This window comes from Lutjanus erythropterus, chromosome 4, assembly GCF_056507025.1.
Source record: "Lutjanus erythropterus isolate fLutEry1 chromosome 4, fLutEry1.hap2, whole genome shotgun sequence".
In the NCBI taxonomy this organism is placed as follows: domain Eukaryota; kingdom Metazoa; phylum Chordata; class Actinopteri; order Lutjaniformes; family Lutjanidae; genus Lutjanus; species Lutjanus erythropterus.
The window spans coordinates 33,938,044-34,226,401 of NC_139320.1; the positions used below are offsets into that span (position 1 = coordinate 33,938,044).

The following is a 288,358-nucleotide window of genomic DNA, read 5'->3' on the forward strand; positions in this document are numbered from 1 at the left end:
AATCTGAAAATCTTTTTTATCTGTAAAGACATTAAAGAAGCATTTAACAGCAAATGTTTAATATTTTTGTTTGAAATAACTGACTAATCATTGCAGCTCTATGATCCATGATGAATAATCACTTATGTTGGAGCTATTGCAATAGTTTGTTTATCATCAATTGTTTTTTGTATTTATTTGTTTTTTTTTTGTTATAGTCACAAGGGGCACCAAACACCACATCAGGTAGGAACATTTAAGTGGGTCAGTGTGAGATCATGCACCACGAAAGAATATGGTTTTTTGTTTTTTTTTGTTTTGGGTTTTTTTTTGTTAGTTTTTGACTTGGAAATAAATGACCTTAAATGCAGATCTTACCTGGAAATGAGACCTCTGTATTGCCTGAGTACAACAGCACAGCATCAGTGGCCTTTTGTTACAAGTTTTTGAATTTTTTCTAAGTGACTCTTTTTCGTCAAATAGCCACTACAGCGTATATGTTGAGCCCACTGAATAGTGACCAGTTGTGGTTTGAAATGGAGGAAGGAGCCTGTCTTCAATGTCCACTTTTAGAGTACATGTATTTCACTTGAGTATTTACCTTTTCTCATATGTTATACTTCTATTCCACTATATGTCAGAGGGAAAATTTGTTTGTTTTACTCTTATTATTGTTAGCTTCACCTACATCAGCTACAAAATTAAAATAGGCTATTGCCTACACAGTAATACATCTGTAATAGTACAATAATATAATAATCTGCCACCTAATTGGAACTTTTACTTAGGGTTGTAATTCACAGTTACTTTCATTATCGTTTAGTCCGATGATTTTGTTCTCAACTATTCAATTAATAGTTTCTTTCTAAGCTGCAAATTCTCACATTTAAAAGGGTGGAACTAAGAAGTTTGGCATTTTAGCTTGAAAAGTGACTGAAAAATTTAATTGGCTATGATTTTTTTCTTGTCTGTTGATTAACTATGTTAATTCTTTTAAGCTCTATTTTACATACATTTTGTGACAAAGAGTTGTACAGCTACACTCAAGTTAAAACATGAATGCACTTGTATATTATATTGCACTTGGCCATATTACAGTTTCAAGAATATTTCCATTAGTTGTGCAGCCCAATCTTTCTGTGTTTGAAGATTATTCAAACATACCATACTTATGTGCTAAATTATTCTCTCTGATAGGCCATAACTTTTACTTGCAGTGAAGCATTGAGGTATTTAGGTATATTATGTGAGAAACCCTATTGATTGTTAGTAAAGAAAGATTTAGCACGTAAACGTGGTATGTCTGAATAATATTCCAACATATATAGGTTACAGTAAAAACTAACTTTGAACAAAGACACATTAGGATAAAAAGGGGCGTGTCCGCTGGCGGTTTGCAGGCGCATTCATGGTCTGGTCGGCTGGCGGAGAGTGGGAGAGAGTGCTGCGCTGCGGAGGGAGGGAGGGAGAGAGGAGGAGGAACTACTGGAGGAAAAAAAGTTAAAGTAAAAATGGCTTCCTTGTCTTTGGAGTCCACAGAACAATCCGAGAACAGCCCAGAGGAGCCAACTGCAGCGGAGTGCAAAGAAGAGAAGGATCCGGTCCAAGTTTCGGAACAATTACTCCAAAGTTTCCAAAAGTCGGCTCTGAGTTTTTCCACTGACCAAGTATCATGTCTGTGCGAGGCCCTCCTGCAGGCGGGCAATGTGGATCGCCTGTGGAGATTTCTCTCCACCATACCTCCTTCGTCCGAGCTGCTACGTGGCAACGAGACCCTTCTCAAGGCCCAGGCATTGGTGGCTTTCCACCGGGAGGAATTCAAGGAGCTGTACGCCATCCTGGAGAGCTACGTCTTCCACCCGTCTAACCATGGGTTCCTGCAGGACCTCTACCTGAAAGCCCGCTACAAGGAGGCGGAGAGGTCCCGGGGCCGCAGCCTGGGCGCAGTGGACAAGTACCGGCTCAGGAAGAAGTTCCCCCTGCCCAAGACTATCTGGGACGGAGAGGAGACCGTGTACTGCTTCAAAGAGAAGTCGAGAAATGCCCTGAAGGAGTGCTACAAGAGCAACAGGTACCCCACTCCGGACGAGAAGAAGAACCTGGCCAAAGTCACTGGACTGTCCCTCACACAGGTCAGCAACTGGTTCAAGAACCGACGGCAGAGAGACAGGACCCCGTCCGGGACTCACAGCAAAAGGCAAGACCACCAACACCACTGCAAACACATGCACTGCATTTGTCTGGTCTCTATGGGTTGGGCTTGGTGAAATTCAGAAGTCATTATCTGTGCAACAGCTGTCCTGAACTTTCTTTTGTTTATCTGAGAGCTGCTGGTTATCTAAATGTAGTGATTTATGACTTAAAGGATCACTCAGAAACTACCAGATCAAACCACAATGGTAAACAAAGACCTACAGGCCTATACAAGAGAGCATACAAAGAGTATGTACACGTTAAACTTAAAGTAACCAAACTAACAATAAAAAAAAAACATGACATCAAGTCAAATGATGTACAGAGGAGCTGACATTTGACAGCAGTAAAGCCACACAGGTCTGAGAGCATGTTGCTTTGTTATGAAATGTGAGATCCAGGCGCTCAACATGGCTCAAGTTTCCTGAAACCCTGCACTGCTGCCTAGGGCCTGCAGGGTGACCGAGGTTACAGGAAAAGCTTAAACTAGTAGGGGAGGTGGGGGTGGTAAACAGAAAGGGGGGGAAAAAACCCTCTTATGTTGCTTTCACAGTCTGAAATCTCAGAGTTTTACAGCCACTATTTTACCAAGCAGCAGGAGGAAGGAGATAAGAGAGAATACAGCAGTTATCTTATCAGAATTGAGGGTTTGTGGCAGTCTGGGAGACGGTCAATCTGAATTGGTAGACCTGGCTGTACACATTAACCAAGTATAGGCCCCGAAAAAACAGTTTCTGATAACAAGGTTACCTGATCCAGCTGCCCACGGAGAGTTTTACACTGATCCACTGCAGAATATGGCCTGTTTTGTAGATAGGACGGTAAAATGTCCAGAAAACAAAAATTTCCCAGATGTGGGACTAATAAAGAAATATCTTATCTTAAAAGAGGGAGAAGGATTAATAATAATACTGAATGACTGGTATCTTTGCCAGCATATCACAAGTAAACCACTGAAAAATCTATTCAACACACAGGGTGGGCAAACTACAAGAAAACTGTTAGTGTTAATTCAAATGTAAATATGCAAATATTTAGTGTATTTTTTCCAGATGTTGCGTTTGAAAAACATTTCACAAGTTTATCTGTAAATCAACCGCTGACTCTAACAATAGATAATATCATGAAAATGTTACTGCTGTAAGTCTTATCACACAAATTACTTGTGTCATAATCGTCAAACAGTCTCATAAAATGTACTTGTTTATTGATTTAATAACTGCAGAGCGTATTTGTGGACAGTAGGGGTGCACAATAATATTGGGAGAGAAACATTCACCAGTGAACAAAAACTGTCAGCAGTAGTTTTCTTCTTTTGCTCGGTGAATGTGTACGCATTGAAAAGTAATATATTGATATTGGCATTAGCAATCAGCCAAAATGAGCTGGAACAATATCAGCATATGTGCAGAGATCCAGTATTGTAAGATTCGGAACCTATAAAACTTTTGACAGGTAACACAACATCATACTAAAGTAGTATTAAAATAATATGTATAAAGTTGTCATTTAAACATTGAAGGGTTGAAATTTTGTACTTGTCACATAGTAAAATCAGCCAGAGCACAGTCACTGAAGGACCACCTTTAGTATTAATACAGGGACACTGTCTTGATCTTGAAGCTGGGTGTGGTGTTGAGAAAAGATATCATGTTTACTTTTTCATAAAAATGTCTGTTTAACAGCTGCTTTTGAGCATAATGTCAGTTCTACAAGACATAACATACCAAAAATAACATATTCACAACTAAATACATGTTATAAACTTGTCTCAATTTTGTTAAACACATTTCACACATAATGCATTCCTCTGAACGGGTAAAAATCACAGTCACTGCAAAACTAAATGCAAATTTTAGAGCTTTCTAATGAAGTCAAAATTGGTGCCAAACAACCATCATGCAAGATGAAGGCTGATGAAGATATTTCATGGTTGATATGGGGCCTTTCAGTCTAATGGAGTTTCAGAGCTATAATCCAGTGCAGATGCAAAATTTATCTGACTTCTAATTAGTTGGTTAATTACATAGTTTTAGAAAAAATCAAACCTATCTAATAATGCATAATCCATTAAGACCTGTCAGTTAAATTAACAGGAATCAGAGGAATGATGAGATACATCAACATGAGTCTTAGTTTATTTGTGCAAGGTTGACCCAAATCATATGCACCATAGAGCTATGCAAAACACTGAGCAACAATAAAATTGCTCCACAACCACGTCATAAGATCAAAGCATTTAAAGGAAAAAGCGGGAATCACAAGGTTGTGTTTGTAAGTGTTCAAGTTGTGCACTGATACAAAGCCCAGTGCCCAACCCTGTAAAACCACGTACATTTCCCTTTTATTTGACTAATTTGTTTCTCATCTGTTTCAGTGAATCTGATGGGAACCACAGCACTGAGGACGAGGCGAGCCCCATGGACGACACCCCTGACAAACCAGAAGAGGCTGTTGGCTCCACATCGTCCATCATCTCTCTTTCTGCTTTTAACACAGGAGGCCAGCTCATCCTCAATGGGTCCGGTGGCTTCCTCTCAACTTCCCTTTATTACATCTTAATGATAACTCCATAGATCATGGAAATTTACCAAACTCTCAAAGGAGCAATATGTATGAATTGTGATTTAAAACATTCACAAAATTCATAAAAATATCATCAGAATGCACAGAAGTAACACTGAGATGTCAGTACATTGTGTTCTAGAAATATCTGCTGACGTTAGCATGCTAACCAGCTAGCCTTGGCCCGTCCTGTCTCATAATAGCACTTTGTATCTCAATAAGCGTTAGTGAGTCACTCTAGCATTTAGTCTGCCCTCAGTCTAACAACACTGAGGTGGTTTACCTCCTGGCACACTGTGACTGACCCTGCTTTAACCCCGGCTCAGACCTCCAAAGGTGCATGCTGACTAATTCCCTCCCCCCGTCATCTAGAGATTCTCCCTCTCGCCTATTTTCTCTGATGTTTACGGTTGTCAACAGAAATTACAACGAAAATGATCTGGTGTTAGTCATATCAACATAAGCAACAAGACACCTTTCTCTACAGTTTCAATATCTACATCTGTGTAATGTGTCACAGATATGAAAAAAAAAAAAAACGGGTAAATGGCAGTATTTCTCTCTCTTGCTGGATTATATTAATGCCAAATCGACTGTTGACAAATGACACCTTTTAATCTTGCATGTGTAGGGTATCTCATATTTCTTAAAGGTAGTTTGGGTTAATATTTTCCCTGGAGAGTGCTGGGAGCTTTAGTTCAATTTAAACAGCAAATACTCTGTGTATATTTTTTAACCTTTTGTCACCACTACAGAATCATGTATGTGTTTATACAGATTACTGACTGTGGCTGATCAGGCTAATTATCAGCTAATTGTAATAATACTGTTTTGTCTTTATGCAATGTAATTATCACTTATTGTCACTGCACCTTTGGTTTTGGCCACGTTACACTATATTTTGGACGCAATGCACCAATAAATTTGTATTTATCGAAGGCCAGAGTAGCCTTGCTCTAAATATTACTTAATTCCAGGCCTGGAGTCCTGATGAGAGCTGCTGTAAATCACCTTGCTGTTCTTCAGACTGGCCCCTTTTTAGTCTCTTTTCCGTGTGGGCTGTGTTCAATTCCGGTCCGGCTGTGTTCACTGGGAGGCTGCTGAGCCCAGATCCGTTGCCCACACGTCCGGTTCTGGTGCCCATTTCAGTGCCTTTCCCTGCCAGCATTCCCAACTCGCAGCTAACTGAACTAACAAGCTTACAGTACCTACAGTTAGGTGCCCCCAGTTTGTTTGGAGAATTTGGCAGGCGGCTCATTCTTACATATTGCACCTTTAAAGACAAACAGTTTTTTTTTCAATATAACAATATAATATAACTATATAACAATGCATAATCCATAAAGACTTCTGCATAAAATGTAGTACCTAAACCGAAATCAACAACAGGCCACACATTTTCCTTTTATCTGACCCCCTTTCTCCTCTGTTTTAGTGAGTCTGATGGGAACCACAACACTGAGGACGATGTGAGCTCCATGAACAACAACCCTGACAAACCAAAGGAGGCTGCTGGCTCCACAGCATCCATCATTTCTCTCTCTGCTTATAGCACAGGAGGCCAGCTCATCCTCAACGGATCTGGCGGCTTCCTAACAGCTTCTCAGCCATTACTTCTTAATGGAAATTCCCTGATCTCCAGCAATGGTGCTGGTGTAATAATTAACGGGCTAAGCTTGGGCGATTGCCAGACAGTCACACTGAGTCCTGTTGCAACCAACTCTCCTTTGATACTGAATGGGGCTCAGGTCATAACCAAACCTAGCATCAGTGTGCAGCCTCAGCAGGCAGTTTCTTTGGCTGAGCGGGATGTTTCAGCCATGGAGGCCAAGCCGAACAGTCTTCCAGCGGTCGTTCTTAGCACTAACACTACACCAGCCTCAAACCCTCCATCCATCATCTCCCTTCCTCTACAAACCAAAACAGACAGCCACAATGCAATGGATTTCATCAGTGTCCCTGATTCAGAGGGCAGCAGCCAGACAGTATCGTCATCTTCTTCATCTTTATCACCCTCCTCACCAACTCTATCCTCCCCAGCCAGTCTCCCTTCACTAGTCCTAACACAAAACACTCAACACCAGGAATCCCTTACCCTCCCGGCCCCCATGTCGTCTTCAGGCATGGTCATCTCCAGTCCCGCTGTGTCTCTCTCCAGCCAACAAGGGGAATATGTTGTCCTTACCTCTGGTGCCTCCCGGTTAAACCCTTGTAGCTCGGTGGTTTCCTCCAGCAACTCTACTCCTCAGGTCTTCTCCCTGCCCCAGGTTGTGCCTTCCATCCAGGGTAAACCAGTATCCCAGCTGGTCCAGCACTCTTCAGGAGCGCAGGGATCCCAGTGCCCTCAGTTGGTCCCAGTATCGCCCCTCACTTCACCAGCTCCTCAGTTCCAAAGCCAGACATTGAACACAGGCAACAGACTGGTGCAACAGCAACAGGATGCTTCCACAAGTTTGCCTGAAGGTGCCACCACCATAGTCTCCATCTCACAGCTCAACAACAGCCAGCTTCCACAGCGAACCACACACCAACTGGGAGACCAAACCACAAACTCCACACCCAGCAAAATGCACGTCCCACAGGTTATTTCTATCTCTTCCCCGACACAAGTGGTCCCTGTCCCCCAAGCCAAAGGCACCACACCGACACAGATAGTCCCCCTCTCCATGCCTCAGCTGGTCCCAGTGTCCCCCATCCAAACTTCATCCACCATCTCTTTCCCCCAAGTGGTACCTGCCAGTCCTTCTCTCTCCATCCCCTCTTCTGGAGTGCCTTTGCAGTTCCTGACTTCAGCTCCTGCAGCTACAGGGGTCACACAGGGTCCTCTCAGGATAAACCAGCTGAGGCCCATTCAGGGTGTGAGTACACCCACCAGCGTGGCTCCTGGAGTGCAGCTCCTCAACTCTGGGATCATTCAGCTTCCCTCTGCTCCTCCAGGTACACTAAATTTATTAGATATTTCCAAATGTAGCAAGCAGCAAGGGAGCTGTTTAGATAATTAAGCATTTTAATAATTTTGGGCATTAAAATGGGCATTTTTCACTATTCTCTGACATTATATAGATTTTATTTGGAAAAGAGCAAGATTTTCACTCTATATGGAAACTGATGTTTTATATTATAAAACTGTAATGTTTTTAGAGCTGCAAGGATTAACAGATTAGATGTCAACTACTACATTAATCTGCAGCTATTTTGATAATTGATTTATCAATTTGAGTTAATTCTTATGAGGAAAACGTCAAAATGATCTGATTTCAGCTTCTTAAAAAAGACAGTGATCAACATTTTTCACCTTTGTTTTTTCAAATTTGATAAACCAAACAACTAAATGATTAATTGTTAAAATAACCAACAGTTAAATCAAGAATAGATATAATTGCTAGTTGCAGTCCTAAATGTTTTAAACTTTTTTTTTTTTTTCAGAAACAGTCTAAGTATTTAATTACATGGCTCACCTGATGCAGAGTCACTTAATCCAAGTAATTGTTGAATTGTCAGTAGTTATAGAAATATTACACAATGAGAATGAACATTTTAGGACTGGAACTAGATTACTATAGCCCAAGGTCATGTTTCTTGTTTTGTCTAACCATAAGATATAAAATATATAGCCAGATATTCAGTTTATTTTCACATAAGAAAAAGAAAAGCGTACCACCCTCACAATTGATGGCCTGAAACTACAGAGTATTTGGCATTTTGTTTAGAAAATAAATTATCAAAATTAATATGGATACAGTAGGTTATTTATCTGTGATGTTGTAATATAACACATCTGAGAAAAAAAATGCCTAAAACATTTGTTGTGATTTTCTGATTTTGGAGACCATTTGTGGTAGTTTTTCCACCAGAATAACTACAAAATATAATGTCAAAAAATAAAATGATCTAAATGAAAATCTCCTGCTTCTTTCGAACTGGCTAACATACTAATCACTGTAACTTTGCCCAGTAAAATGTAAACACGGGCTTTAAAGGAGAATCTTACCCTGTGGCAAGCATTAAGAATGGCTACTTAGACACAGCCAATGTTCGTGCGGATGGTCTCATTTACTTATGTGGGTCATATTGAGGCATCAGTAACAAATTGACTTTTGTTTCATTTCATAACCAGCTTAAAACTCTGTAATTGGGCGCTGTGGTAGCTGATTTGGTAGAGCATGCACGCCATGTGCTGAGGCTGTGAGTCCTCTGCAGCAGCCATGGGTTTGATTCCAGCCTGTGTCCCTAAGCTGCGCATCATCCCCCAACCTTCTTTCCCTCTTTCATGTCGTAACTTCAGCTGTCTTATCCAAATAAAGTCATAACAAGACCAAAGAAAAAAAACTCTTTGTAGTACCCATGAAGCTACTACAATAAACTTTCATATTTTGTTGATTTTGGAGGCTCCTGTGAACAAAAGCAGTAGTGTTTCCATGGCCACTAAATATAATGTCAAAAATAATCCTCTTACCTATTTTAACAGGCTAACATACAACTCACTGTAACTTTGCCTGGTAAAATTTAAACATAGGCTCATTTCATCTGATTTCATCTGATTTTGACCCAGTGACAGGCATTAAGAACAACTATATAGAAATAGGCAATCTTCTCACGGACGATTAAGTTTGCTTATGCAGGTCATAAAGAGGCATCAGTAATAAATTGAGATTGTTCCATAGCCAGTTTAAAAACTCCTGTTTTAACTGTATAAAGTTATGGAAAATAGCTGATTGTAATACAGCATTCCTTTTTTTAAAATGTCCTTACAACAAATGTTATGTAAAACACATATCACTGTAAGTGTTGGTCTGAAAATGAATTTCCTGCCTCCATGTATAAGTAGTAAAGAGTTGGATTGGTGCTGCTAATGATGCTACATCTCATACAGGTGCACTGCTTGTTTGATTGCTGTCAGTGTATTATTTATCACCACTGCAGGTAACCTTCTCCTCGGTGGAAGCCCTTACTTGAGTGTCCAGCAAGGCAAGCTGATCCTGACCATCCCGGCAGGCATTCAGCTCACCAGTGTGCCCCTGAAACCAGTCTCCGAGGCGTCACCCGTCTCTGCTAATGGAGTGAGCCCTGTTCTCACCCCCTCCACCCCTCCTTTAGCCTCCCAGCCTTCAACCACCTCAGGCCCAACCCCTACTGGCCTCACATCGTCTCCCCTAAACTTCATCAACTCATCCCCACTGTACTGTGCTCCAGAGACTGGGACACCCGCTGCCCCCTCTCCTCACACGCTGGAACATTCGGTCACTCCCGCTACGGCGAACACTCTTACGCCAGAAAGTATGCTTACCCTCAGCCCCATGTACAGCGGGGTGACACCCAACACCCAGTTGTCCCAACCGGCCTGGAGCCCCGTGCCCCTCTCCACCTCATCTAGTCTAACTATGTTTGATGTTCGTGGCAAGTCAGACCTACCTGTAGACCCAGCTTTGTTGGGGCTACCTGGAGGGGAGTCGTTGCTTCTTGGAAGCCCCTCACCGGAGCAGGATGTGGAAGCCAATTCAGCACTGGGGAATCCAGAGGAGATGGACGGGGACTCCAAGATCCTTACTCAGCTCCAGTCCGTCCCTGTAGATGATGATCTGGGCTTGTAGTCTGTTTACATTGGTGGTTAGCAACCCCGTGTCTCTAAAAACAAAAAACGATGAAACATACAGTAGGTTACAAGCACTGCTGTTTGTTTTTTATTCAACATTTTCAATCATCTAAGACCCACAAGTCTTTTATGTACAATAGTTATGCTCTCTCATTAGAGCCCGATAACATCCTGACATCATTAGCTTGGCAGGATAATGTTCACCGGCCGATTCAACATCACAGTATTCTTGTGGGTTTTGCATCTGAGAGTTTTTTTTTTTACTACAGTCCATATGTGCCTTTTCTGATTTATCAGATCCAGACAGAAGAACTAACCCAGATTAGTCTGCTTGGCCCAATTACAGATCCTTTTTTTTAAAGACTATATTATGCAAGGCATTGTGGCTTTGCCTTCTCCCTCAGCTCTTCGTTGCAGTTTTGTGGACTGCAGATCAACTTAAGCTGTACTTGGAAAAGATGTTTTGGGTTTTTGCTGGCAGTAGAAGTAGTAACTATCCACCGGACTCTCTGGCAAGGCATAAATCTGAAAATAAGCGTATTGCCTGAATTTCCGGGCTTCTTTTTCTTCTCCACAGTCTGAATATATTATTCTGCCAACACTCCAGGAATATAGTGAAGATTATGTTCTTCACAAACAGAACTGAGTTGAGTTGGTTCAGTTTTATGTGAAACCTCTGGAATGGGTTTTCTTCAACCATCATTACATCATAGTTCCAAGGGCTATAAAACAGTGTTTTATTACAAGTTACTGAAGTCTCAGCTGAAACATGCAGTTGATTTGTGTTTTATCAGTAAACTGTTTTACTTTCTGCGGTTTTCAGATGAGAATGCTGCCATCTATTAGTACAAATATTACACAGGAAATAAAAGGGTCTATACTCTATGCAATGCATGTTTAGTTCGTTATAGGACATTATGTGGCACAATGGCTGAGTTGAAAAGCCAGTACACTTGGGAGATGAGAAAAAGCTTTTTAATAAAGCATGATAGTACATTACACTAAAATGGTTGCTGTGATCCCACATAGTGATATTTGTTGTCAAATGCATCCAAAATTGTTGTTTGTTGACATAAGTGCCTTATTTTAAAGCTTACAGATTTGTTGTTTTTGAGAAAAATGTTTTGACTTTCTCCACAGTTTTATAATAGCTATATACCTGACCAAATTTTGGGATTCACTCTATGAACTGTTTTTGAATACCCACTTTTCTGTGTCTTGTTTGGTCTCCATCGAAACACCATGTGGCCATTTTGGTCACAAAGTCACAGCTCTCTCTCTTCTATTTGTATATTTTGCACCTTTCATACACACAATGTTTACGCTGCGCTGCCATGTTGTTATGACAGTGGTTGGACTGAATTTCCTTCTTTCTTAAAGGTGACAGTTCACCCCAAAATCAAAAACACGTTTTTCCTCTTACCTGCAGTGCTATTTATCAATGTAGATGCTGTGAGTTGCTGAGTTTTAGAGATGTCAGCTGTAGAGATGTTCATCTTCTCTCAGTTATAATGGAACTAGATGACACTCAGCTTGTAGTGCTCAAAAGCACAAAAAATTCACTTGACAAAGTAAGGAGCAATGTCTCTCCAGAAATCATGTCTTGGTTTCTCAAGATAATTCACAGACCTTATTGTGAGAAGTTTAATATAGGAACTATTTTTTCTTATAACAAACTACATCCACTAACAATATCACTGTGCAGATGGAAGCATGCATCTACTCAAGGACCATGCTATGTATTTTCGATTTTGGGGTGAATTGTCCCTTTAATTGGACATTAATAATTCCCACATGACAGAATAGCTAAAGAGGCAAATCAGAAAATGGGAAACTGATTTCTTGATGAAATCTGTTGTACACTGATAGAACATCTTCTTCAAATTTGGCCAAAAAATGCCCATCATCGCATGAGCTTTCCACTGTCACGACACGGGTGGCGGTCAAACCTTTGGCCAATTATGGTACACAAAAATACACTTCAGTGTCACATCTAGTTACAATAATGGCCTTTGTGTTTTTATTATTAGTATGTTTGTTGTTTGTCTTTTTTTGTACATTTAATCTATTTAAAGCATGTATCAATCGGTCTCTAGTTTTAACTGAAAAACAAATGAGTCTTTGTTGAAAAATACAGGTAGGAAATGATATTCATTTTCACTCAGAAGGTCACATCGTTATTCAAGCTGATGTTTCACAATCATAGACTATAGGTGTTAAATCACTTTCGGTGGCAGGTAGGTCATTTTAAAATAAAGTAGGTCACTCCCTGTTAATAAATTGTAAGGTCATTTGTTCCCAGTGGCCTTTGGGTAGATAATTAAATGGCTTGGACAAATCAATTTTACTTCCAATTTTACTGAACTTTGAAATTAGTTAGGTGTAAAGGGAAATGTGTCCTGTATGTAAAATATGGTAGCCTGTGTTTGTTTATATGAGCCATTTCTTACCAAAGTACGTAGACATTAAAGCCTCTGTGGGCTTGTGCACATTTGTAGCCCTGTTTGTTTGTAGGCTGGGATGTTTTTTATGGAAGCCCATTTCCACCAATATGATGGAAAAAAATCTTGTAAGTGATTTTAATGAGAAACCTTTCTGAAATAATTACTTAGTATCTCAAAATAATAACTTTCTCATTATTGTTGAGATAGGCTACTAAGTTATGAAATTGAAATAAGTTGTTATTTTGAGAAAGTTTTTAAGACACTTTGGGTTATTTTGAGAAGACCTCTCATTATTTTGAGATGGTCATTATTTTGATATAAGACATTTTGAGACAGATTCTCATTATAATCACACACAGGATCTTTTTTCCCTCAACACTGGTGGAAATTGGCTTCCAATTTTTACTCTCCTACCTGACACACATAATGTATATGCCTGCAGATTTAACCAAAGATAATGTATTTTGATCAACATTTTGATAGTTTTGAAAGGGATCATTTGTGTCTGTCATTCAAGGTTCTTGTTTTCTCATTTTTGTATTCAAATGCATTCTATTTTTTATATTACATAATGTTGTAATAAACTACATTTACAAAATGGTTTGGCTTTTATTATGAGTGTTCACATGCATGATGAAATATTGTTGGCACATATACTATTTGTTAAAGGAGTTTGGTCCTCATTTGACAAGAAAATTTTATTCAAATGTATTTTCTCTCTACACAGCAACAACAGCACGCTTGCTCTCTGGGGGCAAATGCCGATACAGTGGCAAAGGTCCAAAATGTGTGTGAGGGTGTGCATGTATTGCATGTGTTTGCACAAGAGGAGGAGGGATGTATTGCGTGTTGTTATAACCCTGATGGGTCAGGTTACCTGTGATTTGATTCTGCTAGCCCTGAGGCATGATGAGTCATGATAAACACATGCATGTTCATCTACAGACACGCCACAATGCTCCACAGAGGCTTCAGCTCACTCCAGTACAAACTTAAGAGCGGTTGTTAGAAGATATCTTCACCCACACTTAGATCTCAGGACTTTTTGGGTCACCATCTTGTTTCCAAAGCAATGATCTTCACGGGCGAGCAGGTGGCTTGTGTGTGCGAGGTTCTTCTGCAGAGTGGTCGCATGAATCGTCTTGCTGGCTTCCTCCGCACTCTTCCTCCTCCTTCCCTCTCCTCCTCCTCCCTTTGCCCTGGGGAGGTGGAGAGTGTGCTGAAGGCTAAAGCTGCAGTGGCCTTTCACCAGGGCCGCTTCATAGACCTCTACACCCTGCTGGAGGGCTTCCCCTTCTCCCCGCGCAGCCAACCGCTCCTGCAGCAGCTGTGGCTCCAAGCCCACTACATAGAGGCCGAGAGGCAGAGGGGCCGACCCCTGGGAGCTGTGGGGAAGTATCGCGTAAGGAGAAAGTTTCCTCTACCACACACCATCTGGGATGGAGAGGAAACCAGCTACTGTTTCAAGGTAGGCAAAATCTTATGTTATCTATCTCCTAAACATGCTCCCCAACTGTCATTTAGCTGGCACATGCCACTTTGTAAGAATTTGTCTCTGGGGAGTTCACCCACAGTTTTGGAGATATCGGCCACAGAGATATCTACCTTCTCTCACACATAATGGAACTAGATGGTACTTGACTTGTGGTGCTCACAATGCCAAAAGTACATTTGAAAAACAGTCAGTGCCCCTTCCAGAAATCATGACCTGAAGATAATCTACAGCTCTTGTTGAGAAATGTATTTCAGCTTTGACTACCACAAGCCGAGGGTCATCTCTACGGCCAATATCTCCAGAACTCACCAAAACAAACCAGAAAGATACACAGCTCTGGAAGCCAGAAGAAAAATATGATTTTTTTTTTTTTTTAAATCTGGGGTAAAGTGTCTCTTCAAGTGTCTCCAGTACTTAAGAATTTTGATTAGCTATCAGTGGCCTGGATAAAAAAATAACTACTGTACTCAAGTACTGTGTTTACTGTAAGAATGCATACAGTTATATGACACTTGTACTCATGTATGATAATCTATACTTATATCACATTTCAACAGGGAAATTTTCTACTTTTTACTCCACTGTATTTATCTGACGTCTACAATTAGACTTCATGCAGTTCAGACTTTACACTTACTTTAAGATATTTGATCCTCCTCTAAAATCTGATTTTTATAGACATTACATAAAGCAGGCGTGCATAAAGTCGTTAAACTTTATACACTTTAAACTTTTGTCAGCATCAACCAACTCCAGCTGTAAAAGTAGTGTATCAATAATAATTATTAAATTCTAAAATTATTTCAAAAGCAGAAATTTTTACTTTCATTTTACTTAAAGTCCATCTCAAGCCATGTTTTAAAAAAAAAAAAAAAAGTTCAAATACCTTGTTAAAATGGCTTACATATATATGAATATACAAATTGTTCAGCCATCATTTAAGTAAAAAATCATCATGAACAAATGTTGAACTAATTAATGCCAATAATATAAATAAACACTATTAGGCTATTTTAGTCTTTTAGTGATAGCATTAATATCTTTCATCATCACATAAGCTAATGTTCGGCCTATAGCAGGTTCTGATAGAGCTTTTATAATTCTTTTAACAGGAAAAATCACGGAGTATTCTCCGGGACTGGTACCACCATAAACCTTATCCCTCCACCCGAGAGAAGCGGGAGCTCGCAGCGGCCACCGGCCTGACAACCACACAGGTCAGCAACTGGTTCAAGAACCGCAGGCAGAGGGACCGAACCACGGACACTACCGGGTCAGTGACGACGCACCGCGTCTCCATGTGGTGAACTGTCTAATTTCAATAATTTAAAGTTCTCCTGCGCATCAACAGCCAGTTATTTTTACAAGAATAACGAGATAACATGAGTTTTCAAGAGGTAAAAGTAATTTACAAACAAGTGAAAATGTACTCACTTCAAGTTCACGACCACAGAAGGCGGATGGATACACGCTCACCACAATAACCGTTGGCGTTCAGTCTCGCGCCATAAACAAAATGCATTTTAGTTAATTATAATATATGTATTAACTCACCAGACATTTTATTTAATCTCAGTTAAAAGTGTAATGACTTTTCATTCAACGTATGCCGTTTTACACGCATTTTACACTGATCGTTTTTTTCTGAAAGGCACCGGGTGTCTTTGTCGAGTCTAGATGGTGACCCCAGATCCACGAAAGACCTCGCGAGAGTGATTGTTTTAACCTAAATTATAATCTTTCCCAACCCTCACCAACTGATTTTTATCCCTTAACATGCACAGGTCTTCAGATCAGACCACAGCATTGTCATATTACAAAACATAAGTAGTTTGTACAAAGCGCACAATGAATACTTTACAAATCTCGCGAGAGTTCCTCAAAATCTAGGGTTCCCATCTAGCTACCTGTTGAATGAATCAGACCTGATTATGAGACGTTGCAGTCACGGGCCGTTGTTTTCTCTAGTTTTCTCTTGAACAATCTAAGGTTATTATTAAATTATATTATTATAATAATTAATTATAACATTTTCAACCACAAAAATTTAGTGGTTGATTGATTTCTGACCATTGTTCTGTTAAGGAAAATAATGATTTGTGAGTTCAATTTTTGTCTGTCTTAATAATTATAATAATAATTTGTCCGATTTTATTCCTTTTACATAGAACAACAGCACCATCTTGTGGTTAAATCAAGACATGATATTAGATTTTACAGTGTGAAGTTGCACATGATCAGATACTGTGCATTTGTCTGATGTTCCTAATCTCTCCATTCAGTTTCCAAACATCTTGCTGTGGAGGAACCTCAGGAGAAGTCTTCCCTTTATCTGACGACTGTTCACCTCCAAGCAGCCCACATTCCCAATACTACTGCCATCCACCTCCTCCTCCACTAAGGCACATCATTTGAGTAGTCCGTCTTTCTCATGTTTAATATCTGACGTCCATTACTTGGTTGTGTCTTTTAAATTAGTATGTTTTTTCTCCTTCTTGAATGTAAACTCTATGTCCTGGTTTAAGTATAACACTTTGCCAAACATGATATTGTGCTGTGATTTTAACATGTTCAGAACACCACACAAGCATCACAAGGCTAGATTAAATTCAAAATACAACAGTTCACAGTTGTGCTGTAAATCCCTGGGGTGATATCCACTCATTCTTGAGCACAATATTCCCACATGGTGTCAAAACATAACAACCAGGTTCTTGAAGTTGTTGAAGCGAAGGGAAGATACTAGGAAAATGTTCCCAACCGTGTACTGTATCTAGTTTTACTGTATCTGCATTTTCTTTAGTATTTTTGACACCCAAAATTACATCAAATTCCAAGAGAAACAGAATGAAACCATTTTAACTTTATTGCAGATGTTTTCCTACACCTTTTACATGGTGTAAATTAGACATGTTTAGAGTTTCATTCTAACGTCATTGCACTGACACAAAATGTGCAGTATAACCATGTAACATAGGCAGCAAATAATAACAGCACTTTATAAGGCCAAGAGGATTCTCACTCACTCAAGTGAAGGTTGAAGGTCAATAAGATTATTCACAGATACGACCTGGCTGTCGTTCACCACTGTCACTGTATGAACCATGTTCACAGAAGCTCAGAGAGCTGGTTATAAAGTTTGTCTTCCAGAAGACATTAGTGCAGCTCAAACATATTAAAGGGGTAGTTTAGATTTTTTCATGTGGAGTCATATGAGGAACCTGTCTGTGGTCAGTGTATTACCTACTAGTGCTGTAGACAGGGTCAGCAATGAAATGTATTTTAGATATTTCAAAAAGGCCAACCTATCGATATCAATTTCAGTGTACACGATATTGAGAATATTATTGCCACATTATCTAGCTGTCGGATGGCCTTTCCCAATGGGAAACCCTGCTGTTTCTTCAAACTGGGGGTGTGCTGACTGCCATCTACTGTAGATAATATACTGACTAAAGTGCCTCGTACAGCCCCGCTTCAAAAAACTCCAACTATCCATTTAAACGGTGTAAATAAATGCTACGGCTATGATTTTGTTTCACAGGAATGAAGTAAAAGAAAGAAGTCACAAACTTTCCTAACTTTTCCTCCAGTATCATGATCACAGAAATATTACTACTTCAATTAAGACACTTTCTGTCCATATCACCTTCCCAGACATTCAGGCAGGCATGTCTAACTCATTCTTCACATGAAACCAAGGAGACTGGTCAGTCCATCGGGGCCAAGTCTTTGGTAGAGTTCTAGCTGGTGGCATCCTCACACACTGAGAACAGTTTAGTTCATTTCACCAGGTTCTTCTTTTGTGCATTTTGGTGATATTCATGCTGGTCATTTAAGCATTTTTTTTTTTTTGTCATCGGTGTGACAAACGTACTCCAGCACAGAGCAGATAGTGAGACTTCAAGTGATAGTAGCTGCACAGACCTTCACCACAAGCATTTGTCAGTGTTTGGTGTTCAGAAGCCCAGATATTCTGCCAAAAACACAGCCATGATCTTGGTCAGGTTCACCACAGTGGGACGGTGCATGTTTTCCTCTGTATCGTCCAGTGTGTGCCAGAACTGTGGGAAAGGAGTGGCGATGACGTGAAGCACAGGGACTCCTGCATGTGTGTGAAGGGGGAGGGAGACGGAAGAGGAAGATAGTGAAGATGACTGACAGCGTGTGTTATATACATATGCAGGATGCAATTTATGAAATAAATACACCACAGAGGGCCTATACAGTTCATGAAGCCTGTTATGATATTTCCTGCAGGTGTTTAAGTGACATTTCTAGAATAATTATTACCTTTAAATGAGAAATCTATATTACATTTACTGTAATAAATCAAAAAATGACAACGTGTCATCAGAGAACAAGGAAACAAGTTGACCAGAATTACATTAATCAGTAAGTCATTTACGAGTCATAAGAAATCTACGACCTACGAAGCTCCTGCAGCCTGCCTGTCTCTACCAGTACCTATGACACATACATCCTAACACAAACTCTGAGGGGCAGTTTGTAGTCCTCTGGGAAAAAAGTTCACCCACCTTTGTGAAGGAAGGGGATGTGGTCATCCTGCACAGGTCCAAGGTACACATCCTTCCTAAAATACGTCTGCTCTGAGGGGTGAGACGTCAGCAGACCCTGTCTGTGGAGTCTCTTCTCTGAAGGAGTGAGGGGTGAAGGGTTAGGCCATACAACAGGAAACGACTTTAAATATTCATGAAAAGTCCCACCCAGTGCTGACCTGCAGCGATCAGACGGTCGAACCAGCGCGCCGTGTTGTCAAAGTGATTTGCAATCAGTGGATCAGGACCACCGAGCAGATCCAGCAGCACAAAGAGGTCCTAGACAGAAAGTTAGAAGAGAGAGAAATGGCTAACAAATATTAAGTTTCTTTTGGATCATACTGCACATATCAAAACAGGAGGATTACAGGGTAACTTTGGTATTTTTCAGCCTAGATCACATTTTCCTGTATTTTTGTGTCCAAGTAATTAATGGTGACAAACATTTTGAAAGGGCTGACAGAAGCAAAACTACGCTGAAATGTAACACGTGTGGCCAGTGGCGGACTGTTAAAGCCCATCCTCACGCTTGTTTTTTTTTTTTCCACAGACAGGCTCAAATTGTTATTTTAAGTATCTGCAAACATTATGGAAAGCATCCCAACAGAGATAGAATTTATTGCTCTCAACCAAAGATACCAGGCTCCATTTACAGAAACAGTAATTTTATCATTGTAAAACTTCATCCAAACTTTTACAGAAACAAAATGAAACTCGCCATCTCGGTTCTTGGTGTTTTCACTGTTCCAACAATTACCAGCTTTGGTTTGGTCGAAATAAACCCTTCATTCACCGTGTTGTGTAAATATTTTGGCCCTACGCGGCGTTTCTCTCCACTGCTTCTCTGATGTCCGACTTCCATCTCGCTCTTGTCGATATTTTCACATCTAGGCCAGTGAATTAAAGGTTTGTCTTGATCACACCAGAGTTGGTGAACGTTGTAGCAGTGGAAAGAAGAACCAAGACGGTTTTAGTGAGTTTTATTTTGTTTCTGTCCTGTTTGAATGAAGTGTGTTTTTCTGTAAATGGAGTTTGGTGGCTTTGGCAGCTGTTTCTGATTTAACAAAATGTTTCCTAATATTTTTTTCAAAAAGGTCTCTCTCTGAAGTAATCCTTTCCATAATGTTGTTAGACACTAAGTAACAATCGGAGCCTGTCAGTGGCTTAAAAAGGCGCTTTCAGTGGACATACGTTGATGGTGCAGTTGCTCAGAGCATTGCAGCCCATTTTGCAGCTGATGGCTGCAGTGGTCTCACACAATACTGGAATAAATTCAAAAAATTGTTGTCCCCATTAGTCACTAACACACAAAAACATGGGAAAATGGGGTAGTTTGAAAAATGCAGAAGTTACCCTTCGAGTTGCACGACAACAGCAGGGACAAAGCAGCAGGGATGATGTCGGAGATTGTAACTAGATTTGGGCTGATAAATTTAGACACGCCAGACCAGCTGCTATTGTTGAGATTAAAAAAAGAAATGTGTTTAGGTAGTCTGCTAAATTCAGCCTGGTCATACATAATTTACAGTGCGTGTCTGGATCACCATATGAGGGTGACCATGAAAGCTGTTTATTTCTGGAGTTTTCTCACCACAGCCTGAAGCATGGTGGCGTGCACAGAGCCTGTGGGATGAGGCGTGTTAGCCATTCGCTCAGCCAGGTGACGGGAGCCGTACAGCGAGTCTGTGGCGGTCCACTCTTCGAATGACTCCTCTCCATCGAAAAACACCAGCTGAAGAGTCACTGGAAGTTTCTGAGAGGAAATCAAATTAAGAAAAAAACAGATTTCTCTTTCTGCGGTGATGCTGCAGTGTATGTTCCTACAGTAACAACATAAATCACAGCCCCTGGAGAAATGCCGCTATATACAGATGACTACTGCAAGGAAAGTAAGGGGCTGGAGTCAGCGTTTTTATCCTATACTGCAGGCACAGAGACAAGGAGGGAAACCAGAGTGTAAGAAAAAAAAAAGAAGAGGAAAAAGTACTCTTGTCAGCATCTCAGACCTTTTCTCTTTATCACAGAAAGGAACACAGGAAAGTATCAAACAAATAGGAAAGTAATCTATCAGCAGCTGCTCCAGTTGCTCTCTGTGTCTTAAAGGGATGTAATGCTGTGGACAAGGCCAGCAACAAAATGTATTTTAGTCAGTTAAACAGACAGTTTACCTCCAAAATAAGGTTATATATTATTCCCCTGGCCTGTAGTACTGTTTATCCATCAAGATGTTTTTGGGTTGAGTTGCAGTTTTGGAGATATCGATTGTAGAGATGTCTGGCCTCTCTCCAATATGATGGGACTAATTGGCACTCGGCTTGTGTTGCTCAAAGCACCAAAAAAATACATTTGAAAATTTCAGAACCAATGTCCAAAAATTATGACCCGGTTACACAAGATGATTCACAGCCCTTGTTGTGAGCAGTTTCGTCTAAGAACTATTTTCTTTCTAGTAGAAAAGAAGTAGTTCTGGCAGATTCTGCTGCAAAAAGAAAGTAGCACTACAGGCCAGCGGAAAAAATATGTCATTTTGATTTTGGTGTTAACTGTCCCTTTAAAGCTATCAATATCAGTTCAAGTTTGTGCTATATTTAGAGTATTTTAACCTCTAAACTTTGCCATCGGACAGAATTTTCTAACAGGAAACCGCCATTACATGAGCCAAATGTCTCTCTCTTGAAATCAACCAGACTCCACTGGCAAAAACGGTAATTTTACCTCACAGAACACAGGAGCTGCTGGTCTACAGCTGCTTCAATCAGTTAGTTTGTTTGAGTTGTTATGCTACTTTGGTGATTTAAAAGTTAGCTCAGATTCAATGAAGCCACACAATAACGCAAACTAACTAACAGATGGAGACAGTGGCAGACTAGCAGCTCCTGTTTTCTGCAAGGTAAAATGACTGATTTTGTCAAAAGAGTCTGGTTGAGAGAGAGAGTAAGCGATATTTGACTTAATAAAACATAAAATGACAGTTTCCTGTTCTAAAAGGTTGTCTGACAGCAAGGTAAAGCGGTAAAAATACACTTTAAAAAATCCAAACTATCCCTTTGATTGTAACCAGTAAATCAGGACATTAATGTAAGAAAACACTGATCACATACTTGTTGTTTGAACGATCTAAGCTGGGCATCAAGGGAGGTGGCGAGCTCCAGGATCATAGCACAGGGTACTGCAGAGTCACTGGCGCCCAGAAACACCCTCTCTGGTGCCCGAGGGTCCGGAGGGAGAGCCTTAGAGTCATAGTGGCAGGCCAGTAGCAGCCTGCGAGGGGCCGATGGGTCCAGAGTGGCAACGATATTAGTGAATGTGACCTGACCACGAGGCGTTGAAGACTGGAAAGAGTCCAGGTCAATGGCCCAGCCAGCAGACAGCGAGGACAGAGTGGAGGTGATGTGCTGAAGCAGAGCAGAGAGGAGGGGGGGGGGGGGGGGGGGTTAAAGATTAAATTTAAAGAGAGAATGTGTTCAGAGGAGTAAACTATAAATATTTACACACCTGCTGGACAGCCAGGTTGCCTGGTGTCCCTGGGAGTCTCTCGATTAGGATGGGCCTGAGGTGAGTCTCCCACAGGCGAGTACCGTCTACCTGAGAGGCCAGGCGGCGGATTTGAGCGGGAGAGCACTTACTAGGTTTGTGGGACAACTGGATGGACAGAAGATAAGATTAATGTTTAAAAAGAAAATGTGGAAAGAAGAAGAGAAAGAAAAACAATATATTCTGTGGTTAAAAAGTTAGGCAGTGAAGTGTTAGGAACACCAACGTCACCACGTCTTTTCCCCGTCCTTCATTTCCAGACACATTCCACTGATAATTTCTCACACTGATTGTCATTTAAGTTTATACTATTCTGTGTATACAGTATCTCTTGCATGTAGGAGGAGGGATCACTCTTCTGTTGCTCCTCCTGAAGTTTCTCCCTATTATTTACCTGGTAAAGTGTATTTTTTGTGTTTTCCTTATCTGAAAGAAGGATATAAAATTAGATTGTGCCATATATTGTACAAATTGTAAAGTGTTTTACATCAAACAGGAAAGATGACCAACGTTTAGCGTCAATTTATCGAATGATTATTATTGTTTGATCCACAAATTTAAAATAAAAATGTACATTACAATTTCCCAACCTCAAAAATGATGGTACCAAATGAAACACTTCCCTCTGCAGTCAGAAATATATTTTGCTTATTGTTCCTTCACTTGGATGTTTGAGCTTCACTGTGCAGCGCGTTTGACCAGAGTTTGACTCCAGAAGACTGTTTTCATATTCAGCTGCTGAAAGGAGAAAGTTTCTGTGTGACACACAGTAAATATAACTTCAATAAGTGTGTGTAAATTGGAAGTCAGTGGTAGTTCAGGATGTGGTTTACAAAAGAGTGATGTGGAAATTTTAATCCTCCAGTGCAATAAACACACTGAGTGAACTTTTCGGTGATGTAGGAGACATCTTGTGTCCATCACTTATACTTTTGAAATTAAAAATACTTGCATCTTCATTCATTTTGCAATGAGTACAAAGGTCATTTTAACTATTTTAATGGAGGAAATCGTACTTCTTGCGGAAAAACATCAGACACAAATGAATATTCAAAATGCAGACATCTTATAAATGTGTGGGGAGGACATTTAAATACATTAAGTTTATTATCACATAAGATAACAAACGGCAACAAAGAAACTCAGCTGGAACCACAGCGTATTTGGCATTTTTGCTTGAAAATTGACCCAGAGGATTAATATCTTGGTTTCAGCACTACACATGTGATCAGCATGTGACTCTGAGGTTCAAGTTACTGAATGAACATGTCAATGATAGACTCTGTCCCAGAATTATTATACATTCCATTGTTTCAGTTTAATTGTGATTGTTTAGTTTATGTATGTATATATATTTTTTGAATGATAAATGGGTGTGTGTGTGTCAGGGTCAAGATTTAAGTTTAAATCTTGAGATGTAATAGGTACTGCAATATAAGCATAACACTTTGCAAAGGCAGAACATAGTTATATATATATATATAACTGTTATATATGTGTTTGTGTTTGTGTGTGTGTGTGTGCGTGTGTGTATAGAGAGAGAGAGAGAGAGAGTTTTAAAGTATATAGTATATTTCTCACCAAGTACTCACCAATATTTTTTTACATCTAGTTTTAGCATAACAACTTGCTCTGTCCCTTTAATGTATCCAACATAAGGTAAATAAACAGTACTGCCTGATCTGTTGAGTGCAAAACTCACCAATGACACATCTTATATCCGGTTACTATGTTATTGCAACACAGAAGTCCAGACAATGCAGCACCATCTGGTTGTGGATATTATATTTCAGTGACAATTAACACTTTGAGGCCCAAACGTCTCACCTACACAAAGGACAAGTTTGTGTTTATTTCTCCTCTCCTGTCTCTGTGTGCATTTATCTGTCATTATTACTCTTACCCTGTCTCTGGCCAGGTCTGCGGCTGGCATGCGGTTCACATGTCCAGTGGTGGTGTCGTTAGACAGGTAGACTCCCAGCACCACCGCCAGCACCAGAACACCGAGCAGACACAGCAGCAGCACCCGGGCCCGGGGCATCCGCACCCGATCACAGCCGGGGAACGACCCGCTGCTGCCATTGCTCTGCTGCAGAGGCTTGTACCTCCGACTGGACCTGGACATGACTGGAGATACAGTGTCTCTGCGTAATCTCGATCAGGCTGTCCTAATAGCTACGTGTCCAAACTGGCTGGTGAAGCATGTAGGAGGGAAATCCACCCAGGAAGTCAGTGAGGAGGGAGGCTGCTACTGCTGCCGCTGCCGCCGCTGGCTCTGCACTGAAGCAGTCCTGTTTCAACATAATGAGCCATCCTTCACATCCGATAGCCTGTCTTCTGTGGTGTCGATCCTCCATACAACTCCAGCAGGACAGTTCTTTAAAGATATGGTGGACTTTGTGGCTGCATTTATCAAATAAATCCAGTGTAGACTGTAATTTAGCTACACATAAACACAGTCATTCAGTCTACCTACAGCTTCTACTCGTTAGCGAGCATCAACTCTTTACCGCTGTTAAAGTCATTTCCATCCACTTACAGCAACTAATAAGAAAAACCGCGACAAAGTGCACACGAAGTAAACTTGTTCTAACTCTTTTGCAGCCCATATAGAAATGTACACATTTTACGCCGCTTTTACGCAACATAGCCGTGGTCTCTGGTTAAATGGCGCAACTTCTTTTAGGTTTCTATGCTGGTTGGCCAGCAGCGTTGTGATGCGCTGCTTCCGCCTACTGGACAGATGTAGGAACTACAACACTCAGATTTATTTTTTTCCCCTCCCAATTTTTTAATTTCTTTAACAACATAATGACACGAAACAGAGTTATACATGAGATACTGTGCAAAAAGAACAGACATAACAGATGTGCCAAGGGCACATTACATAAAATTATTACATAATATTACATATTATTATAATATTATTATATTTATTCTATATAATTATTAATTAATATTTCATTATTAATCCTCTTCGCTTCGGTGTCCAGCTCGCTCTACATTATCCCTTACTTATTACATGGCTTTGTTGAATACTCAGTTCTGATTGGTCAACTAGAGTATTCTAAGGTCTGTTATTTCTGTTTAACAGACTGTTGTTATGAAGAACAACCCGTTGCTATGAATACAGTTCTGATCATTTGACCCCAGAGGAACAATTAAATCATTGTTGAATCACTAAAAACGTTTTTTAAATTTATATATTCTGTCAAATTATTGTTTTTTTGGTACATAACAAGCAGGGTAATGTACAATACCCCCCCAAAAACATAAAGTCATAAGTTGATATTTTTAACTTTATATTTTTTGGGGGGTCATTATTATATTTTATTTCTTTATTTTACATTCATCCAAATTAATTTAGTATAGGCCTGTGTTCATCCAATCTTCACAGTCATCCATAGTGGTAGCTATCTGTGGCCTTTATAGGATGTCACACAATCACAAGTTTCTACATTTCTAATATATTTAATACGCCAAGAACCTCCATTCAACCTATAGATACGATTAACATGTGCAAACAGTAATGGCACTGCTAATGACCCTGTTTCCTAAACGTCAACTTACACACATTTCCAAATCATTGCATCATTCTCATCTTTTTGTTCTCTGGCTTCCATTAATTTGTAGAAATGTTTAATTTTAATGCTTTGACAGATGTGTATTGGTCAGAAATTGCTGAAATGATGAATGAAATCGTGCTAAATGTGTAAGATTGAATGAAGATTAAATACAATATTGTGCCTTATATATTGGCACTCTTGCATCAGGTGCTTGTCTGAACAAAACAAATTGTGCTTATGACCTACTTCACCACCCCGCCAGATTTTCGTCCGGGAAAATAAACGGAAGAGGAAGCTGAGACCATAAGCAGTTCTGATTGGTCCTCAAACACGGAGTCCCGCATTCTCTTACTGCTGATTGGCCAAAACCCATGTCCGTCTTCGGTCGCAGCGGTTACGGCTTCCGTACAAATGCAGCGTTAGCGGGATTTTTGGTCATTCGCGCTCTCTTTCTCTGAGTCTGGGGGAGTTAGACTTCAGCCGCACGTTTTGACACCGAGGAGACGGTACACTTGTAGCTGGACAGCTGCTGTTTTCTCGTGGGACGAGCAACATCACTCTACGCCAGCATGCATGTGATCAAGAGAGGTGAGCTCTATCTCTGTTTTTAAGGATCAGTGTGAAGGGCCTCAGTTAGCTTCAGCGCTGCTATCACTGTCAATCATGTGGATCTACCAGTTACTGTGAAATGACACAGACTCATCTACTAACTGACAGAGTGTCTTATCACACAAGTGAAACTTAGACGCCATGCTCGAGTTGGTGAAGCAGCGTGAAGCTGTTAGCTAACGTTAGCTATTAATATTAGCCTTCAGTTACCTAACTTTTAGCTAGTTCATCAGTGTTAACATAGCAGCCTGTCAGCGCTTTATCGAGGAAACTGAGCTAATTAGCTTCATGTTAATACGCACATCGTTTTTCAGAAATCCAGATTGGTGACCAACTGGTCACACCAATGAGCGTTTGACTAATTAAAATATAATCTGAGCCCTTCGCCAGATGGTTTTTTATTGGAGTTACCGTTTACAGTCTTAGCCGTTATCCTTTGTCGTAGTTGGCGCCAAAAGGCAAAGTTACATATCCTTCCTGGATGTGATGTGGACCTCAGTGAGCTTCTGCTTGGAAGAAATGCCAACATAATTAACTTGCTTAAGACGTTGGCCAGGAAAAGTGTGCTGCAATATAATTCATTTAATACTGGAACAATGTGAATTTCAGCTAAATTAATAGTGTTTCCTGAAGAGTCAACACTTTGAGGTGTTGACAGTTTTATAAATAATGTAAAAAATATTTTATATACTTATTGATTAAATAAATTAATCCACAAGGTACCATAATAAAGGACTTCTCTCCACTTTTTCTAGACTGCCAACCAATGCTTTTGACTAACATCACTAGTAAGCTGGGTTGTCATCATTTTATTTTTATTTGCCTATTGGCCTTATCCTTGAGGAACACGAGATTTTTTTTACTAATTATTATCAACATTACTTTTTTTGCGTGACTTCCTGTTTTTTCTTCATCCAAACACTGGAGCCACAGTAAGCTATAAATGTCATGTATGAATAGCAGTGGTGTAATGTAACTAAATACATTTACTCAGGCACTGCACTTAAGCACAAGTCTGAGGTACTTAAACTGAAGTACTTTAATTTTATTTTATTTCATTTTATTTTACTTCCATTCTACTACAATTTGGAGGCAAATATTGTAGCTTATACTCCACAACATGTATTACTTAGATTAACAAAAAATATAAAGCAATTTATAAATTATGACATTTCATTATATATTAAGCTACCCAGCAGCAGGCTATATGAAGTAAGTAAAACAGCACTGAAATGATGTACACAATAATTAATGTTAAAATCTTATCATCCTTGTTGTTAATGACTAATAAATCTTGTGTCCTTTAGTTATTTTACCTAAGCTTTAGAATTTCAGAACATTTACTGGTGGCAAAGTATTTTTGCACTGTAGTACTGACACTTTTACTCGACTAAAAGATCTGAATACTTTTAACACCACAGACTAGTAGTTGGATACCAGGAGGAATCGCACTGTGATAAGGCCCATGGTAGGAATATTGAAGTACTGTGATTTTTGTAAATATTTCTTATCACACATATACTTCTGTTTAATATAATAAATGTGCTTTTATATCTAAATTAATTGCCCCTGTGTGTGGTTTGAAAGACTCGGTCAAATCAGGAAAATATTAAAATGAAAATGGACAATAGAATATAATGAAAAGGAACCTAAAATTATATTAGTTAAACAAGTGAATGAAATTACAAAAGGTGCTAAAAGGACTGAACAAATAAAATCTTGGCAGTTAATTAATATTTACATAAAATAATGTGTTTCTGCTCTGTGTAACTTTGCTGACTGATAGCTTTTGAAAGTGGTGATTGGATTAACTGAGAAGTGTTTTTATTTGTGTTTTTTCTCAGATGGACGCCAGGAGCGCGTCATGTTTGATAAAATCACCTCTCGCATCCAGAAGCTGTGCTATGGCCTGAACTCTGACTTTGTGGATCCTGCTCAGATCACGATGAAGGTGATCCAGGGTTTGTACAGCGGCGTCACCACCGTGGAGCTCGACACGCTGGCTGCAGAGATCGCTGCCACCCTCACGACCAAACACCCTGACTACGCCATCCTCGCTGCACGGATTGCTGTCTCAAACTTGCACAAAGAGACGAAGAAGGTGTTCAGTGACGTGATGGAAGACCTATACAACTACATCAACCCCTTAAACAAGCGCCACTCTCCTATGATCTCCAAGGAGACGCTCGACATCGTTCTTGACAACAAAGACCGCCTCAACTCAGCCATCATTTACGACCGAGACTTCTCCTACAACTTCTTCGGCTTCAAGACTCTGGAGCGCTCCTACCTGCTGAAGATCAATGGCAAAGTAGCTGAACGGCCGCAGCACATGCTCATGAGGGTGTCTGTCGGAATCCACAAGACGGATATCGATGCCGCCATCGAGACCTACAACCTGCTGTCAGAGAAGTGGTTCACCCATGCCTCCCCTACGCTCTTCAATGCAGGAACCAACAGGCCTCAGCTGTCCAGCTGCTTCTTGCTCGCCATGAAAGATGACAGCATTGAAGGCATTTACGACACACTGAAGCAATGTGCCCTCATCTCCAAGTCAGCTGGAGGAATCGGTGTGGCAGTCAGCTGCATCAGATCAACGGGGAGCTACATCGCTGGCACCAATGGCAACTCCAACGGGCTCGTTCCTATGCTGAGAGTTTACAACAACACAGCGCGTTACGTCGACCAGGGTGGCAACAAACGACCCGGAGCCTTTGCCATGTACCTGGAGCCGTGGCACTTTGACGTGTTTGACTTCCTGGAGCTGAAGAAGAACACAGGAAAGGAGGAGCAGCGGGCCAGAGACCTTTTCTACGCTCTGTGGATCCCTGACCTGTTCATGAAGAGGGTAGAGAGCAACCAGGACTGGTCTCTGATGTGTCCGAACGAGTGTCCCGGGCTAGACGAGTGCTGGGGGGAGGAGTTTGAGAAGCTCTACACCTCATACGAGAAGGAGGGGCGGGTGAAGCGCGTGGTGAAGGCTCAGCAACTGTGGCACGCCATTATCGAGTCCCAGACAGAAACTGGAACGCCGTACATGCTGTACAAAGACGCCTGCAACAGGAAGAGCAACCAGCAGAATCTGGGCACCATCAAGAGCAGCAACCTCTGCACAGAGATCGTCGAATACACCAGCGAGGAGGAGGTGGCGGTCTGTAATCTGGCCTCAATCGCGCTCAACATGTACGTCACCCCTGAGCGGACTTTTGATTTTAAAAAACTAGCATCTGTGACCAAAGTCATTGTCAAGAACTTGAATAAGATCATTGAGATTAACTACTACCCAGTGCCCGAAGCGGAACGGTCCAACAAGCGCCACAGGCCGATAGGAATCGGCGTCCAGGGTTTGGCCGATGCCTTCATCCTCATGCGTCACCCATTCGAAAGCCCCGAGGCGCAGCTGTTGAACATTCAGATCTTTGAGACCATCTACTACGCTGCCCTGGAGGCAAGTTGCGAGCTGGCTGCCGAGCTCGGTCCTTACGAGACGTACAAAGGCTCCCCGGTGAGCAAGGGCATCCTGCAGTACGACATGTGGAACAAGACGCCCACCGACCTGCACGACTGGAAAGCACTGAAGGAGAAGATCGCCAAACACGGTGTGAGGAACAGCCTGCTGCTCGCCCCGATGCCCACGGCCTCCACCGCCCAGATCCTGGGCAACAACGAGTCCATCGAAGCCTACACCAGTAACATCTACACCCGCAGGGTCCTCTCTGGAGAGTTCCAGATCGTTAATCCTCATCTGCTCAAAGACCTGACAGAGAGGGGGCTGTGGAGCGAGGAAATGAAGAACCAGCTGATCGCTCACAATGGATCTATTCAGGTAAGCAATGCATGTCAGGTCCAGGTTGCTGATGATGATGATGGTACTTTATTTCCAGAATGAGTCTGAATTTTTTTCTTGCATCGCAGCAGCTTAATTTGCAACATCAGAGAAAGGGACAAAAATTAAGACAAGAAAAAAATCAAAACATTTAACATAAGATGACAACCACAGAACACAATAATAAAGGTGCTTCAACATTAATTTGAAAAGGGATTATGCTCCCAATTTTAGGATTGACTGATGTGCAAAAGATATATAACTTACTATTGTGTGTTGTCACAATACTGATTTCATTGTTTGTTTTTTTTGTATGGTTGGATTTTAAAAGTATTGCATTAAAAACTTTTTATAGTTCTAGACATGTTTCAAGCAACAATGCCAAGTATTTGCTAGTTTCAGGTTCTCAAATGAGGATTTGCAGTTTTTCTTTGTCATATGACAGGAAGTGATAGAGCTTGTGAGATTTTGACTGTTGGTCAAACAAGGTTTTAGTAAGTTTATAAAGAAGATGTGAGTACTTTTTGGTTTCTTGACTCCTCTATGATGGTAAACTGAATATCTTTGGGTTGTGGATGAAACAAGACATTTCAGGATGTGATCTTGGCTTTTGGGAAACGGTAATCAACACTTTTAGCTATTTTCCCTCATTATATGGACCAAGCAATTAATGGTTAAATAACTGAAAATGATTAAGAGTCAATGAAAAAAGTTAGTTGCAGCCAAAATTTTGATGATGTCACTTGGGCTCATGATGTTTTAGGCTATTTTTTTGATATTTTAATTAAAAAAAAAGCCCACTTTGAATCCCCAGAGAGGGTATTGTACTGAAAATACTTGTTTTGTCCCACCAACAGTCTAAACACCTTAAAATATCCAGTTTACCATCATAAGACCATAGTTGCTGCTCATGTTTGTGTTTTTTTTGTTGCAGCGTAAGACATTTCTGACATTTTTTTTGCACATTTCAACAGAACATTGAAGGAATTCCAGATGATCTGAAGCAGCTGTATAAAACCGTGTGGGAAATCTCCCAGAAGACCGTACTCAAGATGGCCGCCGACCGCGGTGCCTTCATCGACCAGAGCCAGTCCCTGAACATCCACATCGCAGAGCCGAACTACGGCAAACTGACCAGCATGCACTTCTACGGCTGGAAACAAGTAAGTGACACTTGGAGGACAAATCGGAGCAGGAGAACTCGCTCCACGAGCACCGGCAGCATGCGTTTAATTCACTTGTCTGTGTCCACAGGGTCTGAAGACGGGAATGTACTACCTGAGGACAAAGCCCGCTGCCAACCCCATCCAGTTCACCCTGAACAAGGAGAAGCTGAAGGAGGCGCAGGAGCCGGTCAAGGCCTCAGAGGAGGAGATCAAAGAGAGAAACATGGCTGCCATGGTGTGTTCTCTGGAGAACCGAGACGAGTGCCTTATGTGTGGATCTTAGACATGTCCTCCCTCTGCTCCATAACTACTGTACACTCTAACCTGTGAAGGCTTGATCTAGGAACTTTGAGTGACGGGGCCTCGTGTTCTGTTAGTTTGTCCGTTACTTTTCACTTTTTCACTGATCACACCTGGGAGCGATGTGGGAGCTCGTCAAAATGTATAGAATTAATTTTATTGAAAATACTGTGTTCACTCAAACGTTGATGCAAGTACTTACTACAAATTGTATTATATTTGTTTGAAATAAACTTTGTAAGAGAAAATAAAATGTTTTACATGCAAACTGAGTAACTGTGTTTGTGTGAGCTGTGAAATGTAAACCTAACTCGACACTAACTTAAGAGTGGACTGGCAACCAACAGCTTTTGTTGCAGAAACTGAAGATATAGTTGCCATTTTGCATAATTAAAATACAAAGCAGTTATACATCAGCTTAATAAATGAAAATGTGACCTGAAAGATGAACAGAATTCTTTGTAGTTTATATTTTATCTGATACTTTAAGAATTTTATACTTAAGTACTACTTTAAGTATCACAGTTTAATCTGTATACCTTTGATTGCTGGTACACAGAATGCCAGTACTGGTTTTTTACAGATCTCTTAGAAATGAGCTCAGCAAGTTTCTGGTTGGTTGTTCATCTGTTCTCTCCCTTTAAAATTCTGAATTTCTGGACCTTTATGCTGATAATCACCACAGACCCACTGGCCTGTCTGCACTTAAGTCTTGCATTGTGGGTCTTTGAAGTGACATCAGCATCAGCTTGTCCAGCATCTTTACTTTGTTAGGTTACACTGGTTTGTGGTGTTGACTTGTTAGCTGAACTAGTCACCAGACAGTCAAACAACTTGATTTGCTTCATCACTGTCTGGTTAAGTCTCCTATTGTACGGCAGTATTTAAATCAACATGGCTAAAATTTGGTGAATTTAAATTTCTTGACAAAACTGAGGGAGGACTACATCAGTCCTCAAAATATTAAATTACCTGTTATATAAGACCAAGAAAAGCAAATCACCAAACCTGGAACAAGTGATTATTTAGCATCTTGGCTTGAAAAATGACAAAAAGGTTTAGCTGAGAGTATTGTCTACAAAATGGCAAATTTGACTGTTGCAAAGTTTACAAAGTTCCAGTAATAAAATAATAACTAATAAACTTCTCTTGTTATTGATTGAACTGATTGAGATTGAACTTTTTGTGTTAAAACGACACCAAACACACTAGTTCTAGTTTTCTAGTTCTGTTTTTCTTGGTCTTAAAGTAAAAAACATCATTCTTCTTGGGTGGGTTCAGACCAAAAACATGATGGTTTTGGTTAATACTGCAAGATTTCTGCCAGAAAGTCCTAGAGGCAAACCTCTACCAAGTTAATTTCCCAACTCACTTGTATAACTTATGAGCAATGAGGGGAAAATGAAAGAAACGGTCTTTAACATTTCAGAAACAGTGAAAATGAGACGATGTTCTGATAGTTATTTTTAATATATTTTTTATAAAATAATGAAAACATAATTTACACTTTTAAATGTACAAGTTATTACAACCCAAAGGAAACAATGTTTGTGTGCATCTCGTACCCCTGCCACGCGCAGAAAGCACCGACACACGGAGAGGAAAGACGATGATGGCAGAAGATAAAGAAAAAAAAAAAAAACAATGAGAAGGAATCAGTTTGTACAGAGATCTTCAGAAGTCAAACAGCATACACAAATAAAAACACAGTACCCTCTCATCATCTTCACTACTGTCTGCAACAGTGGGAATGTGTTAAAAAATAAATTATCAAAATATTTAACATCTAAAAAACAAAACCTAGTTTTACAATATTACCATTAACCATCATAATGCATTATTGATTTGTTCAACAGGGATCGTTGTGTACGCTATAAATAGCTTACAATTATACATAACATGAACAAAATTTATATAAAAAAGAAAGAAACCTTGCCCCTTTTACATAAGCGAGCTAATGCAGATACTAAAAATCACAGCTACACCTGCGAAGCTGCATGAAGGAGGAATAAACAGGAGTGTGAACAAATAAAAGGAGCTTTGAGCCTGAATTTTTTTCATGACAAACTGATAAAATTAACATTTCTGAAACCAAACATAAACATCCAAATAAGTGTTACTGGTATCAAAGTCAGCGGGATGAAAACAGCCAACTTTAAACTGTATTCGTGGCTGCAGGAGAACAAAGCAGGAGGTGGTGGTGGTTTGGGCTGAGGAGGAGCAGGAGGAAACGGCAGTTTTCTGTCCAGCTCAGAGTCAAATGACAACATGTAATCGCTCTTGTGTCAGTGAAAGAAAAGTGTCTTTCGTACTGCGGGAGTGGGCGATATGGATGTAATGTTACAACAAGATATTGATGTGATCAACCTTAAGAAAAATCAGTTGAGAAACTCTATTTGTCTGTTTTAGGTTAATACTGACTGTAACAACGCATTATGCAATAACACAACAAAATGTACATTTTCTCTTCACTATGTAATGACACCTTTTTGCATTTTGTAATAAGCCTGAAGGTAATATGTAATAAATTTTACCACATTTTCTAATACATTATTACATACTGTGGTGGTTTTTTGGCTGATGAATACAGAAGGGTTGCAAATTCTGTGTATTTTCCTTAACCAAGAGCTGAAAACGCTAACAATCCATGAATCATTAATAAAAATCCCTTGAATACAGTGATACTTAATGTAGTTTTGACCAATCACAGATACTACCAAACTACAATTGTATCATTTTAAATGAATTTTGACTCGTTATGATTCATGCTAGAATGTGTAAAATAAACATTATATACCGTTTTTATGAACTAAAACATTCATTTTGGTTGGTTATTACATAATGCACCATATTATTACATTTTAAAAAGGGCAACTCCCACATTATGTAATAATCACCACAATATGTAATAATTTATTAAAAAAGGCAGATGTTATTACATAATGAAGTTAAAAATTATTACAATTGATTAAACAGCTTTGTTAAATACTCCATACTGACTGGTCAGTTACAACATTATAAGGTCTGTTATTTCTGCTGTAGATTGTTGCTATGAAGACCAGACTGTTGCTATGGACACAGTTTCTTATCACAGACTCTGGAAAAATAAAATTAAAATCATTTTTAAATTAAGATTTTATGTCAAATGATTGATTTTTGAAGTTAGCAGCCATGTAATAAGCAGGATACTGTACAGTGAGCGGTTTATTTTTGTGAAATAACCCCTTCATGGTGATTCAAGAGGGTTTCATTTGCAGTAATAACCTGCTCACTGTCCATTTATCCTTACTTGTCGAGTTTTTACGTAATGCTGTTATTACAAAATGCGTTGTTACACCACTAATTAAATACTTATAAATCAAGGTGTTGAATCATAAAAATCCAATATTGCCATAAAACCTTGACTACAGTGACCCAATACACCCATAAATATTAAAGGGATAACTACAGTGGTTATAAATAGTGTGGAAAACGTTAGTTTCTATTGTCTCAGGCTACAGTGCATCACATCGCCCACCCCTGATCGGTGGTTTAGTGTCGTTAACAGCATCTTGAGGAACCTGAGTGAGTCGGGATTGAAAGTTCAACAGTTCCAGTCAGACCAGGGAGGAAGAAGAAGAAGGAGTTGTTGTTCTACAACAGGGCAGAGCAGGAGATGATAATTTAGTACAGTTTCATCAGTACTATCTCTACTGACACTACAGGAAGATTCGATTCATCCATCCTCTGCAGGATGTTTTGTCTGTTCAGTACCAGCATCCAAAAAAACACACAGACACATCATTTCTGTATGAAAAATAGATATAGTAGACAATATCATTAAGCAAGCTAGCAGTATAAATAGTGTCTTTTTGTGTTCATTTGGGTTATCACAGAACACAGGGACAAATCCTCACACACTCTCTCACACACACACTCTCACACGCACACACACACACACAGACTGGTTCTGATATGAAGGAGCTTCAGTGTTGTTGTTGAGTGAGTTTCATGTACAGTAAAAGTTTTCTGTGAGCACACGTTAAGTTACTGGTGACAGCTTCATTTTCATTAGTACGCAAAGACTTAGAAGAATTATAAGGATCGGCTGACATTTTGGGAATTATGATTACTCACTTTGAAGTGGAGGGTTTGGATGAGAAGACTGACGCCACTGCCAGGTTTGTCTGTTAAACATGAAGCTACAGCCAACAACAGACAGTTTGTTCGTACATCTACATACTATGATGAGGGCACCATGTTTGGGACTGGCTATCAAAATCAAGAATGTGATAAAGTATGATTTTAAAAACCAATAGAAGTGATTTACGTAAAAAATAAATAAATAAATAAATCTGACTTACAGAATTAAGTTTGACACCTGGAGGACGTTCTGAAAACAGTGTGCTGTGTAAAACAGGCTTTGTTTGGTGCTCGTGTCAGAGGTGTTAACTAATCATCATTATCAAAATAATCTAATAATGACTGTATCTCAAAACAATGAAAAATCTTTTCAAAACGAGTTAATGAATTAGCGTCTTAAAAATGAAGAGAAAGTCTGTCAAAACAATGAGTTAGTTCGTACAAACATGTCAAAATAATAATTTAGTATCTTAAAATGACAAAAAATCTCAATCACAATAATGAATCAGTGTCTCAAAATGACGAATATTTTGTCAAAATAATAAAAAGAAGATTTAGTCTGTCAAAATAATGTGAAGTTTGAGTTAGTGTTTCAAAGAAGTATCTTAAAAATTCTGCATTATTTCGAGATATCTAGTAATTATTTTAAGAAAGTTTCCCATTATATGACTTGGAGGATGTTTTTTTTTCTCCTTTCACATCGGCAGAAATGGGCTTCTATAAGATTAGACAAACGAAACATACGGTGTGATTTAGTGAGATTTAGAAGTGCTTGTAGGTTCAGGGCTAGTAATGGTTGCTGGCTGTCGCTTCATATTCAACAGAAAAACACAAGAGTGGTGTCAATTTTCCTACCTAATTCTGATCTGCAAAGCAAATAATGTTTTCCCTAAAATGTCAAACTAATGCTTTAAATATTAGAAACAAAGACCATTTCAAAGAGGTGCTGTGATAACGTCTCAAGGTTAAAATAACTCTCCAGTACATTAATATCTGAGATGATAACGGCACTGCTGAAAACAGTGAAAATTAAGTTGAAAACAAAGCACTACGTTAGAGATATGATACTATTATTATATCACTGAGCTTCATGACATCGACCATTTACACTCGCTCAACACGCTGATGGCTTGTTGTTTCACATCTCAAGGGCCGCGGTTCGTCCATGTAAACGGAGGAAAGAGAAAAAATGTGGCCCGCAAGTTTCATATTACAGTAAACGAGTTTGTTCGTCAGTCAAACACACCGTCACAATCACGCACTCGCACACACCCACGGGTAATAAAACGCATCTTGCCTCGAGCACAAACACTGTTGTGCCCTCTGAGTGTTCGCTGTACCATCAGTTTCACACAAACACACACACACACACACACACACACACACCTCTTTAGTACAACTGTTATACAATATCAGTACAATATAGATAATATTGATACATGAGAATTGTACCACACAGGCATCTATCTACAGTACCATGGTCTGTAGAGCCTCCATTACTTCTAGTGCATTCTGGGAGATGCAGTCTGTAATGAGTCTTGTTTTTTTTTTTGGCTGATTCGCTGCAGGAACAGTATTAGGCCTCTCCAGGTGATGTAGTGTTCTCTAAAACAGTCAGGTTCTCCTCTCCTGTCGCTCCTCTGGCATAGTAGCATATGTATTTATATATAAGACAAGTATATAAGACTTCAGTCTATAAAAATAAACCGGCTCACAGAGTACAGAGGGAGGGGCTCTGCTCTGTCTGTGCACAGGCTCGGTGAGACTTTCTGGGAGTGTTGAGTTTTAAAAATCTTTTTTCGTTCTTTTTTTTTTCTACGGTTTAAGGCAGTCCAGTGGAAGCTGAGTGGTCATTGCGACCTCTGCCGCTCCTCTGTGTGTGCAAGGAATCATGGGTATTTCTCTCACAGTGGCCCTCCCTCTGTGGCCCGAATCTCATGCTCTCCTCCTTCTGCAGGTGCTGACATCACTCCCTCTTCGAGTCGGTGTCATGTGTTAGGGAGGGAGCCTCGTGGTCGCCCTCTGTCTTGTCGAGGTTTGTAAAAAGCCGGCTGAACTTTCGCAGCTGCTCGCTGGCTGTGAGGCTCTCCTCCTGCAGGCGCTGGTTATTCTCTCTCAGGTTGGCCATCTCTGCCAGCAGCACGACTTTATCCTGTTTCTCCTGGTGGGTGAGGGATGAAGAAGAAAAGACAGGACTTGTCAGATAACCATGGGTGGAGCTTTAATTTTCACTGTTACTCAAGGAATAGTTTGACATTTTGGGAAAAACTTTTATTTGCCTTCATGCCAAAACTGAGGTAAGACGATTAATACCACTCTCATATCTGTCCTGGAGGGGTTACTGAACAGGCCGACTGGGCCAGAGTGTCTGTTTGAAAGGACTGTTAACATTTCTTTGCAAAAGTAAATCATATGAGTCACAGGAGTACCACAAAATGACAGCAGAGACCCAAAATACCCATAAAGAGATATTTAACTACCATTATGGCACCACAAAGAGACATAAGACTACTCCAAGGCTACAGAGAACAACTACAGAGACACTAAAGAACTACAAAGGGACATACAACTACCACGAAGAAGGAAACCTGTGTCTCCTTGGGTGTGCTTCTTTAAAGACAGGTTAGGGACCTTTTACATGTCTGTGCCCAGGGGCCTGTTGTCTCATCCTCCATCCATGATACCCTGTCCACTAAATATGAAGCTACAGCCAGAAGGCCATTAGCATAGCTTAGCATAGGACAGCATAAAGGCAGGAGATACATAACCCCTCGTCAAACCACAACAAACAGTTGATTAGAGATCTTTAGAGCTGCTGGCAGGTAAATTTTGTTGCCCTCTGCTTGTCAAATTATTCCTTTAAATAACAGTAACAACTACATGAAGTAGAAAAAATGAGGAATTGTTGAGTAGCTTGAACGTGCATGCATAAAAAAAAGCTGGTTTCTTACAGTTTAAGACAGCAAAAGTATAAAAAAGGAGGTAAGTGGGGATCCTAGAGAGTGTTTGTAACATTAGCATCATGTTCTCATTAAAATGTGGCCCAAGAATTTTGACTTTTAACCATTTAAATGAGGCAAAAATGTGAAAAACAAGACGCTCACTCTCTCCAGATCATTGTTGAGCTGTTTTAACATCACTTCCAAGTGGTAGAGCCGACCAGACAGATCGTTGGGCACCTCGTCACTGTAAACAAACACAGCACACACTACGTCAAACACACACACACACACCCACTGCTGTACAGGTTATCTAAGGTTAGAGAGGACAGGTTTTACTGACGTCTGTATGTGCACATTCATTCCTGTGAGACTATTTGAGCTGAGGCTCTTCAGACTAAATCTTTTTGCTGCTTACGTTAACCGTTTACTACAGTGAGAACACAGACGAGAGAAGAACTGGAGGATTTACTGAAAGTTCAGTAAATTACCACAAGGTGGCAGTAGTGACGAAGTTAAGGACAAGCCTGACGACATGACAAAATCTGAATAATTAGAAAGTTATATTCATAGAGTCCTCTTGCTGCACATCTTTACAACAAATACTGATTGTTTGGTCTGTGTTGACCTACCAGCTGAAGGTCGGTGTGGTCCGAGGTGTCTGAGGAGTGTGAAACTGGACTGGACTGACCACTGGTCTCATGTCTGGACCTCCAACCGCTGGCTCCGTCAGTGAGAAGAGGGAAACGGCTCTTTGTGCTGCAACAGAGACGCATAATCGTTCGTTCTAAAAACTGCACAAGTGAGTCTTTTAACCTAAATGTCTCTTGGGATACGTGACACAATCGCGGCTGAGCTCAGGAGGGCCTGGCAGCAGGTGAGGTTATGGATCAAGTGTTAGCTGATGGGTCCAGTGTGTTTGTCTGTGCTGTGATTGTCTTTGTGGCTGCAGAGGACACAGGGGACAGCAGAGAAACCCAGAAAAGAAACAGCGGCTGAGAAGCAGAGCAGGTGATTGTGTGGGAGGCAGAGATGAACGCACAGATCTCCTGCTTCTTTCCCAAGAGTGTTGTGTTACAGAAGAGAGCCGAGACACGGTGAAACCGATCAACCGCCAGCATCCAGACAATATGTCTCACATCCACCAGGGATTTAAGATGTTATGCTGCTTAATTACATTTAATGAATCCTGCTTTTTTAAGAAAACATTGCAAATTCTTTGTCACTTCTACCTGATTCATTTTGGGTGATTCATTTGAATCTTAAATTTGTTAAGCATTAAACTGACCAGTAAAACCAAATTTAAATGTGGTAAGAAAAGAGTTAAAGGGAAAGTTTGGATTTTTGAAGTGGTTTTGCATGAGGCACTCATCCGTCGTCAGTGTATTACCTACAGTCGATGGCGGCTGACATACCCTCAAGTTTGGAGAAGCAGCAGGACTGAGAGTACTGAAGTTAAGCAATGTGCTGCTGTGGACAGAGTCAGCAGCAAAAAGGCCCTCCAAACCATCCAAACTCCAAGGGCAAAATCAGTAATTTCACCTTGAAGAAAATAAAAGTTGCTGATCTACCAACTGTCACTAAATTGGTTAGTTTGTGTTATTATGTGACTTTGGTGAATCTGAACAAACCGTTTAAACCACCACAAGTGACACAATAACACAAACAAACCAGCTGAGAGTGGTTCATCAGCAACAAGTTCTGCAGGGTAAAATTACTGATTCTTTCCCCAATGGAATTTGTCTGGTTTGGAGTTGAACAAACATAAGTTTGAGGCGTCTCCGTCCTCACCTTCATAGGCTTTAGCGGCGTTGACCAGACTGGACCACTCCAGTCCACATGCTGTGTCAGGAAGAGGCATCAGCCCGGGGTCGAGCCTCCTCAGAGGGGGAACTTTGTCTCTGACTTCAGTGAGAGACAGCTCCGAGGCAGACAGAGGCACTGAGGGACAGGAGAGGAAAACAACTGCAGTCAGTAAACAAACCTCTGCATGAAATAAGACAAGCCACACAGTACAAGGCTGCACAAGTTATGAACGCAACAAGTAGATTCTGCATTGCAATCAGAACAGGACAGCCCTGTTTTGTCCACCAGCCTAAAAACAGTTTTTACAGGGCTTTTGTTTATAGTTTTGCAGTTGCTGCAGATGAACTCACCCTTCTTGCTCTGAATGTGGTTGGTGGAGACGGCATGTCTGCGTGTGGGCAGTGTGGAGGTGAAAAGCACGTCAGTGGGGGTTGTCTGATTCTCAGAGTTGGCGAAGCTGGCTTCTCTGCGCCCGCTGCACAATGATTCATCTGAAAAGGTGCGCTGCAAGGTTCGTCTCGGAGACTACAGGAAGAAAAGAGACAGCAGTCAGAGCTGTGAGTGCATGTTCATGAAAGTAAGACTGAACCCTGATATAAATGCTTCACAAGTATTTAAATGGCCCGCTGTACATTTGTAAAAATAAAGTAGACTACAGCTTGAGAATATTCCTAATAAACTGAGCTGCACATCCTGGTTTAAAGACTAGATGTCGCTGTCATCTTGTAAAACTACTTGACCTAAAATGATAATCAGTCGAAGAAAATATTCATTTTCTTAGTTGATAAAACAGAGGAACCAAAAACACGGAAGATATTGAATGATTGAATCTCAGACATGTTGAGAAAATGAGAACTTGTTCACAGAAGTCACAAGAAAATGTTTGCTTAATTTTGCAAGGAATCTGTTGTGGTGATGAAAGAGGATAAAGCCAGAAGACATTGTTTCTGCATGTTTTAACTTCATTTATTTACATATTTACACATTACATCACAATATTTTAAGTGATAGAAGTATTGAATTTAAATTAAATTCATGAGCAGCAAATATGGAAATATTTTTGTAATTTGTGGTCTTTCTTCAGTAGTGTTGCCTGGTTATTTTGATAGAAAATTAATTTTCTATGGAACATCATTTTCTGGTCTAGAAACACTGATTTTCTTGCAGTGAAACTAGCTGAAAATTATACATTTACTATTGTTTACTATTTTTCTGTATATGGCCCACAATCAAAAATGTGTTAGTCTGTTCCTCACCGGATCTCTTTGAGGGATCTCTCCTGGGTTGTCCATGATGATCAACTTCTTCAGGTCATCTTCGATGGTGCTTTTGTACGTCCGTCGTGGAGAACGCAGGTCCCTCAGCGATGCTCTGAGCCGAGGTTGTCCAAACACGTTCTTTGAATTTGTATCCACCTGCCTGGAGACACAAGACATAAGCATCAAAAACAACTATTTTCTTAATCATGTTTCTTTCCTTTCTCCCCATACGGACCCAGAACATTTACACAACTCATTTACAAGTCAGTGTTAAGATGATGGGTTTAGACCAAGACACTTCTATAATAAAAACACACTGTAGACACTCATGAGATTTCTCTTGATGTCTCTGAACCTGTTCCATGATGACAATTACTTACTAATCTATAACTGAAATTTCCTGAGTATCCTGTTTTCTAACGGTGTTTCCCAACCAAGAAATCATCAGGTGTTTAAAAGTTGAGTGAAAAATAAAATTAATTTTTATTAGTAAATGCTTTCCTCTAAACTTTTTTTTGTCTTTTTTAGAATGACAGTTATTTTATTCCTTCAGAGCTAAAAGCACTGTGGTTGAGTTGGTCACTGACAGACATGTGTCCCATGATGATGGGTTACAAGAAGACATTGCTTTGATTTAAGAGGTAAAAAGCAAAAAAGGTTGGAAATCACCAAACAAGATTAGTATACGAACACATTTTGCATAAAATAGAGATATATTTTTCCTTATATACACTACAAGGGAAGGACAGACAAAGTTCTTTATATCTTTAAGCTGTGTTTTTGTGAGCTCAGTAAACTCAGTAGAATGTAAGCTGATCATCTGAAACTCTCAGTCACTAACGTACTTCTTGTTGCTGCTGTTGCTGTCAGAGTTGGATGTTGTGTTTGCATTGGAAGGTGATGGGTTGGTGTCTTCAGTCTGCCAGGCAGTTGGTCTGCTCTTCCCATATAAAGCCTTGGGAGCAGAACTTGACAGAGGGATGGAGCTGAGCTGAGCTGAAGTGGGTGTTGTTGTAGCGGCTCGGACGGGCCGGGCTTTCTCAGCTGTTGGAGTCTTGTAACCCTGCGGCGTGTAGGCCCTAAGAAGATGGACGAGAAACACAGATATAAACACGATCAGTGCAACAAAATCAGCAACGTATAGCTAAACAACAACAACAGAAAGCTACGACGATGTGTGGTACAGGAAGGAAAGTAGGGATGGGTATCGTTATGATTTTGTTGATACCACTATATACTGATACTGCTTGATACAGATATTTGTACTTATAGATACTTTTATTGATAATATTCACCATATTTTGGTGCAAAAACAGGGACAAGACATGAAAAGGTGTAAAAATATTAAACATAATTTATCATTACTTTTTTTTTTTTTGCAGTAATAACGATTTAAATTGTTTGCTGAGTCATTGCATCAAGTTATTTTTTCATTCCATTTGGTAAAGTGAGCCCACATTTTTAAACATTTTGTCCTGTCTGCTGTTTATGTAAGATTACATAACATTCAGGTAACAGTATTGTTCGTCCTTGAGCTTATCGATATTTCGGTTCTTACCAGTCAGGAACTGCTACTGGTTTAGTAACAGTTCTTAATACCCATCCTGAGGGGAAAGTCTCCTCAGTTTTTATGAACTGTTGAAAACAACTTTATTGAAGAAGATTCTCAGAGGTGGTAACTATCATATCAAATGACTTCACTTCTGTCAGAGGACTGGCAGCATCTGCTTGTCCGGCCTACTTTTCATGGGGAAAGATTAATATTTATGGTCATATTATCTCAACAGACTATGTCACAGATGTCAGACTGTGACACACCATGATGCAAGATTCATTAATTTCTGAAAGAACAAGATATTTAGATCACAGGAAGGAACTTGCAGACAAAATTATATCTTTCAACAGAACAAAAGATTAATGACAACTCTGTCAAATATGGCACTTTACGTTGTATGGTTTAATAATTTAGCCTCTTGTAGGATCATTCAAATATTTCGAGTCACAAAAATCAGCTAGCAACAAGTTATCAACCCCGATTACCCCAAAAATTGTGATGTTGCCATTCTTTTGCTCACACAGGTTAATTTGAGTTTCTTTTACTGCTCTTTGTATCTGATGTCTTTCCACATAAGCAGAATCTATTCTTCTTCTTACGTTTTCCTTTCCTCCTCTTCATTGATCAGACAATGAAGATCGAGTGTGTAATTAAAGTCCAGGTAGTGTTGTTTGTTTAACAGGATCACACACAGCTAACTGCTGATACGACACCACAGACTGCAAAGACAAACAGCTGAAGAGTTATGAACAACAACAACCGCCATCGTCAATCAAAAGACCTGAAATATCTTTAATTCACCAAACCATTTTTTCACCAGTTACCTATTAAAATATCCAAATTATTCAACTGACCTTCTAATGATTTAGAAAGAAAATACTGTAACCAAAACAAACCATACAAGTCTGTCTGTCAGACTGTGTCCACAATACCTGTGATGCATCATCTGTGTCCTTCAGTCTTCTGTTTTTATTTTCTATCTATATAATGTTGATGGTCAAATACACCCCGGGCACAACATACAACATCAGAGTCGCTGCTGGCACTCAAGGTTTAAACACAGATCGTTTTAATCCAACACGGGGTGGTCGTACCCTGTGTTTGTTTTTTTTATGTCTGTATGCATTCATGATGTGGGGGATGCAGTGAAAGGTCTACCAGCAGAAGAGATCACATGATGATCTTTCACAAGGATTAAGCTGCTTTAATCCTTAATGTACCCTCTAGAGATACACTTTCATGAATCATACTACAGTTTAAACAGGATCTGGTGCAGTGTTCATTTTGTCAGCGAAAATTCTGTTGATAGGTATTTGTTGACATCCTTATATTGTATGACTAAATTGTGATGATGACATAAAAAAACAGCAACAAAAATTACAACGAAATCTCCATTCATTATGCCCTGATAAGTATACAAGCGACAAAATAGTTGCCTCTGTATGGACAGACAATCAAAGCTACATTACAGTAATCAGCCATCTGAAAGCACTAATCTAGCTCCCTAAAAAAGAGTGCACCTCATCTTCACCAGCAGCCTGTCACGTGGAAAGAAAAGAAAGGAGAGACAACCAGTCTGTTTAAACTTCTCTCTTATATTCAAACAGAAAGGAAGTCTAAGTTTATCATTCCCAATTAAGACAGCACGTCTTATGGATTAAAGATGTGCAGAAATGACACAACCAATTTTCAAAAGATACCTGAAGACATCCTGCAGCGTCTGTCAAGGTAAATATCAGTTACCTGTAAGATGATTGATTCAATAACAGATGTGAATTCTCTTTTAGGACTAAATTTAATGTTTAGTGTAGCTTTAACTTCTGTGTGGATTCAGGAAGCATTCCCATGCACCATTAACTTGTAGCTAACACCTACTCCCTCAAAAAGACCATTTAAGATTTCTTACAACTCATGAACGGAAACTAACTCATTTGGCAAACATTTAACATAATTCTGTAACAGTTTAAGCTCCATGTAGAGTAATAATGGTGATATTTTCCAAATAACGGAGCAGAACACATTTTTACTGCTGACTTATTAAAGTTCAACTGAGTGAATCATGAGGCCAAATTTAGCAGTAATATATAAAAAGTCTGTTTTGTTGGATAATTATAACATGATCAGTGTCTGAAAACCAATAATGATGAATCAATATTGACCTGTGCATCCATTTTCATATGATATAAAAGAATGTGTCAGTAGCACATTCTCAGATAACACTGTAATCCATTACAGTACCATAAAACCGTCTGAGGAAATTAGTAAAATACTGAGTAAAATTTTAACTACAATTTTCAGCAAGTGACCCAGACTAAAACAAACTCTTGTCAAAATTAAGACTGATCTGGTGGTGGTACAAAACTGCTGCTTGATGGATTCTTCACCTCAGAGTTCTCAAAACTTGTTAAAAGTCTTAAGTAGTTACAGAGTACATTTATAACTCCATTAAGATGAGCAGCATTAAAGTGTCAGATTTATGAATGTAACTCTACTATCTCTCTCTCTCTCTCTCTCTCTCTACACAATAAAAGTCAGCAGATATCTGGGCTGAATCTGCAAATTACTTAATATCGGCTTCATAAAACTCGCCATAAAAGACACCATCTCGTCAGTGAGTCGCCTCTTACCTCGGTTTGAAAGCATCCATTTTATCAGCACTGGAGCCAGGAGGTGGGAACGTCCTCGTCCTGTATCCTTTGTTCTGATTGGCTGCAGCCGGTATGATAGGTGAGGACTCTCGTCTCCTCGCTTCTCCTCCGCTGCTGTTCCTTCCCACCGTCAACTCCTGCATGCCGCTGTAGGTGGCGAAGCCGTGCACGGGCTTGTGTGGCTGGCTGTTGGACATGTTTCCGTGGCGAGCGTTGTTGTAGTGCGTCGAGGCGTCGATGCCGCTGTCGTTAGACCCACCCTTGTTGAGGAGGTCGGTGTCGGCGTCTGCTGGGTCGCCGAGGCAACCCCCAGCTCCTCTGTCTCCTGGTGTTCCTCCGTCGAACCAGCGCTCGTCACTGTGGCTGCTGGAGGCGTTGCTAGACAGAGTGTTGCTGCTGGAGTGGCTGGAGTACTGTGTCTCGCCCTGCAGAGGACAAGAGGACAACATTCAGACATACTCAGAGGTGACAGATGAAGGAGTGAGACAGGGTGAGGATGAGTCTGACCTTTGAGTGTCTGTTTGGAGAGTCTTTCCCCGGGACATCCTGTCTGGGTATTCTCCTCTGCCCCCCTCCACCACCTGGTCCCCGAGACGACGACGCTGGGACATGCCAGAGGGGCTCTAGACAGAAAACACACACAGACACACAGACACTCACAGGATTAAAGCAAATTACACCGAACCTCCATGGATGGAAAAGAGGATTAAATACTTATAGCACATTTAAACACTGACCACTACCCACCCCCCAGCACACAAAATCACACTGTTATCTCTGCTGTACTGAGCACCACACACTCTGAAATAATATTAAATGTTATAATACATGATGAGTAGTTAAAGACAAGTCTGATTAACTTTCAATAAATTATTTTTTGGCAACAAATCATCCCCCTTTAAATCCATAACATGTAACATTTCTGAATTGAAATGTAGATACAAGGCAACACTGTCATTCATTTTGAGTCATGTTTTTAGCAACTTGATGAGTGCAGCTCCAACATTCACCGTCTTTTAGCTCTGCTTTTGGTCTCCACAAACTCATGAAGGAAACATCTGTCTCAGTAGCTGTTAAATGCTCCACTATGTTCACCAGCTAGTTTCTAACTGTGTCCTATTTGATGCTGAACAGGTAGTGTACAATGGGTTTTTGGAGATTTTTTTTTTTTGCTGCAAATAGCTGCCTGTTACGGCCAAAAGTGACACTGATGAGAGCAGTGTGAGTGAACCAAAAGGATACCACTGTAGCCAAAACAAAAATCAAAGCAATAAGCTAAAAAACACTAAAGCTCCATAGAGCTGAGGGGAACTACAGAGTCAGGTGATACTCCTCTAACACTCTAACCTGGTGCTTTATTAAAAATATTAATGTTCACAGTAAGAATTTACTGATTTCTGCCAGAGAAAAAAAACACTATATGCACACATATAGCTAACGGGGCTAAAACTTGACAAATCCATGTGAAAAGCATTTATTAAAAAATTCAATCTTGTGGTTTTATCAATCGATCAGTCGATCAAGGTCACGTTTTTGGACCTAGATCTAATTATAGCAGCTTCAATGTAATGCAGCAAGTACGCGACTTCCAGTTTTCTGAAGGTGACGTACCTGTTTTGCAGCGCTCCATGGTGCTGTCCTGACTGGTGAAGCCTGAGGAAGACTCTCCACTGGAGGTGATGTCCACAGTGAGGTGGGGCTCATAGGGCAACAGGGGGCGCTGTCCTGTTCCATATCTACACAGACAGACAATAGGAGGGAGGGTATTTGATTAATAAACACATTCATTCTGCAGGGTTCGTACAGCTTTTTGTGGGTAAAATTAAAAAAAAATTCAATTCTTTTTGAACATTTTCAAGGTACCTAAACCAAATAATTCCATTTCATCACATCAAAAATGAATGCAACTCCAAATCCCTTTATAACCACAACAATCAATGTATACTGTTACTTTACTTTACAAGCTGTTCATTTTCACTTTGATTGTATGTTTTGATCATGACTACCTAATTTATGGAGTAAGGGATCAACAGATGACTTATTTAACAATGAATGACAAATATGACAACAAATATGTTTCAGTTTCAAATATTATAAGATTGTTGGTTTATGTGACTGATTGTATAGGTGATTCACCAGATAACACTGAAAACTGAGAAGTATATTCAAATATAAGCATATTCCTAACCTTGAAAATATTACAGCTAAAACTAAGTATTTTCCAAATGTTCAAGGGTTTGTACAAACTGTGTGTGTATGAACACAGTGAGGATTAAGGTGACTCACTTGCACAAATACACCAAAAAACAAAACAAAAGAAAGGCATAAAAATGTTTGGTTTTGACTGAGCAGATAAGGGTTTTCAGTTTTTGTTTTGCATCCTGATGGCGGTTGAATAAAACACATTTTTCTGGTTGGGCGAGATGTTATCAACCTCCACACTGTGAGGAAGAGCCGCCCACACAACAGATCCTTCCTCTGGAAGACAGTGTGTTCATACACGTCTGACTGCAGACCTGAACAAGCCACATTATTCATCCTTACCTTATGAACAGATATAATCCAACTATTGCACACAAAACAGCAACGTCAGACATGTTTAATCAAGCTCAAAGGAGTGATGGAGGAGAGAACAAAAGACCACACACATACCTGTCAGGTGAGGGTTTGTATCGTACGAAGGGGCCTGGTGTGATTCCAGGCGGCCCCATGGTGGCGAGGCCGACCAGGCCAGAGGAGGGTGAGGAGAAGCTGGCTGAGGGGTTTCTGTAGGGCAGCACTCTGTCGCCTCCTGCAGGAGACAGGCTGTAGTGGTTCTCTGGGTAGCTCACTGGCCTGGAGGACAAACACACAGAGGCTGACGGTTAACAAAGAGACAAACATGCACACCGCAGAGAGGTGAGGCTGATGAGTAAGGCTGGTACAGGAACACAATAAACCATTTATCTAAAGTACTGAGAAACATGCTGCAAAAAAAAGAGCGATTCAGTGAGAAGCTGCCAGGATCTGATAGCAGTTATTAACTTTGGGAGTGGGCTGTGTGACAACAGTGTGTGGTTAGCAACTGAGAACAATAAGGGTAAAAACAAAAATATCCCTGTAAACAGAGACATGAATTCCTTCATAAGACTATCTTAAACAAAGTGTTGTAAGTTCATACACTTGTAACCTACATAGCCTTGATAAATTGAAACATTTACTGTAGTTTTGATGGAGGAGAACCCTGTTAAGTTAAAAACTTGTCTTGTTCTCATAAAATAAAAAAAAACACAAAGTACACACAGTTTCTCTCCATAATGTTTACTGCCAAGGCAAATTTCAAAATGTATTCAGTTGAAGGTTGGCAGGATCAGAAACAGTGTGATAAAAAGAACTTGATTCGTAATTATTTAGTAAAAATGTTGCACGAATGAAGGTCATCTCTACAGAAGTGTTTATGCCAAAACACCTTAATTTGAAGGATTCACCCAATGTTTTTAAGATAGAAAGAAGAACTGTCTATACTGCATATGGCTGCTATTTTGTCAGACATGTTTGGGATTGGTTTTGTTTTGATGTATCCATCCAGATGATGTCATTTTTAGTCAAGATTAATTCATTTTATTTCACCAGGTAAAAGTCTCTTTGAAGGGAGACCAAGAGGGCAACATAGAAAATATTGGTACAACAACAAATAATAACAAAAAACTGTCAGAGGCTACAAAAGAATATACAGAAGAATATTCAGTTCAGTTAACAATCAAACAAAAATGCCAATTTAAGTTATTTCAGTACATTAATTTACAACAACCTGTACAGCTGTTGTTCTGCTTTTCATGTATGTAGCTATGTTTAAAAGATGATGCTGATTGGTCGGTGGTTTACTCAACTGTTAGAAATAACGATCAATGAGGATGGCATGAGACTGATTTAAATCACTGGACAGTAGTGTCGGTGGGGATTCGAGCTACTGGAACCAATCTAAAGTATCATCCACACTGAGAAAGATAACAATAAAAATAACAATATGAGCTTCCACACTGCTGAACGGTTCTGGCACACGTTCTGTACTCCAGCTGTGTCAGCAGCTTAGGAACATATATTGATGATACGTTACTGCTGTATGTTGTGCTGAGAAACACAAAGAAAACCAGACGGATATGGGATTCATGAGATGATTAAAAAATGAGAAGAGTTAGGAGAATCCAACACTTTTTACGAGAGTTGACAGTCGTGTTTTCAGTTCAGTTTCAGGCTAAACCTTGTAAATTCGGATGGATATTGATTGTCCATCAGTTTCTGTTGTTCATGTTGTCTGGACTGCGACCATTCACTTTAGTTAGAATGAGATTTTAAACAACATATTTACAGTTATCATTCTTGGTTTGGAGGGCCCTTAAAGCCAAAACCAAAGGCATTTGTTTAGTGTTTATGTTTCAGTGAATCAAACTTTATTTGTCATGGTACAACAAAAGATTCTACTTACTGGATTTTGTTCAAACACTATGATCTTTCATTTTGTAGTTTCCTCTCCATTATCCTTTTCATATATGCATTCATTGTCTGATTTAAAAAAATGTACATACTTGTTTCTTGCCTTACTATATCCCAAAATAAAAAGATAATATTATTTGTTAGAGTGTGTGAGTATAAAACACTGATGCTATAAATAACTAATTTGGTCTCTTTTGACTGTGAATAGATCCATCTCTGAGTCTCACCTCTTGGAGTTGAGGTGCTGAGGTTCCCTGTAGGGAACAGGCATCAGGGCCTTGTGTGAGCGGGGCAGTGGAGGAGGTGGGGGTCCCATGGGGGTCCAGCGCTGTGGGGTGGGGGCACTGTGGAGCCCTGGTGGGATGGGGGGGCTGTCCCATCGCCACGTTGGGCGAGGGGAAGGTCTGTAGCCCGCCGCCAGAGGCTCAGGTTCTGGCTTCTGCTCCATGGTCTTCATCTCGTACTCCTCTGTGCAGCCCCTTCAGAGACAGAAGAGGGAGAACGGTCTGTTAGTAAGAAGAGGAGGGGTGGTCCATCTTTTATTTTTACTCCACTATTATGTTCTCACAGTAGCCTCGAGCCCAATATCCAGCACGTATCTTTTACACATCATCATTATTTCATTCACAAAGCCTATTACAGGAGGGCAGGAGGCATCAAATATTTATGGAGGATGTATTCAAGACGAGACAAATGCTGAGAGGAGGAGAGAAGAAGGGTGAGGTTGGCGAATGAAAAATGGTGTGAAAGTGACGAGTTAAGGTTGAATTAACAGTGAGGTGAAACAAGGCAGCAGTGGGATGAGAAAAGAGCTTAACTAGGAATAAACACAACACAGCAAGGACTGAAATAAGACAGAATAGGACACAGTGTGTGATCAAGTGCCCTTTAAAGGGTCTGTTGACTCAAATCACAGAAAAAATAATGATTATTTTCATTATGAATCAAACCATAGCATATTTTGTTTAAATTATTCATTGATTAATTGTTTAGTCTACAAATTGGTTAAATGTCCGTCAGATTTTCCAGAGTGCAAGGTGATGCTTTAAAAATTTTATTTTTTTTAAATAAAGAAAAAGGATTTGATTAATCATGTAAAATTTAATGAATCTACTAACGAGTCAAATTGTTATGTTTCATGGGCCACGTAATACTGTCAGAGATTATGCAGTATGTTGCTCTGGTATTCGTTTTTAAATTAGAATGAATCAACTGATAATGCTACCAATGATCTATTGAGGAAAGTGCTTACAATTCACAACCCTAATACAGTCTAAAACCCAAAGATTTTAATTTAATGTTATACAAGACAAACAAATGCTCAAATTTGACAGGCTAAATCTACAGTTTTTTTATTAGCATTTTTATTTATCATTTCCTAATAAGAAAATAGATCCAATTAATATTGCACACAGTGTTCAGCTTGGATTATTCTGAATAATAAGGGTGGTATTTAAGCAAACATGAGTAACGAATTAAAAATTTAGAACAGAAATGTTCAATTCTGTGAGCAGAATAAATCAAATTCTCCTAATCTCAGCTGTATTGTGGTGGAAGCAGAAATCTCAGTGATGGATACAGAAGCAATGATCAGTCAATTAATTAGTTATTAATTAGTCAACTGAAATAAAAATGTTTGCCAACTATTTTGATAAATGATTGACTGTTTCAGTCATTATTTGTGTCAAAACAAGGATTTGCTACTTTTCTTTGTCATTTATGATTGTAAATAAAGGGTTTGATAAAAAAAAGGCAAATTTAAAGACATCGCTTTGGGTCCATGGGAACTGTGATGAACATTTTTCTCTCTTTTTTGTTGACACTGTATAGACTAAACGATTAATCGAATAATGGTGAAAATAACTGACAGACTAATTGATAATGATTAGCTGCAGTTGTAGCTGATCTTCTGTCAGAGGACAAGCAAATATTTATATTTGAGAAGCGAAAATCAGAGAATTTTTGGCATTTTGCTTAGAATTGACAAACAATTAAAATGAAAAAAAAGTCTGATTTAGTGGTTAATCAACTAAACCAAATTCTAAAAAACAATTTCCTAATCATACAATAGTTCTGATTAAAACTGTACACAGCACAACAGGACAGGACAGTATTTAAAGAAAGATAAGTTACTGCAAACATTTAAATATAATTTTTTAAAGCTGTCAGCAAAATAACTTAAATTCCATTCATCTAAATTATATTGTGGTGGCAACAGAAATCTCACAGTGACAGTGCCAGATATCACAAAACTGGGTAAATAACACCAAATTAATCTGCAAAAATAAATACTGGTAGATGTAAAGTAATAAGTAATTCTAATTTACTAATTGTTTAACCTGGATTAATCCTACAGCCTGGCCACACTAAGAGTAATCTACTCCATCTACTCTGCTACAAGAATGTAAACAACATGAAAATGAAAGAAACAATGACGCAAACACACGTGTATGAAAGCTAGTAGAAAACAAATGGAAAAGTATTTAACCAAAGCATGAAAACAGTGCACAATCAATGAGCAAGGACACAACATGTGGTCAGGAAACGTTGATCAATCAAGGAATATTGCTAACTCAATCAATACCCATACAGTTACATAACAGCAGTACAGACCTTAGAGAGAGCAGAGCCTACACATGTTGACATGCAGTGTTTCTTCCATCACATAGGTGGAGGTGACACAGCTGGAGCTCCCAAACACTCACGCACACACACGATCCAACACACATCACACCTCTTCTCCACCGTATCCGTCCATGTTGCATGTGCACAACAGAGTCAGAGCAGCAAAAGCAAAAACACTTCCAACTCCCTCGTCTCTTTCTCTTTCTCTCCTCCACCCACTTCTCTCACTCTCTGCGATGTTGAAACACGTCCTCCTCGCCGAGCGAGTCTCTGCCACCTCTCCAACTCAACGCGCTCAACCCTGCCTTTCTCTCTTTCTCTCTATCCCTCCCTCTTTCCTGTCTTTTTCATCCGCACGGGGCATGCATTTTTAATTAATCACTTCCACTCATTTATTTATTTATTTATTTTGTGGTCTCCTTTTTTTTCCCTGCAGATTCCAGGCCTTAATCTCATGCAATCTGCTTGCCTGGCACACAAACGAGTCAGAGAGAAAAAGGGGGGAGAGAAAAAGGGGGGAGAGTGAAATACAAGACTCTAATTATCAGCTGCTACTTGAGTGAGAGTGTGTGTGTGTGTGTGTGTGCGTGTGTGTGTGTGTGTGTGTGTGTGTGTTTTTGTGCATGTGTGTGCATGTCAAAGGGATTTAAACTTGGTGTAATTAAACTGCCTCCAACATTAAAGAAATCTAACCACTGTGCTATCACACAGCCCGCCACAATTACTGTATTTAGGAGCCTGAAACACACACACACACACACACACACACACACACACACACACACACACACACACACACTGTGGTTATTTCTTCACCTCCGTAACCATTCTGTAACACCACATCAGCGTCTCATAAGGCCTCGTTATTCTGCTCTTTGTCAAGGCCGTGTGTGTGTATGTGTAGAGATGAAAGGTTGGAAAAGGATGACGGCAGAGAAAAGAAATAGATTGTGGGAGGAGGGGAAACAAGATGATGTTGAGCTGAACGAGATGACTAGATACGAAAGAACAAAAGAACGGCAGATTTTTTGTTAATTCCCGTTTAAACAAATGCTTCTTTTCTTTTTGTCTCTGCACCTAATTTTTTCGCCGGTTTCCTCTCGAACCACACATCGTTCTTTCTCTCTGTGTTCGCTCACTTCCTCTTTTCACACACTCCCACACAGAATCCTCTCAGAACATTGGAGTCTAGCCACTATCTCACCCATGCCTTTGTGTGTTTGAGTGAAGAGCGTCCTGTACTCACTCTAACTCGCTCTCATACTTCCACTGCTCCCTGCTTACACTCAGCGCCCTCCTGTGCTCTCACCTACTGCCTCAACATCTGTATCAACCACAGCTGTTCAAAAGCGAATCACTCTCTCATTAGTTTAGCTTCAAAGAAATACAACTCCAATCCCAAAATAGTTGAGACGTTGAGATGTTAGTTGAAACATAAATAGAAACAGAATGCAGTGATTTGCAAATCCCTTTCAACTTCTATTGAATACAGTACAAAGACCAGATATTCAATGTTCAAACTGATTAATTTAAATGTGTTTTGTAAACAAAATCTCATTCTGAATCAGATGCATGCAACATATTTTGAAAAAGTTGAGGTAATTAAAGACTAGGAAAAGCTCAATAAACACCTGTTTGAAACATTTGACAGGTAAACAGGTTAACTGATAACAGGTGACAGTATCATGATTGGGTACTACAGAGGCATCCTCGAAACATTCAGTCATCCAAAAGCATGAATGGGGTAAGCTTCACCACTTTGTGAACAAAACTGTGTGGGCAAATAGTCCAACAGTTTAAGAACAATGTTTCACAACAAACAACTGCAAGGAATTTAAGGATTTAACCATCTATAACCCATAATATCATTAAAGAAATTCAAAGAATCTGGTGAAATCTCTGTACATAAGGATCAAGGCTGAAAACAAACATTGAATGTCACTGACACCTTTGACCCCACTGCATTAAAAACCCATATATGCATGTATAAAGGATACTACATGGACTCAGGAATACCATTGTCTGCAAATACAGTTTGTCACTGCATACACAAATACAAGTTAAGACTCTACCGTGCAAAGTAAAAGCCATATATTAACAACATCCAGAAACACTGCCAACTTCTCTGGGGCCTGAGCTCAACTACGATGGACTGATGTAAAGTGGAAAAGTGTGACAAGTTCACATCTCAACCACCTTCTGTGACGGTGTGGGGGTGTGTTGGTGCCCATGGCATCATGGCTAACATGTCACATCTGTGAAGGCTCCATTATTGCTGAAACTTTAAATATCTTGTCTTTGCATTGTCTTCGACTGAATATAGGTCAAAATAATTTTGCAAATCATTGCATTGTTTTTTTAATTGACGTTTCACACAACATCCAAACTTTTTTGGAACTGGGGTCGTACAACATGCAGACTTTAGCTTACCTGCGAGGCCCGCCCTCTTCATACGGAGGAATGATGACCACTTTGACTGTGACCGACGTCCTCAGCAGGTCGATCATCTGCTCATGAGTCAGTGTCACTGCGGCCACCTTGCAGATCTCCACTAACCGACTGCCCTGCCTTAGTCCTGCCTGCCAGGCGAAGCCGTACTCCTCCACCTGCAGGAGACAAACCACACAAAAAAAGTCTTCAAACGACCCAGTTTATGTCGAGCCAAGAATCCTCATAGATGAGTATTTCAGTAGGAGGTCTGGTGTAGCAGATGGTCATCTGACGGTACCTCAGCCACAGTGCCGTCTAGGCGAACATGGAAGCCCAATTGTCCCAATCCGTTTCTTCTCAGAGTCATATCCACCGTCTCACAGCCCACTGTCAACGACTGGTGAGAAGAAGATATGATGTGGATTTAAAAGATTAGATTTACAGCATTATCACGTTCAATAAAATTGCCTCCAGTACACAGAAAATATCATGAAACCGCCTGAAAGGTGAGAGAGGATGAAGTCTGTAAAATACTGAATCTCGATTCTGGAAAATCTACCAGTCTCTAATATGCATTTATTTGGTATTTTTAGAAAGATTAACTCATATTTAAAATATTTAGTTTTCTCTTGGATTAACACAAAGCTTGCTGGCGTCCAGGAAATCTCCTTTTCCCAGCATTTAATTCATCAAATTTTCCAGGGATTATCACAATATGAAATGCATCTCATCAGCGAGTACATGCAGTTGCACCACGTCATTGGAAAAAGTGAGGTATGTGGTAACATAGAGCATGCTGTTTAATATTTGTTTTCATATTTTAATATGAATCTAAAAGACCTTGCTTATCATTTTGAAGGTTACTAGCTTTGAGCTGACAGTTTTTAAAACATGTACATAGCATTACATTATACACTGTCCAGGGTCATTCAAAAACGCTCTACTGTTTCTGTTGTGCTGTTCTTGCTCCTGAGTATAAAACGTCTTGAGTCTAGTATCTCTTGTATGAAAACCAAGGTCAATGGAAGATATAAAGAGCTGCATAGAAACCAGAGGATCTGCAACTTTTTAAATGTCAATCTATGCGTAATGTAAGTTTATATGATGAGTTATAGAGAAAGGTAATTGCAAAAGTATTATGTGAACTGCCCATCTATGTTGATGTCTAATTAATTTTGTTATAACAATCAGATAAGCTAAAAGTTACTTGTAAAGTTTATTTAGGTAGCACTTGTTGTCCTTTATCAGAGTCACATAAATAGAAACAAAATACTGAATTTCAAGGATGTCTGGGAAAACTTTCAAGTATGAAAAACAATACCCAATGTGAAAATCTTTTGAGCTTAATGCATCAAAGCAGACGTAACAGGGTACAACAGAGTCATGAAATGAAAACAATTCAACCAATTTTCAAGATAAAACTGTTTTCTACACTGTGGGGCTGCATGATCTCCTACATCTTAGGGTAGATGTTAAAATTGAGCTGGGTCCCTTTGCTAAAACCCAGTGGGACTTTTCCCATTGGACTTTGGATTGGTGCAGAAAATATGCTCTGTGGCAAACAAAAGTTTATTATACTTTACAAATGGACACCACTTTTATGATTTTTTGAAGGGTAAAATTGCCAGAAGTAAAAAGCTAATATTAGGCTATAAAAAACCTGCACCATGATACTATGACTTCATGTCACTGCCACTCTTTGTAGTCTCATTCAGTCACCTGCTAGTAATTGCTAACAAGGTGGTGAGTGGGGTACTTACTGAAGTATTTTATGTCATAGAATGTTAAGCTGTTTTAAATTTGTGTTAATCATAAACCTTATTTCAAGGCATCTACCATTCCATTCAAAATCCATTAAAAAAAACCACTGACTTTAAGATGATGGAACCCAAGGTGCAAATATGCAAACTTATTTCCAGGTTTCAGGACTCATTACTGTAGCAATCTAAGAGCACCAGTAAAGAAATGACAGAAAAAATATCTTAAAAATTGGCTTTTCAAATATTTGAGGAAGGAGATGCATTCAACAAATTTGTCTGACTTCAAGGATACACACAATACATTTGGGTGAGAAACACTAAATGTACGTGTAACTTTGTTTACAAGTAAACTACAGAGGGCACATTAAGCTCAAGTCATCCTGCTACTACACACAATGATCGCAAATACAACACGAGCTTTGTGTCTCAAAGGTCACAGAGATTAACATTTTCTGCTCTGGTGGTCACCATCCCACCGTGCTTAAACTGGAATAAACTCTCACCTTTAGTCTCTGCACCACCTCCCTGATGTCCTGCGCACAGCCTTCTGGTACCCGCACTGCGATGTGGTCTCCTCTGCCGTAGAAGATCTTCAGCGACAGCCGCTCCGGTGTCCAGCCGATCACGTCCGCACAGAAACAGTTAAACACCACCTCTTTGGTGGAACAGTCTGTTAGGAGGACGTATTCAGCCGACAAACCCAAGGCACAGGGCAGCTCCGTCCCACCTCCACTGAAGTCCTGGGCTTGGACCCTCCAGGCGACAGCACCCGCGGCCCCCAGCTCAGCTCCCTCTCTTGCCTTGGAGCGCTCGCGTTTTTTGGATGCGAGGGAGATGAGGTTGTTGAGCTTGCCGGCTGAGTCGAGTGGTGTGCTGCTGACGTAGTTCTCAGCCAGGTCGCGCAGGTATTCCTGCCGCGTTCGCGTTGCCATGGTGTGGAACTTCTCTGACTTGTGCGCTGCATTTTCTGCGTTGATAACTTTGGCAAGAAGGAAGTTACGGAAGGTTTCTGGGTCACGGAAGGTGACACCGCTGGGGATGGGTGGGCCGAAGGGAGGCACGTCCTTCATTCTTGTCACAGCAACACTGAAAGAAAAAGTGAGATAAGGCAAGATTAGTTAATCATAGTTTTGTAAAATATAGACATATGCTTGTTCTGTTCTTTTGTAATTATGTTTTTTATTGAGAGACTTTCATAAATCAGTCTGTTTAACAATGCAGACCTTTCTCATTGTTACTCTCATATATTTTTGCAAATATGTAATCACAAACTAAAACATTCAGCCACATTCAGAATCAAGCAAACTATATAAAAGAAACAACAAAACAAAAGAGTGGAATATTTTCTCTTTTTCATTTTTTTCTTTTGTTTTGTTGTTTCTTTTGTTAGTTTTCTTGACTCTAAATGTGGAATTAAGTGTTATTTTGAATAAACACCACTTGTTTACAGCATTTAATGACTTACTTAAGATGACAAAGGTAGGGAAATTATTAATCCCACTGTTTACATGCAAAAAAGTTCTGGTCTTGACATTTACCTGTAGCAGGTGCTTTCTGAGCAGGGGTTGTGCACACGGACAATAACAAAGACGTGCTGGAAGTGTGAGCGAATATTCTGAGGGGTGAAAGGCAGTGCTCCCGGCTCCTGAAAGATGATGGTGACAATGTCGTTCCCTATGTGCCTCTTCCTCAAGAGCTGAGGGGGGGGGGGGGAGAAGAGACAAAAATGACAAATTAATAAGCTAATATAACTGGCACTGACACAACTGACACTGAGTCAACGGTAGAGAAAGTCTGACAAGGGAAATGAGAGATTGAGACGCTTGTTACCAGACACCAAACAACAGCTCTTTATGTAATTTGTTTTTCTGCGATTCTGTGTGGGCTATTTGTGTCTGTGTGAGCGCCGGTTTGTCCGTCTATCTGTGTTGGTGTAGGAGACGTGGCACAGAGTCCAGGCTGTGTCTGTGCTGCGCCGCTTGCCAATCCTCTCTTCATCTGCAGAGGGAAGTGTGAAAGTACCAATTATGTAATTCAGCCCACTGTTTGGCCACAGATACTTCAGCATGGTGCCACAGGAGCATCCTTCACTCGCACCAACACTGCGGTTATGAAAATAAGATTAGATAATTATTGTGTTGATGCTGTGGTTACAAACATCAACCAGAATAGTTAGAATTGATCATTTGCAGAAAATAAATTTGGTTTATTTTACATTTAGGATTTTTTTTTTATGAACCTCTTGACTATTTTCTATTATAGCATCTATTCTAAAAATAATAAACACTGGTTGTGGTTGTGCAGGCCTAGTTTGTGCTCTCCTTTTCCTCTCTTCTGAGTATAAGAGCCTCCACATTTTCTATATTCCTCCTTCATCCCTCTTGTTCTTCCACTGCAGGTGGTTTTTAATGTCAGATGCTGCCACCTAGAGGTTCATCTGAGCCAGTGTACCTCCTTACTGCTGCAGCCTCTAAACCTCTGGATGGAGTTATTGTGCCATTTATAAAATTGCACTTATGAAGTGCTGAAACGTACTTTTAATTTTCTCAATCAAAACCCTAACAATAATTTTACAGGGCTGATACACCTTTTCCAAAATCAAATTCAAGCAATTTTCAAAATGTTTCAAGATGTATTTTCAACTTTTTCCAGCACCTTACTGCTGTGGTAAATTAAATATTTATATACATATTCTCAACATGATTATTTCATTTCTTCATCACATTAAATCAGATTTTTACAAAAGAACCTATATTAGGTTTTGTAATGGGATTCTACAGAAGGATAACAAATTAAAGGAAAATACCACAAAGTTTCATCTTTCAAAATGTGTCACCTGTCAACAGTCAAGTGTTTTCAAGGATTTCAGGCACCACTGTGTTTATTCGCCATTTACAAGATTTTTAACAGGATTATGTAACTGTCAAAAAAGCATGTTTACAGTAACAAACAATATATAGCTGTGTTTAATAAAAAATATAGGTCTCCAATTTCAGGCCTCAACAACAAGGATTGCCCACTTGCCTGAGGTGAGAACTACCCCAATTTGGCCAAATAAACCTAGCAAAAAGAAGTAAAGTCTTAAACTACTTTGATAATGATTGATCATTTAAGTAATTTTGGTTAAAAAAAGGCAGAAAATGTTGTTTTCAGCCTTTGAAATCTGAAGACTTCTCAATTTTCTTTATTTATTATGATATTTAACTGAATGTCTTTGCATTTTAGACTGACAGAACGAGACATCACCTTGGATTTTAAAAAACTAGAATGAACGTTTTTCACAATTTTATGACATTTCATAGATGTTGCAGCCCCAGATTAAACATGACAGTTAACTTTAGTCTTTGTTGTTTAATGACTGCTAATAAAACAATTTGTACAGGGGCAAGTCCACTTCTCTGATTGGGCGAGAGGAAAAAACAGTAAAGTTGAACACTGAATTCACAAGATTAATTCATGTTTGAGGAGGAACAAATGACTTCCCCACAGCCTGCACTATTCTGCAGTGATGCGCTGACACATTACAAAGTGTGTGTACACAAATCCCAAGCACCCACAGGACCTGTCTGTGCACACGTGTTCACCCGTGTGAGCCTCTCACGCACACACTTATGCAAACTATTAAAAATACACACACGCAAAATGCTATCTTACACACAGGTCACTCACACGCAGCCCACGTTGCCAAACACACAGCGCACCCAGGAGATCGTGTAGGAAGGGAGGCAGCTTTATTTCAAGAAGTGAAAAAAAGGAGGGAGAAAATAAAGAAACTACTCACTACTGAACCCCACCCAGCTCTGATCCAGTGAAAGAATGAGAGGGCAAAAGAAGAAGAAGCCAGTGAGAGAGAGAGGACAGGAAAACCAAGAAAACGAGAACAGAGACTATAAAGACATGAGAGGCCTGAATAAAAGAGGAAAGAGACTCTAAATGAAGAGAATGACACAAGTCACGAGTTTCCACTTGATGAATTCTTGCTGTGGTTTACGACCCGGAGGATTTAACAACCACAGGCAGACTTTGAAAGACAGTCATGGATGCATTTCTCAGCTGTGCACCCAAAAACCTGATCTGAGACCTACAGGCCTGTGTGATGCTGAAGGATTTAGGTCAGGGTGCTCATAAGCTCTTACCTGCTGGGGGTTGTTGGGCATGTACGGCAGCATGGTGGACACGTGGAACATGACCTCGTAGCCCTGGTAGGTGGTGTACAGGGAGTGGGTGCCCGTAGAGTCGGCTGGGGAAACAAGGAGGAGGACAAAAACATTTTAATTTCATGAAAGATGTATGACAGTGATTTTTAGACTTTATTTTTGTCTGTTTTATAGCACAACACACATGAGGTCACTCAGAAACACTGGATGATATCCACAGCAGTTGTTAGTCACAAAGTAGTACACTTTCATTTATCTTCACATTTATGCTTCACAATTGCATTTACCACAGTTTCATTCATCATTTACTTGATCACTCTTCCATGTCTTTTTCTAATCTTCAACTTAATGTCATATATTCCATACTGCATACGCTGTTTACCATATCTATGCATTGGTTCAGGGTGGGAGGCCCTTTCATAAGTCTAACTACAGATGACACTGTGATGCTGAATTAGGATGTGGAATAAACATTCTTGGCTTCATCTATCTGTTAAAGTAATGGATTTCTGTCCTTTAGACATACTGTAGGCCTCTTTTGCTTAGTGCTTTATTTAGGCATGAAAGGACTGTTAAGTGAATCTCCTAATACAATTTCCTCATTGATGCACAATTCTGCTTCCTATTTTATAATGTCTGACAGTTCACAAGCAAGATATGACAGGACATTCAGTTTGGTCTCATATTTTCTTCCTATTTGCTAACATGCTTTATCTAAAGCATATTGTTGTTTATTATTCATGATGCTAACTGCATGAAGAAAGAGAGAAAATGAGCTCATTCAACATTGTTTCATAATTTATTTAACTGTTTTTTTGTGTAAGCACAGGAGATGATAATTATGTGATACTTTTATTAGATTGTTTGGTGCGTGTTGCAGAGTTTTGGAGATATTAACCGCAGAGATGTCTGCCTTCTCTCTGACTGAATGTAACTAGACACTCAGCTTGTGGTCCTTTAAGTGCCAAAAAATACTTCTGGAAAAACTCAACAGCAAGGCTTCTTTCCAGAAATCATGACTTGGTTACTCAAGATAATCCACAGACAGATAGTTGTCAGTGGTTTTATTTTCTTTTTTACCAAACTACACCTGCCAACTGCAATACTGTGCAGAAGATAGTGTGCATCTACTCATGGACAAGAGGTTTGTGCTGTTGACACTGCTCGATATAAACATTAATGGTGTCCTCCTCAGCTGTAACCTCTCGTCCAGCAGTAGATGAATGCTTCCTTCTTTGTGGTGAGCAGCTGGTGGGTGTAGTTTGGTAGAAAGAAAATAGCTCCTACATGAAACTGCTCACAACAAGGTCTTTGGATTTTCTTGAGTAACCAGGTCAAGAGTTCTAGTAGGAGACAGTGCTGTTGAGTTATTCTAAGGTATTTCTTTGGTGCTTCGGGCACCACAAGCTAAATGCTATCTAGTTCCATTATATTGGAAAAGGGGCAGACATCTTTATGGCTGATCTCTCCAAAACTCAGCAACTCACATAAAAACAGTCTACATAGATAAATAGCACTATAGGTAAGAGGAAAAAAGTGTAGCTTTGATTTGGGGGTGAATTATCCCTTTAATGTAAACAGCCTTCAATCTGTACATGCCACGACGTAAATGCCAAACAAATCTTACTATAATAGGTCTGACCATCTACACTTTTATATACAACAGCAAAACATTTATGGAACGTAGTAAAGGGGTTTTAGTGAAAACTCACTCTTTGTGTCTAGCTGTGCAGCGTATTTGGTGAATCCTTTGAGAAGCACCTGCTCCCCCAGCAGCTCTAGGAAGGCAGAGAAGGCGGGTGACGCCTCCTCGTTGTTGTACATCTCCTCCTCTGTGCTCTGGCCAGCACGGCACAGCAGAACACCCACCTTGTGCTTCTGACTTAACTACAAGAGGCAGTGGAGAGATAACATTAACGTTACACAAACAGATGAAACACCACATTCAAACACAGCGGTCTGAACTGTGTGATTCCTCACAACTTCACGTCAAAGCAGCTGTTGCAGATAAAATCTATATCTGGATGCACTTTAACATGCACGTTGAGCACAACATCGTTGCTGTATAAACCACCACCCACACAAACAAAAACAAGCCTGTGACTGGCAGAACACCTCCACCTTGCACTTCAAACTCCATTAAATAAAAAGGTTAGATAACATGGCTACACATTAAAGCTTTTATGGTTTCACACTCATGCTCAAACACACCACACCCTGCTCCACTCAGCTTTCGCTGCCCTCAGTACAATTCTGTACTTTGCACAAACAATAATTCAGTTATACAGGTTTCAGACACTTTAATTCACCCTATTTGAGCATACTGTATGCCACAGTGTTTCTTTATCAGTTCATATTTTAACCAGCCTGACTTACTCTGACTCTATTCTTCAAACTGCTGGGACCAACTGTGAGATTTCCAGTTCTATTACACAAGTAAAAAAATAAAATAAAAAAAGCAAATGAAGTGTTTAACTCACCCCCTGTTCGTCCAGTTTGAGGAGCTGCTCTGTGACTTTAGGTGTGCTGAGCGCCAGTCTCAGACAGGAGACATTGAGGTCAGGGACGACCTGCTCCAGGACCTCCTTGAGTGGCAGACCCCGCACCGTGCCGTGCCTCCCTGTAGACGCCACCGCATCCTCTAAAATGGAGCCTCGCAGGGTCACAAGCTGTATGTGGGGAATGAAGACAATGTTGTAAACCTGGAAGCAGTGCATTACAGAATTTTAGGACTATAAACCTGCGAAATCACACTGTTGTGTATAATTGTCTTGTATCACATATACTGGCTATTTTAATTGTAAATTTATTATCATTTAACTCATTTTCTGTATTCTACTAGTTAAACAAAGTAAAAATACAGGTAGAAAGGTAGTGCTGACTCAGACCAAGCCTGAACAAACAGTAACAGATGAGAGGCACAGAACACATGTAGTGATACTATTGATAAGGGGCAGCATGATGTGATTTGATTTTTCAGTTTTAGCAATTTTTTATTTTGCACTTCCAGCTCTGCCATTGCTAGACTATCAAGCCTCGATTTGTAAAAACCACAGATCATTGGTTTTAATTTCCAAATGTTGTTTATATTCTTAATTTTTTATTTAGTAAGGTAGTCTTTATGGTATCAAGTGTAACATCTGGTAAACTAGGCTGCTTTGTCTTTCAAGTGTTGATTTGACTTCAGACACAGGCTGGACACCACAAATAGGCGGTGATGAAGAGAAAAACAAATGCTGGGGCAATTGCTGATCCTGCCTTTCAGTTCGATTCTTGAAATTGAAAAATTAATTTAGATCGATTTTGGATTTAATATTGAAATTGTGACATCCCTACTGTTGATATTAGCATACCTGTCAACATTAAGTTTCAAAATACAGGAGTTCTTTTCAACAGGGGTGGACAGTACACAAATAAGTAATAGCCTGTGCCATTAGTAGCAAAAGGCATGAACAGTATCCTGGTGACTAGGAGGCAGAAAGAAGAGGTCTGCTCTGGCATTCTGACCCACTGATTGATTGATTGATTCTGACCTATTGCAGGTTGCCAGGCTGTGATAAGAAATAGGGTGAAATTGTTTGTAGAGTATTGTGTGTGTAGATTAAATTTCACAGGTGATCTAGCAACTTGGGTCACATCAGACAAACTTACAAAACTTATGGATCCATGTACGATTTTTCATGATAAAGTTTGAAGGCCATGCAAATTTCCTGGGAAAAACAACAAAATGGGAGCACCCAGAGAGATAGCCACGAAATAAGAAACCTGGGTAAAACGGGCATGTTGGCAGGTCTGGATATTAGGATAAATGTATAGGGAGAGGTCAGAGGTCGGGCTCAGCCACAGCAAAGTACACTCTGGAGATGGAGGGGTTGATTATTAATCGCCTGGGAGCTTGAAGTAGGTCCATCAGATGAGGCTTCGATCTCTCTACTCATAATAATGCCCTGCTGCCCTGAAGCCGCGCGCGCGCACACACACAAACTCACACACGGTGAAAGTGCGCTCTCTGTGTGGAGGATTTTAAGTTGCACTGTATTGTGAATTAATATTCTGCTCAGTATTGTGCTGCCACAGAGTGCTGCTCCCTGGTGAGGGGAAATTGACCTGCTTCAAAACAGTGAGACTATAATAACCTCAGATACAGTCAGGAGGAGTGGGCTGTTCCTTCACACCGCACTCACACACACACGTACGTACACCTACACACACAAATGTGTCTTCATTAAAAATGCATGGCAGACTCTGGAGCTGGCAGGGGCCAAAGAGACAGTTGAACCTCAGAGACTTGTGTGTGTGTGTGTGTGTGTGTGTGTGTGCTGCAGAGAGATGGAACCTGATTGACACACAGAAGCTGAAGTTATGGAGCGGCCGTTTCAACTCGTGGGCTTCTGTGCGACACTGGAGTGAGTGAGTGCGACATGCTGAGCGGGAGGGCTGTGTGTGAATAAATGTGTGTTAGAGGGAGAAAGAAAGAAGTGGAGAAAGAGGAAGTCTCTCCACCTTGCTGTGTCAGCACTGCTGCACAGAATTAAATGACAGACTTTAGGGGGACGGATATTTGAGAGCAGCTGCGGCTTGAGTGGGAGAGAATAAAGTCTGCAATCAATCTCTTTTTTGTGTGTGTGTGTGGGAACAGTAGGCCTGGCTATGCTGGTTGTGTCTGTTAGCTGAGCTCTGTGTACTTAGATGGCGGAGAGGCTCCATTGTTGTAGCAGAGCTAAGGTGATGAGGCCAGGCAGCCATGTAATCCAGCTAAAAACAACACAGCCACACAGACCAAGACACGACATGAACACAATGATCAGAAGCAAACTTTGCTGTTTGTTTCTGTGACCTTGACAACACTACACAGGTGTTAACAAAACATTATAGAGACCTCAGACCTCTCTAACAACACTTCCCACCACACAGCAGGCTCGAGCACAGGGGAAAAAAACTACAAGTAATGTCACAGCAATGCTAGTTAAGTTTCTTCCCTTCTGCAGATGGCTAACTAACTAACTAAGTCATTTATTCATAACATAATCATTTTCTTCAGTCAGCTTTGTTTCTATATTATTGGGAAGCAGCTTACTTGCTTATAACTACCAACAGCTCCCCCTTTTCCCTCCAAACCTCATCCTTTTTGAGGATATCCATATTAAAATGGTGCTGCAGATCACACAAGACATGCCACTTCTCAGTCTCATAAACCTGTCTTTCATCCTCCTTGTTGACTGCTGACTAGTGGGGAACCAAAACTACAACTACTTCTAGTTGACAGACACAGTGTATGAAATGACAAACAAGACTTTCACTATATTTGTGAAAGGTCATTGGTGTTCAACTAATAATTACTTTTGCTACAGATGAATTTGCCAATTATTCTTTGGATTAATTGATTAGTACTTTTGTCTGAAAACTGAGGAAAAATGCTCATCAATCACAGTTTCCCGGAGAAACCAAAAGTGACCAAAGTGACACATTCACGTCATGCTTTGTTCAACCATCAGACCAAAACCCAAACAGCGTTTCTGCAGGTTCAACAAGTTTCAACAAGATAAACGTCCTTTCATGTCCACACTGGCATACCCTGTGTAAAGTTCAGAGCATTTAATGTTGCTGAAACAATTTTAACTTTTAATTTCTAGAAGTAGCTTTTGTTTTGATTAGAAGAGATGCCCAGACATATTGTGACACACTAGCCCGGCGTGCTCAAGCCAATAAATATTTAAGACCTGTCAAATCCAGCCAAGACATTGTAAGGTATAAAATTCAGATTATTCGATTCTGGACACTGACACCCTGTCAGAAATATTCAGTTTAAAATAACATAAGTCAAAGAAAGCCTCTCATTTGAGAAGCTTGAACAAGTGAATATTTTTGCATTTTTGCTTAAAAAGAACTCAAACAATTCATCAATTATCAGAACAGTTGCACATTAATTGCCTGTCAATAATAAGCTCATATTGTGATACAACACATTAACAAGGGTTGCATGATGTGGTAAGGAAATCATGCTGCGAATACTTTGACCGATGTCGCGATTGTGATATGATTCACTGTTAGTGGCAATGATCATTTTTGCATCACAGTTCTTACAAACAAACATTCTTTCTTATGTCTGGAGAACAAGATTTGCATATACCATAATTCTATTACTTATGCAGTCCTAACATTAACCATGAAAATTGAGACGTGCTCTGGAAGTAGAAGCTCTGAAAGTAAGAAAGTAAACATAAATGAGCTGCTTCCAACAAATCTGAGGAAGACTGCAGAGGAACCGACTCTCCATGATCACTAGCCCGTCATTTAACACATTAAGAGTATTTGATCCATCAAAGTGGAAAAGTGGTTGGGTGTGCTCCCTTTGAGAGCAGGCCAAACACTTTGGCCGGCACAGCCAGTGTTTGGTTTGGCTTTGCTGTGCAGAGACCGGGCAGGTGGAATTTTCCACTGGCAGGGAGGAGAGAGGGGTGAGGTTAAAATCAGGAAAGAGAGGGGGGAGAAGAATCACAGGTAGGGACACAAAGGGGGAGGAGAGAGCTAGGTATAATCTAAGTAGGTAAGGAATTAAGTTAAGCGTGCACACTCACACTGACTCATCACTGTGTTGTCACTTAGAAATCCCCAGACACACACACACACACACACACGGCAGATCTGTTCATACCTCGCTGGTTCTGACGATGAGGCGGTACTGGTACTGGTCTTTCAGGTCTTTGGTGTCATCCAGTTTCTCCCTGCGGATGCTCACGGCCACAGCGCCCAGCTTATCATCTGTCCCAAAGTAGTTTGAGTGCTCTGGTGAAGGACAAGGAGAGATTAATTAGTTCACTGGTTTATTTTTATTTTATTTTTTTTTTTGATGTACACAACTTGGTCAGAAAGTACAGCAGTTTCTTGTCATTTCAGACATTCCTGAAAAAGATCATAAGTCTGTATTGTAATCCTCGTCTTTCAACGTTGAGGTTTGTGTTGTAGAGAAAACATTCATTCATTGTGTCTGAATATTCACTTGTGTTTTGTCTACGGTTGGATACATCAACAAATGACTGGCAGGAGGTTTTGGTGTTTTAGAGGCATAGACAGTGGGGCTGAGAATCGTTTGAAATTCTTTCAGCTTAGCACTGAAATGAACTAAAAGTGAATTCTGTTTTTAGAGCTGAAAGGTTAAGTCAATCAACCTTGAATTAATTAGCAACAATTCTTCATTAGAATTGTTGCTAATTAATTTCATGATCTCATGATGAGAGAAAATAATGGTTAGTTGTAGTCATTTCTTTTAGCTTTCAGCTTCTCAGATGTGAATATTTGCTGATTTTCTTTGTCTTCTATGATTCTATGATGGTTAAGTTAATATTTTTAGGTTTTGGAATGCTTTTTGTCAACTAGGGCTTTAAGAAACTAAGATTTATTTATGACCGTGAAAACAATCATTAGTTGTGTCCCAAACATTTTTGATTCTTTACTTGTTCTTTTGCATTATTCATTACAAAAGAAGTTAACAAAAAAACAAACAAAAAACAAAACAAACTTAATTAAATTAAATGTTAAATGTAGTTTAAACAAAAGCAGCTGTACAGAAACATTACCCAAATAAAATCCAGTCCTAAACTGGAAGCATTATTATTTAAATCTGTAAATATATCACTAAAGAATAAGTACTCCATCCCAACTTTCATTAGTTTTGTTACTAGGTGCTACAGACTCATTAGCATGAGTAACAACAAGGTATTAACACTAATAAAGAGCGACCTTGAAGAGATAAAGATGAGACAGATAAGAGAGGAGTCTGGCAGAGGGAGAGAGAGGCTGGAAGAAAAGACACCTGGCACTGTCGGTGCAGTAAACAGGACTGACAGAGGAGGGCATTAAGTCAAGGACAGGACCGAGACAATGACATGTTATCTAGTAATCAATACTCACATAATTACAAAATCAATTTAGCTAACACAAGGCATAACCCAGAGAAAATGATGACTGTTGCTAAAGAAAGCTGAAGTTCAAAGGACTAAATAGTTGTGTGGTTACAGAGATGCTGGAAATGTTTCTTGTGTTGTATTTTGGAGCTTTATTTCACTAAGAGATCTGATAAATACAGTAAAAACTCTATGCCTGAGTTATAAAACATTGGTGATATGGCGATTAAAGTCAGCCATTTTCCTCCTGAGGGCTGCACTACAAAGGAAGCTCGACATAGCCAGGCTTTCCTTGCATGATCTGAATAAAACAAAAACTAAACTAAAACCCCAGTCAGAAATAACAGGTAACGTGACGGTGGTTGTCAACTTTCTTTGCTAACCCAGGTTTAGTTATCAGGCTCTGTGCACATTCACATGAAGGCCTTTGGCGCATCATTTGAATTTTCCTCTGCACAAACTGGATCAATCACTTAAGCTTACTTCCTTCAAGAGGAACAAGTCATTATAATGGAGAGCTATGAAGAATATGAAAATATATTAAGGTAAAAAAAACAACACTGTTGTTGCAACAAAGCTAACTGCGCATTAAATTTTAAACTAGCAGATTTAGTCAGTCTGACACTGTCCCATAATGAAGAATACATGGAAATCACTTTAGTTTTTGAAAAATCTAAGTAAAATTAATGCTACTGGTTGAATATTATCTGTAATAAATATGACAGACTAATCAGTTTTCAAATCAGTCTTTTGAGCTGCAGTATCAGCATTGTTAAACAGACTTGATGGCAAATCAGAATCAAAAAAAAATATCTTTCAAAGTTACCTGAATTTACTTCATCATTCTTTTAGTGTATGTATGTAATTTCTGCATCATCAACTGAGGTTCCTGTGGCAAGATTACAGATTGTACTACTGTAATTACATTACACAACTTCTTTCAGTGAAATTACATATTAGATTACATAATGTGCAGCTCAGAAAATTTGCATATATAATGTCCTCCCTTGGCTGAGAGTATATATCACTCATAAAGAACATGGTCAGAAAAAGAATTAGTTCAAAGGTGTCACTGTTTACAGCTGATTCAATATAAAAGCATAAGTTACCATCGTGATCTAGTGTAGTTAAAAGAGAGCCACCTTCATGACACTGAACACTTTGACTTAGCACTTAACATACCCCACTAAACCATTAATGTCTCTTCAGAGTACATCGCTCTTATCTCTAATAAAAATAGATCATTATAAATTATCAGTCATTACCGATATGTTTAATAGTAAAACTACAAAGGAACAAATATATCCTTAGTCTTGTAAATCCAGGAAATGAACAAAAAGTGGTGTCATAAGTCACCAATTAACATTCTTATTACAAGTGTTGACACACAACATATTCATCCATTAAGAGACTGAGACAAAATTATCAACACAATCCACAAGCATTTTCCCTGTCCTGCTCTAAAGCTCCTACTGTAAGCTGAGCTGTGGTAATGCCAACACCACAGGCAGTGTGGGAGTCGAACGACAAATTCTCCAGACACTCAGGGAAGAATCTAGATTGACAAGTATTCCTCCTCTATCCCCCCGTCTGACTAGAGTAAACTGGGACGACGAACATGTTATGAGACTCAGGCCTGCTTAGCTTCCACGCCATGTCCTGTGGTGAAAATGTCAGCGTTTTGATGAGGCTTTCTGACGCGCACATGGGGCACATCGCACCACACACACACACACACAAACACAAACACACACAATCACAGTAGCGTTCTGGGGGACAGCTAAGTTGGAAACGAGTCAGCAGATGAACATATTTTTGGAATGATAACCTTTATCTGTGTGGCTGCAGGCGTCTCTCCCTCACACACACACACACACACACACACACACACGCTTGCTTGCACACACGTGCCGCTAACAGCATCTGTCACTAATTAGGGTGCAGCCAGATGATGCTTGCCAAGGGGAAGTTTCATCCACAGTGTCTGAAGAGGTGATGTTGACAAGAAATGCCCACATGCACACATACGGAAACGCGCACACATCATTCCTCTCTGATGTTAGGTGTTACTTCTGACACTGAAAACCAGATGTAAAACTACTGTAAAACAAAGCTGCACTGACTGACTACGTTAAGTGGTTACTTGTGATCATGCAGAAAGGAAGGTGGTGTATCATCAGCTCAGAGTTTGCCAGCAGTCCAGTGGCAGGTACATGTGTAATAAAAACTCTGGGAACGGTGCCAGTTTGGCCCACTCTGCTCCGCTCAGACCCAGCTGGATATTAACAGCTGCAGGACGAGATGTGGGGAGTGACACTGGAGAAACTCTGGCTGGACAAACCACATCTACACTGTCTAATTCATGCACAGGAATATCAGCAAGGGGCTCAAATCTGAATATAAAATAAGATCAGTATGTACAGTACATACTTTAGGACCACTAGCCCCTACTAGTGAACATTTTCATTATGATTAATTATTCATCATTATTGTGCAAAATTACCATCACTGTTTGACATCTATTTTCATCTTTAGATCGCAGGTTCGCACATTTTTTGACGACTGACTGATTAGTTGAATAAATGAATAATATTTTCATTATTGATTCAAGTCACTATGTAAGATACTGGTTGCAAATGTTCTGCTAATCAGTAATATTTTTTCAGAGAACAAGGTAGCTTCTTCAGGTTGCTTATTTTCATCTAACCAACAGTCCAAAATTCAAGTTGGAGATATGCAACATTTGTCCCCAGCCAGATTCGAACCAATGACATTGTGGTTGTATGGCATGGATCTTAGTCACCTGAAAACCCACTCCAACTATTTTAATAAGTGATCAATTTAAGTCCTTTCTCAAGCAAAAATGCTGAACATTGAAATTTAATATGACTGTAAAAAGAATTTTAATGGCTTTTGGACTGTTGTTCAGACAAACAACTTAAAGTTGAAGGAAGGAGTTTAACATGCTTCAAACAAGGAACTGCAGGCCTGTCCAGCGTTCTCAAGATCATCTTGGATAATCTTGTCCAAGGAAAAACTTGAAGAATAGGTCCAAAAATACTGGACCACACGGACTTAGGTGCCAAGGTTTAGGAAGTTTTGAAGCCAGATGAGTATGTTAAGTCTATCTTAGTGACGAGTGCAGCCTGACTTGTTTTTTGTAGCTTTAAGCCAAGCCTTATGGTAAATTCAGATTACCAATGACAAAGCATCAGGCTAGCAGGTCATATTGTTTTATACAGGCTAGTTATGAGTGTCAAGGATGTGGATTTACTATTTAGAATTTGATGTTATCTCTAATATTACTCCAATGAGTAATTTATTGTATTTTATATTCTGACACGTATTATTTGCTTGGTCACTGATGTAATGATTATGAATTATCATAGATTTATTTAACATGTGAATACTGTATTAATGCAGTGTTTTGGCTACTCCCTATCGTTCTAGCCTGTGCTGAATGAGTGTCTACTTACAGGAGTTTTTTTTAAGAGGATGTCAGTCTGTGTTCTGTTTGATTCTGCATCTGGCTTTGAAACATTAGTTTCTTGATAGAATTTTGTTGCCTTAGTCCATGTGCTCCATAATTTTTGGATCTATTCTCCAAGTCTTTCTGGTGATGAAACAATACAGCAATGTCACCTTGGAATATGGAAAAGTGTGATTTTATGACAGATTGCATATTTAATCACTTCATTGACAAAATAATTAAAAGAGTAATCAGGAATGAAAGTAATCATTAGTTGTTGGATTAACTGATTCTAAATACTGTTGTAAATTATTTCCTTGACTGATTGACCAAACGTTTCAGCACTAATCTTATGCATGAAAAGGGGAAAGTATCTGAACATTAATCTTTAACATCCAGATGGCTCATTCATTACTTGATTTTTTTCTACTAATATCTTGTCTTAATGCCTTTTTATGTTTTATTTATCAAATCCTGATAAAGACCTGGAGTTGATAAGCGCTGGTCTGCTCTTTTTAATTGCCTATGCTAAAGGAATACATTTATAGTATACTTTGACCTGAAGATGGAGTGCCTTGTTTTTTTTCCTGTGGTTTTCTGCATCACTTGACCTATTACTATTACCTATTATTGACCTATGACTTCCTTGATTTTGTATTTTTGCCTTTTTATGTCATATATAAAGCTACCTGAACTTTAATAACCAATTTAATAACTTTAAGCATGTTCTCCATGTACTGCTTTTGCCCATTTCCATTAACTCCAGTAGGGATAAAACTGTTTTTATAAGGCATTTATAAACCACAGTTACAACATATTGCAGTATTATAATATGCTGTAATACTGAATAACCATGTATAATCCATTTTCTCTGAATATGATTATTTCTTATGATTCTGGCATCGACAACAGTGAATATTTATGGTTAAAGTGTGATTCATCTGTCATACAGTGAATGTGTCTCAGTATTACCTTTCCCATGGAAGTAGTCTCTGTAGTACCTGGCCCCCAGGTCTACGTGCTCTATGCTGTACAGTTTCAGTCGGTCCAGTCTGGTCACCTGCTGTTCAATAGGGACCTCCAGCACTGACACACTGGCGTTACTCCTCCTCAGCCATCCCCTCGCTCCGTCTCCTCCTCTGTCTCCACCTCGCTCTGCTGACGAGCTGAGAAAGCTGATGTTGCGCTCCCCGTGGCCCCCAGTTTCATTAAGGAAGTGGGGGCAGCAGAGGAGCAGCGGGCTCGAGTTTTGTCCGTCCAGGGGATCCGTGCCCAGTGAGGGTGTGGTGGAGCCGGGGTCGTGGCTCAGTGTCAGATCCTCTATGCTGGAGTAAACGGGGTCGTTCACAGCTGAGGTTCTGGAGACGGACAAGGACACTGAAGCAGCTGACGCCCCTGTGGCGGTGTTCCTCCTCTGTGCAGCGTAGCCCCGCTGAGCTGCTGCTTCGTGGAGGTCGAACAGGATGCTCTGAGCATCAAAGTGGACAAAGCTTTTAGGACACACCCACGGTTTGTAGTCTCCTGAACCCCGTCCTCCTCCATCCTCATTAGTCTCTCCTTTCCCTCCATCCAGCTCGCCGCGACTTGAGCTTCTCAGTTTCCTAAACAAAGAGGAGGTGCCCAGTGATGACTCCGTCCCTCCGCTTTTCTTCCTCACCCTCTCAGCTCCATCCTTCCTCCCTGTCCATCTGTCGTCCCCACCTGCGGGACCAGGTGAGGGAGCAGAGGGGAGGGGAGCGCTTGGTGGTGAGTCTGGAGTGCGCAGCAGTTCCCCGAGGCGTACGGGTGCTGAGCTGCGCTGGTCAGGCCTCTCCTGGTGGAACTGGCTGAGCATTTCGAAGAAGCTCTGCTCGGGAATGCCCTGGATGTCGATGGAGGAGGTGCTGCCGTACTCTCTGAACAGGTTTCCCATCCCGCCTCCTCCACGAACCTCCACCTGGTGTAGGGAGTGAAGAGGATTGTTTTTGATGGCATATCAGGGGATGGAAAAAAGGACTAGAGACGTCCCAAAAAATGCATGTTTACAACAAACTCTTCCTCAGAATGGAATTTTTTGTATTACGTATGTATGTTACTGTCGCTTCCTGAATAACAAACTGAACTGAGCACTGACTACAATGAAGTGTGTCTTCTCATGCTGTTACCATAGTTACGATAGTATCACTGGCTCACTACTGAGCGTGACACCTGTGATTCTGAAATGTTCCCACGATAACACTCTATCTATCCCCAAATTTAAATGGATGTCGGCCAGTCAAGTCAGCTTCTTGTCACTAGTTGGCCAACTTTAGCCAGGTGCTAACCTGGCTGCGTGTGGGTGAGCTAAAGCATACATAATTGTTTGATTCTGTGATGTTTTGGTTCAGATGTAAAAATCAAAGAGGACACAATTAACTCACCACACCCTATTTTTTCACTTGATAATACTATATTGTGAACAACAAATTTGTGTCGAATTCAACAGGATAGCTTTTAGCAGCCAGTGGGCAGCAGAGTCCTGCCGTGCAACAGACCTAAGAGGGTGCTTTCCAGTACCCACACTACCATACTATTCAGTTGCCAGAAAAAGATTTGAGTATGTCCCAGTGTGCAGTATGTCAAGTTCAGTTTGCCAAAAATGCCACGATGTCCAACTGCCTCTGGTCACATTTTGCAGTATGAAAGCCAGCATGCTTTTCTGGCTACTTTGACCCACAATCCTCTGTGATGAGTGTATGATCAAGAGGGTCAAAGTTCAAGACCAATTATTTATTTATTTTTAAGTATGTGATTAGGAAGGTGGGGACAGCTTATAGCTAACAAAGCTAAGTTTAAGTTTACAGTAAATAAAAGTGAAATGCTTCAGCTAAGTACAGCTTGGAGGTAAAAGCAACTTTACTTTAAGTTTGGAGAAAATTTAGAGGTACTTGTACTCCGATAACAAAAAGTGTATGTAACTGTGGCAAAGCAACATGTTTTACATAAACTTAATATAAAACAATAGAAACAGCAGAGAACTCAAAATAAATAAATAGATAAATGTAATTATTTATTTTTTAGTGTTTCTATTATTCCACTAAAAACTAACACCTATAGATTATTATAAAGTAAATAAACAAGATTATGATTTTGGGATGGTTCACATTCATTTTGGGACAGATGATGATGATGATATTAGTGTAACCTTGATTAAAAAAATACTCTTGATTTTAATATTAGCTTATTGGTTGTTGTTTCACACCAAAGCTTCATACTTAATCTTTTTGGTTTGTTTGTACAGAGAAAAAAATACAAAACACTTTAGAAATAAACGGAAACATCATTTTATACTTGAACCACTCTACAGGTGTGAGACTGACTGAAAGCTGAAGACTCACCTCATTTTCGTCCTGTTCGCTCAGCGTCACCTCGCTGTTTGAACGCTGCCTCAGAGGAGGAAACACTCTCAGGCTCAGAGGTGAACTTCTTTCACCGCCAAACCCTCCTCCTCTGAACTCTACATCCTTGGACCGTCGTCGTGGCAACCTGGCAACTCCTCCCCGCACCAACCCGGTGTCAGATGACAAAAATGATGAGGAAACTGAAGTGGAGCAGTCATCTCCATGGCGATTGTTGGCAATTTGCCCATTCTCAAGAAGCGACTCCCTGGACTGTGCACGTCGTGGGGGCCATTCAGCAATCCGTGCCCGGACGCCCATTTTGGGCACGGAAACGCGTGGTTGGATGGCCGGGTCTGTGAGGCCAGGAGCCGGGTGGCCATTGGGGGTGTGGCGAAACGGAGTGTGCTGGGGCAACCCTCCTCCTCCTCCACCTCCATCCAGGAGGTCCGAGGAGGTGCAAGTGACCCCTCTGTCTCTGTAGCTGTTCATGGCACCCCGGGAGAGCTCAGGGCAGGGAGGCAGGGGGCTGGCATCCCATGTCAGGAGGGGTGCTGGGAAAGAGGGAGAGGAGGTGCCCCACACACACTCGGCTGATGGTGCTACGGCCTCCAGCTCCCAAAAACATTGCTTTTAACTGGCAGGGTGGGAGAGACTTCACTGGTCCATGGAGGACCAGCTGGAGTAGCAGTAGTAGTAGTCCTCTTCTTTGTTGACTATTTTCAGTCAAATGTAGATCTGAGAAAAGAAAGAAAACAGATCAGATAATCAGCGCAAAAAACCAAAACAAATCAGAACTGAGATACTTGGAATATTTTTCACATAGCTGGTGTGACCCAAATTTTTCCCACAGAAGAAAACTGAGCTGTGAATTCCGAGAAGAGTCACTCATCTGTACAACAATGTACGACTGATAAGACAGAGAGAGAGAGAGAAAATAAGGTGAGGGGATATGACAGAGGATTTCTTCCGTTGAGGCTAATCTTCAGGAGGCTGACAAGGGATATTATTATCTCACACTCTGTGCACTCGAGTGCATGTGCGTGCACACACACGCAAACACTCATATAGCCACAGGACATGAAGGCTGTGGCTGCTCTGCTGCAGATTAAAACCACCGAAACACTTCAGCTAATATCACCAGACTAGAAAGTGATATAGATCCAAACAGAGGGAACGCAGAGATCTAGCCTCCATATCCTGATATTTCCGAGTGAAACCGGATAGGCAGGGAAATATAAGTTTAATAGGAATCTGATTAGAATTTTGAAAAGTGGGAGTGTCTCTGCCTTGAATCTTAACAATACGACGCTAAAAGTTGAAGACTGACGGATGGGTGGATGCGAGGCTCACCAATAAGGATTGCTTGCTTGCCTGAGGCAAATAAAATGCCATGTCGTGCTAGTAAATTTGGCAACTCAAATGCTGTTTTCAGCCTCTCAAACATGGAGGTTTCCTGCTTTTCTCTGTTTATTATTATATTAAACTGAGTATCTTTGCTTTTTGGACTGGCAAAACAAGACATTTAAAGACATCAGCTTGGACTTTCGAAAAAATGGGGAAGGGAAGATTTGACGGTTAATTGATAATTGCTAATAAATAAGACAATTTGTACAGGGATGATTAAAAATTGATCTGGGCAAGTAGATTTCTGACCAAAAACTTTTTTACATTGATCCCTGGGATGTCATTGCATTCAAAGCTGCAACAATTAGTCGATCAATCAATTAGTTGTCAAATTGCCAAATATTTTGATAACTGAATAATAATTTGAATCCTTAAAAAGAAATAATCCATAGTCTCTTTCAGGTTCTCAAATGTGCATATTTTCTGGTTTCTTCAGTCCTCTGTGAGAGTACAAGACAATACAAGACACTGGAAGACAATATCTCAGGCTCTGGGAAGCAGTGATTAACATTTTCTCACATTTTATGGACCAAACAATTAATCGATTAATCGAGAAAATGATCAACAGATGAATCAATCATGAAAGTAATAGTAAGTCTCAGCCCTATATGTCATGATATTATTTGCTGAAATTGGTTGGTTCAAGCCTGTGTAAGCACACATCATATTTTGGTTTAGAGGAAGAAAATGTCACTTGATTCTGATATAATAATATAAAGAAAGTCACAATGTGACCAGGGATGTGATCTAAATGGGCTAAGAAGGCATTTTTCATTTCATCTCAACTTCAAACACCTGTACTTCAAGCACTGTAGCATATTCGCTCCTCATGTCTCGTCTCTTGTTAGAAAGAGGCCCACAGTGATGATAAAGCTTATGTTTGTGTTGGAGTAGACTCATGACTGATTGTGCATCTTGCGGGCACTGATCTAACAGAAGCTACTGTATTCTACTCTGAGTGAAGTCAAACAACAAACAGCTTTGAGATGGGAAGATGAATAGGCACTTCAGGCGAAACAGAAGAGGGCATAAAGTGACCCAACAGCAGCAGGGGTGAGGTGAGGTAAATACATACATAGAGTGATTGGACAGAGTTAAGAAAGAGCATGGAAGAGAGCAGTACATTGCTCAGTGAACCACAGTGGGGTGTTTTAATATGACAGTCACACTGCATCAAGTCTTAAAAATTTACCACCAGCCTTGTAAAGACTTTTGTTTACCCAAATGCTTCTTATGATTCTCCTCAGGTTTGACATAATGATTCTTCACAGACTTCTTAATACCATCATCCCATGTGCAGAGGAATACTGTAAAAGCATTTTAACCCTCACTCTCACATTATTTTTAACGTTTAGTGATCTAAAAATGCTAAATTTTATACTATTGTTGCAGTTACTGTTAAGTTCCCAGCAGACTGAGTCATTGCACCCTTTGGTCATCATCACTCCAGACAACGCAGTAAGTCATGGTCATAGTTTTTGGCTGTGAATGTTGTGGTTGTTCAGAGTGACCGGCTAGGAATTCATATTGGAGAATATTATGATGTGGTTATGACTCCACTGGATTATTAACACAGCAAATAATGACAAGATGCTGGCAGCCTTGAACAGCAAACACACTGTGTTCTTGTGAAGTCTGTGGTATGTGCTTGGGTCATGTTAGCAGCATTTCTATAGGGTCCATCAAGTTAAATTTATATTGATCTACAATAACCATCAAAGATTAAGTAAAATGCAAATATTAACTCTTCACATTGTGTCACAGAAAACAGATAAATGCATTGAATGATTTAGCTATTAAGAATTCAATATTCATTCAATAAGCTCATTTAAGTTTTTGCTAAAATCAACACACTTGAACATTATAAATAAAACGATAAGCTTTTATTGCTGCTACTGCAGTAGTGACAGTGTCAAAACAAAACTACTCTACTTTCAGTTTATAGGTGTATAATGTCTCCTAATAGCCTCCTAAAGCTGCAACAATTGGTCAATTAATTGATAATCTAGTAATTATTTCAGTCATTTTTCAAGCAAAAGCGTCATTTAGTGGTTCTTCTTAAATGTGCCGATTCTGCTCTTCGTCATTTATTTATGATAATAAATTTAATCAGATTAATCAGTTATGAAAATAATTGTTAAAGGCTGCTCTTCCGCCTGAAATCTGATACAAAACATTGTATAAACTATATTACTTCCTAGAGCAGGGATTAAAAATATTCAAGACCATTTTATATCCTCTAGTCTTTTTTTGGAGGGAACTAAATTCAACGCTTTTTGACATTTTTCAAAACCTGCAGATACTTGACATACAACTCAACATGCAATATGGAAAAAAAATAATTGCAGTCCATGGGGGGTCTTAGAGATTTTAAATAGGAGCTTCAGCTAAATGTCTAAAATGTAAATGTGCTCAATCCATCCATCTCTGCTGTAGTCAAACTGCTCGTGTTTCTAGTGAAACCCTTCCATTCTCCCTTTTCCATGCTCGGGTTTCAGTCTAATCTCATTCTCTATTTAAGTCTTCATTCCTCGATTTAAGCTCCTTTATCTACATAAGTCTCTTCTCAAACCGCCAAAGTCATTCAAATATTGACATTAAATTTGCTCAGCAGGCAAGCGTAAATCATCTGACTATCTACCTTTTAAAATAGGCTCTTTTTAGGTTTCAGTCTCACAAATTTCTCCATTTCATTTTCTCTCTTTTTATTCCTGCATCATGGCTTCCCGTTATTCTTTTCTTGCACCTGCTTGTCTGCATTCAACCATGCATTTCATCACACACCGCTTATCGAAGCGGTTTCTTCATCGGTATGTTCAGCTTTTACTCAGACACTCACTGACCTTTCCCATTTCACAAATGTAGAACTCCTCTTCAGGGTTAATCAGACAGCGGTGGTAACATTTTTGCTCCTCAGACAAAAGATTTATGGAATAAAATCATATGATTCAACCACAGCCAGAAAAGAGCAGACACACAATGTTTCACTGTATAATCATCTGGACTCCCATCTAACCACATTAAAATTGAAGCAATTCCACTGATACCACTGTTACACATGGAGTCACTGGGGTTTAAAAATCAGCTGCTACACTTGTCTGAAAAGAGGAGCTAAACATTTGACTCTTTGAGTTTAATAGCCTGCAGATAACGTACATTAGGAACAATTTTGTTGTGAGAACAAATCTGTGCTTGTCTCTCTCCAGCTGCCTCAGTTTTTGTGAATTCTACAAATGTCGACTCCTGGGGAGACTATTTCGTTATGAGGTCCAATTTGCATAACGTTGAGCTTTTCATTGTGTCGAAGCAGCTCAGAGTGGTTTGTGTGTGTTTTATGATACACAACGCCTTTTATGAGCCCTCACTGAATTCATTTTTGGCTCCAAGACTGCATTACTCATTCACTCATACACGCACACGGGCACCATCAACAGAACTCATTCACAGCAAACAAAATCCCCCTATAGTCATACAGCCTCGTAAATGTATCATGTCTTTGTTTCAGGAGAACCACAGGCACTTCCGGGCCAAAGGCTCCCGCTCTGATCGCTTTCTCTGACAGAGTCTCTCCTCATCCGGAGGGCTGTCCTGTGATCAACTATCAGGCCCAATCCCAGATTATCCGGCCCCAGCTGCAGGAGCGGCAGAATGGCTTCATTATGTGCCTGAGGTGCCTGATGAAAGAGGCAATGGAGAGAGCGTGGTTTGATCTTCACTGATGACTTCTGCCACAGCATCAGCAGCCCACAACCTATCAGTGAGAAACATACCTGTCTACATTTAACAGACACCCAGCGAGGGAGAAATACAAACCGTAATCTAGACTAGCTGGAGTCTTCCTTGTCAGACGGTTGACTTGTGGGACAGTGGCATTTATAGCAACATCAATATAACAAGACTAAGAGTTTACAGCTCACTACAAGTTCTTTGCGGCTGTACTTAGTTACAGTGGTGCTTTGACCAAAATGCTAATGTTAACATGCTCATTTTTAGCATGTATAATGTTTAAACATTCATCTTCTTAGTTTTGTGTGTTAGCATGCTAACATTTGCTGATTAACACAAAACAAAGTACAGCTTAGGTTTGAGGGAATGTCAGTTTTGCATGCATTGGGCCATCAGGGTTTCCACCAGAGTACTGCAAGCCTGGCAGCACATCTGGCCAAGGTTGACTTCCCACCAGGCATAAGCATCAGGGAACTGTTTAAAAGTGTATTTGTAAGATTTTTTTATAATAAAATGTGTTAAACAAGTAGCAAACTCCTTTAAGGAATAAGTCAGTAAGGTTGTGTGCACAATGTTTGCGAGCCAGGGGGGTTTACACCAAGGTTAGCCACAACTTCAGCCTAGGCTCGCCTCAGGTAGATTGACCTTTAAGATGTACCAGCCATTCTCATTTTAGTGATGAGCTCCTTCTCTTCTGGCTTTTCCGCCAGAAACCCTGGGTCATAAATCAAAGTATTCAACATATCACATTATTGATCTAATGATGTCACTATATACATAAAATCAGGGGATCACCAAAGTCATCAAAATTCATCTTCTGAGTACCATGATGCGTGTACAAAATTTAGAGTCTGCCCAACAGTTTCTGAGATATTTCAGTGTGACCCAAAGTGGTGGACTGACAGACTGACCTTCATCCCATAAGCAACACTGGTAGATTGACCGAATACAAGAAATGCCCTGCATGGTTTGATCCCAACAGGCCAATCATCCATCAATGTGTTCCTGGTTACTCTGGTGTTTTTACACATTTAAGTTAATTCTCATCTTTTTACTCAGTTTACTTTGTTTAATCTGCCTTTCAAACACCAAGATAACAATCAGAAAACGGATTATGTTGTGAGTAACTTGTGACCAAGTTACAATTTAAATACATTATATATTGCCCTCAGGTATCAGTTGTAAATACCAGAGTTGCAAGTTAAAACACCCACAAACAATGATAAAGAGAATAAATACACACTGTAGGGATTTTATGATCACAATTCTGCCAAGATGTGCTTAATATATTTATCATCTAGCTTACAGCTATCTGCAAACCATATATTTGCTCCACTGGCGAGATAGAAAGGAGAACAGTGGTTGAGTGTTTTAATCAACAGCCCTACACAATATGATTATTATGTCAACTTCAAAGGAAAAGTAAAAAAAAAAAAAAAATCCAGATGAAAACTCATGAGAAGAAATAATTAATCCCCATTAAACACAGTAAGATTTGAGCAGACTAGTGCAGCTTTGGCCCAGACTTCAGAAGATAAAGTGCAGACATTTAATGCCTTTTAATTACTCACATATAGTAATTAGTTAGCTCTGGGATATACCTCCCCTGTTTTGACTCTTCCTGTCTCTCTCATTCATGCTTCTTTCCTCCACTCCCGCTCTGACTTGCTCTGCATGATGCGGGTTTGGCCCATGCACCACAAACACACACCAAGGCTGGTAATTACGCTGGTTAGATGGTAGTAATGACAGAGTTAGCAGAGGAGTACAGCTTCCAGAGGAATGAGTGCACTCTGCATGGAGGAGGTGCCGCTGATGCTGCTGCTCGCTGGTATGTCATACCAGTGCGGGCTGACCTGAGGATCAGCGTGGAGTGCAACTGAGTGCTTGTGACAAATGTAAAAGGATAAGAGATGAGGAGACATAGACCAGCCGTATGTTTCTGTCTGTGTCACTGCCAAAACAGAAAGCAGTGTAATTATATCTGAGATCGAAGCAAGAATGTGAAACTGCAAGAAAAAGTCAAATGAAAAGGTGTACGTGCAAAGACCAAAGGCTTCTGAAAATCTACAATAACCATCAAAGATAAAGGAAAATGCAAATATTAACTCTTCGCGTTGTGTCACAGTAGATCAGGGTGGTTTTCAAACAGGTTTTTAAAAATCCCCAAGGAAAAAAAACTAACTCCCCTGACACAAAACATCAGTGGCAGTTACTGTAAGTGTTTAAATTAAGCAAACGATGCCAGAGTGCAAGCTAGATTATGGGCTGGTTTGAAGAACAGATGGTAGTACATATGACTGGCAGATGGCAGACAGGAGCAGGAGTAGAGCACGACACTGTAATACAACACAATACAGTGCTGCTGGCAGGGACAGAACATCCAGCATTCATGTCACCACGACTTCTGAACAAGAAGATCTGTGTTGACCCTGAATTCGACCTGAATGACCTCATCTCAATCAGAGGGAAGAAGCAGCTGAAGTTAAGAGCCATCTGAAGTGACGAATCAAAAACAAACAACAAGAGAGATGAAACTGAAAGATCAAACTGCAAATGTCTACATAAAAATACCCTCAGGCCACATGAGACAGTTTGAAAGGTGTGGACTACCGGCAACACAGAAACCTGTTTCTGTTTTAGCAGCCAAAGAAAATAAAAAAGCAGAGCTACAGAGCTGAAATTTGGATGCAAGCTCAAAGGGATAGTTTGGATGTTTTGAAGTGGGTTTGTTTGTTGTACTTATACATATTCAGTGTATTACCTACAGTTGACGGTGGACTGCACATCCCCAGTTTGGAGAAGAAGCAGGACTACCAGTGCAGGAAGCAATGCCAGGGTCAGCAGCAAAACATATTACAAAAATCAATATCAATTTAAGTGTAAGTATATTTCCCATATATTTCTCCAATTAACCTTGCAGGAAGATAGACCTTTCTGACTTGACTTGGAATTGACTTACTTGTGACTTTACCCTCTAAAGACTTGAGAAAAACAAGACTAGGTCAAAACCTAGTATATGGCTGGACAACGTATGAATTCCTGGATATGAAATGCTCACAGCAAATTTCTGTATTTTTCCCAATAATATTTGTTGTGAAAGTGTGCTGAAGTAGCAGATCACATGGCATGGTGAAGCTGCAGTATGCTTGAGTAAAAAAAAAAAGGGCGATAAAAGGATTGGATACTTTTCACTTATATCAAGGGATGTTTGTTTTGAAAGAGAAAATATTTTAACCACTGTTGCCGCCCAGCCAAAAACATTCAAGTCTTTCGTTCTGATTGGATAAAAACTCCCAAATAATACAAATTGTGACAGAGAAAAGAAAACAAAATATTTTTAATACAAGTCAAGCCTATCTTCCATTTTATTACAGTGTATTTGCAACACAAAGCAATGTTTTCATAGCCAGTATGGACAAGAGGAATGCCTGCAATGAGCAATAACTGCTTTCCCAAACTACATGTGGTGTGTGAGTATGGTACTAAGATGGACTTTTTAAAAAACCAGACATATCCTTTAATGATCATTTAGAAACCTGAAGGACCTGCAATGTGGTTATGAAGACTTGTGACCTGGTGGAAAAAACAGCTCTAATAGAAAAGTAGGTCTACATTGGAGTCTAAAATTAAAAGTCATCAGTGCATTGCTGAAAGGTCGGTGCCTTTAAAAGGAAGTGGTAGAGGTGAACTGTCTGGGGCCGTGAGTCAAGTTCAGTGGATGTTTCATTGTGCTGTGGAGTGGAGCAGCACGATGAGAAGCTACAGGATGACTGTCGGTATCTGCCTGCATCTTCCTGATGTGACCTGTTTCCCTTTCTACAGTACAGTGCAGAGATTTGATAAACAAATTTGATGTTGTGCTAAATGGAGCTGCAGGGACGTGCGTCTAAGCAGACATCATGCTCAAACTCAGCTATAAAGGAGGGGTGTATTCACCTGACAGTGGTTGCACAAATTCATAAAGTACAACACTTACTGCAGGCAATCCTGGAAGTCTGACACTTGAGTCTCAGATACAAACCACCCCGAGTCCCCTCCATCAACAATAAACCTCTACAGGAAACGCTGAAAACAACACTGACATATCAGAACATTGGCTAGAAGGAAGTAAATAGTCGAAGCCTTTGACTCTGGTCTATATTGGGCTTGTAAGTCTGTTTGGGCTTATCTGGAGGCGACATCTCCCCCTCTCAGACTGGAGCTTTACTAAGCTACTCTGCCTGTCGCCCTGCTTTTCTTTCCGCTCACTTTCCTCAAGTCTCTCCCGACCCCGCTGTCATTGTCTCCACTGATTTCCGTCTACATTGTTATGCTGAATCCCGCTGATGTCGCTAGTGTCACTCCCATCTGCCTGTCTGTTCATCAGGCTGCTGTCCCGACACACTGAGACAGCTTGTGAGAAGCAGTGGGGGGGGGGGGGGGGGGGTCAGGGGTGAAAAGAGCAAGATGCATTTAGCACGAAAAAAATTCAAAACACATTCAGACAGCCACATAACAAGCTGAACAATCTGCATCCCGTTGGAGGCTCACGAATCGCAGCCCACATCACCATTCATCATCAGTCACTGGAACAGATGAATGGTGGTGAGAAAACGAGGATGGAGGTGGAGAGGTGAAACAGAGGGGAGGTCAAGATGAGTATGTAAATATTCAGATAAGATATTTCAATCTCTGGTTTGCCAAAGGATTTTTCAAAATATTCTAATTCATCTCAGGTCAGAGGTCAGCACGATCGTAGCTGGAGTGGTTTCAGAGTACTGCTCAAGGACGTTTCAACAAGGTGAAGACGGGAGGATCATGAGACTCTGAGGTCTGGTTGAAGGGCTTTTAAAACTTAAAGCAACTGTTAAAACAAGTAACTTTACTGAGTAATATAAACACATCATCTTCCAATGCTTGTGTACCTGTGTGTAGTTTCACAGAATAAATATATTCTATCTACTCTATCCTTCTGACATGTGATGAAGTCACCCGAGTCTTTAAGAGAGGCTAAATCTGGCCCCTGATAGAGTGTCAGGTGGGCCTCCAACCATGTTCTAATTCACTACGAAAATTAATTGATTGCCACTGTTTTTCCCAGGAGGGAGGAACAGATATGCAAGTTCTGTATGATGTGATAAATTAGGCTGTTGAGTGTTCAAAGTACAATATAATCAGATGTGAGCAATGCAGTGGAAAACAATTATTAATTAAGGAGCAAGAAAAGTTCTGTAGAAATTAGAATAATTCTGATATCATAACTGTGTACTTCAGACTAGGAGCATAAATATGCTATTTACTCTGTCCCTGGTAAATTTTGTAGTTTATGTTTATGGTGTATGAAGTATTTCAACATTTCAGCAATAGCATGATGAAAGAGGTTCCAGCTATTTTTAATGTTATATAAACTCTTTAAAATGTTACCAAAGTTAGATTTATTAAATGCAGTAAAATACTGGATTTATCTGTCAAGTCATCGTACTGCCCAACCATATTGCAGTCTTGCTACAGCTGTCATCATCAACAATGTCACTCATTACCCTAAAAAATCCTTTGTCATCCGAACCATGTTAAAGAATCAAAGACAGGCCTATCATCAAATCTGACCAAAAATAGAAGAATGACAAAATAATGCATCTATAAATACCACATAAATGAAAGACAAAAGAGTAAAAAATTAAAACACAAGTATTTCAACTTTTATGACCAGTACTTTGTTGCCACCAGAGTTAAAGATATCTGACATTAGCACTGACAGACAGGTCAAAGTGCTTCCTGAAGCCAAAAACAACACTTCTGTAAATCAAAGGAAGCTGCTGATAAACAACAATTTCATGACAACCAGAAAGAATTTAAAGAAAGTACTGGTGAGCTGTTACTGGAATCAGAAGGGATCAGTATGGCACACTCAATATTGCATTGTGGGAGTCCTTATTAAGCTGGATGTTGTGTGACAGTGGCTGGTAGTGCAGCTCTCCTTCATGGCAGAGAATTTACAACAGGTACCCTGCTTTTCATTATCAGTACAAAATGCAGATGAGGAAGTGCTTTATCTACAAACTAGCAGAGCAGACAGCTGACCCCCTACACTGCAGAAAAAATATCAGGTCATCAAGTCAATTAGCCTTTTGTCAAGTCTGTGGACATCACTTCTCTTTTAACCAATCATTCAGTGAGTTTGAAGTGAATTGAAGCAGATTAAGACGACACAACTGTAAGCATCAAGACGATGAAAAAATAGGTCTGTTACAAGATTAGATACTCAACTGAACTCACAAACACAGATAAATACAAATCAGAACCAGACACAAAAAGTCTAAATACTAGCAATGTCAAACTAATGCAATAAAGTGCAGATTACAATGGCTGATGAGAAATGATTATATCAAAAGTTTCAAGACAATTCAAGTGGATCACACAGCCCCAAAACAAATGTTTGCTTTTAAGTAAACTAAATGTTTCCGTCTGCCAAGTCTACATAACAAAACCTCAGATTAAAACAAACAAAATACATGTTTCTGCTTAAGGATACACATGCATGCAGTAAACGTGCAACATCAGATGTACTAGTTTTACCTCGTTCTGCCTTCAGCTGTGCAATCTGCAGGTGAAGCAGGTGTGATGGGGTTTGACGTCACAGTGTGGGCAGGGAAGGCTCCGTATTTTTCTCTGTGGGAGAAAATGAGAGAAAATGGCATCTTGTTAAACTTCAGTTGACATCGAGTCATGTTGTAGAGCTTATTTTTACCATAGTAATTAAAAAGACTTAAAGTTCCCTCCAAGACACGTCTTAAAAGGCTGCTCCGTTATAAATTTTAATCATTCAGCAGCTTCACAGCATTGTTCTTCATGTATTCCAATCTGAACATTCACATTTCGTTTACCATCAAAATACAATTTCTCAAGCCGTTGTGAAAAACATGTTTTCCATGTGAGCTGACACAAGCTTCTGCATGATGACGTTGCTACATATAAACCACCTAGCTTGAGGGAGGAGATGGGAGGGGAGGGCACCAGCACTGTGAAATATGTCACCACCTTTTTGCTAGTGGCTAAGTGAGTATTTCCGTTTGAAAAACCCGGAATAGAACAGAGTCATACTTTAAAGTATGTAAAATGTTATGATAATATCTTAACATTGTTTTCCCACATAAAAAGTATTAAAAAAAAGTTGATCTCCCCATATTTGCCATCTTGATGTGATGTTTTTGGCCTTTTGTTTTCCACAAAAGTGTGGTGTTAATAATTGAGGGTGTGTATGTGTGTTTCTACAGAGCAGCTGTAATCAGTTCCACGCTCATCAGGTCATTGACACAAACATGTCTATTGTTTGTGAGGAGTCTGAACAAAGATGCCTGAGGCGGTCTATCTGTACTGCATCTGTACTGTCAACATGTTTGCATACACACAGACTGGCTTGCACACAAACACAGTTAAAAAAAAAAACTGCGTCATGCAGGTTTTGCAGAATTTAGCCTCTGAAAAAAAATTTGTTTTTCAATATTAGCCCAAATACTGAACCAGAAATAATGTGCTGATTTTGTCTCCATCCTCTGCCTTCCAGCTTTTTCTTGATCATGGATGGAAACACAAAGGATGAGTGGAAAAGTGAAGGAGGCTGTGCACTTTGATTAGAGGTTGAGGGGCCAACGAACGGGGGAGGGAGCTCCATCAAGTATAACATCAAGAGTGGGGTGAAGTGGGGCCAGAGGAGGGGGTGGGAGGGAATCAGCAGACATAATGTCCTGAGGGGGAGGCCCATTACTGTCTGACAAATACAGTTCTAATCAATACTGATCAATCAGGCTCCACTTATCCTGCCATGGCAAGCATAATAACACTGTCCTTAGCAGAGAGGGAGAGCAGGGGTGGACAGGGGTCACTGCTTGTGTGAGTGTCTACTTTACTACAGCAAAGTGTCAGCATGGATTAAGGCTCAGGCCTCACTCCACTGCCCTGAAAATGAAATTAAACTACCAGTGAAAACTTCCGAACCATGGCAGACCTCCAAGTGATTATATTGTACTACAGCTTTTATGTAAGGTCCTGTATGCAGCCATTATCTCAAACACACACACACACACACACACACACACACACACACACACACACACACACACACACACACACACACACACTAGTGTCATTAGTGAAATAAAATCAAACACTCACAATTAGGGCAGATTAATAGTTGTTTGCCTATAAAATGTCAGAAAATGGTGAAAAATGTTGACCAATGTTTCTCAAAGCTCTAGAGGACATCTACAAATGTCTTGTTTTGCCTATAACCCAAAGATAATTAGTTTATATTCAAATTTAAGAAGATAGAATCAGAGAATTTTGACTATTCTTCTTAAATAATAATGCTTGAACTGATTAATCGGTTATCAAAATAGTTGGCAATTAATTTAATAATCAATTAATAATCAAACAATCGATTAATCATTGCAGCTCTAGTTTCCACGATATAGTAATAAAAACACCTTGTGGAATCTGATTCCATTGCAGATACGGAGGGCAGATTGAATGATTAAGAATAGGGCTTACTAAATATTTTGTATACAGAAGATTTCATATGTCCAGTTACCCCTGAAGCTACAAATAGAACGTTACAATGCAAAGGTTTTCCTTCTAAGTTCTGGAACCGTACACTGTTGCCACAACTTCAGCTCACGGAATAAAGTCTACTCCACATACCCGTCATTCCAAAGTGCTCCTGGTTACTTTGCAAGTTATTATACTTGTTTCCTCCTGGATTCTTCATACACATTTATTATCTACATGTATGAGAGAGGGATCCTTCCTCTGTGGCTCTTCCTGAGGTTTCTCTTGTTTTTTCCTTGTTAAAGGGGGTTTTGGGGTTGTTTTTTTTTTTATTCTCCCTAACTGAAATGCGGCTGTAAGAACAGAGGGCTGTAAACCTCCCGAGGCAAATTGTGATAAAATGTCAAGCTATGTAAATAAAATCTTCGCTTGATGTCCACCTAAACTCGAGTTTTGTACACATCAAGATGAAATCAGTGAGTATGCTTTCAGCAATAGACACACGTTTTGAAACGTATTTTGGTAATAACAGGTTCCCTCAGAGGCCAGTCGACACCTGGCTCACAAGTCACAGCCACAAACGACATTAGCAGAGTGGTATGAAGCTCAATGGCAGGAGTGAAGCGACTCACACCAACATAGCTGGTAAACCAAACACACACCACAAAACTGCCACAGGGTTGAATCATCACCTCTATGCCACAGGCTTAGCTTAAAATGTTTGGTGTGAGGATCAGAAAGCTAGCATCTGCGGCATTGCTGCTATTTCTGTAGTACCTGCAATCTGAGAAAAAAAAAATCAGCAGTTCTTTTAACTATTTTCATGTGTCTGCAAAACACGCAGGTGAAAGAAAGGTGGTGGATCTCCAACATCGTGAACAGCTTGTGAGGTCTACTGGATGTAATACAGCCTGATATCACAGAGGGTCTCAGGATACAAAGCAGAACAAGCTCAACAGAGGGTTCAGGAACACCAGGCTGAAGACGAATGACCTCTGTAGCCTCCACAAACACCATGCACATCCAAACATCTCTGAACCTTATAATGAACCAGTAGAGTGCAGAGAGCAGAGCTGAATTCAGAGCAGACGTCCACACACACGTGCCTGGTGGAAAGTCAATTTGTGTGACTGGGATTCTGGTAAAGTCTTGAGTCTGCTGTATATTTAGTAGTGGAGTCACTCTCTGTGGCTCTGAATCCTGCCAGACAGAATAACTGTCACACAGCCAGAACACAGTTGGCTTACCCCTTGCGTGTGTGTGTGTGTGTGTTTTTGTGTGTGTGCGTGTGTGTGCGCGTGCGTGTGCATACAGTATGTTTTCAGGACAGTAGGACTATGAGTTCAGCGTAAATAATTCTATAAATACATGCACATTCATCTGCTCAGGGCGTTTCAGAGAAGAATTACAAATGAAAGACAACCACCACTGATGGGATAAAGAGCGAGTCAGTATATGTGTCTGCAGGCGTGTCTGTGCCTTCACCATCATTGGCATTATGTTGTCATTAAGATGGAATTACTGTCACAACTCTGATGCATAAATATTTCAGAGCATCTGCTGTGTCAGTACTCCTCCAGACTTCAGCCACTCAAGTTTTTACTCATACTGTGTATTGAAAAAGAGCATGCTCTTTTCTACATAACTGAAAGGCTGCCACAATATCTGTGCAACACACAGGCTAATAAGTATTTGTTGATTCATCACAGACTGTGGATTTTGTGTGTTCTGCTCTGAACATCAGCCTAATGCATATTATGATATGGGGATGCACAGATTGTGAAATTCTGGGCTGATAATGATATAGATGTTTGAAATAACAATTTTGCCTATAGCTGATGCTGATGTTTTTGTTGTTTATATTGTATTTGTTGTTATTTTTCCCCTTTTGTGTCAGGGAAAATCTTAATTACAGAAGAAAAACTGTTTAAGGTCATTCAGCCCTTCATTACAGAATCTCTGAGCACAAATTTAATCATAAATATTTATGAAATATCTTTTCATGTAATGTTAACAAGGCAAATATCGTCCGGTACTGATGCTCCGTCGGTACATTGGCATATTCCTAATTTTTACAGGTGACCAAAATGTATAAGACCATTATTAGTACTGCTAGCTTGTCAATGCACTTGTAGATAACAGAGGTCAATACAAGCAGAAATAAATCAGATTAATTAAAGTTATTTGCATTAGCGCTTGACATGTAGTTGAATAATTTTGTCAGTTGCGTTTCCATCAGTTGTCATTGTAAGTAATTTTATGACTTAATGGGAGGCTGTGCTGATGTTCACAGTTTAATATCGTAAGCTGAATGTGTTTTGTTTTCAGATTGTTGGTCAAACAAAACAAGCCACTGAAAGCTGTTGCCTTGGGCTCTCAGAAATTGTGATGGCTATTATTTTATTAATCGATAATGAAAAAAGAATGTAGCCTTATTTCCCACTTGTGAAAGACTAAACACACATGGCAATTACCAATCTCTTCTTGGAAAATTATCTTGTTCAAGCTGTGCAGCTACTGTCACCATATACAACAATATAAAATGTTGCTTTTAATTTTTTCCTGTAACTTTCTCTGTAAATATCTCAATAGACATAGTACATACACATAGTTTGATATAAACCAGCCATTGCTCTATTGTCCTCCGAATATTGTGTCTGTGTTTGCATATTCTTTACATATTACGCTGTAGTATGGAGTGGGTAATGAGCGCACATGCTGCAGGAGAGGGAGGGAACCCCCTGCAGAGAGGGGTGGGCAGCCCCATTCACACTCCAACACTGGGAGGTGGGGACTGCCACACTTTCATCCCTTTCATATCTCCGTTCCTCTGCACGCCCCTCCGTCTTCCCTGGTGATTCTCACCACCTCATCTTATTCGAATTGAAATGGAGCAATGGGAGTTTAGGGACAAAAAAAAAAAAAAGACCTCGCTTTGCTCCCTTACTCTGTGAGCCACACAAGTGACACGTGGCTGTGTAAAGCTTCCCGCTGTGGAGATCTTCATTAAGATGAAATCAGGATGGAGTGGGAGTGTCGCATGAGAGCAAACCACTGGAAAAGCAGAATGGATCCAGACAGCGTGCTCTTAAAATATCCCTGTGTACACTATATAAATAAATTAAGAGATGTGGGTTGCTCTGATCAATCAGAAGCGGATCAATATGAGTTCAGATTTAAGTATGAGATTGATGACACGCCAGTATGTTCCAGTATGAATCTGCAAAGTAAGCGTGCACAGTTTGCATTATCTGATCAAGCAGTAAGTTATGATTCTGTTGCAACAAGTCAACAAATACCATGTTTACTGCTGTCCATCAAACTGTTTTAGACTGTAATTATCTTCTCAGAGAGCATCTTTGGAAAGAATCCTAAACTTGCTGTAAGCGTGTGGGTGTTTGTTCCTGTGATATTTATTAAGACTCATATTTTTTAATTATTACTTGCTAGGAAACTGATGATTGCACCCTGTTTATAATATTCCCATTTCAGCTTCCTTAATACAAACAAAACCAATAGCTCAAATAGTTCAAGAAAATCAAGATATTTTTAAATTTTTTAAGGACTGAGTGAAGTTCACTGGCTGTGTGCTTTAACTCTGGGCAGCATAAGAGGAAAATACAGTGATGAAGTCATATGCAATACACAGAGCTCCTTTCACCAAAAACCACTTGGAAATGCTGCTGTAGCTGTTTGATCGCTATGCTGGTGCTCGTTGCCATAGGAACGGGAAGGTGCACCAGCAAAAAAGACGTATGATGTAGGCGGCGGGCCGCAGGCAATCAGGACACACAACCTGAGAGAGCAGAGCAGTAAATAATAAGACACAACAATGCAGTAATCCACAGAACAGGGCCATCAGCCGGTCACTTTGCAGTCTGATGTGTCGTTGCAGCAGACTGCAGCAAAGCTCACACACAGCACTGAACTGAACAAACTTTGTTCGTTCGAGGTGCTGCAGTGGATCTTTTTTTACTGCTCCTCTGTCTGCAAAGCATTCACCCAACGGTCCTCAGATTTGTTCCTTCTCCCTCTGTGGTTTAATCAGTCTGTCCATGTCCCCTCGTCACCACGTGCCATGCAAGCATCAAAGCATGTTAAAATAGGCTCTAAACTCTTCAAACGCATGAAAAAGCTTAGGGCTGTAAAAGTGCACTCATCAGCAGACTTCCAGCATCTGTTACTTGTTTTTGTTTCCATAGCATAATCCAGTCTAGCAAATTCCTTGCATTTTCTGTAGATGGTCGTCTTAGACGCTATCTATAGTGACTTAACCAGCCATATGTCAAGCTCCAGAGCCAGCTGCATGGAGAGGCTTTTCAATTACATCTGCAGAGCCTGAACCTGGTGACAGAGAGTAAGTAAGGACGGAGGATTAGCAGAGCTGTTTAAAGGGTAAACTTTACTGTATGGTTGGAAGTTTACACAACCTCAAACACCCCCTGCCCTTCCTAAATAATGACTTTCTAAGTATTTAAGAAAAGCCCTTAAAGGGGTAGTTTGGATTATCTGATGAGGAGTTGTATGAGGTATCGATAGCATGTGTATTACCTACAGGATAGTTCAGGTACACCGAAGTTGCACAATAAAGCAAACAATCTAGCCAATCGAGGCAGCAGGATAGACCAACAAGACTTTTGTTCTTTTTGTTCACTAGTGGAGTTTGCTTTTTGCTGTCAGAAAAAGCTATCTGATGGCAAGGTAAAATGGAGAAAATATTGTAAATGTACTGTACACTTAAAATGATAGATGTCTTGGGTGGACCTATTGTTACAGACCCTGTCGCTGCACTTCATTGCTTAGCTTCCCTGCTGGTGACCCTCTCTGCTTCTCCAAACTTGGGGCGTGCCGACTGTCCCTAAGACAGCTCCTGTATACGAGAATGACTTCTTAGAGAGTTCAGGCCTGTATGTTTAGTCCAAATCACATATAATAGAGGGAATTTGTCACTACACACAGACATTTTCTCAACACGCAGCTATTCTTCTGGCTCATCAAGGCATATCACCTGGCGTCAGGTGGCTGTCAGCACACAGAGAGACGATTACCATCTAGATTTTGCAGGAGGCCAGCCCCACATTTTATCTGCCTGTCTAACACACTGCCAGACACATTCCTGTGCAGTGATGTGCAGGTCAGACACAAGACCAGTCGACTTTTCTCTGTTGAAATGAACACATCAGCTTCACTGACTCTTAGATCTGAAATCAAGCCATAAGGGCATTCCTCACAAGACTTACATGTGTTTCTTGGCCGTAAAGGGGACTGTTATCATACCCCTGACTTAAATGTTAAAACAGCTGATGATGTGTTCAGATTAATGTCTATCTTTACATTGTCTAAGAGCATGTAACAACAAGTTAGACTATACAAACAAAACAGTTTAAACATAGAGACTGTAATAAAGACACTTGGCTGACTGCTCAAAATGCAGAAACATATGGAAGAGAGACAATAAGGAAGCCGAGCTACAAGCCTTCAGCTCTGCTCTTGGCCTCGGCCTCTATCCCCATGGGTGTGCGGTGAGACTGGGCGTGTTTCTGTGTGTGTGTGTGTGTGTGTGTGTGTGCGTGCAGCAGTAACGACGGGTCCTCGGGGTGACTTACACCGTCACAGCTGTTGCAGCTCCCACAGAGACGTCTCAGGGGAGAACAGCGGGCTACTGCTGCTTCACATGGATTAACCCGAGGGTGTGCACATGGACCATCGAGGAAAACGCTCACTCACACGCACGTTTACACACACACAGGGGCAGGCCTGCATGTTTACTACTGCACTTAAGACATTCACGTATAGCCAACATTAACATTCATTCAATAATTCACGAGTACTCATCTTCTATAGACAATGGTCTTGGGGTTTCTTTTTTGTGTGTTTTTACTCCTGTATTTTATAATTTGAATAATTTAGTACCTAAATAAATAATTTATTGGTCCTATCTTATTACTTTGGGTTAATTACTGTGGTACTGAACATTGTAGTAAACTCTTTGTTGAATTCCTACTGTGTTTAACCATATCCTTCTCCACGTTATACAATCCAATCCATAAATGAGTCTGGCCGGTGCCTTTATGTTTAGTTGTTCTTACTGTGTTTGTGTATCAGCTGAAAGGTAAAAGAGTAGTCTAGAGCAGAAATAAAAGATTTCCGCTTATTACTGTGTTCAAAACAATAAAACCAAAACTTAAAACCATCCAACTACTGCCATGAGAAAATGGCTTGTTTATTTTTACAATATTTGCTTTTTCTTAGCCAAATACATGCAACATATTACTACTGCTGGTGCTACTACGTCTACTACTACAACGTTATGTTCTTAGACTGAAGAGGTTGCATCTACTAGGGTAGTATCACTGACTCAATAATATAACCACTTACAGTGCAATAGTGTAGTAATGCTTGCGTTTACACATTTTCAGCGAGAGGATGTAAAGACCCGTTCTATAGCAAAACTGACAAATGCTAATAACCTACATTACACTTCATACATCAACAGGAATATGTAGAATTAAATTTAAGGGCTAAAGTTAATGATACTTAAAGTATTCAATTACTGTATTTTATTACACAGCTTTGTTGAATACTTGATTCAGATTGATCAGTTACAGCATTCATAGCAACAGTGTGCTAATCAGAAATAATAAACTGTTGCTATGGACGTACTTCTGATCATAGGACTTTGAGGACTTATTGGAAGCGATATTATCATCTTTTAAATCAATTAAATAACTGACCTCTGATCTCTCTGTCTGGACACTGTTCTCTCCCTGTGGCCGGCTATTCACTGTGCTGTTGAAAAAAAGACGTCACAGCTATAATTAATCATTACAAACAAAACTATGTAAAAAAAAACATTATGCTTTGTCAAGACACAGCTGGGCAAGCACGCCTGACAGCGCACTGTATCAGTGACACATTCTTTTCTAATTGAGAATAATGTTGGATTCATGTTTGCTCACCTGTCAAGAAGCTGACAGCTCTGAAGGGAGATCGTGAGAGCAATTCAACTATAGTAAATACATCTGTCATATTCAATCTGTCTGGTACAATAGTGATTAGCTGGTGTTTCCCCGCTTGTACCCAATAAGTGCAGCTTGGCAGAGCAGGAGCAGCCAGATAACTGGGTGTTGTGGCAGCAACAGATTAGCAATTTGTGCTCCTGTTTCCAAAGACTCTCACAGAGATTTTCTAGAATCAGCCAGAAATATCTTGACCATTTAAAAAGCTGTAATTTGACTACACTCTGAGGTCAGCTACAATGCTTCCAAAAAAAGAAAAAAAGAAAATCAACCAGCTGATTGTGATTACAGGGTTGGTAACCAATGGTCTATTACCATAATCTCACACAAATCCCATAAATACAAACACACAGAAATGAAAAGTGATCAGAGCAGTAGTGGTTAGGCTGAGGATTCACTCATTGTAGTGCCTGCAGGTAACAAATCATCTTCTTTTGAGCCAAGATCAAGAAGCTGACACTGTGACCTTGCAGACGTGTTTGCAGCTGCTGTGTTTTGTACATTACTTTGTCAATCCCTTCTGTGAGGTCAGATTCCTCCAAGCATATTTGTAGTTGGTTCAGACTGAAATACTTTTTTGTTACCAATCAAAATGTGTCTGTAGTACCATGTATTAAAGAGCTGCAACAATTAATCAAATAGTTGTCTTAAAACTATTCTGATAATGGATTAATCAGTTTGAAGTCAAGCTTCTCGGCTTGCAGCTTTTTAAGTGTTAACATTCCTTGTTTTCTCTACTCCTCTATGACAGTAAACCGATCATCTCTGAGTTGTAAATAGTGCTGAAATTAACATTTTCATCATCTATTAATCTGCTGATTAATTGTTTAGACTAAAACTTGTGAGAAAAGCTCAATTTCCCAGAGCCCCAAAAAGGCATATTCAAATTACTTTTGTCCAACCAACAGTCCAAAACCCAAAGACTCTTCATTTACTAGCACAAACAACAAAGAAAAGCAGCAACTTTAAGAAGCTGAAACCAGTATATGGTTGAAAATTTTTACTTGAAAAACAACTGACATGATAAATCGATTATCAAAACAGCTATTCTTAAATTGACTTCTTGACTAATCAACTAATCATTGCAGCTCTAGTTGTAGACAAAATAAGACATTTGAAGACATCATCTTGGGCTTAGGGAAACACACATCAACATTTTCTCAATTATCTGGCATTTTTTGGACCAAACAACTAATCAATGAGTAATCAAGAAATAATCGACAAATTAATCAACAATGAAAAAAATCATTAAGCGCAGCAGCCCTGCTATATTGTGTTAAGAAGTGGTCATTAGAGGTGGTAATAGGACTTTATATTTGGACAGAGCCAGGCTTGTTGTTTCACCCTGTTTCCAGTCTTTATGCTAAGCTAAGCACAGTGTACATACAGAGTACAGACATAAGTGCAGCATTAATCTTTACTAGGTAAGACAGCAAACAAGTGATTGCCTAAAATGTCAAACTATACCTCATATAGACTCCACCAAAATCTCATTTGCAGTCTTATTTACTTATTCTGTGATCAAATTTATTTAATTTGGCAAAGTCCTTTTACAGCTGCATGTGTGAAATTAAACAGTGATTCACTGAAGAAGCTCTGCTTATCTTGTTTAATATATAAGAGGATTTGGTAGAAAAACATGTTAAAATAAGATCAACTTTTGGAACTTTAAGTATATATTCTCAGATGTTTTTCAACAATACTTTATGGAGGAAGTGGGGGCAGGAGTGTGCCGACATACAAGTGTGTGAGTCTGTACTGCGGGTTATTTCAAGGTTCTTCCTGTAACCGAATCAGAGCAGTGACAGACTAATGAGGCTAAATGATGATGAGGCTTCAGGAAGAGAAGGCCTCCAGCAGGGAGAAGAGTAGATGTGTCAGCTAGAAGAAAGTCAGAGCTTTTTCTTCGGAAGCTTTACTTTTATAGAAACACTATATCTGGCAGAGGGGAGCTGGCCTCATCATCTACAGTATCCACTGGGAGCAAGGGTTAGGGCTGTGCTATACAAACTGTATGAATGCCACGTAATGATCATCATGTGATGTATTATTGATCCTCATAAGGAAATCCCTCTGTTAAAGAAGGTCAGAGGTCAGGGTTAACTGCTTCGTCTCAGGTTCTTTTAGTGCACTCCGTCTTCTTCTTTGAGATATAGAGTGTGCTGCTTCACTCTACTGAGGTAAATAGATGTAGGCTCTCCTTCAACAGCCCCCTGACCAGACTGCCAGCCAAGCAACAGACTTAAGACTCCATCTCACTACTTCCAGTGACCGGATCAGGCAGGTTCAAGCACGGGGTAAGCCTCAATCAAAAAATTCCTAAAGCGCATTCCTCCATGCACTTCGCTAAAAACAGATTATTTAATCAGCACAGACACAGAAAAGAGCCAGAAAGGGTATTTAAGGCTAAGAACTGGATCTGGCAACATTCAAAATGTGCTCAAGAAAAAATAACAGATCACTGCCGTCAATGTTTCCTGACTTCAGACTAAAAAAGTGATAACTGATCACATTGTATTGATCTCTTGATGCTGAGCTCCCTTCCACAGATATCACAGAACAGTGTCAGCTGCCCGGCACAATGGTACTTCAGCAATGAGCATATGTGCTGACTTTAGAGCTGAATTAAAAATTAGGGGTGCTCTGGAGGTCCTTCTATTTCAAGTCCATTCAGAGACCTGTTGCATGTTAGCCGCCCATCTTTCTCTTGATATTTCTGGTCGCCTCTCTACTATCAGCTCACTAATCAAGGCATAAAAAAGAAATAAATCTATAATAAATTTAGAGCTGCAGCGATTAGTCAACTAATTAAAATTGGAAACTATTTTGACAACTGATTAACCATTTCAGGTTTCTTTGGCCTTTTTATAGACTAAATGAGTGATCAACTAATTGTGAAAATAATCGGCACATTAATCAAAATGAAAATTACCTGCAGCCCTAAATCAATTAATGCTGTCATGTTTAAGAAAAAAACATGCCAGTATTCTGTAGGTCCAGCTTCTCAAAGTAATTGCAGCTTTTCTCTTTTTTATATTGTTTTGAACTTTTGTTTTGGAGAAATCAAGCAATATGAAAATGCCTCCTTGTAATGGCTATTTATAATTATTTTCTCAAATATTACAGAAAATATGATTTATTGAAAACATAATCACCACACTAACCAATAATCAAAAGAACTGTGAGCTGCAGCTCTGGTTGACTTGTGGACTTGAATTTGGCTGTCTGTCAACAGTTTCTTGAGCCACTAGACCTGATGCCTTTTGGACAGATAGAAAAAGAGTTTAGAAAGATGTTTGTGAAGATTCTCAGTCATCCAGGTCATGGTTATTCAAGAAAGATTGAATGGAGAGCAACTGGACATGGTGAGGATCGTTTTTAGACACTTGTTAATGTAAAGATGGTGGTTGCTTCTAATCCAAGGGACTTCTGAGTTTTCCAAGTGTTTCTCTGCAGCCAATAAATTAACTAGATCCTATGTATGAACTAGAAGTACCTTTGTAAACACTTAACCATTTTCCCCCACTGTCTCCTGGTGTAATCAGATAAGTGAAACTACGTCAACATTTTTCATGGTCGTTATCGTGGCTGATGAAGACACAGTTTTGATGTCAATGTATAAATGCTGCTAAGCGTGACACGAGAGCACAATCTCATATAGTGCTACAGGGTGACACGCCTTCTTTTAAACATAAAGGAGATGACAGCAAATTGAGTGACATTTCCATCAGTTGTGTTTTTAACTAGGCTGATTAATGAGAAGTGACACTGTTGCCCTCTTTTCTGTAACCTCCTCTGCATGATGCATCAACAATAGCAGAAGAGCACAGGGTCAAGGGGTGTGTGGAGTGTGTGTGTGTGTGTGTGTGTGTGTGTGGTGGGGTTACAGTGTAGTTAAACAAAGAGGGCCTCTGACACAAATCCAGCCAGTCTTTCTCTCTGCATCTCTTTTTTTTCCACCAGGCCTCTCACTGATTTTTTCTCCCTGAATGGTGCCATTGAAAGAAGAGGCAGTTAGGACCTTATTGTACGAAGACTTTGTGAGCTCCCGAAGGAATAAATGAGCTCTCAGACACGAACCTGACTGTTGCAGATCATTTTTCCCTTCAGCCACTGTTTGTCCAGAACGAATGATTCACACAGGCTGAAGGTCAGAGTTTGTACATGACTAAAAAATGTCACTGCACTTGAAAATCAAGATAATACAAACATGATTTATGACGGCGTCTTCATGCATGATTTTTTGTCTTTGAAAACTATGACTGCAGCTGTCTTCACCAAGCATCCGTGTAGCTGTATGCCCTAGATAAACTCAGCTGGTGCAGAGAGAGTGTGGCAGGGCTGAAAGATAGCGGTCAGTGATAGAGATAATAGTGCCCAGCGGTTCCTCTGATGAAATGATGGACTCCTTTGGGGTTTTTGATGCAGACAGTATGTACTGTAACCGGCTTTGTACCACAGCCAGTGGTTAGGCAGAGACAAAGTGTGGGAAAGGCTTGGCATATCGTGGGTGTAATACTGTAAGGTCAAATTAATCTCAGAACAAGGAAAAGGGTTTAACCACCAGCGAATCTGGGGATTATTCAGTGCAATTTCTCCTCCATGAAATGAGACACAGTAAGAGAGGAAGCCCAGTTTTTAAAAGCTCACTTATTAGCAATACCTGTCACTGACTGATTGAGCTTTCTAAATGAAGGAAGTCAAATACAATACACTGGCCTGGGTTACAGGCTTTAAATTCATCTCACATACTGACTGGTTCAATGTGCAGTGGCAAGTTGCATTCACCCCAAGTTCACCTTGATTCCAGCAATGACATAGTAAGATATGACAGGACATGGAGGCAGCATTGTCACTATCACATGTTTCTCTCAGGACAACACAGCTAAGTCTGACAGCACACAGGAAAAGCAGCCTGAGATTAAAGATGGACGGTATGAATGCTATCAATTACAATGATATGAACTAGTCCTACAGTATTTGCCTATACCGTGTTGACTGGTAGAACCCTTGTTTTGCTTTAGGGCTGCAACTCACGGTTACTTTCATAGTTGATTAACTGGTTTGTTTTGTTTGTTTTTGCTTTGTTCCCAATTAATCAGTTGTTAGCTGTTTGTTTTAAAATGTCAGAATGTGATAAATGCTAGTCAGTTTTTCCTAAAGCCTAAGATGACGTCCTTAAATGTCTTGTTTTACGTTCAGCCCAAAGATATTCAGTTTACCATCAGTAAAGTTTCAAGTTTGACTTTTTTCTTAAAAATTACACAATCCGATTAAAATGACTTTTAAGTGATTGACTAATTTAATAAACAATTAATTGTTGCAGCTCTATATTTGCTCCACAACAAGTTGTCCTAAGATTTGCTGTTTTGAAACAAAGAAATGGCTGAAAGTGCTGCATAGTGGAGCTTGCGCATTGTGCTTGTATATGACATAGCAGAGGTGGGTGAGACAGACAGGACAGATTGAAAAATCACTTTCATTCTTCTACGAGTTGTTTTCACTTGGTTTACTTCACTGTCTCCACTGCGGCCTCTCTGCTGACTTCACTCCGTGTGTGTGTGTTTATGTTTATGTATGTTTATTTGAAGAACCTTGGCCCGGACACAGAGAGCAGGGGAGAGGCTGCAGCGTGATAATAACATTATACCTCAAAACAATAATATTACACTGAAACACTGAAAGACCCGATAAGCTCCGTTTGCCACATATCTTAACATTTGGCAAAGTTCAGAGGTTAACAGTTAGACTACATACATACACCTTTTCTTTTAATTTGTTTGTAACAACAAAAAAGAGGAGTTGGAAAAAAAGATGGGTGCTACTTCCTTTTTATGTAAATGGTTTGGGTTGAAGAAGTCAGACAATGAGGAGAAAATGATAATCTGCAAATTACGACAGGCAATAGTGGTCACAAGGAGTAGTAATACTTGATATACTTAAGAAAAGGTTTTGTATTTCTTCCATTTATGAATCCAGTTTTGTATATTTAATGTTTAAAATCCCTCTGCAATGTATCTGAAATATGTGCTAAGAGTACAGTAATAGCTGCCATGCAGTTGCCATACCCCTTTGCCCTTTCAAAAGCATGTATATTGAAATTTTAAGAAAAAGCAACATACTGTGTACCGTCAAGCCCTCAAATTATACTCTGATATAAAGTTTAGGCCATACCTCCCAGCCCTACATGAGATGATGCTGGACTGCCAAATATCCTTGACAAAAATACTGAGGAGCAGCCTTTAAATCACTTTTTAGCCTTGCCACCATTGCTCCTGAATAGGTGTATTTTTGACTGTCTGCAGCATTGGGCATTTATAAACATTTAAATAAAACAGTTAAAACAGTATTTCTTTAGCAGTGGGCAGAGTGCAGAGCCTGAGCCTTTTTATCATCACATGAATACATGTGCTACCACATAAATGTCAAACAACTATAAACTGTCAAAAAGCTGAACTACCAGAAAGCAGAACAGTTTAGAGGTTAAACGTTCGCAGAAAAGGAAGAAAACAACTTTACTGGAACAACAGAACTCATGTGATGACAATAATGACATTAAAAAAACACTGATATGAGGGTTACATACTCAGGCAGGTACAGACAGACACAGTCATCACTGTAATGTGAGGACTGACTTTCAGAGGAAGGAAAAAGTAAAAATCTTCTGCTCTTGAAAACTCACATCTTTTTAATGTCACTCTCCTGTCCTGACCCAGCCTCTTTATTTGTTTACATCTGGGTTGATGCGCCCCCCCCTTCACCCCACCCTGTCCTGAGGTGATCCTGACCCAGACCCCTTCAGTTCACCACAGGGACACTCCACAGAGGCAGCAGAAGCAGGCTAAGAGCTGCTGGAGGAAATTAAAAACAGCCACCACTCCCTTATTCCTCCCTTTTCCTCTCTCTCCTCCTGAGTGAGGCCAAACACTACTACCCCCTGGTAAAGACTGTGTTCTAAGTTCCTTTTTTAATATTTATTGCTCTAACTACAGAGTCTAAAATTATGAGAGAGAAGGAACTGCCTCTACGCCATCTCAGTGTCTGGTTGGGAAGAAGTCCATTGCTACAACTGTTTAACTCTTGTTTCTGTGAGGTACAAGATAAAATTAAATTACAAATCATTTTCTCCAAAAACTCAGAAGAATCATAATTATCCAAAACCTCTATATAATAGCCTGAGTCACTTCTCTCACTGCAGTCTCCTCTGTGGTCAGGTTGGTGAGAAATGTCTGGGCTCTGCTTGCTTTCAGCCAAAGAAAGACATTCACAGAAGGTGGGAGGGCGGCAGACTGAACAGGATATAACAGGCGAGGAACATGGAAAATACAAGGGGGAGGCATGCATGGGGGAACCCCAAAAATATGATCCTCTGTGTTTTAAGAGCCACTCTGGCAAATTCAACAGCTGACTGAAATTTCTCACAGCATTAAATCTGGTGAGCAGAGTGCCTCACAACTGCAAAGTTTTAACACAACTCATCTAGGATTTATGTGACACAGAAAACTGCACTGCTCAGTTCAGTCTCTCTGGCTGCTGTAACATAAATCTTTAGTGTTCATTTTGATACTTTTTTAAATTCTAACTAATTTTTACCCAGTCACATATAGTCCAATAGTCACAAATCAAAAATGATGTATGTGAATATCATTTTGTAATTATTTCATATAAATGAAAATGACCATTGACACAACAATATACTGTATGTATAATTTTCCTTGACTCAGTAAAACATATTTGCTAGTTAAGCTTTCATCCAAGACAATGAGGTCCCAGGATGAGCACCTGCACTCCTCTGACTAAATTTAATTTCAGCTGTCATTCTGAGGTGCTTGAAAGCTCTCATGGCCAATGGCTTTTTGTCCAGTGTGTGTCCTGTACTTGCAGCACTAGATCAGATGTATATGTCTTCACATGGGTTGTGCAGAGGCTGTGTAGATCTGCTGGAGCTGATATGCGCTTGCCTGCTCAAAAATAAAACTACACATCAAGACTTTTGAAGCTGTGGAGATACCACATGGAGACCACAAGAAGTATGATTGAGCTCCTTTCCATTTCACTCTTCAGTGAGGCTGTATCGTCTATAATAGATATGTCTGTGCGGTTTATTTTCCCTCCTTGGCAGTGACATAACTATGAGAGAGAAACTGAACCTAACAAAGACCTCAGAAGACTTTTAAAAAAGGTGATCTCACTGCTGTGTTCGCCATATAGAAGAAAAAACAAGCTGTTTTCTTTATTTTTTCTCCATGCCTGTCACTCTCATGGAACAGTTTCATATAAACACGTTCAAACAGCCCAAACCCACAACCCCCAAACAAAGCCGCCGGTTGCTGGAACTCCTGGCAAAACAGGAAATACAACTTCATCGCAGCAGCACACACGACATGGCGAGGATGACTTTGAGCAAACCAGGCAATCGAGTTTCACTACGCCATGAGTCACTGCACACCTCCATGAACAAGGAGTAACAATTTGTTTCTTTGGGAGTCATACTGACAGCATGCAGGCCTAAATACACACACAATAACCTCCTGACTTAATCCAACCAGAAACTGTAGGAGAGCTTTGCTTTTTTACATGTCAGGAAATCTTTTTCAAGGTAAATAGATTAAAAATAGCATTTATGTGAGTCAAATAAATTCTGGGAACAAAACTAAAACTCCAGAACAATGATTAGTCTTAACAAAAAAGGAACCTTATGTTACTTTTGTGCATGTTACATTGCAGCTCAGTGTGAGAGTCTTAACAGTTTGCTGTCATTTACAATATGATATTTTTCCCCTCTCCATTGTTTCATACACATGACAACTGTAGTGGATGATGCATTAACATGCTGACAAATTCAGTGTTTTGTGTTTTTAGCTGAGCTACACCAGAGAATATTTGGGTGGTCTTTGCTCTCTGTTAAGTGATAAAATGTAGCCTGTAGGAGTGGCCAATACAGCCCCAAAAAACTTTTTGGTTTAGAGCTCACAACAGCTGTTGAGATCTTGCAAGATTTTTGGCTTCCCTCAAACTCAGCCAGGTGCTTCTGCTTGGGGTGGTGAAATTAGTTTGTTGTATTGCCCCCTTTTGCTGTTACAGTCTTCTTGGTTTAATGAACATCTTATCTTTTGTGACCAAACCACCTTCACACTACTGAAGTTGCTCCCCTTTTTGGATCCAACTCCTCCACTGTGGAGCAAATAGCAAAGTTACTTTCACCTGCAGCCATGTTTTTTGTTGCTATGTTAAATGAAGTGATGTTATTCTGTCAACAAGTCAGAATATTTCCATTGTCACAATATATCATGATATGAATGGTCTTTGTGATTAAATAAATTAGAACAATATATTGGGAATGACACGATACAGCACATCCCTTGTAGCCTGGTGTGTGGAACAGCACCAGACTTAGTAGGACTGGTACCCAACTCTATTAAAAATGAGTTTGATTTACCAGTAAGAGTCACTGTGTATTTTTCTAAGCTCCTATCTGCTTTATCCTGTTTTTGTAATATACACTGACTGACAAAAAACAAAAAAAACAAAAACAACTGCTTGACTTAAAGAGTCTCAGTTGACTGAGGGCTCTCCAACTGATGATTTGAATCTTTGACTTTCAGGAAGCAGCCCAGAAAATAGCCTTTTAGATGCAGTCGGCAACTGATAATATGATAACTTAGAGAGCAAGTTGGCCTTGTGAGCTCTGATTTGACATGCAATTAATTAACACAATAGTCATGATAATTCTTTGGAAAAAGGAAACAAACCAGCTTTAAACGCGACATATTTTCTTTTTAAATAAGTGCTGTGCAGTGGATCTGATTTATGCTGATGTGAAGAGTGGTCCATGTGGATTTCAAAGCATAACTGGTAAATATTCTTCTGTGAGTCTTCACTGGCATGTGAGCAAATAAACTTTAAAGTTTTACATTTGAGAATGGAATTTGGTGTGGTGGTACGTGGTAGAATGAGAGTGTTTTACCCTGCCTCCCTCAAAGCAGTCAACCTCAGGGAAACACTACTACAGGACAACAACTTCCTGTAGCTCCCCTCCAGTTGGACGGGGTGGGACATGTTAAGTGACTGGGGTGGTGTGGCTCCTTTCAAAAGCATCTGTGGAAGGTCTGGTTAATGAGACGAGCCGGTCTCTTTACGTCCCACATGTGTTGCAGAACCACACACACACTTTTACCCTGAGCACTACACCTTTCTGCTCATTAGTATCTCTGTATCTTCTATCTTTTCATTGATTTTTTTAAATCCAATTTTTCTTGGCATCCTGCTTGTCTTCTCTCACATTTCTTTGTGTCATCCTGGCAGCACTTCCCACCTGTGTATGACTGTTCATTTTTCTCTTTCCCTGCCAGATGGACAGAGCAGGGGGAGAAGGAGTGGGTGACAAACAGCAGAGTGTCCAGTTCTCGCTGGGTGGCCTGTGTCCAAGCTGCTGATGGCCAGTCACAACCACAGCTCACAATGCAAACGTTAAGCTAAAGCAGCACACACACACGCGCACATGCACACACACACACAAATGCTGTACATTTGAGCATCTAATGAAGCTTCTGCTGCAGCCACCCACTAACCACTTAGTGCTGTGGTTTTGGTCTGATGCTTTTTATTAACACAGATCTGGAGAACATGGAGAACAGGTGTCACACATACTCAGTGGCAGCTGTAGGAGGTTTAACATTAGAGCTGAGACCTTTTACAGAAACTCTGTACCTCTGTCTAAGACGTGTGCCAGACCGTTTCAGTTTGTTCTTCTGCCAGTGGCTGGGCACTCGCTGAGGCAAATATTGACTGAGGGCTGGCTTCGGCCCTGCCTCTGTGTTCTACCACATCACCTTGGACTTCAGTTCAGAACACTGGAGTACACTTCCAAAGCCACACCACCCACTTCAGTCTGTTACTCATTCTGTTAGCAAGTAGAAAATAATAGAGAACTGTTTTTTGTTTCTCGTGAAACTGTCAGTCCCACATGTCTTTGAAAAAAGGTTTATTGTCATTACATATGAGGAAGTCAAAGCCGTGATTCAAACAGTGACTAGTTTGAGCAGGCTCATAATTTCTGATAAGATGCAACCAGCTTGTTTCTACACTGACTCATACAGGATTAAAATCCGGGACTAACCAAGCAGACAAACTCAAAGCCAGTGTAGCTCTATCCTGCCTGTTTTTTTTCCCTTTGGGGACAAATTGACTGTCTGAGAGTAAAACTTTTGGTAAATGGTGTTATTTTACCATTTTTATGTGACTGTGGGCTTTTAAACTTTACTTTTAAGACGGGAAAGTTGAATGGTTCAGTATTTTGGAAAATATAGCTGGCATTAAACCTTCATTCTACTACCTACTACCACACCAAAGTCGATTCTTGAATTTAACGCTTTCTTTACTTACGTGCCAATGTAGACTCACCATAGAATATTTCTGTTACTTTTCAAAATCCTCATGAACCACTTTTCACACTGACATAAATTACATCCACTGCCCAGCACTTATTTAAGAGGAAAATGTGTCACTTTTGAGTCTGGTTTGCTTGGTACACCTGTTATTTCCTTCTTCCAAAACAGTGGTGAAGAACACCAGGACAAAATGCCAAGAGTTAAGTTTTCATCAAAACAAAATTATGACTGGTGTGATAACTGTATGCCAAATTACTCATAGCACAAGACCAAATTCCTCCTCCTCCTCCTCCTCCTCCTCCTCCCCCTAAGTTAACATTTAACCAGTGGCTGACATGAAGAATAGCATTTCAAACGCTATTTTTTAAACGGAGTCTGGCACAGTTGTCACTCCAAATAAAACACATGTGGCATACATCACTTTCAGCAAACTTCATAGAGACCAGTGTAGGCAAAACAGAATCACTGACCAATTTTAACCAAATATTAGCTTAGCTGAAGCACAAAAAGACCACAACTATTAGCATGTTAGCATGTCCTTCACTGCAGAGTCTGATTGTAACCAGTACTGATAAAGTCTTGTCTGCTCTTGCAATTCTGCAAGTACTGTGATTCAATATTACAATTTATTAAGATTTTTGTTTGATTTTTTTTTTTAAACACTAGACCAGGGGCCTGCAACCTGAGGCTCCAGAGCCACATGTGGCTCTTTATCTCTTCTCTAGTGGCTCCCTGTGACTTTGTCAAAAAATGACATGGAAATGAATAACATTATATTTTCTTAATATTTTTCAGGTTTCATTGTTGTAAGTCTATGAAAAAGTTGAGACAGCTCAAAATTTCAAGCCAACTACATACATAGTACATCAGCTTTGAGCCCAAGTCAAATTCTTCAGTTTTACCAACTACTGATCTGTTGTTGAGATAATTTACTTTTCTTCTTTAGACAAATTTAAATATTTGCATTTTAGAAACCCCAAAATGTTGTATTTAAAAAACAAAACAAAATAGTAACAAATCAGGTTCACAATTAGCTGTGATCAAATTTTGAAAAACAATTTTTTTGAATTTCTCTAACTTTTACTATAAATTTTTCAAAGGAAGACTCAAAAAAACTATTGCAGTATGTGTACACCAAATTTCAAAAAAGTGTTAATATTTCATCAACTAAAATATTAAAGACTGTGTCTATGGTTCGGTGTCTTTTCCACTAAACTGTGATGGTGGTTCGTCTTCTTGAGTCTCATAAGCTACGGCTGCCAAAAAAAGTCTTCAGGGAAAAGAGAGCATTTAATAGTTGTGGCTCCAGACAGATTTTTCCCCCCTTTTTTGGCCAAAAATGGGTCTTTTAATCATAAAGGTTGCAGACCCCTGCACTAGACCATGGGAGAAAGTTAAATCATATACTTCTAGAGACTGTATAATGATTAATTTTTCCAGAAACAATACACATCACACGTAAATCAGACTTTTATTTCATCAGCATAATTGATATACTGCATATATATGGTCAAGAAAATACTTTTTGAACATTACCCAATTGCTATGTTACTTTCTGTTAGCAGATTAATGATAATTCCCATTATGTGTTAGTAAACACTGGTTGTTTATATATTTTTTTAAAAAAGATTCAGGAATTGGTCATTTCTCCCAACCACAGTGGGATGTCAGCAAGCAAAGTTTCCAAAGGTGATCAATTAAGTATCACTTTATTACCAGCAGGTAGGTGTCTGTTGTATGTATGCACAGAGAGCCCTGGTGTAACTTGGAGCCCAAATGGTTAAGAGTCTATCTGTACGGTTCGTCCCTCTACCACACTGGCGTGCACTGAGCCATCTGTTCAACCGACCAGACTGTGCCAGGCCAGATCAGGCCAGGCCCTGCCTTATAGCCTCGGAGCAGGCCTGAATCTTTAGAGATGCAGAGAGTTAGTTTTGGATATGATTTGCATTCATTCTTTCAAACTGCCTTCCTTGAGTTAACAAGTAACCTGCCATGTATGAACCACCACAATAAAATACTATTGTCTGATCAGCCAGAGCGTCACTGCATTCATGAAATTTGTTAAATCTGCACTTAAGTCTTAAACTCTGCTCTTAACAAATAAGATACAGAAGTTTTACCAAGTGTAATTATTGTACAATGGATGTACAACAACACAGAGTACTAGCTGTAATTTATCCAGAGATAATGTAGTCTTGAGAGGACAAAGATCTTTTATGAGATGGTAATGAGTCTTCATGCCTGCCCAAGCTCATCAGAGCATTTATGCAGTGTTGGACTACATACCAGTGTACTGTAGGCTGCACTCAAAAAAGTGGAGTTCTGCCATGGCTAAGCAGCTTAGACTTGGCCAAAACTTACACACAAAAACAGCACAACCTCTTTTAGAGCACATCACTCATTGTGTCTCATCACTCTGCTTTTTTACCCTTCAGCATCTATTTCATACTCTTTATAAAAAGCCCAATTTGTTCACCATCCCCACCCTGCTCACCCCCTCCACACAACCTCTTCAGACAGCTCTCCCTTTCAGTGCTAGAATCAGCCTTTGTTAATTATAAATCTCACCCTGTCCTCTTCGCCTAACAGGCACAGGGGTGGCAAAGTATCCAGAGCAAATGCATGAGATGTGGAGGGACATTAAGACAGGTGGAGGAAGAAGGAAGCAAGAACAGATGATTTGAAGGAGGAGGTCAGACAGACAGATGACAGATATGAGAAGGGACACAGAGTTTGTTTTAGGGGTAAGAAGGATAAAATAAGGACTGGGTAGCGACTAAGGAAGCGTTGCTGACCCCGATTCTGCCATGACTCCACACTTGCGGGGGGGTGGGGGGTGAAGACGTAAACCTACAGTGACAGGGTTTCTGCTGCTCCAACAACGCACCCCCACCAATGAATCAGCCATCACTTGTTCCTGCTCCCTCCTCCTCCTCCGCCTCCATCTCGGCTCTTAACTTTGCACTTCCACAAAACCACTTTAAGTTTGCCTTCCTGCCAACGTCCGTCACATAACTAAAAAAAAACCCAAAATGCTCATTCCTTACAGAGGTAGTGTATGCAGTACAAATTATGATTTAATTATCTCGTTTCTTATTTTAAATGTCTACATATTTATATTTTAATCCTTCATGGCTTGGGCAATATTTAGGTTACTTTGCACCCTTTTTCTACTGTATTTTAAATGTTTTTATATGGTTATATATAATATTATTGTATTTTCGTGTGTAGTCAGTTATCATCATACTGGGATCAGTGTTTCCTCTAGGATTTTTTTCAGCAGCGGGGGCAGGCGTTCCGTTTCTCTTCTTAGAGAAATATTTCAATAAACTCATCTGAAAAATGCAGTTAGTTGTTACATAATGGTGTGTAGATATTAACGTTAGCCTAATACTATCAATTAGTTTACTCACGTTAGCAACACTGAGTTGGCACCGGGCCAAATTAACTTAAACTACCGATAAGTTACATAACGTTAGCTGGTCATCAACATATTGTGAACGTCTGTTTAACTTGTAAAATCTATGTCGAGTTATCTCAAGCTAATAACTTACGTCTACCTCTTCTCCGGCCGGTAATTCGCTGCTTTATTGTTTATTTGTAATTCGGGAATTCGCTCCTCTGACTCTGCCCTGTCGCCTAGGTGCTTGACGTGCTTGACGACCGCGCCCCCCAAACAACGCTAGCATCATGCAAATGAGCACGCGCAAGTATATTTCCATACTGAGCAAGATAGTTATCTGCAGTTTACCTTAGTGCTCGCAAGTACATGACAGGAGTCTGTTTTGAAGGTGGAGAGATGCGGCGGTGGTGTATTTGCGTCAACAATAAAAAAAAAAAAAAGAAATTTGAAGGAGTGGCGGCTAGGATTTAGGAGTGGCGGGCCGCCACTCCTAAATGAATGTAGAGGAAACACTGGGGATTTTAAACATCAATGCTATACTTAGGATTTTTTTAAGATACTTGATAACTCTTTTGATACCACTGCAAAAGGAAAAAGAAATATTAATGATAAAAAAATATCATCTTTTTTTAACCAACAACCTGCAGACTGCAGACAGAGTTATGAAGAGCACAAACACTATCTGGTTTTGCTATCAGGGTTCAAAACTTATGGTTTTTTTTCACTTGCCAGGCAGGCAAATGTTTTGGAAATGTACTGCCCCAAAGTCAATTTTTTACTTTTTTACTTATTTAACAACAACGACTAAAGTTAAGCATAAAATATAAGAAAATGGTGATGGAGAAAAGCAGGAAATCTCCATGTTTCTGAGAGGCTGAAAACAGTATCTTCTGCCATTTTTGCATGAATAGTTACTTTAACACTGAACACTTTAACTGAACTGAGGTCTTGACTGACTTAAACCTTTTGTTTTTTTGGGGGGGTACTTTGGATACTATAACTAACAGATATTATATCATCTTTAAACATGTGGTATTGAAAAAGAAGACACTTCAATATTTTTGACACTTACACTGTCCTGATGTACTGTATACGATACTGTTTCTTATTATATTATTATGTATTGTATGTATTGTAGTGTTCTCACGCAGCTGTGAGTGGCTGATTGCCAACACCAAAGTCCCCCTAAGGGACAATTAAGTTGGATCTTATCTCATCTCATCTCCAAACAGGAAACTTCTTCAAATGTTGTCTGGAGCTCTGCTATGTTGTGAATGCACTATATTGCACATAAACAGCTCTAAAACTTGAGAACATTCAGCCACACTAAAAGCTTTCTCCACAATGTAGCTTCATTAATGGTGTAGTCTACATTTCTCCCTGCAGCCCATCCGTGCATGTGAAAAAAGGGAGAGAAGCCTGCGCATAAAGAATGCAAGGAACGTGGCGTTATGAGCCCGTTTTATTAAGAGAGGGAGCCCAGGATAACAGGCATGTGATGCTGGCAGTAAGCTTGGAGAGGATGGACTTGAACTGGACTGTAGTCAGACCCCTGGGGCAGAGGCCAGCCCAGCACAAACCGGTCTGGAGGGGGGCAAATAAACATGCCTGCCTGGCTGGCTGAGAGCGCTAAGAGGGCGAACAGGGAAGCTCACTTCAAACCACAGCGGGACTACTTCAGTTGTGTGTTTATGACCAGGAAACTGCCTGACAACTCACACACACAGACTCACTGCAAGATGGACAGAACCACACTCCACTTGTGAGACAAATAAAAACATCATGGTGGTACAAATAACCATAAATTGTGAAGACAGGATAAAAACTCATTCAGATAACATTTCTAGGCAGTAAGACAAGAGAGCAGCCGCAAGCAACAAACTATCAGCTCACTCTAGGAAGAGGATTAAAAGCACTAAGCTCACCGTTTTGGCAGGAGACCCTGAGATGGTGTGGTAAGTGGGTTAAAGCACACCCCAAGTCTCATAATCGCTCCCGTCTCCCCCTCCTTCCTCCCTCCTTCTCTCTCTGTCTGCCAACACCAGCCAAGGGGAGCAATTTCAAGTCCCACAGAATACTTGAGACATGCCGAGGTACTTGGAGTTAGATTAAATCGAAAAGACGTGCCCCAAAATGTGAATATGCAACTTCATCTGGACACAGAATCATGTGGGAGGGACAATGGTGGCGTATTCCTTGCTCTTGGGGGGATGCATCTTTTACAAGGGTCTGCAGCTCTTCCTTTCACACCTACTGTAATGTGTGTTTTAGTGTTTCCACCTTCCTTCCCCTTCCTCTGTCTCTTTTTTTAGGACATATTTTTACTCTTTGTGGAGCTAAAACATTACATCTGTGTAACTCTTTTTATTGATCTGTATGCACTTTTAGCTCTTACACCAAAAAAACATGCATCTTGAGTCCATACTGAATCCCTAGCCAGGACCTGTAGGCACACACACAAACACACACACCCTTACTTCTCACACAACGTCACTAAGCAGACACTGTGTAACATGAGTGTATAGTGAAACTGTAGTACTGGAGCTCAACGGGCCTGGCTCCACTCTAGCGCAGTCCCAGGCCCCAGAGAGACCAGGCACTGTTTGCCTGCGGGACTTTGACTAGTGAGAGCAAACAGAGTACAGTAGGTCTATTGAGACTGAGCTGGGACACAGAGCTGCAGAAAGTACTGTACAAACCGATGCTGTGAGAAAAGAGAAACAAAGAATGTATCCAGCAAGCCAGGGAGTTTAACACAGAGCAAATGGCACCAGAAGTAAATCTCTAAGGTAACTGTGTATTGCATATTTGGTAAAATGTACATACATGTTTGGAAGGTGCCTATGTGCAAAAATCAAACAGTGTCCCTTATCTAACAACTTGTCCTCTACTCTAAAAGTACTGGACAGGCACTTTCAAAACTCCCCCAACAGGTCTGAAATTCCTTTAAAATTCGTTGATAATGCATATTTTTCCTTAAAATGAATGCAATACTTTTACTTGTAGTGGTATGTTTTTTAGTCCTTTGAAGTAGGGATACATGGTAAATGTAATGTGATTTTTTGACGAACTAAATAAACTAAATAAACATTTGAAGAGTCAGAACCGTTCTTTGGTTTTGTTGTCATAGTGATGTCAGTTAGATCTGGTTCGGCCAGAGCTGTGAAACATTAAATCATCCACCTTTGCTCACAACATCTTAGCTTGACAGTGCTTATAAAGTACAGGTATATGAACTTCTTTTCAAAATCTATAAATATAAAATTATTTGTTATCTTATCGATATGGGCCATGAGAAGCATGTAATTATTGATTATCTATCTACCTTTAGGTAATAGATTTGAGTACTTTTTCCACCACTGCATTCAGTGCTGTTGAGATAATTGCTGGTTATACAACACAACCACTGCATATAATCCACTCGGGAAAGTAGCTGTGACATGACATGCTGGAAGCAGCCCTGCTAGTATGTTTTATTTCTACCAGCCACGCCCCTCGCTCATGAGGATATCTATAATTTCACAGCATTTAGCAGTACTTCTCTTTTGGGTATTTCTTCTCCTACCTCCTGCCCGTTGAGAGTTGTGCATTACCTAACAGTCAGGAGGTATGGACTGGGTACACACAGTGCTCCTACATTGGACACGTTCTCCTAAATCACTTGAACGAATGAATCTATTTGTAAAGTGGCGCTTTCATGAGGCCCAGGGTTTTGTGTGGATGTGAACTTTGCTCAAATGTGCAAAAAAATTTGTAACAACGTATCTATTGCTTTTTTTAAATTTACTCATTTACTTAACAACTTGAACATTATTTATCTATTTTTTCGTATTTGTGGTGGTAGGGTTTTGTTGTTCAGATGTTCTTCTTACTATGCTTCTTCTACTATGCGGTCTTATTTGACTGTTATCAATTGCGTCCTTTGTTTCTGATTGTCTGTTTTATGATGAAAATCAGCACAAAAAAGGTCCTACGAAAGCATGCATGCACATGAAATTGCTGCACATACACACAATGCTACTGTGAGTTGAAAGGAGCCACACCTTTCTCCTGTAATCCTCTTTCAGTCGAGACAAACCCCTCTTTATAATATCTCCTGAATAGACTATGTTCACCTGTGCTCACCACCTGCCTCTCGTTTTGCAAAAGTGTGTATGTGTGTGTGTGTGTGTGTGTGTGTGTCCTTCACTATCCCATATATGAACACCCCATTATGGAGAGTTAAATGGAGACACAGGATCTGACTGAAGTTCTGTCAACGCCTTTCCTTCAGACTCCACACAGGTCAACCTCAACTTACTTTAAAACCCATTTCCCTCTACACCAGCATATGGTTCTAATGCCGAACAGCGGTGATAACTTATGTATGTTTGTTGGTTTCAGGTCACAGTATCAATCACACACAGGAGGCGAGGGGGAGTTTTACATGCCGATAGAGATCTCAGCCCCTCAGAACTATCTCAGGCATCTGAACCGACAGCAGCATCTCTGAAGTGGAATTTGGCCAGTAATAACAGCAACAGTAATAACAGCCGAGTAGAAGGTGTGTCTGTTCCAACCAGCTTCAAATGAAGCTCCAACAGAGGGACTGTATCACCAGATCACCGTCACCACTTTGTTCCTCAAACTCGACCACAGCAACAGGAGCAGGGATGGCTTGAAGGTCTGCACGACTGTCACTTTGCTCATTCTTCACCCTGCGATCAGCAGTCATCACCGTCCTGGCCTAAACTAGTGCAGAGTGCTGTCACAACAAGCTAAAGCCCTCCAGAAGTCGCCTCTCTCTCTGTGTGTGTTTGGTTTAAAGCGTGGCGTGAGTCCAGGGTGTGGTTCTACAGCCATGCCTGCACTCACGAATGCATGTGCACCCACACTGAGCTGCACATGTGCTCACAAAAGAATACACTGGCCTATTTGTTTTCCAGGCGCAGACAGACAGCTATGGTGTGGAGTGAAAACATTTGACTAATGGCAAAGAGTTAAGAAAGAAAAAGAAGTGAAAGGGAAGAAAGGAGGAGAGGTGGAAATACGATATAATTGACATTTGAATGCAATCAAATGAGAAGATCAATACCACTCTGTGTCTAGGCACTAACTCTAGAGCTACAGACAAGAATGGGTTATCTTAGTCTAGCATAAAAAATGGTCAAGGAAGTCAGTGTGCCCAGAAAAGAAATGGTCATATCACCCTATAAAATCACAACTTGTTTTGACTTTTGCTTTTAGTTATAGTTTTAGTTATTTAGTTTAGTTATTAGTGAGCTTTAGGGATGGGATGGGATGTAGGTGGATTTTCGACAAAGCCATAGTATTTTCGGGCTGCCTCCTGAAAGATGAAGCTTTCAAATCATCGATCAAAGACCCCTCAGTCAAGATTCTTCAAGTCACTCAGTCATTTGTTTGTTTGTTAGCACATTGCATTGTCAAATCATTCCACTACCATCCACAACCCAGCACTGAACACTATTCAAAAAAATCTGTCAGTTCAATAAAGCGTTGCTTGATATGAAGAAAAGAACAGTTGAATATTTGTATTGAACAGCCCAATCTGAGTCAGGTACAGCCCCTGCTGCCCGTCTTTAAGATAAGCTAAATTAAGTGCCTGATGGCTCCAGATTAATATTTAACAGAAAGACACAAGTCTATGTATCTGTTGACAAGAGAACAAATAAATGCACCTCTCAAAATGCTGAACTACTCCTTTAGAAATTGTGAAAGGAGGAGAAAAACCCACAGCCTGGAGGCTCCCCACTGGGCTGCCAACATTCCTGTCAAATTCAGACGTGGGAACCACTGGAAAAACACAGCCCTCTGCAGACAACTGTGCATGTGAGTGTGTACATACACATCAAGGGGGGGAGAGGAGAGCGTCTGCAGCAGTTGTATGGCAGAAATGTGCTTAATGGACGCAGCCATGTGTGTGCTGAGGTGTTTGGGTTGGGAGCAGTGACAAGAGTTCACGTCTTGGAGTGAGAGCAGAGTGGGGAGGTTGCCTAAGTGCATGTCTGTCTGCAGCGCAGGAGGAGGGAGGCACTGTGGGTGTTTGAGCGCCTTTGGGCAACAAAGTGGGTCAAGCAAGTTTCATCCAGGGGCGGGGAGACTGCGGTGACCTTCAGCGCACTCTCTCACAAGCAGACACCTGGTAGCTGCAGCAGCAGGGAGACAAAATGTCCACTGTCTCCTGCCTCTTTCTTGAGCTGCATCTCGTAATTGTACTCATCACAGTGAGAGAAGATCCGCTCCACATACACACTCTCTCCAGAGACATCCACACAACAGACTCTGCATTTTCTCTGCAGAGGCTCTCACCTCTCTCTAGGGGGAGATTGTATCATATTCACACTGTTTTTTTATCTTCTTTATCACTTCCACTGTTTTTTTTCCAGAATCTTTATCTTTTCATTATAATTTCTCAGGTAGAGCTTTGCCTGACACACTGAACCAGACAGTTATCTAATCAGAGCTTGACCGCAGAGGTCATGGGGAAAACAGCAAAAGAAAAGGAAGGGCAAATTGAGGAGGTGAAAGAGGAGAAGGAAGCACATGGGCTGGCTTTCTTCTTGCAACAGGGCTCCCTTTTTTAGCCTATCCCACTGTCTGTCCTCCTATCCCTCCTCCCCTGTCAAGCCATTTCTCTCCCCCAGAGTTATCAGCTCATCCGTCTCCTCCTCTCCCACGATGATAACAGGCTCTACTGTTGTGTGCAGAAACACCCAAACTTCTGTCACTTCCTTCTCCCCTCCGCTGCTCTCTGGACTACTCCTATGGGACAGTTAACAAGGCTGTCACTGCTGCACACACACTTTTGACATGAGAAACGCACATACATTCAGAGACACTGACATGCTGGAGGGGAAGACAGCAGTTTGTATCAAATAATTAAAGTGATAACTGATGCTTCTGACTAGAATAAAAGCATGTTTTCCATCACTAAAAGCAGTGGATGTTTTGAAAGCAACTGGGCAGCAGCCAAGTGAGCAGAGTGGAATTACTTCAAACTGAAGACTAAAAACAGTCAAAGAGACACTCATAATGCAAGTGTTTCAAAGGGTGGCATCAGCAGAGCTAATTACAATACTACTAATTTAATCAAGCACTTAAATAAACAGCACTGGAAGGCATGCAAGTTCTCACATGTAGTAGTGCAGGAAACTTCTGTGCCCAGGCTCAGCAAAAAAGCTTAAAAAAAGATCTACATGTATTGAGCTGGATGAACAGAACCTTTTTTTGGAGGGAAATGGAGGAGTGAGAGACACACTATAGGTTTTCTCTCAGATGTTATCCTCTTATAACTGTGCAAAGTATGTGAAATGCTTTTGGGTTGTTTGAAAGATGTGACTACAGTCACTTCCACTTCAGATGTCTCTTGCTTATAACTAGGCCTGTGCGGTATACCAGTTCGTACTGAAAACCGGTGTTTATTTTCGTTATGATATGAATTTTTCATATACCGCCATACCGGTGAATAGCCCAAACAACGTCCAGAATGTGCGCAGCGGGAAAGTGTTTCAGCTGGGAACCATTTTACTGCTGCACACCAACACCACAGGCATGCTTGCTTGAGCGTGTGTACTAGGGATGTTCCTGCCGACTAATTTCCCTGTCGATTAAACGCAAAATTTAATTTAGACTGGTCAACTAGTCTAACACTCAAAAAGCAGTTAAAATTTAGCAGACTTCATTAATTTATAATGTTAAACACTGTCCGAAAAAATACTGCGTGTATTAAGAGCCATTTGAAGCCATTAATCACAGTCTACAATTGCCAAATTGTACTTTAAATGCCGCTGAAATGTGCGGTACTTGCTACATGCGCTGTGTAATACAAACATTAGATATTAATGTACAAAACATGACAACAACTCACTAACCACTTCACCTTTTCAGAAGAAGGTCACAGTGTCTGCAGGTAAAGGACCCAGAGCTAACATTAGCTGCCAGCCTGCCACACACTGTGGCAACGTTAGCAGTGCTAGAAGCAGCAGTTCCGCTTGCAGGTTTATGTCCGTGTATGTGTTTAATGTTGGCACGTTTCTCCAGTCAAGTGAATATATATGTCAGCTTATTCTGTCACAGTCTACATTCATCTGTCCGACTTTGCTGATATAAACATCCAGAGTTGCCAGGGCGATCGGTACGCGCTGGGCAAGAGAGGTCTGACAGTGCTGCAGCCCCAAGTGGCGGGTGGCTGCATAAAATCTTAGACGCAACAGAGAACTGGCATCATGCATGAATGAAATATTGATAAATATTTTAAACGACTAGTATTTCTGGTGCTGACTAGCGTGGGATTTAAAGCCAATCAACTGCAGTAATTATTTTCTCATTAGAAGAAAATGTGGATAAGAACACTCTTGCATGAAAAAAAAAAAAAAAAATACTGTCAAATACAGTGAAACCGATATGATTTTTAAAAACAAACCTGATATGAAAATTTTGTCATACCGCCCAGCCCTACTTATAACTGCCTAGTGTCACTAAATACTGGACTAACTTCATGTGTATTTTACAAAGGCACCTAACCCAAAACCCACTGGACTTCAAGAAGAAGGAACCAGATGTGCTAATACACAAACTTATTCTGGGTTTTTGGACTCATTCCTGCAACACCTTGATTGCAATGGATAATAAAAGGACTGTAGCTGTGATACCTTTCCAGAGGTGTAAAATCCTTCTTGACAGAATCATAAATCAATGTGCAATGTTTTGCTGTTAAGCCTTTAAATTCATGGATCTATAACTCAAACCGGCCCTACTGGGTCATATTTTATCCTCTCGCCTTAGCTGAAGCAACACACCCCCGTCCCTTCCACGTTTTATGTCTTAACGCCCACTGTGAGAGCCAATGAACTTAGTTACCTGATGACAAAATTAACCGCAGGAAAATCCCAAATCCCAAACAAAAAAGCTGTCTACTGTATGTTCCTCAGAAATCCCCTTATGTCCCACTAATAGAGCAGACTTCACACATTATCTGCACTGCCCTACCTCAGCAACAGCATAAACACATTAGCATACCATGCCCTCTGTGTGCAGAGCAGACCAAATGAACTTGTAAGGAAATAGCCCACTAAATAGCCTCCATCCCAGTATCAAATCTGATTTGGAAATGAGGAGGAAAGAAATGCACATTTTGATACAGTACCATAAAATCTAGGCCAAGAGGCATTCATGGAATGACCACATGCTATACTCAATTAGCATTAAAACAATGGCTCCACAGTCAGCAGTCATAGCCTGAGATCTGAGCTATGAAGAGGAAGAGGGCGGGACAGACCATATGTATGTATGCATGCCTCTCTGAATGCCTGCATGGATGTGTGCATGCCTCTCTGCACTCACACCACATGAGGAGGGAAAAGAAAGAGAGACTGACTTGTGATGTTGTTTCATAAATCATCTTAAATAAAACCGAAGAAAAGAAATAACTTAAAACATCTTTAAACCTCACCCAGACCACACACATAATATGATGAGGTGTTGTGTGTTTAGCTGTCTGTGTTTTAAAAAGGACATGCAGGTCACTAAAAGCAAAACATCCTGAGTGACAGAGGAAGGGGGAAACATGCAAATCTATCTACGTTTCCTGATGGTGTTTGGTGTTACGCCCTTTTATCCAACAGTTTTTTCCCCAATAGCAGCCAAAGGCAGCTTGGTTCCTCTCTTCTAAACTACCTAGAGAATGGATGGGCAGGGGAAAAATCCAGGATATTGGCTGCACACCGGAGACAAATCGTGTTAACATTTTTCTGGGCTTTAAAGGAATGTTTTTACTCATGTCCTGTGAACTGGTCATTTGTCTTTGTGACTGATCTGTGCTGGGCCACTTCTCTCTCCCTGATGCCTATTGTCTGATTCACAGCAACACTCATCTCCACCGCATCCTCGCATCCTCCTCAGTACATACTCACTTCCTGTCCGACAGCTTGACCTCCACACAGAGCCAGAAGGAGCAAAGAGGAGAGCAAATGCCTCCAAATAAAATACAGATGGAATTTCACATGAGGTGTCTGGGGGCTACATCGATGGTTTTATTGCTCAAGAGAAAGAAACAAAAATGTGGTTGTACACACGTCTTTCAGAATTGAAGAATCGACTCATTGTTCAGACATAGCGGGCTGGGCGATTACAACCTTTTGTTGATCCAGTGATTCAGGCCATTGACGGAGATGAAGGGCTTTTAAACTTCCTCTTTCACATTAACATTGTTGATCAGGGATTTTAAACATCCTGTCATTATATTCTAGCACTTAAACTTGCCTTGAAATCACTCTTAACGTGTCTCTACTGACTGTGTTTCTCTATTCACTTTCATTCCATTGTCTTTATCTCTGCAGGTCCTGTTACAGACAGTATGTGGGAATTAAACCAAAATTATACTGTGTGTTCACAAGCACTCAAAGTTCCATGTGACATGAATTTCATCATCAAAGGGTGTACACATACGCTTTGTGAGAATATTTGCAAACCTCCAATGTTATGTGACCACAACTCCGCTATATTACAACAAGGAATACCATCTGTGAATGTGTGGAATGCGTCTTTTAAGTGGACTCCAGAAAGTACATGTACATGTCCACTTTTTCCCATCAGTCTCTTGACAGAAAATTAGCTTTATTTATTATCAGTAACTTAATCATTTAAGTCATTTATCAAGACCAAATCCCAAAGATTCGGTATTTCCAGCATTGCTGCTTTTCTCTGTTTTATATAACTGTTAATTGAACATCTTCAGATTTGGGAGTGCTGATTGGACAAAACAATCAGAATGTAGATGTCAACCTGGGCTCCGTGGTGGGCATTTCTCATAATTCTCTGTCATTTAAGGGACTAAATGAATAATCAAAAATTCTTGGTAATGAAATTAACATTAGCTGTAGCACTAGTATGATGATATTGTCACAGAAATTAAGTTTGCAGCTAATAAGCCATGTTTATGTTTATAGGGTAGGTATTTAGTGCACTCTCTTAATTCAGGAGGCAAACTATTCCAATGCCAAACTGTAGTAAAAAAAATGTCTTACAATAATATCTGACAGCAATTCCCACACTTGAGAAACTGGAACCAAAGGATTCTTGGTGGTTTTGCCTGAAAAAATTATCCCTGAAATGATTAATCAACCATAACTTTAGCTTAGTGTTAAGATTTGCTGCTGCAGCTCACTTACTATCCATTTTAAAATGCATAGCAAGTGAGCTTATGCCTTGACAGGTGTGTGATGGTCAAGCTCATGTGTATGTGGGGCACACAAGGTTAATTTATGCCTCCTTACTCCATAAAAACAGATGGAGACACAATCAGCTGTTTCTCTCTCCCGTCATGCAGGATTTCCTCTTTCCATAACATTTCTGCTATGGTGGTGCATGATAGAACTCTTTGTGCGCACGCACACACACACACACACACACACACCACCTGTCAATTCTATGTGTGAAGCCTCAGTTAGAGACAGATATGAAGCAGGTGTAACAACACGCTCTTCCCCTTAAAGCAGCACACAATCTCAACTCCCAAGACACAAGAAACCAGAAGTAGGAAGAATAAAGGAAATTAAGACGTTGAAGTGAGAGTGAAAGGTGGTTGCTGCTGCCCCACTCAGCTGCATGACAATTCATATTAATGGATGTGTCTCTGAATGCTTTGGAAGTCTCTAGAACAAAGCCTGTTCCCCAGAGATCGAATGCATGATTTGTGCCTCTATCATCGGCAGTCTCTTACAGAACAGCAATGAAACACCATTTAACATCATCAGTCCCTTTTGAAAGAGGAATATAGGCTGCAGAGAAACATTATAAAGGGGGGAGAGTAACAGATAAGAGCTCTTAATGTTATGGAAATGAGCACATTCAATGCTGCCCAGGGACTAAGCAGGCCTATAGCCAGTTATTGCAGCAAGCCCTATCCCTCATGGCCTCAGTGTGAGAACGGAGAAATAACCCCAGACAGTCAGGTCTGGTGTTCTAACAGTCCTGTCTGTGAAAATCTTCAAGATCTATATTTCAGTAAACACAGATCCAAGTGTTCAGGCCAAGTACAGGCTCTTTCTCAAGTGGACACTGTAGAGTGGCCTCCACTTTAAATTGCTAAATGGACAGCCATATATAAACCTGTGAAAATCACACTTTGTGCACAACAAAGATGGTAACACACATTCTTTACTCAAGCAGAAGTACAGATACTAAAAAAGAAAAAGGCCTTGGTAAAAGTAGAAGTACTGATTCAAATTATTCTACTTGCTGTTTCTGTCCAAAGGTAAGTGAACATCACCCTTTCTCACAGCCCAGTCTCCCTCTCTGTCTGTTGCGTCTTGTTACGTCTTTTACGTTGTTTTCGTCTTATGTCCTTAATGTCACATTTGTCTTGTTACATCCTTTTCATATTGTCATGTCTCTTTATGTCTTGTTATATAATTTTTGTATTATAATGCTTCGTTTTATACGTTGCTTTCATCATATGTCTTTTACATCACTTTTGTTTTGTTATGTTGCTTTCGTCTTGTTATGCGTTTTGAGTCATTTTTGACTTGTTACAGCTTTTAGGCCATTTTTCATCTTGTTTGTCTTTTTTTCATTCAGTCTTTTGCATTTGTGTTTAAACATACAGAGTAAAAGTCTGAAAATACATATTCAGGTGAAGTACAGATACCTGAAAAATCTACTTGAGCACAGTAACAAAGTATTTAGCTACTTCCCACTTCTGATGCACAGCACTTTGCTGCGGGTTAGGATTAAGGTTAGTAGCTTTGTAGTAAATGTATACACCTCCTACAACCCTGTCAGAAGCTTAGTGTTGAGTCCAGTAGGCCTGTTTTGAGTGTGTTGTGGTGGGATGGGGAGGCATTCCCTCTCACTGTCTCCCTCTGCTACCAGCACTGCTGACCAGGGGATGGATGCAGGCCGACCTGTGGCAAGAACGGCCTCCTCAACATCTGTGTTTATCCTCGAGCTAAAACCAACAGGCTATATTTACCCCAGTCAAACATATCCAGCACAAAGAGGAGCCAGGAGAAGAGAAATGTAGCCTGGGACATAGCCTGTGTTATGCCTGAGAGATCAACCCTGTCTTATACACCTAAACTAAGAAGCTCCTAACCCCTGTAAAAGATAGAAAGCTCACACCATCAGCCGAATGCAAGAGCATTTTGGACATTTACATACAGAACTGTGATCCTCTGATTCATCCACTTCCGACACAGATTGGTAAACAACACCTTGAGGGAATTTGACCTCTGAGGGAGTGAGAAGAGGATGGGAAAAAAAAGGAGGCAGGCTTGATAGATCAACTGCCTACCTAGCAAATGTTTTATGGCTGCACAGTAGGCCATAAAGCAGAGACTCATTTCAAGAAACATGGTGTGCTCCTCTTTCTGTAAATCTCTGACCTCTTGACACTGTCATGCATGCTGATTAATGGATAAGACCCTCGAGGGAGGGAAATACATCAAAGAGAGTGGACAGGGGCACTTGCAATACTGTTGGTGGTCTGATGCTATTTCAGCTTTAACTGTACACCTGCACTCTGACTAATACACGTGCATGACGCAGGTCTACTGAACGCATGTTCAACCTTTATTTGACCCATTGACTCAAGGCTGCTATCATAGGTTATTCACTTGAATAGACATTAAAAAACTCTGTTACTGCTGGTTTTATTTATTCATGTTGTTTACACAAGCATCACAGCAGTTCTTTGCTGACTATATTCAGAAATGCTGAGTAAATTATCTGTTCTTTTATGGAAGTATATATTTGGAAACAGCTGTGACACGTCCTTATATAAATGGTGAAGGTTGTGTAGACTGAAATGTTGTAAAATCAAACCTTTAAGCAAGACAGTTTAGAGGAGTCAAATATTTCTGCTTTCTGATGTACCTGTTACACATTCGGTTGCTCAGATATTTTTTTTCAATTGTTTGAGGACCTCACTGTTCACACAGACTCCAGTCTTCTACCACTGTAGTGCCATACTATTACAGCTAAACCACAGAATTACATAGGACTACACTACATTACATAATTATCAAATAAAATTTCATTTTCTGTTTCCCTCCACATCCACGCTGGCTCTCGCCCACACAATGTGCTCTCAGTTTCTGTGCTGCTTTCGCTGTTTCTTTCTTGTTGGACAAGTCAATGGATAAAACTTTGATTAAATGTCAACAATACTGACTTATGTGAATATCATAATTTGTACACAGTAGTTTCCTTATGTGTGTATGTATACATATATAAAGACTAGTTTCTCTCTCTCTCTCTCTCTCTCTCTCTCTATAATATATATATATATATATATTAATGTTAGTCTATACATTTCTTTACCTTATATAAAGCTATTTTTATTGTGATGGTACGATGGTTTGGTCATTTCCAGGGTGTTTATTTAATATGCTTGTTATTTCCTTTCTTTTTAGCTAAATAACAAAAAAAAAAATATATCAAAGCAGCATTAAAATAAGTTGTCATTTAGGGCTGACCAATATGCAAAAAAATATATTGCAGTTATTTTGACAAATAAAATGTTGATATGAGTTACAATTTTAGTGGGAATGGTTATTTTTTCATTTCAATTTCACTGGAAACAAATGTGAGTTTTGCTAGGGTCGGTACAAAACAAGCATGTTCCCTTTTATGTAGAGAATATGATTTGTATAATGGAGCATCTCTATCACACCGCAATCCTTTATTTATAATGGTATGGGCACATTTTATCTTTGGGAGAAAATTTTATTGTCATATTGAAATTTCAATAATATTTTGATGAACTGTATGGCCCTACTGTCAACTCATTTAAAAACACCCATTCACCACAGTTAATCAATGTCCCGACTTCATTCACTGGGAGGAGGCTGTAATGTCAGGTATAATGACGTGTGGCGACCCATTCAGATTAACCACTGACATGGATTGAACTTGCGTCACAGTGTTGGTTTATAAGGAGTATAAAGCAGCAGCATGACGCAGCCATAAACAGCAGTTTGAATTATACTATACTAAAAAAAAAAAAGAATGTCAGTAGCCTATAGCATACTATAAACTCATGTTTAAGACTACCATGCATGTTCAGCCCCCTCAAAACATACACTTATGCCTTCACTGTGCACCTTGACATAGACCAGATGGCATAAGGTAGCCTAAGATATCGTCCTCACCCTCTGTGACCTGGGATACACCCAGTCATAGTGATGGATGTCGTTTGAGGTGCTTGAGTGTGTGTGTTCCTCTGCACACTGTGAGAGGAACACTCAACTGTTAATTTCTATTAACCTTTATTTAACTAAGATGCCTCCAAGGATTAAATAGAGACCTGGCAAGAAGCTTTTCGTTCTAAAATTACAAACAGCAGGAGGGCTGCCAAGGTGTCGCGGTTGGGAGAGGCGAACTTTAACCAGAGCTGGAACCAAAACAAAATCTTTGCTGCCTGAAAAACATCACAAAAGACACTCTAAGAAACATGTATTGTTCACCCAACAGATGACCGTGAATGCTCGCCTGTTTGTGAGGTCTTTAAAATCCTTGTCAAGAATAAAGGAACAGGGAGAAACTAACAACTGATGAGTCACCTCTGCCAAGATAAGACATGGTGATTCAACGTAATGTTTACAGGCGAAATAACTCAGGTGGCCCACATTCAACTCTCTTTGAAGACAGGATCCTTTGTTCCCGCAGCTGTTTGCAATGAAACACCAGAATAAGTAGCACAAAATATGAGATGTTCCTCAAGATCACAGACTGTAAGCAATTGTTATCTGGTACCCAGTGGAGCTGACTACAGGCAGACTGCTGGAGGTGCTTTACAACTGTGTGACGTGGGTCCAAAGTCATGGAATGAGCGTAGATTAGCATGGATAATCTGATATTGTTGTAAAAATACCAAAGCAAACATGCTTGTACAGACATTATGGACCTGGCAGGACTTTCCAAAACCGTGTAGTTTTGGCAGCAAAACATATACTGGACAAAATCCAAAAGGTATGAATCAAATTTATGAACTTCTAGAGCATTCCCAGTTTTGAGTGGAAAGGCGAAGTTTTACCAGAGACACTGGACCTTGAAATGTATAGAATGTTTGAAACTTCACTCAATTTGTTTTTTTTTTTTTAAACATTCGAATGCTGCCCAGCTTTTTATTTTGCCCATCTACTCAGTCTATTTAAATCTGGTATTTCTGTACAGTTGCAGATAAAGATTGGCTTCTCTAATATTATTAGTATTATATGATGACTTGTGTGATCTTAAAATTCCCAAAGCTCCAGAGCATTGTACGGTCCAAAAGTTAAACTCCAAACTTTACAACATGTTTTTTTCTAACTAAACAGTCTGCTTCAATCCGGATTTGTTGGTGTTCAGCCTTTCAAAATCAACATTTTCACTATAACCAAAAAAGTGTTTGCTCTCCCTCTTACCATACACAAAAGTAGGCACACATCTAAAAATTATGATTTATATTTATACAACAGCAATAACAAAAAAATATATTTTGGCTCTAATTAAAAAAAAGAGTAATCCATTTAATCAGATGAATCACATCATACAAACTGAGGATTTTGTTTGAGGATTTTCTATATTTTAAGGGCAATTACATCATAAAATATAATGTCAGATATTCAAAACTTCATTCAAAAACCTCAATAGAAGCTTCAAATGTAAATAAATGACATTTGGTACAGCTCCAATGTGTCCATATCTTACTAGCTCCAGAGTGACACATTTCCCCAACCAATACTACATCTAAGACTTCATAAGTATCTCTTACATTTTGTCATTTTACTCTCAATAGTATGGGGTTAAGGAGAGTGACTTTAAAGACATCTTGCAATGAATTTAACTGAATGAGGTACTGTACAACCTGGAGAACTACGTGATGTGGCTATGGAGTTAACTATTAATATTTTAATAACATAATCTTTGCATTTTAGGACTCAAACTGCACCAAAGTATCTTCATCACAGCCTGAACTTCTACCTTCTGTAGGTTTGCTTCATTGGTCTTTTAAGTCATAAGGTACATCCTGTTGTTTTCAATATATCCATCAAAAACAGCTTGCGGGGACAAGCAGCTGCACTCACTGATGTAATAAGTCACACTCAACTAGAAGTGTGCTGCAGTCCCCCCCAACAATCAATTAATGGAATTTTTGCTTTGCCAGACAGGTAGAGAGTTACGGAAGAAGACAGTAGAGACGCATAATTACTGAAGTGTGTCTGTGAGAAGGTTATGAGAAAGTAAATTGGCCTTGTGGATCTAGACCGTTTCAAATTCTAAGGTCTCACAAGAACAGTGTGTCTGATCCAAGTGTCATTAAGAGGGACATGCTTTGGATTTTCAGACAAAACACACAACACTGTGCTGGCACAGACTGATAAGTTCACAGGCCACAAATAGTAACTATGCTTAATTTAGCAAACATCCATTGAAAAGATGGATATTTCTTCACGGAAACTATAAACAGAGAGCGTTTTGTAACTGATTTCTGCAGTCTGGTGCACAGCTTTTGATCAAAGGAAGCTTTACAATATGGAGAACCAAGTCATTATCATTCTGCATGAACTTCACAGTTCAGAACTGTGTTGTTGACTGCATTCAAATCTGATTCCCCCTCAAACTGAAGATGAAATGCAGGATTTCCCCATTGTGCTGTACACAGTGGGCAGTGCTCTGCTCGAGACTTGGGCTGTAAAGCAGTAGGATAAGAAGGGTAAGACTCTTGAACATCATTCTCAGATTTTCCCTAGTAATAATTATTCCATTAGTTCCAGATGGGAGGAAACCAGAGTAAATGATGCCTAGAATATGTGCAGTGCTTCCATGCTCTGCTGCTCTTGCACGACAGATCCATCATCCTGATACTCGACGTGTCATTTCCTCGGGGCTGGGGAATACAGCAGCAACACGGGGGATCTCTATGAAAGGGAGACGACACGCCGAGCCATCATCACCTCCCCACTCAGTATGCACACACACATACACAGATATACACATGGCCACTACGCACTTGCAAATCCTGCGCACTGTGCACGTACTCGTCATTTGACAGCTGAACAGTCTTCATGTCCAAGCACACAGGAGCGCGATCATTTCTCATTTCAAGTGCAAATTTTAACATGTTGCACGACCTATCACAGCAACCGGGTGCGAGTTACAACTACTGCAACACACAAATACCTGTGTGTGCAACCGCGCAGCCAAAAATATTTCCCATGGAGTTCGTTCTGAAACAAATCTCCAGCCACGGCAACTTCCCATTTGCACCACAACTACTCGAAATTCAAAGCTCGTCCGGGCTAACTAGCTTGCTAGCTCCGCTCCCAAACAAAGCTCCTATTGTCTGGAACTTGTAGTCTTACCGTTTTCTCTTGGCCCTCACAACTGTGATTAACTCAGGTACGAAAAACTACAAATCCGAAGTCTACACAGCACTACGATCATGCGCAATGGAGCCCTAATGATCAGGAAGGTTGTAGACTCTTTTGTAGTTAATATATTTTAACGGACAGTGACATATTCGAAGATACCTATCCCCTACGTTGAATGGCCAGAGGTGGAAGTGAAGCTCTGAGCCGGTGTAGACGGTTATGGGCAGCACTCACACTAACGGCTGAGCCATAGTAAGGACCCTGCTGCCTCTCTGCATTGACTGAAGTTGGTCGGCTCGGCTGCCTCTCTCTCGGTGTTTGCTCTGCTCGCTAACGTTTAGTTCTCTCGTCACTTTTCAGCGCTTTTGAATGGTCTGCACTGTTCATTAAAACTGTTAACAGAAAGGGGAAAGAGCACACACCTTACCTCACGCTGCTCCACTGTTTTCAGCCGTCTCCTATTCCGTTAAAATAATTCTCCAGACATTGTGGAAACACTCGTTGGCCGACGGTCGACTGCCTGTTCACCGAGCGAGACGTTGCCAAGAATGCTCAACCGAAACCACGGCGAAGCTGCGCCCGCACACTCTCTGCGCATGCGCAGCTCCGACTGGCGCAACCTACTGATAGTAACACACAGGGGGCAGCAGACTACTACTCCTGAGACTGTGTGGACACACACATAATTTAATGACCATCTGGTAAATATGAGAGTTTTACTGTAAATACTAACGTACGAGTCTTCTGTAAGAGTGTTAACAACACCAAAATAACACCACAGAACCATTCTGTATATGCATCATGTTGCATGATTGTATTTTGATTGTGCATCCCAGACAAATTAGTCAATAGCACAACCTTGTGGCTGCTAAACATAATTAGTCCATTGATGTCAGTTTGTATTTCATATATGTTAACAATAAAAAAAAGTTGGTACCACTTCACAATAAGACTACCCTCATAAATTATGTATGAATGGTTTATAATTAGGTTGTTAATTAGATCAGAATCAGTGATCTAATCAATTATTCAGGATCAGAAATACGTTATCAATCCCCAGAGGGAAATTGTTTGTGTTGCAGTTGCTCCCATTCAAGAATAGAAATATACATAAGCACATAGAAGATATAAGAATGGAATAGAAATTCTAAGTATGTTAAAATTGTAATAATAGATTTAAAAATATGTAAACCTAAATAAATAAATACAGCTATATATACAACAGTCTTACACATAATAGTGTGAAGCAACAATAATGTTGAAGATGGGGATAACTGTGCTAGGATGCAAATATTATAAATATATAGTATAGGTTGGTACAGGTTGAATATAGGTATATAGAATATTTACAGTGAAAATAAATAAATGCAATAATGATGCCAGTGTAACCAGGGTATTGCACTATTGCATTATTATTATTGCACAGAGTATTAAACAGTTGAAACAAAGAGTTGAAAGTTAATTAGATTTTAAACGATCTATAAATTATTGATAAGCTGCTTCAACACATTGGATAAAAAGGACAACAATGACCATCTGTTAAACTTCAAATCTCATTGCTGACTTAAATTACTTTGTCGTCTCCAAAAGCAGTTTTTAAACCATCAGCATCATCAGATATTTATCAATAAGTTACTAGTATTCAATCACAATCAGCATATCTTAACTGTCGAAACGTTTTATTTGTCATATCAAATTATCAGATTCATAAGGCTTTGGCAGTATTGTTTACCTTAACATTTTAACCATGCACCTTTTTTTTTAAAAAAAAAAAAAAAAAAGGCTCTCTTTTGGCAGTTATAAATGGTACTTAAGTCAATAATAAATGATAATGTATTTCACACTTTATAATAAAGTAAAGGTAACTTTAAATTCCTCTATAGTCTTAATCTTTTTTTGGTTATGATCATATCAATATATATATATATATATATATATATATATATATATATATATATATATATATACAAAAAGTATATATTAATATATACAAAAAAGGTTTAAGATAAGCTAAACATTCAATTCATACATAAAAAAGTCAGGACCTCACAACTATCAAGCTCTGTTCACTTATAAAACCTGCCAGTTAGCCACTCAGGCACTGGATGAGGTGCAACAATTGGCTAGGTATTGACAAAATAATACACTGCCACATTCCTACCGTTTCCATCTGTCTCTGTTGTGTATAAGTTTCATATGTAGCTTAATGAGACATCCTGCCATCTGTGGAAGAGGAACGTTTGAAATTATCGTGTATATTTCCTGCTCCGTAAATGTTTTATTATCCTCATCCTGATTTTTGCAGCTTCAACAGCCGTCAGAGGATCCAGAGGATTGTGTTGATAATGGGATGGCAGGGAGATCCAGTAATTAGACTGACAGTCCCACAACAGAGAGTCACACTGTTGATTTCCACCTCAGCCCAGTGTACTGTGAAACCTTAAACAGCACTGAACTGGAGGATTGGACGGTAGGGGAATGCAGGTAATGCTGATAGTTTGAAAGGAAGTGGTTCCTCAAAATAAACAAACAAACAAAAATAATGATGGAAAAATGTGTAATAACAAGGCAAAAGTTGTGAAAGAGTATATCATGCTTGGATAAAGGTGACTGAAATTATAACCCTATCACTAGCGGTCAAAGAAGTATTTAGATCTATTGTTCAGCCCTTAACAATCATTTTATAAAAACATTACAGTTTGGCTGTGTAAAATTTTAATCAGAAAAGTAACCTCTCATTACAGCCATTAGATAAATGTAGTGGAGTAAAAAGTACAATAGTACCCTTTGTAATATACTAGAGTAGAAAAGTAGCTTAAAATAGTGTTAAAGTACAGTAAATATACTTAGTTACTTTCCAGCATTGCATATTTCTAAAAATGCACAGTACACTGAACCACTACTCACTACCATTTGTGTTTCTCCCATTAGACACCAGGGGTCAGTACAGCTTAAAAAATGATAGGTGTGAACACTACTATTGTCTGAATGACCAGCTGATTGATTGTGTTCTGAAATACAATGCAATTCTGACACATTACTATTATTTCTTAAAGCACCATCACACATAACATCAATGTACAAATCTCAGGGAACCCCCAATCTTTTGCAGTGTCAAGAAAAAATAGGACATTAATTATCATCACTGAAGACTTGCATTAAAAAATATATGGGATATATTTACATGTATCCTGTCTCTACTCTTGAAAGTCAGCCCCAACTCCTATCAGGATAATATTTTTATAATATTTTTTATATACTTATTATTTTTTAATAATATTTAATGTAAGAAGAACATTGGACTCTCTGTTCTTCAATGACATGAGCCTCAAACTGCAAACTCAAAGCGTTCCTTCCCAGTGAAAGCGCTGTTGCTGACCTTGACCCCTAACCATGTACAGAGCACCTGATGTTTCAGTCATGTGATATTCGAGATGTTACCCCAGGCCCTGCTGGTCCTTTTGTTGTAAATATACTTTGCTTGTAAATGCTCTTGTTTTGGGTAAATGAATGTGCCTGAAATGTCACACGTGGTGATACTATTAAATGTGCTAAAGGAGTAGTTTCTGCTGTGCGGATGTATTTTTTGATTTTTGTATTTGTTCTTCTATCCAGTACTTATTGTTTTTGGATGTGCGTGCTGTTTTTGAGTAAAGAAGAAGACACATTTTCCAGTGAAAATAAATTAATTATTACTACACCAAAAAATTTATGGCATTGTTACGGAAAAATATTTACAGATCAAGCTCAGGAGATAAAACAGATGTTATGAAGCCTTCCATTAGAAAGGATAACTTATATTTATTTGTTTATTTGGATCCCCATTAGTCACAACTGATGTAGCAACTACTATTCCTGGGGTCCACACAAGTAAACATTACATCATAATGTAAAGCAGTAATTAAATGTCCATGGCAAAATGAGACAAAACAACTAAAACAACTACAAAAAACAAATAACAATTAAATCAGCACCAATAAAACTAGCAATGACAAAAAACAACATATATTAAACATGAAATAATAATTTACATGCTGATGGATAAACAGAATATAAGTACAGGCCTTTCATTAATTATGTTAAGAATTTAGATTTTAACTGATCAAATGAATGACTAATTTCTCTACATACATACATGTTGATTCCAACTTGGTAGAAAATAATTTTTCTTCTAAGCACTAGTTATATTTTACATCTGCTGCAGTTAATATACTCTATTTTGTATATTGTTTATTTTTTAGTTGTATATCAATGCAGCAATTTTATGTGAAGTTTTATTGTATATTATATAAATTTAAGGTATTCTGTTGTGTTAAAAATGTTAATAAAAATACTGTGGAAAAAAATCAGTATTACTCTGTCATTGCATGATAATGATAAATGTTTCAGTGCACCGTGCTGTAGAATAAATCAACTAAATCTTTGATGATACTCATCTTTTCCCTTGTGATTATAATATTGCCAATTATTTAGTCACATAAGCTGCCAGAATGATGTAGGTCAGCAGGAGATCCCTCAGAAACGACATTACCCACAATGCAACCGCACACCCTCACCACCAGTACAGCCTAGCCTCGTTCCAACAGACTGTAGCGTAAGTGTCCTCCTCCTACTCCGCCCTGCACGGGGAGCTGCGCTCTGATCTGCACAAATGTGATGGGAGTAAACCGCGCAGACAGCGCGCATGCTCCAACCATCCCTATGTTGTGTAGATCAGTGACAGAGGAAGCACTTGTCCGTACGTATGTGGACGGCACCCCGGTGTGTTTGGATGCAAAGTCAGCCCACAGACTGACAGCTCGGTGTCGGTACTCGAATATGTCGCGTCGTTTTCGGAGATAAAGCCTGTTTCAAAGCGGTGGAGCTGCGGACAGCCGGCTGAGCAACACCGACACGGACTCCCCGGAGCGTTTTCTATCTGTCGCCGACAAATTGGGTTACTGACCTGGATGGTGCCTCGGCTCTCTTACTCGGATGCAACCACACGCCCATGCGACGATGTCGGTGGATGTTGCTGCCCTCAGTGTCCAGGTTAGGTTACAGTAAACGATAAATGTTTACGTATTAAAATAAAGAAACTTGGGGCGCAAAGACGCACGCAGAGACTAGCGACATTTACACACATAATAACCCAGATAACCATATTATTATTATTATTATTATTATTATTATTATTATTATTGAGACGGGGTGTCGATGTATTGATAAAGAAAACATGGATCCATCTTCATCGCCTTATTCCATCTCCTCCACTCGGATCAGAGATACTGTAATGCTGCATTGCCTCCACGCAAACCTTCGCTGACAATATTTTCCACCTTGTTGCCACAGTGTGATACTTTTCGTGGACAAGAAAAAAAAAAAAAAACACCCGCACCTTACCTACAAGACTATCATTGATTGATGATCTGAAACTATCACGCGCACTTTTCTTTTGGCAGCAGGATAATGAGAAATGCTGGCATCCCTGTACCGTCCTCAGTGAAGAAGAGGAAGAGTTTCTTTTCTAACCGAGGAGGGCTGTCTGTCACCATCACAAATGTAGCCCAGCAGAGGCGACTGAAGCAGGCCGCTGCACAGAGACAGAGTCGGAGGCTCTGCTGGATGCTGAACATGGTGGTGCCACTTCACAGCAGCAGCTCCGCGTTGAATACCTGCTTGTTTCTGTAATAATAATAATAATAATAATAATAATAATAATAATAATAATAATTTCCCAGCTGTCTTAAAATGGACGGGGTCTCTTTGTTAAAGGCTAACCAGGGAACCACGCTGCATGCTGTAGGATTTAGCCTGGACCGGCTTGTCGGGATGTAGGGCGAATAATATCCGCGGATATTCTTTCAAACACAGTAGCCTAGAGAAGAGAAAACAGCCCGTGTTGGTGGAGAGATGGCTGGCGGGGGAGGTGCATGTACACTGGGCTGCTGCTGGATGAGAAATAATGAGGACCCCTGCTCAGAGGATTTCACTCAGCTCACACACAGACTGCGGTTTTTACTGGCAGCCTAAATAGTCCATATTTCATATTAGAATTAATCAGTTGTGGCTTTATTATTACTCCTGAGTGTCTCTGCAGCTCCGAGTCAATGGGCTGATATTAACTACGGAGGAGCTGATGTAGGCTGTTTATTAGGGCAATGTAGGAAATAATTATTAAGTATGTAACTGTTTTATTAATTGAGAGACCAGTTAGACAGTGATGTTTGGATTGAAGATGATCTCATTAAACTGAAGGCCTCTTTCTAAAGGATTTCTGTTTCTTGGATAAAGTCATATTCTCGGCAGCTGTCTAAAAGACCCAAATTGTGGAAACAGTCAATTACAGGGGGAGGGGAGGGGGCTGCACTGATGGATCTGCTCTGTTGAGTGTCATTGTTTGACCTGATGTACATTGTCCCTGAGTGAACTTGCCTTTGGGAATACATGTTACTTACACACCGCGTGGCAACAGCACAGCAGCAACCGGTGACTGGAGTTTTTGGCACAGTTTCAGCAGCGGGATGTGGTGATGGGGGAGAGCAGTTGATCCCCTCTCAGCCCCACTGGTGGTCGAGGACACCTCGTGTCTGTCCATGGGCCCTGTATGGATTTTGTGCCTGAGTTGACAGACCCGCAGCGTCAGACAGCAGCCAGGCTGCCATGAATCCATACGGCAGAGCGAGCGGCACAGCGGCCCCCCTGTCCTGCACCAGCTGTGGGGGCTGCTGCTCCCCGCCTCCACCTTGCCTAATCCCACCCTCCTCTACTACCTCCTCCTCCTCCTCTGTGCCCCTGAATATGACCCCTCCGCCACCCATGTTTCCAGCCCCGGTTGTGCAGGTGGAGAACGGCAGCAGCTGGAACTCCTCCACCATCTCCTCCTGTGGCTCCCCAGACTCCCACCCTGGTCACCGCTGTGGGGCCAACAATCCCAACCCCTATTGGACGGCAGTGTTTGACTACGAGGCCACAGCAGATGAGGAGCTCACCCTGCGGCGCGGGGACCTCCTTGAGGTTCTCTCCAAAGACTCCAAAGTGTCTGGGGATGAGGGTTGGTGGACAGGCAAGATCCAGGACAAGGTGGGTATCTTTCCAAGCAACTATGTCACCAAGGGGGACGCTGCCAACTACCAGCAGCTGACTGCAGGAGGGCTGGTGGCAAGCGGGGTGGGTGAGTGCCCCTTGGAGATAGACTTCTCAGAACTGCTCCTGGAGGAGGTGATTGGAGCTGGTGGGTTTGGGAAGGTGTACAAAGGAGTATGGCGGAGAGAAGTCGTAGCAGTAAAGGCTGCCAGGCAGGACCCTGATGAGGATATTAGTGTCACAGCGGAGAGCGTCCGGCAGGAGGCCAGGCTGTTCTGGATGCTCCGGCATCCCAACATCATCGCTCTGCGTGGGGTCTGCTTGCGAGAGCCCAACCTCTGCCTGGTGATGGAGTATGCCAGGGGAGGGGCTCTGAACCGAGCACTCGCAGGAAAGAAGGTTCCTCCGAGGGTTCTGGTGAACTGGGCAGTCCAGATCGCCACAGGGATGGACTATCTGCACAACCAGGCATTCGTACCCATCATCCACAGAGACCTCAAGTCCAGCAACAGTAAGTACTGAAAACAACCTGAGACTTATGGTTTTATTCATGCAGTTTGGTGATAACTGGTGATAATATTATGACAACTGAAGAGATGAGTTTTATTTACAGGTTAATAGCACATAAGTTAAAGGTAGAGTCAGTAGGATTTGTCCAAGCTGTTTGGAAATGCATCAGGACATCTCTGCAGATACAGCCACCACCACCAGACTGACCACGAGCACGATATTGTGAAATAATGCTGTAGACACAAGTCTGTGTGTCAACCTTGTTTTAAGAAAATCAAATTAGTATTACGCTACTCACAATCCTAAAGTGTCATTTGTGGAGCTTGCTGTTACCATGGAAAAATGTTAGCGCATCCATGAACGGGTAGTTCTGCTAACAGACTGGCTAGCCAGGTAGCTAACATTAGTCGTACTTACAGTGTGTTAAATAGGACAAAAATTAAATTTAATAAGAAATGGTATCATTTGCAGTGGTGTATGGGATGAGTAGTTCCTTCACTCTTAAAATAATCATGTAACAGTCCTGCACCTTTACCTTTTTATTCGATTTGCAATTTTTTTTCCTCAGTATTCGGAATAATTCAGCATTTAATAAAAAAAAAAAGTCAATTCCTTTCAAGTCATTTGTCTCAAGTCTAAGAGAAGTCTCAAGTCATGAATATGAAGTCAAAGTCAAGTTGAGTCTTTTATCAATTTTAGTCATGCAAGTCTCAAGTCCTCACATTTGCAACTTAGTTTTGACTTGAGTCAATTCATATGACTTGAGGTTCCCACCTGTCTCTCATGAAACAGGAAAGTATTTTGTGCATAAAACACAGCTACACAGACAAAAAGCAGAGGAAACTCTTAGCCACAAACAAAAGCACCTTTTAATAAAACATTTTAACCTGAACTGGATCTGGAGCCAGAAACAGTTGCTTACTCTTTATTTGACAGTTCCTAGCTCATGGTCCATGGACCGGACATTTCCAGAGCTTTCAGCCACCTCTTGTAGCCTTCATTGCCATCATGGAGATGTTTTAATCGTTGTCATGGAAATGTTTCAGTTGTTATCATGTGACCTCAAATGAGCATGTGATAACAGGTGGTCATATATGGGTTGGAGATCATAACCCTGTTATCACATGACCACAAAATGGCTGCAGACACCAGAATATTTACATTTAGCAGATCCTGTGCTAAGATCTTCTGTAATAGACATTAAAGCTCACTTGACTGTTTGTATTGTCTAACTCACAGCTGAGAAGGATAGGTGGGGTCAAACATGGGGCACATATGTTAAGGCTGGGCATATTAGGGCTGGGCAGTATGTGCTTAAAGCCTGCTCATCTGTACGTATCATCTTACTCACATCTCAGGGACTCAATAAGGTCAGGTGTGGTGACACACCAGGCAAATAAGGCAGTACATATGTAATATTGACTCAAATGCAATAAAACATGGAACAACAAATGCACACAAGCTAATGCAAATACAGATCTACTGTGTAAACTCGACTCCTTTCTATAGAGACGTACGGTACACTTGGTTTAATACATACACCTGGCTAAGAACAGTGCAGTCTAATACAGCAGTCCTGCAATAAATGCTACATTCATCAAGGTCATAAAACTGTTTTAAAGAGGTGTTGATTCAAGATTATTTCAGGGGCAGCAGTTTGTGTTGCTGTTGAATTGCATTACATTAAACTGAAAGCTGTGTCTAACGGTCTGCGCTCATTTATATTGTGGGGTAGACAAATTTAACAAACATGTGGTTCAAAGCTCCAGATAAGTAAGTGGATTATAATCTTTATGAAAGTAGGGTTTATTACAGAGCTGATGTATAGACTGGCAACTGAGATTTTATTTGGAAAAATTAGCAGAACAACAGTATTTTGTTGGTTTGAAGAGCACTGATATGAATCCAACTCCATTGTGACAGCAATATTGACACAAGGTGGTAATAATAGGCTAATGCTGTTACAACATGTTGCCCATAGTAACAGTGGTATCAGGGTAATTTTTTCATGCCTCCATAATATAATGCAAGAAATGTACACTTCAAGCTGGAGTAGGTAATCAATTTTAGAAGCTTTTTGTGTTATATTTGTTGAAATTCTCTTTACATCCCAAAATCAATTATTCAAATGCTCTGACATAAAATGGTATCTATTGCTGCCTCAAGCCTCTAATATGCCCAAGTGTAGTCACTGTGCATGATTGGAGTTTTTCAAGTCTTGGCAGATGCATCGCTAAAGCTTTAGTGCGCTAGTTGCACAAGAATGGCAGAGAAAGTGCAGCCAGATTTTCCCAACACAGAGGAGTTAGTTTGACAGCTGTGAGTACTAGCTAAGAAGCTCGATAAGGAGAGTGATACCACTTTCATGTCTGTGTGGTGAATATGAGGCTAGAAAGAGTGAGTTAGCTTAGCTTAGCACAAAGACTGGAAACGAAGGGAAACAACTAGCATGGCTCTGGCCAGTGGCAACAAAATCTTCTAACACACTTGACTGAAAGCGAAAGTAATTTTGCAACCAGCTGCGCAGAGTTGGTTTCAAAAAGGGGAGTGGCTTAAGTAGTGTGTAGTGGTTTGGGTGCAATAGATCAGATGTACAACAAACCATGGTAATATTCAAGAAGTGCGAGAAGCAAAATGGGGCAATACAACAAACTAACTCCACCAGCTGAAGAGAAGCACCCAGTTGAATACAAGGAGAGCCAAAAATCCTGTAAGGAGTCGCAGACGTCACCAGTGAGATGTCAAGCCTTCATTGCAGAGCACAGGAAAATGGTGGAAATCAACCTCTCTATTTGGGTGTTATTTTTCCATCACTGTCGAGCTAGAGATATTGCTGATAAGAACTCATGACTACTGTATTTATCATATGACTTGAGAGTGAATGCAGATCGTACCCATTTCCACTGAAAACAAATGCCAAATGTTTGCCCAGTGCAGTAAATATGTGTTATTGAATCTTTAGAGATGCTGGGATAAGATTTTGTTATCTTTGGACAGAGTCAGGCTACACGTCTGTGCTAAGCTAAGTTAATCGTCTGCTGGCTGTAGCGACACTACTAGCAGTGCCAATCTCCTCATCTAACTCTCAGAATGCCAATATGTCCAAAGTATTTGACATATCGATTATTTCAGAAAACTCAAATAAGAGTAGTATGTTTATGCTAGTGACTGTGCTGCGCTATATGACCAAAATCTCATATCCCAATGTAGGACATTTCATGTCAAGATCAGTATATGTGTCATGATACAGCACATTTTCTGTAATTCAGTGAATAAATAGTTTGTATAAATGACTGCATTGAAAGGTCTCACACTTTCAATTATATGGTCAAATATTTTATTATTTTGCCTCCTTTATTTTTAGAACATTTGTGCAACTTTCCAATTAAGCATGTAACAAAGTATAGATGACTTAATATTAACTATAAAAATGTCAATTGAAAACACTTTTCATCCATAGACTCTCTCCATACTGTTTGACATCATTCTTTTCATGTATGTGATAAAAGAGGTTCGCGGTGTTTGAGTCTGTTGTGTGGACCTGTCTGCGGCATAATTTGCAAAGTACAGTTTTCCAGTCTGTGTCAGACTCCATGTCACAGAAATAACCCTTCTTTTAGATACAAGCTCCTTGTTTTGTTTTGACTAGTCAGGGTCCTTCTAAGAATTAACCCATTCTGTGTCACCTTCACTCCAATCCGTGTTTAGTTGCGTTGCTTTCATGCAAGTGTGGGGCATGCCGTGCAGAAGAATGCTAAGTATCGTCTAAATGGTGAAAAGTATTGCTGAAAAGTGTGTGATTTGCAACATGATGAAATCAACCATAGAGCACTATATGAAACAAAGGCATTTTTCTGTCAACACACAATGTATATCGTTACATCACCCTACTAGGGACAAATATAATTGATAACCCACTGTAAAAGTGCATGTTGGGATATGTTGCTGGATGGACTGAATATCCCGCCTCTGATACTGACACACTTGCATCCAGATGTTCTGCATGTGTTCACATATTTTAGTTTCTCTAACTGGCATATATGCAACCCGCTGAGACAAACAAGCATACAGTTACTAATGTACAAACATTAAACTGTCTTGTAATCATTTCATGATGTTACAGAAATGTGATTATAAAGTGTCATCATTGAATACTTGTATATAAAGCTTTTTGGGAGCTGACACCGGCTGAAAAACTTAAATTGAGCCCAGCAGGGAGGCCTAAGTCCCAGAGAGCTGGTCTCCTTCTGCCATCTTTTCCTTGTCATCTCTCTCTGCACCTCCTCCTGCTCTCCATCCTCCTCCTCTTTCCTCCCCTCCTCAAGGAGAGCAGTTCTGCTCTGCAACTCACTGTGCTATTTTTGGTCCTTTGTGCTACTTGCTGTTTAAAGACGCAGTTGCAGTTGTTGGTGCATCAAAGAAATAACACACAGCAACCATCTAAGTGTATTTGTGCATGTGCATGTCTGTGTGTGTGTGTGTTTAAGTGTGTGCATATGTACAAGTCAGACTGTGTGTGTTTATCCCGAGTGACATGAGTGATGGGGGAGGGAGTGTACAAATATGGGTGGAGTGTGCAGGATGCTGACTAAAGGCCTTTTAAAGAGGGAGACAGCAGAAGTTAAGTGTAGCTCTAACACACTTGCTGCTGATCTGCCCAAATGTCTCCTAATCTTCAATCCCTCACTTCTTGAGTCTCTCACTTCTCCACCATGCCTCACTCTTCTCCCATCCATCCCTCCCTCCTCCTCCTCTCAGCGCGGCTCCAAACAGTAACGATGAGGGATCAGATGCGTATTGGACAGCAGAGCCTTGGCAACAACACCATAACACGGCCTTTTCCATGGTGACATGGGCGCTGCTTCTGTGTCACTGAGTCATACAGCTGCTAGCCGCTGTCAGCTGCTGCACAAAATGTCAGTCCCCCAATTTAGAGGAGCCCATTGTCTGTGTGTGAAAATAGCAACTGAAGGAATACAGGAATGTCTCAGGAAGGGTTTGGGCCTGGTTTTCCCCTTGAATGATCAATCCTGCTGAAAATGTGTGGGTGCTAATCGTTAAATATGTGATTAGACTGTGACTCACACACCCATACTGAGGGATGTTTGAATTAGCCTGGTGATGCCTGGAAGGGTAAATGCATGGAGAGACCGTGAGAGGAGAAAGGCAGAAAGCCACAAGATTGGGAGAATACAGCAGAGGAAGAAGTATTCAGATCTTTCAGTTAAATAAAGGTCCAGTACGTAAGATGCACAGCGATCTGTTGACAGAATATGACAGCAGGGAATATAATATTCATAAGTATGTTTTCATGAGAGTATAATCATCTGAAAATAAAATTAATTATGTCATCATTACCTTAGAATGAGTCATTTGTATCTAATTTGTATCTACAAAGGGTGCATGTCCTGTTCCACAGAGGCTGCCATGTTTCTACAGTAGCCCAGAAAGAACAAACCAAACACAAGCTTGATACAGTGTTTTTTTTTTTAGTTTTTTGTTTGTTTCATGGCCACTGTAGTTTCTCCTACACAGGAGGGCAGAGTGATGCAAGGGCTTTGCAATCTCCAAGCTCACTGCTAGATGCCACTAAATCCTACACATTGGTCCTTAAAGTAAAAGCAGCAATACTGCAATGTAGAAATACTCTACATGCATTCAAAATCTTACTTAAGTACAAAAGTATTAGCATTAAAATATACCAAATATACTAAAGGTAAAAGTACTGACTATTTCAGAATTGTATACTATTATTGAGAAATTATGCTTAATGAGATTAACAACAGAGGCCAAAACTGTTCTTCGTACCAGGCTGTTTATTTCTGCTGTAAAGCTGAGGATTTATAATATGGGGTCTATGGGAATTTACTCACTGTTTTAGGTAGCCTCAAGTGGCCACTTGAGAAAGTGCAGTTTTTGGCCCTTCTACGTTACCTTCGCTTTTCAGCCCTGGAGGTTGCTGCTTCCTTTTATTCCACAAAGCTCTCACGAACAACTAAAAACCAGTCCAACATTTACTCTTTCATGTATTCTCTCACTACTGAGCTTCCTGTTCATGTCCTCTCTGGTCGCTTCAACTCTGTTATGATGTCTGTATTGAGACTGCTGTTGCATTGCCTGCTCGCCTGACTCAGATTCTGGCACGTCACAGCCGTGGCTGAAAACCTCCTCCCTGCAGTGGTCCGTAGCTTCTGTGCTAGCGGTGTAAATACCACTAACTTAATTTGGGCGGTACAGCTAAACCAACTAGCTAACAGCAACTACATTTAGCAGCAGCTTCATTGTCCATTAGGTAAATCTGTAAAGGAGGATATCATAGGAAAAACCAGAAAATATTTTCTTCATAAAATATTATCTGTCATGGAGCTTTACTCTTTTGATGCGATGACCAAAGTTACATCGAGCGAGAACAGGCGCACAGGGTCCAGAGTAGGAATGACAGGCGCCATTCACCCTATTATAAGTCACTGTAGCATCACAATGATTTTGAAGCTTGTTAAGTAGAATAGTTACATAATGTTGATTTAATGTTGCAGGCAGAGCTATTTTTAAAATTAATTTATAGACTGCTGGGTTTCTTAAACCAGGGCTATTCAACTTCAAGAGTCTGTTTGCTCTTCAACTCGTGATTTTCACATTCAACTTTATGTCAGTTTAACTGCAAGAGACACATTTTGAATGTTGTTGTTAGTTTAGCTAACGTGAGTCTCTCAGAGGTGAATGACAGGTTCATATCAGGAGTAATCCTACTGTAGCCAATCACAGCACATAGATGCTCTAAAAAGGCCTTACAAATACCATATTGGTTCAGATAATACAGTCAATGGTTCAGATGTGTTAAGGTAGCTCAGAGTTATGTACCTGAGTTTTATTTATCATATTTATTCCCTCATCTACCAGCATTTTAAAATGGCTGTATCTGCTCAGTGGGCTGCTAGTTTAATAGGCTTTTTGCTTTAACAACAACTGTAAGATCTCTATGTCGTCATTAATTAGTTGATTTATATTTTGTATTAATAGTCTATGTCTACAAGGTATCAGGAGTAAATGTAGTGCAGCAAAAACTGCAGTATTTTCCTCTTAAATGTAGTGGAATGGAAGAACTAAGTGGCATAAAATGGAAATACTCAAGTACCTCATTGAGTGTAAGGGCAGTACTTGAGTAAAAGTACTAAGTTACATTCTGACATTGGGTTGAATAGATCAGCTTGTGGCGAGGGAATCAGCTCGGGGACCAGAGAGAGCACGGAAATGTGTGAGGCGAGAGAGGAGACTGATGGGAAAGAGCAAGAGAAGGCGAGCGCGGGGGATAAACAGCGGTTCATCTCAGTTTAGGGTTACACCTCAGCTCATTGTCCAGGTGCGCTGGTCTCAGGTGTCCTCTTCAAACCGCCGACCACTTGGCATCAGTGTGGTTACAGAGCAGCTCAGGCCCCCGAGCCTCTCCTCTGTCTCCCATCAGCCGGCTCCTGCGCTCAGTAAACACTCCTCATTCTCCCACTGAGGAAGAAGAAGAAGAAGAGGAGGAAATCATCAAGGCAAAACGTGACACAGTGCACAGAGTCGTTGCGTGTTTGAAGCTTTACACACATTTTACAACACAGAGCGTTTATTTTTGGCTCACTCATGCTTTCATCTAATTTTATCCCAACAGAGCTACAGTTTTTTTTTTTTTCTTTTAAGGTGTGTCTTTGTGCCTGTGTGAGTGTGTATTCTGTGTTTTAACCTGCTGAGTGTTGCCATTAGTCAGGCCTACAGTGGTGAGGGAGCCTGTGTAACAGGGATAATCTGATTACCATGACCTCCTTAGAGTGATGTCACAGCATGTTTGTGGGTTGGCAGGTCATCGCCACCCGTGGTCATGCCTTACCTGTCACTCTGATCCTGATCAGCCTCCAGTTTCTCGAAGCATAGGGCTCCAGTCCTCCTCGATCGGCTCGGCTGCCGACGCGAGGGATTAAAGTAGAAACAATTTGCCTTTTCAGCAAATAAGATGACATTCAACGATGGCAGAGGCAGATGTTCATCTGTTCTATCATTTCCATTTTATGGTCACTAAATGTTGGGTCGAACTTGGACAGTCACTGGTTGGACTCTTTGTGGTATGAGAGGTACCATGCTTTTTGTAAGGACGATTTTTTTTGTTATCCTGGCACAAAAGGGAATAATAAATAAAATCAAAACAGAAAACCACAAAAAAACATTGATCTCTACATGGGCTCTTGGCCACTGACCAAATTGTTATTTTAAACATCAGAATCAGGCCCAGAATTTCACTCACTTGTCATTTGTGGCTGAGCTCCAGTTATGAAGGTTTATAACAGGTTATTTATTTGTTTAGGAAGTGACCGTACAGATTTGACAGGAAATGTTTGGAGGGACATGCGACAGTGATCCCCAACTGGGCGTGAGTGTGGTATTTCATGGTTCATGGTTATCGCCTAAATCTCAGGGCCACCAGGGTTTAATTACTACTAAGTCAATCCCCTCAATAAGTGTGTATTCGGACTCATTTTGTAGATGCTTTTACAATTAATAGATGACAATTACAGCTCTAACTTTTGTCTTAATAATTTTGTATAGTGAGAACACAATCCAATTAATTTACCTTGAGCTGCACAGTTCATTCTTGATCTTAAAATCGGTCTCATTTCAGTCTGTTAAGTTACTTTTAATTCAACAAATTTAACAAGTTTTAATACATATCAAGGCTGGCGGCCACGAAAACACAATGTTACGGGTCCACGAACATCCCATTTCCTTTGTACTTGTAACTAGTTATTGTCATGCCAGAGTATGGGTTCACTAAACCTACTCAAGCTGCTGATGCGACCCTCAAGGAAGAACCAGAAACACACGAGGTGAACTCTGAAGAAACAAAAAATCTGACACATCTAAGGACTTAATGTACTTGGTGTGTTGCCAGTTACCTCGACTAGACGAGTCTAGCTTGTTTTTCATCTGAAACAATGCCTTCAGGAAACACAGCAACATAATTTAGGGTCTTGGTGGCTTGTTGGGCCAGAGCTTAAAAATATTAGCGTCTATCCATGATTAATCTGCTGATGAGGACTGTGTGATGTGGTCAGAAGCTCCAGATCAACTGAGTAAGTGGACCATGTGTTGAAATTGTTTTGTTCTGTTTCATCACTGCTGCCCGGATGTGAAACTGAGTCATGGTTCCTTTTAATGGACCAGCACTTGACTGAGAGCCACCGACACTTTATATAGAGCTCTATAGAGGCTGTGAGTCAGCTGCAGGAAAGACAATACAGGTGAGCTGATCACCTGACGCTACTGGCCGAAAGACACAGATAGAGTCATATCTGTACCTGCAGCCTGCTCGTACATACGATAAATGTCATACAGTTTGATTAGTCTCACTGTGGACATTTCTATACATACAGCTAATATTTGTCCTTCTCTTTAACACCTGTTAGATAAGATGTCTCCACCTTCACTCAACCCTTATTAAAACAGATGAATGTGAATATAAGAGGTGATTTACATGAACGTCTGTGTGAATGCAAAGGCTAATAGACACACGTTATAAAGACAGAGTATGGTTGACATTTCCTGCTGTTTTGGCTGCTGCAGCTTCAAATAGAAACGATGTTTACACAGTAAACAATCATCAGAATAGTGTGTCAAAGCAGGCTTGTCAAGTATACTGTTTGCTCATATAGTGTTTAGATTATAAAGCAAGAAAAGACACACTAATTCAATACAAATGCTATGTCTATGGGCTGCTTCTTTTGTTTTGGTTGATGTGCTACAACAACACATAGGAGCTGTAATAGCTAGTTAACAGATTAACCAGGCGAGATATGGCAAATAGTCACTGTCATTGAAAAGCCTGCATCTGGCTGTGTGTGTGCATGTGTGTCTGTGTGTGTGTGTGAGAGAAAGTATAAGAGAGAGTCTGTTGAGGAAAGGATTAGAGTGGTGGCCGGTGCCGGCTGCTAATCCCTCAGAGAGACAGAGCAGTGGAGGCCGAGACTGTGACTAACTGTGTGAGCTAGCGGTGCGACTGACGCACGAAACGGAGAGGAAGAGACGCTATCACGCGTCTTTTAGCCTGAGGCGCTGAAGTATTTATTTGGCGCAGATTAGAGGACTGATATGTATATATGTGGATATGGTTCCTTTTGATAAAGGGTGTAGATTATTTTCAGATGTGCTGCTGCTGGTGGGGGACACAAAAATTAAGAAATAAAGTGATGGAAAGTTCTGTATTATTGCTGCACTGACCCTACGTAAAATCATCAGTTTAATCAGTTTTACTAATGCAGTTATTATGTTCACATTTAGCCTAGTTATAATGTATATGTAGATTCGGACATCAATAAATAATAACATGTTGCACAACACAATATTTTATATAGCAATTAGTTGTTACTAAATATTCACAGCCAGTAACTGACAGTTGTAACTGTTGCGTCCAGAATTCAGTCTACACGGTCCTTTTTCCATCACAAGGACTTTAGTAACAATGTAAAATGAGAGGTTTTAAAATTATTAAAAAATAAACCCACACACAGTATGCCTTGAATTTCATAATGTAAGCTTAAATTACTAAATAGCATCAGTTAGGTTATTATAATGAGGTATTTCCCGCTCAGTCTGAACTCTATGAATTCTATTAACTCTGAATCACACATAGTAATTAAATACAAAGTCATAACTACATTTACAAACGCTTGGCACTTAAGTTTAATAGATTATGTATCCTGCTAAACTTAATTTTTTGGAAGTTATGCTAGCTTGTGAAGCTACAGTGACTTCCACTTTCATTATTGCTATTATCAATACCAGCAAGTTTCCATGATGTTACCAGTTTGAAAATAGCCATCTAACCAGTCAACCTAACATTTAAACTTCTGCAACCTAATCCTGATACTTAGATAGCTGCATATTACAGATGCACTGTCCTTTGATGGTCGTTAAATCTATAAAAAATTAAAAAAAAGAGAAGGGAACACGTTCACCTCATCCGTGGTGGAAATTAGGCTCTCAGACAGCATGATCAGTCAACAGACTGTTTTGTATTTGTAGTGTCTGCCAGCTTGGTGTGTGTGTAGTTGAGTGTGTCGGCCTGTGTGCGCGTACGGAGGTCGGACAGCAGGACGTGCTGGCGCTGGGGCAGAGAACTCACCCTCCTACTATCACACATGTACACTCTCACTCATGTACTCGCTGCAACAGGCCAACAATGACCCCATTCTCACACAGCAGCCCAAGACAGAGCGAGAGCAGGACTCACAATGGTAGGAGTCACTGCAGGGGGGGATGGGGTGGGGTGGGGGGTGGGGGGCGATGGGAGCTACTGTAAAGGCAGCGAGGGGCGACTGTAGGCTGTGAATGACAGATCGAAGAGATGGATGGAGGCAAGGCAGGATGGGTAGAGGAGCAGAGCAGGAATGCAGTAGCTGTAGAGAAACCCCTGGAGGCTCAGTTGGGAGAGGGAATGGGGAGATGGATGGGGGGAGGGAGAGATGAAGGCAGGAGTAGGGAGAAGTATAAGGGCAGTTTGAGAGGAGGTCAAAGCATTCTTCTTTCTCTGGCTACAGATTAAGGCTAACGGTCTTGATGGACTGTACGCTGCGGTTTTCTACTATCAGTGTCTGTCTGTACTGCAGGCCTCATTATACCAATACACCGCCAGTTCAAGTCAAATGACAACAACTGCTGCAACCATATGAACACCAGCATGTGCAGAGTTTGTAATAGGTAATAACTGAGCAGTAAAAAAAATGTTATAATGACAACATGAGTTGTAAAAGGCCTAGCATGTATAGCTTTGCAAAATTTTTTTGTTCTGTACATAAAGTAAATTTATGGGTATTACCATTTCTATTAATATATTGAAATCAGTCCCTCTTGTTTTAGGATTTTTGCAGCCTAAAATGCCTGATTTCATGATAGCTTTTTTAAAAAAAAATTACAGTGCAAGTCGTTTTTTTTGCTATGAAATTGCAGGACAAAGTGAAAATTGCAAAAGAAAGTTGTGATTCTTTTGTATAATTCATTAAAACTTGTTCTGGGAAGAACAAAACTGAACTCTGTTCTGAGTGTTCCAACTAACCTTCACAAAAAGGCTCAGAAATACAAAAAATATGCTATGCTATATTCTAAAAATATATTTTTATTTACAATGACAAATGTTTAGTTCTTTTCAGTACCCTTGACAAAATAAAAAAATATAAATGCAAAAAAAATAATAATAAATTAATAATAAAACAAAACATTGAGTTGGTTCTGTTTTGAAGTTTTGAAATACTGGTCCCTGCTGTCCCTGTTGTTTTTCTTTTAGTCGCACTAGCAACTAATGTAAGTAATGAAATATATTAACAGCTTGTGAATGGATTGCTGTGATATCTGGTACAGATATCCAGGATGATGAATCCTAACAACTGTAGTCCCATCATGTGGTTGACATTTTGGTCATGGAGTGAAATATCTCCACAATTATTAGATAAATTGCCAAGAAATTTGTCAACTCAGGATGAATAGAAATAACTGATACCATAACTTTTCAGATAGCAACACCGTTTCCACTAAAAGTATCCAAAACTTTTACTCTCAGGAACTGCTTTTCAAGGAATTAAAATGTTACTTCAGCCTCTTCTTGTCTTCTTGTCTGTTTCCACCATGAATATTAGGCAAATAAGTCACATTATTTTTGCACATGACTATACAACAAAATTGTCGGCCCATCTCTTGTATGCTTTTCATCTGTTGGATGTGTTGAAGCACAACGAACAAAAATAAAGTGATATATAGCTGCAGATTTTTAGAAATGGTGGCTGAAATAAAATGCTGGGAGTACTCGAACAATCAGAAGTTTTCAGCACTGTGAGCATGCACCCGAAGTTCCCTGTCAGATGAATAGTGTCACTGGAACTTAATTTAGACCCTAGTCTTTGAGGTAGAAATGTACTGAGTTCCTCCAAAGGTGCTGACATTAGTTTAAAGCACTGCTAGTGTTGCAGTAGTCTTCCTGAAAGAAGCAAATTCACCCAAAAGCAGTGGCAAAGAGCGTCCCCCATATACACCCCGCAGTGATGTGTTCTGCTTTTTATAAGAGTGGTTTATTGTTTTATTTCTCTCATGTTGGCAATATCCATTGAGACTAGACGTCTAAAATGTCACGTTGAGATACATCTCCACTACAGCTGCAGTGGAGTTGATTTTTCAACTATCTCAGACATCAAATGTGGGTAAAAATGTGTGTCAGTTCTGTCTCATGACGATCAATGAGCAAAGATTTTAGATAATGTTATTCTGACAGCTGCAGCAGCGGGAGAAAAGCAAAGAGATATTCTCCTCTGACAGAGCCTCATCAGACCAGAAGGCAATACAAGACATGATTCTGTAGATTCATTTTGTCTTTTGTGCTAATAAGTGCAGTATTAGTAGACTAAAGCTGCACGCTGAGGGACAGTAATACTTGATAAACTAAAAGTCAGGCTGATGACATGAAACAGAGGGGAGTATGAGAGACTGTGGCTTGCTGGAAGGACTTTGGACTGTTTCTCAGTTCTCTGGCACCATGTGAACTCGGCCACACTGCTAACAGATGTTTGTATTGCCTCGTTGTCAGAAGGGAACACTGCCGAGTTTCAGTCTGTCCCAGTGAGTGAGAGACAGAGGGAGAGTTACAGTGACATGACTAAACCAAACACTGACACCAGTCAATGGCTGCCTCATTACAAGTGAATACACATGCATACACCCACACACTCACTCATACACACACACACACACACACACACACAGTTATGTTTCTCCATTGGTCAATAAAAAGTTGATTTTAGGCCAGTTAACAGCGATGACTCCCCGATGCTCTATTTTACTGCATTGCAGCTCAGGCTCTCTGTGGACCTGCCAAGCATACTGACACACATTCACACCTCCTCCTGCTGCATGTTGTTGTACGTTATGAATTGCATAACACAGCTGAGTAACAGTTTTAGTTATAAACACGCCACATTTATGTGGATCTACAGCATGTGTTCTTTTTATTTGCTGCTTGTGATCACTGTCCAAATGTACATTAAAACTGGGTCACACCAACAAAGATTCATTTAGTCAATAAGTTCTTATCAGAGTTCAGCAAAGCTAGGTTTAAAATGAGCAAATCCAGATCCAAAATTAAGCAGAGATATGTTGCGCAGTTCAAAACTAATCTCTGTTTAGTAAATCAAAGCGATACTGTTTGCTAGCTAGCTTAAAAGAAAAAAAAAATTACATTGTTAGCCAGCTAGCTAAAAAGTTATATTGTTTGTTTGCTCAAAAGTAAACAATGTTATTGTTTGCCAGTTAGCTAAAAACAAAAGGTGTTAAATTGTTTCCTTGCTAGCCCCAAAGTATTTTTATATGGTTTGCTAGCCAGCTAAAAAGTTAACAAAACATTACATTACATTACATCTCAGAAAGGCAGCTATTTTGAAAGTGAATCTCTTCCAGCACAAGTAAGTTTAAAGTTACGAGATCAGATTTTAAATTGGAGTTTACAATTTTGGTGCAGCAAAGTTAAATTTAATCTCGTAAAAAACAAACTGACTTTTAAAGAGAGGTTTAAATGTAATCTTTTTTTTTATTTTAACCCTGTTTAAAAATTTGTTGCAACATAATTTAAAGTTAAATTATAATTTAATCAGGGTTAAAATTGCATGCAAACACATACTGTACACCAGTGCATTATACTGTATACAGTGTAGCTGCATAAACAGACAGAAGGCTGGATCATACAGCTTCAAGTGTTTCTCAATCCCTGCAAAACAGGTCCAAAGAGTATTTTACTCTGCTCTGAGTCAGGACACAGGCAAACTGTAGTGCAGTAAACACCATGGTTAAAAGCCACAGGCAGGGCCTTTCCTCATCATCACGTCACATTCACCTCAGCTCATCAGTGAGACTGACTGCCTGAGAAGTAATGGCACGAGAGAGAGGGATACTGCACAGTGGGTGGGTCATTATGACAAAATAAACCCCAACAGGGTGATGCAGGTGCCCAACTTGGAGTGGAGGGGTCTCGAATCACTCTGAAAGGGTTTGTTTTGCCATAATAGCCTGCTCACTTTATAGTATCCTGCTTAGTACATGACTATTTACAAAAAAAACCAAAACAATAATTTGACACAAAATGTAACTTTTTAGATGATTTTATTGATTTAAAAATGGTCATATTACTCATCTAATTAATGCTTAGAACTGTGTCCATAGCAACAGTCTGTTAATAGTCTGCTATTCAGAAATAATAGGACCTAGAATGCTATAATTGACCAATCAGAATTGTGTGCCGTGACAAAGCCATGTAATAATGCTCCTGAATATAAGCACAATATGACTTGTGTCCGTACATTGCAGTGTCATAAACACAGTAATGTCACACACACACATTGGCACCTCCTGGGCTGTTGTATGTTGGGCGGCTGTTGACTCTGCTGTTAGAGGGTCATTGTTGTTGGCCAGCAGCCTGGCACGGAGAGTGGGGAGTCGGGCCAAGCAGAGAAGGCGCTGGGTGTCCCCCGAGCCAAAAGTCCTTCACCCACTTTCATAGCTGAGTCAAGTAGAGGACACTTCAGTCGGACAGCACACAGCATGTTTACATGGAGCGTATAGACCTGAGAGTGAATACTGGAATGAAATGTTTTATTCAACTTTTATGTTTGTTACTGGAGAGATTTGATCTGTAACCATGTCTGTACATGTACGTACACAAACCACTGCGAGCTCAGGTTCATCCATAACTGATACAATTTTATTGCTGCATATGACATTATTTATTCTGCTTATCGGTTTGATTCTTTAGCGATTCTCCTATTGATTCTTGATCAGTTTTAGTTGAGCTAGCAGACAGTCTGGCTTTTATCATCTGAAACTGATGAAATAAGAAAATATTTGCACAGAATTTGTTGTCATTTAGATGTTTGTAGTCAAAGAAGAAATCTGCTGAGCCTGCCTCTGTGGCACTAATGTATGTGGATATTTATCCTGGTTAACGGACATGCTGCTCGGCTGGTAGGCAGTGGCACTTGTATCAAATACAAGGCCTCCCTGGACTTTAAGCCCATGTTGGTAGACAGATGTTTCAGTATATTGCTGCTGTTACACTTCACTCTAACTTGAAATGATCCAGTATGTGTGCCAGTATCTGAAAATGCCTCCAATACTGCCTAAATGTGGGATAGGGTATGGGTGAGTACTATAAGTCTATGCACTGATCCGATATCACATAACATGTTAGCTCCAAAACAGGCCCGTGCTGCTTCCCTGCGGAGTCCTGCACGCCAAACCTGATGGTCAGTGGAGAAGGGAAATGCCAGCTTTACCTCAGCATCACTGCAAAGTCCACATTATTGTAGCCAGCTCGTGGTGAGCAGAAGGTTTCTGGAGTCTGCCAGGAGAAGCAATAATGTGGTGGATTGTGAATTTCCAAGTCTGAGTTTTTCCAGGAATTGCCAGTGTTTTAGCTGAGATGCAAACCTGACTTGACTAAGTTACCAATAGACTGAGCAGCGACACTGTGGGTAGCTTGTGTATATATTGTACGTAAAAAATATTGAACTGTGAATACAGATGCTGTGATTTCAATCCTTATTTCCTGATTTCATTTGTTCTTGTGGGGATCTGTGGTAATACCCAGAGCACAGTTGTCTTTCTTTCATGATGGTGAGCTGGATTGAACTGAACTGTTTTGGGGTTACAGTTGAAACGACTCTTTATAGAGTGGATGAAACTCTGGGATGTTGTATTTTATCAACACTCTCTTATTGGATCAGTACTCAGCATCGGCCCACACACAAAGTTCCAGTATTGGAATTTTGGAAGGAAGAATTGAGATTTGGAACCGGTTCTCAGCAGTTCTAGTTCTTGATTTCCATCCTGATCCTTCCATCAGTTGTTTAATGTGTTATTATTCATTTTCTGTTTTTGTTTTGTTTGTGGATGTCTTGCATCAAAATTGATATGAAGAATAGAGACACACTTCAATGTGTTTGTTTCTCCAAAATTGATAGAGAAAACAAGGGATACTGGGTAAAAAAGTGACAAAAGTGATCTCCTTGTGATCATTGTGCTGATTTTTATTGACAGGTTTTGTTGTGACATTTTCAGCAGAGAGAAAGGGAGGGAGACACAGAGAGGGAGCAGAGGATCATTTTTACTCCAAATCCTGTTTGTATACTTGTAAATGTACTTAATTACGCCAAGCTAATTAATAGAGAGGGCGTGAGGGAACAGCAGCAGAGAAAGAAGAAGGGAAGAACAAAGAGACGATATAAAAACTTTTTTCATGAATCCTGATGTTACTGTAAAGTTTTTTAGTTTTATACACTGCAGACTGGAGTCTCTGTTAACAGTGACAAACAGACAGGTGTGCATTATATACACTCATCTCCTCTCTGAAACATCTGTTACTGCACTGCATTAGTATGATGAACTATGATATAGTATCCAGGCGCTGTCTCTCCATCTTCATCTCCTTTGTGTATGTTGGTGTCCAAGTTGCTGCCTACTGTAGTGCTAATGTTCTTAAATTGTTGTATATTGTTGTTAATAGCTAAGTTCTCCTGGCTGCCTAATGTGTAAAACATGAATATTGTGAAACATTTAGAAATTATACAGACTGACCTGAAAAAAAAAAGATTTTATTGAAGAAAATATAATTGGAAAATAATATTAATAAAATAGTGCTAAACAAGTAAACAGATATGTATGAATAGTTACCTTTTCCAAAATATAACTGGTTCTGTGGTGTTGGCATCTCAAATCTGATGCCTGTAGTGTGCAAGAGGAATATTAACTGATGCCCAGCAGTTATGGCTTTCAGTGTGTTTGGGCCTTTAGACGTACAGTCAGAGCTTGTGTTGGACTGTGGACCTGCTGTAACTTAATGTGGAAACACAGAAAAGGAACTTGTAATGTTTTAGGGTATCGAAATCAGCAAATATCCAAATTCAGGTATCAGAATTGGAAAGGAACTGGAAACAGGTAGATTGATGTGTCTCTCATGAGTTACAGCCCAACGTTTTGCAGTTGTTGCTCAGAAAAGCAGTTTGTCTCTGTGCAATTCATCAAACTAAAGCAGCTACAAAAGTTAAAATCTGTTATCAGTCAAAAAAAAAAATAAAGCTCATGCTTCTCTGTGAATTCCCACACTGTAAGTACTCTCTCTTTTTTCATACCACACACACACATACTCGAAGCAAAAAGAGCCGAAAGAAAGCCGCCTCATTTAATACCTCAATCTCTTCTGAGAGAGAGGCTGCCTGGTCACACGAATCTGGCAGCTGCGTTTGTGTGGAGACAAAGTGAATGGCTGCAGGGTGAAACTGTGCCACTGCGCGGCTCAGGATTAGAGCCCCGATGGCCTGTGGTGGTACAAGTGGAGCCAAGCCGGGGTATCAATGACATGGGAGCATACTGACTACAACCTCCATATCAAAGCATGCAGGGGGAACGGGGAAGAGAACGAGTGATTCACTGCACCTCTCGCTCTGCTGTGGATCAGTTCTTCATCTTCATGGTTGTTTAAGTACTGAGAGGCTTTAAATTCAGCAGTTGTGACTGTCTGCAGTGTGTTAATGAAGCTATTTCCACACTACGATATTTTTAGACTGAGTTGTACCAACACAGTTTAATTTACTAGGCAGAGCCCTGCACAATTAAAAGTTTTATGATCAGTTATAGAGTTTAATCAATACAATGATGCTGTCTTACCAAAATTTAAATACATAAATGAATAAATTTGGTATTCGTTAACAAAATGTGACAATGTCTGTTAGCTAACATTGGGTAGAAAGTTAGCAAAACATTACATTGTTTGCTAGACAACGTTAGCTACAAAGGTCGCTGTGCTCTGCATTCCCTAATAAAATGTTACATTGTTTGCCAGCTGGCTAGAAAGTTAACAAAACAGTACATTGTTTGTTAGCTAATGTTTGCTAAAAGGTTAGCAAAATGTTACACCTTTTGCTAGCTAACATTGGCTACAAAGTTAGCAAAACACCATTCACACACATTATTACATTATTTTTAACTAGCTAGCTTGTTAGCCCTCTCGTGATGGCTCAGCAGAGAAGCATAAATTTCATCATCTCATCTCATTTGAGAAAAAAAAAAAGTCAGAATTAAGGTAGCAAGGAGTTTTAAGCCTTGGTTGCACCAGAATTCAATTTAATTTAAATCTAGAGTAAAACCTAAAGTTGGGATTAAGAACAGTGTTGAATTCAATCTTTTTTGATTTTAAGCGAAGTTAAAAGTTTGATGCAACATCATTTAAAGTATGGTTGATTGGGTTTAAATGTTGATCCTTTTGGTGCAACCTTAGATAACTAACTAGATAACTGAATGGTTGTGATGGATGATTTTAAAAGTGTTTTGAAGCTGTAAATCTGTGCGTTTGAATAGACTTTAAGTTACAGGATTTTTTTCTTGTGTGATTGAAGAGATGTTTTATGTCTCTCTGTGCTTGAAATCTCTTGAGAGACGAGATGTGCGAAAGCCAGAGGAAAATGGAGAGACCTATTGAGATACAAAGACATCTGGTATGTGCTGCCAGGAAAATGACAAAAGCTCTCCCTCCAGTCATCTCTCTTTACCTCTCGCAGCCCGCATCTTTTCATCCACTCATTATTAGCCTCTCTGTCGTAGTGCCTTTCTCCTTTTTCTCCCCCATCTCGCTCTCTGTTTCATGCCTTTTCTCCCTCTCCTGCTCTGATTCCTCCTCCCTTTTCAGCTGCTTCCTCTTCCCAATATTTCATTCTTCCTCTCTTGCCCTCATTTCTGCAGCTCTTCCTCTCTTGTCCCTTTCTTGCCTCCTTCCTCGTCTCATCCTCCGTCTCCCCTCCCCCACTCCTCATCTTCAAACCTCCACCCTGCTCCTCATCTTCTTTACCCCCCCTCCCTGACTCCCACCACCTCCTACATTATGAACACAGTCTACCTCTCAGTTACTCTGTTTTTTTTGACTCCCTCCGCTGCGTCTCTTCTTCCATGTCTTCTCCCCGGTGTGTTGTGATCGTAGCCAGGCTGGCGACAGCTGCAACAGCAGACAGTCAGTGGGCACCGACATAGGGAGGGAGGGAAAAAAAAGATGGGAGGATGATGATAATGATGGGGGAAATGAGGAGATGCGAAGATGAAGAGATGGTAGGGTTGGAGGGGGTGGTTACTTTTTTTGTTGACAAGGTTTTGATCTTTGCTGAGGCAGAAACAGAGACGTCAGGCCTGCGGGGCGGGAGACTGGCTGCTCAGCCTCCCACGGGCCTGTATCTCATCTGTGTTGATGCTCCGTCGGCTTGCTGCCATGTCAGTCAAGTTGCTGTATTTGTCTCACTGACATGCTCGTACACAAACCAGTACAAACAGACGGCTGAGACAAGCAGCAAGCTGGTGGTGTTATGCCTAAACAAGCAGCAGCTCTAGTAGTGCAGGAATATGAGGAGGTGGAGGAGGTGTGAAGGTGTTGTGGCGAGTTTAGAGGGAGGTACCAGAGACTCTGTCTGGGGTTTGTTGGAACATTGGACCCGATTTGCTGACTTGGCGCCACGGCAACAGCTGTTCCACCCTGCAGGCTACACCTGTTTATGCATGGAGGAGGAGAAGGAGGGTGAAACTGTGATACTGATGAGGAGAAAGGGAAGAAGAACAAGGCTAGGAAGAGAAAAAGCGAAATGTTTGCTGCTTTCATACTTTCAGAGAAATATTCTTCATGAAGGATCGTACCAGCTGGCAGAACTGTAAAGTGTAGTCATAGACCGATCAATGGTAATAATTTTGAGATAATCGTGATTGCCTGATACCTGCGATCACAAGGCTGATGAACCAAAAATGTTCTCATCTGCAGGTGGCCTTTTAGGAAGGTGGAGATCCTCAGTCTTTTCTAAATGTTTCTCCTATCGTCCTAAATGACAGCAAATGTATCTGTCTGTTGCTGCATTATGTTATAATGTATAAAATAATGCAGTTGAATGATGTACCCTGCTGTTTCTTAACTAGCAGTCATGGTTTAAGATGAAATGTCTAAAACAACATGTTACTGGCAAAGATAACCATGTGTATTAGATTGTAATGTCCATGAAATAATGGAATTATATATGACTCTATCAGCAACTATCAGCATTATTATTGACCACTGAAAAAAACATACAGTATGACCACTGGTAAAGTGCCTTCTTAAATATTTAACTAAACCAACTAACCAATAGGTTCTCCCAACACAAAACATATATAAATCCAGTGTTGTGCATGAACATGCTAGAAGAGCAACGTTCTCTCCCAAGAGAACGGCGCTCACATCGTCAGCCAGAAGTGTGATCGCAGCAGAGAGAGAGGGAGCATGCAAATATGGACAGAAATGTCGAGGGTGATATAAAAACTTTGGGTTATCATGTAGCATGAAGTGTTTGAACTACACTGCAGACTGGAGTGAGAAACAGACAGATAGATCTGCATCACATTCACTTGTGTCCTCTGTCTCGTCTCCCTCTTCATCACTTTGCAGTTCAACAGTATTGTCTATATGTTGGTGTTCAGATTTGTTGTCTGTTGTGGTGTAAAATGTTCTCAAATTGTCATAAATTGTGGCTAATAACTAAAGACATATGTAATCCTGGTCATGTGCATTTTTTGCATCATTTATCTGTGTGGCTGGACACGAAGCCAGATGTAGAGGTCTCTAATATGGATTTTAACACATTTGTGCACAAAAAAATGAGAGAAATAAGCCCTTTATATGCATAGAAAACAGATCTTTTCTTTCAACTCATGAAAAATGTGATCGAAAATGAAAGTATTGAGTTTATATTTTTGTTCTGTATGTTTGATCATAAACCAAAGTATTGGAATTTTTACCTAACAATAGCACTAGATGAAAATTCAGGGAATCATCAAAGTGAGTAGGATTCATCTTCTGGACACTATGAATGTCTGCACAAACTTTGATGGCAGGATCTTTCTGTCAGTTATACCCTTTAGTAAACAACATTCCCATAAAAACATAAGAACCAGAATAAGCTACATTGCATATAAGGAAATAAAAAATATAAAACCAGTTTTACATTCCTTTCAATGTATTTACACAGGAACAGACATAACAGCTAAGAAAAGGGACAGCAAGGCTGGACAAATACAGGGGACAAGACTGTTATATACATTTTTTTAAAAAAAAAAAGAGGTATATATAAATGCATTGGGGAGATTGAGTTTGGGGTAGTGGAGGAAGCTTTGGCAGCACACAGCAATGACATGAGTGTATCTGCAGTGTAATAATAAGAGGTATCAGGTTATAATGGCCTCACTGTAGACCTGCATGAATATGATTGGACGTTAGACTCCACACAGCTGTGAATGAGCCAGTGACTGAGAAGGAAGTTTGACAAACAAGTGAATACAAGTGAGACTGTGTCTGACCTGGCATTTCTTCATTACTCTTTGAATATTTTGTATGTAAAGATGGTCTCATCTCATTAGAGAATCCACTGAATTTGATGGGATATTCCAATTATTTCATGCTGGACTTCCAGATCGTTGTCAGATCTACGAAACAATGATCAAAAATAATCGGATTGCCCCTTTAAACAGAAAATTAAGTGAGGAAGAAAAAAGAAAACAAAACAAAGCGTCCTCATAGGGGCATGAGGGTTTTCTTCTCTTCTTTCCCAGCGTCATAGTCTCAGTCTGTGACCTCTGCCCTTGTTACCATAACAACGAGTTAATGACACAGCAGACTAAACTGATCCTTTTGCCAAAACAACACAAAACAATATGAGTTAAACCGGTCCAGCTCTGTGTCTACTTCACTGTTTATGTAACTGAATTAGACTGAATTGTTCAGTGACATTGTGGACATTCATATAAAGACGATTTAACACTCTTTATGTCCTCACTGAGTCTTTGTCATGAGCTCCTGTGGCAAGAAATCCAGATGAAGTGTAGAAATACAGAATGTACTGCTCTTTATATGTCGAAGACACATTTGACTTAATGTCGCCAAAATGTGAAAGTACAGTTTTCCCATTTGTACTGAAAGAACTAACATAGTAATATCGCCAAAGTAGGAAAAGAAAGCAGATAAGACCAGTTTCAGCATTTTATTCACCAATTACAGCGCAGATGTCAGATGACTGACAAAAAATCGTATTAATTTAACCTCAATAATAATAATAAAATTTATTTACAGGACAAAAGTGGAGGTGCTGATCATAAAAAGACATGGACAATGGCACCATTGATAAATAATAGAAAGAATAAGCAATAAAACATAACAATGAGTAAAAATAGGTGATAAAAGAATAACAGGAAGACAAGATTATAAAAGTGCATTTTAAGTAGAGACAACTTGTCCGTCCCAATCTCCTCTGGAAGGTTGTTGCACAGCGAGAATGTCCTGATGGCGAACGCTCACTTTCACTTTTCTTTTTAGTTTAGATTTTGGGGCCGCCAGGAGAGCAGCGTTTGATGACCTCAGGGCCTGTGAGGGCTGTTACAGGCTTTAAATGTGATCAATAAATTCCAAAACTTACAGACAGTCAGCGCAAAGATGACAGGATGGGTGTAATGTGCTCCTGTTTCCTGGCACAAGTTAAAATCCTGGATCCACCTGCATTTTGGAGGTGCAGAGAGGAAAGAGACTTTTTGCTGCAGTCAGAGAAAAGAGAGTTGCAGTAATCTAACCGTGACTAAATAAAAGTTTGAAAGACTGTTTCAGGGTTTTTGGTGGACAAAAATGGCTGAAAATAGCCTGAATGACACATCGGTGGTGTTTGAGGATATTGAAAATAGCTAAAACCTGCATCATATATTTAATCTCCAACCTGTGGTACATCCTAGATGCATGTGCTTGTGATTAGCTGCATTAACTCTGTTGTCCTTCACCTGAGAGATGAAAAATTAAAGCAGCATTAGCTCTGACAGGTTGCACCACCTGCAGATCAGCTGATCAGACTCTCAGCTGATTGCTCGGGGAACCACGCCCGGAACTCTGAGAGCTGATTGGTCGCTCTCACATCACAGTTTATTTAAGGCGAGGCAGCACAGAGAGACGATGACAGTTTAGCAGGACTGAGCAGTGTTCACATGTATTCTACGACTTTTTCAAACACTTTATGAAGCTACAAAATAACTACAAAATACAACAACTACAAATAGTTTTTGTTATTTTTTTTTTTTAAACTTTGTGGCAAAATACTCCCTTGTGTTAATTCCGCACTAAATGAAATAACAGCTTTAGCAGTTCGAGTTTAGAGTCCAGACCTTCACTCCTCTGAGTTGGCTGTTTCTCTGATATCTTTCCTGATGACTTTCTTGATTTCTCAATATGGAAATGAAGTGTAAACAAGCTGACAGTTCAGTCTGATATCAGGCTACCATAACTGCCAAAATCAAAAATAAATAAATAAGATATAAATAACTCAATAAACCAATTACTATGCCATTAAATGCAATAGAATAATATCCAAAATAAATGTAGCATAAATTAATTCATAAAATGTGGAATGAATTGATATTTCTGTTTTACTTTGCTCCTGTATTTAATTAACCTTGTAGTAACTGGCCTATTTATTTACTTTCCCATTTAATTTCTCATTTTATTTATTCATTTGTTATTTTTATCTTGTTTTTTTCATTTTTAATATACTTATTTTTCGTTATGTTCTATTTCCGTATTATTTTTCCCTTTGAACTTTTCCCTGTATTTATTTCCTCAACTTATTTACTTGTGTATTTGCTTTTTATGTTTCTACATGTATTTCTGTTTCTTTGCTTTTCACATTCATCATGTATTTAAATAAATAAGGCAATGAATAAAAAAGTAAATAAATACAGATGCAGTTTAAACCAGAAATATCACTTTTTCATTTGTTTAACATTTTATCAATTAATTAATGCTTAGATTTGTTTTTACTATTGTTTTTTATTGCATGTAATTGTCTATTAACTATTTATTTTTGATTTTTATTTTAGACAGTTAAAGTCCTCTATATGTATGAACTTAACATAAACTCATTGTAATTTACAGAGGATATTAAAATTTTTCTTTTTTTAGATTCTCTCTTTAAATATCTAAAAGAGAATTTTTAGGTATTAGCTTAAAATACAATTGACAAATGAAATTCATTGTTAAGAAAAAGTTGAATTGAAACGAAGTATACATGCAATAATGTACTGAATTTGTGACCATTTTAATTTCATAAAGTTTTGTTTTGAGCGAATGAAAGATAAATTTCTTCCCGCTGTCTGTCCCCTTCACCACGCAGTTTATTCTTGTCATGTCAGACTTTCACTGTCTCCAAATATTTTGTGTTTTACTGTCTAATCTTTTATTTAAGTGCTGAATGTTTTTGTTGTAGCAGATTATCTTCTGTTGACCAGCACGGAGTTTCCAGATTAGAGTCACCGCATGTCAAGCATGTCACACTGCTTGTTTAAGGTGTTATGAGCTTCGCTCTAAGTGGCTTGGACAGAAATACCATCACTCAGAGGACCTTTGATTGCATTCCTGTGTGGTGAAATAATCTGAGTGGGCCGTAATGTCTCACCTGAGCTTTACTGCACTGACTAAACAGTCTGGAGATCATTAGTCAGGTTAAAGCCCAGCTGGTTACTCCTCCGTCAGTGTTTGAACAGCGGCGTTTCTCAACGCTGAGCTGGGGTCAGGGTCCAAGGATGGAGGAAAGAACAGCGGCAGTTTAAAGGTTAAATCAACACTGAGAGAAAACTGCAGCCGCTCTGCTCTCTGTGGGCTGTGACCACACCCCGATCAGCAGGTGCTCCTGAGAGCTGACCGGTAATTCTTGGCTTCTCGTAACGGTAGTTTCTAGATTGTGGCCAGAACTGCAACATGCTATAACGTTTCACGCTGTGCGTCACAAAGCCACGTTGTGTCAGTCATTAATGTTTCAAAGGGTATTGATGCACTTTCTGAAGACATCACAGCAGACGAGGAGCGTTTTATACATCATCTGGAGATCTTTGCTGAGTACGGTCTCGAGGGCGGTATCAGCATTTGATACCTTTCAGGAAATAACTCAGTACCAAGTAGTACTGAAACTTCCCAGGCAAATGATACCTGCATTTGATGCTTTTTGAACCCAGATCTAGAAAAAATTTGTATGGTTCGCTTACAGCCAATCACCACAAGCATTCTTTGATTTAATGGCCCATGTGATTGGCCCACTAACACAGCAGCTGTAACCCAAACAGTGTGGTGAAGTCGAGTGTGGTGTATTTGACGGAGTTGGTGATTCAGTGTGTTGAGATGCCAAATATTGCACTGCCTGCATAATTCTTAATTGTGTAGTTATTTAAGAATTTTTTTAATGATTTGAACCCTTTCAAAATGTATCCTGACAATCTCCCTTTCAAATCTGGGATAATTGTTTTCATAATATTACGTTTATTAATGCTTTCATAACTTCATCAGGGCCTTTATATCAACAGTAAGAACGGAATCACCCCACAATACTATTTACTAATTAACTTTATACTCATATACAACTTGTTTATTGTCAAAAATCAAAAACTACGCTTTAGCACTCTGTGTGGCTCCATGGATAGCAGTATCTGCTCGTACATCACTTTAGTTTAGGGTGAAAAGTCTCTATAATCACTGGATGGATTATCATGAAGATTTTTACAGGCATACGTTGTCCACACAGCGTGATTTGTGACAAATTTGATGATACACTGATGTGTCTTTTAACCCCACCATGAGAACATGAGAACATTTTTGTTAAGTACTGCAAAACTAATGACAATCCCATCAGCTTCAGCTGGTAGCTACTTTTTATTCTGCACTTTTTTTTGCCCTAAATAGAAAATGTTAGCATGCTAAGATGCCTAATTAAGGTAATCCACACTCTAAAAATTGAGCATGTTAGCATGAGAACTACAAGGTCTACCATTTTACATTTATGTCATCAGTGAGACTAAAGACTGAAAACAATCTTTGGGCCTCAGTTTTTATCTATTTTACCATTTGGTTTTTCATAAAATGAACATTAAAGGACTCACACAGCTGCTAATTAGTTAGTGCATTAGTGTGATTGTTCAGTTGGGTGAAAACTGGTTTGGAGGCCTGTAGGCTTCTTTATACAAATGACTTTTGTAGGTTGTCAGACTTTTAATTCTAATGCACACGCTGTTGTTTGTTGTATTATTAGAATAAACAGTCTTAAAGCGACAGAAGTCGTCTGTACAGTCTACATGTGTTCAAACTATTTTTTATCCAGTGGAGCAAACTCACTCTGTGTCTCTGAGAAGCAAGAGTCACAACATTTAAGTAAAAAAAATGCTTTCATCCTGATCCCCAATCACTTCTACCTGTTGCAGTGAGCTGGCCCTGTGTCCTGGCACTTACATTCATATGCAACCAAAACAGGCAATTTTGCAATACATTATCCAGTTGTAGTGACTATAGCATTATTTAAAAGTCAGCAGACTTGAGAAATGATCCTTTTGTATTTAACTAGTTTCCCTATCTTTCTCTACCTTTAACTGAAGCCATCACCACAACAACCTCCTGGTGCATCCAGTGCGTTATGTGAATGTATTGTTTCAAAGACATTTTGTCCAGGAGCATAATCCAGGCAGGAATTAGGTTGTGACCGCAACGTAATTATGAAAACAATTTAGTAATATACAAATGTGATTTCTAGAGGACAGGGTTGGGTGAGCTGACCTGCCTTCCTGCACACATGCACCACCAAATGTTAAAAAAAAATCCACATATAATGGCTGCAACAGCTGGGTTACATTTATATTTACATTACATATAGTGGCTTTCTGTGGGTTACAAGCATAACACAGACTATTGATAAGATCACGTGTGATTGATGCACAGAAGAACTCTCATTGCAGGATGTTAAAAGAAATGGGTCGTCTACTGTGTACTCCAATGGATACCGATGCTGTGAAAGCTCATTATTTGATCAAAATAAAAAATACAATTTCAAACTGTGCCAGATTAATATACTATCACAGTAAGATGTGTGAATAATCAATGACACATCTAGTCTTGTGATATTTCCCATAATGCATGTTGCTATGGGAGACTTTGTAGTAACCAGGGAGCCTGTCAGCAGTATTTCCTGCTTTCTTCTCGTCCCTCTGCTGCACTCTATTTTGAGATAACATTTCCAGCAGCACTGGCCTTGCATTGTGTAAAAGCCAAACCATCCTTGAGGACTTTTTTTTCTTCTTCTTCACTGTGATAAAATGAGCTGTGATGCCTCAGACGGCCTCGCGGGTGTTATTTGTGTATCGCTGCACTTGAGGTTTCTGCGCTGGCAGTCGAACACAAACATGTTGATCTGTGTCTTTGACGTATGGATGACATGCTGGCTGCAGTGGAAACCTTTGATGGGTGTGTGAACATGCACAGGTGGTGCAAAGAAACTGCACGGAGATGCAGTTTGCGAGGTGTGAAAGCACCACGATGATGGCGTAACTACATGAGGAAGAGGAGAGTGGAAGCAGGTGGAAGATGTGCTTCTTCTCTCACACGTTCAGTTTCTGTCAGCATGTCTCCTTTCAGTTTCTTTGTTTCCTCCTGTTGCCAGACTGTCGTCTTTTTCTGTCCCCTCTGTTTCCACCCCGCCCTCCTCCACCCTACAGGCCTCATGTCCCCGTATGGATGTCCTTCACTCCATATTTATACACGCAAAGCAAACCAGGAGAAGCGACTGTGAGGAGGACACACCCATCTGAGCATGCAAACACGTCCCGTCCTCTCGTTCTGAGTCTGTGGACTCCATCTTTTGCTTTTCAGAGACACAGAGAAAGAGTCAGCCCTGAGGAGACAGCTGTCCCTCACAGAGACGACTCTATCAGAATAGAAAAGTCGTCTTTAGTACTTACACACTTAAGTATTCACATTTTATCCCACTTTGTAGTTCTACTTCAAGATATTTTAAAAGAAATTATAGTTTTTATTCGACTACATTTATCTGACAGCTGACAGTTATTTTGTAAATGAAAAGTTTATTTTCACAACTGTCATCAGATATTATGCATTTTTGTTGATTAAACCACTCACAAGTATAGAAAGTTGGGCTGCAACTGAATGAATGATTTCATTATAGATTAATCTACTGATTACTTCCTCCATTAATCAATTCATTGTTTGGTCTGTGACTGTCAGAGAATAGTGAAAAATGCTGTCATAGTTTCCCAATTTATGACAAAGAAAAGCATCAAATCCTCATATTTGAGAAGCTTGACCCTGCAGACATCTGGCAGTTCTGCTTTAAAAAAAATACTGAAACAAGTATTAAAAGTTAAGGATATTTACTGATTAATCAACTGGTTGTTTCAGCTGTAATATAAAGTAGTATAAGTTGTTCAGTAGTTAGTAGTTAAAGGCATTATATGCCAGATTTTATTAAAAAAAACAACAACATATAGACTCATAAATGATTCCTCTCAGTCATCAGTTATGACCCACTTGAAGTGTGTGGCTGCCCTCATGTCAGTATTTGATGACCTGTGAATGAGACTTGACAATCTTTATCATGCGTTTACAAACAACAACTGCATATTCTACCTTTAAATGCTGCTCACATGTAATTGCATCAGTAATAATAACCATAAGTATTCTCACAGTGTGGTGTTGCTACTTTTACTACATGATGTAAATATGTCTTTCTGGCTGTGGAAATAAATATCTACAGACCGGCCCACAGATCAATTCTTTATCACTGAAACTGGTCGCCTAGCGAGCTTGTGGACAGAACAGAGCACAGAGAGGCACACCTTTATCACGTGAAAGCTTGTGTGTGTGCGTGTGTGTGTGTGTGTGTGTGTGTGTGTGTGTGTGTGTGTGTGTGTGTAAACAAAGACACTGCTGTGTATGTGTAGCCTCTCTCCACCACCCTTTGCATACGCCTGTAGATAAGTGAGAGAGGGAGAAATCAACCCCCACCTGCTCCCAGAGCCTGTGAACTGTGTACACTCCAAATATTTCCATAGCCGGCTCTCACACGGAAATGAAGGAGGAAGTCGTACAGAGACAGAGACAGAGACAGAGAGGAGGTTAAATTCTATAAGGATACTGTGTGAATTAAAATGACTGTGGCTGTATGGAAAACATATCACACATCGCACACTGCAGTCGGCTGGACCAGAGGTGTTTTTATGGCCTGTAGCAGGAACCTGAATAGCGCACTGGTCTGACCACACCTGCACTGTAAACATGACTGTGTTATTGAACATGTAAACCTTTTGCGTACTGCTTTTGAATATGGACAGTTTATTTATTCAACATTTTATGTTTTACTCAAAAACACAAAGAACATAAACGGATGGGAATATCTCGACCTCACGATTCAATTCAGTTCTGATTCAGAAGGCTTCGATGTGATTATAAAACAAGTGCTGTTGCATCTTGATGCATCAAAATGTTAAGCTTTTAAATCAGGGAGTGCCAGTCTTGTTGTGTCCATCTGCAGTTGCTCATGCTCAGCATCCTCACAAATACTCAGGAATTAGCCTCGCTTAGAACGTAAACGAGCCAGCTGGTTCAGCCATCCCGAGAATCGGTGGTGTGTTTGCCGTGTGTACCGAGGCTGTGAGTCCTCTACAGCGGCTGTGGGTCCAACTCCTGCTGATGGCCCTTTGCTGCATGTCATGCCTCTAGTCTCTCGCCCCCTTTCCTGACTGCAGTTTAGCTGTCCTATCTAAAGTAAAGGCATAAAAGCCCCCCCCAGAATTAAAATAAATAAAACTTCTAATTTATGACTTTTCTGCATCAATTCATAATCTTTCAAGAGAGAATTGTGATGCACTGAATGTCTTTGGTCTGTGGACAAAACAAGACATTTGAAGACGTCACCTTGGGCTTTGGGAAACACTGATCACCATTTTTGCCAATTTTCTGACATTTTATAGACCGAATGACTAATTGATTAATCAAAAAAATGGTCAACAGATTAATTGATAATGAAAATAATCATTAGTTGCAGCCATGTTTTTATTAAATATCTCTGAATACAAGTAAAAAAAAATACGTCTTTTGTTCTGGTTTTCAGAAACACCAATAAAAATCAAGAAACATATAATTTAAAAAAAATCAGTCAAGTGAACAAGACTATGTAGTAAAATTTGGATGATTCCTACTCATTATATACATTTGTTTAATGATTTAGTATTTATTTTCACTGTTGATTAATCTCCACAGTATTATTTGGTTCATAAAAGGTCAGAAAATACTGAAAAGCAAAGAAAGCGAAACCAGTAAATGTTTGGTACATTAGTATAAAAATACTAATGAGAATACTTTTGTTCGATAAAATTAACCATGGAGTCTCTTTACTGTCATAGGATTGATGATATTTATGATAATATTTCATAACTTGCGCTCTCTTTGCTGTCTGTGCTTTGTTTTTTATTTTGCTGCCTGATATTTACTGCCTGTATAAGACTCTCATCTTTTAACACACACTTTCCTTCCTTCTTCCTCCTCCTCCTCCTCCTCCTCCTCCTCAGTTCTCATCCTGGAACCGGTGGAACGGGACGACTTGAGCGGGAAAATCCTGAAGATCACAGACTTCGGTCTGGCCCGAGAATGGCACCAGACCACCAAGATGAGCGCAGCGGGGACCTACGCCTGGATGGCCCCGGAGGTCATCAAGCACTCCCTGTTCTCCAAGAGCAGCGACGTGTGGAGGTACCGCACTTGTCTTTGTGTTTCCTTTAATTTCACCTGATTTATACAGCGCAGTGGTTCGTGTTCATTCACGGCAAGAAGGTCCATTCTGTGTGGAGTTTGCATGATTTCCTCTGAGTGCTCCACTTTTCTTCCACCATCATTTCCACATCGCCTTCCCCCATCTGCATGAATTTCACCACGTCGATTAATCAGGCAGACTGTCAAGAGAGACAAACACGTCACAATGTGAACTTGAGGTATACAAAAAGAAATCAGGATTAGATTAAGAATATTCTTTAAGTATTGATCAAGACAGTTTTATTGCTTTGAGAATCTTCAGTAACCAGTGTAACTGAGGTGTTTAAAAGATGACAGATGCAAGAATTTACAGTTTATATGGCTCAATTTTTGGTAAAGTGTAGTCACATTAAACCTTATTATTCCAAAGTTATGATCTGAAATAATATATAGATATATAGATAATATATAGATAATAATTTGATGTATATTTTGTTTTTTGTTTCACAATAAAAATACTCCATTACATTAAAACCCTGCACTGAAAATATCACTTAATAAAAAAACATTGAAGTATAATTGGCTGACTTTACTAAAAGTATCAAAAAAAAAAAATTACTAATGACTCAGAAAAACGTCACCATGTGACTGTTTATTCTATTATATATAAAAGTATATTATTATATATTATGTTTATTATTTTATTATTGGGTTATAATTAGTGATGCATTGATGTTTAAGCAGCATTTTACTGTTGCAGTTGGTGGAGCCAGTTTTAATTAAAGCCAAGACAATTTTATTTATTTAGCCCAAAATCAGAAACTTCCCTCAAATTGTGTGTACTGTTGGGAAATTTAAGTTTTGTTTATAAAATCTTGATACATTAAAGAACTAGTAACTGCAGTTCTCAAATAAGTGCAGTAGAAGAGACAATATTTCTGTTATTATAGTATTATTATTATTATTATTAACATTTACATCTGAAATGTAGTTAAACTGATGTTTAAAGAAGCATGAAAAAGAAATACTTCAGAAATTAAAATGTACCACACAGTCGTACATATTAATGCCCCCGGTCTCAAAATGGAAGGGGTAAGTGAAGTGATGTAGGGGGTACGTGGAAAACAAATGTGGTTTCCAAAATAAAGGCTCAGACTGTGCATGTAAAACGATTTACATAGACTCAGTCATTAATACACTGAATTCGGCCAAACATTGCAGAGTTATGTGGGTGATCTCAGCCACATTCTTCTCATTAATTAACCTGTGATGAGTATTTCACAGTTTGAAGTGGGTTTTATATATAGACTGAACATCTACGGATGTGTGGGTGCTTCAGTTGGTATCTTGTGAAAAAAAACCAAAAAAAACACAACATTTTCCTTGTCTGTTTTCTCTCACAGTTTCGGTGTGTTACTTTGGGAGCTGCTGACCGGCGAGGTTCCCTACAGGGAGATAGACGCTCTGGCGGTGGCTTACGGTGTCGCCATGAACAAGCTGACCCTCCCAATCCCCTCGACGTGCCCTGAACCTTTCGCTCAGCTGCTGGGAGGTAAGCAGCCCGACCAGCTGGACACACTGAGCGGTTATTAAGTCCTAAGATAACAGGTCAAAACTCTTGTTCTTGTGGACAAAGCGTTTTTGTAAGGAAGAACCAAAATAGGTAGCACTTCATTTAAAGGGGTGTGCATAAGACTGCCATTACATTTGTCACAACCACGTCATGACGCCTGTCGGGAACATGAAGAAGTCTTTCTGAATGTTTATGACTGTTGTCATTAAGTGTCATTCAGTCACTTATGTTATTTCAGTGCACAGGTGACTTTGTTTGAGATGTGTTTGTGATGACAACTTGACATTAACCAACATAACCTGTCACTGTCTTTGTCATGACGGCCTGACTTTATCGAAGCACCAAGGTTACTCAGGTTACAAAGTTAGCTGATGGACAGGTAGTGGTTAGCTAGTTTATTTGTTGCTAAAGTAGGCGTGGCTGCTGATGTTAACTCGTTAGCATCTAATCAGGGGTTCCAGGACCCAAACCCAGCAAGAAAACCACCTTGGTACTGTAATCCCTGTCCTCTGTCAGTTTCAAGGTTGTGTTCGGGTCCAGTCCGGCCTAGCATGGCCTAGCATGGCGGGAAAAGTGTCACTCGCTACTGCTGCTTCCATCAACAGCTTCAGAAAATACACTGATTTTAATTCAGAATATAAGACTTAAAAAATCACTGTGTTACAAGTCATTTGACAGTGTAAAAAACCAAATGACATTTTTCTTTTGATGATGTATAACTTTACTTGACATCAAGGAAAATATTCAAGCCACGGTGCTAAACGGTTATTAAAGTTTGATGATGTCAAATTGCGATAACAAAAGCACTGAAAGGTTATGTTGTCTTGATTAATGTCAGGTTGTCATAACAAAGACATCTCAGATAATGTAAGCTGCATTAAAAATGACATAATTGACTGAATGACACTTAATGCCAACAGTCATAGACATTCATAAAGACTTCTTCGTGTTTATGGCAGGTGTCATGACATGGTTGTGATAGTACAATAATAGTCTTATACACACCCCTTGTTACCTAAAAATGTCTCACAGTGAAAACAGCTTGTTTGTTTTTTGGATCGGTGCGACTCGGGGCTTCCTCTGACTTCCTCTGACTTCCTCTGACTCCTCTCACTTGTCTTATTCATGCATAGTTGGCAAGTTGAGCTCTACGTGTCCTTGTGCTTTGTGTTTTGGGACTGTACTGTACATCAGTCATCACAGATGACCTTAAACTTGTCACTGATGATACAGAAATTCACTGTGGAAAAAAAAAAAGGCCTCTGGGTGCTCACATCCGCTGACTTTAAGATAACCTTACTAGAGTTTTCCAGGTCACAGTTGATGATTTTAAAACCTTTTTTTTTCATCCTGAGATCTTAGATGAACACTAAAGAGTTAAAATGGATGAAGAGTGACTGAACAGTTTCATTAAGTTGCTTTTTATACATCCTCCTCATGCAGTCCTGTGCCTGATTTCACCTTGCAAATAATCCGGCATCGCTTTGTTAACAGTGGTGGAGTATTAACCGGCTCTTGTTTCACAGTTCAGGTCATCTCTGTTTGAACACACACACACACACACACACACCTGCCTTATATCTAAACTGCCTTAATGGGCTTATTCCCAAGCTGCAGGCCAGGTTTTAAGTCTAGTTATAAAAAAAAAATAAGAAGAAAAGGTGGAGTTGTTTCTCAAACTGTCAGCCAACTTCAGTCACCTCCCTCCACTTCTTCCCTCCCACTCTGCTCCTAAAGCTCTTTTCCTCCTCACACCCCCCTCACTCCACTGCATCTTATCCGTGTTCATCCGTTAATCTCTCCTTTTTCATCCCTCGCTGCTCTCTACACTCTGTTTACTCCTGTCATCGTCTCACTTTCATCTCCTCTCCCTCCAACTTTATCCACACACTCTTTATGCTAATTTAGGTTACCTAATAAATAAACGTTACCTGCTGTTTCAGCCCGTGAAACAGCTCTCTGGTTGCTTCACTTTCCTTTTGTCGACGCTGTTCTTCAGCATGAGTTGCGTCTTTTAGTGGACGGCTATAACAGTGCTGATCAGTGTGTGGCTCAGCAGATTACTGTAGGTGTGCACCGTGTTTCTGCAACACTGTCAGTCAGGGTTTGGCTCATGATGGCTGCCATATGCTCTCCCATCTTGCTCATTTCCACGTCTCATGTTGTCTCCTCGACTGAATTTTGAATGAAATGAATTTTAAAAAAGTGAATATATCATCAGTATAAACATACAAGATGTAAACATGGCTGATTTTATCTGCAGTCCCTCAGCGGGTAACAGAAACAGAAAAAATACAACTGACAATATACAGATACAAATATACAATACACAAGTGAGAAAAAAAGAGTAAATACGGTGTGGAACATATCAAGTTAAAAGTAATCACAGTTCTTGTTTTGCCTTAAGAAATTGTTTGAGATTAAAGACCAGGGCTATGCAATTAATTGCAGTATTATTGGAATCACAATATGGGCAAGCACAGCATCTGAATCATAGAACCAGAACCAAATTGCATTTTTTTTTTTTTAAAAAAAAAAGCTAAATTATTTGAGAAAACAGCATTATAATGAACTACTGTAGTGCAGTAGAGATACTCTGGACTAAAATTCTTGTTCTTCAGATGAAAGAAAACATGTTTGTTTGATACAGACCCCAACAAATCACATCATCATGATTTAATTTTTTTTTTTCAGTAAAAATGAAAATTGTCAGGGCGCTTGGATAGCTCCGTTGGTAGCGTGCGCCCCATGTATGGAGGCTGTGAGTCCTCTGCAGCAGCCGTGGGTTCGACTCCTGCCCATGGCCCCTTGCTGCGTGTCATTCCCCCGCTCTCTCTCCCCGTCTCCTGTCACAACTTCAGCTGTCCTGTCATTAAAGGCATAATCCCCCCCCCCCCCCCCAAAAAAAGAAAATTGTAATGCAAAAATCATCATTCTCACTAACTGTATCGCAATTGTCAGTCAAAATAATCGCAATATGACTTTTTTTTTTTTTTTACCATGTGCAGCCCTATTAAAAACATAGTTCCACATGGTGATATACTCCTTCATTACCATGTGCACACACTGTAGTTTGTTTTAAGTCAATCCCACGTACACTGTCCTGCTGCTGTGAATACTCACTAGAGCACCAAATGTGTATTAATCCACTGCTACAAATAGACCCAACAAATGTGCTCTTTACTCCTGTTTGAGTTATGTTTGGGCTCCGTGAAGGCGCCTCACCTCTCTGATATCACTGATGCTCTGTAGCTGGGTACCAGTGATGCTGTGGGCAGTTTTAATGACCTGCTGGAGAGTCCTCCTGTCCTGGGCCGTGCACATCTCATGATGCTAGTTTATGATGTTTCCAGTCAGGATGCTTTCAGTGTAGAGGTTAACAAGAGCTTGGCACAGGAATTTTGCCTTCTTCAATTTCCTTAAGAAATAGCCGTCTCTGAGTCTTCTTCGTGATGCTCATGACTGGTTCTCTGTGACCCTGTAAAAACTGTTCACCTGCTCCACCTCAGCTCCACTGATGAAAGGTGTGTCTTTGCCTCCTTATTCAGAACTTTTTTAAAGATGAAATTTTATGTTTAAGACTTGTTTTTAGAGATTTATGTTTTTAATAGGAACAAATGGGCTTGGGGCAACATATTGTCCACACTCCTGCACAAACTGTACAACTCTTTCATCTAAATAACAATCATATTGTACATTTTTTCTTCCGTTGTTTTTGTAATATTTGTCATATGTTACTGTGAATTTTCTGTTTTTCTATTTATTCTTCCTGGCTTGCAGCACTTGCTTTCATCTTTATTTAAAATTTTCTCACACTATGTTTATTTTTATGCACCAACATACCACAGCAGATTCCCTGCATGTGAAAACCTACTTGGCAATAAAAGCAGATTGTGAATGTGGTAAGAAAAACATACTCTCACCAAGGAGTCTGCAGTGTGTTACAAACTAAATCGCCTTTTTATGTGAGCCGGTGTGAGCCGTAAAACTTTGCTGTTTTGTGAAGGGAAACTGCCAAGCACCTTATTTCTGGATGATATACAAGTAGTAGAGTGAGAAGAAGATAAATAAATTATAAATAAAAACATCGCTATAGCCAGTTCAATTCTTTCAGGAAAAAATATTTGTATTACAAATATAGTGAGGTGTAGGTCATTCATTGACTGTTCCTTAAAAGTCTGGTGATTCTTGACCTTTTCAAGCCACGATCCTCCAGAGTAATCAGGTTGGTGTTTGTGACCCCCTCAGTCTGCCTGAGACCTGAAATTCTGTTAATTTAACATGATTGACCACAGATGAACAATTAGTCTACAGCAATGTGGTGTTGACTCACGGTTTTGATGGACGTCTAGTTGACTACTGTGTGAAACCTGACAGTATGGTGGTCATTGATATGCAGTATGAGTAATCTCAGTATACTTAAGTACACACCTGAGATGATTACAGAACTTAGTTTTATAAAATAGTGTACTTTTTTGACATCAGACATACCTGAGAACACGTCAGTAGTGTAATTTCATTATATTTAAGCACAATCTTGAATACAACTTTTAACACACTACAGTAGGTAGAAGACGTTTCAATTTAACACAGAATTCGTGTACCCTAAGAGGTATATTAAAGTGTATAGTGTGGTTTCAGAAACCATAGTTTAGTGTACTTTTGTTTGTTTGTTTGTTTTTGTTTTGCCTGTGGGGTTGGAGAAAAGGGAAGCAGGATCAGAGGATACTAAGTGTACTGTTACGCTCGTGTTTACCCACTGAAGATAGTTATTGTGCGCTCTGGGGAAAAATAGATGCTGAATAAAAGGAAAAAAATATTTCTTTGTAGCAGAGATACTAAAACATTCAAGACATATATTCAGAATCAATTTTACATTGCACATATGCAGATTTAATGTGATGTTTTTTATGTATCATTGTGTATCTGTGTTTTGTTTTGTTTTTTTGTTTTTCTGTTACCTGCCAAGGGACTAGACATAAATTAGCATTACTGCTAACTCTGGCATATTTACATCATGTATTCTGCACTGTTGTTCATTAATGTTCCCTGTCCCTTTTAAATAAACAAATAAATAAAATAATAAAATAAAATATGCATACCCTATAGGTGTGGTTTTGCAGGAAGTAAATGACACAATTTAGACCAAAATCAAGATATTTATGCACTTTTAAGCTGTGCATATTTCCAGTATAACATTGTTATGGCCAATTTGAGAGTTTATCAACAGTCAAGTGAAAGTCATTTGAAAATCTGCAGGGACTCACGGTTGCAGCCTTACTGGGAGTACAATGAGTTAAAATCCATGTAAATCAGTTACCACAAAAAAATAAAGATTTCAAGTTACAGTTAGTAAGGTCTCTTGTATGTCTAATCTTGGAGTTAAGGCAAAGATCATGTTAATAAAGAAAAGCATCTGCTGAATGAATGTAAAGTAAGGTAATGGCACAATGACAATAACAGCAGTAATAACTTATTACTCCTCTTTGTATTTCTTGCTCTCCACAGAGTGCTGGAGCCCGAACCCCCGCAGCAGACCCTCCTTCACCAGCATCCTGAGGCGACTGCTGGCCATCGAGCAGTCGGCCATGTTTCAGATGCCTCTGGAGTCCTTTCACTCCCTTCAAGAAGACTGGAGGCTGGAGATCCAGCAGATGTTTGACGAGCTCAGGGCCAAAGAGAAGGTGAGAAATATGAAAACACAGATCAGGTCAGTTCTGGCTGGTGAGGCCATGATTTCTGCTTTGACATCCATCTTTAGATTGAAAAGCAAAGGGTGCAAAAGACAAAAGATTTTTTTTTTAATACTATAATTTTACAGAAATGTAACTTTTAAATGGCCTTTGAAGGGAAAAGGCTCTGTTTAATTCTGCGTTTTTTAGCAGAAAGTCATATTTCATATTGAGTGTTGCAGGAATCTCGACATTTCAGTATCTGTCTGAGGTGTTTTGTCAAGTCAGAATTACCTTAGCAACAAGCCTGTTGCCAGCAGAGGTGTTAGAAGAGGTGCTAATATGCTAATAACCTCTCCTCTTCCTCATCCTCCCTGCAGGAGCTGAGGTCTTGGGAGGAGGCGTTGGCTCGAGCGGCTGAGGAGCAGAGGGAGCAGGAGGAGCAGCTGAGGAGGCGGGAGCAGGAGCTGGCAGAGAGGGAGATCGACATTGTGGAGCGGGAGCTGAACATCATCATCCACCAGGTGTACCAGGAGAAACCCAGCGTGAAGAAGAGGAAGGGCCACTTCAAGAAGAGCAGGCTGCTGAAGCTGGGCCGAGACAGTAACTGCATCAGTCTGCCCTCTGGTGGGTAAAAGGAGGAACTGCACCCACGCTGTTGGTTTTAATCTGATGAATCAGGTGCACAAAACTGGCAGAGCTCCCAGTCTGATGCCATTTCCTGCTACATGGTGTTTTTGTTCCAGAAATTTAGGGCAACGACTGCATGAAGTGTGTTTACTCTGAAACACTGCAAAGTCACTTCAGTCTCCTTTATTTTAAAGGAAGAGGAAGAACAGACACTAAGCTCCAGTGATTTCACTGTGTCATTGACGTTTCACACATTCACACATTATTGTGGCTTAGGGTGTGGTCATTCTATCCTCAAAATATGTCCATGCCATTACTAAATGTATTTTTTAATTTATTATTCTCTACTCAACTCCACTCCAGCACTAATGACCTCTTTATAGTCATATCAACATTATACCAGCAACACGACACCTATCACTGCAGTTTTAATGCCTATATCTGTGAAATATGTCACAGGCATGAAAAAAATCTGGTTTCCTGTCTTTTTCTTTCTTTCTGGTAGCAGCAGCACAGCATCAACACTGACTGATTGTGTCTGGACACCACAGTGTCGCTTTGTGCATGATGTGAACAATGGTGCAGCAGATGCATGTAAATTTGACCGGCACAGAATCAGATATATCTGACATTGATCAGCCGCTCATCAGTCACAGCTGATCAAGCTGAAAATCGTTCTACAGCCAATCGACGGGTGAATCTTTAATTGCGTACCTTTATTAGAGAGACATAACAGAGACCTGACAGGAAATCAAGAAAGATGATGACGTTGTAGTTCATGGTCAGCCTCTTAACCCCTCAGCCACTGCAGTACTGCAGGTCATACCTGTCTGTTAATTACAGAAAAGTCAGACAAATTAAGAATTATTTATGTAAAAAAAAAAGTAAATGTGTCTTCTTGCTCACCTGCAGGTTTTGAGCATAAGATCACAGTCCAGGCGTCTCCCAGTGTGGACAAGAGGAAGACTCAGGGCAGTGAGAGCACCACCCCACCTGCCAGCCCGGGGGTCATACCCCGACTGAGAGCCATAAGATGTGAGTTCAGAAAACACCTAAAGTAATCAGAGAGCCTCCTGCGTGAGAGACAGCGAACGTATGAATGCAAAGCGTGTTTTTCTTATTGTCCCTCAGTGACGCCGAGTGACGGCAGTAAGACGTGGGGCCGCAGCGCCGTGTGTAAGAAGGAAGACTTGTCGACCAGCAAGAAGAAAGGACGCACCTGGGGACCGAGCTCCACCCACCAGAAAGAGAGGGTCGGCGGGGAGGAAAAGTATGTACACAGTCATAAAAAGTCAATATGACTTTATGGTGTACATTTTTTTTACCTTCAAGTATTAAAACAAACTGGTTATTTTATCAAAAGTTTCAGGAATTATTCATGATAAACTGATGAGAACAACCTCTCAGGATAAATGTTAAATGTTACTGAAATTTGCAGTGGTGGAGGCTGCATTCAGATTCTTTACTTGTAACCAGTGAGAGTCCTGGATTAAAAATGCCAGTAAACATATGTAATTATAATCAAGAAAATGTACTTAAAGTAAATTAAAAGTTAATATTATTTATTATATCAGTAGGATATTGTTACTCATGCATTAATGTTAAAGCAGGAAATATATTGTTGTAGTTGGTTGAGGTGGAGCTCATTTTAAACTATTATATAGAACTGCGACATCTGATTATTTTCATTATGGATCAATCTGCTGATTTTTCTCTCCATTAATCGATTGATTGTTTGGTTTGTAAAACTTGCTGACACCTTCACAGTGTATGTTCTGTCTGACTAATATTACAGACCTCAAAATGATTCAAAATAAGTGTAAATTAGTAAAAATCAGCAGCAGCAAATCCTCACATTTGAGAAGCTGGAGCCATGCAATGGTTTGGCATTTTTGACAATTATTAGCATTACTAATAATTGGCAAATACTATTAATTACTATTATTTCATTGTTTGTTAACAGTGAAATAATTATCAATAACAGACACATGCTGAAAGGGTACAGGTTCCCCTTTTGTACCACATCAAGTTTAAAATACAAACTTGAACTGTTTTCATACAGTGCAGATATGTGTATTTAATTTTCTGATTAATTTATTTGTAGCAGATAACTTGACAAACCTACGCAGCTAAATGTAGCAGAAAGGAACAAACATGATACAGAAAGTCACAACTCTGTCTGAATATATTTTAATCAATAGTAATTTCTAGTAGTGGATCAGTGTTTTCTAGAAGGAGGTTAAATACTTCAGTGTACCTGATGAAACTGCTGTGACAAAAACTCCATTTTGTGAAATAACAATTATCACAGGCAAGATTCTTTTCTGGTATTTTTCTGTACAGATTATTGCTCGTAACACAGAAAATCAAAACCTTTCAATCGATATCTCATCACAGTCTGCGGAGGTGCCAGAAGCAGAGCAATTATCTCTGGAAATCTGCTGGAAAAAGAAATCTATGTTGTGTATGATGTCTGATCTCACAGGACTTGAAGCTGTTTGATTCATGTTTCTTTCTATCAGAAAGCAATATTGTTTTGTTTTGTGTCTTGATATCATTTTATCTGTTTGCAGACTGAAGTCACTCGGTGAGGGATGCAAAGTTTGGTCGTCCAGTGCACCAAATTTGGGCAAGTCCCCCAAACATGCACCTATGACCGCAGGCTTCTCCAGCCTCAATGAGATGGGTGAGTCTTGACTTTTTTATTATAAGCTGTGCATCATCTTTAACTGAGCAACAAGAAGCAGCTTCATCGTAAATGTTTTTCTGTCTCAAACAGAGGAGTGCTGTGAGTTCGAGGAGTCACCAGGCTCCTTGATGCCCTCAGAGACCAGCAGTAACGGGGCTGTGGAGGACTCGGGGTCCCTGTGGGGCAGCCTGGGGCCCAACACCATGTCGACTGTCGGCGGCTCCTGTCAGGGGCCGGGCAGCCTGGGGTTTGGGGTCAGCTACCAGGACTCGATCCGTCGCTGCGGCCAGAGGAAGAAGAGCGACATGTTGTTGCTGGGTTGTGCCTCTCTGCTCGCGTCGGTCGCCCTCGGACAAGACCTGCTGCAGCTGGGAAAACTACAGGTGAGAAAACACATCAGAGGGACGAAAAGCTGTAAAACATCCTGTGAATGGTTCAGCTGTCATTTACCAAACTTCAACAGAAAAAACATGTGACCTTTACTAACAGGTTAATATGACTTTTTGCAGGCCACCGTACACAGTTTATTAGGTTTATTAGTGTCACTCATAGATAAATAAAAACAATAAAAACATGTGAAGGAAATATAAATGTATGTGTGGGGGTGTGGAAAAAAACTGCAAAGGAAAAAAAAATATTCAAACAATATAAATTCACCAATACATCCTGGATTTTAGTGTTGAGGACTGCACATATAAAATGTGTAGAATTATAGTTGAAAAGTACAGACAGTGTACCTTTAAAGAAAATTCTAGTGTTTTTCTACTTAAAAAAAGACACCTAAAGTCATAATAAAACCTTAAGAATAAATAAAAACCTTGATGGTAAATAAACAGTTAAAATTTAAAGGGTATGAATCATATTCATACAAAAAAGACGAACATGAAGAGTCAACATTCAGTTTTAATTTTAGTTAATTATTTTTATTTATATCAGAGACCATGTGCACAATACATGAATCTCAAAAAAAGGTGCTTTGTACCAGATTTAGCTTATTAGCTCGATGCCATCTGTCCCAAGGCAGGTGAAAGAAGTAGTCAAACAGTTAACCAGGTCCAGTGTGCATGATTTACAGGGATTTATTGGCAGAATACAACAGAAATGGAATGTGTTTTCATTAATGTATAATCACCTGAAAATAAGAATCGTTTCAAGGCCACCGTAGGTTCTCCATGCACTTTTTAAGCAGCTGAAGTTGTGCCAGAAACTCACACTTGTTCCTTTAACATATAATAAAATGTAGTGTAAGATCAGTCCATTTTCTGGGAGTTAAAAATGTTTCATGTTTGAAATAATTTACGCAAAGTTAAATGTTTATTTGGAAAACTCGAGGAGGATCACGCTGAGGACACACAGGATGTAGATCTACCGTAAAGTTCCCTGAAGTGCTGCCCATTTCCACTCAGCGCCCATGTAAACCAATCTGCGAGTGAATCTGGCATTAAAACACACATATAACCTAAAATAAACAATATAAATGATATATATGATAGAAATGATCTGACTCTGATTAGCGATGAAATGTGCATCTTTTCATTTCTCTCTTCTCATTTTCCCAAACATGATGAAATATCAAAATCTGCCCGTCGTAGTTGTGTTTTTTAAATTAGGTACTTATTCCACATATTTGTGTCAGTTGTATCTAGAGACAGGGAGCGAGATGAGCAAAGCAGACACAGGCAGGAGAGGAGTCGCACGGATCATTGTGGCGATCAAGGCGATGGTCCACTTTTTATCCGGTACACAGTCAACAATTTAAATTTATGAGGTTATAATAATGATCAGCTCTACTTGTAATTAGAAAACAGCAGAGGTGTGGAATGACTTATTGAAGAAATGATGTGATCATCCAGGCGATCCAGGCTCACTCTCAAAATGACGTGCTGCGGCGCTCCATGGTGCTTCACACCTCCTGTGTGTCTCCGGTGTTACACTGCTTGATGTAGGTTGTTTTGCTGGAGTTGAAAAAAGTATCCCTTTAAAGTGCACAAGCGCAATATTACAGCTCACAAATCCTAGCTGAATACGGTGGTGCTGACCTCGTCTAACTGGGAACAGTTGTTATTTACATTCAGCTCTCTCTGTTATTGCTTCAGATCTTGCTGGTATGTGAGATTTTGTTGTTTTTAATTTGTTTTTTTGGCTCTTTTTATTTTACAAGCCTTGTCTGCAAACAAAATATTCCTTACAGCATCATAAAGCTTTAAATTCTGGTGAAGTACTCTACTACATACATTTACACTTTCCTTCATCCTTGTAGTAGGTATCTGTCCTAGACAAACAATGCAGTCGAACCTTTCTCAGATAAATATGTCTAACAGACAGTGTGTCTCGAAGCACACGTCGTCTCATGACTACACCGCGTACGTACAGTAACAGTGATGCAGCTCGAATCACCTGCACAGTCTGCAGATCTCAGACTGATAGATCACCTTAGGGATGAGATGAAACAGGATGAACGAGCTGCCAAATTATCAGCAGGAAACGTGTCATGCTGTCGAGTCAGCATGGACTGAGGTCTGCATGGACGCGGTCCAGCGCCTTTGTTGATTCTGCGTGTTGGGAGGATTTCTGTCTGTTGTTGAAGCAAGACACAGTAGAGTGTAGATAGAGTGTGTATTTTAAGTAGAGTAGTAGAGTACTCAGAGGGAGGATCAATGAAATGATTTGGCTATTATATTGTGTTGTATTTGCTTTGATAGAGGGAGGAAGTACATTCGAAAATATTATAATGCATTCATAAGGCTTTATGAAACTCATGCATGGCAAATTAACAAGGTTTATGAAGTATTATAAGTGGTGAACATAATGTATTATAAATGCAGCAGTAATAATGCTTTATAGAGGGCTACTCATTTACTCGATGCCAGGGGCCAGTTAGTGAACCAACATTAATATTAACAGAATTTATCAGATTAAAGGAATAAACATGCAGAGGCCCATAACTCATCCTTCTTTGAAATTCTTTATTTTCAGCTGACTTATTAAAGATGGCGCCGCCCTGCTGGCGACATGGAGGAGGACTGCACATTTAAACTCATTAATGGGCTAATAGTGCAGGATAGACAGAAACTCAGGATGCCCTTTAGATCACTAGAGTCCCACCCACTGCTTATCTGTTGTAAGCAATGCAGAAGGGGTGCTATTTTAAACCTGTGCACTGATATGGGTGGATTGCAGTAGTATGTATATATAGTATGTATCTAAGTAAGTAATAGTGTGTGGAGTTTTTTTTTTTTATCACCAAAAGCTAAAATTTTGCAAATGTGACCTATTTAAAGCTCTTATTTATTGTTTTTTTATACTTAAATGTCTGGCTTGATACTGCATTTTCCCTTTATCTGAGACAGATAAAGTAACCTTAACCTTATTAACTTAACTTAGCAGCTAAATGAACTCGATGCAAGGATTTACAGATAAATCAGATATGTTACGGCATTTAATAACTGCAGCTGCATTTTAGTTGCTGATGCTTTGGTAAAATTAGAAAGAGTTCATACAACATTAAACAGCTGGAGCCTCTTCCATCATGCAGTCACTGAAATGAAACTGGAATGATTCATAAACACAAACTGTTCCTAGCAGGGACAGAATTAATAACATATTTAAGCTCTTTTAGTCTGAACTACGCATTTATGTAATCAGAATATCTTAATTTCTGTGTAAGTTTTGCTCCTCTTCAGCTAATAGTTGTCTTCCCCTGCAGAGCTCACAGCCTGATCCTACTGCACTTTACACAACCTGACAGACCATCACAAAGATCTGCCTTCTCTCTGTTAAAAACGGTCTGATTTATTCCACTGTACAACACTGGCAAATCTGTCTCTCCTTCCTGCAAAAAAATAGTGTGAATCGATTTATTCTCACTGTGGATTACAAAGTGGTCAGAGGGCTGCCAGTAGGGAGCCAGGTTTGGCTCATCGGCTGCAAGTTGGGCATCATTGCTTCATGACTAAATGCCAACAAGTGATAACAGTGTTTGGTAGGTCCTGGGTTACACAGCACATTATAAACACCATAACTTTAGCCATTTATAAACAGAACTGCTGTAACATGTCATAACAGATGATAACATTTCTGAAATTATGTAATTTCTTAAAAAATGCTAATAGCCATATCCAGTACTGTCACTGTACTTAAAGCTCATAGTGTATTATTGGTGTTTATAATATATTATCTCCACCACTCATAATACTTTATTCACCTTTTTATAAGTTGTCCTGCATGATTATAAACATTTATAGAGTTTTATAAAGCTGTGTAAGAATGGGGTTCTCCCATGCTAGACCCAAAATCCAGTGAACATATTCCAAAAAACTGAAGTCTTCAAGTCAGAGAAGACAAAATATAACACTTTACTTGTGTAGTTGGCTCACCTCACAATAAACAAATGCTTACGCATTTCAGCACAAAGACTTCATCAGAATGTTTGCCATGTAGACTATTTTGATTTTTTTTTTTAACATTTTTTTAACACATTTAGCCTCACCCAGTGCCGTGCATACCTACCAATATATGAAGCATATATCACAGAGTATTTTGTCATAAATACAAATTCCCAAAATAGAAACAGTGAACTAATGAATGTAGAACAGACAATGTAGAACAGTAATAAAAACTAAGCAGTTCTGTTAGTTAAAATATGTATACTGTGGTTTACATGAGAAATTATCCTAAGTTGAAAAGACAGCTCAGGAAAGGACTTCTGTTTTTCAAAGAAGGGTCAAATCACCCCCAGTTATTTAATGTTTTTCAGCTGATTGTACTTTTGCTCAGTGGCTCTGCAGCTTGTTGATGTGACCTGATGATGTCTTCAGGTGCTTCAGGACGAGCAGGACCTCAGAGAGGAGCAGCGGAAGAAGAAGGAGGGTCTTTTCCAGCGGACGGGACGTTTCCGCCGCAGCACCTCTCCGCCCAGCAGAAACCTCTCCCTGTCCCTCTCCAGACATCACGACTCAGCACTCCCCTGCCTGGACCCGTCCCCCTCTGTCACACTCCTGTCTCTGTCTTCTCTGTCTGACTGCAACTCCACCAAGTCCCTCCTTCCCTCCGACCCGGATGAGTACCCCCTGACCCCGATGACAGGGGTCAAAACACCGGTGGTGACACCGGCACCTGCCCTCAACCCACTGTTGGACCTGCGGGCAGAGAGCTTCAAGAAGGAGCCCAACCAGTCGCTCACACCCACCCACGTGTCTGCAGCCATGGCCCTGAACAGAGGACACAGACGGACCCCTTCAGACGGGGCGATACGACCCCGAGCTCAAACTCTGGGACACCACAGGACGCCGTCAGATGGGAGTATGCCAATGCCTCCTCCACCTGGAGGACCACACAAAAATACTAACAAAGGTGAAGGATAAATAACTCATAACATGATATTACAAAATTAAAGGGGCATATAATTGATTTTTGCTTATTTATTAAAAAAGAGTAATAATCAGGCAAGATAAAATCACTGGTTCAGTGAACACTTTGACCTGTAGGTGGTGCTAAGTGTCTGAGCAAAGTTTGTGTTTATGTTTTATTTAACCCCCTATAATTATTTGAAAAGTCTCTTTAACTCTTTTACAGGAGCAATTTAGACTTAAGGCAGCATTAAATAGTTAATATGAGAACAAACACAATCACATGGACACACAAACAGTCTTTGTAAAACAATCACAGTCAACCTCTATTAGAGAAGAAACCTCATTTATAATGTAGCCGATTAAAAAATTAATCAAAGCTTCAAGACACAAAAACATTAAAGTGGCAATAAAAAGTAAAAACAAGACAAACCAAAATAATAAAACTATTATAAATAAATAAAAACAATTCATATTTAATACAGATGAATCAACTAAGACAAGAGCAGCCAGAGGTAAAATATGGTAAAGTTAAAGATTTAAATTGCCCTATGGATGAAAATGAGGTAAGTTTAGATCAGTGTCTCCCAAACTATTCCCAGTAGTCCAATAAGGGCTTCATAAATAAATAAAACCCAGTGTCTGTCACACCTTACAGAGGGGACCACCCAACCATTGCATACAACTCAAAATGATGAGTATTATAATTATCACCAGTAATAATCGTGTGGGTGATAAAAAGCATCCCAGGCCTTCAAGGAATTAATTTGTTTGAGTTTGGTCACATAATCCAAATTTCAATACACACGTACATAAACAAACATAATTTAAAATTTGAAAGACATGGAGAAAAGCACAGTCTTGCCAGTGTGAAAGGCTTGTGGTAAACCTTTAACATTTTAGTAAGGATTTAATCTTCTTAGGTTTTGTATTATTATATTATTGTAACAATAATACTCGTTTTCGTTAGCCTGTCCTCACCTCACAAGCCCATGCCCACCAGACCTGAAATATACACTTGATGAACATGAACAGATTTAAAGGAATGTTCAAAATTTACATAAACTAAAATACAAATATGAGAAAAAGTTTGTAAGGTCAAATGAGATCAATTATCTGAAATCAACAAGGACACAGCTCTTTTGTTATAATGTGATAATGGAGTAACCTCCTACTGTCAGAGAGATATAAATAATATAAAACAACTACCATGAGGTGACAGTTCATGTCAGACGGCTTGAGTTATGTATCTGAAACAACATTCAAGTGTTTATCTATAATATAAGAAGAACATACTGAATGGTTGTTTTGTACACACAATTTGTTGGCTAACACATGAAAAAACATTGATTTATCCAGTGATCATTGTCTGATCTGGAGCTGTAACTGAAGATTATTTTTATCATCAGTAAGCCTCAAGAAGTCTTCAGCAGTAAACAATGAAAAAACAACTTATATTAAGGTTACTATCATATATGTCCAAGAAAAGTATCTAATGTAGGGAGACCATAATTTCAACCCCCTAAACCGGGACCCTAAAATGTGTTGTGTGTGTATGTGCTTATGCACACACCATAGGCATTTTCATCAGGACTGAAGATAGTTTGTTTCAGATTTTCCACTTTTAACACCTTAGACACCATGAAAACAGCATTTTTTCCATCTTTACAAAAGAAGGAGTAACACTGGAGCTCTTTAGAAAACAACTTTCTCCTCACCGTGACAGCTAGCTGGTGGCACACTGACAGGTTCTGTGAGAAAGAGCTGCAGCGTCATAGCCTATGACTCAGGTAGTCATGATGTTTTTACATCGAGTTTAGTACTAATGAGTGGGACTGAACATGATAAATGTCTGCGTAAGGGGCTGAAAACAAGTTTAGTATTATAGCTATAATTTAATTATGGTAAAAACTGGGACATTTTAGTGCTTTACAGATATTTGTTGGGACTCAGGACACTCAGACAAACTGGGACGTCTGGTCATCGTACCATAATTGCAATTCTTTATTTTGTCTTTCATTATTCAGGTACACAGGACACCCTGGACATCCCCCGCCTCCCGGACCCCTCCACCATCTTCCCAGTCCCCCATCGTCGTAAAGCGCCCCCTCCACCGATCCCTGACCCGGATCCTCACTGCCTTATCAGCCCGCTGGAGAGACCCAAGACACTGGAGTTCGCCCCCCGGCCTCGGCCCACCCCGGCCAGGATGAGAGCCGACCCCTGGAAGCTGGGCTCTCTGTCCCGGACCCTCAGCTCGTCGCCGGGTAGCAGCTGTGACAGCCCTCTTGGGTCAGGGGACAGCAGCGCCAGTGCCGCACGACCCACCCTGATGGACATGGACGTGGAGGGCCAGAGTTCGGACCACACTGTTCCTCTGTGTGGACAGCGGCAGCCCGCCACTCTGTGTGGACAACAATACTCGTAGTGAAAAGTGAACATTTCTGCTTTTTTTCCAGGACATTAGAGCCTACTGATGTCTGAGCCGAGCAAAGTGCACTCACTGAAAGTTTGCAAAAACATCTCGTCATGTTTTAGGCACTTACTGGAAGCCATTCCTCTCTCTCATGTGTCCTTTTAGTGTCCTAATAAGGTGTGAAACCCTAACAGCACGCCTTTCCCTGATAGTGCTCTCTAACCTGCACGACACTGAGGGTCCTAGAGGCCTTTTAAAAGCCTTGTAGTGTGCTCACCCACCTTACCCAACACTTCTTCCCCTCCTTGGAAGCCATCTCTACCTGCTTCTTAGAGCCCCATGACCATTTCCTTCAAGGCTCACAACCCTCAAAAGCCATTCAAGTACTTAAAAAGCCACTTTTTTGACTTTGCTAACTGTTCATTTCAACCCACCTGCCTGTGCTTTTTGCCTGTCTGTGTAGCTGTCCACTTTCTGCTTGCATCTCTCACTCCAAAGACCGCAAAAAAAAAAAAACATTCACATTTCACTGAAACATTCACTGCTTCAAAAAGAGGAGCTGGACGGTTTGAAATTCTTAATAGAGAGTGTCTTCTTATTTTGCACGCCATTTGTTCTGCCGCTGCACAAACATCTCCCATTCACGATATTCACATGGCGCCAATTTATGGGAAGCTAGGATGGGAAGGTCAAATATTGTTCTGCTGTGTTACAGGTTGCAAATCGTGTTAATGTAGAGAATCTGACAAATCGTTCATCGCTTCCTGATTGATCAGGAACTGAAAATACAATGGAAAATGAAAATATGGAGGGACATTGAGTGATATATCAAGCCAAAATAATTTTTGATAACCCATTAGCTACCATGAGGCAACAGCTGATATTAGCATTTAACCACTTCTTAGCTAACATTAACATTTGAATATGTTACATGATACAATAGGAAAGGTGTAATTTAATTTCCACATATCAGTACACCTGTGACACATTTATTTAAGCCAATAAGTGCAAGGTAGACTAACAGTTAACATTAGTCTTCCTGTCTCTGCAATGTCCAAGCTTAGCAGCTAAAACAAGATTATTGCCTCCTGATTGATCAGCAACTGAAGACAATGGATAATGAAAATCTGAGGGGACATCCATATTTCAAGCTAAAGTACAATTTGAACACATTTGCTCCCATGACATTACAGCTAACATTAGCATTCAGCCACTTCACCTAGCTAACACTGAAAGTGTTACATGATACAATAGATAAAGTTAAAAAAGTTAACATGAATCCTGAAATATCAGCACACAACTTGGACAAATTAATTTAAAGCTAAGCGTGTCCATTGTCTTTTAAGTTGCTGATCAATCAGCAATTCTTCATTATTATACAACTTGTAACCTGGAAAACAACAGTATGACTTGTTGCTTCCCACCATGAGTGTGATGTTAGAGGAAGGGCTGTGTGATGATGGTGAATAAACCCTCTGCCTTCATCCTCACATGGGTCATCGTCACGTCTCCCCTCCAAGACTGAGACAGAAAAAAAGCCTTTTTCTCACTGCTCTGGTGGACTGGTTACATCCTCAGCCTTGTACAGTCAAAAACAGAGTTTATTTTCTCAGTGCATCCCCATTGCGACCCGTTAGCAAAAATGTTTTTCTATTGGTTTGGCAGACCAGGTGTGTTTCTCTCTGTGTGAATGTGTATATATTAATGTACATGTGTGGAAGAACAAAATGGGCTCATGTTTGTTTTTGTGTGCTGGTGCTTTTTCAGTGCATGTTGTTTAACGTGGGAATGGTTCACTCTGTGCGCTCCATGCAGCACTTCTTCAACCACTGGTTGCTACATGCTCATCTGTTTGTCTTTTACACGTTTCTTTTGGACGAAAACATTCCTCATTAGCCGTCAGTAGCACTCTGTATGGATCCCGTTCATGCCACTGAAATGGACACAAAAGACGGAAACACTCTTGACCTGTTGTATTCAACATCACTGGCACTTTAGGAGCCATGTTGAGCAACCAGTCAGTCTCTCTGTGGACTCAACAATTAAGTTTTACCTGCGGACTTGTTTTCGCACAGTGGACGTTTCCTCTTGGCTGCAGGTAGTATTTACTTGACAGTGCAAATTTCTCTAAGTGAGTGTGTGTGAGAGAGAGAGGGAGTGTGGATATGTGCGTGTGTGTTATTATTTGTATGGGATGACGACAATCCCATCGGTAGAAGAGTGAGCCCGAACTCATTCTCCTTGTGTGGTTAAGAACACTGAGTATTTATTAAATTTATTGTTATTACTGGAAATGGATTAATTATTATTACGATGCTCTTCCTGGGATATCTGTATATATTTGTTAATAATATAACAGGAAAAACCAAGGAAACTGCTTACTGAAACGTCCATGTTGTCTCCAGTCTCAACCTGTGACATTTCTGGGTTCAGTGAGAAAAATGTGTGAAATGTGATGAATGAGAGAAGAATAAAAAAAAACAAAGAAAGAGAGATGCTTCATTGTCAGTGATAAATGTTTTTATTTTTTAATCACATCCGATCTATCCATATGAGGTAATCACACGGAGTAGTGATGGAGGAAATACTCATCCTTCAGAATCTTATTTAAAATACAAAAGTAGTTTCAACAAAATGTACTTTAACTATCAAAAGTAAAAGTTCTTATTGTATTATATTATATTATATTATATTATATTATATTATATTATATTATATTATATTGTATTATATTATATTATATTATATTATATTATAGTGCAACCTTTTCCTTTAATATAAATAATTGTGAGGGACTCTGTTTCTGATTGAGTAAACTGACAACCCCTGATTAAGTGACATATTTTATTTATATATATTTTATCTATAAATATATAATAATATATTTCATAATATATTCAATACATAACAATAACAGTACAGAACAACTGACAAATTAATCCAAACTCAAGAAGTGCAGGAAATTTGTGTAAAGTGAGCCATTTGATTTGGACCAGATTATTTCTTGAGAATATTGCATCAGAGATGCATTTTTAGGAACTTTTTATGCTATTTTCTGTTTGTATTATGTCCTTATTTCATTTTTAACAATAATACGTACTTAATAGGCTTGTTTTTTGACAATTTTTTCTTCAAAGTTTTCTTCTCCCTGATGTTTGGCAATTGTTCTATTAACTCTTTGTTTGTTTTAACAGTGGAGATTTCTTAGACAGGACAAAGCTGTTTGGCTCAGAGTGAAGGCTCTGTGGATATAATGTGTTCAGGTCTTTACCGTTCCTTTGTCCTGCAAGATTTTTTTGAACATTTTTTAACATTAGAAATTAATGAAATGCTGAAATACAGGTTTACTGTATATTTCTGATATATTTTTAAAATGTTTTCTTACACCTCTTAAAATCAAGAAGGCCTCTGAACGATCACAGGATAAAACAGATGTTGTGAAATGATTACTGGGAGGGAAGAAAAAAACTCTGATGTCACTTTTTTATTTTAATAACGGCTTTTCCTTTTATGATCTTCAAACACTAATTTGACTGAAGTTATCCAAGAGATTTAGAGTGGAACTCACTCTGTTAACGAATCAAAGACATCTGAAATGTCACAGGTGATCACAACTAGGTCTGTGAAAAACTGTGAAAAATGCTCATCACAATTTCCCAGAGCTCAAAGCGATGTCTTAAAATTGCCTCTTTTGTTCAACCAACAATCCAAAACCCAAAGACTCTTCATTTTCTGTCACGAATGACAAAGAAAAGCAGCAAATTCTCACATTTAAGAAGCTGGAACCCGAAAAAATGTTTGACCTTTTTGCTTGAAAAATGACTGAAATGATAAATTGACTCAAAATAGTTGGCAATTTTAGACTTTTATGGCTTTGATTTATAGGACAGCTGAAAATATGGCAGGAAAAGGGGAGAGAGACCGAAGGAATGAGAGGCAGCAAAGTGCTGTAGGCTTTAGTCAAACCCACGGCCGCTGCAGAGGACCAAATGAGCTACCGGGCCACAAGTTGGCATTTAATTTTCTTTCAACTGACTAATCGAATAATCAGCTTATTGTTGCTGCTTTAACCAGAACTAACGGAAAAGATCACAGGTTCAAAAGGTGGGAAAGAACTTGTATTTCCTGAGCTCACTGAATGTTTTTTATGTAAAATCTTAAAAAAAAAAAAGTAACTATTACTGTCTGCTAAATGTACTGAAGTAAAAAGTCCAGAATATAGTGTATTACGTAGCTCTCAGTGCAATGCTTGGGAGTAGATGTACTCAGGTGGTTGTCATGTTGCTGCTGTTGTTTGACACTGTCTGGTGGTTACATGCATGTACCAGCAGAGACAAAGGTGGCTGCAGTAACACACATAATCCTCTAGGTGGCACCACTGTGACCTATGATGTCATATCATTTCCCAGTCTGCTGTTTTTCTCCCTGTAATGAATTCCTGTAGTCGCTCTCTGACTCTGCAGTTACCATAAAAGGCAGATGAAGGTGCACTCATGCATTCAGCGCAGATAACCAAGATTTTAGGATTAACGCTGAGATGAAAGAAATCTTCTGAAATGCCAAACAAAATCTGATATTTCACACCGACATGTGACAGCCTTTGAAAGTAAATATGAACGCACACGCAGTGTATACAGATGATACATACCCATACATCCTCACACACACTCCACTGTTGTGTCTGTCAGCGTGACCGCCAATCAAACACCCTTCCAGACGCCAGCCAGTTACCTAGCAACCCCTCTTCACTTCCATGGTGATGCTATTAAAAGCAACAACAAAGAAAACGAGGAAAAAAGGGATGATGGGCCTGAAAATGAAGTGAGGAAGAGAGAGAGGTGTTAAAGAGCCAGCAGAAAGGATTCGGCAGGCTGAGCGTCGCCTGGCTGCTTCACAGCTCACACAAACACACACACGCACACACAAGTGTTTTGTCTGGTAGGAAGACACTGTGTGCTTTCCTCATCTTTTTCTATCTGATTTCCATGCTTCACAGCAGTGGAGACTCTCACGTCTTCTCCTTCTTCCCCTTCATGGTTTCCTCAGTGGATTTTCACCAAATTTCCTGCCATCTATCGTTCTGTCTTTCTCCCCTTTTCCCTTTGTTTCAGGGAGCAAGCAGTTCAGGTGGTGATAATGTTGGTTACACTTCAGAAAGGATGAGGGGAGATGAAAGAGGGGATATGGAAAGACGAGAGGTGGACAAAGAGGGAGAGTGTTTTTGTGTTAAGTTTTGAAGTGAACAACTAACCAGATTGCCTGCCAGTTGGTGTGTCCTCAGATCTGCACAAGGACTCTCCTTGTCTTAAACTAAATCTTTTTATCAGATCATTAAACCATGAAGGACATTTTATTCTAAGGGGACCTGTGTGATGTATTTTAAGGAGCCCGTGTTGGAGAAAATGGCAACAAAGAGGAATAACGAGTGTCCGGAAGTGATTTTGTGAATGCAATTATAATCAATCAGATCCCAAAAGAAACCACTGAGAAACTGAAGAAGAAATGGTCGGATATTAACAGTACTATGACGTACTAAGCTGTTATTAGTTTATTGACTGAAATCAGAATATTCTGAGAGTCAGGTGTCTAAAACCTGGCCTGCAAAACAATCTCACTTTTGATCCCATTTGTTTGCCTTTTTGTTTTACACCCACACTCAAATTAAGTGTGCTAAGTCAGGTTGTACGTCCACAAAGTTGAGCAACTTTTGAGAAACGTCCATGTAGAAGGTGTTCTTTAGCTTTCAATCATATCCATCGAATGATCTGGTAACACAAAAATGTGATAGTTACTATAAGGAACGATTGAAAACCAACAAGGTATGAAAGTAATATATTAATATAATGAGTAATGTAACTTTTGATATCAAGTAAAAAGTAATGTTATAAGTTAAAAGTAACTTTTTACTCTCCCTGAGTAACTTGCCCAACACTGATCAGGAACTAACTTCAATGATTCATTAATGAGTTCCTGAATCACTTTGATTTGAAGATATAGGTAATTACAACATTTTCTTTTTCCACATGTAAAATTGGAGGAATGTCCCTTTAAAATAGTTATCATTACACTCTTACTGACAACAAACAGACACTGAAAAAATATTAAGTCAATGCATGATTTGTATTCCTCATATGCTTCTTCCCAGAATAAAATGCCAGCATTACCCACAATGCCACTTGATTCAATTTACTGTGTACAGATTCGGGGTGTTATGCTAGTAGCGGCTAATGTAGCCTCGCGCTGTTAGCCTCAAGAAAAGAAAAAAAAGATCCTGTTAGTCATTATAGTGAGAAATCTTCTCAAAACAATTACTACCACAAAATAATAAGTCAGAATTTCAAAATAACAAGAAAAGCTGTCAAAATAATGACATTTTTAATTGTTTTGTAATACTAACCAATTATTTAACTCATTATTATGAGATATTATTTCATTAAAGTTTCTCTTACTTACGGGATCTTTTTTTTTTCACTTCCATAAAACAGAGATGACCACTGAGGTCTTTTCGAACTCCACACTCTCAGATTGTTTTAATTTTTAAACTCGTGCTCCTCAGCTTCTATGCTGGTATCACTTGAATCCCCCCTCTGGAGTGACAGACTTTATACAGACTTTATACAGACTTTATACGTTGACCACACAACAACAACAACAACAACTTTCCTCTTTGTTTGAAACTTTATTCATAATCTTCATTAACCAATCAATAGTGCATTCCCGGGCTAGCAGTTCAGTAAAACCAGTGATGGAGGCCTGTGATGTTTGAATGTTGAATGGAAAAAGGCCTCTTTGGAGCGAGGCGAGAGACAAAAACGCAGTCATAGCCTTGACGTCCCCAGTTTCATGTCCTTTTTGTTTTTGTTTTTTTTCTCTCCATCAGCACAGAAACAAACAGGATGGAGATCTGTGGCTATGAGGAGCAGCTCTGCGCTCTGGTACGAGTTCCTCAGAGTTCTCCTCCACTCCTGCGTTACTGGCCGTCTTCACTGTGCAGAAACAGACGAGTCGGGCGAAAGGTCATTCGGACGGGGTGGGGGGGGGGGTCAAAGGGCATTGCACACACTCTGAGCCAGTTCTGTATCCCTTGACGAAAAGGGATATGAACAGAAATACCAACAAATACAGACACAGTCACAAAGCAGCTCTGTGGAGGAGCTATAGTAAAATTCTCTTTTCTATCTCTTGCTTTTCTTTTCCGTTCATAAAGTAATTCAGTAAAGTAAAGCTTTTCACAACCATAAAACTTTCCATTTTTGTTATTTTTTTGTACATTTGTATCATATATTCACAAAAACTACTCTGACATTTGACAAACATTTACCTCAAATGACATCAAAGCAAAAAGAGCAAAAAATAACACAGCCAGTAGTTTGACTTTTCCGTCTCTTTTTTGTTGTGCTTTTTGTTGTTGTTTGTTTTCAAAGCTACACCGATGTCGAGATGAAGTATCTCTTTTTGCACAGACAGCGTGTTGTCAGATTATGCTCACAATAACAGCCTCACAGTCAGCTCTCCCATTAATCAAGAGCTGATGGATCAGAAATGAACCTGTGTTGTGTGCGGCTAGTTATCCCCAAGACGGTCGTAGCACACGTTGAGCTAGAATGACTTAGCACAGCGAGACAAAAACAAGATGTCGGACTGGTGCCATGGAGAGAGGACCACGGGAGGAGACCTATCCCCGAGGGGCCCGTGGGTGAGTAGACTCAGCCCAGGCAGCCATGGAGACCGAGCCTGCAGGTACCATTCCTCACTGTTGTTTTGTTGATTTATCTCCTCTGGGACACCAGAGGAAAGAGGGAAGAGGAGAGCACATCAAGAGTGAGGAAGGCTTCTGCATCCAGAGCAGAGAGACGCTGAATAAACCCAATGTTTGTTTTTTTTTTATTTTGAAGTTTGCATCATTTTGTGTTTCATAATCGGTGCTTCACTGCAGTGATTTGTTCTCTGAGAAATTACAATTGGAAATGGGAATTTCATTTCATTCAGCAAGAACGAATAAGACAACTTTTAAAGGAACAGGTCAACGTTTTGGTAAAATACATTTGTTCTCTTGCCTGCCAAAAGTTAGATGAGCAGTAACTTTAACTGGTTGCCTGGCAACTGGTCCAAGAAATACTGATACCACCCCTGTAAAAAGTTGAATTGTCATTTTTAAACGTCATGTTTGTTCACATTACACAAACATTCAAATTAAATCATGTTTCCACCACAGGAACTTTCCCCGGGGGCTAAATTTAGTTCTGGGGACATTATTTATTTTATTTTAGCCACCATTTTATAAAATCTGCCACCGCAAACCAGTTTATTTTTTGTTTATTGTGCTTCAAAACATCAACACGGTGTAACAAGCACACAGCAGATGAATGATGACGAAGTCTTATTGAGCATTAATGCCAAGGAAGAAATTAAGTGGTAACTGGAAAACGGTTGTCTGTATACTTTATAGGGCATCATGGTTGTATGGTGGTTTGCAAAAATGACGTGTGAAATCAGCCGTCGCTTTATATTGCAGTGGAAACTCATAAAAAAACAGGCTGAGGGAACCTTTTAGTTCCTTGAAAAGTAGCTCCAAGGACTGAAAGTCCAACAGCACTTTACAGAAGAAAGCGGATGTACCTATGACAAAATGACGCCCGTCCACTGTTGTATGTCAAAAAAGTTGTGTGAAACCAGCTCTTTAATTTTTTTTAGTTTACCTAATCTTTGCAGATCTTTAGACCGCTGTGGAAATGCAGACAGCAACAGGCTCAGGGAACCTTTTAGTTCCCTGAAGAGTAGTTCCTGGGACTAAAAGTTTTGGGTAGGAACGTGGTTTTAGTGAACTTCAGAGGTGCTGGTCTGTTACCTTCAGACAGATCTAGAATAGCTTTGCTTCCAGTCTTGTGCTAAGCAGCTAAGCTAAGCTAACCTACTTCTGGTATATATTAGTGCACAGTCATGAGAGTGAAGAAAGCAACTACGCACATTTCCCAAAATGTCAGCCTTTTCCTTAAAGAATATGTTATCAAATTCCTGCAACACAAGCCATTAAGACCAAGAGAACATGTTAACTATTTAATTATATTGGGACGTATCTCACATCAGGGAACAAAGACGATATTGCGGCTGATAAATGCCTGAAGTTTGGGAATATGAGTTTAACGTTCAGGTGTTCATGTATGTTCAGCCATATGATTTATGATGTTGATAAATCTCCCGTCCCTGAACTTTAATATTTGTGATAATCTCGTCTCTCTGCTGCTGCCGGAGTGACTCGGAGCTGCAGCTGCTTTACTGGGGCTGATGATGGCCTACTTCTCCCTCCACTGGAGCCTCTCTGTATCATGCCGGTCTCCTCAACCCATGGCGCCGTCTCTCCAGAGTCCCATTGACACACTTAGGTCCCTATTTACCTCTTAGCAGGTCACTGGAAAAAAATGGGGAGGGGAAATCTTTTACAGGATCTTTCTTTGATTTCCTCTTCCACCCTCTTTTGATTTTCTTAAACAGTGGAGTCACCTCTTATCTCTCACCTTGGCTGAGGCAGAAGGTGACCCTGATTTATTCAAGACCTCTTCTTTCCCAGATTTATTTGATTCTACTGCTGTGATCACAGTCTGTCACCACCTTCTGTGTGTATCTATAAGGGGCAGTATGGATAAAATAGAGGTATGAGCAAACGGTGTGGCAGCATGCCATGACAGAAAGCAATAGAGCAGATATAATCCCTATCCAATACATCTGATTCTCTGGAGTCGCATGTTACATGCAGGAGGTGTGCGCGCACACAGGAAAGAGGTTCATGGCATCAGAGACAAGGGGAATTCAGGTCATGCTTTCACAAATCGTCAATCCAACCTTCTGCAGAACAGGGCGGGCAGATTTGAGCCTGTGGCAGAGCTATCATAAAAGCAATATTTGCATTACCAATGATTCGGCTTCACAAGTCACAAGAGAAGCAAATTATTTATGTATCTTTTGACAGCTAGCCATGGATATCCACAAAACATATCATCAGTAGTGTTTTCTAATGCTAATGCTGTGTGTTATCTGACCTCACAGCTCTATGTTCGACACACAGATAAACTGAAAGAGGAAGAAATCTCAAATGGCACACGCACTCTTCTTGTTGAAGTGCACTAACGCTGAGTGCTCCAGGACAGATGTGTGTGATTGTTTTCCCTGCACTAACGCTGCCCAGAATCTCTGCGGTGTGGTATTATCGATGTCTGGGAAGCTTCAGCATTTACCGATAAAAGGTTGGACCTCCGTTTAGAAATTTTTAAAGCGTTTCTTGCTGTGAAACTTTAAAGTAGATCTCCATCATCAAGCCAACGTCGGTTGATGGTACTCCGATCCCATTGGCTATTTTCCGTTGTGACATCATTAACGGGAGAACAGGGAGGGGCGGGGGTGGGGTAGGGGGGCTTTGACAGTCTTAACAACATCAACAATGACACACACGACCCAGGAGGGGCTTCGGACAACAGATTCAAGACACACCAGTTTCCACAATAGCACACCTGATAACAGCAAGAATGGCTGGAGAGCTTTGTCTGTTTGCTGCGCACACAGATGCTATTAACAACCGATTAATTACTACCGAGCGTGATGAACACCGAAAGCAAATTAAAAACCCAAGTAACAGATTATAAACACTTGAATTAGCCCTTGAATTGAAAAAACAGTCCAGAGAGAACTGAGATACATGGCATCCAGGACAGAAAAGTGAGACAAGAAGAGCGACAGATTCAGCTTTTTCTCTACTGGATGAAAGATTTCCACTGCTAGTCTGTCCCATAGTCTGGGTAAGGGGTCTGAGTGAGCCCTGATGGGGTAGGATGTACAATCAAATTGGGCTATGGTCTTGATATGTGTCTCACACACACACACACCCCTCAATATCCCCTGTTAATCGAGAGGTGAAGTCACTCCACTTCTGGTGGACCTCCATGGGTCCTTACCTCACAAAATATATGTACCTCAGCCAAAGGAGAGAGAGACTTTTTATTTTTTTAATCCCGTCATATTTCTGCCACAAAGTACACATTTGATGTTTGTCAGTTTAAAAGATAGTTTTATGACTTAAGAAAGTCACTCTTTGTCGTAAAACTGTGTAAGTATACGGCTGGGAAAATGTGTAATTGTCATGGTTTGGGGTTTTAATTTAGTTGTTTCCTGTTTTATTTCAGTTCCTTCCTCTTTGTTTTTGCTGTTTTACTTCTTGCCTTTGTTCTTTTCCAGCCTTTTTTGATCACTGATTGTTTTCACCCCTGATTAGACTCCCTGTGTATTTAGTCTTGTGTCATCCCCTCCTTGGTTGCCAAGCCGTCTTTGTGTTTTCTTGTGTTTTTTTGGACTTTCTTTGAATTTTATGGAATTTTGGATTTGTTCATCTGTGTTTGCCTTTGAACTACTCTGTGTAAGCTTTTTTTTTTAAAACCTGTATTTTGAGGTTCATTAAATCACTTTGAACTGCACCAGTCTGCCTCCACTTTGCACAATACAAACTAGCAACCCAGTGATCCAGCAGAGACTTTCAAGCTACCTGCTTTTAGCCTCTGAGTCATCTTAATGACTCTGATGGTGAGTGCATGAAATCCAAAGAAAATCTAAAAACCACTAGGACACAGAGGGGAAAACACTAGGACACTTGATACAAAGGCACAAAGACAAACTGGCACCTAAGGAGGGTAAGACTAAAGACAAAGACTAAATACACAGGAAGACTCAATGATCAAAAAAGACGGAAAAAGAACAAAAGCAGGAAGCAGAACAGCAGAAACAAAAGAAAAGATAAGAGCCTCAATATTAAACAGGAGACAACTAAACTAAAACTTTAAACTATGTTAGTAATTAGAAAGACTAGACACCCGTTTTATGTTAGCTGCTGAAGCTACGATGCCTGTGTGGATGTGGTCACACAAGCAACACGTCTTACTCATTCTTTCACTTCCCGGCTGATAAGTCTGGATAAAACACATCAAGTAAGGTAACGTTACGAGGGATGACGATGTTCGTGTTTGTGACGCAGACCATTTGAGACGAGGGATGTAGCTCACTGAGCAGTCTTGTTAATTCTCTATTAAACTGACAAACATTATATATGTAATTCATGGCAAAGTTTAAACTGAATCAAAAAATATTTGTCTCTTGCTCTCTAACCGTTCTTATTTTTCTGAAATAAGGTCCCACAGAGCACACTAAAAGGAGAGAGACTTCGCCTCTCTATGCTCCAAACTGCCTCCATACACACACCAAACACACCCACCCTCCTCCCGGTGTGGTCGAGCTTCCCAACCCCTGATATTCTCCTCAAGAGTTTGAAATAAGACGGAGAGAAAGAAGGCAGAGAGAAAAAGAGAGAGCAAGAGAGCAGAAACAAAATGCATTTTATGTTTTTAAAACATTTACTAAATCACGCAAATGTCCATTATTCATATGTATGTTTTGAAGCTCCTTTTTCATTCCACCACATCGACTGTTTCACATGAGTATAATACAGCATTTTCCTTGTTTTTTGTTGTTTTTTTCATGTTTGCTCGACTGTCTGCGTCTAGGGAAAGAGGAACCACAGCACCTGAGGAAGAAGAGGGGGGAGAAGAGGAGGAAAAGAGGAGGAAAAGGAGGTCGGGTTGCAGACAGCGTTTGATATGTCTCCCGGGTGACTGGGACTGTCTCTGCTGTCTGTGGGGCTGTGCTGCTGTCAGGAGTCGATAGAGGAGGAGGGGAGAGGGAGGGTCGATGTAGGGACTGCTCGTAGGGTCAAAGGTTGAAGGGTCAGGAGGGTGAAAAGGTCGAGCGTTAGCCCTGGGTCTCTTTGCCGCTCTCTCGTTCCCGCTGTCCACTCTTGCTCATCTTCATCTCTGTCAGCTGGATGTACCGCAGCACGTTGGTGTCTGTGACGGAGAGAGGAAAGGTAACAGATGTGACGCAGAAATAAAAATAAATCACATCTTTACTTCAGTCGGTGCAATCTCATTTGTTAATGCACTTAGATTTGGGCTTCTTTCATGTCAGAACATTAAAGACACAGTGATGATATTGAATGTGACAGAACTAAAATGTGGCCCAAATTTAATTTCTCATTCACATTTCAGAAAATATCTAATAAAGAGTTGTATTTAAGCCCTTTCCCACTAATATGATCGTTATAATAGAAAACTTTCTCAAAATAGTGAGAAATTTCATTATTTGTCACTGTTTTGAGAATATTCTTATATTTCTTAGTCTTCTGGGACAATCACTTATTATTTTGAGGTACTACATAAATATTTTGAGATAATAACTCTTTATTTTGAGAAAAATTCTCATTGTTTTGAGATACTAACTTATAATTTCAAGAAAGTTTCTCATTATTTTGAGATACTAAGTCATTATTTTAAATAATAATTCATCATTTTGAGATAAAAACTTATTATTTTGTGACAGTTTCTCAATATAATGACTTACAGCTTCCTTTTTTTCACCACATTGGAAGAAATGGGCTTACACTGAGTTGAGACATGATCTTACAAAATGTTCAAAGCAAATGCAAAATATAAATTTTGTAGAAAAAAAGGCAAAGGCACAAGGATAAATACTTAATGTATCTGACTGGGAATCAGCTACTAATCCCATGAGGCTCTGCAGCCGAAACATGCAGCAGAAATGGCCTGCATACACACACACACACTGTCTGATATTAAAAACAGAGCTTGCTTTATTTTGTTTATCTATAGTGTGTTGACTCTGGTGCACACGGCTCATCAGAGAAAACAGATGAAACACTCTTGTGGTGCAGGTTGCTACCTGATAAGGCACATCATTATGTTACTTTTCCACTGTTCTGACAACTAACTCTACAACTTTGGTGCACAGTCTTGCCAATCGTACTACGCTATTGAAGAAATTCAGCAAAGTGCCAACAATGGCAGGGAGACAGAAGACTCCTAGGGATGTAAACAATGTGGGTTTCAAGTTCTTCCAAAATGCGGTTCTGCAAATGTTTTATGAGGATGGAAAAACATTCAACCCATTTATTTGGTCTCAAGGATACACACAATGCAAAATGTTGAATGAATATAAACAGAACTAAGGTTTTTACGGGAATATGGGGCTGCAGCCTCGATGGATTTTAGAAATACTGAAGTTATTTAGTTACTTTGTAGCAGAAATGTCTAAATGGTGTCTCAAAGCTTTCTCCACGCTGTGTGGAAAAAAACTCCCAGGGTGAAATCTTGTATTTATGTATTATTAGACATAATGAGTTCCAAAACAAATCTTGAATCACCAACTTTTTAATAATATAATGCAAACTCCTTCCATGTTAGTAAACCTCCATGAACAAACCCCAAAAATAAACTAGAATTAGTGCCTCGTTGTTGTAAGCCTTCGCCAACCAGTCATGGTGAAGTTTACGTCCATGTCTGTCTGGACTCATATAATGTATGTTGTGAAGATTTTGAAGGAATTTAATGAAAGGTATTAAGTGTTTTTTTTTTTTTTTGACCAAATGGAAGCTCTGTCTCTGACTTCAGTGAATAATTCCCAGTGAGGAACATGCTGTCTTTACAGCAGACTATTTTCATAGAGGAGGACAGAGGACTGATAGAGAGCTGAACATTATGATGTCACATTAAAGTTGACCTCTGACCTTTTGGACATAAAATTTCATCACTTCATCACTTTATCCTGTTTTGTCATAATTAGCATATGAATTCTTGAGTTTATGACCGAAATGAGTTTTGTGAGATCACAGTGACCTTTGACCAACAAATTCCACTCAGTTCATCTTTGAGTCCAAAGAGACATTTGTGCCAAAATTCCCTCGAGACATTCACCAACGTACATTAAGACAATCATGGCTGTCGCTGGCATGGAGGCATAAAAATGACTTCAGTGTTGAGTCTTCAGTAGTAACCATGGAAAGAACATGTACAATCACAAAAGTTTGCATTGTACAGTTCATAATATAATATGGCAAAATATAGCTAATCAAATTTCAGACAGACATTAAAAATAGTGTTTTTATGTTAAAAACCTTAAGCTTGTGTTCTATAAATATGCTTAAAAGTAGATAAGGCAATTCTGGAGAAAGACGGCTGATTGTTGGGTCTCATATTGACTTGATTTTAAAAATGAGACTCAACAATCAAATATCTTAAACTATAATAAAATGCTATAACCCTAAAATTAAAAAGCTCTGCTTCAACCTCCCCCTGTCATGTGTTATGTGCGTGTGACTGAATGCACAGCTGATCCTCACCTGTTGGTTCGCGGTTCTTGGCGTCACGCAGGTAGCGTAGGGCACATTCGTAGTCACCCAGGTGATAGAAGGCGATGCCGGCTCGGTACATGGCCTTGAAGTGGTCTCTCTGGTGGCTCAGCACCTTCAGACAGTACTCCTTCACTCTCTCGTAGTTTACCAGCTCTGACTGCAACAGACACGCTGCAGGGAGACAGAGAGGGACACACATTAGTGAGTTAAAATGGGTTTAAAAAATTGTTTTGCCAATGCAAACACTTTGAGTCTCATTTAGTGAAGTTTAAGCGACAGGCACTTCCCAAGAGTGTAAAACAAAGATGGGGATATTTTGCTGACATCTCACTCTGTGGCTTTTAATAGAGCCACAGTGAAATGTAGCCTCCGCAGTACTTCCTCTGGACGGCAGCGAGCTGACTATAAATAGCCAATACTAATGTCTCGCAGTGTGGAGAAGACACAAAAAGTCGTGCAAGCAGTTTGAGCCCGGGGGCAGCAGAGTAATGTCTCTACACGCTGCTTTTGAGCTTCACATGCAAAATGGAAAAATGGGAGAAAACTCAGCTTGAGGATGACGGACTAAACACGGCGAGGAGGCTTAAGTCTTATTCCCCTGATTTAGCAGATGTGTTGCGAGAATAAAGCGAGGGCAGCAGGAGAGACGAGCAAAAGAAGGTCAGGATGCAGAGATCAAGTGAGCGACAGATACCGCAGGAGTCCTCTGGGATGAGATGTGAGTGGTGGAGTACACTCTTAGAAATAAAGGTTACAAAAGCGTGGTTCTGGAAGGGTTGAGGTTCTAACCAAAACCATTTGGTTCTGAAGAAGCTTTTGCTGAAGTAAGGGCTCGTCAAGGGTTCTTTGTGAGACTAAGGGTCCCATTAAGAAACCTTGTCATCTAAAGAACCTTTTTGGAAAGAAAGATTATAAAAGGGTTCTGAGTAGAAGCCCTGTTCTAGATAAAACCCTTGGAACATAAAAAGGTTTTCAGCAGAACTCCTTGGGTGTGTTTGGGGTAGAATTGCCTGGGTGGGTTCTAGATAAAAAGAAAAAAGGAAACCCTTCAGTGGGTTTTAGGTAAAACCTCGGATTATAAAAGGGTTCTTGGTAGAACCACCTCGGGTGTATTTTAGATGAAACCTTTAGATTATTAAAGGGTTCTTGGTAAAACCCCCTGGATGGGTTTCCAGATAGAACCCTTGGAGTCTCAAAAGGTTCTTGGTAGAACCCCTTGACTGTGTTCTAGATAAAACCCCTGGAATATAAAAAAATGTTCTTGTAAGAACCCCTTTGATGGGTTACAGGTAAAAGCGTCCTTGGTAGAAACCCCCTTAATGTGTTCTAGATAAAACCCTTGGCATTTAAAAAGGTTCACAGTAGAATTCCTTCGGTGGCTTTCGAAGTAGAATCCCCTGGGTGGGTTCTGGATAAAAATTCCTGGAATCTCAAAAGGTTCTCAGTAGAACCCCCCTCCATTCTTGCTAGGACCCTTAGAAGGTGGAAAGATTCTGGACAGAACCCCCAAACATTATATCACATTCTCCATAGAACCTTTCACAGGGGGTTGTGGGTGAAACCTTTCACAGATGGTTCTAGGTACAACCTAAAAACCTTTATAAAAGGTTCTACCAGGAAACAAAAAGGGTTCCTCTATGAGGACAAGCCAAAAAACCCTTTATGGTTCTAGTTAACACCTTTATTTGTGAGAGTGAGCAGAACTGAGGTGAAGAGATCTAAACCTGAACCGACTGGCACATGAAAAACACCACAGAGTGTCTGTTGTCTTCTTATAGAGGCGTCTCACAGCTGCACTTCGCTGTAGTGATTCTCAGCAACTCCCTGATCAACTAAAGTCAGAATAACTTCATTAGTAAAGATGTGTGCGGACACACACACACACACACACACACACACACACACACACACACACACACACACACGCAGCTTTTAGTCCACTAAAGCTTTTAAACGCCTGCTGATGGCTCAGATATCTGATCACTCAAACACTATTCCTCCGGTGATCACATGCACTTGAGGTTTTACTTCACTTCTCCCTTCATCCCTTCATTTCTTCCTTTTTCCATCACTCCTTCCCTCTTTGCCCGTGTCTTAAAGGGACAGTTCACATCGAAAATCAAAAATATATATATTTTCTTCTGGTCTGTAGTGTGTGTTTCTCCATCTAGGTTGTTTTGGTGTGAGTTGCAGAGTTTGGGAGATAACGGTTGTTGAGATATCTGTTTTCTTTTGAAAAAAAAAAAAGTCATGACCTGGTTGCTAAAAAATAATCCACAGACCTTGATGTGAGCAGTTTTATGCAACCAATCATGGTCAGGCCAAGTTCCAGAACAAAATGACTGGGGGTTCATCTGAAATTAATGGGGGTGCACTAGAATCTACAGTGGCAACAGCAAAGAAAACGAGTCCCTGAGGAACAGATGATGCTGCAACACAACAGAAAAATGTCATTAAGTCTTAAGTGAATATAACATGTCTTTTATTTTCACCAACAGTTTGCTTAATGAGTCAGAGCAGCACCAGTAATGTGCTGATAAATCCTCTGCCCCTGAGAAGTGTTGTGCCAGAGCGCAGTGCTGTTACAAACAGCTGTTCACTGTGTTTACCCTCCTTAAATCACCTGAAAACAACACCAGGCTGTTACTGTGTAACCATACGGGTCTGTACACACTTCAGACTGGTTTGTTGTAACTCGTTATTATGCTTTTTTTTTTTTTATGAAGGAGACATCTGATTACCAGAGCTCATCATACCTATCACTATACATGCCATCCCTCCCTGTTTTCCCAGGAGAGTCCTGTTTTTATCACTTCGGTCCAATATGATCATCACCTGCTTAATTTCTTTCTTCTGTGATTATTATAGTAGCTACCTGATGTGAAGCCGTACTCCATTTGTCTTTGGGTGCAGATGTGTGTGGATGTGCGTTCATGTCGTGATGAATCATCAGATATTTCCTGAGGTAAAGCTTTCTGTTTGCTTACCTTGTTATCATGTTTAAAACTGGCATAGCTGTTTCAGAGCTATGAGACTGCTGATGTGACTGATTGAGAGTATTTAATGATCACCACACCTGCTGATCTACACCTCCACCTAGCTCTTTTGCATGTGCTGCTGCACATATATGACCTGAAATAGAAGGTATGCATAGACACGCACAGTTTATGTGCCCTGAATGGGGTGTAATGGATTACATGTAATGGAAATACACAATTAGGATACAAAAAAGGCAGCTGTATTCCTCTTCCTCCACTTTTTTAAAGTAACCCTCCCACCATCTTTATTCAGATTTTAACCGAGGGTCCAAAATAATAAACTGAAGAGCAAACTTTTTCACCCTTGTAGAAACTGAACTGTAATTATAATCTATCTGATAATAAATTAGAAACAATTGTAATCCCTTAATGTCCACAGTGGAATTTTATCATTTACTTTACAAAACTTGAGTGTGAAGTGAGTTCCCATTGATTTCTATGGGGTCAATGAGGCATACAAGTCACAGCCATGAGCTCCTGTTCATTTCTATGGATTTTATAGGTGTAAGAAATGCATGGAAATTCATGTCAGGGAGCTACATTTCTCATCATTTCTCCCTGTAAATGCTAAAAAAAAAATATTTTGAAAATGTGATCAGTGGAACCTTTATTTCCACCAGTGTTTTGTGACAAATATAAAATGAGCAGCCCTATGTGACTAGCAACTAAAATAGTAGGTTACAGAGATGGCTGTATCTCAAAAACTGCAAGTTTGGCTTGGCATCATTGGATTCAAAACAACTTAAATTTCAATAATATATGCTTTTATCTTATGTAAATTTGACATTTAACACTGCAAATTAATGTCTTTCTTTTTCTTTTTAAATAATAAATACTTTGTCTGCTAATTAATGCATGATATATATGTGAAACTGAAATTTTTGGTGTAGCTACATGTATTTTCATGTCAGTTTTCAAAGCAGATTTTCTACTTCTAAAAGAAAAAAATCTTTGGGGACAGACTAAATTTAGTTGTTAGTCATTAATGGGTTAATTTATCCCTCCTTGCTCTTCTGCTGTCATATCTCCATCCTGCATTCCCTCCCCGCTCTGACTCCTTCTTCACCCTACATCCCTCCCTCCATCCTGCCTCTCTCCTCTGAGTCTGCCCTTGTCACACAGACAGCTCTGTGAATAACATGAGTCAGGCTCTATTAGCTGGGAGGCAGGGTGAGTCAGGAGTGAGAGACTGAGAGAGGGGGGGGGGCAGGGCTGAGGGGCATGGCTGCAGTAAGAGGAGGAGGAGGTTTATATGCAGGGAGGAGGTAGAGGATAAGAGGTGAGACCTGAGTGAGAGAAGGGGGGGGTGTGTTAAAAGTAGTTAGCGGTCGTCTACCTGTCATCTGCCACCCCCCCCCCCCCGAGCCTCAGAGATGCGCTGCACTGTAGAGGGTCTGGCCTCGGCCGTCAACAACACGAGTGCAAAACACTAAATAATTCATCATGGACATCAGGGGAAGGACTCATTCAATAACAATCAATGTGTTTTGGTATTTAGTGGTAGAAGTTGCATATGTGTGTCTGGTAGATCGTTGCAATACAATGTGTGTGTGCTGCGGCACGTGTGTGTTTGTGTGTGTGAGTAACTGCCTCCAGCCTCACAGCTGTAGACATGAACTTTGCTCCATCACATGCAATTAAAACGAGGGGGATGGTTGCCATTTTATTATCATCACACTTACATTTAAAACCATGTTTGTTGTAGTTTACAAAGACTAAACTAAAAATTAAAACTAGGTGTGAAAAAACATCATAGATAACTGAGATAAAAACTAGACTAAAAAGTGAAAACTAGCTGAAACATTATTATGTACTTACAAAACTAAAATGAAATAAAAATAAGTATACATGCACTTAGAAATATATTTAGTTCTAGTCTTCAGTCTCAAATGTGTCAACAGAACAAGGATGAGGCATCAGTTCATGTGTTTAGACTGGGAGCTGTGTTTGTATTGTTATACCTATTAAACTTCTTAAATCTTGCCCCTGGCAAATGATCCACATTATAATACTTGTAACAGAAAAAAATAGCTCTAATACTGAAACTAACTCAACGAAAACTAAACATTTTTAAATACTAAAAACTACACTGACACAAGCAAACCCACCCTGGAAGCTAATTGGAACTAAATTGAATTTAAGACAAAAAAAATAAAAATAAAATAGAAATAAAATGTAAGAAAATATTTGAAACTATAATAACTCTGTCAATAACATTTGACATATGTCTTTTTCTTTTTTGACTGCATCAGGTAATCTGGTCAATACTCCTTATTTTGAAATGTAAAATAAAAATAATACAATCCAGGTACATTCCAGTTATAATTACCCTGATTATTCTCAGGAGATACCTGCCATTATAGCCATGAATTCTCTTGGGATTCTTCTCAAAAGTATGATAAATACTAGCCTGGCATTGCCTGACTAATCTCCCAGTTCATGTTTTGATTTCCAAAGAGTGCAGACCAAAATGCATCTAAATAGACCTACATTCAATCAGAGAAACGAGATGCGTGACGTAGCGCTGAGCAGCAAACTGGGGCAATGCCTGGTTTGTTTTCAAGCAGAAAACAATGACAGTCTGGCGACAAACTTTCTCAAGGTACACCCAACAGTGCACTAAAATATGGCTGCACCACAGACAGCATCATGGATTTATAAATACATTGCAGAGTTAGACTACTGATATTTCCAAGTCATGACTAGATTAATATATTCAACTTAACAACCCTTCTGCCCCTGCAGGGGTGGAAGGGGAGACGGCAGGTTAACAAGAGAGATGAATCTTGGTTATTTTGCTAACAAGGTGGATGGCATCCCCCCTCGAATTGCCTGCTGTAGTGTGTAAACGTCTGATTCAGGTTTCTGAGTGTTTTCTAGCATGTTTGTAGACGCATCAGCAACTCAGATGACATAATATTCAGCAAATAGAAATATGATGATTAATTACGATAATGATCATTATCGATTGTATTTGCGCTCCTGTTTTTATTAACTTTGAGCCAAATCCAGTACACTGGTAAAAGCCGCAGTATGCAAACAGCCAGAAACCAAACTGTGCTCATTGCCAAGTGTTGAAAACTCAGTCGGTACAGAAAGAAAACATACCTGCAGATAGATCATCATAAACCTGGACAGTGTTATCGTCATGTACACAGGAATATGAATAACAATTACTCTCATGCCTGTGTAAATTCCATAATTCAAACCAAAACAGGACACTAATGTGCCTGTAAACATACTTTGTGTGACAGTAAGCCAGGATGCGCAGCACCAGGGCTCTGAAACTGAAGCAGCCAAATGGGATTCAGCCATCATTCATTTTATTATTTATGTGCTTTTCCTACAGTGAAATGTCAAAATGTCTTCAGTGAAAAACGCTTATTACCAAAGGACACGGCTAAGAGCGGCATCATATTCTCCACAATCCCAGCAACATTTGTAAAACCCTGATGAATATTTATCTTGCTGAACTGGTGCACTAAACTCTGCATCTTCTCTGCATATTCTCTCTAACACTGAGGCGTGTTTTTAAATTCATGTAGTGACCAAATTAAATGGTACTGTTTTTTGGTGTTTCCTCCCGTCAAGCCCTTTAAGTGGCCCGTCTTGCACGAAAGTAGTCATTAGATAGATGTACACACACACCCTAATAGTCAGAGGAACAAAAGCGAGCCTGACAATCCTCTTATTTTTCAGCTCATGACTCAGCCCGGAGCAGAGCGGAGCAGCAAGGTCGAAGCTGTTTCCCGTCTTCTGTGATCATAAGTCTGCCCGGCCCCGTACAGTGGGAATCACCTCAGATGGCCTCTACCTCTGCTGCACCTCCACCTCTCTGCAGACTCCTCCACTCCTCTATTTGTTTTTTACAACCGTCCGGCTACGACATGACTACTCTTATCCCTCCACACGCCCATCCATCATCGCCCTGCAGCGGCGGACGAGAGCGCGGCTTTCAGAGGATTCGGTTACAGTCCATAATGGCCTAATGGCTGACGCAGTTAGAGGGTTCACTGGCACTCACACACAAACAGATAACACACGCACGCACCCACATAGCTTACAGTAGTTACCAACAACATGGGCAGAGGCACAAACAACAACAAAATCACAAATGCTTTAAATGAGCTGTTTGATGCCGACAATGGTTAAAAACATACATGACTGTACAAAAACAGACAAACACACACACACAAAAGCGGTGTGCACAAGTGATGACTGGCCAGCCGCGCCCATACTGGCCCATTAGGCAGATAGATGGCATGCCAGAGGAAATGTAGAGTGTGGTGAGATGCATTATGGGTGTGATAATGACGGGGTCATTGGAGCAGGCTGCATGGGCAGGGACGCAGACATAATATCAGTGGAGCCAAGGTGTCCCAGTCGCTGACAGAAAGAGACGTGAATCTGTTTGTGTCCTGTATTATCGTTACAAATAGAGTGATTAAACAGCGGTCCCAAACCTGCAGGTCGAGAACCCTTCAAGGAACTGCAAGATAAATCAGAGAGGATGTGAAATGACTAACAAGAGAAGAAGACAGAAAAAAATATATTGCTGTTACAAAGTGGTGCTTACTTTGTCACACATTTCTCCAATTATTGCTTTTTTTTCTTGTAAATTACATGCTAAATTACACTCTTTGGTTGAACTTGTCACAAGCAGTGAACCAGCCCAGTAAATTTAAGAAACACGCCCATGTTCAGAATTGTGAATCTTGCAATTTACGTCCAGTCAGGGCCCAAAACCCAGGGAAGAGGCCATCCAAAGGCCAATGGTTGGCCCTTAAATGGGATCTAGTACAACAATTTAATTAGACTTTTATCACTGTCAATGCAATATTTATATGTTTAAATGATAAATACATTTATTGTTATCATTTAAATACATTTCCACTTATTGTCTAATACCCCACCCCTCACTCTTATTGTGAAAATGATGTGGTCCTAAAAACTTGTACCTACACCACTAAACAAACTGTCTAGCCAAGTCAAAATGTCTCGTCAAAATCTGCTTGAAAAACAAAAGCCAGGGTGCAGAGAAAGAAAGAGAGAGAGGCAATGGTCTGGCTATAAAAAATGTGAAGAAGCAGGTGAAGCTGAATGTGGCAAAGGAGAGGAGCCAGACAGACTAACAAAAAAAAGTTAGCTAACCTTTAAGTAACCTGAGCACATTCACGTCATTAGATTAAAAAGACACTGCTCTACTGCCCTTATAGGACTACCTCTGTTTATATTAATACTATTATCATTTTACAGCCACTTACTCTACACAATTTTTCAGTTCTGTACACTATTTGACCAATAATTTGATTTATGTAGACCCCAAGAGTGGATCTGTTAGATGAAGAGAAAATAAATTCATTCACAGATGATATGATCTTGATTCAACGCCTTCCAGTAATTTCATCAATCTGTTTGATTTGACTTTACTCTAATCACTCATTCATTGCAGGGCATTTCGTCTCCTTGTTTTGCTTTAAAGTGAAAGGAGAGATTTAACTGTTTATCTGTTTTCTCTGAGTTTTTAAATAACTGACTTGACTTTTTGTGCGTTATAATCATATTCAGTACTCATGTGTAAAAGAGTGTAGTCTGGATGGGTCTAACTTTGGATTTGGAAATGTTGAAACTCCATTTGAGCCACGCTCTGCCACTGAGCCTAATGAAATTGCCCCTGTTGGTTTTAGAGCTGAGGGTTGGTAGGTGGTGGTGGTGCTGGAGTGGGTGTCGATGAAGGATCCAATTTAGATGATTTTTGCGCCCGTGTCCATAATTCCTAATGACTGGCTTGCGTCCAATGCCAACGTTTAGTGCCAGCGCAGGAGGTGGAGTGCTCTTTACTGTATGAGTCAGATTGTAAGGCTGTAGCATGTTTCATGTAGGAGACCAGAATTCACTTCCTGCCACAAACTTGCAGTTAACACTCACATTTTTATTAACCTTTAACAAGTTTCTGCTGCCTAATCTTATCTGTACGTTACTTCCTGTAACAACAATCTTTTCCTCATAATAACCGTACCACAGCTGCCATGTGCAGATATTGTTGATGTAACTGAGGCTTTTTACACAATAGTCCAATATAAAAAAAGTGACTTGTTTCCACAATTTTTTATTTTTTATTTTTTTACCTGTGTTAGACTATAGTGATCTTTTATACACACATACCTCTGATCAGAGCCTTTGTTTGGTTGATATATCTTACCATGCCTCTTTAAGGTTAATTACAAATTACATTATCAGCCTCCCTGTGTATTTTGGTCTGTTTGTTTCTCTCCTTTGCCAGTTCTTCTCTGTCCTTTGTGTCAAGGGTCCTGGTGTGTTCCCTGTGTTTTTTTTTTTTTTTTTTTTCGATTTTTGCCTTGTTTCTTGGACCTGTTTGTTTTATGGATTTTGCCAGCTCCCCATTGGATTTGTTTGCCCTTATTGGACTTTTTTTTTTTGATTGTGTAGATTAAATGTTTGAACTGGACCTGCTCAGACACTAGTTTGCATTTTGGGCTCACTGTCTTGTTTTCTCCTACGCTGCTTGACTCATGTGATTTGGGTTTTAAACAGATGATTGGATAAAACAATTATCATAATTTGAAGATGACACTTTTGGCTCTGGAAAATTATAATGGCATTTTCACTTTTTTTTTCAGATAAAATGATTTCTAGACATATAGTCACAAGCCAAAAAGGCTGGGAACCACTGTGACACAGTCCATCACATCCAGCATCCTGAAAGCCTGCCGGCTGCAGGGCTGCTGAGCTGACCCTGAACTTTGACCTCTCTCTCTGAAAGGCAATTCCTCTCCTGACATCGACAGAATCTCAGACATGGCTTGCTGATTCTTGTTTTGATTAAAAATTCAGTGTTCCCACAGCTTTTTATTAGTACATTTGAGAGGAGAGAGGAGGAATAATGAGATGTGACTGCATGAAAGAAATTAGCAGTGCAGACAAGATAGATTTGTTTTAATAAGGGACTTGATGTGAGGACAGGGACAGAGGATGAGCCGAGGCCGGGAGATTGGCTTTGTGCGCGCCCATTTAGCATCAGTGTCAGGAGTGTTAAGTGTTTCTGTGTCTTTCTGAGGAACTGTCTCGCTGCTGGATTTAAGGAGCGACAGAAATAGACAAAACACAGGATATTTGAAATAAAAGGAACAGAAAATGTATGAAATATATTTAAAGCCCAGGAAAAAACCTAACAGATGCAAGGCAGCTGTCAAGTGTGAGTGTGTGAATGTGTGTGCCTGTCTGTGTGTGTGTGTGTGTGTGTGTGTGTGTGTGTTTCCGTTGCTTGACTGTCGAACAAGAGGTGCGGTGAGTGGGAGTGGTTAACACATGCTCAGGAACCCCACTGGTTTGCCTGAAGCATCATGTCTGAAAAAACAGAGCCTGCACAGAGACTCGCTTTCATTTAGCTGACAGAGCGCCAAAGCCTGGGAGGAATAAAAGAAAGAGAGATTTGAGCGAAAGAGAGACGGAGAGAAAAGGCAGAAAATCAGACAAGAGAGAGACATGGGGGCAAGGGAGGACAGAGATAGAGAGTGACAAAACAAAATCCAGACACAGCCGAGGGAAAGTATAACGAACGGCAGAATTTCTGTGGGAGAGGTACAGAGGACAAAAGGAGAGCGATAAACGAAGCAGACAGCGGCAGTGGAAGTGAAGCTCTTTTTTGCTTCATTGTCTATCACTTTTCTCCTCATCTCCTCTCCTATAATTAGGACTGGACGATATGGCTTATAAATAATATCTTGACATGTTTTGGCTATAGGCCATGATAATGATAAATATCCCAATATGCACATTTTCCTTTGAAAAGAGTTCGGATCATTTGAGGTGAGGTTGCCTGAGGTACTTATCTGTAGTCAGTGAACGGAAGCTAAGAAATGTACTGCTGTGGACAGGGTCGGCAACAAAAGGTATTTTTTGCCACTTAAAAGAAGATCCACCTAAAAAAAAATGAGTATCAGTTTAAGTATACAATACATTTAGAATATTTTCACCACTTAGCCTCGCCGTCAGACAGACTTTTCTGATGGGAAATGACAGTTTCACAAGCCAAATATTGCTCTCTCCAAACCAACCAGTCTCCATGAGTGAAATCAGTAATTCTATCCTGTAGAACACAGGAGCTGCTTGTCTACTGCCGCCTCAATATGTTAGTTTGTTTGTGTGACTCAGTTCTGTAATGTAAAATCACTGATTTTGCCAATGGATTCTGGTTGAGCGAGAGAAAATCATATTTGGCTTTTACAAGGGCGGTTGTCATTCAGAAAAGGCTGGCTGATGGTAAAGTAAAGCGATGAAAATATTCTAAATGTAGCATACATGTAAATTGATATTGACTTTTTAGGTAGACCTTTCTTTAAGTGGTTAAAATGTTGTTGACCCTGTTCATAGTACTACACTGCTAGGCATCTTCTCTGCTTCCCCAAACTGGGGCTGTCCTGACCAGCATCTGCTGTAGTCAGTACGCTGACTATAGATAAGTACGTCATACAATCCCACTTCAAACAATCTTAACGGTCCTTCATATATGAAATGTTTATTTGTACAGGGACAAGTATGTAGCATAAATCAATGTCACACCACAGAATTTATGGCCTAAGCTAATGTGCAATGCCCGCCCCCTAGCTGGGCCTTTAAAATACAAAAGACTCAGCAACAAATACACAAGAGACAGTACAAAACGCAAACAACAAGAAAATGCAGACAGGAACTATGATATAATAAAGCGCTATAAAACAAGAAGCACCACATTATTCATGACTACATGACTGACCGCTCTTCAAAAACTGCTTCAGTCTGAGTTTAAAGTGATCTAAATCAGGATCCAGTTTTAATTCTGTAGGTAAAGAATTCCACATGTTGATGTCTAAATGAGGATTTACTTCAGGAGACCTTACAGCTCTCACTGGATGCTTTAAATAACATACTGTAAAATCTAAGCCATGCTGTAAATTCTCAAACAGTTATGATCTTAGAGTATTTGATGCATTGTTTGACTGATTAAACTGTCCAAGAGCATATAAAGTAGGGCTGGGAGATGTGGACAAAATATTTTTGCCCAAATACCTGGATATCAATATTTAATGATATTGTGACTTAATTGTAGGGCTGACTGTTGGTGCTCTCACAAAATATTAAGACAGTGAAATCATCAGTGATGTGGATGTAATGACTAGGTGGATAAAGGCAAATAAGAGAACAGTTAAAACAATCTGGTAAGTTCAGAAAGTTACACTTTACTCACTTTACTGTTATGCAGCCTTTAAAACCAGGAAAATACAACACTTAAACTATATAATGATAACCAAAATCCAGTCTCATATCACAAGACTGATATCCTACAAATACATTTACCAGCTCCTACCTATAATATTCGTTTTTAAGACAGCCCAACCGATACCGGATTTTTGGGACTGACGCTGATATTAGGAAGTAAACTAAATTTTTGATATTGATCCATCAGGCGAGATTCTTTTAACAGTTCCAGACTGGTCAGTACTGAAATATCAATAAATTCTGGGATGGTATTTTTTGGTTTAATCATTATAATTAACCATATATGTATTAAAAAATCTATGTATATTAACTTTGAATAAGGAAAAGGTATCAAAATATACATAATACACTACCTCTAATGCAAAATATATAGAGAGAATATAATATACAGAATATAGAATATATACACATATTAAGACAATGGATCACTGATACATAAAATGCTGCATATAAAGCTGGCAAATAAAAATAGTCTGCATTATATTCTATAAACAAAATACATTTTTTGTATAGGCACATATTGGACAACATATGTGCAAATACCAACAGAGACTGATATAGCTGTGATTGGCCAGTATCAGGTAACAGCTGGCTGATATATCAGTCGGGCTCAAGTTTTTAGTTCCTCTTTTTCTCTCTATCACCTCATTTTCCCTCTGGACCCATGTCCACCCTCCTCTCTCCTCCCTCCTCTCCTGTCCTTCTCCATCACACCAGGCGCGACACCATGATCCGGCTAATTTAAAGCCACTCGTGGCCCTGGTGATTAGTCTGCTGTCCATCATCTTGTAATTAGTTCTGCGCGAAGATAATGGCAGATGGAGAGAACCATCACTCTCACTGATGCTCTCACGTGGACACAGAGCCCTCATTTCCTCACACATGACCATCGTCCTTCACTCCGCCCTGGCCTCCTCTCACCTTTCACTGTCTCCCCCCTGCAAATGTCCTGCAATGGTCCTGCAACAGATTTATTTACAGAGTCAAATGAAGCGTGCACCATGAAATCACCTCACACATAGATTTCTCTGAGCAAAATCCGATCCAACACGCTGACGTCACAGCTCTCGGACAGTGTAGCCGCCCGGTCTCTCTAGGCCCACTAAGAATAGCTCCACCCAGAGCATTTTGGCGAATGCCTTTCTCTGTTATTGAGAGGGACAGGGCTACAGTTGCTAGCTCGCTTTATCACAGGGGCTTGTCTGCACTGACATGACACAGCATTTACTCCACCTTCAGCAGCCACCACCTGCATTATCATCTCCCTTTTCATCCTGAGCCCGTCAGTTTTAGGGATTTCTTTTACCACCTGGTGCCTAGTTGAAGCTGTCACTCTCATACAAGCAGCAGAGTGAGTGTTTTAGCAGCTCGTATATCACTCAAAATGTGACACAGGGCAAATAAAATGGGCTCTTCTCCTTAGAGGAAATATACATAATGACAGCTGTGATTTATTATCATAAAAGCTCATCTTCTAATCAAGTAACATTTCACTTAAAACAAGCGGTGCAGATGATCTCTTTGATTGTGTGTCACTGTAGCGGAAGACTAATGCAGCTCCATATGGTGTCAAAAAACCCTCATAATTACTGCCTCTTATTGCTCGTGTTTGACTGTGTGCGTCTCACAGGCCTCCACAGGCTCCTCCGGGGTGGTTGGAAATGCAGAGTGCTGCTGGGACCAGCCTCTCAAATGAGTCAGCGACTGTTTACAATGAGCATGACTATTCTGAGGCGCACAGACTGAGAGTGTATATATAGGGTGGGTATAGTAAAGGTTGAGAAGTGTGCACTTGTGTGGATTTTGTAGGACAGGGAATTTCAATTATCACTTCCTTATGCGTGGTTTCCTGATTCACTTTGAATACTGCATGACTGATTGACTCTTCTATGTTCAATATAAGTAATTACGGGCATCTGAGTCAGAAAATGTTCATGTCAGCCCCCTAGTTGTAATTCTGCGTGGGAGTCAGAAATTCATTTTCCATTTTCTGAAAAGGATTGCTAAAGTGTCAACAAACTAGTGGAAAAAAATGGCCACAAAGCTGCCATCGCTGACAGCTACATCTAAATAAGATCCAGTATTTACACTAATTGCCTACAATAGATTCAACTAATTTTAAAGGAGCCATACACTGTGATATATAGGCTGTTTAGCTACGCTTGTCAATGAATCTCTACAAACATGGAATACTAAAATATTATAATATTAAAATATTAAATGATGTAGGTATAAGGTTAGAAACAGTCCAGGCTATTTAAAGCAGTAATAGAGTGCTGCAGGAATGAGTACTAAAACCTGGAAATTAACATTTTACACCTCTGGTTCCCTTGTCTCGAAGTAAATGGGATTTTTAATGCGTTTTTGGTAAGATGCCTGAAATAAGGTCTGTGGTTAACACAAGATTAGAGATTTTCACGTCAAAAAGCATGCTTATGTGCTCTCAGCTATAACTGCTTTAAATAGCCTGGACACACTGTGCATATGTGATGTTATGTTACAGAGAATAGAGAGGTGAGGTCACGCCCCTTCTGATGGACCACCATGGCACCTAACTTTGGAAAAAATATGAACAATAATCAATGGTGAGTGACACATTATTATTTTTTATCCCGTTAGAGTTGTGCCATGAATTACACATATGATGTTTGTCAAAGAAAGAGAAACACATCAGGAAGTCACATAAATGACGTCATGACTTTGTAGTCACACAACAACAGGTCTTACACCTTCTTTCTCCTCACGGCTGATAGAAGGACCAGGAGTCGCTGGATACAACAATTAAATAATTATAAGATAATTACAATTAAATATTTAATTAAAGATTAAGATGGGCAGCGATACAGGTGTTGATGACATATATTGTGCAAGATGAGACCTGTCATTCACTGAGTGGTTTCATACAAAACTAAACTAAACAATGACAAACATACCACAAATTACAACTTTCCTGTCTTGTAAAATTAACTTGTAAAATCACAAACATATGTGTTATTCGTGGCACAATTCAAATAAAAAAAGGGGCATGAAAAAGGTATGACTTCTGCTCTCTATAAGGAATGAATCTGAATTTAGAAATAGGGACAACCATCTTGGAATAATGTGTAAACAATCCCAACAAGCTAGCTATCTTACAAAATTCAGACAAATTAACATGTTATACATTGTCTATTTAATCTGTACAAAAAGCAAATAGTAAAATAAACAATTTGTCTTATTATGGGAGGTATATGTTAACTAATATGCTTTTGGAGGTGCTGGTCATCACATTTTGTTAGTTTTGGGACAGAACCAGACTTTCCAGTCTTAATGATGCCACACTAAGCTAACTGACAGCTAGCAAGTCAGTGTATTTCCCAAAATATCAAAATATTCCTTTAAAAACTCAACCTGCCTTTCATTTATCCTTACATTTGTAATGCAGATCTCACAGCTTTTGTTTCGCCCCCCCTCCAAAAACCCCATGCTGGCATGTGGTTTCCTTCCTAACACTGATACCGCATGGAAACTGCTGGTACATCAAATATATTTGCATGGATTACCCACAGTGCAACATTGATCCTGGGAGTGAAGGGAGATAAAGTAGTCAGATTATTCTGTTAGATCTCACAGAGAGCAAGAGGGCAGAGGGAGGCTTTTTAACACAGGATGAGCTAGTCCACATCTCTTACTGTAGCTGCTGGTCTAGAAGAAACGGAGATTTTTCACTCAGTGTTTCCAATAACACAGCTAGTAGACAAGCCTATACTTCAGGGGCCATATTACAGAAACATACCATCTTAAGTCTTGAATTAACATAGAAAGACTCTAAGATAAAATTTTTCACAATTTGGTACAGAAGCAAATCCTGACTAACTTTAGGAATCTTATCTTATCTTATCTTCATCTAATCTTATCTCAGGTTAAGAAATCCTAAATACTAAATCCAACATCGCTTATCAACTTTTATGCCTGTTGCCTAGCAACTGACACTAGGTGAAAACGGGCACTTCAAGAGGCATAAGTTGGAGACTTTGGTAACTTTTGGGAAATTTGCAACAATGCAAACTGTGGAGATAGAAAAGAATGAGAATGGGCTAAGACAGCAAAAAACAGTCTCCAAAACACCCACCATCAATTGTGCAAAAGCAATAAATGAGCAGCCATATGTATTAAACAAGTTAGCTAACACTATCTGTTGGCTAACACAACAATTAGCCAATGTTAGCAAACACTACTGTAAAAGACTTTTAGCTAACACTACCATTAGCTGTTGTAACTGTATGAGAGACATTTTTTACTGAAATTTAATTGAATTGTTTTAATATTTTTTTGTCAAAATTTGCTACAGGACTGCAGGTAATGTATAAAATAAAAAATAAGATGCTTGGTTTCAAATTAGAGGGAGTCAGCAGAGAAATTTGCATGTTTAGAACAAATGTAAGATCTATAACACTTAAAGGAGTTAATCTGTGGAATAAGAGATGAAATGTGTAATAAACTGAATAGATTTGAAAACTAATTTTAAATAAGATGGTAACCAAATATAAAATGGTGTGTGTGGAAATTTTTGTTTGACTTCTCGATATGCATTCGTAAAATTACATATACATTTTCAGTGTATAAATCTATATAGATCTCTACATAATAATTAATGTAAAAAGTATAGGTGTGATAAGTTGAGCTTTGATCAGTATAATTCACTTTGATTTGATGTGATTTTTTTATTTACATTTGTATTTGATTTGTAAGTTGAAAAAGGACCGAAATAAACTAAACTAAACCTATTTGCTACACTTTTACCACACATCATCAAACCCCTGCTTTACAACGGTCCCAGCTGTGTCGATCTTCTACTTTACTCCATCATTTGCACCCTCCTACACTGTTTCGCCTCTCCTAAAATAGTCGCTGACTCAGGATTAATGCTCATCTACTTAAATATTTATTCAAGTGAAGAAGCTATCTCCTCTATGACTTCACCCAAGATGAAATCATTTAATGCTCTCCGTTGCACATCACAATTTCCAGAACTTAAGCTGTAGCTACCGCAAGACTCATGGCACTCAGGGTGGGTCTTCGTGAGGTTTCTTGAGGCCTCTAAAGAAAATGAAGAGTTCGTGTACTTTTGATTTTCTTTAACTTATTACAACTGCTATACTTATTTTATATCCTCGCGTGTCCAATGGGCTAGAGGAAGAGCCGGGACTCTCTGTATTACTTTCACTCTCATGAGTAAAAACAGACATTCAAATGGTAGATAAGTGCAGTTTAATAAAGCATAAAGAGAGTTTAATAGAGGATATAAGTGTAGTTGAACTCTTGGACAGAGACATAATTTTGTTGCGGCCTTAAGCTCGGCCATTATCTGATTGGTGATGTCATCTGTGGACACTGGACAGACTCTTGCCTTCAGCTCAGTAGATCTTTGGCCACTGTCAAACATGGTGTGTCTATCAACTCTAACCACTCTCAAGGCAAACGCAAAGTAAAATGAAGGCCTTGTTTGCTCACATTGATCCACTTTCTGTATTTTTTTCAGGTTTGCTTGAATAATTTGTGTATGGAAGCTGTGAGAAACATGCTCTGTGCATTAAACTGCCTGCAAGACAGATGAGACTCTTTGGAAAGGTCAACAGAGAGAAGTGCCAAATGGTTTGGCTTAGAATCTGATGGAGTCAGCTTTAATCTGTGAGGTAGTAAAGCTTTTCCACTAAGTACCTGAAGTAAATTAATGACTAAAGCATGAGGTATCATCAGTTCCAAAACTGGTATGGCCACGTGTTGGCAGCCTGTTGTGTTTAGAAAGCAGTCACACCTGATAAAACACACAGTACGGAGACCATCCAGTGTTAAAAAACAGGGATCACAAAAATCAGTATCATCCTGACCCAGCTGCCAAAAATATCAATAAAACATTGCATAGACTTTACAACCTCTCAATAACTTTAAAGCTGATTTTTTTGGCCAATTGTGGGCTTTGAAACGAGCTGTAAACGAAACAACTGTTAAAGCTGTCATAGATAAACACCTATGTCGATGAGAGCGGTGGGAATGAACCAAAACAATAAATAAGTGGTCCGTAAAAAACGAGACATTAAAGGCTTTTTCCCATCTACTTGTTGTTATCCTTCATGGAAATTCAAGGTAATAAAAAGGTACAGAAAAGATTTCATGCTTGGAATGGAAAAGTTGACGTACAGACGAATCCAGCGACCACTTTGTGTGGTCCACTATCTTACAGCACCGCCATTGCTGTGGTGGCACGTTGTGTCCAGTGTCTGCTGGTTGGGTCTAGCAGGGAACGCTAAATCTGCAAGATTTTTCAAGGTTTCAGTCAAAATGTTTACTCTCATGAGATTTTGCGGATATGGGGTTCCCTTCTAGACACTATGTCTGCTGTTACTTGCTAATAGTGACAGCACGGATCTTCAAGAATTGTTGAAATCCTTGAAGATAAAACCCTTGGAATATAAAAAGGTTCTCAATAGAATCCACTGAATTTGTTCTAGATAAAACCCTTGGAATACAAAAGGGTTCTCGATAGAACCCCCTGGTGGGGTCTAGATAAACCCATATAAAAAGGTCCTCAGTAGAAGCCCCTAAGGTGGCTCTTGTTAACACCCTCAGCAGGTGGAACAGTTCTGGAAAGAAACCCCCAAGAGGATTCTGGGTGGAACCATTACACCACAAAACAGTTCTCTGTAGAACCTCTAATAGGGGTTTCTAAGCGAAACCTGTTTGTTGGATTCCAGGTAGAACTCACTGAAAGGATTGCAAGTAGAACCTTTCTGAAAAGGTTCTCTTCCTTTGGGGACAAGCCAACGAACACTTTAAAGTTCTAGTTAGCACTTTTTTATTTCTTAGAGTGTAGAATGGTGTAATGGTACTGTAACCAGGTATTTTGAGTTCACCTGACTCAGTAAGCTCAACAGGAAACAATAAACGGGACGATAACTACAAATCTCACAATTAAACACTGCAGAGAAACTTCAGATGTTCCAGTTCGAGATGAGATTAAACCTTACAGTTTTCTGACAGTTTTTGATCCACGACAAAGGCCAAAATGTGACCTGCTACAGACTAGATAAGCCTAATTTTTAGCCTAGCATTTGTTGATGACCTGGGGCTGCTACCAGCTGGTTAAGAGGAGTGAGGAAGTCAGTTCAATGCGACACGCTTTTCAAAAACTATAAATCACCACAACCACAACAGCACACAATCATTAATGTGCACAAAAGGTGTTAGGTTGATGGGTTCATTATTATGCAAGGTTAGCTGCAGACAGAACGGACAGAAGGTTACACACACACACACACACACACACACACACACACACACACACACACACACACACACACACACACACACACACACACAACCCACCTTCTTCTGGAATGGTTCAATGGTCCCAAACTGGAGAATTAGCTATTTATCACCGTGCACCCAACTCCTTTTATCTGTATAATCACTGATTATCTGCAAATTTGTTTAAACTTTGCTCTACATTTGGATGGAAACTTGACTAATGTAGTGGGAGAGGTTTTTAAAGGGGAACTGCAGAACTTTTTCTCCATAATTTACTTTTTTTTAATTTGACAGCACTGGTGTGAAAATGCTGGTAAACCTCCTCCACCGAGGATCACCCTCAGTGCTGGATCAGCAAAACAGGCCGAACACAACCTTTTACATCTCAGTGCCACTGACGAGTTTTCAATGTCAACCCCCGGCAGCGCATGTAATGAAGCATTCAGTGTCAGGCCAGAGCAGACCGAGTACAGAGAGCTCAGATAGCGACCAACATGGCTTTTTTATCAGCACGGAGCTCAGAGGATAAATATAAACAGCCAATTGGTTTACTCTGTACTGTCCGCCGGAGCAGGGGGTGTTAGATATGCACAAATAGGTTCAGCAAATTCTCATTACTGATGGCTTACAGAGGATGAATATTCTGCATTTCTCTCTCTATCTGCCTCTTGCACTTGCTCGCTCCCTCGCGCTCTCTCAGCGAGGGTGTCAGAAAAGGGCATCTGTTTCAGTTTCCTCTCAGCTGATGCCATGACTTTCAACCACGCACTAAAAAAAGCTTTGACAGACACTTTCAATTTATTCATTACTTCACACAACTGTCAGTCCATATCAGAGTATGATCCAGAAATCTAAATCACACACATACATGCTGTAACCACACTTATCGAAAACAAACACAAACACATTGGCACAAGGGAAAAGGATTATAATAGATCCCTGAGGTGTCAGCACAATGTGATAAATGTAATTTTGCCAAAGGTGCTTTAATGCAATTCTTTATTTCCAGTCCCAGGCTGGTTCACCACTGGAAGGACGTTTTCAGATTTTGTTTTTAGGTGTTACGCACTGTAGAGCAACCAGAGCACATACTGATCATTTTCAGCACATAGGAGACACTAATAGTCACATTTTGGTAATTTTTCACAGCCTTATTTTACCACAACATGAAAAAATATCTGAACCACCTTCAGTACAGCACTGGCTGAATGATTTGTCGGGTACCCTGTATCTTTACAGAACCAAGTTTGCGCTGACATTTTTGTTTTTTAGTAAAATGACAACTAGGGTCAACTATTTGCTGCATCGCCATTAAGTTTTGTTAGAAGTATTCATGTCCCAATCAGAATGTATTGTAATAACTTTGATGATCCCCTAATTTTTCATGCAGCACCGACGTCTTAATTTAATTTTTTTCAATAGTTTAGGGTGGTCACAATAACCCAAATACTGAACAACTGACAAGCCAACCACAGGGGATGGAATGATGCCAGCTGTCCATGACTAAACTTTAGACTTGCAAGCTGTATGTTTTACCATGTTTTATGTTGTTTTACTGTTGGCATCGGCATGTTGCGTGGCTAACGTAGCTAACAGGCTAAGGTGATGATGGACTAATGTTGTAATATGGAGGGATAGTCAAGAGAAACTGTGTGAACATTCATCATTTGAAGCCAACAAAATTATGAGGGTAGTAGTTTTGATGCTGGTAACTGTTTATCATGTCGCTTTTTGTGAAAATTTACAGTGCAGTGCTAATGTTAGCCCAGCTAGCATTAACCTACTGGTTATATGGAAGCCCTTTCTGTTCCGCGCTGGTATGCATTTGTATTACTGCTGTATGTAGCGTTAAATTTACTTGATAGCTGTGACCTGAAGGTAACAATAAAGTAAAGTGTGAAAAAGAAATAGTCAATCTGTAGGAATGCATTTGCAATGTTGTGAAAATATAAGTAGCACCCAGCAGCTTTCTCAGACCATAAAGTTGCCTGCTGAGCAGTGAAGTGAGATCCACGGATAACATTACACTTGGTGTTACTGCACCAAACCAAATTACTTCATTTATCATAGATGATTTAATTTGCAAAAGCAGACAAAAATAATGGCACTAATACCGTGTACTGCAAAGGAAATTAAATCACCATGACAATCCTACTTTGATCTGTGACCAAACAGCTGTAAAACTCATAATATCAGTTTGTTTGCTCTTCACTCTGTTAACTGTATGTTCTCACTGTGTTCTGTACTTACTAGAAAATTAAAGAATTCAACTTCATGAACACCAACAACTCTAACTAACATGATTAAAAATAGATTTGGCATAAACCATTTTAATAAAAAAATATTTGCTTTCTGCCTTCATGTCCATTTCTTCCGCCTCCCTCTCCATCTCTCCGAGTCCACTTGCCTGTCCCTCTCTTTCCTTTTCTTCCTGACAGATGACTGAATCTTATTTACTCTTTTGACAGGAGTCATCTGGGCCTGTCAGGCCTCTGATATAAATCAGTTTGTTCTGGATTGGATTTCTAAACATCCTTCTCCTCGCAATGAATAAAGCAAAACAAATGCTGCTCTAAAAAGCCTCTCTTCACTACTTCGAGGTTATAGAGGCATGCGTTTTCCCCCCTCTCCTTCGATATTTGTCACTCTCCTTTACAGTCGTACCCTCCCTCTTCTGTTCTATAATCCTATCATATTTAAGAGTTCTGTCTAGTTTCCACTCCCTTGGTTTTTACTCCCTCCCCCATTTTTTCAGCCTCTGCATCTTTTCTACTGACTCACCCCTTCCCCAATCCTCCAAAATCTCTCCCTCTTCCTCTCAGCTGTGAAGTAATTCAGAATATAGAGTACAGTGTGAGTGGTACAGTAGAGGGAGTGCCAGTCGTATGCCTGACAGCAATGCCACGCCATCTGCAGCCCTGGCACAGGACGCTCCCACTGCTCTCGTTCTGCTCTGTCCAGTCCACCTCTCCAATGGCAGACGTACATGCACAGAGGGAGGAAAAACACCAACCAAACCTCCCCCCATCCCCCTTCTCACCCTAACATGGCATCTCTTTCCCTCCTCCATCCTCCTACGAGCACATTGCATGTCCTTTTCTCTCTCTCCCAACTGCTTACACAACCCAGTCTTAACCTTAATCTAACATTTCTTCTCCCCATCTCCTTTTCGTCCTCGTCCTGTTCTTCTGCCTTTATCTCATGCACTCCACCAGGTCCCCTGGTGACGAAGCTGGCAGGAGATGAAAGGGAGGAGTTCTTCTCTTCTGTTCTGCTTTTGTAAGCTGTTCACTAGCAGCAGTTCAGAGTGGACTGGTGAAATCAGCCCAGCTGCGGTGGTGTTACACATCACTGCCGTTATTCTAATACAGCTCCCATCAGAAGAAAGACCGGGCTTATAGAGGCTGTGATGTGGTGAGTCTTCAAGGCTGCTGCAGAAGTGCAGCGATAGCACTACAGCTCTATGTCCTGTGATTGATGGCGAAGGCAGCGCTTTAATTTTTGGTCCAGTGAGGAACAGATGTTTATGCCACCAACAGGCTCATTAAATCTTTAGTTTAAGGGCTGTAATTGCATGTCACGGTTCAAAAGTTCATTGATGGCCTCAGTGAAACGTCCCTGAGGCCCTGAATACAGAACACGTGATGGGACACACCTGGTATGTGACCTGCATCTGGATATGTTATCTGGACATACTGTGATCCATGGGTCTTTTCTTTTGCATCTGGTATTAAAATGCATTTGGCTCAGATATAGATATCCAAATTAGTTAAGCTGACTTGACACATGGTGCATCCTAGGTCCAGAAATAACTGGGTAGCTAATCGTAGCTTCTGCTTTGTATTACTCTATCAAAATCCGATCATGATTTCTTCACGTAAAACAAATATGACTTATATTGCTGGGTTGACAGGTCCATGTTTTCCCCTCAGAATTGAGCTGCCTTTGAAGTGTTTCTGTAGGATGATCTTTTTGTCTGCTGTTTGGATGAACCTACTTTGCATGCAAATTACATTGATGATATCTATAAATACACATGCTTATTTTAAATGAAATAATTTATTTATTCCTAAATCCTACCAAACTGACTCCAGATAAGCACATACACACGCAAATCTGGCACACATCACACGCACGCCCACATAAACACACACAAATATGATGTGCGTATGCTCTCTGCTGGCCAGTGCTGGTTTAATTGGCCGTTGGGTTGGTTTTGGATTATTTTTTGCCACACAGACCTGGCAACCGCTATAACCGCTGCGCTATATGCATTGTATGCATAATGTGAGGCTGACCAGGTCCGCATTATGTGGCTGATCCAACCACATTCCAATCCTGATAAATTGTGTGTGCATTCAGACTTGGCATCACCATGTATTTTCCTCTTATTCAAATAAGTTATCCAGATACAGATTGCAATTTCACATGTTCAGATTAAGGTTCAGGTTGAGTACACAACCTCTTAATTATAACCGGACTCTGCAGCTCCCCTCAAGAATATTTTAGCATGTTTTCATTGTTCACTGGTTACTGATTCAGATCACTTTAACTGCTCTCATGGCATCGTTTTTAGCAAAGCTTTGCTCCAAAAACCCACAGCACATTACCTTCTCAGCAGCAAATGTCACAAAGTTTTTATCAGTCGGATTCCCTTTGTGCATGCAGGTTGTGACTATATTTAACATACTTGATTTCCTTGCAAACAGGAAATTAAATTGAATGTGGTGTTTATTGAAGATAAGGTGGCATGAGGTGAATGTTATAAACTACAACAGTACCGTGGGTCTCTAGAAACACCGGAGTTGTTCATAACCTCTCAGTAAATTTCTTATTTTAGTTAAATCATCCAACCCCACAGCAGCTTGTGCAACTAAATACAAAAGACAACTTTCAGCTGGCAACACGAGGTTTGAAAGCCATATTTTCTTCGCTTCCCCGCTGAAAATAATTGTTTGTGTTCTTATTTTCATCCCTTTAACAATTTCTTTTAAATGTGACGCGTGGGCGGTAAATTGCTGGATCATCATCATGGCAAGCGGTTGAATAAAAAGGTGGCTGGTGTTACGAAACAAACGATTTCACTCATCTCCTCCTGCTGCGCCTCTCCTGAGGCTGTGACTTATGACTCATTCACAGATTGAGCCAGTCAGGAGGAACAAAGGGAGATTTCAGGCAGAGATCCGAGTGAGCAGGAGTTAATGAAAAGTTAGATTGATCGCTCTCACAACAGGATCACACCATCCTGCTCCCTGTTTTATCCTCCACGCACCCTCTAATGTACATTTGAGCTGATTAAAACTTACTATAACTGGTTGATACGAGTCTAAACCCAGAGTAGCTGCTGTTAAAAGTGCTTCTCCGTTATCAATATCAGGAAAAAGAGCAAACCAACTGAAGTCACATCTGTTATTTCTGTAAGTGCCTCCCAGTGTGTTTGTGGTGGGTGGATGGATGGCTGAGGCAGGCAGGCAGGCAGGCAGTCTGCCTCTGGCCAACATGTTGCACCATGGTGAACTGCGACACACACAGACGGAGTTGGTGGTGGTGTAACCCATTTATATACAGCCCTACAGGGACACACAGACTCAGGGTGTCTCTTTAACAAGGCCAACAAATAGGACATTCATCACACATCGTCTTTCTGTTTGACAGAATCAGGTGACGTTAGCGTTCCTGCTCAGACTTATTTCTGTCTCTTTTCTCTTTAACCACATTCACCCCTATGTTAAAAACTCATCTGTTCTCTGTTGAAGGCATCTTTCCTATAATAACAGCCTCCTTTATATATATATATATATATATATATATATATATTTTTTTTTTTTTTTTTTTTTTCTACATATATCTTCCCATCTTGTGTTTTGTACCAGTGTGCTGAGCTGGTGGCAGAGTCACTCAGCATTCAGTAAAAACTTCCCACTCATCAACATTTTAAAAAAGTTGCTGTGATCGACAAAAGAAACAAGTGCTAGAGGAAGTAAAAGTAGCAAAACCACCCTGTAAAAACATTATAAGTAAAATTCCTGCATTGAAATGTTACTTGAGTTTAAGTACATAAGGGCTGCAACCAGTAGAAGATTTGTTCATTTTTAACAGGGGAGTTTGAAGTAGCCCAATTCATTTTGTTCACCTGCCACTGGCAAACCAACTCAATGAACAACTCTTTTGGTTGATTAAACCAACAGAAGGGCAGAACTGAGACAAAAAGGCACAATTACGAATCTATCCATTTCTTCAGCACCACGGACAGTGCCATGAACCCAAAACCAAACCATGAACCATGAACCAAACCCTGGAGTGTTCACCTGCTTGTATGTGTGATATCATTGATTGATTTATTTTTCCTTCTTTTTGGTGACTGGTGAACTAGCAGCATGTTTAGTACCAAAACATCGATTGACAGGAGACTCGTGAGACGTTCAGTATTTCCCCTACCATTCTGGCCCCTTGTAAGAAACCAAATATTTTATTATTTAGTATGAGAGGGGATGGTTGCGTTTCTGTCTTTCCTCCTCTGTGTGCTTCACCGTGAATGGAGTGGAGTATTACTCGAGTTGACAACAACTCATTGTGAAAAGTCTGTGTGTTCAGCTCTCAGGACTTTTGCAGCTTCTAACTGAATCTTTGTGGTTTAAAGTTAAGTTTCTCCCCTGCGTCGCTGTTTGCAGTTTCAGGTATCTGCTTTATTTTACCATTTCATGTTTGCTTTCAGCTGACAAAAAAAAAAACTCCTGTTTTGGCTGCTTCATAATAAAACATTTATAGGAAACAGGTGCTCAGGCTGTTGGTCCTCTGCAGTGGTCGCTGGTTTGAATCCCGTCTGTGACCCATTTGCTGCATGTTGTACCCTCTCTCTCTACCCCCTCTCCTGTCATATCTTCAGCTGTCGCTATCCAATTAAAGGCAAAAGCCCAAAAAACAATCTTAAAAGAAAAAAACATTTATAGGAAATGAAACACCCACAATTTACAGCTATTCGACTCGAGACAAGCACGTCATGTATGGATTAATGTATCAATTTACAATTTCTGGACTGTTTGAATTTTGCCTTTGTGAAAGCGGACTGGACCAGCTGGAAAATTTTAAAAAACACATCATTACTGCATTGGTTCTCATCTTTAGACCTTTCTTTAGCCTACTGATATTTCAGAGCCACGGTCAGGGCTATAGATTCTTGCACAAACCTCAATCAGATAAAGGATCAATGAGTCAGGCAGAGTACATTAACACATTCAACTTAACAGCCCTTCTGCTCCTGCACTCTCTCTGATACTCAGGGATGGAGAGTGGATGGCAGGTCAATAAATGGGCATTTTACTAACAAGAGGAATGTCCCCTCCCCATCTCCCCCCATGTATACACTAATGAATACTGATGAAGACTTATACTTATATTCCATTTCTGCCATATTTGGCCTGTACCTTTTTACCTTTACAGTACTTGAATAAATACACTGTAGTTACTTCCCACCAATGTAATGAGGGACATCATAACAAGTCAAGAAGACAAGAACACACACACACACACACACACACACACACACACACACACACACACACCAACTCACAAATGCACATGCACACCAATACACTCCACTTAAACCTCATCAGCAATGTCAGCAATGGATGATCAGCGCTGAAAGCAACTCCTTTCTCACACACACACACACACACTGACAGGCACTCGCTCCAACATGTGTGACTGGGGCCGCTGCTGCTCTCCTATCATGCGTCAGAGCCGGAGACAGCTGACCAATCAGATGGCAGCTCCTCACTCATAACCACGGTGACCAACGTCTCCCCGGCAGAACTCTCTAACCAGGTGGAGCCACACAACAAAGACCTCCTGCTGGATTATTACTACAGTATGAACCAGGCGATGAGTCACTGCCTGATTTCGGTCAGAGCGAGAGGAAAGACACCTTCATTTCATTCTGTTCTTATTAACACCACCTGTCATCATCTCATTGCTACATTAACTGCCATTTTGTTTCATTTATAATGACAGGCTGAGGCCAACATGGACCACAAGAGCCTGACAGTAACCTTGAACATGAAATTAACATGTCTACAACATGCTCGTCTCTGAAATATGTATAATTGTGCTAAAATATTCAGGGTGGGCTGGATGAGAGCCTATCAATACATTATCTCAAACTGAATATATGATGATCTTTCCTAAAGTATTAATCACAATAGAGTCATGTTCATCCCAGTGAGTCAAAGGTTTTCTAGTTTTTAAGTGGCGCAAAATGCTTTAATCATGGGGTAATTTTAATTATATGTCGGTGCTGAGTAAGAATGAGTTATTTTTCTCAAGCTGTGACAGATTTGGGTAAAGTTATTTGTTATCATTCATTTGGACATGAGAGCAGTGAAGACATCTCAATATTAAAGCTAACAATTTTAGGTGCGTTATTAAAAGGCTGAAATGTTCTACATTTCTTATAGGTAACATAACCAACCATTGCTGTAATTGATCCTACTAGCATTTATTTCCTGTGTAGCTTTAGACTGATTTATCTTAGAGCTCCGTTGCTGTAAAAAAAAATTATTAAATACATTGTCCTGCTGCTGTAAAAACCCACGAGAGCTCCAAATTTGTGTTAATCTACCGCTTAAAATAGTCCCCAAAAATGCACAATTTTCTTTTGTTTAATAATGTTTGCTGGAAACTGCAGTGCCCAGCTAATTTAGGAAATTGCTGAACATATTTTAAAAATGAAACAACTGTGAGCAGATTTACATCTGCAGTAGAAACCAGTAGGCTGGAGTGTGAGACAGATGGGGGAGGGACGTTGGAACGTACCCAGTGAGCACTAACTGGGATTTCAACGTTGACTTCTAGTTGAAAACTGGGTAATATTCAATCTAAATCTCTTTTATCTTCTTTTCAAAGGGCTAAAATACAGTTACAGCATCAACATGTCATAGAACACAAATTTATCAAATAATTTTGACATTTTTTTAAATTGTAGGTTGAAAGAGAGCCAATATTGATTAGTGTGGAGACATTTCTCTGAAGTCATATTTCACTGACAGGCAAAATGTTTTATATAAAATGTCATATATATGGAATTACAGGCTTTGTGCTGCCAACAAGAAGCTTCCAGGACATCGTAATGGGAGAAGTTTTTAATGTAAAAAAACCTGCACTTACTGAAACTTGAAACTGCTGTAGCCTACATGTGTAATACTACTGTATACTGGTTACAGCTTCAACTAGCTATATGCACCTGGTCTAGCGGTATTGAGAGAAGTTAGTCTTTAGGACTATCTGCCAGAACGGTCTGGTCAGGTGTGGTATTAAGGGTCTACAGCGTCTTTTTTTTACAATTTGTTTTCTATGAGGACAGAGTGTCTGCAGCAGCATGTGGTCACTGTCTTACTTCAGACCGCTCTGACCTTTTTGTGCACCACTCTGAATGCTTCTAATTAGAAAATCTCAGCTTTTCAGAAAACCGCCGGCATCGTCACCATCACTGCTTTTTAGACAGTCATATACTAGATGGGGACACGTAACCCTGGTAACCAAGAAAATGGAGGAGAAGCTTGTCCTGTCTTGTTCTGAAACTATAATAATAGAGACAGAAAAACCCAGTTGTAGGAGCAGATTAGTCAGACACTGAATGTTGCTGGTTAGTGTTTCATCACCCTACATGTTGTCAACTTGCTGTTAATCAACCCTTATTAAGTTAGATTCAGAGATAATGCCAATTATAATGTCAAACACAGGTGCAGATCTCATTTTTTTCCACTTTGGATATAGTTTCTTAGTGAGGCTACAAGCATGAAAATTTTCAGTATTGCAGATCCTGATACCTTTGAAAATATTCTGAACGTCTTTTCACTGGTGACCATGGTACTGGTCCTGAGGGACATGCCGTTGGTTTTGGTCTTTGACATGACAGAAATATAGTGGGGTTTATTGGGGTTTTAAGGGGTTTCTGATGGGGCATAAACTGAAGCAGATGGGTATGCATATCAGCAGGAATGTGAATGTAAAGACAATAAGTCATCCATGTAAACATCTTAATAAAGTAGCAGATACTGTAGTCATTGCAAACAAATTCAGGTTTAAGTGAGGTTTCTTTGTGTGTGAGTGCGCATGTGCACACACTCCCGTCTGAGGCAGCAGTGAGGGGAGGGTATGAGCAGTATTAATACAACAACAGGGAAAAGGCCCAGCGATGGTTGCCATGGTAAATATGGCCCCCTGTCGCGTGCTAGCAGTCCATTCCTCCCCCTCTTCTCCCCACGCTGTGCCATTGCTCTCTACTCATCCTTTCCATGCCTATCATACTTAATATCGCTCCATCTGACTTCCTCTCTCTCCGTCTGTCTTTTACACCATATCTACCACTTCTTCCTCCCCCAATTTCTACCTTTTTTCTCCCTTATTTCACACCCCCTCCCTCCCCTTCTCCTGCCCTCCCCCCATCTTTCCTTCACGCCACAGTGGCCTCCCTACAGGCTCCAGACAGGCCCTGAACGCTGCGCAGAACAAGGCGACCTTCAATGCATCATGGCAGGCAGACTGGGCAGCGCCGGGGACAACAGTGAGACAAAACATCATGACCCAAAATCACACCATCCACATATGTAGTGATGCTGGAGTTTAAGTGCTGCAGTGTGCACCATTCATCATCTCCTCCTGGATGTCAACATTCATCATCTTCTGCTGAGCTCATACTGAACTCATAATTACATTTTTACAGCAAAGCTAGGCAACGTCTTCATGATTATAGCTTTTCTTATTCCACTGCAACCGTACTTTGGGTTTTCCTTGATGCAGCAAATCGTGATAAACTATTTTGTAGTTTAAATTAACACTACAAAACAAATACAAAACATATTCTCTCCTAAATACTTTCTGAAATACTGAAAATTTAGCTTGAGCAGTCTGGGCTGATGAACAGTGACTGATAGATGATTGATTGACTGACGATTCAAACTCATTTGTCTCTATTTTTTAGGTCCATTCTTGAGTGTGTGAACATATGCTCTATCTGTAATAAAATATTCTAAGTCTTCCTAAATTCTAAATTTCCCAGACCTTCTGACGGTATAGAAGACAATAAGATATGGCCAAAAGCTCTGGAGAAAGCCAAAAACCTTAACCTTGAGTTTGGAATATTTTATCAGAGGTAGTACGCGATATGAGGAGGGATGAGGGAGGATGCGATCCCCCTTGTTGGCAAAAATGCATTGAATATATCTAGTCTGCCTGACTCACTGATCCATTATCTAATTGATGTTTATGCAAGTTAGAATTCATGGCCCCGACCATGGCTCTGAAATATCAGCAGGCTAACTGTGTTGTGTGTTTTTAAAGCCATGGCGCTGTCCATGGTGCTGAAGTAGCAGTTGGATTTGTAATTGATTCTTCTGGCAGTTTTGTATTGGATCTTTAATATTCTATAAAATATATAGAACCAAATTAATACATTGCATACTAATCAGAGATATTCTTATACCTATTTTGTTTAGTCTAACTTCACCAGTGTGTCATTTTCATGTGTTAATCGATGGCTCTGCAAGATTATACAATCAAAAACATTTAAATATGTAAGATTATTTCTTTACAGTAGGGAACAGCTAATATGACTTAAGAATACTACTACTACTACTACTACTACTACTACTAATAATAATAATAATAATTTAATCTGTTGGCTAAATCATGTTTAAATCTGACTAAAAATCTATAGGTTCCGTAAATTTGACCACCTACTATTCTGATAATTGATTAATTGATTTAATAACAATCAAGCAAAAATTACAGTCTGCTTTCTTCCGTGTAATGATTTTGCAGCTTTTTTTATTTTATAAAATTTTAAATTGATTATCTTTGGGTGTTTGGACTGTTTTTCAGACAAAAGAAGACAGTACTCATCTTGGGCTTCATGAAATTGTAACTGATATTTTTCAGTATATTCTGATATTTTGTCATTTGTATTTAATGTGATTTTTTTTTACCTCCGTTCGTCCAGGTCCCTGTGGTGGTGGTGGTGGTGGTGGGGGGAGGTTGAATGGCTCAGATCCCACTGATGGTGCTTAAGGATATTCAACATCCTCCTGGATCCACATTCTTTACATACATGTTATAATTTATTGAAGAATTTTGTCATCGGAATCTGTATTTAATGTGATTTTTTTTTTTTCTGTTCTGTTCTACCACCTGAGGTTAAAAGGTTGAAGGACAGAGGGGTGTTTCACACTGTACAGATTGTAAGGTCGCCTGAGGTAAACTGTGATTTGTCATATTGGGCTATATAAATAAAATATGACTTGATTTTATATAACAATCAACTGTGAAATTAATAAAAATGATCATTCATAGCAACTCTAGGTTTTGGAGCACCCACATACAGCCTTATTAAAAGTTTAGACATTTAATAGGTCTGTTACAGCACATGAGCGTGAAGAGAGCAACTGAAAGTATAAATGTAAGTGTAATTACTACATTGATAGAACAGTTATATGAGTCTATCATTCCTGCGCTCCAGCAGGAGCTCAGTTAACCCTGAAGTAAAGTCACTGCATTAGACACGGCCTTACATCACCCGCTGGATGGTTCAGGGGACGTCTTCTCACCTCAGATCCCCTTGTGCTCAGCATGCTGAACTTTTCTCATACATACATAATGAAAACATCTCTACAATTCCCACAACATGAGCTTTTAGGTCCCGAGACTTTATCTTTTATTTATTGTCTTTTATTTATTAGAAGCAGCAGGAATATGCTGAGAAGAAATGTCAGGCAGACCATGTGAAAGGCTGTGTGTGTGACTGTCTTGAATCGATATGGAAATGATACGATGTGTTAATTTGATTGAGACACCAGAATAAACACTGCACTAATTCAGTCAGATGTGGTATACACCCTCCCCATATACACCATGTACTATGGGAGCCTGGGGGCAATTGTATAGTTTGACAATGAACTTTAAAAATAGAAATCAGCTTTTGCTTTAAATGCACACAATGCCTGACATCTAAAAGAATTTTAACCATATATGACAAACTCTTAAAGTTCCTATGAAACAGCTAGGAGTGCTTATTGTTTAAATGTTTTCTGTCAGACAGGCAGCTAGGGAGGGACTTGTCGTAGACGCTTACACTGGGTTTACAGCAGCCAATAGCGCTGTGTGTTTTACCCCACTGCCATGCCATGGATGTAAAGGTGGGAGGAAGAATGGTCCTATCAGCTGACTCTTCCTGGACTGAGAGCTTCCAGCGAACATGGCCTAACTGGGACCAAAACAACTTCTGAGACCAGCGGAGGCTAGTTTGACCACCAAGGTGTTTTTTTGTTTTTTTTGGCTAACCAAGTTAATGGCAGTCAGCAGTTAGCTAACTTAAACTCTATTGACAACTTCAGCCCCAGGAGCCGGTCGTGTTCACGGGGAGGCTGCTGAGCCCGGTTCTGTTGCCCGCAAACAATAGCTAATAGCTAACAGTTAGCTACTTTAGCAACAGGTAATCTAAAGCCATCTGTCTATCAGGAAACTGTGATTAAATAATCAAGTGTTGAGGCTGAGCAGCCAGAGGACATCAGAGGGGAAACTGCACCATATTTGCTCCATAAAATATGATCCACCTTCACAAAAATCAGTGAGTAAAGTTAACAGTTGTGCTTTTGTATGGTCAAGACCGGCTCCCAGAAACACAGCAGTCCACTCCGGTGAATGGGTGTATTCTCTTTCTCAACAACAGTTTCAAATCGTTTTCCAGACAAACTCTGAAATATCATTAAAAATACCTGATTATATCTACAAAATGGATTTTTGTCAACGTTGGGCCAGATACTGTGGTATAGGTGACATATAGTGCAATATATGTGGGATAATAACATTGAATTTGACTTCAAAGGGACATTAAGTAACATTATTAGATAATACAGCATTAATGTGGTTACTTTGATGTGTGCTTTTGTTTGAAATGCAGTGGATTGATTGTTATTAACACAAAGTTTTTGCAGGAACATGGTTGCAATGTAGTTTTTATAACATGTATCGCTGTAGAAACCTACCAAGTGAACTTCCAGAGTGTCGCCAGCCACATGCCAGTATGCTGTCGCAACGTTTCTGCCACTTTTTGGAGATATTGTGCCATTTCAATACCATAGAATACCTGTTATGTTGTAATGTTTTCTTGCATTAAATTCAATATTATAGTATTGTCTTTATCAGTTAAATTTCAGCTGAATTATCAATTAATGTACGTTTGATTCTTGCACGAAAAGATGACTTCTGTATTTTAAGTGTTGTGTAAGTTATGAGGGAAAACGTACAAAATGTTACAATTGCCCCTGGTCTCCCCTATTTGTCCACCGACAAATACACACTATGATCTATTGCTGCGTTATTACAGGCTATAACACCAGTGTTTAATTCGCCTGCCTCTGCACAGGAGAAATCCAGCACCTGCAGAAATAAGTACAGCCTCCTATAGTGTAAACCCGGTGAACCGGAGCGAACAATGGTGTCAGCAGTCCTCCTTCAAGGCTGCAGTCAGTCAGTCAGTCAGTCAGTCAGTGAGTCGGGGTGTTTTGTGGGGGTGTACCGGCTCCTCTCACCCACCTGTCAGGCTGTCGTAGCACTCGATCTCGGTGCTCTCCACGGCTCTCCGCTGCTCCTCGGTGAGCTTGGCGGCGGCTTGGTTCAGCAGGTTGACCTCGGAGCCCGTCGTCCCGTCGACTACATGCACCCCTTTGAGTTGCAGCAGCGCCCGGTGATATTTGCCGATCGCTTCCCGAAATTTCTTCTCCTTGTAGCAGCGGTGACCCTCCGCCTTGAAGTCGATGGCTTTCTGGATCTTCGCCTCCATCTCCATCTCAGCCGAGCCGGCTCGGAGCCCGTCGCCTCCAGCGGCCGCTGCCAGGCTCCGGCCACCGGTCTCCGGGTAGCTCTTTAGGCTCTTTATCGGGTGCTGTTTGGCTTCCATGTCTCTCAGTGAAAGCGGCTGGAGCGGGCCATGGTGCTCGGACACGAACGTGTGTTTCGTCGGGGAGGACCGGAGCAGCGTGCTGTGCATAAAGGATGCGGTGATGGAGCTGCAAAGGCGGCTGGCTGAGCAGGCAGGCAGGCGGGCAGGCAGGCGGTGGCACCGGAGAGAGCCTCGAAAAACAGCCAAGAAAACGGCTTCAGAGACGTCTTGTGCTCAAAGAAAAGCTGAAAAACAAATCTGAAGGATGTCTGCAGTTATAAAGATTGAAATAACGCTATAAAAGCTGGCAGAAACATCCTGAATTTCCCCGACCGTCGACAGAAAGCAGATTCCTCCTCTCTCTGGTCCTCTGGCGGAAGGATGCTCGGGTGGATTTCTATGGTAGCAGCCTCCGAGGCACACGCAGCATCAGCACCACAAACAGCGCACACACGACAACCCCTAGCGCACAGCATTGTGGGTAAAAAAAAAAGAGAAGTCGTGAGGCGTTGCTGCAGTCCAGATTTTACATGACAAAAAAAGCAGGAAACGTGCAGAAATATCCTGAAACGATGGATTATTGATCAAAAACACACTGTGCTGTAATTAATTATTATGAATAATAAAACAAACCTAACATCTGTCTGTAAATAATATCTTAATTGCATATTTATTGCACTGTCTAAGCAAAGGGTACGCCCTATTTACACCATTCACAGTAACAGTTATCTTATATTTACAATATTTTTAAATGATTAATTTATAGTATTAAATGTGTCAGATTACGTCACTCCTATTGTTTGGAAGTGGCCACAGGTCGCAATAAGAAAACAGGCTTATAGAGGGATAAATCAGCTTCAAATGATTATATCCCCTCTATCAGCATTAGATTATGGCCAAACTGGAGCTCATGATGACTTCAGCTGATAAGGTTTTCAAAGAGATGGAGACGGACAGCAGGAGGCTGCAGGGACCAAAGGAGGAGGAAGAGGAGGAGGAGGAGGAGGGCGACCTCAAGGGGACATAGAGTCAATTACACTCACTTTTTAAATGTGATGTATGGTTAAAAACATGCAGCCACCCAGCCTCTCATATGTGGCCACGCAGATGTTTAGGGATACAATTAATAATTATTTTTAATCAATTAAGCTGTAGATAATTTTCTTGAATAATCAAGTAGTTGTTTGGTCAATAAAATGTCAGAAAATAATGAAAATAGTTAAGTGTTTCACAAAGTCCATGTTGTCATATATCTTGTTTTGTCCAGAACCCAAAAATATTCACTAGAGAAGTGAAAAAAAAAAAAAAAAAAAAAAATCACATTTGAGAAACTGAAATGAGAGATTTTTAACATTCTTAGCTGGTGATGAATTTAATAGTCAGTTAATACTTGAATAATAGATAAATTGTTAAAGCTGTAGTACAGATGATGCAATTTTCTCTGCGAAACTGAATACTACACACTATATAACTATACTATATACTATAACTTTTCAAGGTTGTGACCTTACTTCCACCAGATTTATGGAAAGAGCTGGTCAGATTACTTTAAAATGTAATCAGTTACTGAATACAAATTACAGGGCAACTTTTGTAAATAGTAACGTTAACCTATGGATTACAAAAAAAAAATGCAAGTTAGTCTGAATACTTTTAAATTACTTTTGGATTACTTCAAAAACAAGAACAGCAAATATTAAATCTACTAAAAAAAGAATGGATGGAGGATAATATTTTCTCTCTTTAAAAATTTAAAAACATTTTCAGTGCAAATAAAAATGGAGTTCTACATCAGGTCTGCACAAAGTTAAGTGTTTTTCTAAAAAACATACATTTCAGATGCACTTTTCTTGAGTTAATGGAGCATTCATTATCATGAAAAAGTCTTGGCATATTCTAATAATTTTTTGTAGATAATTGATGACAATTACATTAATAAAGAATTAAAACTAATTACAAATAAATGATGGCATGTTAAAAACAATTAATTCAATTAATTGAATGTTTATATATTGTGAATGTTTATATAGTGTTTATAAAAGCTAAATCAAGTAATTTTTGATAATGTAACTATAATCTTATTACACTTTTTTTCAAATGTAATCTGGGTTGATTATAGTTACCTGTTTTTGTAGTATGATTACATAATACCAATTACATGTAATCTTTTACTACTCAACCCTGTTTATGAGCAACTGCATCTGTGCGGCGTGATTCATCTGCTCGATAAGTGGACAGATGAAAGCTTCACATGAGGATAACTCAGTCCAGGAGCAGGCTGTCCTTTCAGTGAGTCATGCAAACATCTGTAGTTGCACAGGTGTTACAAAAGCTCTATCGCCATTCTCTCATTGTTGTCATGACTAATGATGAGTGTTTTGTCCATGTCCAGGGTCAAAACAGCTATTCACTGTTCACGACACTGTAAAGTAGCACCAATTACTGGCATCTGCATGGTGAAGAGATGGCACTGCCAACTGTTTGTTCTGATTTTAAATTGCCAAGTGTCATAAGGAGGAAGCTGCCTGCATGCGTACTAGTTATTAAATTGTTACAAGAGGCAGCAACAACACAAACCAAACTGGACCAAATTACCTCAAGGACTTCATCGTCTCATAATGGTTCATTTGATCCCGGATGAGCCCCCAGTTTGTCACAACCCAGTTCAAGGCTGGACAAACGGGAGAAATCACACGACACCACACCAAATAGGGAAATCAAAGACAAACTAAACTGAATACAACAAAACCAAACTGAAGAAGCCAGAAAAGAGAGGCAGACTGGCTGACCTCCTCCAGCTTACTGAGTCCTTTAACCAGACCCTGCCCCCTCCTCTCCAGACTCTGGAAATGCTCATCAGGGAGGCTGCAGGAACATGGCAGGAGTGCAAGACGAGAGCAACGTTGTAAATTAACACTAACAAGCAACTATGAGTTCCACACTGGATGTTGATCAGCTGTTTTTAACTGTCAATTGTCTGTCAATTTAAAGCTAAGCCCGTTCTCCTGAAAACAAAAGCCCACTGCTCTGAAAACAGACTCTAGAGTTGGAGTTCAGTGGCTGCCTGCCTCACTGCCTGCCAGGCTCCATTCAGATATTGCTCAATTAAACTGTTATGAACATCTACTGAACAGTAACAGTTATTCCATCCTGGAATAGAAGTTCCAAAGCTGCAGTGTCGCTGTCAGAGAAGCAAGTATTTCAATTTAATGTTTCCTTAATGTCTGATGTCATATCATGGTCATTTCATGATAAATTACAGTAAATATATTACAGATTTCTCCTTTAAATCTAACTACAGTACATGATCCATTTACGTGCGCACTAATGTAGTCACAACTTGTTTCAAGTATTATCCCCCCTTTTAAATGGAATAAACAGCAATCTGCTTTCAAACTACAGTCTTACATCTCCCTGAGAAATTTTAAAGCTTTTCTTAACTGTTTTTTTTTTTTTTTTTTTTTTTTTACAAATTCCCTGTTATTGCATTTACTCTGTATTGGTGTTGTGTGTGTTTGCTGATTGTGTTCTTGGGGATGTTCTGGTCTCTCTTGAAAAAGATCTTAATCTCAGTGAGACTGCCTGATTAAACAAAGATTTCATGAACAGATCGAAGTTTTATAGTGTTAGTATCAGGAGATCATCTCCTAAGAAAATAGATGAATTTTTTCCTTTCCATTCAGAGAAAACCTGATGTTTGACGCCGCCTACAGCTGCCTGTAATTACAACATTTCTGTAAATATATTACCCATGTATTTGTGCTAAGGACGATACAAAGACAAATATTTTATCAGTATAGTATGGATAATATAGTTAAGATCTGGATGCTTAATTTGATTCCCTGATGCAGCTGCATAGAGAAAAGAAGCATCATCAACATAACTGTCAGTTCAGCCAACATTATGCAGCAGCAACCTCATTGAGAGAGGAGTGGGAGTTTAACAGGCTTATTGATAAATGATCGGCTTAATGTTCTCAGGGGAATATAAATATTGACTTAGCTGTCATGTCGATACTTAAAAGAGTTGCAAAGTACAGTTTGTGCCAAAGACACGCATTATAATTGTAAATGCCTCCTACACAGAAAGAAAGAAAAAAAAAAAGAACGGCAAAGACGTTTGGACTCTTTTTCTCTTTTAATTGTTTTCCAAGCACACTTTTTTTTCCGTCAATATCTTTAAAAAACCATAACAGTTCATGGTGCGTTTTGCTCCTCTTTGTACTTTAAAACAATAAAAATTCCTTAGCGTGATTTTAAACATTTCAAATATTTACAGTGTAACAAAGTTCTGGTGTGAAGTCCTAAAGACGGGTGTTAATGACCCATACTGGGATAAAGGTGAACTACCTACTGAGACCTACAGCACAGTGGCCCCCTGACACCAGGTCTGATGGCATCTCTGAGTTTCTTTATATGGATACATGATACAAGAATGCCCACATAGAAAAATATGCAGCAGAACAGGTTCTGTGCTGTCTGAAATCAAGTCTAACAAATCTATACATTGCATTTCAAAATAAACAATATTTTACTGATCCGGCCTTCAAGTAGGTGGTTATAGAAAATGTTCAGTACTATGGTAGAAAAGTTGAAATGGGTGTCTTTAGTTCAGAGGTGTGAGCTTCTACTCCACAAAGCACAGAAGTAGAAGAGGAGGTGCGGTGCTCTTCCTTGATTCAAGTGTTTATAGAGGTCGTTCTGTGTCGCCATTTGAATTTCCACTCACTGAAATTAAGAAGCTGTCACTTTTACACATTTTCTACTTTCAAAACGTGATTAGAGGAGGTAATTTTGAGGTGGTGAAGGTAATAAGAAGTAGAAAGATTTAAAGGGATAGTTTGGATTATTTGAAGTGGGGTAATATGAGGTACTTATCCATATCGAGTGTAATACCTACGGCAGATGGCGGTCGGCAGTTTAAGAGTAAGTATTTTAGCCAATATCAATATCATTTCAAGTGCACTTTATATTTAGAATATTTTCACCAGTTTACCTTCACATCAGACAGCTTTTTCTGAAGGGAAACTGCTTTTATATACACCAAATATTTCTCTCTGTCGCTCAACCAAATTTCTTTTGCAAAATCAGCCATTTTACCTATGCAGAAGAAAAGAGTTACTCACTACTACAACCGCCTCGATCTGTTAATTTTTTTGTGTTATTGTGTGACTTTGGTCGATTTGAAGTAACCTTTTAAAATGCAAATGTAACCCTAACCCATAAAACAAACAAACTAACCGATCGAGGCAGAGAGTTGCTGGTCTACTGTTTTCCTGATTACGGATTTTGCCAATGAAGTCTGGTTCATTTGGACAAGTGCGGCATCTGACTTTAAAAATGGCAGTTTCACATCTGAAAAGGCTGTCCGATGGCAACGTAAAGTGGTGAAAATATTCTAAATACAGCATACAGACTTTTTAGATGGATCTTATTTTCAGTGGCAAAATTACGTTTTGCTACTGACCCTGTCCACAGCAGTTCATTAGTTAGCTTCCCGCATCAGTACTCCTACAGTTTCTCCAAACTGAGGACGTGTCAACCACAATACTGTAGGTAATACACTGACTATGGATAAGCACCTCATACAACCCCACTAAAAATAATCTCAACTATCCCTCTAACCATTGTCTCATAGCTAGCCTTATGTCCGACTGTTGTCCTGCATTATCTTTAAGAATAAACTCAAATTGCCTGAGGTGTTGAGAAGACGTCTATCTGTACCTTTACCATCAGATTTTCTTTTTAAGAAATACTTTTCGATTATCAACAAAAGGACCATATAATTCTTGGAGAAATATTCTCAACTACTCATTGAGGAGGACGTTTACGCAGCAGCATTCTTTTATGTGGAGTTACAGGGTAAAATTTAAACCACCATTAACGGTAGCCTGGTTGACGTCATGCTCATGCCTTAAGCTCAGAAAGATAGTTTAATATATATACTTTTTAAAATGATAAATGGAAGATACGACTGAGACATGACAAATAGCTTTCTGGTTGAGCGACATAATACACAAAAGAAAAAGCTTGGACACTAAACAAAGGTGATTTTTCAATGGCAGCATGACATAAGTGTAAAAAAAAACAATTTATTTTTATCTAAGAGGAACCCTAAAGCCACAATGCAGCATTAAAATTGTCCATTTGCTCCAGCTGAACAAAAAACTCCACTCAAATCTGCAGTCCTGCATGTTGCCGGGATAAATGCAAAAAGGTGGTGATACAAATTCTATAAAGGACGTATAGAAAGAGTCTGAACGATGTTTGAGGATTTACAGTATACGTTAGGTTTTCTTGCTGCCCAGTCTCTTAAAAACACTGACAGCCCGAACGTCCATCTGGGCGCCCAGAGACTCTCCTCCTGTTCCTGCTCCTCCTGCTGCTCCTCCAGTGCTGCTGCTGACCTTGGGGCATCCTATGGTCAGGCGCTCCTGCGCCCTGGGCCTGGTGCTGGTGGTCACCCTGTTGTCCTGTGTGTCAGTAGGCGTGGACGACACAGCCGTGCCCTGGTGTGTGGCAGGGAGCTTACCCAGTCTCTGAAGCACGCTGATCTTGGCAGGCGGGAGGCCATTAGGGGAAGAAGAAGAGGAAGAGGAGGTGGGAGCGTCAGAGGGAGGTAATTTGAATTTGCCTCCCAGGCGCCGCAGGGTGGTCGGTGCTGGTTTTGTGGTGACCTCTTTCTTCTGAGAGGGAGGTGGTTTCTTGAGGACTCCAGCATACTGGAGGACAGAGCCTTCTCCATCACTGTCGTCCTCGTCTTCTACGTCCATGTTTCCAGACATTTTGTTGGCCCTTGGCCTGTGTTCTTCTTCCTCACTTCTGTCCAGACGACTGAACACACCGGTGGGCTGCCAAACACGAGCATTGTGAATACAGCACTTAACTTTATGTCTGAATCAAATACAACACAATACAAACAACACAAAGGAATCCATCATGATATGCTGACAGGTCTCACCTTGTTATTGCTTGTTGTGGTGTCTGCCTTTGATTCAGCCCCTAGTCTTGCAAACACAGAGGTGCGTTTCAAACCTTTTCAAGGAGCAGAGCAATAAGCAATTAGAGATTTTACATAGAAATTGCTGTGACAGCTTGACTGTGATAGTTTTAGTTTATGTTTTGATAACTCATTAGCAATGGACAAATAATTATCTCCAAAATATATCTACAATCTAATATATCTACAAAGTCCACATGATCACACCAGAACATTGAAAGTGAAGAAAAACACTACTGTAGAGCTGCAATGATTAGTTGATTAATTTATTAGTTGATGAAAGAAGAAAGTAAGAAAGAAAATTAGTTGCCAACTATTTTGATAATAGATTAATCATTTCAGTTGTTTTTCCAAGAAAAAATGTCAAACATTTTATGGCTGCAGCTTCTTAAATATGACAATTTGCTGCCTTTCCTGTCATTTCTGAAACTAAATAAAAAAGCCATTGCATTTTGGACTTTTGGCTGGACAAAAGAAGCAAGTTGAAGACGTCATTTTGGGCTCTAGCAAATGCGATGAGAGTGTGATATTTTATAAACTAAACAATTAATCATGAAAATAATTGGCTGATTAATTGTTACCATAGGTAATTGTTTGTTGCAGTATTACTATTTTTCCTACAGTATTTTAAATCAACATTGCTCAGAGTGCTGCTGTGTGCAACAATCTCTTACTTTAACATAGACTTTATTAAAATAACTAAATACAGTGATAAAATGTCTGTAATGCAACTCTTGCCAGCTCTGGTGCAAGTGCTCCAGTACATTATCAAAAGAATGTTTTACTGTATTTCCACAAGCTAAAGTAACAACTTCAATCACGCAAGAAAAGAAAGACTAAATTCATTAAAACCTAAAATGTATCATTCATGGCACAAAGGCTTTAGTTTCACAGATTTAGGAATGATTATGTCACCCTGGTCTCTTCAGTCTGCACAAATAACACAGTGTATGCATGTGATACTGCAATCCCTCTGTGGAGAGCATATCCATAGTCAGATGACTTCATTGTCATTGTGATAAAAATAAATGTGTTTAAAGAGAAAGTTTCAACTCAAAATCAAAAATACATGTTTCCTCTGGCCTGTAGTGCTATTTATCCACATGGACTTTCTTGGTGTGAATGGCAGAGTTTTGGAGGTATCGGCCGTAGAGATGTCTGCCTTCTCTCCAATACAATGGAACAAGTTGGCACTCAGCCTCTAGGGATCAAAGCGCCAAAAAGTACATTTGAAAAACTCCTCTCTCCAAAAAAAAAATCTTTCCAGAAGTTATTATTGGTCACATAAGATAATCCAAAGACCTTGTTGTGAACTCAGGAGCTACTTCCTTTCTGCAGTAAAATCGACAAAAAGAAAAAAAAATCTTTGTCCCAATTAGTTTAAGTGGTTTGAGTTGGTTAGGTTTAGGCATGAAGAGCGTGATTTATTAGGTTAAGTTTAAGGATACCAGGGTAAGCCAATCACAGGCAGAGAAGGGCAGGTCATGCCTTTGCCATCCTGGAAAAAAACATTATTGCCTACCAGAACTACTCTAGAATCTTGTGGATATACTTTCTGTCTACTAAAAAGAATAGTTCAAACATGAAACTGCTCACAACAAGGTCTTACTTATGCATTTTTGGTGCCACAATCTGAGAGACATTTAGTCCCATTATATTAGTGAGAACATCTCTACGGATGATATCTCCAAAACTCACACCAAAGCAGTCTAGATGGATCAATAGTACTGTGGCCCAGGGGAAAAAAAATGTGTTTTTGATTTTGGGGTGAGCTGTGCTTTTAACACTGTGAAATGGACAGTTTGGTTAGATTTAGGAAAAGATCATGGTTTGGGCTAAAATAGGTATGTTATGTAAGTCACATGACGCACAAAACATTATGTAACTTCAAACTTAAAATAACGTTGATTTTTGGTTTCACACAGGACGTGAACTGTGGTCTCCTGAGTGAAAGTGTTGTTTTTGTTTGACAATCCTTCCACCTCCTCCATATGCAGACTTTTTTTTCATTCTTCATACTATGTAACCTGAAACTGCACCCAATATTTATGTTTAACTTTGTATTATTTGCCCGTAGATTGATGAGACCGGGCTGATTATGTGGTGGAATGAAATGAAAAAATTAGGATTTTAGAACGAATCGGACGTCTGTATTTTTTTACTGTGAAAAAATAGTTTATTGCATATTATATCCATGCAGGCACTATGCTGAGAAATCTGTTTTTTATTTTGAAACTTCAACACAGAGGTCCTAGTCTGTGACACAGGCTAGACATACAAATGATTGTGTTTTCACACTTTGCTTTTGAATTAGATAAACTGAATTACCTTTGCTTTTTTTTATGAAAGAAAATGCCAACTGACAGAGGCTAAGCTAACAGATTAGTTAGGGCTCTAAATGCAATCTAAATATGAATAAATATGAACTGTTTACAGTTTTGTGTCTCCTGTCAGAGACGGAACCTATTGAAAATCAATGCAATGAAAAAAAAAGGACCACAGTCAAAGATTTTACAATTGGGTAAAATCTGGGTAGTGTAAGACAAAGGAAGAAACATGTTCTGACAGAGGGATGCAGTGCTGGATGCATTAGTAAAGACAAAGGATTAAATGAAGGTCAAACAGGCTCTGTTTATCAGCCCAGTGTTACCCAATTTAGTTTTAGTAGGAAAGGAAACCTTTAGTATTGATTAGCTGTTATTATTTGAGCGAGTTGTCGGCGAGGCCACTGGGTCAGGCCTACCTTTCTTGGCCTGCTGGGCCAGGATGCGGCGTGTACGAGGCGTGGTGCCTTTGGGCATGTTGATGATGTACTTGCCTTCCATCTCAGCTGTCACACGTCGGCGCTTCACTGCTGGCAAACCGTTCCCCTCATCAGCGGGCTGACTTACAACTGACAAACAAAGTGGTGGGTACATGAGGATTAGACAGAGGTAAAAAAAAAAAAAAAAGAAAAAGAAAGAAAGAAAGAATAAAGAGACAGGACTCATGGCTCCAGAGGGATGGGAAATACAGGATTGATGAGGTAAAATGTGTTTTCAATGATATCTACCTGCTTTGCCACCCTTGTTCGCTTGCATGTTGGACACTGTGACGGACAGGCGGTTGTCAGGTCGACGAGCTGGAGTGGCCGGCGGGGAGTCATGGCTCAAAGCGTTGGCAATCATACGAGTGGCAGCTGAGAAAAAAAAGAAAAAAAGAGAGAAAAGTGGTTGTGATTTTGCTTGTTTCCTACAGGAACTCCTCATGATGAGATCAGAGGACAGCTGGGCTTCACAGTTGTCTTCTGAGATGTGTGAAGCCTTTCTAGACACGCCAAAATTAAAAGTGTGCAGACAGGAACACGCCGTGAAGAACTGAAGGAGGTCTTGTACAACACCTAGGTCGACAAACCAAGAGGTGCAGTTTGTTCTGGTAAAATTAGATTAAGATGATTTACTTTATCTCCTAATGGAAACAATTAACCTTTATTATCTGACATACCAATGACAAATACAGCTAATAAAAATTGTTTTGTCCAGCCTTATCTCCTTTTATGCGATCCCTAAAAATAAAAACAGGACAGAAAGTCTCTTTTACTCTAAACAGTCAGTCTCGTCCTTGCTAATAGATCCTGTTTGTTTTCAATAGAAGTGATGATTTCTTTGAATAAATAACTAGCATTAAAATGACCTCACCTAAATCTGTTTAGGATGTTGAGGAATAGGTTGTGCTTGTCCAAGTCCAAATCTCATTTACATTCTGCTCTTTAAGTTGTGGTTAAAACTAGTAAAAGTTGAGTGCACATGAACAATCACACAAAGATGTAGATACTCTGATTAGTACACATTATCCACGATATACATATACTACATGCAATTATAATGAAAATGTGTCTAACATGTTAACACGTGTAAGATACAGTACATATTTTACACAACATGTTTTGTAAAATATTGGTTTACTTTGTGTTTAAAGGGAAAGGTCACTCCAAAATCAAAAACACAATACTGGTTTTGAATTTTTCAAATGGATTTTTGGCGCTTTGATCACAACAGATCTTGTGCCATTTAATCCCATCATCTATGGCCAACATCTCCAAAACTAGGCAAGTCACACCAAAACTATCTAGAAGGATAAACAGCACAACAGGCCACAGGAAAAATGTGTTTATTTGATTTTGGGGTGAACTCTCCTTTAAGCTGGTGTTGAAATGACACAACTACTATATACCAGTGGGTTTAATCTGTTCAACTCTGCTAGAATGCCAGCAGTATCATCGCGATGAGCGCTCACCTTTAAACTCGCTTTGTGTATTTACACTGAATCAGGCAGCACTGGCATAAAGCTGCCCCAGCATGTCCTTTTACAGAGACATGACATAACACAATGCACCTGACAACAAGTGACTCTCATTCAGATTCTGCTCATCTGCTCTTTTATAATCACACAGAGCTGATAACATGGATTTATAATGTAAAGCTTTTTATGTTTTCCTGGAAAAACAGACCGTTGCTTTTTCTGCAACAGATGAGTTAAAAAGATCGCCTCATGTGATGATCTGTGAAGAGGGATTTTTCTCTCCTCTTTCCTGTCTGTGTGTGTTGGCTTATTGTATGCAGCTCCGTGTCGGACCTGTAAAAAGGGTCCCCTGTTCTCCCTCCCTCTCTCTCTCTCTGCGTAAAACATCTGATAAATATGTGGAATAAATTCAGAATTTAATCTAACAGCAGTGAAACAGTGTCCTGTCCTGCTGTGCCAGCTTACTTTTTTACACAGAGGTCAGCTCAGGTCTGTTACCACCGCCTTTGGTGCCGCAGAAGTGAAAGAAAACTAACCCCTCTCATTCTGCCTCTGCACATTTAATGCTAATCCCATGCAGTTTTTTGAATGCAGTACAATTTCATATATTCTTTTAAATATTCCTGCATCCATGGGTCTGTCAGCAGTATTGGAATTTCAGAAATTGGGTCTGACTGAAAAGCTGAGATTCTTGTGGATTCAAAGACCTTTATTGTATTTTCATGTGTGATGATGATAGTCCCCATAGCAACCATCTGACTGTAGTGAGACCATTTCTTAAAATTTGACCTCACTGTATAAAATGACATTAAGACATTTTCCAGGACATAAGTGACATTAAATCATTGAAAAATGCAAATCTTCAAAATCAAAAGTTTTTGATACCAAATCACTGCTTGCCTTTTCCCTCTGGTCTTCCTCAAGGTCTTAGTGTCTTAATATGGTAATACGGTATTATGGAGGGTTTTTTTTGATTGGTGAAAAATAGCTTCATTTTGCACCAAATCTGTGAATACATCTTTGAAATGCCACACAGACATTAACTAGACAGATAATACTGACCCACCAACCAAAGTACACAATACTCAGTCTGCAGCACTGCAGTAAAAATGTATCCTGCTCAAAAAATTATTCTATGTATCAATACAGATTGTTTACATTTTTTCATTTGTGGATGAAGAAAAAGGTGGCCAGATATCCACGATTGTTAATGTGACCTGAATACTTTATATATGTGATATCTTCACACCTTTTCGTCTTCAGAGTGCTAGTAATCTTCACTCCAATCAATTACAAAATAAATGAATCAATAAGCACCACCATGGTCTGTTTACAGAGAGTGAGGTAAGACTTGAAACTGCACTTGAACTTGAAGCATTTTGATTTTGATCCTTATGGTTAACATAAAACATTTTTTTGCAGATACTAATCCTGACCTGACACATATGATGGCTATTTGATTTATTTACTGCAGGTATAGTTTATTATTTAACCTTTGATTCACGTTGCTTCAGGCTGGGCTGATTTACAGGCCACATGGTCATTTCAGCACAATAAAGCAATGGAGTGTGTTGGGTGAAATAACATACACAATGTTACATTCTGATGTAAACCTGATACTTACGAGTATTGGCAGTTCTTCTGAGCTCAGCTTTAACACTGGTCTGTCCTGAGGAGATGGCTTCAGTGGCCATTTTGCACATGTCCTGAAGAGGGAACACATAATACAGTGGTTATGTAAACTCACAGTCCACAGTGATTCACTGTCGAGATAGCAGTGACTTTGAAAGACATCCTTTCTGCATGACTGCACTCATAACAATGGTGGAGATATTCCAGTGGCATTTTGTTCGCAAGTGAAAATACACCATCCATTCTCAGCGTCTCATTACTTCAGAACATGAAACTGTGATCTCACCTGCCTGTAGACCTGCTTGGCATGTTTAAGAATGGCAATGATGTCGCCAATAACTGTGATGCCGAGGTCCATCATGATGTCTTTACTGAGGTCCATCAGCATGTTCTTGTGAATTCTGCAGTGACATGAAAAAACAGAAAATACTGTAGTCCTTTGACAAGATAAGAATTCAAACAATAAGGTATATAACCCATGTATGTTAATTTGATAATTATGATCTCTATCTTCTTTGTTTTGTTGTGAAAAATTGACAAAATATTGCGAACGAAAAAAAATTCTGTTTGTAATTTTGTTCCCTCAGTCTAGATTACAGAAAAACAGGTCACAGCTAAATTATTCACTGGACACTTCTAATTAGGAAGGCGATCTTTTCCATGATGGCTGCCACAATTACCAGATGAATCAAACTGATTTAGTCTTCGAATTCATAAAATGTCACATTATTACAAAATGCTGTGGTTGTACCACGTTGTATTCTCACCATAACACGGACAACACCAGAGCTTACTTGGAAGAAGACTAAGACTATTGAGTCATCCTCAATACCAATTTTTAATGTCCAATGCTGATATTGATACTGAAACCTTTAGTATCTGCTGAGACTGACACCAATCTGCTACATCCCCCCCCCCTCTTAACCAACTAAACTGTTAATAATACCTGTAATGTATTAATATCTGTTAATAGATACACTTAACCTGCCATCTAAAAAACATCATGCTTATTCTACTCCCCAAAAGGAAGTAATACACAGCCCACAGCATGACTCAGTTGTGAAATAGTCCTACTTCACTGTATTTAAACTTCTTCACATACAGAATTTTTAGCAATATTTTTGATTGCTGCCGATATCAGATCCAGTGATTTTGGCCAGAATTGGAGTGATACCAATAGAGAGCAGCAGATCATCTTTAATTGAGACACACCTTGTCAAATGGTCTTGATGTAGTTGTTTGGCCAATGAAGGAGTTAGATTGGCACCATTCTCATCAGCCACATCAAAGTGGGCCAACCACTGTGATATGTATTTAAGACTGAACTAAGATGAATTAACGGAACCTTTCTTGACTTATGAAACAACAATATAAGAGAACAGCTAATTTAGGGAAAACAATTGCGATTAAAGAGTAGCTTAATAATGTAGCTTAATAATACCTAGCCATTCTGGGTAAATGTATTTTGGTTGTGGCTTCTGAAACACACATATTTATGTATACTGGATTTGGTTTCTGCATATGGACAGAGCACAAATAAGTCCTGCCCACACTGTGGGGGAAAACAATTCATTGCTCTTCAGTGACTTTGTATTGCATGAAAGTGCCTCCTTGTCACTTTCCATCTGCTAGCAAACAACAGAAAAATGCCTACAAACTGCTGTGAGGTGGGATGCACTACTAACAGTGTAAAGAACCCAAAACTAGATTTTCAGAAGCAGATGAACTGAAAAACTTATTGTTTTCTCCTCTGTTTCTCCTCAGTTTTCAAAGTATGACACGTTGCACTGTCTTTATCTAATCACCAGAGAGGAAAGATGAGAGTAACAATCTAAACTAGACTCATCCTCCATGTTTCTGGTGTGAGGTTTTCACTGTTACATGTAGATGACCATTACATTGTTTTGTTTTTTTATCATACTGTATACTGAGTCCTTGTGATTAACTTCTTAAGACTGAAGCAGTTAAACCAATCAGCTGGCACAATACAGTGTGTCTTATGTATGCTATACAAAGCCTATGGAAAAGGGCTGTATAGTTACCTGTTGTCCACGAAGGAGACTGCATAAGTGACTGCGAGGCCGGCTGGGATCCCAGCATCCTTAAAAAACTGAATCCACTCTGAGGTGGCTTAAGAAAAAAAAAAAAACAGACTGTTAGCAATCATACAACAGAAAAGAACATCCAAATACTGTCTACACCACTGACACTTCCAGTTAATTTAAATAAAAAGAAACACTTTTATGGGTAGGGCTGGGGGATATGGACAAAACCAAATACTGTAGCATCCATATTTATTGATCCGGAGACAATATTGTAGGGATGACTATTGGTGCTTTAGCAAAATATTAACACAATGAGATTTCTGATAAATAATTATCAGTAATGTGGATATAATGACTAAGAGGGTAAAGGCAAACAATACACTAGCTATAACAGTGTGCTAAGTTCAGAAAATCACAACACTAATGCAGCCTGTATAGAACAAGAAAAGACACTTATGCCATATCACAATATCATGATTTTCAAAATTTATAATGACATAGTCACATATTTCAATACTGATATACACTAATATCATTATATTCCCCAGCTCTATGTAAAAGTAATTCATTCATAATGACAAACAGTGAAAAGCAGAGAATCACATAACAGGGCAAAAGGCCTTTTTTATTTTACTTGTGACATTTCCTTTCCTCCAATTTCCTTTCTGATGATCAACTATCAATTATTAGATTCAACCCTATTTGTCACCTCAGTAACAGTAAAACTGACTGCCAAAGCAAACAAAATCAAATTATACTCTTGATGATGATAGTCACAGTCACACAGTAGATTACAGTGTGGGACAGGGGCCTGGCTGGCACCAAACGCCAGTGGGAGACATAAACCTGAGGAGACAGCAGCACGCTGAGGACTAACACATGCTGACCACGGCCAGCTGGAGGATATTTATAACACCAATTATGAAACGTCTTGTGGCTGGAGTAACAGATACAGGCTGAGGGGTGCACAACAGCTGCCAGAACAATGGCTCTGTCCAACATGCTGAGTGACTCTTACTGATGAACTCACAGACACACAGAGACCAGACTCACACGGTGGCTACGATATCATTTGACACAGAGGCGCCTAAACAAAGCAGAATCACAAATGATAGCCAAATATGACCTACTAAAAAGGTATTGTGACATTAAAAATCTAGATTTAGGAAATACTGTCAACCGGGTGTGAAATTGAATTTGATTCACTGCTGTTAGCTCGTGTTAGCATCTAGCCATATGAGCCGAATCAAATATTTAATAAACAACAACTCAACGTACAGTTCTATCTTGATGTCTGTTTGAATCAATGAAAGTGAATTCACATATCAGCTAACAGAGCCGTTTGTGTTAGCATTCGGCATTAGCATTGTGTTAGCTGTAGCTACAGCCATGAATTAAAAGGCGGCATCTGCGACATTAAACTAAGGACAATACCCGGATGTACACATTCCAGACTATATTCCGAACTGGTGCGTTGTTTATGTCTAACACACAATGAAATATCGAAATATTTTCATTGTTAAAAGTGGTAACGTTGGCTCGCCGGGCCTTTATGCTCTCACCTGTTGTCACGGACGCCATGTTTACAACAAATGTCTGGTGACGTAAGCTACATCCGGACAGCTCGCGCTGCTCCCATGACGTGGCTTCCGCCCAGAACCAAAGAGAGAACTGTGTGAAATATTGCTTGTGGACGCTAGAGAGCAACACAGACTGCAAACTCACGCTGAACGGCCTCACCAGACAGTCAAGATCACTTTTATAATGACTTGTTTCAGTACCTGCGTTTTCTATAAGTATTCGCTCTCTGACTGCAGCAGTTAAACCTGCAATTTACCGTCCAGTTAGCAAACAGTTACAGATAATTACACTGCACAACAGATACGGAGCCACCTTTCTGTTCGTTTGGAGTCATGTTTCTGGTCACTTGACAAATGTAAGTCCAAAATTCACTCTGCTTTTACCTCTGTGTTTGTCTCCACCAACTGCTGACTTAGTCGCAAAATACTCCTCAGTATCAGAAGTGCTAGCTAACTTTGGCTGTCTGCCGTTTGTAGTTAGCCAAGTTGCTAAAAACACCTGCTTGTTAATACAGGATGTAGGGCCTGTTATTTACATGGTCGATAAATCGGTCGATTGTTTTCTGGATTTATTGATTATTAGTTGTCTGCCTATAAAACGTCGAGAAATGGTGAGCGATGTTGTTCAGTGTTTATTCAAAAATAAAAATAACAGAAACAGAAAATATTCACAATTATGAAGCTGAAATAAAAAAAAATACTCAAACAATTAATTATCAAAATAGTTGGCAATTAATTTAATAACTGATTAATCATTGCAGCTCTACCAGGATCCATTGTTAAAATAGAAAATATTGATTATTTCCATTTTAAATATATAAATTATGTGTTTTTGTAAGGGTGCTCCAAGGGCTGGGCAATATATTGATATTATAAATATAATGAGACCAGATACCATCATAGATTTTGGTTATCGTTATAACATTGCACCAGTGTTGTCTTTTCCTATTTTGAAGCCCGTATTGCAGTAGACTGATGACATTTTCTGATTGTTCTAGCTGTTGTATTATTTGTCTTCACCCACTCATTAGGTTAAAGGTGAAATATGTAACACCCTGGCATTCTACAAATGGGTACTACAGTCCAAAGTCAAAATACTGAGGCAAGTTGTTTCCCTCTGCCCCCTCCTTCTGGGAAGGAGGAAGAAGGCAGGCTCTGCTCACTTCGCTTTGTCTCACATTGTGGAGAACTGTGCTGGACATTTTATCTTCACATTTTCTCACATTTTATGGACTTAACCATTAATCAAAAAAGCAATCAACAGATTCAGAGATAAGGAAAATAATCATTATTTGTAGTATACATACAAAAAGTATGACTATTTTTCAGGTCCGTGCTCACCTCTTACATTCATAAGTCAAGTAGCAAAGATGGTAACTGACTCAAAAAATGACACTTAAAAAAAACTCATTCATAGATCAAAGAGCACAGTTAAGATCAAGGATTTAAAAGTGAGAGACATGTACATTATAATATGTTGTTTATTTATGTAATTTCTTCACAAATTGGAAATGAATGGCATTTGGTCAAACCATCATTAAAGGAAACAGCTCACCCAGCTTTTGCAGTCTAGAAACTGAGAAAAAAACGTTATCATGTAAACCTTTAAGAACAAAAAGGGCCAGAAGCTGAAATATGGACACACAGAGGATCAGACGGGGACTGCAAAAGTGGCAAATTTGTCATACACTTTGGTCCTCTACAAGAGTAAATGAAAGTGAAATTATTAAAAATAAGTAAACAGTACTTTATAATGAGTGCAGAGAACTAGTAATTTGAAATCATATGCACCAAAAAAATATAAAATTATTTGACATCAGAGCACCTTCATGAGCTAGTTATGTTATTATCCATTTCTTTGGATCTTTCACTGCTGTAACCTCAAAATGTATCAAGTCATATATCCCATGTTTCCAAATGTGACAGACTGCAACTTTTGCTCCCAGACAAAGAAACACTGAGTAAATTGTTACAAAAATTGACAAAACATCGGTACAAGGAATGGATTATAAAAGAAGCATTGGCTTTTTGAAGTGGTGGAGCCTTCGATAAATGAAAAAAAGATCATTTTAGATATATTCTAACACCATTTCTTCATAAAGATTGTCTCAAAATTAAATATTCCGATAAGTGTTGAGGATAATTTTTAATATTGTAACAAAAATTGATAATTAAAGCAATACATCATCACACTTGACATATAGTAGCAGTCAGTTTGAGCACTGCATGATTTGCTACATTATGTTTATCCAAGAGGATCATAAGTATTGCATTTCATACCAGGGAAAACATGAAATCAGAGCGTATATGGGACTTGTGGAAAAATAGAAATACATAGCAACATTCACCTCATCATAGAAAAATAGGAAAGCTCTTGTTCAGTTAATGTAGCCATTGTACAGTACAGGTGGGTGCAGGCAGTTTCTCTCTGTCTTATAGCTGGTAGCTAAATATTTCTCCTTTTCCTTCTATGTCACTATTTCCAATTCATTGGCAACCCATTTGTGATTGTAATCTTACAGAAAAAATATTAAAAGACAACTTCAATTAAATCCAAGGCAAAGAAATTAAATGAAAGGATGAGCCTAATATGTTGTGTTGTGATCAGGGGTGTAAATGTGGAGTGCAGGTACAGTACAAAAGGCCCTCTGAGATCTGTTTATCACACTTAAAGATGTTGCAGACAATTGATATTAAATCATCATGTAATCACAGAGTGATTACTGGGCTCTCGGAGCTTCAACTGCTGGGAATTCACTGTATTATTGGCTTCCATTCTGAATAAAACATCCCAGTGAGCGTGCCTCACTTATCTGGAGCAACAGCAAAGTGTAACCTTCCACCATACAATGTGAAACTGCCTCGTCATTATAGCATACTATAAGTAGCACCACAAAAACCTATATACATGAGAACTATTGAATATGTTTTATGCTTATTCTCACACCAGAACATATTCTCATCACATTTGCATTTGGAGAGAAAATCAAAAGGCATCTCCAACATCTGTACAAACACAGTCCTTATTCAACATTTAAAAAAAATGAGGTCTGCCCGTTTTCTGACCACCCAGAGCCACATGTGAGCAAAAACTTATATCATTAATCTGGCCGTTGTTTTGAATAAACATGTTTATTTATTGAAAATAAAGCTTCTTATCCAGCAAATACAATCACAAGAGATTTTTAGGTCAGTTAGACAACATATCTGCTTGAGTACAAGTATGGATAAACTTTAACATGATTGTTATGTTCATATCAAGGCTAAAACTCCTTCAAACACACGTTTCAGTTAGGAAATAACAATGTTAGTGAGTGATATGTTTATAGTGTGTATGAAATACTTTGTCCTTAAATGAAACAGTTAAGTCGTTATGTTGTAGTCGGAACGCTTTTAATATGTGTATTGACATTCAATCACACTATATTTTTTTTCCTCATTTTGCATCTGTTAAGGATCAAGTGGCATTAAGGTGTCAGTAGCATTGGGACAGACCTCACAGAGAAAAAACAAACAAACAAAACAGAGGTGTTACCACAACCTTCTAACATCATAATTATAAACATACATTGAATGTAACTTGGATAGTGCTTTATATTGTTTATAAAACATAAATACACATTGATAGAGGCAGTGACATCGTGCTTCATGTTGAGGGACAGGGCAGTACTTTAAATTTATTATAGTTTTTTTTTTGTTCCTTTAGAAAAATATTCATTTTAAAACTAAACCTCAGTAACATTTTATCTTGTTCTTCATTGACAAAAATATCCCATTTAGATCTGCAGACATTCATACTTTACAATCATGGTACATACACTTATATATACGTTACCTGTATATATGTATATGCATATAGACTTATAATTCAAATTTTTTTGTAGTGCACAACATGCCTCCAAAGTTGCCAAATGAAAATACAATAAAATAATGAAACAATTGTTACAATGCAATAATAATAGTAACAGTTATAAGGAAATCTCCCGATTAAAAAAAAACAACTAAACGAAACAAAAACCGGCAACAGTACAAATGAAAGCAGAGGTCAATGCAAAACAATCAAACACACAAACAAACATAGACATTAAAATATATAACAATTCTCACTCAAACATACAGGAAAAAACAAATTATACAAATTCACAGGCAAAGAAAGGACGCTTATTCCACAACATCAGCCCACATGTTGTCCCCTTTTTTGTTTCCAGGTCTTGCTTTTGTGCTCACTCGCCACATCAACCTCAATAAAGAAAGAAATAAACGGGCCAGGTGCCTCAGAGTGGACACACTCACAATAAACGCACCCCCGCCTCGTCTCCGCTGCTGAGAGAACAGGGGAGGTACAGAGACCACTGAGCCCAGTGCTTAGAGGTTGTCTGAATCACTACAAAAAAACGTCTCTTCTCTAAATAACGGCATCGGTTCACATCTGATTGATTCCGAGCAAAACACGGAGCTGGTGCGCTTCAACAAAACGTCTGTATCTTCAGTTCAGAGACTTCAAAGCGATGGTGTGAATATGCGCATGTAGGCCCGGGGTGATGAGGCTCTGTGGTGTGGAGGTGTTTTTACTGAGGTCACCCTTCCACACAGTTGGCAAGAGCATGAATCTTTTCTTTCTTTTTTTGCTTTGTTTTTAACATTTAGCTCTTTCTTTGTTTTTGACATTTGGTTCCAAAAAAAATCGATGGTTAGGATGGGAGTCATCCTCTTTTTCCATCATCTCTCCATTTGAGTCTGTCCACCTGGGTTGCACTTCCTTCCTCCCTTCCTGCTAAACCTCTCTCCATCCTAAACCTCCATCCTCACAACATTAAGATGTGTCTAATCACTGTGTGAACATTGAAAAAATGGCTCAGCCGAAGACAGTGGCATCCGTCTTGCATGTTGCGTTCATCAGTTATGCATCTATGTGCGTGTGTGAGAGTATTTAGCTGCTGTTCACTGTTAAGAATCCGCTTTTGAGCAATGCGCTCCAAGAAAAAGGTTCTTCTCTATGGGGACGGGGGCTGTGTCCATGTCCTTGAATGAGAGGGTGCAAAAGGGCGTGTTAGTTGGGCCGCCATTCACTCAAGGTCCCAAGGGCTGGAGGGGGTCTTCGGGCTCTCAGGGGTTGAAGACTTCAGAGAGAGGGAGAAACACAGAGACAGAAGAGGAGAAACAGAGATGGGCAGAGATGGGTCGCATGGCAGGTAGGCAGACGGCAGAAGAATTTTTTTTTTTTTTTTTTTTAAACGAGAGAAGAAAGCACAAGATTTAGCGGAGGCTGTGACACTCAGATCCCCAACTTGCCAAAGTCCAAGCAGCAAATGAAGAAGCAGAGGGAAGTCGAGCAGATGAAGGGTTAGAGGTGAGCGAGAAATCAGCTGTCTGTCTCCCACAAGAAAAGACCCTCAACAAAAGTGTCCTTCGTCCCTAGTTTTTGCACAAATACATTCAGCAAGAGGAAGAAGGGAGAAAAGGATGGAAAAAGGATGAGAGCAAGAGCACTGGAAAAAGGGCAACCGACAGAGGGAACAAGGTGGGGGCACTGATGATTGTTGGAGTGTAAAGTGAGTTCTATGTACTGTACATGTTGAAGATTGAGAATATTCTTTGTGAGTTAATCTGTTAATTTAAGATTGGCAACTTAGACTTGATTTTGTGACTCAGTTCTTATTCACTTAAGTTGTCCAGTTGCAGTTACTTAGATAATACAAAACAAGAAATATTAATCTCTTAAGGTTAAAGGTTAGATCTAATGTAATTCATATGCAACTATTTCTATGGCTCTTAAGTGGAATGCATTTCAAAATGTGTAAACTTTAAGCCAATCAGAACTGAATGATTGGTTGTGTTTTTTTTCTCAATCTGTGAGACTGATAGGTACTGTGCATGTACTTGGCTCAGCCTCTACTTCCAGCGAGCAGAATGTGTGTGTGTGTTAATATGTGTGCGCGTGTGTCTGTCGGTCAGTCAGAGTGCCAGCAGCGAAGGCGAGTTCAGGGAATCAGACGACTGCTCGCTACTGCTGTTCCGCTGGTTGGCACTGACCCCGCAGGCTCCCTCTGGGTAGGTGAACACAAATGAAGATGTGTATGAGGTGTTGTAGCTGCCAATGGCCGCATCGTCATGGTTACCACCACCACCACCACTGTCGCTGGCCATGAGGCATGGCCCGCCTGGTGTTGGCTCACTTGAGCCATAGAAAGAACTAGAAAACTCTACCTCCTGCATTATCCCTGGCTGAGGCTGCTGCTGGACTTGCGGCTGCTGAACCGGAGGCTGGGGCTGTGTGGAGGCCGGATGAGCTGTGTAGGCAGGAGGCAGATAGAAAGAGTCCTCCTTCACAGCCAAGCCCACAATGGAGACAGGAGGTTGTAAGGTCTGGGGAGGGAGCTGGGACTGGACTGGAGGGAGTGGCGCCGACCCCTGCTGAGGTTGGTCCTGGTACGGGATCTTACAGTTCGGCTGGTGGGCCACCAGGACAAACTCCAGGCGCTCCTTCTCCTTCTGCAGCTCAGAGATCTCAGCTTCCAGCTCAGCCTTCTCCTCCTCCAGTATGTCCGTCTCCTGTGGGTGGGGGTAGAGAATGAAAGAAATGGGGGTATTTGGACAGGGGAACAAGGCAAAGGTGGGTGAAATGGGTAGAGGAGGAAAAAGATGTGCAGCAGAAAGAGAGAGTGTTAGCTTCAACCTATTCTTCAGTGTTTGTGGAGGTGGATGTATCCATCTCAGCAGAAATACTTCCTCACCTGGGGCCTCATTTATAAAACTGAAGTATAAGTTACGCAGAAAACCACGTATAAGTGATAATTTATGAAACCTTATTTTGATGTGAAAATGATCTTATCTCAAAGATGTAATTTCACAAAGTCTAGACTTGACATAAATGGTTTTCCTGCTGGTTACACTGCATCAAACAAAGAAGTTAAAGAATCTCGAGTTCTTGTGTGATTGTATATTGGAGAGAGACATCGAAAGGCGGACTGGTGTGGCATCAGCAGTAATGCAAGCGTTGTACCGCACCATAATGGTGAAGAAGGAGCTGAGCTGGAAGGCTTTCAATTTACCAGTTGATCTGCATTCTAATATGCACCTATGGTCATGAGCTCTGGGTAGTGACTGAAAAAATGAGATTGTGATGCAACCAGCTTAACCTGCTGCCACTGCGACCCAACACCAGATAAGTGGAAGAAAATGGATAGATAAATGATTGGATTACGCTGTCATTTTGCAATTTGAGACACATACATTCTTGTATTGTATATGGGGAAATCACAGATTTTAAGGCAGATGCCATCCATTTTTAAGTCAATTTGATATTTATAGATCACTGTTGCTTAAAATAGTAAGGATTTTTATGCTTAGTATCTTTTATGAATCAAATGTAAGCACATTGCTGGAAACGATCTATCAATCTAACTAAGTTAGGGATGCTACAGTCATGTTTTTTTCGCCCATCCCGATCGCATATCATCCATAAGCCATACATGGCTAATACTGATTGTGTTTTGTTTTGGTATCGCAGCTGGTATGGCAGTATTATAGGTCAGTGTGATATTAAGCCAAACCGGACTCAACTGCTCCCTAAGAGGAACATAGTAAAAGCCTGTGAATGAGAGTGGAGCTGCAAGTCATTGAGTTTTTCACAACACATTCTTGTAAATGATTCACAACAAAACCCTGGTTTACATGAAGGCAACAAAAGGAAACACAGGGTAAGTAATTGATATACCACTCATTTTGGGGTTGAAGTGCCATCAACCAGTGTATTGGCTTAAGTTTTTCTGTCATTGATTGCTTCTTGTGTTTAGCAACTAGAAACCATTAATACTGATCGCCTATTTTGACTGAATATCGCCCAGTAACGATTGGCAACCAATAAATCTGAGCGTCCCTATTATAAATCCAGGAACATTTTTATAAATGAGGCCTCTGCAATTGGATATGTAAAGTGACTTATATAAGAGCCCATTAATTAGGCTGTGAAGACAGTAGGTACAATATTCTGTTGAGGACTATAATTGTCTTCATCACAGCTAAACACCACATTACCATAATCCTCTCTCTTATACACACATGCACACATTCATTAACACACTCTGCAATGCTATTGGAGGTAACATAAAGTATGTAATTATGATCATTACTCATTCTGGCAAGTATAACAGGCCAAGCTCACCGACTGCAGTCTGTCTGTGAGTTCTCGTCTGCGGTTTCTGCATTTGGCGGCAGCCAGCTTGTTTCTCTCTCGTCGAACACGCCTCTTCTCCTCCTCCTCAGGTGTCAGCTAGGATGAAGGAAAAAAAATTGAACTGATTAGGTAAAAATTTTTTGTCCTTGTTCCTGGAAATGTAGTCATATTGTTCAAGCAGCAGTGGTGGGCACAGTGGATAGACAGCTTTGGTTGTCTTGAGAGCAAAGTGGCCATTTTCCAAAGAAAAATTGAAGTGGGGCTGCATCTAGCAATTATTTGCATTGTTGATTAATTGGTTGATTGTTTTCTTGATTAATCAATTGATTGTTTGTTCTATAAAATATCAGAAAATGTTGAAAAGTGTTTCAGTGCTTCTCAAAGCCCAAGTTGATGTCCTCAAATGTTTTGATTTGCAAAGGAGTAAAGAAACCAGAGAATACTGATATTTAAGATGCTTGAATCAGATAATTTTTTCTTTAAAAAATTACTTTTTCAGTTATCTACCCTTTTTAGTAGGTTTGCGTTAATCAGAAGGTTTCACAGTAGACATGGAGGTGCCCTTTTTTTTGTCTATTAATACCCAAACCCCTTAATGTGTTTGTGCACACCACTGCTAATAGTCGTTTGATCTGATTCCTTTGGCCCCATGTAAACGGAATACCCACACTACATATGTAACATGCGAGGGTCAACAAACAAACCGTTCAAGCACACACACTTACTAACACACCAACATCTCCATCTTCACTCACAGACTCTTCTCGTGTACGGCGGCTACGGGTTCTGGACTGGCGGATGGGGCCCGGTGCTGGGCCCGGAGTGTCCGAACTCGGAGGGGTGAATCCAGGCCCCGAAGAATAACTGGGGCCTGGCATGTCATATGGGTCAACCAGTGACACCGGTTGGGTCATGGTCGTGGTGCCAGTGGACCCACTCTGTCCAGAGGCCTGGGAAGAGATGAGGGTCGGTTGTACCATCCACTGCAGGTCCTGACTGGTGGTGATGGCGGTGACGGTTGGCACGAATGAACCGGGCATCTCCCCTCCGGCACTGGGCCCTGGCCCGCTGTCCCCAATGCTCAAGCCAGCTCCTGCTGACACACACTCCTGAGCAGGAGATGTGAACAAGCAAGATTTTACACACCACGTAGGTCAATGAACACATTTAGACAAACGGAGGCAGAAATACAGGCAGCAGCAAGTACTCAAGTACAAGTACTGTTACATTACTGACATATTACTCAACTGCAAGTAAAACTACTGCTGTTAAAATAACACTTCAGTAACAGTACAAAGTATTCTTTCCAAAATCTCCAAATATTATTTACTTAAGTTCCCTTCAGTTTAAATTACTCCAAAGTCAGTGGTCATGGTCACAGCCTGTTGCAGCAGGGTATTTTTTTGTCTGTATGTCACAGTTTTCATTGGCCTGTTTGCTGTTGGATACCCTTTGTGGCTACAAAAGTACTGGTAAAAGGTTTGGATATGGGTTCATGTCAGTACTGAATTGTGTTTTTAAAAGTGACTAAGTATATAACATAATGCATACTTAAGTACAAGTAGAATTACAGACTTGAAAAAATATGCTATAAAAGCACAAGTACCCCCCAAAATGACTTAATTACAGTAATTTCAGTAGTTGTAATTAGTTGCTGACACCCCTGGTAGTAACCCCACTTTACCTGCCATTGAGGATTCATCCTTACAAATGCACTGCAATGAAACTCTAGTCAGTTCTTATTAAGATACTATTTAAAATTATAAAATAATTAAAATTCTGGTCAAGACATGACAGAACATGACATAACAAATGTACATAATGGTTCAAGTATAGCTTATAGCTTAAGTGCTGGAGCATGTATAGAATATGACTTCAAAAAGTGTAGAAAAAATATTTATCTAGCCATCTAACAAGAGGAAAATGTTATAAGCAGTACAATTAGAGGTGTCAGAGTAAAGAAAATTAGTGGGCTATAAGGTCAGTGTAAATCTCAATTTCCTACTTTAGAATTTATCTTTGTTGCTTTGACATAACTTCTTCCGTGTATAGTAGGTTTGTAATACACACAGAAAGCTTAAATGTGTCGGTTGTCTTTTTGTTTTGTTTTAGACCCGAGGAGGACAATATCGGCTTTTATTAATATTCATAGAAAAGCGTGTTAAGGCATTGGGACAGGCGGCTCTGAAAGCGACCCGCCTCGACCAATCGTTTCTCTCGAAGAGCGTCTCCCTCCTTCTTCCTCCTCCCCCGTCACACCCCCGGTGTTCCCCTTGGCAACGCGACGTAGCACTCCAAAATAGAACAAGCATTTACGTCACGGCAGAGGCCTGTGAGAGGAGAGCGGAGCGCGTGGAAGGAGAGAATCGGGCAGTGGGGCGGGGCGGAGCTTCGCCGCTGACGTAGGAGGGTTCCAGAACCCTGTCATCCGTTCTGCGGCGTGCTGTAAACTGAGCACGTTGTCAAAGCCTGGGAGCCGCTACCGGGGCTACCACAAGCAACACACAGATGTAAATCTATGTTTAACTGTTGATACAGCCTATTGACGAGAGTGTTTATATCCGAGTACAGGAACGTCAGAGTACAAACTAAATACATATCAGCAGCCACTGATAAGAAACAATAAAAAAGAAGTGCCACTAAAAGTATAAATATTCATTAGTATGAGTCCCATATATTTGATAACATATATATATGGATTACAATTTTAATGCTTTGTTTAAGTGTTTATTTTAGATCATGCTTTATGCAGATATCTAAAGGATTAGGGTAAATGCCTAGTAATTGTATGTGTGTATATATAGTTATGTATATATATGTATGTTTGTATGTATACATATGTATATATACATACATATATATGTATACATATATATACATACATATATATGTATACATATATTTACATACATATATATGTATACACACATTTTAGGCTATGCTGTTTGTCTAATGGATATGACAGCCTACATGCCATACACAAAAGAGACATGAGATGCTAATCTACCACATGTAAAACATAATATAGGCTATATGTAATGAAATTGAATTTAAAAAAGAACGAATACGCTATAGACTTGTTATTTACAAGTACAGACGATACGTTGAAAATTTTGCAAAGTGCATATTTATTATTATTATTATTATTATTATTATTATTATTATCTGGAAACATGTCAGCAAAAGCACATGCCCTTTAGCCTATAGACCCATATAGGTAAAGTAAGCATAGGTCAAGTAAGACCTGTTGCATTTATGGATGAATGAATGAATGAATGAATGAATGAATGAATGAATACATAAGAACAGCTGCAGCATTTGCTAACTTTAAAATGAATTTTCATTCTTGGTCACAGTAGGATTCTAACATATGCGGCATGCATTATTTTGTCTTCGTAATCTCTAATTTACCTGCGGAGCACTGGTGGTCGGCGGGCTCCCGAAGGAGTCCACGGAGGAAAGGTACTGGGACTCTATTGATGGAGACGAGCTTCCACGGGATCCGTTGTCTGGGTCGCCGGGGAACCCTTGGTACATTTCCCCGGAGGGAGCGAGAGAGAATGTGACACCTGCAGTTGCCGGAGAGAGCGCGATGTCACCTGCAGTGGTGACAGGGCAGCGGCACACACAAGAAGATTACTTAAGAAGAGGTACTGTAAGGAGAGAATGACTGATGTTATAGGCAAAGTCAGCTAATTATGGTGGTTTTAAAAGAGTAATCTCAGATAAAAATAGGATAATCCCAACGGCGAGGTTAATTACTTTTGGCTGCATAAAATCATGGATCACATGAATGAAACTCTCACTTCAATAAGTGCAGCAGAGTGATTTTTACAATTTCATACATGCCGATATATTTTGTGTGAGCAATATAAACATGAAAAGCGGTCTTCAAGGATCTCGTATTAAGTAGCGGTGGACAGATGTTTCTAATCTACAGTAAAACGTGTATTTCTAATACTTCTTCCTGTATATCGTACACATAAGGTCAACATTGACTTACCGTTGATGATCTTTTTGTTATTCCCTGGTGAAATGCTCCTGGTTTCTTTCCAAAAAAGTTGCATGAAGAAGCTTAATCCAGTTTCCCCGCGTTTAGGGGGAAAAGTCTCCCGGTTCAGTCTGTTAAGAAGTCCTCTCCGTTCAGCTTTAAATCCTCAGTGCGCTCTCAGTTATCCGCTTGTCAAATATGCGATTATAAATCCATAAAGTCCGCTCACGGTGCGCCGGAGGACGTTAGCTAGTATTACGGTGCACAGTAGCAGATCTTGTCTTATGAATGAATCCATCCTCACCAGTACAACCAAGACATTTCTAACGTCGAGGTCCCGCCTCGGAGTTCCGCTGACGTACATGACCATATTTGTGCCGGTGTTGTGTTTGGTATCCTTGGTGACGTTGAGGGAATCCCTCTCCCACTGAAATCAGACCAGAGCTCACCTCGCCGACGGATAATAATAGATGTTTTTTTTATACTATCACAGGCACGAGATATTTCTCACCGTCTGACAATTTCTGAGAGGAAATTTTAAGAAACTTAACTGATAAATATGGAAAGTATCTATTTAGAGCTACCTATGCGTCTATCTGGATAGGAACATTTTTGGGTCATGGCTACGTCAAAAGAAGACATTGTCATATTCCTATTATGTCTACAGGATCTATAAGCATTTTTGGAGGGTTGTTGTGTTCACATAGTTTAACTCAGCGGCGCATATATGGACTTAAAGGTACAAAGGATTATTTATCTTTATACAACATTGTTATATAGCGAGACTTTGATGTCGTTTCCTTTTTGCCACTCATATAAAATTATACAGCCAACGGTAGAGTTGTTGAAGAGGTAAAAAAGTTCATATTATTCAATACTACTACTACTACTACTACTACTACTACTGATAATAATAATAATAATTATTATTATTATTATAATATATTTAGTTAGTCTAGATAAACAGAAGACATTATATTCAATAGACACTCTAGTTCGTCTTAATCCCATGTAAGGCTTGAGTAACCCAGAGAACATTTTGGAGTATACAATGGCTTTATGCAACAGCATATGTCACTCCGGGACGGAATCCCGGCAGGCATGCAAAGGGAAATCCTGCTGTAAAGTTTCTCAGGACACGCCCTCGGGACTCCTCTGAGCTCGAGAGCTTAACGTCTCAATGGGAGGAAAAACTCCTTTTCATTTATGTCTGAACACTCCCTAGCTGGGTGTCAGTTGAGGATTTACTCCAGGTTGAGAAATGCTCTCAAACTGTTATGCATGAAACTTTTTTTTTTTTTTTTTTCAGTTTTATTTACATATTTGTGGATTTTAGTGTAGGCAAGACTCTGTGTGCAGCAACAGCAGCCTCACTCATCCTAATAAAAACATCATAAATTGGTAAACAGCAGTGTTATTTTGTCATGGACAGTGGGCAGCAGTGACGGAAATGGGCGCCTGTCATTGCAAACATCACCCGGCCGAGCAGAAAGTGATTCATTATTATAGCCTACATGAGGACACCAGTGGGAATGTGGCAGGTGGGAGGTTGGCTTTTGGTTGAGGGGGGTTGCTCCAGCTCCACAGGCTAAAATACGGGAAGACCGGGTGGCAAATCATGAATGAAAATCTCAAATACAAGGCCTACGTTTTTTGGTTGTGATGTCAAACAATGTCACGGGGCGGGCATGCTGCTGTGTAAAGGGCCAATGTGTGAAAAGGCGTGAGCAAAAAGGAGACGAGTTGGGGATAACAAGTTATTAGTCAGCGCTACAACAACGTCAGAGACGAGGATCTACGGAGGACGTTCTGTCCCATCCGGGCTGCCGTTACCGGTGCTGTGCTGCTGAACCGGGATGACTAACTCCTCCGCCGATGTAAGTTGTTCATGATGGGGAATTATTGAGGTGAATGGCTGATGATAACGCAGGCGAACAGCCCACATTCATGGGGAAATAAGCGATAATAGCAGGACTTGACGGGGTGAGAGTAAGACATCACGGAGATGACTACTGACTAGTGCTGCTATTTCAGCTAATAATGCTTATAAATGTACAAATAGACATCACGGTAGCAACGTAAGATTTGTTTCCCTCTTAACAGTGTTCAAAATATCACAAACAGTCAGCGTAACCACATAAAAAAAGATATTTAGGTTAAAACAAGTGGCCGCCGGGACCATGTGCTATCCACGGGTCTGCTGCATATGTGTAGCGTTCTGTCGCCATGGATACGCCGTTGCCTGACGCAGGACGTATAAATTTGGCTTTTTTGTTATGCAGCCTAGCAACCGGTTACCGTGGCAACGCGCTGTGAGTGACAGAGAGACGGCAGCACACAATATGGCTTCCGGATTCTTTCTGTGCAGCGAGCAGCAGCGAGTCTGAGTAAACTATAGCAGTCTTTCTTGTTGTTTTAGCTCACTTTTAGCCGTCAGCGGCTGTTGTTCTCAGCATTGTAACGTCAAGTAGTTACAGGTGAAGTGTAAAAGTTGACGTTGTTAGTGTTTACTAACCGCGCATTTGTTCCGTGTCTTCGTCGTGTAGCCTGTGTAATGCAAATATGCGCACCCGCAGCAAGGCACGATACACGAATTCATGCATCATATTGTTTATAATTGTACTATAAATGTGTGGGTGACAAACGGACCACAAGACAAAAAGACTACTGTGTTTTCAGACAGTTTCAGTTTAATTAAAAAAAAAACGAGTAATGAGCTTTTTTGACGGTCAAGTGGCTACAGCTGCTTGTGTTTTGTGGTAAAGGTGCAGTAATTAACCTTTATTGAATTATTTCTGTACTCTTTTCTCAACCACATACTGTTCTTGAATTGAATTAAATCAAACTGACTTCTATTCATAATAATAATCTGCTCAGTTTAAAATAAAATAGAACTTTAGTAATGTTGAAGGAAGTTCTTGTGCCAGCGACAGCTCAATTTACAGTAACATAGGAATGGAAACACTGAGTAGTAAATATAAAGCGTGGATGCAAAAAACTGCTAGATATAATAAAGTGAGATAGGTTAAGTAAGACAAGGAAACTAAAATAAAGGAAAATAAACTACAATAGAAAAAGTAATAATGGAAATGATGTTGAAAGTAGAGCGTGATCAATGTTATGGGTCTGTTATTGCCCAGCATAGCTATATTAGTCTATATCTAAATGACTGCATATGATGTCCAATATGCACCTTTTTTAACAGAACATAATGCAAATTGTTCACTTTTTTAAAATTTATATTTGATAATTTTCTAATTCAGTTTATATATACAGTGTTTATATCTCTACCTATCTATCTATCTATCTATCTATCTATCTATCTATCTATTGCTCGTATGGGTTTTATTTATAGTTATTAATAATTATTTAAGATACTGGTGAAAGTTTATTATTTCAGTCCTCTAATATTATTTTGATCAATAACATTTGTTGTTTAAATTTTTATAATACCCTGCCCCATTACGTATTCTTGTCACACATGTTTTTAAGGGATCATTGCAAAGAATGTGTGGTAATGTCTAAATTCTGTATTCTGCATAAAAGGATATCGGCTGACATATCAATATTAGAATACTTTTACTCCCTAATATCAGCATTGGCATTTGCCCCAAAAATCCATCAACAAGGCTTTCTAAAAATGTAATGTCTTTAAGTAGTAAATGCAAGAAACAGTGCTTAATGTAATAACTAAAAGTAAACTAAAGTACAATAAACTAAAACAGATAAAGTAATAGTTGCATTGATGTTGAAAGTAACAAAAGAATGCTCAATATATAGGGTTAATAAAAAGTGTCCAGCTTTCAGTTTGTTTTTGAAAGTGTAAATTGTGCAACGTCTTCATCATACAGTGAGACAGTGTAACAGCTTGTTGAAGTCTTTATGTCTCTTCATAGTCTATATATACCTGAGTCACAGTTCTAGTTATGTCTACTTCCAGAGTGTGGAGTAATTATGGAGGTTAACTGAGACTGCAATCCTCTCACTAAACTATTTTGTTCCTTGAGAGTTTGTTTGTTTACAACTTGTGGTGGTCTAGACTCCAGGCGAGACAGGTTAAAAAATAGACACAGTGCTGTCTAATGCCCCTGATGTGCTTTGTTTTGCTTGCCCCTGTCTCTTAGCGTATTTTCGGGAAGCCACTAACTTGTGCTGTGCTCATGAGGCCAGCCCCTATTTCCTTTTGGAAGGCGGGCCGTGTTTGCCTGGTGTTCCTGCCGAAAATATTTGTTACCAGGCAACAAAGCCAGTCCCACTTCAGAGTCTTGTTTACACCCCTTCTGGCTGCATATCCCAACAACATTACATAACTCTCGTAGGCTTTCCCCACCTCACTGAGAGAAATATGATCGCTCTTTTCTCTCCAGCCAACCAAAATGTCTCATAGCCTCATACCACAGCGTTTCTCTCAGCCACTCAACAATTTCCTGCAGTCTTTGTCTGCTGTACAGTTTTCACTGAGAGCGGTTCTCGTTCACCTAGTTATTCAAAGCTGCAAAACTGAAACTGAAGCTAAGATTGTTTATGAAAAAGCTATGCTTGACTTATGGCTTAGAATTTGGCTAAAAATCCCCGAAGCTTGTTATGACATGATCTCTCTCAGGTGGGGGTTCAGGTTTGCCCCTGAAATCATTTAATAACACATCTATTCTCGTCTAAACCCAGTAATTCTTTCTTGGCGAAGTCGAAGGCCTTGCTGCATGCCTATGTAAACATGGATTGTGTGTACTGTATTAACTGAAATGCTTGAGTTGAAATTAAAGAAGTGGGGTCCTGGATTTATTAATATTTCAGTTCAGATTGAACCATAAACTTTTGAACTTGGGACATCCCCTTTTTTATTTCTGCAAAGCAGCTTCTGTCTGTTTTTAAAACTTAAATGTAATTAGACTTTTAGACTTTTGGTCTTTTTTTAATTTATCCTTTTGTTATTCTCAGTGAGAGCATACTATCCATTACAGCTTTAACAACATACAACATAATTAGATAAATAAATTAAATATTAAAATAAGATTTAAAAAGATGGATGCATCTAATTACAAATACTCAAGCTGATGTAATTATGTAGTTTTTTGTTACCTATAGTTGTCCGTTTAGGAGCATATTTTCAAGTTTGCACTTTTACTTGTACTTAATGCATTACACTATGTAATCTACTTAGTTTCTCTAAAATCATAATTGAGTACCGAATACAATTTGAATTAATATCCAAAACTTTCATTTGAATATTTGTAACCAGAAGGCTGTCTGCTCACAACCAGGTCAGTGGCTCTTACATATGGAAGAAAAAAAATCCAAAAAGCTGCAGGAGAGGTAATAGCTAATGTAGCATGTTAGCTACAGTCAGAGTTGTAATATATTGTAGTTTGTGCTCTGTGTGTGTATATAAATTATATTCACTATAATGTCACATTTGACCGTCTCATAGCTTGTGGTGAGTCCACATTGGTGGTTACAACATCATTTTTCTGTTAGCTCTGGTTGCTGTGTTGTTTCTAAAGCAGGACGAGGCTGTTTATCAGACAGTGAAGGATCTGTCAGTATAGTTTGTGTAAAGATCCTCTCTGTGTCCTTATCCTGTGAGATTTTTTTTAAGTTTATACATGAAATAACAGTCTAAACATTAAAAATAACAATTTAGAACAATTAATTTCAATAACAATAGAGTCCCCTTGTAGGGTTGGGGACCCCCAGGTTGGGAACCAATGATGTGCAGAAACAGTCATGAAGTCATGAAGGTGAATTATGAGTCAAACACAGATGTTTGATGCCTAAATACCTCAGGTGGACATCTCCTTTATAATTTAACTACAGCAGCCTTGCAGAGAGTCAATGCATGAGAATCTGTGTTGGAATATAACAGAATATAGCAGTTTGAAGTCACAGGTTGTGGTGTTGCATTTGATAATTGATCATTGGCTTCTGTGATTGTTCTTGCAGTCTTTGAGTGAAGACAAATACATGCTTCAGCTGCCCTCGGTCTCCTTCTTTCGTGACTGATAGGTGAAAGCCTTTCATTAGGGGCAGAGTGCAGTTTCTCTGATCTTCTGTCTTACAGCTGACTCAGTGTTTTGTAGTTGTGCCACAGAGCAGGAAGGGAGCTGAGAATCTGTCATCCTTGTATTTGCGAGAGCCAAATAACAATCAGACTGCCAAGATACTAACTTCTACCCTCTCCTGATTCTTTGTAGTGTTCGTAGTGACAGGCAGAATGGTAGTGTCTGATTTGTGTTATTTACATTTGTTGGGTGAATTAGTTTTGTTTCAGTTAGTTGCCAAATTCTCCATGTGGCCACATTTAACCCCTTGGAAGTACGCTGAGCACACATTTCAGCCCAGAAGACTTTCACAGGTGCTTGTAAGCCCTCCAAACCCAGTGTTGGACTGTAGTTAACTACATCTAGTTCAATTATTTGTTTAACTAGAGCTTTCAGTAGTTTGGTGGTAGTTTAACTGCATTCAAACCTCAGTTAAACTTTCAGTAGTTAACTACGTTTGCCATGTAGTTTATAGGGGTGTAATGTTCCATCAGTCTGCATCAATAAATCAATTCAGTGATCAGCGATCCAGTATAATGAATGCACAGTGAACACAATCCATATCATCATCTTTTTCCCAGAGTATGTCTATGAACCCTGACAGTTATTATTAAGCTGAATTTCATGCTTTAGTTAACAGGTCTTGTACTTCAGCCATATTTTAGTGTGTTAGTGGTCAATTTAAAGTAAACTTTACCGCACTTAACCCATTACATTATTTACAATTATTAATGTTTTGTTTTTTTCTTTTATGGCCCAAAGCAGTAAAGGCAGGAGTGAGAAGTTCCTCTGTAACAGATTGTGACAAATGATATTGTCTCATATCGATCCCAGACTCCTGAATTGAACTGAACCGAAATCATATTTTGCCAGACTTTGTCATATCAGAAAATATTGTATCTTTATTCCAAAGAATTTAATATCATATTGTGATGAAACTAGTGATTTACACCCCTAGTTGTTTAGGCACAGGGTTCGAATGGTTGCTTTAAAAATTTATTCCACTACAGTTACTAATTACCTGTTATGTAATGTAATGTAGTCAGTAACATTATCCAATTATCAATGTTCTAATGTCAGAAAAGGGTGGAAAAATGTTGATCAAAGCTCAAGATGACGTCCTCAAATGTCTCGTTTTGTCCACAACTCAAAGATATTCAGTTTACTGTCAGAGTGGAGTAAAGCTGAAATCCGAGAATTTTTATATTTCTTATTAAAAAATGACTTAATGATTTAGGGGCGGCACGGCGGTGCAGTGGTTAGCACTGCCGCCTCATAGCAAGAAGGTCCTGAGTTCAATCCCCCAGCTCCCTGGCTGGGGCAGGGCCTTTCTTTGTGGAGTTTGCATGTTCTCCCCGTGTCTGCGTGGGTTCTCTCCGGGTTCTCCGGCTTCCTCCCACAGTCCAAAGACATGCATGTTAGGTTAATTGGTGACTCTAAATTGCCCGTAGGTATGAATGTGAGTGTGAGTGGTTGTCTGTCTATGTGTCAGCCCTGCGATGAACTGGCGACTTGTCCAGGGTGTACCCTGCCTCTCGCCCAATGTCAGCTGGGATAGGCTCCAGCAGCCCCGCGACCCTTACGGACTAAGCGGTTACAGAAAATGAATGAATGAATGAATGACTTAATGATTTATTGAGTATCAAAGTAGATGCTGATTAATTTAATAGTCATTTAACAATAGATTAATTGTTGCAGCCCTGAGTGTTTTGTGTTTTTTGTTAGATTTGTTAGGTTGTCCAGCTGTTCCTTCCTTTGTTGTGCACAATTTATTGATTGACTGATGGATTTAAACATAAAAAGGGTGAAATTTCCACCCAGTGAAGGATTTTTTCACTAGAGGCCATGATAATGAATTGGTAACTGTGTGTTCACTGTGCATGAGTAATAGTAATCCACATTTTTACTAAATGTGTCTGTAATCTAATTACATCTTTTTCATCTGTAACTTTAATGGAATACAGTTACCTATTTGTATCCAGATTATGTAATCCCATTACATGCAATCTGTTACTCCCCAGTTAATTACAAATGACATATAGTAATTCCATTATGTGTTTTGCCATACAGTATGGCACAGTCACAGCTCATTGGCTGAAATTGTCAATAAATGACAATTATCTGCTATTTCATTAAAATTACTTGTCATTTGCGGCTATGTTGTTTGCTCAGATACTCTTTAGCATTTTCCTGGTTTCACCTCAGTAACCTCGTACTTTGGTAAACTACACTTTTAAAGAAGTTTCCCCAACTCTGTCCAGACCAGATACCCACATCATCATCACCACCGTCATCGTCATCATCATCATCATCCCTTTTTCTGCATGTATGAGCTCCTCACTTTGTCCCAAAGGATGAGCTCATTCACCCTATGAAGCAAAATGATTTTATTTATTTTAAAGTTCTCAGGAGAGACCTAAGAACAAAAACATTCATGGTGAGATAATCAACAATCAAGCAACAGTCAGAATTATTAAAAACAATTACTGTAGTCAAAAGACATTGGAAAGTAAAACCTCGAAATTTCTCAAGGGAAATTAAAGAATTTAGCGTGAATGTGGTTTGCAGATAATTCCATACATCCTGAACATGTAAGGTCAATCAGTTATTGGATACTGCAGATGTAAATGAAAGAAACACATGAGGTTGTTTGAGGTAAAAAGCTTTAAAGGCATAGCCTCATACATAAAACGAGATTTAATTTTCACCTTCGGCTTCTTTTTCAGCACAATGCAGTACAATATTTGCGAGTCTGCAGATGCAGCAGGGAGCCACTTCTTGATGAGGCAACCGAACTTTCTTACTCAGACAGCATCCTAAATTCTTTCTTGACTTTCTGCTGAGAATGCAGATGCAGCTTTAGCTTCAGTTACACAAGGATTAGATGCACTGAAGCAGCAGCCCTGGCACCACATACTCCCACAGACTCCACAGGACCCCTCAGTGGACCGTCAAAACCACAAAACTCGTGTTGAATCAAAGGGAAAATTCCCATGACCCCCTTCAGTATCCGTGTGAAGAGCCGGTTACATTATTTACACTTGTGACTTTCCAGTTTTTCTAGTTCCCTGCTTCGGCACAGCTCGCTTTTGTCCTGTTTATGTTAATATACTTGTGTTTATATGGCGTAATCCTCCAGTTAAATAACGAGCTTGTGTGTTTACAGGAGCCCACACAGCACACACGCACAGCAAGAATTTACAGTGATCTGTGGAAGAAGGTAAAACATTCAATTGTGCATGCGTCAGAGGCTTAGTTGTGGGCTCTTCTGAGACAAAAATGTTCTCACGTCATCTTATTTCACCCAGCAGGGCAGTATCAGGCCTCTTACATTCACTCCCCTCAGTGTCAAACAGGTGAGTAGGACCACGGTTGACCGTGGCATGCCTGACCAACTGTAAAAAGCCTCTTGACAGCACTTGATAATGAAGCACAAATTAAAAAGATGCTTGACTGCTTTGTGCGGAGAGAGGTTATTGCACCATGGGATAAAATTAAAATGATTTACTACATTTTTATGCATTTTGCCCCTCATTACTCAGCTCATTTAATATCATTGGTGTGCATCCACAAGTAGGATAATCATTAAAACTGTTTGTGCAGTACTACAGTATGAGGCAAATGAGATCATTACTTTCCCTGTCTTTAAATAACCGTCTTTCAGTTGTTCACAGCGTCAGAACAATTGGCGTTCCCTTTTATTTTTTGCTGTAAGTGCAGCCATAAACGTCAGCATCGCGGTGCAGAAAGCAGAGCGGATGGCTCTATTGTATCATGCACTGCATGGGAGTCGGATGCCTAAAGTTAAATGCAATCAGTGGGTTTCAGTATTCCACAGCTCTCTGTGAGTCAGGCACAAGCAGCGCGTCAATCCTAGCCTACTTTCAACCGGCTCGCTGCCAGTCAGAGAGGCAGAGTGCCAGAGAGAGGGAGGGACAAGAGCAGGAGGGTGAGAGAGAGTGAAGATGAGATCAGAGGGGGAAATAACTCAGTATATTTAGACAAATACTGGCGTCCAATAAAGTGCTAAGGCAATTGCACAAGATTTTTTTATTTTCAGCATTTATACATGAAATGACCCATGTCTTCTATGTTTTAAAATTATAATTTTTCACAGAACACATTCGCACAGGTGTTAATAACAACATTAATGATTACTCTGTTCTGTTCAGGCGTCCCAGTAAGTCATCTCATGCACAATACCACGAGCCTGAAAATGAAAATGGAATTCAGCCATTATTCATTTTATTATTTGCACTTGTGTCACCCATCACATGACAGCTGAAGTAACACATAGATTAGAATCAGTGGTTCCCAAACTTTTTATCTCAAAGATCCTCGCAATAGATGCCACTGACCCACAATTTTAGAGGATTTTGTCTTATTTTCAGGCTTGGAGACAAGAAATTCTCAATAGACTATCAATAATCAAACTAGGATGACTATAAATTAATATTAATTGAAATGGCTAATCCTATTTCTTCCCTTGTTCCAACTTCCAACAATTGTGAAAAGAAGTTAAAATATTCTATTTCTCCTTTTGCTAGGATCCCCAACAACCCAATTTGGGTTAGATTGTGTATATTCATGTAAATTAGGGCCATTTTGTTTTGTATTTTTACTCCAACATATTTGGATTTGAATTGAAACAATAGCAGTGAATTTAAAGAGCTGACTGTCGGCTTGAATTTGATGTAGCAGGCAGAAATTGTGCTGCTTTTACATAAAACCCTGAAGGGTAAAAACTGTTCACCGAATACAGATGCAGTGCTGGTGGAAGTATTTAGATGATTTTACTGTGGTACAAGGAGTTTTCGAGTAGTTATGAAACAGTCTTAATTACTATATATACTAAAATACTGGTGTCTCTATATGACCAACATAAGAAAATGAGACCATCAGCGAGAAGGTCCGTCTATTTCTATAGTTATTGTTACTGCCTGCCACCGGGTCAGATTCTCCTTGAAGTCAGAGGCAGACCAGCAGAGTCTTTGTTTACATTTTCCCAGGCAAAGTTACAGTGAGTAGTACGTTGTACGCTACTACTACAAAGAGGCCCGTGTACAGAAGCCGCAGTATTTCCCATGTAATAACAACAAAATATATTGTCGAAAAAAAAAAATATTTAAACAAGAATCTCCTCCTGCTTCTTTTTAACTGGCTAGGTTACTACTCACTGAGACTTTGCCTGGGAAAATGTAAACCATCATATTTTTACCTGATTTTAGGAGAATCTGACCCAGTGTCAAGCACCAAGTTCTTCTCACTGATGTTCTCATTAACTTGTGTAGGTCATACAAAGCCTTCAGTATTAAATAGAGACTGTTTCATAACCAGTTATAAACTTCTTGTAGAAAAAAACGTAAAACTCTCCTAAAAGTAAAAGTATGTAAGTACTACCTGCATAATGCTCCTACAGTATCAAAAAGGAAAGTATTTATTATTTATTACTGATGCTGTAAAAAGATGTTGTTTATTTTGGTGGTTATATTTTGTGGTTATGCCGGTGGAAACACTACTGCTTTTGTCCACAGGGGCCTCCAAAACCAACAAATTATGGAAATGGAAATTTTGAAAAACAAACGCCCCCACATTTAAAATCCCATTTAAGTGAAAGTATGCAGCTATTATTTGCATAATGAACTTAAAAGTATAAAAGATAAAGTCTATATTATTAGATTATTGATTCCTTAATGTGTAGGTGTAGGTTTTGTAGTTTAATTTATAGTGCATCATATTTGTTTTGTATGTAAAATCTTAATCTGCAGAATAAAGCAAATGTGTTTATGTAGCACCATTCAAACACAAGACAATTCAAATAAGACATTAAGAAAACATTAAAATTGCATTTAAAAGACAATAAAAGCAGAAACCAAAAGAAAACAAATAAATAGTTTCAATTACTTCAACAAGTTACTTTATTGGAACGCAGCAGTAAACAATCACATTATGAGTTCTGATTTAAATCAGCAGAACTCAGGTATTTAGGAAGCTTGGTGGGGAACGTAGAAACTAAAAGCTGCGTCACCTCACTCCTTTTTTAATACTGAGAGCAGAGTAACTTGTTCCAGATGACCTCAGGTGTCTTTGTGCCTTGTAACATGCAAATAACTATAGCTGTCAGACAAATGTAGTAAAGTAAAAACTACAGTATTTTGCCTTGAAATCTAGTGAACTACAAGTATAAAGTATCATGAAATGGAAATACTCAGGGGAAGAAAAAGTACCTCAAAATTGTTCTTGAGTGCCATGCAGTACTTGAGTAAATGTACTCCATTACATTCCAACACTGGCAGTTTTTATGTATTAGAACAGTTTTGCTTTCATGTTTTACTCCTGCAAATTAGATCTGAAATTAAACATTAAACAATTCAGCTTTAATTTGAGGGTAATCCACTGTAGAAAATGTTTTTGTTCATATACCCTCCGGGGTAAAAGAGCTACATTGTGTACTGTTCACCCTAAGTGGTTGCAAACACCCTCTAAGTCTGCATTTAAATGTAATAGTTACTGTTTGTAATCTCATTTGCTGCCAATGTGGCTGCAGTTACAAGATGTAATCGTTTTGCAGAAAGGTCATAAAATACAGTGAATTACTGTAAATTCAGCATGAAAACAGTTTGAGGAAATTCAACCTGGACCCCAGTGCTAAAATACTGCCTACAAATGAATAATTGAATACTCTACCAGGGATTTTAAAATAGGTAGGTTTACCATTTTAAAAGCAGGACCTACTTATTTTGCAGTGTTTTTCGCTGCATTGTTTAAAACCCTGCATTATTTTTTGAAGTAGATTTGAAGTCTTCCTCCACCTGGATGAGGAGAGTGGATGCCAACTTCATTATTCCCCCTACTCATTCTCTCTCTGCTTGTTTCTATCCAGAAGGCTTTGTTTCAACCTTTTTTTTTTTCCTCAGCTCTCAGCCCCCCTCCCCACTTCTTCTCTCCTCCTTACATAAGGACTGCCCTATTTTTTCAGGGACCAGTAAGTAGTAGGAATAAAGGGAGTGAGTGGGTGAGGAAGAGGGACTGATAGAGGGTTGGATCCAATGAAGAGAGAGACACAGAGAGAAAAGGTATGGGGGTAGAAGAAGAACAGAGGACAGTGTGTACACTGCACGCATCAAGGAAGACACAAACCTGCATGTGTCCCCGTCATCCCCCTCACCTCGCTGGCCTTCTGCGCCCACACACAGTGCTTCCTCACTCCTCACCCTTTCCTTTTCCTCCTCATCTTATTGCTCTGCTCTGCATGAGTTCTCTATAACTCATCAGCTGAATCCGTTGCTGCTAATCTTTGATACCACCTGACCCAGTTTCTCACCTATCTATCTATCTATCTATCTATCTATCTATCTATCTATCTATCTATCTATCTTGAGGGTAAATGTGGTCAATTAAGTATGAAATTCCTCAGTGCTGCTACATTTACCAAAAGAAGTGAGTTCTGCTTGCAGAGCCATGATGACAGTGCCTACATGTACCAGGATGCATTGTGTGCAAGCTTCTGACGCCCACAACCATGTTACTGTGTATGGCCATGATAGCCTCTAACTATTACTTTGTTGTCCAAAACACAGTGATAGGTGACAAAAATACTCATTTAGGACGCCCCCTGGCTACCCAGAGGCAGAGACTGGAAATTCTTCCTTAACATCAACTATATCACTGTGACATCACTGCAATAACAGATTTTGAAGCATTAAAACTCAGCTTTCTCTGTCAGTATAACAGCACTGAGAAATGTACTGCTTCAGTTGACTATATTAACCATCGTCTTTATGCCTCATTCGCCCTAACTGTCTTTCTCTCCCCCTCTCTTTTCACTCATTTATTCTCAATCAGCTATCCGTGGGCATTCACTCTGTAAGCCAACCAACCAGATTTAGCCATGGTCTCCATCAGCCAATCATGTTGTTCACCACCACCACCAGCGTCTAGACTCCATCGGGGGTTTCCTTTACTAATCACAGCTTCACTACCCCCTTTTTACTTGATGATGTCACACTGAAGTCTAACTGCCAAAGACTTTTCACATTTCTCTCTCAGCTGCACACATGCCAAATAAATATATTTTGCACACTGAGAATGAGTCTCCTCTGATTGAAACCCAGTAATACAGGCCTAATATACATTTTTCTAAAATAGAGTACTTTTACTTTTGGTACTTGAAGTATGTTGATGCTAATACTTGTGGAGTTTTTCTTGTACAGGGTATTTCCACGTGTATATATGCAGGGACACTGAACCTACACATGCACAAGATGAGCACAATGACAAGTAATGATGAGTTATACTCTGTAAGTTGATCGACTGTTTATAATTGTCAATTGGAGCTGGAGTTCAGTGACTGTCTGCCTTACAGCCTTACAGCCTGCCAGACTCCACTGACATATCGCTCAATTTAAAATAAACATCTGCTCCTTCCAAAAGATTGTTAATGATTTAAGACTCATAAATAGACATTAACTCATTCAGCGCACATTATATATTAATTTTAGCTTCATGTAAAGTGAACAAAAGTGAAACAGGCAGTGGGCAGAAGCCCACAGAACAAGACGTCAGTAGTAAGAAGTCAGTATTTCAACTAAGCATGTTTCCTTAATCTCTGATGACACATCAGGGTCATTTTTAGGATTTATTACAGATATATATTATGCGTTATAGATTTCTCCTTTAAGTAAAAGATATGAGTACTTCTTGCCCACTGAAAGAATGTTACAATAAAAGTGCTGATTACACATTCATGCCTCAGTAATAATAATATAATATAATATAACACTGTCTGGGGTAAATTATCTGAATACTTCTTCCATCCCTGCTGAAATATGTCACTCCTTTATCACAAAAAAAGTTTAAAGTAAAACAGACATGAGCATTTCTTTTTGCATTGATGTCACTGCACTCCTACAACCATGGTTTCAACACATAATCTTTGTTAAATTTACTTCAAAAAAACACCAACAAACTTTCAAACTTTAAAAGCCATAGTCAGCATTTTTCACAGAAAATCCCACGAAGCACAAGAGCTTGTGATCATCACCTCTCAGTTCAGAGGAAATATCTGGACCAATTCTTAACATATCTGTCAACCAGCCAGCTATTTTTATGTAAACTGTGCAAATGATTATGAGGTACTTGAAACCACAGTTGCGTACACTAAGTATACAAACAAGTTTAACACAACAGACAGTGATGACATGGTGTTTGAGTCATGAATGGAATTTAAAATGTGTTTTAGCTGGTAAGGCGTTTGAGTAACGCAGACCTGAACGACTGACGGCAGCAGTTTGATGTTTAGTTTTGCAAATTCTTCCTCCCTGCACACATGTGGACTCCTTTTCACCATTTCTTGTCTCCTTTTTTGTATAATCGTTTTATTAGTTGTAATTGTTATCGCACATTTCATTGCACAGCCATGTGTAATGTTTAATTAATTATTTATTTTATTTATTATATAAATATTTATCATGTCACATCCAAAAACAAAAGATTACTTCTGCAACAAAGCATATGTTAAACATATGGGTTCTTGTTTTTTCAACCAGCCAGCCGAGGTCTCAACCAACATTCCTGTCTGAGACATTTACTGTGAAGAAAGCTGTTTCAAAGTGACTGCTCAGATCACTTTAGATTGTTGGCTGCGATCTTTAATCTGTCGACAGAGTCTGAGAACTAACACACTGCCGAGAAAAATACAAGACAGTTGGCAGAATGTATAAAAAGACATGACATTTGGTGTACGCATTTAAAATAGAGCTTCTGTCATGTATTAGATCACATTGTATGCTCACTTAGCATACACCAATTAATACTAGACTTAATGTGAGATCCTGACCGATTAGCCCTGTTTTACCACAGACCTGCCAAATTTATTATAATTGAGGATAATTACAAATTCAAAGTGATTGAACGTTCACATTTTAAGATAATTTTTTTTATCTTTAAATAGGCTACTAAATTACCCTGTCACCCTCTATGGCTCGGTATCATTACCTTCAATGTATCAATTGACATAACGCAGTACTAAATAATATTGAAACTTCTCCAGTCAAAAAATATCTGCAATCAATCCTTTTGGTACCCAGATGTAGAAAAAAATGATCACTTTTATGGTTTTGGTCACAGACAATCACCACAAGGGTTCTTCATAAATAAGAACCTTTGAAAAAGGTATAGAATGACGTTCTCTATTGGTATCACTTTCAGGGTGCTGGTATTAATACTGGAATCCCAATTTTTTAAGCGATATCCAGTCCCATCACTCATCCCTCCATCATCTTATTCCTAGCCCCTGGTCAAAAACACTCAGTGTTCAGAGAAGAGAAATATTCAAGGTAAGATGAACTAAGGCAAGAAGTGGATAAGGATACACATGGTGATACAGACAGAAAGAACATTAAAAAGAAAATCTCCTGGTAACATTAAAACTGTATAATTTGTAGTATAAATTACCTCATCTCTCACATTCTCAGATTTGGATGTCTGCAGATGATAGGCTTCAAAAAGAGAAGATTTTGAGTTGCCAGTGGGAGAAATAGTTAACTAGTTTTCTGGTATTTTATGTTATTTTTAGTCATGAAATGTCAACATGAAAATAATTCTGTCATGACCCCATGGGTTGATTTGATTGAAGTCTTTGTTTTCAATGGTTGATTAAACTTTTATTTAGTTTTGGGAAACCTGGTAATACCACAAGCCACAGTTTTTCAAATACATAGTAAATACAATTCAGCCTACTGGTACTGATGCTGATACTAAAAGCTGATCTGGTGTCAGCCAAGACATGGCCAATCCACATTAAATTCAGAGGATGCCAAACTGGATGCCCTGGTGGGATCACTGAGATCCTCTTCACTAACATGATGAAGTGCCCTCTCGGATGTCCTTCCAGTGGAGAAAACGTGATAAAGCACCATCTATGGTGCCCCTCTAGTGGAGAGAACATGATAATGCGCCCTTTCAGAGGGGAAAATGTGATAAAGTGTCCTCTGGGGTGAGGAGAAAATGTGATAAAAATGCCTTGATGGAGCCCTGTGTGCAAGAAAAGTTTTGGAACCGTTTTATGATAAATGCTTAACAACTTTCTGTACCCTGTTGCCCCACCACCTGCCTTTTTACTGTATTTGTTTTGCGTCTGCCCTTCAGACAGCTTGAGCCTGCCTCTGTTGAGATGTTTATACTGTATAAAAACACTCCACACAGACATCTGCATCTAAACAGAGGACACAAGTGGAGAACAGAGAGGCTAAACATCTGTGAATTAACCTGAAAGATCTCTTGTTGCTGTCTCAGTTTACTCATGTCATAAAGATGGATTTGCAGTGAAAGTTAGTTAAAAAAGTGAGATGTTATATCACTGTAATATTTCTGTGGCACTTTCAGTGTTATGACACACCTGGTCACCACCATCTACAACAAACTGCCATTTATAAAATAAACAACAGCAGGATGAGAAACGAAGAACAGAGTGAAGGGTAGAGGTGCTGTACTGTCGATGCAAATGCTGCTCTTTGCATCTCAAATCAGCCACCATCAGTTTTCACGACTTGTAAATAAACACGTATGACAAAAACACCCTACGTCCCATGCCAGCACACACTCACATCTTTAAATACCCAGGCTCTGACGACTGAGATAGCACTGCTCATCAAATTTATGCGTGAGCGAGCCCAGGCTAAATTTGCTGCCAGGGAGCCAACTTACGCAATCCTCCCTGGTCTCCCTCCTGTCTATACAATGGCTTCAAATCCTCACAGTTCTCAAACCATCCCAGCCCTCCCCAGATCTCCACTCCCACACCATACACTACAACTCCGGCACTATTCCTGTAGCAGCCCCCGCCGCTGTGCCACAAAAATACCAGCACCTCCAAGAACAGACGCCAAGCCTGTCAGAGCATCATCACATCCCACAGGACAGCTGGGGGGGAGGGAGGGGAGGGAGGAGGGGAGGGACGGCGCAAAGCGAAAAGAAAAGAGGAAGAGCAGGTGGAAGGATGAAGGCAGCCGCTGTCGAGAGAAACAAATCAACAGACAGAGAAAAGACAAAATAAATACTCTGTCAATGAGGGAAGGGACACAGTTTACAGTTTTATCCTCGTGGATCAGCCTCAGACTGTTTCTCTTTCTTTTGATCTGACAGTGCTCTTCTGTGGCAGTGTGTGCTGTTACATTACAGCATTTATGAGGACCACAGGAGATAAAATCATGATATCTGTCAAACCAGAGACACCCTCACACCTGTAATACCCAATTATAGTAAAGACTTAAAAGCTTTTTTAAGTAACACTGTTTTAACTCCCACGTCTAGCAGTATGAACTTTAATAAATGGTTTATAACACATTATGATGTAGTTGTTAACTATCCCCAATACATGTGGTGTATAGACAATTAATGACACAGTTGTAAGAACATAAAATATGTCCTCATAGGAAAAGTTATAATTGTCTTTCAGAAAGCCCCGAGGCTTTTCCTATTCCCACTTCGGCACTGCAGCAGCGATGATTCAGGTTTGCTCTGTTAATGGAGGTGAATACTTATGAGAGCAAGTATTTTGATTTGAATTTTATATTTGTAATTAATTTAGATTGCTTTGGAGAGAAGAAAGTATGAAAAAACAAATTAAATCCTTTTTGGCTTTCACATGGGTGAATGCTTTTTATAGGCATCTTTTTCTAGGTATGTTTTTTTTTGTATTTGCCACGTAACTTTGTAACCTTTTATTAATCACTGGTGACCCAAATCCCTCATTATGCCTCTGATCTATTCTATACTCAAACTTGACACAAACAACCACGTGGACTCAAGGATGAACTAATTAAATTTAGGCTGTCAAAAAGAGACAGGTCAAGGTCACAGTGACTACCTCAAAAAACATGTTTTTGTTTGTATTTGTAATCCGTTATGGTTACTGAGAAAAAAATTATAGTTACCAACCAAAATGTTGGTGATTACAAAGGGGTTACATCCAAATATTCCTTTTGGGCTGCTTGATGGAGATCTGCACTCTACTGAGTGACCGCCTCTAGTTGGACATACAAGACAATAGCAAACATATTTCTACCTGGATATCATACATCACAGAACACTGCCGACTTCTGTTCATCTTGGCGTTAATCTGGAATTAATCTTTAGAGCAGTGGTTCCCAAACCTTTTTCCTTGGAGTCTCCCCTACTTGTATCTAAGAAAAGCTGAGCCCCACCGAGCCCACACACATACACACCAAAAGAAAAAATAATTTATTCCAAAGCTTTATTGTCAAAATTATAACTGTTTCCATTCTTAGACATTTACCTTTGGTAAATGTTTCTTTTCTCATATAGGCTTAACATATTTTCTTTTAACAGCCAGACAGATTAGGTTTATACACACTTATCCTTAACAAAAGAGGAGTCACAGAGGTCACAGAAGTGTGGCCTAAGTAGCCTTATATTTTTGAGTGAGGACAAAAGATGTTTCTTTTTATAGTTTTTTATACAGACTTTAATATGAGTAGTGATTTTAGTTAAGCCATGCAAATCTAGTTTTGTCATCTTTACAGCATACAAAGCCTTGGGGACCCCCTGTGATTTATGCTGCCTCCTGAGGGGGGCCTGGACCAACCCCAGGTTGAGAACCAATGCTTTAGGACCATGCAGATTAATGCCTTGTAAAATAGCAGGCATTAAATAATTTCATTCTGCAAGTTTGTCCAGGTCTGTCCCCCGACAGTCCACATTTTAACAGCAAATGCACTGCTAGTTCATCAGCCACAAAAACAGGAAGAGAACCAATGAAATGACACCTACGATGGTATGTTGCAGTGATTGGTTCAAATGGTGTTTGCACCAGAAATGACCCGCTCCAGAGCTCACTTGACCATGGTCTGAGACCACCCTTTCAAGGTGGGCCAGAGGGCGGCTGTTTGGTCCGTACCAGAGTTCAAGTTCGCACCAACCCAAATGAACGAGAGGGTAAACGCTCCCTGGTTCAGTCCAAGTGGATTAAACGAGGCTGGAGTGAGTCCCTTTTGACTTTTTCTTAAATAGAGATGGTGATAGTAGCAGAGTGAGCACATCTGTACTGAGCCTTGCGAGGCCTGTAGATACCTTGTTTTACAAGCCTGCTGAGGCTCCAGTTGTCACAGTGGTTGACCTCCTGCAGAGCTGAAACTCAGACACACAAACGAGAACAAGCACAGGGTTTGGAAGGATATAAATAAATAGACAGAGTTGATGTAGAGGCCAGACATTGAGAGGAATGTATGGACTCATTCTCTTCCTCCTTTCCTTTCTTTCCTCCATCACGTGTGTCATGTAGATGGACGGTTGCCGAGGACAACCTGTGTGTACTCACCTGACGATGAACAGGAAGAGACTCTATTAATAGCATCATGTGTAGAAAGGACATTTGCTCGGTCGCTGATGTGTGTGTTTGTGTGTGTGTGTGTGTGTGTGTGTGTGTGTGTGTGTGTGTATTTGTGTACCTGTGTGCAGCCGGTGTGTAACAGGGAGGAGGAGGAGGAGGAGGAGGAGGAGGAGGAGGAGGATGCAGATTGTGAGATTCAGACAGTTACTAGAGAGGAGAACAGGAGGGGGGAGAAAGAGTGAGGGATGGATGGAGGGAGTGAGGGAACGTAGTGGAGGAGGGGGCGAGTGTGTGTTGACGCTGTACGTGGCGTCAGTGCGATAAGAATAGAGATGGTGCGTGTAGCGCTGCTGAGACATCACCCTCACACCCTCAGTGGGGCAGGCAGTACTCACTCTGACTCTGTGTGTGTGTGTGTGTGTGTGTGAGAGTGTGTGTGCACAGATATTACCCAGGGTATGCTCATGTGTGCATGGATGACTAAACTGTTGGGGTTGCAGTGATTTCTTTTCTTTCAGTTGTATAATAATGGTTATGTGTACCATTTCGGTTTAATTTTTAGAAACACGCTTTCTTTTCATCATTTTGGAACAGCAACTCGAGGATTTAATAATTGCTTTGAGAGAAAGGGTAATTATGTGGGCTATATTTGGTTTTTGGCTCAATTGACTTGTTAATAGAAGAATGCTGTAAAAAGACAAAGAGAATAAAGACACCTTTAAACTCACATCTCCAATTATTAAATCAATTTTATTACAATGTGGAGTAATATACGAGGGTTACATAACAATTAAATGATTTTGCTCCATACTCTGAATATTATATGCACATATGGCACATATTCTGTGTGTATATATGTATTGGAACAGTATATATATATATATATAGTTTCTCTTTTAATTATTCCTTTACTGCTTCTTGTATATGTGGAGCTGCAATGATTGGTCAAATAATTGATTAGTCAATGACAGAAAATAAGTTGCCAACCATTTTGATAATCAAAAAGTGTTTTTAATTTTCTGCTTTTCTTTGTCATATAGGTTATGATACTAAACAAAGAGTCAAAGATTTAGACTGTTTGTTGGACAATTCATTTTTGTTTTATGTTTTCTTTAGTTACTGTTTTCACACAGTGGCACTACGTTAGATTATGTTTATTTTTAATAATATGTCATTATGTCATTACTATTTTTCTTGTATATTTATGATATATGATATATTTAGGTGAGGCAAGTTTACTTATATAGCACCATTCAGACACAAGGTAATTCAAGGTGCTTTACAAGAACAAAGAAATACATTAAAATAAAACATTAAAAGAATATTAAAATTGATCATTATAAAAGTCCCTTTTTTGACATTTTATAGAGGAATAATTGTGAAAATAACTGGCAAATTAATTGATAACGAAAATAACTGTCAGTCGCACCCTAGTGCATACTTTGTTCCAGTTCATTGCCCTTTTTATTTTATTCTAATTGAAATATCTGAATATCTATTATAAGGGATGCAACAATATATTGAATATTGCAATACTGTCAATAATTAAAATGATCTCAATACTGTACTGGACTGTAGAGATATTTACCATGTTATTGCATGGTTAATTATTTCGTTTTATAATTTTTATTTTATAAAAAAAACACTCTTGCTTTGTTTTTTGTTTGCAATTGCACATACATAATTCAATCGTTCATCATTAATATTTTTTTTTTCACATGCTTATAGGTCATGGCTGGCTATTTTTATTTTACT

General features: G+C 39.7%; 9 protein-coding genes across 16 annotated transcripts; 4 read left to right on the top strand and 5 right to left on the bottom strand.

The window, feature by feature from the left end:
- Positions 1-1,163: 1,163 nt before the first annotated feature.
- Positions 1,164-11,600, top strand: six5 (SIX homeobox 5). Its single transcript, XM_084717738.1, has 4 exons — positions 1,164-2,176; positions 4,550-4,693; positions 6,173-7,674; positions 9,661-11,600. Exons 1-4 carry the CDS (start codon positions 1,491-1,493, stop codon positions 10,326-10,328), a joined length of 3,000 nt encoding a protein of 999 aa, XP_084573864.1. The 5' UTR covers positions 1,164-1,490; the 3' UTR covers positions 10,329-11,600.
- A 2,057-nt stretch (positions 11,601-13,657) lies between these two features.
- six9 (SIX homeobox 9) lies at positions 13,658-16,798 on the top strand. The gene is made up of 3 exons (XM_084716489.1): positions 13,658-14,242; positions 15,382-15,542; positions 16,552-16,798. The coding sequence occupies exons 1-3, from the start codon at positions 13,847-13,849 to the stop codon at positions 16,682-16,684; spliced, it is 690 nt and encodes a 229-aa protein (XP_084572615.1). The 5' UTR covers positions 13,658-13,846; the 3' UTR covers positions 16,685-16,798.
- Positions 16,799-17,117: 319 nt separating this feature from the next.
- On the bottom strand, positions 17,118-25,052 carry qpctla (glutaminyl-peptide cyclotransferase-like a). Its single transcript, XM_084717740.1, has 7 exons — positions 24,266-25,052; positions 22,324-22,470; positions 21,930-22,223; positions 20,420-20,581; positions 19,008-19,107; positions 18,808-18,924; positions 17,118-18,374 (listed from the first exon to the last, which is right to left on the bottom strand). The coding sequence occupies exons 1-7, from the start codon at positions 24,485-24,487 to the stop codon at positions 18,229-18,231; spliced, it is 1,188 nt and encodes a 395-aa protein (XP_084573866.1). The 5' UTR covers positions 24,488-25,052; the 3' UTR covers positions 17,118-18,228.
- Positions 25,053-26,356: 1,304 nt separating this feature from the next.
- On the top strand, positions 26,357-32,097 carry LOC146328746 (ribonucleoside-diphosphate reductase large subunit). Its single transcript, XM_084717742.1, has 4 exons — positions 26,357-26,516; positions 28,382-30,363; positions 31,338-31,526; positions 31,618-32,097. Exons 1-4 carry the CDS (start codon positions 26,498-26,500, stop codon positions 31,810-31,812), a joined length of 2,385 nt encoding a protein of 794 aa, XP_084573868.1. The 5' UTR covers positions 26,357-26,497; the 3' UTR covers positions 31,813-32,097.
- A 5,392-nt stretch (positions 32,098-37,489) lies between these two features.
- Positions 37,490-130,716, bottom strand: sipa1l3 (signal-induced proliferation-associated 1 like 3). Of its 3 annotated transcripts, XM_084717745.1 has the most exons (25): positions 130,587-130,693; positions 96,726-96,780; positions 88,024-88,116; positions 76,333-77,070; positions 73,949-74,912; positions 68,259-68,389; positions 64,084-64,272; positions 63,316-63,490; positions 61,583-61,686; positions 58,985-59,142; positions 57,950-58,532; positions 55,985-56,083; positions 55,687-55,862; positions 50,859-51,110; positions 48,811-48,993; positions 47,770-47,894; positions 46,666-46,781; positions 46,138-46,583; positions 42,801-43,034; positions 41,953-42,115; positions 41,047-41,221; positions 40,682-40,831; positions 39,523-39,649; positions 39,056-39,137; positions 37,490-38,112 (listed from the first exon to the last, which is right to left on the bottom strand). In XM_084717745.1, the coding sequence occupies exons 4-25, from the start codon at positions 76,822-76,824 to the stop codon at positions 37,918-37,920; spliced, it is 5,319 nt and encodes a 1,772-aa protein (XP_084573871.1). In that variant the 5' UTR covers positions 76,825-77,070; positions 88,024-88,116; positions 96,726-96,780; positions 130,587-130,693; the 3' UTR covers positions 37,490-37,917. The 3 variants fall into 3 exon arrangements, with proteins under 3 accessions (XP_084573871.1, XP_084573870.1, XP_084573869.1); XM_084717744.1 differs by lacking the exon at positions 96,726-96,780 and having other exon boundaries at positions 130,587-130,716; XM_084717743.1 differs by lacking the exon at positions 96,726-96,780 and having other exon boundaries at positions 130,582-130,712.
- A 5,143-nt stretch (positions 130,717-135,859) lies between these two features.
- On the top strand, positions 135,860-188,545 carry map3k10 (mitogen-activated protein kinase kinase kinase 10). Its single transcript, XM_084716682.1, has 11 exons — positions 135,860-137,735; positions 169,226-169,406; positions 170,810-170,958; positions 176,488-176,663; positions 177,032-177,278; positions 178,194-178,316; positions 178,413-178,551; positions 179,855-179,967; positions 180,061-180,353; positions 184,788-185,322; positions 187,346-188,545. The coding sequence occupies exons 1-11, from the start codon at positions 136,802-136,804 to the stop codon at positions 187,744-187,746; spliced, it is 3,291 nt and encodes a 1,096-aa protein (XP_084572808.1). The 5' UTR covers positions 135,860-136,801; the 3' UTR covers positions 187,747-188,545.
- An 11,057-nt stretch (positions 188,546-199,602) lies between these two features.
- On the bottom strand, positions 199,603-237,958 carry ttc9b (tetratricopeptide repeat domain 9B). The gene is made up of 3 exons (XM_084716491.1): positions 237,166-237,958; positions 202,964-203,146; positions 199,603-200,615 (listed from the first exon to the last, which is right to left on the bottom strand). Exons 1-3 carry the CDS (start codon positions 237,617-237,619, stop codon positions 200,521-200,523), a joined length of 732 nt encoding a protein of 243 aa, XP_084572617.1. The 5' UTR covers positions 237,620-237,958; the 3' UTR covers positions 199,603-200,520.
- A 5,378-nt stretch (positions 237,959-243,336) lies between these two features.
- c4h19orf47 (chromosome 4 C19orf47 homolog) lies at positions 243,337-254,183 on the bottom strand. 2 transcript variants are annotated; one of them, XM_084717752.1, is made up of 8 exons: positions 254,031-254,183; positions 252,466-252,553; positions 250,710-250,824; positions 250,416-250,497; positions 247,563-247,688; positions 247,329-247,403; positions 244,472-244,545; positions 243,337-244,361 (listed from the first exon to the last, which is right to left on the bottom strand). In XM_084717752.1, the coding sequence occupies exons 1-8, from the start codon at positions 254,047-254,049 to the stop codon at positions 243,798-243,800; spliced, it is 1,143 nt and encodes a 380-aa protein (XP_084573878.1). In that variant the 5' UTR covers positions 254,050-254,183; the 3' UTR covers positions 243,337-243,797. The 2 variants fall into 2 exon arrangements, with proteins under 2 accessions (XP_084573878.1, XP_084573877.1); XM_084717751.1 differs by having other exon boundaries at positions 247,254-247,403.
- Positions 254,184-255,511: 1,328 nt separating this feature from the next.
- On the bottom strand, positions 255,512-266,512 carry fosb (FosB proto-oncogene, AP-1 transcription factor subunit). Of its 5 annotated transcripts, none has more exons than XM_084717750.1 (6): positions 266,228-266,512; positions 265,636-265,823; positions 262,950-263,333; positions 262,213-262,320; positions 260,256-260,600; positions 255,512-259,168 (listed from the first exon to the last, which is right to left on the bottom strand). In XM_084717750.1, exons 1-6 carry the CDS (start codon positions 266,289-266,291, stop codon positions 259,115-259,117), a joined length of 1,143 nt encoding a protein of 380 aa, XP_084573876.1. In that variant the 5' UTR covers positions 266,292-266,512; the 3' UTR covers positions 255,512-259,114. The 5 variants fall into 5 exon arrangements, with proteins under 5 accessions (XP_084573876.1, XP_084573875.1, XP_084573873.1 ...); XM_084717749.1 differs by having other exon boundaries at positions 255,512-260,095; XM_084717747.1 differs by having other exon boundaries at positions 255,512-260,600; positions 262,980-263,333.
- Between the last annotated feature and the right edge of the window lie 21,846 nt (positions 266,513-288,358).

Coding starts and splice junctions, on each gene's coding strand:
- six5 (XM_084717738.1), top strand. CDS start 1,491: ATGGCTTCCTTGTCTTTGGAGTCCACAGAACAATCCGAGAACAGCCCA. Junction 4,694..6,172: donor GGCCAGCTCATCCTCAATGG/GTCCGGTGGCTT, acceptor CCTCTGTTTTAG/TGAGTCTGATGGGAACCACA. Junction 7,675..9,660: donor GCTTCCCTCTGCTCCTCCAG/GTACACTAAATT, acceptor TCACCACTGCAG/GTAACCTTCTCCTCGGTGGA.
- six9 (XM_084716489.1), top strand. CDS start 13,847: ATGATCTTCACGGGCGAGCAGGTGGCTTGTGTGTGCGAGGTTCTTCTG. Junction 14,243..15,381: donor AAACCAGCTACTGTTTCAAG/GTAGGCAAAATC, acceptor TTCTTTTAACAG/GAAAAATCACGGAGTATTCT. Junction 15,543..16,551: donor CGAACCACGGACACTACCGG/GTCAGTGACGAC, acceptor CTCTCCATTCAG/TTTCCAAACATCTTGCTGTG.
- qpctla (XM_084717740.1), bottom strand. CDS start 24,487: ATGTCCAGGTCCAGTCGGAGGTACAAGCCTCTGCAGCAGAGCAATGGC. Junction 19,108..20,419: donor CCACCATGCTTCAGGCTGTG/GTGAGAAAACTC, acceptor CTTTCTGTCTAG/GACCTCTTTGTGCTGCTGGA. Junction 18,925..19,007: donor CGACCGTCTGATCGCTGCAG/GTCAGCACTGGG, acceptor TCACTCCTTCAG/AGAAGAGACTCCACAGACAG.
- LOC146328746 (XM_084717742.1), top strand. Junction 30,364..31,337: donor CTCACAATGGATCTATTCAG/GTAAGCAATGCA, acceptor ACATTTCAACAG/AACATTGAAGGAATTCCAGA. Junction 31,527..31,617: donor ACTTCTACGGCTGGAAACAA/GTAAGTGACACT, acceptor CTGTGTCCACAG/GGTCTGAAGACGGGAATGTA.
- sipa1l3 (XM_084717744.1), bottom strand. CDS start 76,824: ATGAACAGCTACAGAGACAGAGGGGTCACTTGCACCTCCTCGGACCTC. Junction 68,390..73,948: donor AGACTACTTCCATGGGAAAG/GTAATACTGAGA, acceptor GTCCTTCACCAG/AGCACTCAAACTACTTTGGG. Junction 38,113..39,055: donor TCAACAATGATCTGGAGAGA/GTGAGCGTCTTG, acceptor CTCACCCACCAG/GAGAAACAGGATAAAGTCGT.
- map3k10 (XM_084716682.1), top strand. CDS start 136,802: ATGAATCCATACGGCAGAGCGAGCGGCACAGCGGCCCCCCTGTCCTGC. Junction 137,736..169,225: donor AGACCTCAAGTCCAGCAACA/GTAAGTACTGAA, acceptor CCTCCTCCTCAG/TTCTCATCCTGGAACCGGTG. Junction 170,959..176,487: donor TTTCGCTCAGCTGCTGGGAG/GTAAGCAGCCCG, acceptor TGCTCTCCACAG/AGTGCTGGAGCCCGAACCCC.
- ttc9b (XM_084716491.1), bottom strand. CDS start 237,619: ATGCACAGCACGCTGCTCCGGTCCTCCCCGACGAAACACACGTTCGTG. Junction 203,147..237,165: donor GTGCTACGACAGCCTGACAG/GTGGGTGAGAGG, acceptor GTCTCCCTGCAG/CGTGTCTGTTGCAGTCAGAG. Junction 200,616..202,963: donor CAAGAACCGCGAACCAACAG/GTGAGGATCAGC, acceptor TCTCCGTCACAG/ACACCAACGTGCTGCGGTAC.
- c4h19orf47 (XM_084717751.1), bottom strand. Junction 247,404..247,562: donor GAACAAGGGTGGCAAAGCAG/GTAGATATCATT, acceptor TTTGTTTGTCAG/TTGTAAGTCAGCCCGCTGAT. Junction 244,546..247,253: donor GGCCCAGCAGGCCAAGAAAG/GTAGGCCTGACC, acceptor CTCCTTGAAAAG/GTTTGAAACGCACCTCTGTG.
- fosb (XM_084717746.1), bottom strand. CDS start 266,291: ATGCAACTTTTTTGGAAAGAAACCAGGAGCATTTCACCAGGGAATAAC. Junction 263,334..265,635: donor CGACCACCAGTGCTCCGCAG/GTAAATTAGAGA, acceptor TCTCCTGCTCAG/GAGTGTGTGTCAGCAGGAGC. Junction 262,321..262,949: donor ATGGAGATGTTGGTGTGTTA/GTAAGTGTGTGT, acceptor CCTTCATCCTAG/CTGACACCTGAGGAGGAGGA.